The 269,296-nt window shown below is 57.1% G+C and overlaps 20 protein-coding genes, 1 long non-coding RNA gene and 1 pseudogene across 37 annotated transcripts in view; 9 read left to right on the top strand and 13 right to left on the bottom strand.

Moving 5' to 3' along the window:
- ETV3 (ETS variant transcription factor 3) overlaps positions 1-11,008 on the bottom strand; it is a 12,860-nt gene extending 1,852 nt beyond the window's left edge. Inside the window, exons 1-5 of one of the 2 annotated variants that reach the window (XM_064498863.1) lie at positions 10,783-11,008; positions 9,397-9,459; positions 8,172-8,409; positions 5,645-5,760; positions 1-3,045 (exon numbers count right to left, since the gene is read on the bottom strand). The exon at positions 1-3,045 is cut by the window's left edge and continues 1,852 nt beyond it. In XM_064498863.1, the coding sequence (XP_064354933.1) occupies positions 1,850-3,045; positions 5,645-5,760; positions 8,172-8,409; positions 9,397-9,442 (1,596 nt within the window). In that variant the 5' untranslated portion in view covers positions 9,443-9,459; positions 10,783-11,008 and the 3' untranslated portion in view covers positions 1-1,849. Of the gene's footprint in view, positions 3,046-5,644; positions 5,761-8,171; positions 8,410-9,396; positions 9,460-9,937; positions 10,323-10,782 lie in introns of those variants that run through there. The other variant, XM_026116394.2, reaches the window with a different exon arrangement.
- Positions 11,009-11,464: 456 nt separating this feature from the next.
- Positions 11,465-16,203, bottom strand: LOC112993070 (SLAM family member 5-like). Its single transcript, XM_064498805.1, has 7 exons — positions 16,084-16,203; positions 13,115-13,456; positions 12,503-12,778; positions 12,296-12,412; positions 12,029-12,123; positions 11,885-11,926; positions 11,465-11,734 (listed from the first exon to the last, which is right to left on the bottom strand). Exons 1-7 carry the CDS (start codon positions 16,151-16,153, stop codon positions 11,465-11,467), a joined length of 1,212 nt encoding a protein of 403 aa, XP_064354875.1. The 5' UTR covers positions 16,154-16,203.
- A 1,030-nt stretch (positions 16,204-17,233) lies between these two features.
- Positions 17,234-23,169, bottom strand: LOC135323862 (T-lymphocyte surface antigen Ly-9-like). 4 transcript variants are annotated; one of them, XR_010385375.1, is made up of 7 exons: positions 23,060-23,169; positions 19,852-20,193; positions 19,173-19,469; positions 18,874-18,993; positions 18,660-18,740; positions 18,358-18,481; positions 17,234-18,200 (listed from the first exon to the last, which is right to left on the bottom strand). XR_010385375.1 is itself a non-coding variant. In XM_064498866.1 (7 exons), the coding sequence occupies exons 1-6, from the start codon at positions 23,133-23,135 to the stop codon at positions 18,365-18,367; spliced, it is 1,044 nt and encodes a 347-aa protein (XP_064354936.1). In that variant the 5' UTR covers positions 23,136-23,169; the 3' UTR covers positions 17,234-18,200; positions 18,358-18,364. The 4 variants fall into 4 exon arrangements, 2 of the variants coding, with proteins under 2 accessions (XP_064354936.1, XP_064354935.1); XR_010385376.1 differs by having other exon boundaries at positions 18,374-18,481; XM_064498866.1 differs by having other exon boundaries at positions 18,649-18,740.
- An 833-nt stretch (positions 23,170-24,002) lies between these two features.
- On the bottom strand, positions 24,003-30,628 carry LOC135323894 (SLAM family member 8-like). 3 transcript variants are annotated; one of them, XM_064498973.1, is made up of 5 exons: positions 29,795-30,628; positions 27,404-29,703; positions 26,807-26,999; positions 25,695-25,979; positions 24,003-25,526 (listed from the first exon to the last, which is right to left on the bottom strand). In XM_064498973.1, exons 2-5 carry the CDS (start codon positions 28,049-28,051, stop codon positions 25,444-25,446), a joined length of 1,209 nt encoding a protein of 402 aa, XP_064355043.1. In that variant the 5' UTR covers positions 28,052-29,703; positions 29,795-30,628; the 3' UTR covers positions 24,003-25,443. The 3 variants fall into 3 exon arrangements, with proteins under 3 accessions (XP_064355043.1, XP_064355044.1, XP_064355045.1); XM_064498974.1 differs by having other exon boundaries at positions 25,730-25,979; positions 27,404-30,628; XM_064498975.1 differs by lacking the exon at positions 29,795-30,628 and having other exon boundaries at positions 26,807-27,130; positions 27,404-27,514.
- Positions 30,629-34,540: 3,912 nt separating this feature from the next.
- On the bottom strand, positions 34,541-51,593 carry KIRREL1 (kirre like nephrin family adhesion molecule 1). 2 transcript variants are annotated; one of them, XM_064498963.1, is made up of 15 exons: positions 51,322-51,593; positions 41,050-41,199; positions 40,284-40,433; positions 39,537-39,694; positions 39,300-39,450; positions 38,953-39,058; positions 38,714-38,862; positions 38,514-38,641; positions 38,309-38,435; positions 38,131-38,231; positions 37,832-38,030; positions 37,596-37,733; positions 37,354-37,493; positions 37,150-37,227; positions 34,541-36,989 (listed from the first exon to the last, which is right to left on the bottom strand). In XM_064498963.1, the coding sequence occupies exons 1-15, from the start codon at positions 51,371-51,373 to the stop codon at positions 36,522-36,524; spliced, it is 2,295 nt and encodes a 764-aa protein (XP_064355033.1). In that variant the 5' UTR covers positions 51,374-51,593; the 3' UTR covers positions 34,541-36,521. The 2 variants fall into 2 exon arrangements, with proteins under 2 accessions (XP_064355033.1, XP_064355034.1); XM_064498964.1 differs by having other exon boundaries at positions 37,596-37,703.
- Positions 51,594-59,639: 8,046 nt separating this feature from the next.
- LOC112993059 (natural killer cell receptor 2B4-like) lies at positions 59,640-62,699 on the top strand. The gene is made up of 8 exons (XM_064498804.1): positions 59,640-59,715; positions 59,944-60,255; positions 60,334-60,606; positions 60,879-60,983; positions 61,217-61,290; positions 61,387-61,449; positions 61,536-61,601; positions 61,822-62,699. The coding sequence occupies exons 1-8, from the start codon at positions 59,640-59,642 to the stop codon at positions 61,969-61,971; spliced, it is 1,119 nt and encodes a 372-aa protein (XP_064354874.1). The 3' UTR covers positions 61,972-62,699.
- Positions 62,700-64,204: 1,505 nt separating this feature from the next.
- LOC112993064 (uncharacterized) lies at positions 64,205-66,591 on the top strand. Its single transcript, XM_026116393.2, has 4 exons — positions 64,205-64,389; positions 64,634-64,948; positions 65,031-65,285; positions 65,528-66,591. The coding sequence occupies exons 1-4, from the start codon at positions 64,272-64,274 to the stop codon at positions 65,614-65,616; spliced, it is 777 nt and encodes a 258-aa protein (XP_025972178.2). The 5' UTR covers positions 64,205-64,271; the 3' UTR covers positions 65,617-66,591.
- A 2,625-nt stretch (positions 66,592-69,216) lies between these two features.
- On the top strand, positions 69,217-74,584 carry LOC112993058 (signaling lymphocytic activation molecule-like). Its single transcript, XM_064498803.1, has 7 exons — positions 69,217-69,284; positions 71,739-72,065; positions 72,418-72,693; positions 73,512-73,610; positions 74,094-74,173; positions 74,258-74,422; positions 74,528-74,584. The coding sequence occupies exons 1-7, from the start codon at positions 69,236-69,238 to the stop codon at positions 74,582-74,584; spliced, it is 1,053 nt and encodes a 350-aa protein (XP_064354873.1). The 5' UTR covers positions 69,217-69,235.
- A 1,232-nt stretch (positions 74,585-75,816) lies between these two features.
- On the top strand, positions 75,817-80,417 carry LOC112993055 (SLAM family member 5-like). 4 transcript variants are annotated; one of them, XR_010385388.1, is made up of 10 exons: positions 75,817-76,289; positions 77,508-77,810; positions 77,932-78,189; positions 78,305-78,331; positions 78,609-78,710; positions 78,845-78,889; positions 79,211-79,263; positions 79,363-79,473; positions 79,554-80,188; positions 80,248-80,417. XR_010385388.1 is itself a non-coding variant. In XM_064498972.1 (9 exons), the coding sequence occupies exons 2-9, from the start codon at positions 77,606-77,608 to the stop codon at positions 79,665-79,667; spliced, it is 915 nt and encodes a 304-aa protein (XP_064355042.1). In that variant the 5' UTR covers positions 75,817-76,289; positions 77,579-77,605; the 3' UTR covers positions 79,668-80,417. The 4 variants fall into 4 exon arrangements, 3 of the variants coding, with proteins under 3 accessions (XP_064355042.1, XP_025972169.2, XP_025972168.2); XM_064498972.1 differs by having other exon boundaries at positions 77,579-77,810; positions 79,554-80,417; XM_026116384.2 differs by having other exon boundaries at positions 79,554-80,417.
- Positions 80,418-80,623: 206 nt separating this feature from the next.
- On the top strand, positions 80,624-83,355 carry LOC112993068 (atherin-like). 2 transcript variants are annotated; one of them, XM_064498977.1, is made up of 7 exons: positions 80,624-80,728; positions 81,532-81,723; positions 81,821-81,922; positions 82,419-82,457; positions 82,600-82,661; positions 82,780-82,872; positions 83,035-83,355. In XM_064498977.1, exons 1-7 carry the CDS (start codon positions 80,671-80,673, stop codon positions 83,071-83,073), a joined length of 585 nt encoding a protein of 194 aa, XP_064355047.1. In that variant the 5' UTR covers positions 80,624-80,670; the 3' UTR covers positions 83,074-83,355. The 2 variants fall into 2 exon arrangements, with proteins under 2 accessions (XP_064355047.1, XP_064355046.1); XM_064498976.1 differs by having other exon boundaries at positions 82,780-83,355.
- A 1,345-nt stretch (positions 83,356-84,700) lies between these two features.
- VANGL2 (VANGL planar cell polarity protein 2) lies at positions 84,701-102,482 on the bottom strand. 4 transcript variants are annotated; one of them, XM_064498970.1, is made up of 9 exons: positions 102,456-102,482; positions 95,140-95,278; positions 93,263-93,518; positions 93,060-93,180; positions 89,709-90,316; positions 89,317-89,453; positions 89,056-89,191; positions 88,589-88,820; positions 84,701-88,215 (listed from the first exon to the last, which is right to left on the bottom strand). In XM_064498970.1, exons 3-9 carry the CDS (start codon positions 93,331-93,333, stop codon positions 87,955-87,957), a joined length of 1,566 nt encoding a protein of 521 aa, XP_064355040.1. In that variant the 5' UTR covers positions 93,334-93,518; positions 95,140-95,278; positions 102,456-102,482; the 3' UTR covers positions 84,701-87,954. The 4 variants fall into 4 exon arrangements, with proteins under 4 accessions (XP_064355040.1, XP_064355041.1, XP_064355038.1 ...); XM_064498971.1 differs by lacking the exon at positions 102,456-102,482 and adding an exon at positions 101,550-101,735; XM_064498968.1 differs by lacking the exon at positions 102,456-102,482 and adding an exon at positions 101,170-101,317.
- A 3,869-nt stretch (positions 102,483-106,351) lies between these two features.
- On the bottom strand, positions 106,352-113,128 carry NHLH1 (nescient helix-loop-helix 1). Its single transcript, XM_026116405.2, has 2 exons — positions 112,867-113,128; positions 106,352-109,396 (listed from the first exon to the last, which is right to left on the bottom strand). The coding sequence occupies exon 2, from the start codon at positions 108,958-108,960 to the stop codon at positions 108,550-108,552; it is 411 nt and encodes a 136-aa protein (XP_025972190.1). The 5' UTR covers positions 108,961-109,396; positions 112,867-113,128; the 3' UTR covers positions 106,352-108,549.
- A 12,117-nt stretch (positions 113,129-125,245) lies between these two features.
- NCSTN (nicastrin) lies at positions 125,246-138,821 on the bottom strand. Its single transcript, XM_026116385.2, has 17 exons — positions 138,630-138,821; positions 138,193-138,297; positions 136,739-136,862; positions 136,074-136,192; positions 134,822-134,967; positions 134,545-134,695; positions 133,957-134,066; positions 133,068-133,220; positions 131,574-131,678; positions 131,322-131,399; positions 131,001-131,170; positions 129,679-129,781; positions 129,308-129,403; positions 128,704-128,791; positions 128,418-128,569; positions 127,876-128,088; positions 125,246-126,284 (listed from the first exon to the last, which is right to left on the bottom strand). Exons 1-17 carry the CDS (start codon positions 138,751-138,753, stop codon positions 126,162-126,164), a joined length of 2,160 nt encoding a protein of 719 aa, XP_025972170.2. The 5' UTR covers positions 138,754-138,821; the 3' UTR covers positions 125,246-126,161.
- A 12-nt stretch (positions 138,822-138,833) lies between these two features.
- Positions 138,834-160,897, top strand: COPA (COPI coat complex subunit alpha). Its single transcript, XM_026116391.2, has 33 exons — positions 138,834-138,990; positions 139,206-139,319; positions 139,661-139,734; positions 140,046-140,126; positions 140,448-140,524; positions 141,033-141,142; positions 145,171-145,280; positions 145,633-145,732; positions 146,281-146,416; positions 147,325-147,407; positions 148,016-148,166; positions 148,601-148,667; positions 149,017-149,092; positions 151,276-151,358; positions 152,355-152,494; positions 153,421-153,506; positions 153,932-154,070; positions 154,403-154,565; positions 154,676-154,822; positions 155,220-155,409; positions 155,544-155,639; positions 156,018-156,106; positions 156,326-156,449; positions 156,745-156,834; positions 156,942-157,051; positions 157,254-157,331; positions 157,538-157,606; positions 157,834-157,970; positions 158,567-158,753; positions 158,846-158,956; positions 159,229-159,390; positions 159,673-159,867; positions 160,179-160,897. Exons 1-33 carry the CDS (start codon positions 138,951-138,953, stop codon positions 160,236-160,238), a joined length of 3,675 nt encoding a protein of 1,224 aa, XP_025972176.2. The 5' UTR covers positions 138,834-138,950; the 3' UTR covers positions 160,239-160,897.
- A 536-nt stretch (positions 160,898-161,433) lies between these two features.
- S100A11 (S100 calcium binding protein A11) lies at positions 161,434-163,657 on the bottom strand. Its single transcript, XM_026116392.2, has 3 exons — positions 163,454-163,657; positions 162,026-162,175; positions 161,434-161,720 (listed from the first exon to the last, which is right to left on the bottom strand). The coding sequence occupies exons 1-3, from the start codon at positions 163,454-163,456 to the stop codon at positions 161,568-161,570; spliced, it is 306 nt and encodes a 101-aa protein (XP_025972177.1). The 5' UTR covers positions 163,457-163,657; the 3' UTR covers positions 161,434-161,567.
- On the top strand, positions 161,698-209,342 carry LOC112994443 (keratin-associated protein 5-1-like). 3 transcript variants are annotated; one of them, XM_064498967.1, is made up of 5 exons: positions 161,698-161,793; positions 182,094-182,824; positions 183,547-183,607; positions 185,232-185,395; positions 208,191-209,342. In XM_064498967.1, exons 2-5 carry the CDS (start codon positions 182,714-182,716, stop codon positions 208,896-208,898), a joined length of 1,044 nt encoding a protein of 347 aa, XP_064355037.1. In that variant the 5' UTR covers positions 161,698-161,793; positions 182,094-182,713; the 3' UTR covers positions 208,899-209,342. The 3 variants fall into 3 exon arrangements, with proteins under 3 accessions (XP_064355037.1, XP_064355035.1, XP_064355036.1); XM_064498965.1 differs by lacking the exon at positions 208,191-209,342 and adding an exon at positions 200,145-202,056; XM_064498966.1 differs by lacking the exons at positions 161,698-161,793; positions 182,094-182,824; positions 183,547-183,607; positions 185,232-185,395; positions 208,191-209,342 and adding exons at positions 194,333-194,640; positions 200,145-202,056.
- LOC112994436 (filaggrin-like) lies at positions 166,424-180,298 on the bottom strand. The gene is made up of 2 exons (XM_026118774.2): positions 180,141-180,298; positions 166,424-179,635 (listed from the first exon to the last, which is right to left on the bottom strand). Exons 1-2 carry the CDS (start codon positions 180,276-180,278, stop codon positions 167,042-167,044), a joined length of 12,732 nt encoding a protein of 4,243 aa, XP_025974559.2. The 5' UTR covers positions 180,279-180,298; the 3' UTR covers positions 166,424-167,041.
- Positions 185,913-188,541, bottom strand: LOC112994441 (cornulin-like). The gene is made up of 3 exons (XM_026118780.2): positions 188,302-188,541; positions 187,602-187,761; positions 185,913-187,290 (listed from the first exon to the last, which is right to left on the bottom strand). The coding sequence occupies exons 2-3, from the start codon at positions 187,737-187,739 to the stop codon at positions 186,274-186,276; spliced, it is 1,155 nt and encodes a 384-aa protein (XP_025974565.2). The 5' UTR covers positions 187,740-187,761; positions 188,302-188,541; the 3' UTR covers positions 185,913-186,273.
- LOC112994442 (keratin-associated protein 10-4-like) lies at positions 190,251-235,601 on the top strand. The gene is made up of 4 exons (XM_026118781.2): positions 190,251-190,445; positions 226,853-226,995; positions 228,756-229,761; positions 234,392-235,601. The coding sequence occupies exons 3-4, from the start codon at positions 228,777-228,779 to the stop codon at positions 235,279-235,281; spliced, it is 1,875 nt and encodes a 624-aa protein (XP_025974566.2). The 5' UTR covers positions 190,251-190,445; positions 226,853-226,995; positions 228,756-228,776; the 3' UTR covers positions 235,282-235,601.
- On the bottom strand, positions 214,834-219,022 carry LOC135323895 (keratinocyte proline-rich protein-like). Its single transcript, XM_064498978.1, has 2 exons — positions 218,955-219,022; positions 214,834-216,943 (listed from the first exon to the last, which is right to left on the bottom strand). Exon 2 carries the CDS (start codon positions 216,920-216,922, stop codon positions 215,855-215,857), a length of 1,068 nt encoding a protein of 355 aa, XP_064355048.1. The 5' UTR covers positions 216,923-216,943; positions 218,955-219,022; the 3' UTR covers positions 214,834-215,854.
- A 12,161-nt stretch (positions 235,602-247,762) lies between the features above and the next one.
- Positions 247,763-248,893, bottom strand: LOC135323929 (uncharacterized). The gene is made up of 2 exons (XR_010385417.1): positions 248,607-248,893; positions 247,763-247,985 (listed from the first exon to the last, which is right to left on the bottom strand). It is a non-coding gene; the product is annotated as an uncharacterized LOC135323929 (long non-coding RNA).
- A 1,259-nt stretch (positions 248,894-250,152) lies between these two features.
- On the top strand, positions 250,153-250,934 carry LOC135323854 (scale keratin-like; annotated as a pseudogene).
- The last annotated feature ends 18,362 nt before the right edge of the window (positions 250,935-269,296 follow it).

Raw genomic sequence — 269,296 nt, 5'->3', positions numbered from 1 at the left:
GATCGCTCAACGGGGCGCAGAGCGGGAACCGCACCGAGGCGCGGACGCTGCAGCTGCGACGGCCTAGCCCGAGCGAGCAGATTGCAACCCCTTCCCCACCCTCCCCGTCCAGAACACGGCTCCTGCATCGCCTCCGGGGCGGCCGTCTCCGAGCAGACCGTCTCCCCTAAGAGCCCTCCGCGTGCCATGTACAGTATTTCGTTTCAGCGGGGCCTGACCAGCGTCTCGACGTGCTGGCCCCGATCTGGCGGGCGAGCTGCCATCTCAGTTGCACAGACAAAGGTTTACATGCCTAATAGCGTATGCAAATAATATTGTGCTCACACACTCCCTGCCCTCTTACAACAGTAACTAAGTCCTCGATTAAAGAAATCTGCCTGCACAAGCTATTCGCCTAAAATTGCATGAATAATCAACAACACTGTAGATACAACTCTATCCCTGTGGAGATCAATGCTTTTTAAGTTCCTTTCAAGGAATTGTTAGAAATTCATCCCTATATAGCGGGAGAGAACCACATTCCTTGGTGTAATCTGGAACCTAAGTTAGTTATTCTAACGAGAAACGCAGCTATGTAGGGAAATAGCAGATTTATAGCAAATACAGCAAGATTTACACAGCAAACTCAAGAGCAGCTGCCAGCGCACAAACTGCTCCCCTTCCCTCCAGTATCAACCCACCCTCTGAAAAACCTACTTCTGAAGCCCTCCTGCATGTGCTCTGCGCCAGCCGACAGAGGCATCGCTTCGGACACCCGACCTATCCCTCGGCTTCCCCACGACTCGGTACTTCTGCAGCCCCCACGCTCGGCTCCTCTCAGCACCCTGCCACACAACCAAATCTAACACCGTCTAGAAACCCAACCTTGGCCAAATGCGTCTGGCTCTTATACAAGCTTCTTCTGTCAATAGACCCTGATCACATAAAGTGTACACGTAGTTAAGGCATGAGTCAAAGTGATAGGGGAACCAAACAAAGGAAATAAGATTTAACAAAGCTCCTGTCATTCCTTCTCTATGAACTCACCACAATCATTTCAGTGTTAATCTTCCAATCACTCCCAACTCCACCCATACAATTAGGAAAAAAACTAGGGTACATTTTAATGCGTATATTAAAGGCATTAGGTTTCTTTTTTTCCCACCCCACTCCCTTCCCTGAAAGATTCTATAATTTGCTCATGGCTTCTGCAGTATTTCAAAAAGGCTAAAAGAACAACTACCACATCTTGAAGCACTACCAAGATCTGCTCGTCAGGAATGCAGCTCGTGCCACTACTGCTGCTTTTCCAGCAGCATCTCACCTCACCGACACCAAGGAGACCTTCTGATTTGTGTCCTTCTGCAAGCTATTCCATTTTGAAGACAGTGCAATGTTCCCTCTCCCCCTGTCCCCCACCCCTCCCCAAATACAAACAGCTTCCGACATTGACAAATGTCACATCTCAAATCGTCAGGAAATCCTCTCCCACCATCACACCAGACTCCATAGAAAAGGAACTAGATGAATTCAGAGATTCCTGCTTCTATAAATACTAGAGCATATATAAAATAGATCATGTCTGGAGTTCCTCAGGCACGATGGAGGCCTCAACCCCTCTGGAGTTCATGCAAGGTCTGAAGCTCGCGCACAAAATGTCAGCTTCCCTCGCCTCTCCTGATCGGAACAAGACAATCGCGTCTCACCTGCAATTCAACAATGAAAACAAAGAACACAAAACCCTAGTCTCTAGAATTATCAAACCATTCTAGCCCCGGCCCCCCACCCTCCCGCCCCCCACGCTCTGCAACCTTGCTACATAAATACACAGATGCTTTCAGTACAAACGGACTGCGAGGCTCTCCCGCGCCTAGGTGTCGGACGCAGCCGTGGCTGTCACGGCCTTGGGTCCTGCCACGAGGTGAGGGCTGCCCAGCACGCCGTTCCAGTGGACCTTGCCGTTCTGGCGCTCCTCGGGGGCATCCGCCTGCCGGTCACCATTCCAGCGGCGCTTGAGACGCAGTTTCGGAGGCATCAGGGCATCCTCTCTCTTCTCCTGAGCTCCCAATTCCCCTGCAGACTCTCGGGATGACTTCTCTCCGCTGCCTTCCCCTTGCTCCTGGGATTCTTCAGCCGAGAAGTTGACTTGTGTGGATGCTGATGGCGCTGGGTGCCAGGATGGGGCAGCTGGTCTGGCAAATATAGGCCCTTTCTCCTCTTCCAGGCTGGTGTTGGGCACTGCCATGCCAGAGCCTTCCTCCTTCTCACTTTTTTCTTTTCCTTTCACTGATGGCTCCTCACATTCTGCTTCCTTGTCCATCGAGGGCTCAACCTTGACCCTGGGAGAAGGAGTAGCTAGCTGGGGGGTAGTCGACTCCTCAGCACTTTCCAGTCTCTCTCTGTTTTTGCGCCCAACAGGTGGAGGCTGTAGCTTAATCGGGAACTGGGGCTGCTCCTCATGGGGCATTTGGCACTGTAGTGGTGGAACCATGAGCCCCGGATAGCGGGGGAAAGTCCGTGGACTCAGATGGTAGTTGAAGACTGAGCAAGCTTGTGAATGCAGGTAGTGTTTCATTTCCTCGGGGTTAAAAGAGAAGCAGCTGCTACCTGTGAAGGGGCTGAGACCCGGCGAGGGGCTGTAGGAGAAAAGGGTGGGAGTCAGGGACAGCGCAGGAGAGATTGGGACGTTTAAGACCCCGCCGCGCCCTGGCAGAGGGGACACGGCAAAGGGACTGTGAGGATCCGGGTAGATTCCGGGCCTCGTGAAGAGAGGAAGCATAATATCTGGCTTGCGCTTCTGGTGATTGACGCTGCCAGCGCCCACTGCATTGCGCGACGTCATGAGATCCACGCCGCGGCGCCAATCCGAGGAGCCGTCCTCCAGCTCCGGCATGTCGGGCTTCCGCTCGCCACTGTCGTTCAAAGCTTCTGGGTTGGATGGGACCAGTGAGCCACCAGAGAAACGACTGGGCTGGGCATCTTCGGTGGGAGAGTGGCTGTCCAGAGGTGGGAAATGGAAGCGGGACGAAGCCGTGGGCACAGGAGGGGCGCTCTGTGGCACGACACCTGAGGCAAGAGGGGAAAAAAAAAAAGGTAGGATAAAAAGAGTTAAGAGCCCAGTTGCTTAGGGAGGTTAAATCACAAGGAAAGAGCTTCTTTTTGGGATGCACCTGGAGGCATTTGGAAGCATAACACAAAAATACCATACGCTATCTACAACACAGCAGACAATTAGATGGGAGGAGCCTTTCCCATCTGCTCCCTTCCCTTGCATAGCTCCAGTCTCTTCTACCCACCTCAAAGCCTTGCCACGGCTGGAGATCAATCCTCCTGCAGCTCCCGGCAGAGCTTTCTCAAACCTCTAGCACCACCGAGCTAAGTTCCACTTTTGAATGCCCTCCCCTGAACCCTGCTCTGGTTAAACCAGAAGATGTTCTCAGGGATGGTGTGTTATAAGCACCATTAAGCAATCAAGCGCTAATGCCACAAGTAGAAGCGTTGCTGGTAAACCTCAGGCTCTCAGGATGGAATACAGAAAGTCACTGATTTGGGCTTTTCTGAGAAGACATTTTCTCTCCAACATTTCTGCCAGTAATACTGCTAACTCTTGCTGGCTCCTTTTCCCCAACCTTTCAAATCAAACTTCCACTGACGTGCCTACAGAGCTGCTTGTCGAGAACTTGCTCTTGCTGTCATTAGCCATATTGAGGCAAATTCTTCCACCTGCTTTCTCACCTCCACAACATGCCAGTTGATTCAGACTCTTTTCGCTTCAAAACCATGCAAGTGAGAGTCAAAAGAAGAAACCTGATTCCAGTGCCCCAAACAGGTTTGATATCCCAACCCCCATCCCAGCCAGAAGGAAAGAAAACAGGTTGTAATTAGACAAGTGCATTCCAGTTCTCCAAACTTCTTTTTTTAAATGCATGCCCCAGAGATAGAAGGGAGTGGCTGCAAACAGGGAAAAGGAACAGCAGTGAGCAATATTGAGCAGGAACTGCCCAGACTTGTTGCTGCAAGTAATTATAGATTCACAGTGCAGCTTCATACTACATCTTACACCCCCATGCTTTGGCTAAGGGCTCCTGGAGCATACATTTTCTTCTCCCCACTGCCATAAAGGCAATGTGTCCCACACAGGTGAAGCAGAATTCCTTTATGAATATTTCATTTCTTCCAGCCCCATCTTTTAGGTTATTGCTTGCTTAGAAGACAATGCCTTTAAAACACATTTGTGCTCTTTCCTGGCTGGAACTCCCCAGGGTGGAGATGGATGCATGGTGGTTGAACTGCCAAGATCTATGAGCAGTCCCTGCTGTATGTAGGCACAGAATACATTGGCACTGATGAGAAATACTCTTTCCTACACATAACCTGTTATGCTCAGCTGCTGGGATTTCAGAGACATCATTCAATCCCCACTTCCCCTATTCTCTCCCTTCTCGACAGATCTTCAATGCTCCCCCCTAAGGCTTTCTTGAGGAGGTGAGCACTAAGCGCACAGTGCTCTGAGAACAGCTGGTTCAGGCCTCTCAATTCACGATTTCTTTGCTGTAGAGAGTTTGCAGCCCAGGCCCTTACTGTAATGACTTCCAGAATTTTTTTTGTGATGGGCTTGATTGCCGTTATTTTTCCTCATTGTGTGGCAGCTGTTCAGTTATGTAGACAACCACCACCACAGCTGTAAAAATCTTGCTATGGATGGAGGGGATTTTTTTTTCCCCTCCACAAAAAGGGATCTTGCAAACAAAAGACCTTCTTCCAGAGAAACCACAGCATTAATGCCGGCTCCAGGACAAATCCAGCATGAACTTCTGCTGCTACCCCTGGCAAGAGACTCAGAGGCCTCTTAGAACAAGCAGGGAACACTTATGTTCCATTCCCAAACTCTTCTCGCTATCCTGAACATCTGCAGGCATTTCTGCTGCAGGGAGAATCTAGACATACCTGTGATTTTACTCAAACTTATAAACTAGTTACTACTCTTCTCTGGAAGCTGCTCTGCACTCGCTATTCAATTTCTCTGAACTCCAGATATAATTTGGTTAAAAAAAATTTTTTGATATAGAAGGAGCAGAACTGCAGCAAACACAGGGCCTTTGCAGAACAAGAGAGGAGAGCCATCTACTATTAGGCTGCAAACTTTTTGATAATGCTCACATGTACGCCTGGCCGTACACCTCTAAGCTCTTTGTCAAGAAGAGTCACATTTATATGGCATCGTAAACTTCTGTAGTGCTTTACAAACATGTGAGGCAAGGTTCCTGCAAGAGAACTAAAACCTTCTTATCACAAGGACACCCCCCACCCCGAACAGCAAGGCAAAGCAAACCCACAACACCAATAAAGACAGTCCAACAAGCAAGCTCAAATAGGAAACCAGAATGCCTCGAGTCTCCCCTGAAGACAACCACAGATGCGTCTGTGACAAACTGAGGGAAAGAGCATTCCAGATAAAGCTTTATCACAGCCCAGACATTCCCACCACATTAGCACCGATTGCCCCGGCAGAGTCTTTCAAGTGTAAGAGATGACTGATAGTGGAATCTGCAGAGACTGCTCAGCCTGTTCTAGCTCCAGTCTCGCACAGAAGCGCAGCACTGCGTTCACTGACACTCCACACACGCTGCAGAAGCCTCGAAAGCAGCCCCAACTCCAGACTTACCATTAGGACGAATGTTAATGAATGGATAGTTGGGCATCACCAGTTTGTTGAAGTTGAACTTGTAGGTAAACCTTTTGCCTTTTGTCTTGTGAAGAATCCTCTTGTTGTAATAGTATCTATTAAAAAAAGTTTAAAAGACCTGTCAAAGCACTCAGCAATCTGTTTAAGTCTCATTTCTTCTAATGCTATCAACACTCGATGTTTACCAAACCCACTTTTGACATATCCACAAAATGATGTTACTCACAGAACTTCTTCATGAATGCAAGAAAATACTAGTTGATCTGGAATTTTCCAAGCGATAGCCATTCCTTTCATAAGACATTCTTTGTCAGTAGATTTCAAACTATTTTACAGGTCACTGTATTATTTCTTAGAACATAAGGGAAAAGGTGAGATCCTAAAGGGAAGTGAAAGGTGAACAAGTGCCCAGACCTGCCTACACGTGTTCTCACCCCTGTCCAAACTGGGATTGGTGACATGGGCCAGGGGTCCTGTACAAGTGTCCCACCCTACTTCCACCTCCACAAGCGCACTGTAGGCAGCTAAACACTATTGCTTCCTGTTGGCAGTAGCTGTAGTTGTCAATGTTACAGGACCAAGAACAAGAGGGGAAAAATTCATATGACAACCTCTGTTAAGACACAGAACAACCTGAGAAAAGGAAACGTGCATCTGAGGCTCTGGCAGAACAAAACCCAGTGCAACTACACAGCTGGAAAGGGGATATGTGAGGAAAGAATTACCTAAATACCCTCACTTTGTTTTTTTCCTTCAATCTTCAAGGCCCAGGATATCTTGACAGACAGTGCAGTGTACAGGGCATCAGACCGGCGCTCAGGAGAGCTGGTTTCTGCCACAGTCTCATGTCCTTGAGCAGGTCACTTCAAGTTTCCCCATTAGCACCTTGGGATTCAAAACACTCACTCGCCTTCATAGACAGCTTTGATTAGGGCTAGAGAGAGGAGGCACTCGATAGCCAGCACTGATCCCTAGCCAGCCTCCTTCCTTCACTCTCAGGCCCTTCACGGAGCAAAATGAAAGCTGAGTGCTGAACAACTCAGCCCTGGAGAAAGTAAGTATAATCACCACGGCCTCCTCCCCACTTACACTGCCATTACTGTTTGTCCTCAGCCTCTTAATAGTGGTGTACAAACAAAGGTGTCACACACCGATCACCGCCACAATTTTCTATGCTTAGGAGGTGGATTAACACTTGTTTTTCATTGCCACAGAACATGCCAAGCAAAGCGGCACTGGCTCTTAGCAGAAGGGGGTAGAGACCAGAGGCTGCAGACTGAAGTAGCTGCTAATGCCTGCAGTGCTCTTGCCCTGCTGCTGTCACACTTGGCATCGAGATGCCAAGACATGATCGGTGTTGGCAGGTGGAGAGTATTTTCCACTCCCATGCATCAATTACAGTGTTGGTGCTATTCAATTTATTGTTTCCTTCCTGTTCCATTATGAGACTGTTGTGTTTGCTACCCTGTTTGTCTTTGGCAGCTCCACCCAGGAGGTATCAGAGGGCGTAAGGCAGCGAAGTCCATGTTATAGACAGCATTAATAATGGCAGAACTCGCCAAGAACCTAGTTGCTTCTGCAGGTGACAGGCCTGGTCTGTGCTGAAATACTTCACAGGACTGTTTGTATTTTGAAGTGGGTCAGTGAAAAACGTAGCAACAACCGAAAAAACTCAGCAACTCTGGAAGGGTCTAAATAAAATGGCGCTAAGTTTTACTGAAGGATTTAGAATTACGAAGCACAAAGCAAGGAATACTCAGCCCGTGTCTAAATCAAAGGGACACTGGTGGCCAGAGGGTATCCTCAACCCACAGGCAAATTCATGTCATCGGGGCTCAGGAAACCAAATCCAGGTCATTAGAAAACAAGGCAGCAGTTTAGAGTAATAAAGTAATCACAGCGCACTTGTTCTCCAGAATTCCCCACCGCACAAGGCGAAGAGGTGTGAAGGGGCCAGTGAAGAGTGACTGACGCTAAACCCAGCTACCCGCTAGGAACCGGCACGGAACCTGTGCCCTGTATGGATTCAGCAGTAAAGAGGCAAGCACAAATCATGTTAGAAAGGGGAGTTGCTTTCTCTGAAACTGTATCATTGATGGTGTGATAATAGAGTAACACCTCTGGTTTCCTCCCACGCCTTCATTGCTCAAGCCAGCATCAGCAATGGAAGCCGAGAGAAGAGACAGAAAAGCTCCCCGGAAGGAAGCCATCCTGATAATAACAACCTGAACTATAAGTGCAAGTTTGTGTTATGACGCTTCACCACAGGACACAGAACACGTCACTGTGAACTGGGAATTCCCTCTTGAACCTCTCTAATCACATCCAAGTACAATCAGACCTAAATAACAACAAAAAGTTGGAAACAAAACTCTCAGAGATGCAGGTGCAACCAAATAGGGGGTAGAACATCCCAAATCAAATACATGAATGAAGCAGGGAAGGATGGGTGGAGCATTCATCATCAGCCTAACAGAAAATCATCCCCGCAGAGACTTCTGCTCACCTGAGAGCTCGGCTCAGCTTGTCGTAGTTCATTTGTGGTTTGCATTTTCTCCTGCCCCACAGCCGTGCTACCTCGTCAGGGTCCTTGATCACAAACTCCCCGTACTCGCCCTGCTGCCAAGCAATGACATGGCGAAACTCCTCCTTCTGCAGGAGCTCCAAGATGAAATGCCATAACTGGATCTGACGGGAGCCAGGGCTGGACTCGGTCTTGTATGCCCACTCCGGGAAATGATAGCCTTGAAAAGTGCCCCCCAAAAATAAAAATCATTCAGAGAGCAAGTTGGAACTACAGAGCTCACAACTGCCAAGTTTTAACACTGGGAACAAGTGTCTTCAATATGTACTTATGTTCTGTACAGAGCACGACCACAGAGCACCTCTGATAGCTACGATTCCAACAAGGGTTGGAAGTAGAAGCAAAGAAATTCAACTTTCTTACTCTAGCTTTTTACCATCTTCCTCATTTTACCCCGCTCTCCTTGGAGAATCCCAAAATAAAAATGGTAAAATTGAAAGGGACATTAAAAAAAACAGAGAAGGGAGAAATATTGGAAAGGAGCCCCAAAGCGTTCGCTATCGCTCCAATTTAAACTCTTGGTGTCCCACAGTAGGCAAACCATCCAAATTTCAGTACTTGGCGCCCAAATTTGAGAAGTGAGCATGGAGAGCTCTCAGCGACTCTGGCTACCCAGCGCTTCAGAGAGCGCAACACCCTGCTCCAGATCCAGCCACGCTGACAGATGTTTCTGAACGACTGCCAAGTTCAGCTCTGCCAGAAGAGTTTCCCAGCACAACTGTTAACGTGAGGTTTTCCAAATCACCATGGGCACAATTTTAGGCTCGAGAAGTGTGCGAGGCCAAGTCACACCATGCTCGGATGGTATCCACGCCACTGCTGTAGGCTGTGGCTGAAGCAAAAGCAGTTACGAGCCATATTACTGGGGGTGGGGAGGGCTGTCTAACAAAGATTTAGAAATAAAACATTTCCAGGAATATTTATTTGCACTATGTTTAAAACTAGAAGTCTCAAAACAGTAAATATCGCTGATAATCCATCACCACTTGTTTGATCAATTCTCATTTGCACATAGCTTTTGCCAGTGTAAAAGAGCTTTTAAAAGAGGTAGAATTAATACTGCTTGAGCTCCTTTATCCTGTGAAAAGAATTTGTAGCAGCTGAAAACCCCAGACTTTAGGCTTCTATGCTGCACGCGCTTCCTTACCTCCTCCTCCTTCTGGTTTATCCACAATGCTGCAGCCTGCTTTCATTTTCTCCCTCCTGCTGACTGCGAAACAGAAGGAAATAAGCAACAACTATATCAATATGCCACGAGCGCAGGCAGCCCTTTGAATTCCGTTCCTTCCTGCAGAAGGCTCCTTTACCCGAAGAGGCCACCTCTAACTGTCACCCTGCCAACTCCAAGGGACGGCACCCACGGCTCCGCTGTTACCGGTGGCCGTAATCAGCCGCGTCTGCCTTTTAGCCACGCCACAAAAACACAGCGTTTAATATTTGCTCCCCTCCTGCCCTGCTATTAAAGTGTGCAAATGCAACACCGCAGCAAGACGGGACCATGAGACAGACAAAACAAGCCCAACACAGTTTGTCTTCTGTTACCAGACGGGCTCCGGTGCCAAAATACACAAGCGGCTGAGCTCACCCAGATGTACCAGCGAGAGGAAAAACCCCCAGCCTGACGCCCGCTCCAGACGCACATCTGATTTCAATTTCTCTAGGTAGATTAGGTCTGTTTTAACGACTACCTGTGCGCGCTCCGCTCAGTCCAGCGGGAGGGAGCGGAGCCCGGCAGCCCCGTCCCGCTGCCCAGGACGTCCGGCTCCCGGGAAAAGAGCACGGAGAAGCACCGTCCGCCAGCACTCACAGGAAAATGGGACCAGGCAGCGCCAAGGCTCTCCCACCCGCCCGGCGGCATCGCTAACCGCCAACGGGGCACTGCAACCCCCCCCCCGGGACGGCTGTCGGGGGAGTCCCGGCACCCTGCCCGCCCTAGGAACCGGGCCCGGCGCCGCCCGGCCCCGGGAGGGGCCCGGTACCGCTTGGTCCCCGCTGGGGTTTCCTGCTCGGCGCCGCCGCCGCTTTGAAGTGCTAAAACTATGTAAATGGTGGCAAGGAGGAGACGAGGCGCCGCGGCGTCCGGCGGCTCCCGCCTGGCCGCGGCTCCCGTTACAGCCCGGCGGCCGCCCCCGGCCCTGCCCTGCCCGCCCCGAGCCGCGGCCTGCCCAAGCCTGCCCGCCGCCGCCGCGGGACCGGCGCGCCGCTCCCTCCCTCCCTCCCCTGCCGCGGGCGGGGCGGCGCCGGCAGCCGCGGCCCGGAGCCTCGGGAGCGGCCGAGCCTCCCCCGCCGCCTCCGTTACCCACCCCGGGGGCACGGGCCGAACCGTAACGGGGACCCACCTCCGCGGCTACCGGGAACGACCCGCCCCGGGGCCCCGGCAACCGCCCCCCGGTAACCGGGGACACCCACCTCCCCCCGCCCCCCGGTAACCGTCGCCCGCAGCCATCCCTGCCCCCCACCCCCACCCCCGGCAACCGGCCCCGCGCTCAGGGCCGGCGGCGGCGGCTCGGCCGCGCTCGGGGCCGGGACCCACCTGCGGGGGCGGCGCGGGGCGGGCCGGGGCCGGCGGGTGGGGGCGGTGCGGTGGGGGGGCGGCGGAGCGCGCGCCCGGGCCGCGGTGCCGAGTGCGGGGGTGCGCGCGCCGCTGCCTCGCTCGCTGCTGCCGCCGCCGCCGCCTGCCTCCCCCTCACCAGCCACCGGAACCGGAACCGCCGCCACCGCCCACACACTTCCGGGCACGCTCCCACGCGCTTCCGCTTCCGCCCCGCGAACCCTGGCGGTGACGCAAGCGCGCGACGACACCTCCCCTTGTATTTCTCCCCCTCCCCGCGCCGACGGCAGCCGCAGAGGGACAAGCGCGCGCGCGGAAGGCGAAGGGCGCCCCCGCGGGGAGGACAGTGTGCACGGCGCTGCACAGGCCCGGCTGCGCCAGGGCCAGGGCCTAGGCCTAGGCCTGGGCCTGGCTGTGCCATGGCCCGGCTCTTCCATGGCCCGGCTGGGCTGAGCCTGCTCAGGCACAGGGCCGGGCTTGACCAGGCAGATGGCGCTGGGACCGTGCGCTGGGAGCCCGAGCGCCGTGGGCAGGGCCCGGGGGGCCGGTGTGGGGCTGCCGGAGCTGCCGGGAGTCCCGTCACCACGGCTGGGCCGTGGGGGCCCGGATCCCCCCCAGTGCACTGAGGCACGGCCTCCCCGGGCGCCTGTGGCGCCGGCAGCCATCACTGTGGCCCCTGGTCGCGAAGGGAGGCGGCAGCTGCCCTCCGGGAGCCGTGGCCGGCGTTGCCGCATGACGAGGCACTCTGTGGTTCATCCAGATTTATTGGATTGGCATGGAGCCGCGCGAGGAGGAAGGAAGGGGGGGAAACGGAGCAGGGAGGGGGCGAAGAGGAGATGGCGATGCGCCACGGCCGCTCCAGCCTGCCGCCGGCAGGTCTGCATGGTCCTGCCCCGTGCGGGAGCCGCGCCGGGGGATGGAGCTTCCCTCCGCCCTGGGCGAGGGAGAAAACTGCATGTGAGGTTTTCTGCCGGTTCCTTAAGCTCCCTCCTGCCGAGCGCCCCGGGCTGGGCGCCGATCCCGGCGGATACTCACGGAGGGGCTAGGCCAGCGGCTCGGCCCAGCTGCCCGCCGGTGCCCGCACCTGGTCGTAGATGGTGGAGACGTGGCTGCACTGCTCGGGGCGCTGGGGGGAGAGCGAGGAGGAAAACCGGCGTTAGCGGCCTCTCCTTTGGGAAAGGAGCCGGCTCTGGCTCGCTGCTGGCCGGAGCCCACTGGGTCTCCTCACCCGCTTGCCGGCTGCCGGAGGCTCTCGGCGCTGGATCTGGGCGTACTGCGGCTCCAGCGGGGCCTCCTCCTCCTCGGAGCTGGCGGCGAGGGTGCCTGTGGGGAGAGGAGTGCGAGGGGGGAGGCAGGCTCGTGGCGGCGCCCCGGGAGGATGCTCACAGCGCCGGGACGCCGCTTCCCCTCCTTCCTGGCTTTGTCCGCCGCCCCATTCCCGCTCTGGCGGCGGGAAGTGGCCTTGAACCCCGGCCGGCGCCGCGGCAGAGCCTACCTCCCGCAGCCGCCTTCTTCCGCCTTTTCTTCCAGAGCCAGATAGCGGCGAGCACGGCCGCGACGGCGACGAGCAGCAGCGCCAGGTACACGTGCCACCGCCTCCAGGCGTGCGCGGCTGCGGGGACAAGCCGGGCGGTCGGCCACGCGTACCAACCCCCCGGCACCCCCCAAGCCGGCCCAGCGCCTCCCCGAAGCAGGGATTTACCGGGGCCGTCCCGGCACAGGGTCTGCAGGTGGACGGAGGTGCTGCGCTGCTGCACGGGGTTGCTGGCCACGCAGGTGTAGGTGGCATTGAGGGTACCGGCGCCGACGTGCACCTCCAGCCGGTCCTCGGCGGGCGGCCGGTGGCCTGGGGCCGCGTCGAGCAGCCAGGCGACGTGGACGTCGCGGCCCGCCGGCGCCCGGCACCGCAGGCTCACGTTGCACTCATGGGGTGTCCACGCCAGCAGCTCGCTGTCGATCTCCGGGGCGCCCACCGGCTCTGGTGGGAGGGCAAATAAAACCGGGGCCGGGGCGCCGCGGCATGCCTGGGCTCCCGGAGGGGTTTGGGGGGTGGCGGGGACCGAGCGCTCGGGACATCTGGGGACGGCGGCAGCCGGGGAGGGCGAAGGGCAGTGGGGGTGGATCGCGGTTAGTCACGAACCCAGGAAAAACCCCTCGACAGCTGCTCGGCAGCGAGCGCCGGCTCTTCCCCTTTCCCGGGCGCTGTTGATGCTCTGGTTTATTGCCCGTCACCAGGGTGAGTTGTGCCGGGTTATAAACCAGCCGGGCACCGCGTCTGTGCATCGCGGCTGGCGCGCCCGCCGCAGCCGCTCACCGTAGACGGAGAGGCTGAAGGACTGATCCTGCACCACGGCCGGGTGCAGCTTCACCCGGGCGCCGTAAATGCCGCTGTCGCCCGGCTCCAGGGCCCAGATCCGCAGCGCCGTCGCGTTGAACATCTCCAGCCGCTGCTTGAAGCGGTCGCCGGGGTCGGGGCGCTCTAACCTGCCCCGGCTGAACTCGGCCACCTGGATGGTGGCACCGGCGCCGGACGAGAAGCTCCACTCGATCTCCCTGACGCTGGCGTTGGGGGCCAGCGCGGCGGCGAGCAGCACCGACCCCCCCTGCAGCCCGTTCACCGGCAGGGGCCAGGGCCCGGGCTGGGCGGACATGGCACCTGGCGGGAAAAGCCACGTCGGCGCAGGGAAAAAGCCCCGGCACCACCCCGGACCCTCGTGGGGGCCCAGGCATCCCCGCGTGGGCAGCGCGGGGGTTCAGTCACCCCCCCCGCCCGGCATCGCTCTCCCGCAGCCCCTGACCCGCCGTCTGCGGCAGTGACCCTGGAGGCAGGGGCTCCGCGGCTCAGGGGCCGGGCTGCTCCCAGCGGCGTTTTGGGGGCAGAAAGCCCCTTTCTAGGGCTGCAGCGCGGCGCTGCCGGCCTGGCGGGAGCAGCTCCGGGGCGGGCTGGCGGGGGGGGGACTTCAAACAGCTAATTTTAGGCGGAAAAGGGCTCGGTAGTGATTGCACGGCCGTGTGCCGGCATCGCGGGGGCCCTGCGCGCTCGCTGCGGCTGCAAGCGTGCTCCCGGCGCTGCTTCGGTTTGCAAAGAGGAAGGTGCCTTTGCCGTGGCCGGCACGTCACCGGCAAACCACACGCAGCAGCACCGCGGCCGCGCAGCCCCCCCCGCCGCCCCCCAGCCTCGGGGACGCCGTGCCGGGCTGCAAACAGGGCTTTTCAGGTGAAACCGCCCGGGGCGGCTGCGCTCGCTTGGGGCTCGTCAGCTGGGAGCGGAGAGGCGAAGCGAGACGGCGGCGGCGGTTGCCCATGACTCATCCACGGCAGCTCCGGCCCCGCCGCCCCCGGCCCCCCCGTGCCGCGCTCGGCCCCGTGCCTGCAGCCCGCCCGGCCGTGCCCTCCCCGCCCGGCATCCTGCCTCGGCTGCGGGCGACGGCCAAATATTTTGCCCCAAACAAAGGCCGCGTGCGGCTGGGTTTACCCCAAATACGGGCTTGGCGCTTGCTGCCGTGTCCTGCATGGGGGGAGATCATGGGGCCACGGGAAAGTCCCACGCCTTTACCTGCTGCAGCCATGTCCCCAGCCCCGTCCGTGTCCCCAGCCCCGTCCCCAGCCCCGTCCCCAGCCAGGCGGCCGGGAGGTTTGCAAACACGCCGTTGCTGAAAGCGCAGCGGCCCCGGGGAGCTGCCGTGGGTGGGGGAAGGCGAAAGCGAGCTGCAAATTTGCCTTCGAAGTTAGCAAGAAAACGGCGCAGCGAGGAAAGCCCGGGGGGGGTGGGGGGTGGAAAAGCACCCAGCTCCGCCGGTGGCCCCTGACGCCCCGCGGGATTCGTCGTCCGGCGCCCGGGGCTCCCCCGCGCAGAGCCGCGCCGGCTGGGAGACGCCGCCGAGGGCCCCGATTCGGCCCCGGGGGGGACCCGGGCTTCCACCGGCACTTGGTGCTCAACTGCAGCAGCTGCTGCGCGGTCCCTGGGCCCAGCAATCGCGTCCGGCTGCGCCAGGCAGCCCCGGGGGTAGTGGGCAGGCGGGTTTTCGGCTGCCGAAGGCCGTGCCGGTGCGGTCCCGGTGCTGCCGTGCCCAGGGAGCGAGGGCTGAGACGGGGCGGCATCGCCGCGGGGTCGCCTCTTTGCACGAGGATGGGGCAGAGCGCAGCAACCCACGCAGCCACGCGCACGGCACACGCGGCAGCCCGTGCACACGTGTGCAAGGCACGGCACGCACACCGGACTGCGCACCCACACATGTGCACGCCGACCGGCACGGCACGCACACCAACCCGTGCACCCCCGGAGCAGCACCGCACGTGCACCGCGGGCCCCGGGGTCCCGTCCGGCTGCGCAGCAGCAGGATGGAGGAGCTGGCGGAGCCGAGCTGGTTCCCCCGGGCAGCAGCGAGCGCAGACACCCGGCTGCTGCCCCGCGCGGGCAGGCGGCTGTCGGCTCCCCAGCGCCTTCCCAAGGAGCCCTAAAGCTGCTCTGCCAAGGGAGCCGGGGCCGTTCCCGGCCAATGCTTCCGACCCCGCGTTTCCTTGCGGAAACGTCCAGGCGCGTGAGCGGCCGGCGCGGAGGCGCCGTGGGGCCCGTTGCCGCTTCGGGGCAGGAGCGGTGGAAAAGCTCACGCTCGCCCTGCCTCTGGGGCCCGGCGTGGGCCAGCGCGAGGGAACCGAGAGCGAGCGCCGGCCTGGAAACTTCGCCGCGGCCCCCGTTTCCTCCAGCTCAGATTTGCCGGTTTGGTCCCGGCTTCGAATCACCTGGGCAAAACCCCGAGCGCGAGCGTTTGCGGAGGAAGCGGAGGGCGCGGGGGCCGGCGGCACCTCTCCCGCGGCGTGCAGCTGCGAGCCGCCGCGTTGCTCCGCTCGCTCTCGCGCGGCCCCGGACCGAGCGGCCCCGGCAGCTGCGGCGAGCAGGAAGGGGGGGAGCGGGGCTGCGCAGGCGCCCGGTGCCGCTCGCTCTGATTTACGGGAACAGCGTAGGCACCGTCGCGATGCCGGGCACCTTCCCGCGGCTTCTCCCGGCGGATACGAGGGAATAACCAGCAGCACAGGCTCGCTGTGATCCAGGGGACGCCGCTGCCCGCCGCTCGGTCCCGAACCAGACTCCCGGGAGGAGGAAAGCGCCGTTCCCCCACCCGTAATTTTGCTCGTTTTCTAATTCACGGTACGATTTTGGGGGTTCGTGGCTGCTCGGGGCTTCGGGTCCTCGGGGCTCTGGGTGCGTTTTTGCCCCAGAGCCATCACTGTGGCCCGGCTGCAGCCGGGACCCCGCGCGCCGCGTCCCCTCCGCGCACCCACCTGCGGCGAAGCCGAGCAGGGCCAGCAGCCGGGGGGCCAGCGGGCGCCGGCGGACGCTGCGCGTCTCCATCCCTCCATCTGCGCCGGCGGCTTGAGGCGACAGCGGCTCCGGGCTGCACCGGGGTGGGGGGGGGGGGGGGGGACATGCAAATCAGCCCACACCCAGCGCGCACCTTCCCCGGGGAGTGGCGACCGTGGGGACATCGCCGAGCCCGGCACCGCGGGAGCCCGCTGGGCCCGGCCGCCGCTCGGACCACGGGGACCCCGGCGGGCACCTCCATCCCGGCGCACGAGGGGCTCCGACCCCCCCGGGCCGGCCCCTGCCCTTCAGCCCCGGTTTTCCTCTCTGCACCAGCTGCTCGACGATAAATAAATAGAGGCAGCCGGATGCTCGCCGGGGCTGAGCAAACACCGCCGGCTGCGCTGGCTCTGGCGGCAGCGGAGCCGGCCGGGGCGAGCGGCGGCCCCCGGGGCTGCTCTGCGGCTGCCGAGCTGCCGCGGACCCGCCGCGCGTGGGCGAGGGTCGCTTCCAGCCGCGCGAAGCGCGAACCCGGGGCGAAGGGGTTCGGCCGGCTGCAGAGCGAGGCGAGAAGGCGGCTCCGGGCTCGGCAAGGCTCCGGCGGGCTGCGGCACCGGGTCCGGCGCTCGGCGGCGGGAGGAAGCCCTGTTCTTGGAAGACTTTCACTGAGGCGAAATCCCCGCCGCGAGCAGAGCGGGACGCGTGATGCAAAGCAGCAGCCGGTCCCCCGGGGCGGCATGGCCTCGTGCCCCGGCCGCCGTCGCCCCCGCGGGCCTCCCGGCTGCGGACGGGGGCGGACAGGGGGCTCGCGGGGCAGGGGGGCTCCCGCCATCCCCCCCGCGGGAACCAGCACCCGAGCGGCTGCCGCACCACCGCCTACTTCTGCATTTGCAAAGAGGGAAGTGAGCCGCGGCTTTCTTCTGCCGCAGCCGGCCGGGATTTCTCGGGGCGTGATGCTGGAGGGCGGCACGGCTTCCCCGCGGCCCCGGGGCGGGGGACGGCACTGGGTCAGGGCTCTTTGCACCCGTCTTCTTGCCGCCAGCAGTTTTACGGCACCGGGGCTGGAGGCACCTGCGCGAATAGGGCTGCACATGCCCGCGCCTTTGCCGGGGCCGGCACCGCCAGCAGCTCGCCATGATCGCACCAACATTTATTTGCCGTGTTACGGGGTGGGGAGGGTCGGCGGCGGCAGGGGCCCCGCGCTGGTGTGTGACACGCGGCGACACGCTCCCGCCTCCGCGGCGGTGCACAAGCTGCGCGGGCAGGACGGAGGGGAAAGGGCGGCAGCGGGCCCTCGCCGAGGCACCCGGGGCTCCGGCAGTGCTGCTTCCCGCGGGGAACACGCGCCGCGGTGCAGCCCGGCTCCTCGCCTCGCTTTTCCGTGGCTTTTCCCCCCGGCGGCAGCGGCTCGGGACGGCCGGGGAGCCAAGGGGCCCGTTCGCCCCGCGCGGTCCCGGTCTGCATCCCCGGCACCGGGACGCGGCCTCCGCTCCGGGCGGCCACGACCTTCCCGCGCAGCCCAGCACCCGCGGCCCCGGCTAATCCCACTCGGCTGAAGCCCGGCGGTGGCATTACGCGGGCGGATGAAGCCTGAGCCGCTTTTCCGGCGGTCGCATCCCTCCCCGCCGCCGGGCTTTGCAACGTCCAGCCCCCGGGGAGCTGCTGCTGGCCGCGGCCCTGCCCTGCTCCCCGTTCCCGTCCCAACGCTCCAGTCTCCGCTGCTTTTGCTGCAGGGAATCCGTCCTTTTTCCCGGTGCTGCTCGCGGAAAGGGGCCTGGGACCCCGTATCCCGCCTCCCCCCTGCCCGGGAGCCGGCTGCCGCGGGGCCGGGGGGGCTGCCTGCAGCGCCGGGCAGCTCCCGGACGCGATGCCGCGACTCTGCTCTGCTGCGCGCCGGGGTCCGTGTCCCAAAACAGTCTCCGAGGGCTTCGGACAGCGGGTTGGAGAAGCCAGAGGCGGGGGGGGGAGCATCGGTCTGGCTAACACAGAGACGGCAGCTCCGGCCCGGAGCCGAGCCGGGGCCGCGGGGTTTGGAGTTGGCACACGACGCACTTTAAAGCCCTTCTGTCAAGTCCCGATGCTCCGGCTCCACCGGTGCCTGCGGGAGGAGAGATGCCCTCAGCACCGGAGCGTGCCGGGGCTGCCACCAGCGCCCCGTTCCCCGCGTCCGTGCAGGGACACCGGCCGCACGCGGGGCTGCAGCGTGCCGGCGCGCTCGGCGAGGGTGCACGCGGCCGGGCCGGGCCGGGCCGCACCTGGGGGCTACGTCACCTCCTGGGCCGCGTGCGCCGGCGCCCGGCGGAGCTGGTCGTAGACGGTGGTGACGGGTGCTTCCTTCGGCGGGCTGCGTGCCGGGTCACTCTCGGGGTGACCGAGGCCCTGCAAGCAGAGGGGGGGGCGGGTTGGGGTGCGGTTCGACCGCCCCGGCTTCCCGGCCCGCTCCGCACCCCGGCTCGGTGCGGAGAGCCTGCAAAGCCCGGCGAGCCGGAGCCGCCCACGCCGCGCGGGAGGGCTGCCGGGACCCCGTCCCGCCGGGGGGGTCTCACCTGGTCATTACCTTCCGGGGGGCTCCGCCGCACGATCTCGGCGTACTGGGGGTCGGGGGGGCTCTCCTCTGCCGGCACCGTGGGGGTGGCGGCTGCGGGGCAGCGGGGCGTGAGAGCGGAGCCACGGCAGCCCCCGTGGTGCTCCCGCTTCCCCGCGGCGCTCCTGCATCCCTCCCGCATCCCTCCCGCATCCCAGGCCCCGGCGCAGCGCGGGGTTTCGCTTGCCTGGCTCCGCCGCTTTCTCGCTGTTCAGCCGCCAGCACCAGAAGGCCCCCCCCAGGCTCACGGCCAGCAGGATGAGGGTCAGCACGACGTAGCCCGACTTGGAGAAGGACGTCTGCCCGCCTGCAGCGGCCGGGAGAGGCGCTGAGCGGAGACCGGCACGGCCCCGGGACAGAGCCGGCTTTGCGCCGGCGCCAGGAGATGCTCGGGTGACCCCCGTGCCACGCGCCCGCCCCGAGCAGACCCGGTGGCACCCGCCCCGGTCCCTTCGCGGCGCAGCCCCGCTGCCGGCGGGGTCTCACCTGCGCCTCGGCAGATGCTCTGCAGGTCGAAGACGACAACCTTCTCGTCGGCCGGGTTGCTGACGACGCAGGCGTAGGTGCCGTTGGCGGTGCCGGGCGGCAGGGCCAGGCGCAGCGTGGTGCCGTCGGCGGAGAGCTGCTGCCGGTGGCCGGTGCCCAGCGCCCCGGCGGCGCTGCCCGGGCGCCAGGTGACGTTCACGGCGCCCCGGCCCGAGCCCTGGCACTGCAGCGTCACGTTGCACCACTCCGCGCTGCTGCCCAGGAGCTGGCTGCGGGTGCGGGGGCTCGGCACCGGCTCTGCGCCCGCCGGAGGCACGGGTCAGCCGGCGCCGGCACCGGCACCAGAAGGTCCCCCGGAGGGTCCCCGGCGGCACCGACGCGGGGACCGGGCTCCTTCCCGCGCTGCCGGCGCCGGGGCTGCTCGCCTAAGGCTCGACCCTGCCAGCCGCCGGGAAAGACGCGATGGGGATTTGGACCTTTTTGGGGGACCGGAGGGTGCGGAGACCTCGCGGCGGGGCCCGGCGGGCAGCGCACGGCTGGGTGGGGTTGGCTTTACCCTGGTGCTGCTAAATCACGCCGCTGCTCTGTGCCTCAGTTTCCCCATGTTGCATTATCGCCCTGCATCCACATTCACGCTTTGCCCCCAGGCTCTGCCAAACCCCGGCGCGCGGCCGCTCACCGTAGACGGAGAGGTTGAAGGACTGATCCTCCACCAGCGCCGGGTGCAGCTTCACCCGGGCGCCGTAGACGCCGCTGTCGCCCGGCTCCAGGGCCCGGATCCGCAGCGCCGTCGCGTTGAACATCTCCAGCCGCTGCTTGAAGCGGTCGCCGGGGTCGGGGCGCTCGAACGTGCCCTGGCTGAACTCGGCCACCTGGATGGTGGCACCGGCGCCGGACGAGAAGCTCCACTCGATCTCCCTGACGCTGGCGTTGGGGGCCAGCGCGGCGGCGAGCAGCACCGACCCCCCCAGGACGCCGGGCACCTGGCGGGGCTGGGCCCAGGCCCGGCCGAACAGCAGCTCTGCGGACAAGGCGGAGGGTCAGCCCGCGCGCGCATCCCTCGTCCCGCCGGCGCCGGCTCCCGGGAGCGGGATCTCGGCAGCACCGCGCTCTCCCCAGGGACCCGACCCCCTTCCCGCCGGCGCTGCTGCTCCTCGCTGGGGTCCGGGCAGCATCTCCGAGTTCAGATGCTTCCTCCGCATCTGAAGGGGCCGAGGCTGCGGCGTCTCACCCGAGCAGCGGTCCAGCAGAGCCCGGGAGGAGTTCCCTGCCAGCACCTGCAAAACCTCACGGGCCTCCTTAAAACTCGCCTTGGCCCAGATGCCTACGAAAGACCAACAGCGGTTAAGGCGGGGGACAGCGGGGTGCCGGCACCGTGCGCCGAGGCGGGTTTATTCTGGGCCCAGCCGGGTGGCAAACCTCCCCCTCGCTCCAGCCTCCCCTCCGGCTGCAAAAGCCGTTTTTTTTTCCAGGAAAAGGGGGAAAAAAGAGCCATCCCAGGGTGCCAGCCACGCGGAGAGCAAGAGGCGCTCGCTGGCCCGGCCGAGGCGGGAGGATCCCGGGCATCACCGGAGCCGGCGGCTGCGGGTGGCGGAGGGACGTTGCAGCCCGCACGCGGACCCGTTTTTTTTTGGCAGCATCGACAGCTCTCAGCAAAATCACGACGGGAGCAGCTCGGCACAAGCCTCCCGCGCTCCCGCCTACCTGCAAGCTGTCTCCTCTCCCGCTTCCCACGCAGCCCCCGGCGCCGCTCCCGGCATCGTCCCCGAGGCACCGGCTCTCCTCCGGCCCCGAGATGTGGCGAGGAGAAGTGGGAGCCGAGGAGGAGCCAGAGGCGCTGCGGCTGGGGCCCCGCTCCGGGCTCTCCGCCGGCCTCGGAGAAGCCCCTTGGCCCCCCGAGGCTCTCCGCTACCCGGTAAAAGCCCCAGGCGCTGGGACAGGGATGCTCCCGGGGGAAGCACGGCTCTGGCAGGCAGCCGTGCTCGGCCGCGCCGCACCAGCACCCCGGGGGCGACAGGCCCTGCATCGCCTCCCCCTCCCGGGGCTCCCGAACCCGCAATTTACCCTTCTCTCATTTCCCCCTCGGAGGGAAAAGAAGCAGATGTGCCCGTGTATTAAAGCAGATTAAACACAGGCATCAGAGCATCTACTTTGTCTAAAACCCTCCCGCAGCCCAAATTACAGCTGCCTCTTTGCAAGAAGCGCTCTGCGCCGCGGGAGCTGCTGGTGCTCTGATCCCGCTCATCCGCTCCTCGCATCCGCGCCCCGCCGCCCGCCTCCAGCCCTCCCGTGGGTCCCTCTCCCGGAGCCGCCGGTGCTCCCTCCCAGGCTCTGCGCCTCGCGGGGGCCGGAGGGACATCGCGGCCGACCCGGAGAGCGGGCGCTCAGACGGGACCAGACCCAGGCCGGACGCTGCGCTTGCGGCTTGGAGGCTCAGACGGACGGAGGGGGAAGCAACGGACCCGGAGGAGCCTCGTCCCGGGATGCTCCGGGGCACCAGCCCCTGCCCGGTGGCTTTTGGTGGCCTCCTGCACCGGGTCCCTTAGCAGTGGGGAGGCTGCGGGGAGTCGGGGAACCGGACCCCTCTCGCCAGCCCCAAACGTGCCCCAAGCGCGGCCGTACCCGGCTCGTCACGCAGGAGCTCGGGGAGATGATGGTCTTCTCCCACCCGGACCATCGCTGAAGACGTGGAGGTCCGGCTGTCCCCCCCACGCCTTCCCTCCCGCGCCCCGTGCCCCAACCAGCGCTCCCCCGTATTAAAACCGGGGCTGTTAACTGGGATCCCGCCCGGCGCTCTGCTCCCTCCTCGGCGGTTTCCCCGCTCCGGCCGCGCTCCGGCCTCGGCGCTATTGTCCGAGGCGCCGGGCGGGAAGAGCAGCCCGGTGCCAGGGCCATGGCGAGCACAATCGAGCGGCTTCCTGCGCTCCCGGCGCGGCCCCCCCGGGTCATCCTGTTTACCCGGGATTTTCGGGAAGGCGCTGACCCCGAGGGAGGAGCGCTCAAGTGCTGCTGCCCGGAGGAAACCGGAGCTCGACGGAGAGGAGGACTGCGTGCGAGGGAGGCGGGCACAGACACGCAGCTGCTCGAGACGAGCCACCGCAATGCATTTGGGATCAGATCCATGCAATTGGGGTCTCACTCCGACCCTGGCAGAAGCAGCACCACGAAGCCGATTTTAACCCAGGGTTTATGTGACGCTAACGCATGTTTTGCTCTGGCTCATCGCCGCCCCTCAGTCCTACGCCAGATCCTTTTGATCAAAGAAAGCAGCTGGAAAACTCGCAGCCATCACAACAGCCGATTTTCCGTCGAGCTGGGTTTGGTATTTGTCATCAGCGCGGCAGCGGCAGGTGCCCGTGCCAGGGCCGGTGGCCCGCCCGCCTGGCGGCCTCGCGCCCGGGGCGCTCGCGAAGCCAATTACGTTTTAGGAAGATAAAACCTGCCTGCTAATCCACCCGCGCTGCTAGGCGCTTTCTGTAAGAAGGGAAGGTTTGGGGGGGATTATTGAGTGTAGGGATTAGCACGCGGGGAATTAAGGGGATTCCTCCCCCCGGTTTACGTAAGGAGCAGCCTCCCGCGGCGCGATCCGGCACGGCTCCAGAGCAGCATCCAGCCCCGAGGCGCCGGGAAGGAGCATCAGCGGCGAGCAGCTCCTCTCCCGGGCCCGGAGCCGGCGCTCGGGCAGCCTCTCTGCGTTGCCGCGGTTATGAAACCTCTTTTTAAAGCATCACGCTCGCAAACACGCGCCCAGCCGGACGCGGCAGCGCTCCAGAAAGCGCCTCGAGCCCGGCGGCGTGGGAGCCCCGCGATGCTCCGGGCGGGAAGGAGCCAGGGACAGGGCTGGCATCGCCCCCCTGCAGCCCCCCCCCCGGGTCCCGCTCACTCACCTGGCCAGAGGCCCAGCAGCGTGGCCAGCAGCAGCGGCGGCGGCGGCCGCGGGCCCCTGCGCGGTCGCCCCTCCATGCCTCCGCGGCGCTGGCGCGGCTCGGTGGGCAGAGCCAGCGGCGGGGGAGGCGGGGAGGAGCGCAGGCGGCCGCGATGCACGGCGCGCTCGGCGCTGCACGGCGCGCTCGGCCGTCAGCTGCCGTGGGACGGCCGGGGCGGCGCGCGGGGCCGGGGGTCCTGCGTGGGCGAGGCGGCCGGTCGGTCCCGGGGCGCTGCGGGATCCCGCGCAGGGACCGACGCGGTTGTCGCCCCCGGGTCGAGACCTGCGGCGGCTGCGGCAGCATCGCGCGCTGCCCCCGGTGCTAATTAAGGGATCGTTTAACCTCAGCCAGCGGCTCCAGCTTCCCGGGGAAGCCAGGGCTGGACCCACGCGGGAGCGGGGAGACCGAGCCCGGGGGCCCTGAGCACCTTGGGCTCCTCTCCCAAGGCGTCCGGGTGCCTGAGCACCCTCGGGCGTCCCTGCAGCCAGCGCCCCGGTTGCACAGGGACGAGCACGCGTCTCCCCTCGCGCACGCGGGACCCACCTGGGGAAGGGCTAGCATCTCCGTGGCCGTGCTGGCAGGCTCCGGGGGCAATGCCGGGCAGGATCCGGCCGGGATGCTGGAGCAGCTGGAGGCCTGGAGCAGCCAGAGGTGAAGCGCAGCTGCCCCGTCCCCGCGGGCAGGACCAGGCTGCTGGTCCCGGGCAGGCTCAGCACCGGGCCGAGAGACCCCCCCCCCCCCCCTTCCCTGCAGGGATGGCAGCACGGGGACAGCAGCGTGGGGACACGCCGAACCCGCTGCAGGTCCCCAGGGGCAGGCAGAGGCTCGCATCCCCCCCCCCCAACCCGCTCAGACACATGCTCTGCGCCCTGCGTGGGCAGCAGCTGGAAGGAAGTGATTTCCATTAGCACCGCCGAAAGCTCATTTTTTATTCAAAGCCTCCAGCAGCTCCGGGCGAGGGGAGCAAGTCGCCCCGGCGCCGCTCCACGGGCTCCTTCAGGGGGGCAGAGCTGCGGGGAAGGCGCTAGCTGCTCTCCACACCAGATAAAATAACTAATCCACAAGGGAAAGACTAATGAGTCCAGCCCTTCTCCCCCGGCTCCTCCTCATGAGGGACCCCAAACTGCCAGGGAAACTGAGGCAGCGGGAGGGAGAGAGGGGGGAGCCTACGGCCCCGAAATGCCGTTGGGATCCCGGGGAGCAGGGCCGGCGTCCAAGCAGAGCTGGCATCTGAGCAGGGCTCCGTTACGGGGCCGGACAATATTGTCCGGGTTCATGGTTCCTCCTGCGACTCTTGGACGGAGGCGGGAAACGAAAGTTGCTGAGATCGATTTTCCAGCTAATGGGGAAAACCAGCCCGCTCTAAAAGGGCTGAGGAAGCAGAGATCCGAGCGGCTGGAGGGCCCAGAGGAAGCACCCAAGTGTGGCCCGCGGGACCCGCGGAAGAGAGCAAAGCGGGGCTCAGCCCCGTCTCGCTGCTTCTGCCACCGAGCAGTGCCCAAGCCCTGCGTGCGATGCCGCGCGGTGCTCGTCCTGTGCACAAACTCCTCCTGCCTTCGGGAAGGCACCGCGGACTCACGCGCTCGGAAAGCTCCAGAGGACCAAAACGCGGCTGTGCTGGAGCATCCCTCAGCGCAGACCCCGTTTTTGGGTGATGCAGGAACGGCCGCTTTCTCCCTGGAGCTGCCGCGCTGCTGCTGCTCACAGACGTCTCCCCTTCTGCAGCCAGGGAAACTCTTCGGGCAGCTTGAGGGCACTGGGCACCCGCTGGGGACGTCGGGACTTGGGGACATCTGGAGCCCGGGCTGCAGCCGCTGGTTTCTTCGGATGGGCTCTGCGGCGCGCTGGAGCTGGCCGGCGGGTCTCTCCCCGAGCCCTCGGTGCTGGGAAGCGCCGTGAGCCCTGCGGGAAGGGCAGCCCGGAGGGTGTCCGGTGGCCGTGGGAACCCTTGGGAACTGTGCGGTTCCCTTGGGAACACACAGAGGAGCAAAGCGGCGGCAGCCAGCTCTGCCCCCTGCACTCCCCCGGCCCCAAACCGGCACGGGGCGAGACGGAAGATCAGGGTTTGCACTGGTGCAGACAACTCCCAGAAACCACCTCCTCCAGCTGGAGCTGGGCCAGCCACGAGAACGGGCTGTATTTATTGTCAAGTGACAGAAAGGGAAGTGCCAGTGTCACCAGGAGCCACATGAGAGATGACCAGGCAGCACCAACGCAAACCAGAAGACGTCAGCCAGCGTGTGCAGAGAGCTGAGCCGTCACCGTGCCCCAGGTCCGAGCGGCAGGCTCGGCACCGCGCTCGGGGCTGCTCCAGGGGAGTCCGGCCCTGCTCCTGCCCGTCTCCGTCACGGCGAGAGCTGCCAGGCGGAGCGTCCCAGGAGGATCACCGCAGCCATCGTGGTCCAGCGGCCGAGCCGGATGCCTTCACCTGCGACAGGGAGAGGAGCAAGGTCATGGTGCCCAAAGGGCTCTTTGCACCTATCCATGGTCTCCACCACGTCTTGCTGCTCTTGACGCAAGGCCACACGTGTCTGGGGTGACCAGCGGTGCAAACGGGAGGAACCCAGACCCCATCCCTCCTCCGCGCTGCCCCCACCTCCGCTCCAGCACACGCTCTGCAGGTCCACGGACCTCCTCCGCTCCTCCGCGACGCCGCGGACGCTGCAGCTCAGGGTGGTGTTCACGCCGCCGGGCTGCACCTCCACGCTGAGCGTCCCGCCGCCGCTGGCACGCACCCTGAGGCCCTGTGGGTCCCCGTGGGGGGACACCCAGGTGACGGTGGCCCTGGTCCCGCTGGGCACCCGGCACCGCAGCGAGACGTTGCACTGCGCGGGGGTTTCGGAGAGCAGCCAGCTCTGGATCTCGGGGTCCGGCAGCGGCTCTGCAACCGGAGGGGATAGCACGGCGTTGCAAAGGATGGTCCTTCCCGCTGCCTCCGCGGGTGCCGGCAGCCTCGGGGCCCCTTGTGTTGGGACGCTTATTCCTAAAACAGCCCTTCGTGCTGCCCCGTGGTGCTCGGCAGGGCGGCAGCGGGTGCTGGGTGAGCCGAGGCTGGGAGCAGCAGCGCGAGCGGGGCAGGGAGCCCGCGGCTTTGCCTCCAGCCTTGCAGGCAGGGGACGGAGCGGAGCCGTGCAGCACCGTGGGGACGGGGCCCCCACAAGCGCGAAGGCTGGAGGAAGAGGAAGAGCCCGGCGGTGAGCACCGCGCTGCAGCCGGCTGCCAGAGCAGATTAGCTCGGCGGCTGCACTGCTCCGTCGTGCACGGGGCTGGGAGGATGGGAGACGGCCCGGGAGCGCCGAGCCGGGGCTGCGTACGTGCTCGCCGGCATCAGCTCTGCGGCTGCTGTTCGGCAAACGGGGAGCACCCGAGCACCGCGCTGCCGTGCCGAGCGGGGCCCCGGCGCCGAGCAGTCGGCCACATCGCCTGCTGCAGCAGCCTGACGCCTGGCCCAGAGCGAGCCGCGCCGAGCCCCGGGGCGCTGCGACGGGGGGAGGGAGCGCGTTAGCGGCTGCGAAAATGATGCAATTTGCTGAGGACTCTGCTCGACATGACCGTAAATAGTCGCTTTGCAGACAGGGAGCGAAGGGGCTGAACCCTCCCCAGGGCTGGAAGCCCCCTCCTTGCACTGCACCCACACGAGCAGGTATTTAGTGTTAAAAGCAGGGAATTTCTGCAGTCTCTGATAGATAGCGACTCGCAGGGACTCACCGTAGATGGAGAGGTTGAAGGACTGATCCTGCACCACGGCCGGGTGCAGGATCACCCGGGCGCCATAAATGCCGCTGTCGCCCGGCTCCAGGGCCCGGATCCGCAGCGCCGTCGCGTTGAACATCTCCAGCCGCTGCTTGAAGCGGTCGCTGGGGTTGGGGCGCTCGAACCCGCTCTGGCTGAACTCGGCCACCTGGATGGTGGCACCGGACGAGAAGCTCCACTCGATCTCCCTGACGCTGGTGCCGGGAGGCAGAGCCACCGAGAGCAGCACCGACCCCCCCAGGACGCCGGGCACCTGGCGGGGCTGGGCCCGGGCTTGGGCTAATCCAGGATGGGAAGAACAGGACCCCGAAAAGGAGTGACGAGAGGCCCTGAAAGCCCCCTGCCCAGTCCCTCATCCCAATGCCACCCCGAGGAGCCCCCGGACTCCCCCCTTGCAGGGCAAGGCACAGGGCGAAGTGGGACCGGGAGCGGGTCCCTGCATCCTGCAACGCCCCTCGGTGCGGGAAGGAGCTCGGGGCAGCCCAGCGGGCAGCACGCTCCCCTTGCCCTGCCATTTCGCGGGCAACTCCATCCTCCTCCTCCTGCACCTACCTGCGAACTGCACGGCCGCGGCCAGGAGGACCCCTTGGATGAGCCAGGCACGGTGCGTGCCCATCCCCGCGGCCTCGTGGCCTCCTCGCACCGCCGCGAACACCAAACCCCGGTGGCTGCAGGCTTTGCACAATCTTCCCGCGAGCCCCGTGGCCCAGCAGCCCTCCCAGCGCCGGCCGCCCCAGCCGTCCTCCGCAGGAAAGGGAAGGAAGGAGGGTCCCATGACTCAGGACGCTTGAGAAGTGACATCAGCCCTCGGCAGTGGGACAGCGGGGTCCTTGCTGTCCCTGGGGGCCAGTCGGCATCGCCCCCCGCATTGTCTCGGCACTGGGGGCTCGCCAGCACCCGGGGCGGCCAGGAGGGAGGAAGCCGGCGAGTCGAAGCGCTTTGGTTCGCGGGAGGAACCACGCCGCTGCTCAGCTCGCGGGAGCGAGCGGTGGCACCCAGACCGGCCCGGCGAGGTTGCACCACCTCCCCAGCACCCCGAATTCGAGCTGGACGCGGCGGGGATGCAAGAGCTGCTGCAGCTTCACTGAACGAAGCGGGAAGCAGCCGCACATCGGCCGCTCTCTGCGGCGAAACACCACCCGGAGCGGGCCCAGCACGTGCCCTAGGGACCCCGGGCCCGAGGACCTCGAGCTGCAGCATGCACGCACGGCACAGCGGGGACAGGAGCAATGTCACTGCCGGCTGTCCCCGTGTCCTCTGCCATTGAAGGGCAGCCCTGCCATCTGGCGGCAACAGGGACGGGGTCTGAGAGATGCCACGGCTCAGCCGCGGGTGCGGTACCCGAGGGGAGCGCGCGGGACGGGCCACGCTGCACCAGAACAGCAGCTGCAGAGAGAAACGTGGCGTCTCTGCCTGGTTTCGAGCAGCCCTGACCTCACCCGCCCTGCGCACGGCGGGGTCCCCCGGCTCGGATCAGCGCCTGGCAAACACCTGCGGATGACACCACGCTCAAAGGCGCTGGGCTGCGAGGCCGAAGGGCTCCGCGCCAGCGATGGCTCGTCCTCCCCGCTGCGTTTCTCATCCGAACAGACATAATATCTCATCTGAACGCAGCCGGCTTCAGCTCCCATCACCGGCTCTCGGTCCGCCTTCCCCGGGGGCAGCGCAGTCTCCAGCACTTCACAAGGGTACTAAAGCGCCGCAGTCAAGATGCCACTTCACATTTTTATTGCCTAATGCTTGGCCATTTCTTTTCCTGCATGTGAAAACTCAAGGACTGCTGGGCCCTCTCCAGGCCTGGGGGCTGTTTCGCTGCTCCCATTAAATCAAATCTCCCCGTGGAAGGCATCAGCCGGGAATGGGCTGCGTCTTTACGGCCTTCCAGCAGAGGGGAGTGCGGCCCCAGGAAAGGGCTGCCGCTCCGCGAGGATCCCGCCAGCTCGCTCCCACCGCAGAGACCCAGCCAGGCGACAGTCACAGCTACTCATCGCCTGCCGCCGTCAGAAAATGGGTCATTTTGGATGGATTCAGCATGTCACATCAGGCCGCGGCCACCTCAGCCAGCACCTCGCGTCCAGCCCCGAGCGATGCCCGGGGGCAGGGAAGCCGTGCCGCGCCAGGGACCACCACAGCCGGCCCCTTTCTCGCCAAGGTCCCTGAATCCCAGGAGGCCATCGCATCCCGTCGATGCCTCTGACTGAAAACAGCCATTTAAACGAGCCCGGCAGCCAGCCTGCGGCAGCAGGTAACACAGGAGTGCTGTGCCTCTCTCGGGCACAACGACCAGGACAGGGGGATCTACACGCAACAGCTTTGGGACTAGGTCCTCATTTTGATCCTCTGCGATCACCAGAGCGCCTGCAGCGGTAGCAGCATCTGTGCGGGGCTGTGCTGGCCCCTGCCTGGGCAGCCAATGCCTTTCACCCTCATCCCTCCTCGCACGTGGCCCTACGAGAGGCAGCAGCTCTGCCTCCGCCACGTGCCGGCCCCTCCGTCCACCTGGGAAGAACAGTCGATGTTGAAATGGTGTCAGGACCACGCAAAACTCAAGCTATTTCTCAAGAGAGGCAGAGTAAACAGGCCCCCAGGAAACCCTGCGCAAGGAGCACTAACAGCTTTCTCTTTAATTATTATCATTAGCTCTGTTGACTAGAGCTTGCAAAACCAATTTCCACACGAAACTGCGAGTGATGACTCCATTAATGTTTGTCAGGCACTCAGACGCCGCGCCACTGGGGACCAGAGCAAACGCTGGCCCTGATCTGCTGCTCCACGTCTTGTGCAATCACTTACGGCAGCTCAGAGTGGGTGAAACGTCCCTCTGGGAGCTGGGAGGGCTTCACACACGCGCTCTGCAGTTGCGAACAAGAAAACAAAAGTGCAGGGCAGTGCAGAACCCATCCCTGCGATCCCGTCATCTAATTAGAAGACGATTCAAATTACATTTCCAGGTGATGATACAATCGCCTGTCTCCCAGCGGATGAAACACTCAAGAACAGACTGGGAAGCTGAATTCATTATGGTTTATAAGATGTACTTTGCTCCTCAGAAGAAAAAAACAACTTGCAACATGGTTAAAACACAAAGGGCTGCTGTGGATAACTCCTGCACACAGTGACTGTTCCCCCCGCCCCATGGAAGCACATGTTGTGAAATAGGCCATTACTCCTAACACTCAACAGAAACAGCTGCCGGAGGGGGCCGAGGAAGCAGAGGAGAAAAGTGCGCTGCTTCATTATTTATCACTAACTGTTAGTGATAGAGATTCACTTTTATGAACTATTCCCTCCTGGAGCCAGGCCAACAGAAACACTGTTTAGCACTTTGCAAGGAGCGTCTTCCCCGGGAAGAGTCCAGCAGCACGTGGCGAAGCCTGATTAAACCCCCCTCAACCGCGCCGGGGCACGGCTGCGAGGGCGGCTCAGGGGCCACTGACACGCAGCCAGCAGTGCCCTCCGGCCTGCTCGCGCCCCGGCCGAGCGGCCCCGTCCAGGCAGGAGGCACCTCACTGCACAGGGACCGGCGTGGGGGGGGTCAACTGCCCCCCAGCGCATGGGGCAGAGCCCCCCAGGGCGCAGGCGAGCTGGGCAGTGGTGCTGCTGGGCTCTAGCCCCGGAGCTGAGGAACGACCCCCTGTGCCCCACAGCACCTCCCAGCCCCACAGAGCCTCCAGCTCTGCCCATGGTCTTCCAGGGGCTCCCAGCCCCACAGAAACACCAGTGCCTTCCTGCCCCATGGAGCCCCCAGCTCTTCCTGGGACCCCACAGAGACCCCAGCTCTGCCCAGGGCCCCCCCACACCTCTCAGCCCCACAGAGCCCCCAGCCCTCCCCAGGGCCCCTTCAGCACCTCCCAGCCCCACAGAGCCCCCACTGCCCCTAGCCCTCTACCGCCCCGGGGCCCCCAGCGCCTCCCAGCCTTTCCCCTCAGCCCCCCGGCCCTGCCCGGGGCTCCAGGCCCCGCAGCCCCCAGCCGCGGCCCCCCGGGCCCTCAGGCGCCGCCGCGGCCGCCCCAGCCCGCAGCCACGAAGGCCCCCGCGGGGCCTCGCTGCCTCCGGGCGCCGCGCAGTGACGCAGCGGGCGGGGCACTGACCTGGGGCGGAGCCGTCGGCAGACCCGGCCCAGCGCCCTGCTCGCGCGAGAAGCAGAGGCGAAACAGCATCCCCTCCACATACACGCCGGGAAATCTCGCGGGATTTCCAGGCTATAAATAAGGCCGCAGCGGGGGGCGGGGCTCATTGCCCGGGTGGGCAGGGCCGGGGGCGGAGGGACCGTGGCGGGGGCGGGGCCGGGCCTAGGGCGGGGGTGGAGGCTGAAGCCTCCCCCAAGGGCATTGTCACAGCTGGGCCCCTCGGGGCTGGGCCCTGAGGGGGAGCCAGGTCCCCCTGCGGTGCCGGGCCGCAACATCACCTCGGCTGTGGTGGGCCCGAGGCGACCCCCACCTCAGCCATGCCCCGGGGAGCTGCAATCACTGAACTTGGTCAATTAAGATTCAAATAAAGCCTCGACGCGCAGCAGGCGACGAGAAACACGAGGCGGGGGGTGATCCAGGGCTCCGTTTTCTTCCCAGTTTTGGCCTGCTGCGAGGCCAAAGCCCTGGCTCGGTTTTGTGGCGTTTCCCACAAAAACTCCTTCCGCGGTGCCAGCTGTGTCCCGCTGGCCGCTCCGGCTCTGCCGCGGTGCTTTGCTCCCGGGCCTGCTCCGTGCTGCCTCGGCCCTGCTGGAGCCGCAGCTGGACGAGGCCCATCTCGGCAGAGTGCAGCCAAGGTGGTTCCTAGTGTTAAAGAAAAAGCAAGTGTTTTTAAGCGTGAGGAAGAGTTCGACTCAGACGTGGTTGTGCTGGAGGATGGGGTGGGAGGGCTGCTCTGGCACGTAGGTGTGCCTAGCGGGAGGGAAAAACAGCCCCCGTGCTTTAAAACGTTCAAAGGAGAGCTGCGAAGCGGCAGCTTCCTCGAGCCGGGGGGAGACCGGGGGAAATCGGGGCGTTAACGAGCGCAAGGGCTGCGGTTCTGCCACGTGCTCTTCCCCTTCAATCCCAGGCTCCGGGCAGCTCAGCTCACCTATTCCTGCCTCTTCCCATTCCTCCGAGCGGGCTCTCGGCCTCCGTCTCGCAGGACGCGGTACCCCGCGGGCGGGAGGCATCTCAGCTCATTGCCCGTTGGGCTCGGAGCCTGGAAACCCTCCGAGGCGATTAGACAGGTCCTCGTCTTCCCTGCAAAAACAGTTCACGGGTGCATCGAGGCTCCCTTTCCCGGAGTTTGTAAAATGCTTTGAGATCTCACAGATGAAAGATGCTGCCTCGCTCGAGTACACCGCGCCGGCGTGCTTCTTCCCTGTAAATAACAGCAATAAAAACTACGTGCCCCCCCGCCCGAAAGGCGGGTGTTGTGAAATAGCCGGTTCCTGCCAGCGCGCGGCGGAGCCGGCTGCCGCGGGGAGCAGCCAGCGCGTGGCGGGGGGAGGCCGTCGTCTATAATTTATCACCAGGGCTTAAGTGATAGATGCGGCTTTGCGAAGGCCTCTCTTTGCAGGCAGGGAGGAGAGCGGTGCTACTTAGCGCCTGACAAATCGCGGCGCGGAGCAGAGGCTCCCGTTCGGCCCCTGCGCCCTGGGCAGAGCGGTGCTTTAGCCCCATTTTCCAGATGGGGAAACTGAGGCCCCAGGCGAGTCGTGCTTAGGCTCGGACCGAGCAGCAGCCGAGGGGAGCAGGATTTCTGCCTGTTCCTTCCATCTAGATCTTGCTACCCACGTTTGGGGCATGATCCCGGGCAAAGTCCTCCCCAGTCTGCTCCTGTTTGCGTCAGGGCTAGTTAGCCAGTCTGCTCTGTACCGAATACCTTGAGGATGCAGCTGGGGGGCTGGAGAAAGAGCATTTTGCCTTAGCTTAACGCTGACTTCTTCCACGCTTCCGTCACGTGGATAAACTTGGGAAATTGCGTCCTCAGCCCTCCTCATTCTGTCTTTTTCTCTCCAAGAGTCCCTGATTTATTAGGAATGAAATCAAATTATATTTTATCACCAGCCTGGGTAACAGAGGGCTGAAAGATTAAATTCCAGCATGACAGCCAGCGGTGAGGGAAGGAACAGGAATCATATCTCTGTTTGGTTACAGCATGTTATTATCGGGCACTGGTCTCTGAGAGACAAATTACGGTTTTCTTGAGGGATCTTTATTTAATTTTTTTTTATCCCGCTGTCGCTGTCAGGGTGGCTTGGAGGTAAATTGCAGCTGTCCCTGCCCCCAGCAAACGCGCTGCCGATAAGCGCCAGGGCTGCGTTGCTCCGCCAGCCCGGTGGTCTTGCTGACGTCAGGTGGATTTTGGAAAAAGGAAGGTCTAACGCGGTGCTCGGACCCGGCGGGAGGCTTCGCGGGGAGCACGCGCGGTGCAGAGGCAGCGGGAGCCGTGGGAGACCCGGTGCCGTGTGGCTCTGCGGCTCCCGGCTCGCTGCCTTGCCCGCGGCCGCTGTCCCCCCCATCCCGCGCCTGGTGTTTTCTCCCCCCCAAACTTTGGAGGAGATGTTCCCCTTCTGTCCGCGGCTCATCTCCGGTGCGTCACATCAAGGGGAGAACAAGCGTGCACGAATGAAAGCGAAATGAAATAACAGCCCACCCCCAGTAACCCCCGTCTCTCCCGCTCCGCCGAAGGCTGCAGCCGTGTCGTGTCTGCGGGAAGCAGGGGGAATGGAAGCGGGAGGAAGAACAAGGCGAGGGATTTCTGTGCAGCGGCGAGGCGGCGGCGAGCGCGCTTCATCCTGGGGAATAAATTAGAATACATCTCGGGCTCCTGGAATAAATTAGCTGGATGGCAAGGAGGGGAGATTTGTTTCCTGGGGAAATGAGGCTGCCTCTTTAGCAAGGTAGAAACACCTCCAGGGCTTGAATTTCTGAGCTGATCTAATCTCCAGGCAGGTGTGACTTTAAAGCTGACTTGCTGTCTCCGGGCGCTGTTAAAGAGCAGAGCTGGGTTACGGCCGGGGAGAGACGGGTGCGATGTCGTTTGAGTCTCACAATAGCGTTGCAGTTAAAGGGGTTATGGACAGCGGAGAAACTTAATGTCTCTCCCTCCCTCCGTAGCCATCCATCCATCTACACATCCATCCCGTACTGCTATCTCTCGCCGAACCCCACGCTCCACGCTCCAGCAAAAGCCATTAAGAATGACAAAGCACCTTTTTGTTTTAAAGATGGGTCCCGGGAGCAGCAGGCAAATTGCCTGGTTCATGCATAATAAACCAGGCGTGGAAACACACAAAGTAATAGGCTACATTTGTAGAGAAACAAAATCATTAAGTGAGCCTGTTTGCAGGGCTGGCTGGAAGAAAAAATAAAATCAGGCGAGGCCGGGTGCAGAGGAACTCGCAGACCCTCTCGCGTGCCCCTCTCGGCCTCGGCGCCGCTAAAAGCTTCACTGAAATAGGTCAGCGGAGCCCAGCACGCGTCCCGGAGCGGGTGGCGAGCGGCTGCGGTGAGAAAGGGGTCAGTGTCGGAGCCGGGAATGGCACCGGCACGTGGAGATGGCACCGGGCAGGAGCCAGGCCCCAATCCGGCAGCATCCGTGTCCCCTGCCACCGACCGCGCCGGCTCCGCATCCCCGGGACCCCGAGATGCTCTGTCCCGCCTCGGCTCCCCGCGGGCTCGTTCGTGCCCTCCCCACCGCGATGCTTTCTGCAGAACAAAGGCACTAGGCAGCCCCTTTTTTAACATTTATATTTATATATATATATAAAAAAATTAAATATATATAATATATCGTGTTTAAGACTAAAAATATAGTACATAATATTTAAAAAAAAGGAAAATGAAAAATAAAAAATGGAAGGTTTGGGGCAGGGCGAGGGCGGGGATCACAGATACGTCTCTCTAGGGGTCTAAAACAGCCTGTGCTAAGAAAAGGGACCCGCTCGCTGCCCGGCTCTCCGGGACGGCGCCGCTCGCCCCGGGCTCCCTTCCAGGCTGCCGGGGTGCCGGGGAGCAGGACGTGCCCTCGAGGGCCCGTCCGGACCCCGGGGGGGTGATTTAAAGCTTCGGCTTGGATGCACAGCACCTCCGGGGCGGGGAGGGGGGGGGCCGTGCCGGGCCGCCGGCCCCGCGGCCGCGGTGGTGGCTATTGCTATCGACGGCGGGGCGCAGCGCGGGGCGGCCGCGGGCTCCCTTCCCGAGACACGGTTGTCCCAGGTGGGTGCGGGGGGAGGAGGGGGGGGGTTAAATCAGGCACCACTGCAAGAAATGGCACGCATCCAGCCCGGGGCTGCAGTCCGGGGCTCGGTCTGGCGCCGGGCCCAGCACCTGGGGGGTTCGGCCCGTTCGGACAGTACCTTTGGGGTCGGGATAACTTTGATGGTGGGGGGGGGGGAAGGAGAGGGGCTGGACCAGAGGAGGGGGGGCTGCATCCGCAGCACGGCTTTGCCAGCCCCTTTCCCAAACAAGCGCCCTGCAGCCGGCCGGACACAGCCCAAAATCGTACCTGCTCGCTACGGACCGGCAGCGACCCGCCGGCTCTGCAGCGCGGAGGAGCAGGACCCACGGCGCGGGCTGCACATGGGACCGGGATGCTCGTCCCCCCCCACCCCGGGCAGCGGGGGCGAAGCGCTGGAGCGGGGGGCGTTCCGGCACGCGCGGGGGCTCGGAGCTGCCGCGCGCACGGAGAGCTGTGCGTGCGCACGCGGCCGCCGGCAGCTGCTTCGTACCTCGCCCCAGCGGGACGCCTGGGTCCGGCTGGGTTTCGGGCTGCGGCTGCTCCTGGCTTCCCCGGGGCGGCCGGGTGGCCACGTACCGCTTCCCGGCGCGCGCCGATGCGTGCCGGCGGGATGGCAGCCAGCATCGGCAGAGCCCGCGCCGCGCACACGGTCCCCGCGGGGAGCCGCCCCTATACAATACAGCTTTATATACATTCATAAAAGGACCCCCCCCGTCCCCAGTGGCAGCCCGTGCCCTCTGCTTTCGGCCCCTTTAGCCGTTCTACATGATTTTGGGTTTCCCCCTGCCGCTGGTGCTGCCCCGGGAAAGGCCGGAGCGGGACCCGGGTGCTCCGCGCATCCCGCCAAAGTCAAGGCACAGGGAATGGGAGCAGGCTGGGAGGGGGAGAAAACAGAAACTGGACCTTATATATATATGCATGTATACACACACATATATATGGACAGACGTATCGCCTCCGGCGGCCCCCGTGCACGGGGGGGGGGCCGGGGCCGGGCGCTGGACGGAGCGGGTTTCTGGGCGCAGCATGGCTCGAGGGCTGCCCCGCTTTTTTGGGGGGGGGGGAGGGAGAGGCGGGTGCTGGCTCGGCGGCGGGCGGCTCCGGACCCCCTTTCCGGCAAGGACCCGGCCCCGGGGAGCCCCCGCGTCCCGGCAGCACCCGCGTCCCCCTGGCTGGACCGGGGTGGGGAGGGGGGGCAGGAGACCCCGCCGTCCCCCTATCCGCGACGGTACCGAAATCAAGAACGGAAAGCCCAGCGGGCGGAGGAGTGGAAGCGCAGAGAGAAGGGAGCCCCGCGGCCGGCGAAGCCCCGGACGCCGGGGCCCCCGGGCAGCGAGGCCGGGCGGGGGGGGGGGGGTATGGCTGCGGGCAGGCTCCGAGAGTCCGGCCCGGGGGGAGCGGCGGGGCGGGAGGGCCGGGATGCGCCCCTGAATATCAGGGGCCCGCGGCGAGGTACCGGCGACGCCCCGGGCCCTCAGACGTGCGTCTGCATGCGCTGCTGGAAGCGCTGCCCGTAGTCCGAGTGCTGCGAGGTGTAGGAGAAGCGCGCGGCGCTGCCGTACTTGCCCATGGCGTCGTAGGCCTCGTAGGGCGCCCGCTCCAGGCCCGGCGGCGGCGGCTGCCCGTAGCCCAGGCGGTAGGCGCTGTAGCCGGCCGGGAAGGCGCCGTGGCCCCCGTAGTTCTCGTAGGAGAGCTGGCTGGCCGTCTCGGCGGCCGCCGTGCCGGGCGGCCCGGGGCCCGGCGGCGGCTCGGCGCCGTAGTCGGCGGCGGGGCCGCGGCCGTAGGTGCTGAGCTGGGCGTAGCCGCTGGAGTGGGAGAGGCGGGAGGGCGGCCGGGCGTCGTAGCGGGCGGCGCCGGGGCTGCGGTAGTCGGCGTAGAGCACGGTGCGGGAGGCCGGGCGGTCCTCGTGCGCGCGGACGTTGTAGTAGCCGTTGGTGGGGTCCTGCGGGGGCGGAGGGCGGTGGGAGGGCCGCGGCGCCCGCGGCGGAGACCGGGCTCTGCCCGAGGAGGGCCCAGGCGTCCCGGCCTCCCTTCCCTGAGTGTCCCCAGACCCGGGGACCCCCCCCAGGTGCCCCGTGCCCCGGCGCGCGGCCGTGACGGACCTTGAGCTCGTACTCCTCGCGGGTGTCGATGGTGTCGCAGCGCAGGTCCTGCTTCAGGTCCACGTCATCCTTGAAGGACTGCGGAGAAGGGGGAAGAGCGGGGCGAGTCCCCCCGGTCCCGGCTCCCGTGGGCCCAGAGCAGGGCAGGGGACCCGAGGCCGGGCTCCAGCGGGACCCCCCCCGGCATGGGGCATCATCCCCTACCGAGTAGATGGCCTTCATGACGCGGGTGGCCGTGGAGACGCTGGCCGTGTCCTCCTCGCGGTCCGCGTGCAGCGTCAGCGGCTCCCTGTTCACCGTCTCCACCTTGATGTCCAGCTTGCGCAGGGTGACGTCCTTGCGGCCTGGGGACGCGCGGGGCACCGAGGCGGCTCAGCCTCCACCCGCGGTGGCCCGGAGCATCCCCCGTCCCCGCGTCCGCCCGACCCCGCGTCCCCAACACTCACTGCCTTTGCGGCGCCGGTAGAGGAAGCAGGCGAGGGCCACGAGGAAGGCGATGACGAGGATGCTGGCCCCGATGGTGCCGCCGGCGATGATGCCCACGGGCAGCACCTCTACGGGGGACGGCGGGACGGGCACGTTAGCTGGGGACGGGGCACCGTCGGGAGCCGCTCGCCCCACCGAGGCCCCGTTGGCTCGGAGGGGCCCAGGCGTCCTAGCCGCGGCGCCGGGCCCGCGGTACCTTTCTCGTCCAGCTGGATGATGGCGGTGCCGGGCCCGAAGCTGTTCCAGGCCGTGCAGTTGTAGCGGGTCTGGAAATCGGCGTCCATGACGTTGTTGATGGTGAGGGTGGAGAGGACGCCGCTGCCCGTGTTCGTGCGCTCCACGGTGTAGCGCTCCAGCGTGCCGGCCTCCAGGATGTTCTCCTTCCAGGCCCAGGCCTGGCGCCGGCGCGGGGCGAGAGGAGCGGCGTCGGCACCCGCCGGGACCCCGGCCCGGTGCCCCCGCCCCGAACCGGCCCCCGCCCGCGGCGGCACTCACGATGCGGTCCGGCGGCGGCGTGCTGCCGATGAAGCACTCCACCTTGCCGCGGTCGCCGCGCACCGCGTACTGCACGGCCTCGCTGGAGATGATGGGGGGTCCTGGGGTGGGGGGAGGCGCCGGGTGAGCGGGCAGCGCGGCGCCCGGCAGCCGCGGCACCGGGGAGGAGGGCGCTCACCGTTCACGAAGAGGGTGACCTCGCGCTCGCCCACGCCGATGCGCGGCACGATGGCCTTGCAGACGTACTGCCCCGCGTCCGCCTGCGTGACCGACTTCAGGTAGAGCTGGTTGCTGTTGCTGAGGACCTGGGCGCCAGCGCGGGGGGGGCGTCAGGGGGGTGGCGGGGGCCGGCGCCCGCCCCGGCCCCCGCCGCGGGTCCCTACCATGTTGGACTCCTTTTTGGTCCAGGTGAGGGTGAGCGGAGGGTTGCCGGACCACACGCACGTCAGCGTCACGTCGGAGCCGATGTCCGTGGTGGTGGGCTTGGGGTCCACCACGATGCGCGGGGCGACTGGGGGGGGGGAGAGCAGGGTGAGGGGCCGGGGCGGCGGCACCGCGGCGCGGCGGCGGCTGCCCCACTCACAGTGCACGTCCACCAGCGTGCTGACGTTGGTGCTGCCGACGTCGTTGTGCACCTCGCAGGAGACGGGCTCCGTGAAGAAGGAGTAGTCCACCTGCGTCTCGTACTTGTTCTCCCTGGCGTCCTCGATGACGATGCCGCCCTTGGCCCACCTGGGAGGGCAGAGGCGCGGGCCGGCGGGTGGAGGACGCGCCGGGGGCTCGGGCACAGCCCGGCGCCGCCGGTCCCGCGTGGCCCCTCACCTGTAGCCTCTGATCTCGGGGTTGGCGGTGGCCATGCAGGTGAACACCACCCGCTCGCCCTCCTGCACCGTCTGCGGCTGGATGGACAGCGTGACCGTGGGGGGATCTGCGGGGCGGGCGGACAGCGCTGCCGCGGCCGGAGGGAGCAGGGACGCGGGGACGCTGCCCGCCCGGCGTCCCCCGGCCCCGCGACGCGCGGGCAGAGCCTTCCCGCAGCAGCCACTGGAGGTCGGTGTTCACCGCCAAGTCCCCGCGCGGGCGCAGGCGGGAGCGGGGCCGCGTCCCCCTGCCACCACCGCCGCCACCACCGCCACCGCCACCGCCACCGCCGCCGCCGCCGGACTCACGGTGCACGTTGAGCTTGACGAAGGTCTCCTTGCCGGCGGGGACGGCGTCGTTCATGCTGCGGCAGGAGAAGACGCGCCCGATGTCGAGGTCGGTGGGGTTGATGCCCAGCAGGCTGGTGGTCGTCTCCCGCTTGCCGTCGGCCAGCAGCTCCTGCCGCGCAGAGCGGACCCGCGTCAGCGGCGGGGAAACCGAGGCACGGAGCCGGGGCGGGGGGCGGGGGGGCCGCGCCGCCCTACCGTGCTGGTGACGGCTCCCTCCTGCTGCAGCCCATCGCGGTACCAGACGATGGTGGCGGCGGGCTTGGCGCTGCGCGCCCGGCACGTCAGGTTGTAGGGGGTCCCCGCGCGCAGCAGGATCTCGGGGGCGCCGTCGATGGTGGGGTCCTCGGGGGGGACTGCGGGGGACAAGCCGGGCCGCGTGAGACTGCGAGGCCGATGCTCTTCCGACAGCTTTAGCTGCCGGACCAGGAGCTCAGGCCCCGCGTCAGGGCCGGGCGCGCGGCAGCCGCGGCGCGGGAGCAGCAGGGCCGGGAGCCGGGGGCGGCGCGGGAGAGCGGCCGCCGCTGCTCAGTACCCCGGCCACATCTCCCGCTCGCCCGCCTTTTATCTCCCGGCTTTCTAATGGGAATTTCAATGCCAGGGGAAGGAGAAAGAGGGGAAAAAAAAAATTGAGCAAAGCAAGAAATCCGCCCCGAAACCCCATTCATGTAACGTTTCCGCTGCGGCGCTGGCACCTTTTTTTTTTTTTTTACAAGACACAAAAGTCAGGGAAATCAAAGTTACTGCACTCGCAGGTCCCGTAACTCAGCCACGCCGTGAATATAGATTAAGGCATTAAAGATAATGGCACAACCAGGCTGCTGGAGGGATGGGGGAGGGCTGCGGCGGCGGCTGCTGAAAACCGGGGCCGGCAGTGGGGCCGGGCGGGGGCCGGGGGGGGTCGGGGGGGCCGGGGCCGGGCGCAGCGCGGCCGCCGCTCCTTACTGAGCACGGTGAGCTTGGCGCGGCGGGAGCGCAGGGCCGCCTCCGTGGCCTGGCACTCGTAGACGGCGTCATCGGAGAGCTCGGCGTCGCTGATCTCCAGGTTGTACTGGCCCGAGTCGGCCGTGCCCACGATGCGGTAGCGCGGCCAGGCTGCGGACGGGCAGGGTCAGCCGGCGCGGCGGTGGCACTCGGCCCCGTTTGCCCCGGTTTTGTCCCCGCACGCCGGGGCCGGGGCGTTTCGCGGAGCCCCAGCAGAGCCGCCCGGCGTGAGCGCGGCCGCCCGGAGCCTCGGCACGGCCGGCGGCGGCTGGGAGAGGCCGCGGGGAAGGGACGCGGCACGGGGAAGCGGCAGCCAGGCCCCTGCCCCAGCCCGGGACTGGCCCCGGCCCTGCGGGACACAGGGCAGCCGGCGGGGATCCGAGGGCATGCGGGATCCCTGGGGCACACAGGATCCCTGGGGTATGCAGGATCCCCAGTGCATGCTGGATCCTTGGTGCACAAAGGATCCCCGGTGCACGCAGGCTCCTCAGTGCATGCAGGATCCTTGGTGCATGCAGGATCCCTGGGGCATGCTGGATCCCCAGTGCAGGCAGGATCCCCCGTCCATGTGGGATCCCCGGGGGCCCCAGCGCGTGCAGGACAGGAGCCGCGAGCGGACGCTCCGCTGCCCGGGGCACCCGGACCCGACCATGCCGCAGCCGGGAACGCGGCCCCGGAGCCGGGCAGGGCACCGCGCGTCCCGGGAGCCGCCGCCGCCGCCGCGCACCTTTGAGGCCCTGCCCCATGCCCAGGGCGAGCCCGTCTTTGGTCCATTGCACGATGCCCGAGTAGTTCAGCACCACGCAGGAGAGCACGATCCGCTGGCCGGCCACCACGGTCTGGTCCTCCGGCTCCTCCACGAAGCGGGTCTGCGCCGCTGCGGAGGGAGGGCGGCCGTGAGCGAGGGCCCGGGGGGCCGCGCACGCCGGCGCCCGGTGCTCCGTCATGCCGCGGCCCCGCGCCGCGCCGGATCCGCCCCGCAGCCGCCATCGATCGCCGCTTCGGCAGCCGTCACGCGGCCGGCGCCGGCGCATCGACCCCGCGGGGCTGGCGGTGCCACATGTGCCCCCACCCGCCGCGCCGCCGCCCGGCCCTGCCAAAGAGCCCCCGGCCGCCGCCGCCGCCATCCCGGCCCCGGCTGCTGCCCCTTCCCGGGAGCCCCCGCTCTGCACGGGGACACCACCGTCCCCCCTGGCGCGGGGCTGAGCCCCCAGCGCCGTCCCCAGCACGCCGGCGGCATTGGCGGGTCCGGCCGCGTCCCGGCACAGGGACGGGGATGGAAACTCGCAGGGTCCTGGACGGAGAGAGGCCACCGGTGGGCAGGGCCTGTGGCACGGGCACCCCGCGAGCCCTGGGATCGGCACCCCGGGAATCCCGGGATTGGTACCTTGGGAGCAGCAGGATCAGTGCCCCGGGAGCCCTGGGACTGGTACCCCAGGATCACCAGGACTGGTACCCCAGGAATCCCAGGATTGGTGTCCCGGGAGCCCTGGGATCAGTACTCAAGGAATTCCAGGATTGGTACTCTGGGATTGGTACCCTGGGAGCCCCAGGATGGGGTATGCTGGGAGCCCTGGGATCGGTTACCCCGGGATCGCCAGGATCAGTACCCCAGGAATCCCGGGATCGGTGCCCCGGGAGCCCCGGGATGAGGACCCCAGTGCCACCCCGGCCCCCCTGCAGTGGCTGGGTGGGAGCTCGGGGGCGGCAGGGCCGCTTTGATCTCCGGCACCTGGGCAGACCTCGGCGGAGCGGGAAGGAGCGGGAAGGAGTGGGAAGGAGCAGGGAGGGCGGGCGAGAAAGGGAAGGAGAGATGGAGCAAGGCGAGGGGGAGGAGGGACGGGGCTGGGGAGGGAGCTGGGGGATGCGCGGGGAGATCAAAGAGGAAGGTGCCTGGAGAGAGGTGGGCGGGCGGGAAGATCAGAGCCCGGGAAAGGGGGAGCGAGACAGGTGGGAGGAGGAGGAGGAGGAGGAGGAGGAGGAGCGCGGCACTGGCGAGGCCACGCACCAGGCCCCGCTCGCCCAGCGCCCAGCGCTGCCCCATGCCGGGTGCGTGTGCAAGTGTGGGCACGCAGGGGTGTGCAAGCATGTGCATGCCCGGGTGTGCACACGGGTGTGCACACGCACGCGGTTGTGCACGCCGGGGACAGCGCGCCGCGCGGCACACCTCCATCCCCGGCGCGCGGGTGACGTTTTCGGCAGACTGCGGCGATAAAGTCCCGCGCGGTGCCGGGGAGCCGGCCGGGTCGTGGGCGTTTTATGGTGCTTTACGAGGGCTCGCGCCGGCCCCGCTGCTGCCTCCCGGATAAAGCAAACGCTGCAACCGCATCGATCGGGGAGGCGAAGCGCCGGCTCGGGAGATCACGGGGGACCTTTTCGTGGTGCCGGCACGTCCGGCAGCGGCAGGCGAGCCAGGAATAGGGGCCGGCAGGGACCCCTGCGCCCGCCGGCACGGGCTGCGTCGGCCCGCGGCCTCCGTCCATCTGTCTGTCCCGAGCCGGGGGCTCCGCCGCCCCCGCTCCAGCAGCGCCGGGAAACCCCGCGCCGGCTTCTCCCGGCCGTCCGGCGCCGGGGCGCGATGCCGCCGGGGCTGTTTAGTCTGCAGGAGGGCGATAGGGAGCCGGGCGGGCGGCCGGGGGAGGCGGGGGCGAGCCCTGGGCTCAGCCGCCGGCTCCCGCGGCGTTCCCGCGGCATTCCCGTGGTGTTCCCGCAGTATTCCTGCAGTATTCCCGCACTATTCCCACCGTATTCCCGCGGCATTCCCGCAGCGTTCCCACAGCATTCCTGCGGCATTCCCACAGCATTCCCGCGCTTCCCGGGAATGGGGCTGGGGTGGCCGCGCGCGGAGCAGGGACCCGGCGGGAGCCGCGCTCCCGACCCTGTCTCCCTCCATTTAGCCAGCGCCGGTCTGATTAAGCCCCGGGGCTGGAGCTCCAGCCTCCCTCTCTCTCCTCTCGCTATTAAACTCCGGGTTCAAAGAAAAGCTTTTTATTCGCGCTGACAGCTTTCAGATGGAGCTAAATCTCTCTGCGCTAGACTTCTTTTTTTTTTTTTTTATATTATTTTATCTCTCTGCCTCCTCCCCTTCCTCTTCTCGCTGCTTTTAAATTTAAGCCTTTCCCCCTTCCACTTCCCAAGTTGTCCGCTTGCTATTTATACTGGGAAAGAAAAAAACATGGGGAGGGAAGGGAAAAAGCCGCCACCGGTTTTATTCCGCGGGAGAGAAAAGCGGATTTGGCTCCATCGCGGCCCTGCCCGGCGGAGCGGAAAGGCAGCGCGGGCGGGCGGCTGCGAGGGGAAACCGAGGCAGGGGGCCGGGGGGGCTGCGGGGCCGTGGCACGGCCTCGCCGGAGGCGGCTTCGCTGAGCGCGGACACGATCCGCCCTGGCACTTCCCCCCCCGCCGAGCTCCGGAGGCTGTTTCAGACTCCGGCAATTCGGGGCTCTCGCGGGAGCGAAGCCCGGGCTCCCCCCGCGCCAAGCCGAGCCTCCCGCGCCTGCGCAGCGGCAGCGATGCCGGGGGCACCGCGGGACCGTGCCGGGGCCCCGGCATCCTCGCCAAAAACCGCATCCGGCCCCTTGGCAACTCCTCTCCGCTGCCATCCCGACCGGCGCCCATCGGACATCGCCTTCCTCCGGCACCGAATCCCGCGGCGGCGGCTCCCCGGCTGCGGGCGCTCGGGGCGAGGACGGCGCCCGGCGGAGCACCGGGTCCCCTGGCACCAGCACACGCCGGGGGCTTTCTATTCCCACCAGGAGATTTCTATTCCCACCAGGAGCTTTGTATTCCCGCCGGGAGCTTTGCATTCCCGCCGGGAGCGCTGCGGGCCCCTGCGCTGCCCGGCCCCCCTCCACCGCTCCGGCCGCCGCCGCCGCCGGCAGGGCTCTCCGGGGAAAGGATGCTCCAGTTACTTTCATTTTTTAAAAGGCAAAATTATAAAAACAAATGAGGAGGAGATGGGTTCCCCTCCCCTGGCCCCGCGCTCCCCTCCTCCCGGCCGGCTTTTGGGAACGCGGCGCCCGGCCGGGCTGCTCCGGAAAACCCGGCCACGGTGCCACTCGTCTCCTCCTCCTCCTCCTCCTCCTCTTCCTCACCCGCCCGCGCGGCCCCGCCGGGAGAGCGGCTCCTCCATCGCTCCCGACACCAATCGCCCCACAGATTTAGCAGCTCTTTTCCCGGCCGATCAACTGCTCCGGGGAAGGCGAGGCACGGCGCAGCCTTCACCCCGCGCGGGCGGCCGAGGCCGGGCTGCCCCAGGCCGCGGAGGAGGCGACGAGCCGCAATTAGGCGCAGGGCGAAAATATGCAACGCGGGGACCATGCAAAACAATTTTCAATTAAAATCTCGTCGGGAAGAGGCATAAATAGCGGGGGAGCTGACGCGGCGGGATCAGCTTCTATTTTTCCTTCCTGAGGAGCCTTAAATATTCCCCACCTAATAATAATAATACACAAAAAAATGAACTCCCGACTCGCGAAACAACATATAAATTCCCCTCGTAATTACATTACTTTCGACGCTGCAAAGATGCCAATAAAATATAAACCCGTGCTGGGGAGCGAGGAAATACAGCACAAAATAAATGAATTGCTTCATCGCATTGGGGGGGGGGGGGCTCGCAGAGGCCTGGCCCGCTCGGTGCAGGCGCCGGCAGCCCTGCGGCTTCGCCGGGGGAGCCGGAAGGCACCGAGGAGCTGGGCGATCCCGGCGGGATGGGGACGTCGGGGGTGTGTGTGGGGACATGGGGGGGCACGGGGACGTCGGGGGATGCCACGCCGCCAGCTCTGGAAGGAGGAAGCGGAGCGGCGGCTCCGTTCCCAGGCAAACCGGGACCAAGGCCCGGCGCGGAGGCGGGAGGAGCGCGGCGTGCCGATGGAGCGGGGAGCTGCCGGGCACCGCTCCGACACCGGCGGGGGCCAGACCGGCCGCGGGGCCCCCGGGAAGGAGCTCGGCACCGTCCTTCTGCCGCTGATCCCCGTGAAAGGGGGCAGCCAGGCAGAAAGACAAAGCGCCGGGCCGACCCCGGAGCAGGGGCCGCGGGGGCCGCTGCGGGAACCACCGCGTGTGCCTGTGTGCACGTGTGTGTGTGCGTGTGTTCATGTGCACCAGCCGTGTGCACACATGGGAATGTGCGTGTGCACGTGTGTGTGCACCAGCTGTGTGCATGCATGGGAATGTGTGTGTGTGTGTGCACGTGTGTGTGCACCAGCCGTGTGCATGCATGGGAATGTGTGTGTGCACGCGTGTGTGCACCAGCCGTGTGCATGCATGGGAGTGTGTGTGCACGTGTGCATGAACCAGCCGTGTGCATGCACGGGTGTATGTGTATGTGCATGCGCGTGTGTTCATGTGCACCAGCTGTGTGCATGCATGCACGTGTGTGTGTGTGTGTGTGTGTGTGTGTGTGTGAGTGTGTGTGTGTGTGTGTGTGTGTGTGTGCACGCACAGGAACGCCCGCCGGAGCCGGGAGGTGCAGGAGAGCAGGGCCACGTGCGTGTGCCCGGCGGCGGCACCGCGGCTGCCCGGCCTCGCGTGTCGCGGGGGGCGGCAGGGCCGGGGGCGCCCGCGGGGTGCCGGGGCCTTTGCTGCCGGCGCGATGCCAGCGCTGAGCCTGGGGATTAGCCGGGCCTTTGATGCGCTGCAGAGGGGAGAGGGCTGGAGCGCGGAGCTGCCTTCACACCCCAGCTCTCCTCCTCTTCCTCCTGCCGCGGCCAGACAAAGGCCGGGGCTGCAGATGTGCGGGAGAAGGCAGCTGCGCGGGGCAATGGGGCAATGCAGCTGCGTGGGGCAATGCAGCTGTGCAGGGCAATGGGGCAATGCAGCTGTGCGGGGCAATGCAGCTGTGCGGGGCACCACAGCTGGGTGTGGGGATGCTGCAGGCACGGGGGGTGCCGCAGCTGGGCTCCCCCCAGCCCTGGGTCACCGCCGGCCCCGTGAGCCCCGAATCCGCTCCCGCACCGCTCAGCCCTCGCTGGCACCCAGAGCAGAGGGTCCCGTCGTGCCGGGCGCCTGGGGGGGCAGTGCCGCCCCCGCACACCGTGCTCCCCCCGGGAAGGGGCCGGAGCTGGCGGCGCCGCCGCCCTCGTTATCTCCCCTTCATTTCTGGGGCCGCCAGAATTACGGCGCAGCGCTGCTTATTGGCTTGAGTTTAATTAATTTGTGTAATATCCCTGTTAGGAACAATGTCTAATTAAGACTTTTGTTTGTGTGTGCGCGGGGGGTGGGCCGCTCTTCTTTGGGAAAGGGAGGGAAAAGAAAAACCCAACCGCCCCATCTCTAATCATTAATGGAGGGGGAAAAAACACTGAAGCGGCGCTGGCTCCTTCCCCGGCGCTGCTGGGGAGCGCTCTCGTTACAGATGTCTTAATGAGACACCGCTTAATAATGGGATTATCACTCACACGGAGTTGGGACAAGCAGCTGCGAGCGCGAGGCTCCGGGACGCGGCGCGACATATGCGCGGCGGTGGCGGCGGCCCGGGCGCGGGAATGCCGAGGCGGCTTCGGCTCCAGCTCCGGCCCCGCGCTCCCTCCCCCTCCGCCGCCGGAGAACCCGGGCAGGAATTTGGGCACGTTCCTCCCCGAGCGCGGCCGCTGCGGAGGCATCGCCCGGCCCCTTCGTGCCCCTTCCCGCGCCCGGGAAAGCTGCACCGAGTTTGCCCGGCCTCTGCTTCCCGAGCCGGCCGTGATGAGCTCGGGATTGGGGGCCACGGGGGGGGTTGTGGCATCGGCCCCGGCTCCGGCTTCGGCCGTGCCACCCCAGCACAGTGGGGCCGGGCACCGGGGGGTGCCCGGGGGGGGACAGGGCTCCCGGCCCCCAGGCCGGGGGGGGACGAGCGAGCAGCCCTCGGCGGCTCCCGCGCCGCTCCTGCGGTCAGAGCCCAGCGATGATCCTACGCGCCTGGAATTTGAGGAATTTCCTGCCAAGGCTCTGGAAGACGAGGGAGAGAAAGGGAAGCCGGCGCTTAACCCTCGGCGGCCCGCGCCGGCGCCGGGTCTGTCCCGTCCCGTCCCCCCTCCGCCGCGCCGGGCGGGCGGTGGGCGCCGGGGGGGGGGGGGGCACCTCGGGGCTCTGCTTTTTGCTGCTCGAGGCGCGTTTTTGGCAGCCCCGCGGGGCGGGAGGGGGGACCCCCCCGCGGGCGCCCAAAGCGGGTGTTTTAGGTCAAATTCCCTCCCAAGGCTGTTCTAAAAAACGGGCGGCCGGAGGCGGATGGGGGGGCTCGCTGCGGAGGGCGACGGGGGCTCGCGGGGAGCCGGCGGCCCCGCGGGAAGCGCCCGGCTCGGGAGACGCCGCCGGAAGCCGGAGCGGGCTTTTCCCGGGGCCGCCCCGACGCCCGCGCGACGGCCGCCCGCGCGCTGCCTCGCACGCCGGCACCGCCTTGCACGCTCGCGCTCCCTTGCACGCTCGCGCTCCCTTGCACGCTCGCGCACACTTTGCCGGGCTCCTCTCCTCCGCCGTTCCCATGGCAACGCCTCCGAGGCATGCAGCCGCTCGCCGCTTCGGAATAAAAGTTGTTTTTCCCTCCCCTCCTCCTTTGCTCCACTCTCGCGCGTTTCCCCCTCGTATTTTGATTTCCATTTGGATCATAATCCGCCCGTTGCCATGGCAGCGCTGGCAGCCCATTCTGCCGCAGCCCGCGCAAGGAAAGGCCGCTCTCCCCCTTCCCGTCCCCGTCCCCGTCCCCCCCGGCGCCTCTCCCAGCGCCCCGCGTCCCCAGCGCCCCGCGGCCGCAATCGCCTCTGCCGGCACCTCCGCGGCTCCGGCTCGGCGCGACGCCGGCGGCAGCATCGCCCGAGAGCGGCCTCGCTTCGGCCGCCCGATCCCCTTAACTCTGCCCACCGCGGCCCCACGAGCCCCGGCGGCTCCCGGCCCCTCGCTCCCTCCGGCCCAATCGCGGCGGTTCCCGGCCGAGCCGGCTCCCGCGGGAGCTTCCCCACGGCGCGGCCGGTCCTCGGCCTTCGGTGGGACGCGGCCTCCCCGGCGCTGCGCCCGCGCCTGCCGGAGCGGGAGGTGATGAAAATGAGCCGTGGGCCCAGGAGACTGTAATTATCCACTAAGTGTGAAAGCTGGAGTGATTAATTAAGAGATAATAAAAAGCAAAGGAGGCTGGAGAGGGAATAACGGATGCTTTGATGATAAAACCCGAGGTAAGGCGAGCAATTAGGGGAGTCTTCACGGAGCGTTAGCCATAATCCCCCGTCACTGTCACCGGCGCGGGGCTGGACGGGGCCGTGCGGCGCAGCAGCAGCTCTGGGCCCGGACGCCTGGGCCCCTCTGCGGGTTTCGGGCGCCGGTGGCCACGAGGGCGCCGGGGCGGCCGGGCAGGAGCTGGGGCAGGCGCGGGAAGAGCAGAGCTGCCGGGATTAAATCAACCGAGATTTAAAGGATGGGAGTGCCGTTAAGGCCGGGCAGCGAAATAGGTGCGAAGGGGCCTGGTCCCCCCCGAGCTGCCACCGCCGGGAATCGGGATTAGCTCAGAGCTCGTCACCGGCCCCGGGAACCGCTTGGGAACGGGTCCCGTCCCGGCTCGCTCGCCTGCCCTGGGAACCGGGCCCCGCGCAGCGATTCAGCCACCCGCTCCCCCGAAAAGGCTCCTGCCGCGGCCCCCGGCCTCCTCCTCCGCCCGTCAGCGGGTGCCGGCCCCCTCCTGCTCCCGGGGCGCCGGCCTTCCTCCGCCACCCTCCTCCCCCTCCGGCCCGGCAGCGGCCGCAGGGGCTTTTATGGCCCTGCAGCAGACAGCGGCCGCCCTGCAAACCGCATCGCGCCAGCGCGGCCCCGAATCGCCGGGGAGCGTCCGCCCGAGGGGGCCGGAGCCGCCCGCCAAGCGCCCGGGCTGCCCGCGGCACCCGCTGCCCGGGGTCCCGGCCCCAACCTGCCCCGCGGAGCCGGGGCTGCTCCGGGCATCGCCTCCGCCCCGCGGTGCTTCCCGGCATCGTCCATGCCACGGGGGCTCGAGACCTGCCGGCGCTCGCTACACGTGTGGCTCGGCCCGCTCGTGCCCGCCCTGCTGCTCCTCTAAGCGGGGCCGGGCCGGTGGCGATGCCTTCGAGGGCAGCAGGGATCAGCCGGCCTCAGCGCATGCAGCGAGTGCGCAGGGTCTCAGCGCAGCCCGCGCCGCCCTCCTGCCGGCGCCGGACCCCCTTCTCCCCCAGCCCACGTCCCCCCGGGGCCCGGCAGCCGCCGCGTCCCCTCCACCAGCCGCTGCTCCAGTTTCACTGCTCTTCCTCGGGGGGGTGGGGGGGAGCCACGGAGAGAAACGGAAAAAGAATCGCCGAGAAAATGAATAAATATTTCAATTTGAGGCGCAATCACGGCGAGTGATTGAAACGGGGGGAAGAATAATGGGTTTCATTTAGATAAGATACAGAAAATTATTTAGTGAGAAATGAAGAGTGATGAAGCCCATTCAGCATCCTTGCGCGAGCGGGTGCCCGCGCGCGGCGGCACCAAGGGCCCCGCTCGCCGCCCCCACCGCGACGCACCGCGCCGGCATGCACACGTGGGCACACGCAGGCACACGCATGCACACACGGGCACACGCAGCCCCTGTGCAAACCCGGGGGGGCAGCAGCAGGACCCCCCCTTCAGAGGCCGGCGGGGGAATTGCTGCTCTCCGTGCCGGGAAGCTCAGCGGGCCGGCAGCACCGGCAGCCGGGCACCGAGCCGGGCACCTCCCGGCCGCGCGGGGAAGTCGCATCCCTCCCTCGCGCAGGAATGCGGCCGCCGCTCCGCCGCGCCGTCCGGGCCCTGCCGTCCGGCCCCCCCAAATCCCCTCACCGGGAGTTATTAAATCAAAAAAATAAAGGCCGGCGGAGGCGGCGGGCGATGCCGGCTCTGCCCTCGCCGCCGCGGCGCACATGGCCCGGCGCGGGCGAGCGGGCGCTTTTGTTCCCCAGGGCAGCGGAGCCCCGCGGTGCCTCTCGGCGGGCGCGGGGCAGCCTGGGACAGCTCCGCGGCCCCCCCGCCCGGCCCCGGCCCTCTAAGAGGCTTTGCCTGCTCCTTCCAAACCCCGCTCCGGCTCCCCCCGGCATCGCAGCAACGCCGCCCCCTTAATTAAAAATTAGATTGGATTTTGCAGCAGGGAAGGAGCCGGAGGCCGCGGAGGGGCCGGCTCGGCACGACGCCCCCCGCTCCCTGCCCCGGGGCTGAGCCGGCCGGGACCCCCCGAGCCCACTGCGCCCATGGCCCGTGTCCCCGCGCCGGGGGGGCCGGGGAGCCCCCGCTCCTGCTGCCGCTTGGGGCTGGGGGGGTCGCCCCCAACCCGCTCGGCGGGACCCCGGGGCAGCGGCTCCCCGTGCCTCAGTTTCCCCCTCCGGGCAGCAGGGAGAGGCCGGTCCTCAGCCCTGGGGGGTGTAGGGGGGGCCGGGGCTGCTCCCCCCGGCCCGGCTTGCAGCCGGAGCGCTCAGCACCGAGGGCCCGGGGGGGGGCCCGGGGGGGCCCAGGGCTGCCCCAGGCCGGCAGCGGGGGTCCCGCCGCCCCCGCGCAGGGCACAGGCACCGCCGGGAGTTTCTCCCCTGGAGGATGGACGGGTGGGGTGGACGGACGGACAGCAGCCCCCCCCGACCCCCCCAAAGCACCGCGCCCGGGCCGAGCCCCCCCGTCCCGCGCCAGCCCCCGAGGCGGCCGGGGGGGCCCCGGGACCTCTCTGGCCGCGGGCACCGCCGGCCCCGAGCCCGCAACGGCGGCAGCGGGACGCGGAGCGGAGCCGCGACCCAGCCGGGGGCCGCCGGCACCGGGACGGACCGAGCGCGGCGGCTCCCCCCGGCCCGACCCGGTTCCCCCCCCGGAACCCCCCGGTTCCCCCCCCGGGCCCCGCGCGGACCCGCCGCGGCTCCGGCTCCGGCTCCCGGCGCGGCGCATCCCGGCGCGGCGGCTCCGCTCTCCCGGGCGCCGCGGGCAGCCGCCGCCTGCGGAACCGCGGGCCGGGCCGGGCCGGGCCAGACCCCCCCCGCCCTCCCCGGCGAGCCGGGACCGCGGCCGGGGCCGGGGCCGCTCCTACCTTGGCCGCGGGCGCCGGCGAGACTCAGCAGGCAGAGGAGGAGGATCCGCATGCTCCCGCCGCGGCCGGGCTGCGGGCACGGGGCGCCGGGGGGGCCGCCGCCCCGCGCCGCCGCCCTGCTCGCCCCCGCCGCGCTGCCCCGCCGCCGCCGCCGCTACACCATGGCCCGGCCGCGACGCCACGGGGACGGGCCCGGGCCGCGGGCTCCGCTCGCTGCGCGCCGCTCCGCGCCCAGCCGCGCCGCCGAGTGCGCGCCGCCGCCGGGGGGGGGGCGGGGGGGGCGGCCGGGCCGGGCCGGGCCGGGGCGGAGCGGAGCGGGCGGGCGGGGGGCGGCGGCGCCGGCCGGGCCGCGCAACTCGCGAAGTTGGGGAGGAGGCGGCGGGCGGGGGGGCGCGGGGGCGCGCGGGGGCATGGCCGGGCGCGCGCGGGGCGGGGGCGCGCGGGGGGGTGGGCACGTTCGTGTGTGTGTGTGTGTGTGTGTGTGCGCTCGTGTGTGTTCGTGCATGTTCGCGAGTGCCTGTGCATGCCCGGGTGTGCATGTGTGCACGTTCGTGTGTGTGTGCGCTCGTGTGCGTGTGCATGGTGGGGGGTACGTGTGCGTGCTCGTGTGTGTGCGTGTGCGCGTGGCAGGGGGTGCGTGTGCGCACGTTCGTGTGTGCTTGTGCGTGCTTGTGAGTGTGTGTGCATGCCGGTGTGTGCGTGTGTGCATGTTAGTGTGTGCATGTTTGTGAGTGTGCATGTTGGCGTGTGCATGTGTGCACGTTCGTGTGTGTGTGCGCATGCTGCTGTGTGTTTGTGCATGTTGGTGTGTGCATATCTGCATGTCCGTGTGTGTTTGCACGTGCTAGTGCCTGTGCACGCTTGTGTGTTTGCTTGGTGTGTGCGTGCTTGTGCTCGGTGCATGGAGGGGATGTGCACGTGTTTGTGTGCACGGTGGTGCGTGTGAGTGCGTGTGCATGGGGTGTGTTCATGTATGTGTGTGTGCACGCTGGTGTGCGCACACACGCTGGGGTGCTTGCGTGGGTGTGCGTGTGGGTCTCTGTGTGTTGTCGTGTGTGCGTGTGTGCGTTGCAGGGGGCTTGTGCGTGGGTGTGTGCCGGCACGTCGGGGATGTGCGTGTGTGCGTGCTGGGGGTGTGCGCGTCGTGGGGGGGTTTTGTGCCGCTGTGTGTGTGTGTGTGTGTGTATGCGTGTGTGTGCATGTTGGGCTGCCTGTGTGTGCATGCCTGTCGGTGTGTGTGTGTCGGTGTGCCTGTCGGTGTGTGCGTGTCGGTGTGCGTGTCGGTGTGTGTGTGTTGGTGTGTGCGTGCCGGTGTGCGTGCATCCGCACGTGCGTGTGCTGGGAGCGTGTGTGCTTGTGTCGAAGTGCCTGTACGGGAGGCTGGGTGCAGGCGGGTGTTGTCGGCTGTTGGGGTGTGCGCACTGTTGCGTGTGTGCACACGAGCGCCTGTGCACGCTGCGGGTGTGCGCTGTGCATTTGCACGTCTGCGTGTGCGCACACCAGGCCGCCCCGCGCGGGGCTGCGGGTGCTGGGCGTAGGGAGGGTGCCCGGGTGTCCATGCGCACGGGGGGTGCGTGCCGGCTGGCGGGTCGTTAGCGCGGGCGCTAACGGGGATCCCGGCCCGGGAGGAGCTGCCGGACGCTGCCGGGGCCGGAGGGCTCGGGGCGCCTCTGCTCCCCCGGGCGCTTCTCCTTCCCGCGACACGCACACGCTTTCATCCTTTCCTCTTTCTATTTCTGTTGAAACTTCCTAAGCTCCCACTAAGGCCCTGGATATTAGCGGCTTGGAAAATCCTCTCTCCTGCGGGCTCCCGGGAAGGGAAGGGAAGGGAAGGGAAGCTCTGCGGGCGGAGAGGAGCCGGCTGAGCCCGCGGCAGAAGCTCCAGCTTTCATGGTTTTTTTGCTGTTGTTGTTGGGTTATTTTTTTTTAACGGAATTTCTAGCCCTGAGGGTTTTAGGGAAAACGCTGCGAATGGAAGCAGGGCTCGGCCGCCTGCCGGAGTCAGCCGCAGCGCCGGCACGGCCCAGGCTGCTCCCGCGGTGCCGGGGGTTTGGGGAGCGCGAGCGGCCGCGGGGCGGTTCGGGAGCCCCGGAGCCGCCGCTGGGGCTGTCGGCGAGGCCGGATCGCGGGGCCGTGCCGGAGCCCGCCGGAGGCCGGGGCCTTCGCTGCCTCCTGCTCTTCCTCTCGGCCTGTGCAAGGGGGTTTGGCCGCGGCTCGCTCCGGCGCGGGGGCCGTCCCGGCGGGTTTGGGTGCCGGGGCGGGTTGGGGCGCAGGGGCAGAGGCCCCGTCGGGCTTTGGCCCGGCTCCGGCGCCCATCGCGGCGGCTCCGTGCTGCCCTCTGCCGCAGCCGCCTCCGCTCCGGCGCCCGCCCGGAGCCCCGCGCTGCCTCCCCGCGCCGGCGCCGCTCGCCCGCCTCGTCCTCCGCGTCCTCTCCCGCTTCCCCCGGGGTCTGCGGGGGCCGGGGCAGCGGCACGCGGGGGACACCGGCCCCCCTCCGCGGCGGCCGAGACGGATGGCGGCAATAAAAAGCTGCAAATTACGGAGGTTTTATGAAAGTAATGACGCCGACTGTGCCGGGGAGGCAGCGCCGGGGCGCAGGCTGCCTCTGCGCGGGCGGCGGGGCAGCTTCCCCGGGCGAGGGGCAGTTTGGGGCCGGACGCTGCCCAAATTCATGCAAACGGGGTCAAAAAGCAATGCGGGCCCCGCGGGAGCCCCCCGGCTCCAGGAAAGCCGCCCGTGGCCGCTGCAGCGGCTCAGGGAGGAGCTGGGGGCTGCAATTGCCGCCGGTGGCACGGCAAGACCCGCTCCGTGTCTCGCGGAGGCACCGTCCGACCAAGGGCCCATCGACCCCGGCGTCAGGGCGGCGGGAGCAAACCCTCCGGCGCAGCTGTGCCCCCGGCCGAGCCCATCGGCGGGGCGTCGCGGCGCGGGCGGCTCCCTGGGCCCCGCGCTGAGCCGGCGCTGGCATCAGCGATTTGTTTTCTGCCCTCGCCGAGCGCCGGCGGCGGCGCAGGGACCCCGCGGCGCCCGGCGGGCCGTGAAAGCCCATCTGCGCCAACAATCGTCACCATCATCAGGACGTTCATCCCGCGCCGAACGGCTGCGAGCAGCTTCCCGAGCCCCTTCCCAGGCAGCCGCCCGCCTCTGCTCGTTACACGCCGGAGCGGAACGGCTAACGAACCCGCTCGCCGCCGGCCTGGCCGCGTGTCAGCGAGGTTGGGAGAAGCACCGCGGCCGGGAAAGGCAGGTGGATTTCCCTCCCGCCCGGATAACCGGCTGGCTGGAGACTCCCACCCCAGCCCTGCGTTAGCTCTCTTCATTATTATTATTTTTTTAAAAGCAATTACGAGGCAGCCGCCTCGCCTGCATCCGCACTCCCGCTGGAGCGACCTCTGTTCTGCAGTAATTAACTGCCTCCCGGGGGGGGGGATGCAGCGGGGCCGCTCGCCCGGATCCTGCCTGCTCGGCGGACGGCGATTTGCAGCGAACGGCAGGAACCGCGCTCTCCTCAGGAACCGCGGCTCGCGCTTGTCCGTCGGCCTTCCTTCGCCACGCCAACAACTTCCAAACTCTTTGGTGGATTTAAAGCGAATTTTCACAACTGGGTCCAAGTCACGGCAGTAAAGGAGGTGCCGCAGGTGGGAGACACGGCCTGCAGCCCGGGTGCTCAACCCCTGTGTTAGACATCAGAGAATCCACACCAGGTGCTGCGCGAAGCCGGATGCCAAAGCCTCCCCTCCTCGCTGATGCTGTTTTTATTTAAATCTTGCCTTTGGAGCACGGATGAGTCCCAGGGAAGGCGGCGGAGGGGGGACTCCGGGCCAGAGCGCGGCCCCAGGGGGATGCGACGCTTCCCGGCTGCGTCTCCGGAGCGGGTGCCGGGTGCTGGGTGGGTGCCGGGTGCTGGGTGCCGGGCGAGTGCCGGGCGCCAGCTCGCAGCTGGTGCTCACGGAGGCGTTTGCTAAAGGGACACGGAGCAGATGGGCGAAGGGACCCGCAGGGCCGCGCCGCATCCATCAGCGGCACGAGCGCGGCCGTCCTCAGCGGCGCCGCCCCGGGAGCCCAGGCTTGCACCCGCCACCGGCCCCGCTGGCTCCCTCGGGCCACCCGCCATCGGAGGGACGCCCCTGCTTTATATTTTATCCTTTTAATTTCTCCCCACGCTGATTTCCAGCACGCGGTGACGTCTCGCAGAGAGGGTTTCCGCGCCGCGGCCGCTTGGCGCCTCCCGGCAGCAGACGCCCGTCGCGGGGACGAGCTGCCGCGCGTGTTCACACGCCGTTTCCTCGAAATAAATAACCGTCCCCCAAACTGGCGCTCAGTTATTAAAGCAATAATTAAATAAATTAATTAAATAAATTAAAGCTCCGGTGACGGAGCCGGGAGCTCACGCAGGACGAGGGGGAAGCGGCTGCCGGCCGGCTCCGGGCACCCTGCCGCCAGCTGTGGCCAGATGTTGCCAGCGCTCGGCCGAGATGAGTGGTTTAATTGCACTCTGAACCCCGCAGCGAAGGGAACCAAACCGAACCCGAACCGAACCCGAACCGGCGCCGCGGCACAACCCGCGCCGAAGCCGAACCCACCACTGTCCCACCAGGGCTCCGCTTCCTCATCGTCCTTATTTGCCCGGTCCTAATTCATAAATCAGCAGGAGCGGGTAATTTCCCCAGGAGAGCATTTAGACGGGAGATTGAATGAGTAATTTACTGGGAACATTAAGACGGCACCAGATAACTTATTTATGAGAACTTTTTGACGGATCTGCCGCTCAATAATTTATGCCACGCAGCATTTAGTCAGGGTCACCAGTAAATAATTCACTTATTATAAACTACGGAATTTTTTATGAGACGCTGAATTATTAGCTCGCGCCGGATCCGGGACCATAAATACGCAGCCGCCGCCGTCCCCGCCGGCGAGGAGTCCCGCGCGCTGAGCCCCGCCGCCGCCGCGCGCTCGCCGCAGCGGTGGCCGCGCCGTGGAAGGGGGCTCCGGCCGCCGGGGGGGACGCGGGGGTCCCGGCCGAGCCGCACGGCGGGAGCGAGCGCGGCAGCGTGCTGCCACCTCTCGGGCAGAGCCGAGCTCCGGGGCCGGGAGGACATTCTGCCTCTCGCCCCTTCCCGGGCGGGAGGAGGGTGGATGCTGCGGGAAGTGGCTGCAGAACCGGCCCGTTTCTTGCACCGCCGGCGGAAAGCAAATTTAGCCGGACGCTCGCGGCTCCCCGCGCACCCTTTTGCCGGTTGCAACCCAGCGGACACCCAAGGCCCCCGCGGTTTTCCCGGCCCCGGGGGCAGCAAGGCCCTGGGAGGGTGTTGGAGCCGGCGAAGGGCCCCGCGTGCCCGGGCCGGTGCATTGCCACGCGGCCAGCTCTGCCCCCGCCTGCATGGACACCCCGGCCCCCGGGACCCCCCTGCGCTTTTGCATCTTGCAGGCCAAATTTAGCCGGAGGGGAAGGAGAAACCTCGGCCGATGCGCTGGATAGGAACACCGTCGCTCTGCAGCGCCGTGCTCCAGGCACGCGGCATCTTCCCCTGCTCCTGGATACAGCCTGCGAAACCCGGCCAACACTCCCCTTCCGTTGCCTTCCCTTCCCTCCCCCCCATCCACCCCCCGCCGCGGCTCCTGCCGCGCTCGCCCCGTCCCAGGGCGCTTTTGCCATCGAAGGCTCCTGCAAGGAGAATCACGTTTTCCAAAAGCAGAAAGTTCGACCTCGCTCGCTGCCCTCCCTGCGGCTCCCAGGGCAAGTTAAAGCGTCGCGAACACTATTTTTTCCCGGGTACGCAGCCTTTCCTTACCTGTGTGCACATCGTGTTCGGAGCAGCTCCCCCTTAATGGCCTAACTCCAAACCATAGCGGCGAAACTTTCCGGCCTGCAGAGAGCACCGCTCGGTTTCAGCTGGGGCTGGTTGGGGTTTCTCTGCTCGCAGCGAGGCTTTTTCTGACCTGGCACCCGACGCTTTGCATGAGTTTGCACGAGCCAGTAAACCACAGCGAAAGGCTGCCTGCAGCGAGCTCGCAGGAGCCGTTCTGCAGAGCCGCGCGGCCCGGCCGGCCCCTGGACACGGCTCGCCTCGCCGCAGCCGTCGCCTTCTCCGAGCGCGGCAGGAAGGGGAACCGGCTCGCGCAGCGGCGTGATGCACGGTGGGCCGACCCCTCCGGCCCGCGCTCCCAAATCCCGGCGGGAACGCGGGAGCCGCGGCGGTGGAGGGATGCGGCTCGCAGGGAGCAGCTCCCGCGCTGGTGCAGCGTCCGGCTCATCCCGTGCGCCGCGGGGACCCGGTCGTGCTGAGCCTCGTCCCGGGGGTGATGGGGTGGTCGCAGCCCTTTTCTGCGTGGGGGGAGCCGCTGCGGCCCCTGGGCATGGGGCGGGATGCTCGGAAATCGCATCCCCTTCGGGGCCGTGTAGGAGGCTGCCGACGGGGGGGTCCCCACGGGGCCCTTCCCGGCCCGACGTCGGGGCGCTCGATGCAGCCGCGGGCTGCTGCAGCCCCACGAGCGTCGCACCTCCTCCCCCGGAGCCGCGCTGCAAAGGAAAAGCAACCCCCCCCCCCCGAAGCCCCCCCGAGCCGCCCGCTTCGCCGCGGAGGATGTTGCGTGCGGGCGAGGGGTGCGCAGAGAGCGGCAGAGGAAGCGGCTGACGGACAAGTCGCCGCCTCGGAGGAGCCGCTCAACTCGCCGCCCGCCCCAGGAAGCCCCGGCGCTGGCGGCGCGGAGCATGGCCCCGGCGGGCGGTGGGTGCCGGCCGCCAGCGCGGCCCCGGTGGGTGCTGCTCTGCCTCGCGCTGCTCGCTGCTGCCCAAGGTGAGGAGGAGGAAGGGGACGATGCCCGGGAAGGGGGATGATGCCCGGGAAGGGGACGATGCCCGGGAAGGGGGGCAGCCTGCAAAGCAGGGCTTGCCGCAGCAGCCGACGCCGGGAGGGGAGGTGCCGGCGGGGCCGCGGAGCAGGGAAGCGCGGGGCGGCTCGGCGCGGGGACGGGCGCGGGGAGGGTTTTCGGCCCGTGGCGTGTCGCCAGCCCCGCTCGAAGCAGGGAAACGCGGCCCAGCCCGTCCCGGGGTGCCGGTTCCCCTTTGCCGGCAGCGCTGCTGCCTGCGGGGTGCACGGCCCTGGGCTCATTCGAAACAAGCTTCCTTCCTCCTGGAGCAGCGCCTGGGACCTGCGGTCTGTCCAGGCCTTCCCAGAAATGCAGCTCTTCGAGGCCAGTTTTCTCTGCTGAATGGACGCGGCACCTTTTGCCCACGATTTCAGCTCCAAGCTGCAGCGGCCGAGCCTGCAGCACCGGCTGCAAAAGCTGCCCGCCGGTCCGGGGTGGCCGACCCGCGCCGCGCTGCACCGGCCCTGCCGCTCGCACCGGCCGCAGGCAGCAAGCTACGATTGCACCATCGGGCCACGAGGCAGATTTTGAGTCATTTCTTCCCCGAACCCGCGCGCTCGGGTGCCAGCGCCCTCCTGGCCCCTCGCCGGCGGCACCGGGATCCGCGCGGAGCTCGGCCGAGGCCATGCTGCGCTTTGCGCCGCACTCGGCCCTTTGCAGGGCGCAGGCTCCTACCCGGAGCCCGGCCACCGCCGCGCAACGGAGCCGGGCTGCTTTCCGGGGGGGGGGGGGCGGCCGAGCCGGGCGAGGGCCTGGGGCAGCGCATCCGCCGAGCGCGGGACGAAGCTCTGCCGATTTCACATCTCTGCTACCGCTTTGCTTCCAAATTTCCCTCTCTTTCTTGCGAAGAGAGGAGGCCGGCACTTCCTCGCAGAGAGGAGGCAGGTAGGAGCTTTCCCCGGGGTAGCGAGAATTTGCAGGGGGGGGAAGGAGCAACCAAACAAGTGAGACTCGACTCCTGGTGCCATTAAGGTGCCTTGATACCATCTCACAGCACTGAGCAGCCCCGGAGCTGCACTTACAGTGCCTCTTGCACCAGGGCAGCTTGGTGCCGGGAGTGATGGGAAGGAGCCGCGTGGGATGGGGATCGGCCCCAGGTGCGAGCCGTCAGGGCCGGGAGCTGATAACCGGCGCCTGGGGAGGGGGCAGCCCCTCGCTGCCGGGGGAGCCCTGCTCCGGGCTCTCCTCCCCCCCATGCGACGCCCCGGCTCAGCTCCCGGCGGCTGCAGCTTTGCAGGGGAGGCAGCACCAGCCCGGCGGCATCGCTCGCTCGGAGCCGTGCGTACGCGGGAAAAGCCGCAGGGCCGCCTGCACCCGGCCCCGGCGGCTGCTCGTGTTTGTTTATTTTAAGGGCTTTTTATCGCGGCTCTGCCAGAGCCCTTGACATCCGGGGCTGGTGTGAAAAGAAGGGGGGGAGGCTCGGTGCGGTGTGGCTTCTCGGCACCATGAAGGGTCCAGCGGGCAAAGGTGCCTCTGCTGCCCGGGCAGGGAGGGAGCAGGGGCCCAAAGGAGCCACTGACCGTATTGCTGTGGGGTCTGCAACCCCCCCGCGCTGGGCAGCGCATGATATTGCACATGCAGCCGTGCAACGAGCGGGCAGAGCACGGGGCACGAGACCAGCCAGGGAGGGTGCTGCATGGGAAGCTGGAGCCCGTTCCCGCGCCGTTGCAAGTCCCCCGTCCCGGAGCGACGCGGCCGGTCCCTGCTCCCCCTGCTCAGCTCTTGCTCCTGCCCTCTGTAAACGCGCAGGGTGCGAGGACGTGGCAGTGGCGGTCGGCGCGGTGCTACGGCTGGTGCCGGAGAAGCCGCCGCTGCTCTGGGAAAGCATCGACTGGCGGGTGAGGCTGGACACCAGGGAGCAGTTCCGCATCCTGACGGCCAGCGCCAGGGACGTTAAGCAGCCCCCCAAGAGCCGATTTAGCCGGCGGGTCGCCTTCGAGCGGGGGACGCTCTCCCTGCGCATCAGCCCCGTCTCCAAGGCCGACAGCGGCGTCTACTCCGTGCACTTCGTGAACGCGTCGAACTTCGAGTTTTGCAGGCGCTTCTGCGTGTCGGTGCTGGGTGAGTAGCCGGGGGGGGTCAGCGCCCCACTGCCACCGTGCAGCCCCCCGGCCCCGCTCACCGCCGCCGTCCTTGCAGCGCCCGTCTGCCAGCCGGTGCTGGAGGCACGCGTGGTGCACCGCGAGCACGGCTGGTGCAACCTCTCGCTGACCTGCGCCGTCCCCTGCGCCGGCAACGTCACCTACAGCTGGCTGTGGGCCGGGGCGGCCCCCGAAGCCCTGGGCCACCGTCGCTCCCTGTGGCTGCAGCTCCCCGAGGGCGCCAACGGCACCGTCTACCTCTGCAACGCCAGCAACGCCGTGAGCTGGGCCGCGGCCAGCACCGACGTCTCGGCGCTGTGCAGCCCCCCAGGTGACTTGCTGTGGCGCGGGGGGACGGTGCGAGCGCCGCCAGAGCCGGGCGTCCTCGGGGCCCCGGCGTCCTGGCGGAAGGGTTTTCCCTGCCCATGGGTGCCCGGGGAGCCAGTCCCTTGCCCGAGCCCTGCTGCTGGCGTTTTAGGGTTGCCAGCCAGGTCCCTTCTGCTCTGGTTGTATTTTGGGGCAGAGCGATGGAGAACGTGCGTTTGAAGGGGCTCTGCCCCATCTCGAAGGTCACCCCGTTCTTCTGCCCTCGCTTCTCCCCAGGGTTTTTCCCCGTCGAGCTGTGGTGGACGCTGGCCGCGGCCCTGGGGCTGCTGCTGGCCGTCTCCGTAGCCCTTGTCCTCGCCTGGAGGTGCCGCAGGAGGCCAGGTAAGGCGCTGCCGGGCGCTCGTCCAGGCCGTGGGCCGTCACCGTCGCCTCCGCTCATGCCTCGGTGCCGGCCCCGGGGCCGCTCCTCCCCTCCGGGCTGGCGCGGGATAACGCAGAGCATCCAAGCTGCCGCAGGGATTGCTCTTCCCATCCGGCTCGCTCTGCTCACGGGCTTCCCGAGGGCCGAACCCCCACGGTCCGAAGCCCCTAAAACACCGCTCCGGTTGCCTAAGGTCCCACGGGAAACGCCGAGCAGCCGCTGACCATCTATGCGGAGGTGGGCAATGCCTGGAGCAGCCGCAACCGCGTGAGTGCCGGGCGCCCCTTCCCCGTGCCATCCCGAAATGTCCTTCCCCCCAAGCTGGATCCCTTAACCAAGCTGGGGGCTGTTTTCTCCCCGCAGAATGGGAGCAGCGAGGCCGCCAGCATTGGAAACACCATCTACGCCATGGTCCACACCACGCCGGTAAGGGCGGAGCGAGCTCCTGCGTGGCGGGGCCGCGCCGTGGGGCCGCGGCTGAGCTTTTAATGTCCCAACTTTCCCCGTGCCAGGGGCCCAGCTGCCCTCGGGAGCCCGAGAGCCACACCATCTACTCCACCGTGCAGGTCAGCAAGAGGGTGAGTTCCTCTTGCCCCGACTCCCGGGGCCGGGTCTGCCCTTTGCCCGGGCATGGAAACCTTGGTTCCCTCTGTGTCTGTAGGACGTAGGTGCTCAGCAGGCTCCTCGGATGCTCCCGTGAAGCCCTCCAGGACGGATTTACAGCCTAGCTGTAGAAACCTTTGCAGTGGTGGGCAAGCTGGAGCCTCTCTAAAGGCATCTTCTCGCTCTGCTTTGCAGTCCCCCTCTGCCAAGAGGATGAGGATCGAACCGTCTCTGATCTCCACCGCCTACGTCGAGGTAACGGACCCAGTGGGGCCTCGGTCCCTGGGCGCCCGGGACGGCCCCAAGCCTCGCCCGCCCCGGGAGCTAACGTCTCCTTGCCGTTGATCCTGGGTGCCGCTCGTGTGCCTTGGAGCATCCTGCTCTCCTGGTTTCACTTCCAAGGCAGGAATCTGCCCTCCTCGTTTCACACCTGGCTCTGTGCTGACAGGCATGTTTTCCTTAAATTTCTGCGGAGAAAAGCCCCTCGCAGCCTGGTGGGCCCGTTGCCTGCAGGATGAGGGGCTGGAAATGCCAACAGCCTCGAAGGGGGGACCCAAAGCACCACGAGCCCCTTGCAGATGCGCTCAAAACCACCGGTTTTCTTGCAGCCTGCGGAGGCTTCGAGGCACTGGCGGGCTCCACCGCAGACCTCGCCTCCGGCTCCTGCGGGCCACCGCCTCTCCTAGCTGCCTCCGTCGCTTCGGCAAGGTCCTCTTCTCTTTACGTGCCTCTGCTCCCGGAGCAAATGCCCGGAGAGGCCACCAGTGCCCCGTGGCTGCCCCGGGCAGAGCTTTCCGTGGGGGCTCACCGCCTCCGAGGGGGACGGAAATGTCACCAACCAGGTTTTCCCAAAGGCTGCAAAGCCCAGCTGCACCTTGGAGGCTTCCTTCAGGGGATGGAGAAGAGACCCGGCGACCAGGACCTCCCACCGGAGAAGATGGCTTTGAAATGCGTGTGATACACGTGTCTAGCATGAGGGTGATCTGTTATATATATTTTTTTCCCTCCAGGTCTTGATAGGTTCAACGCACTTTGGGGGTTTAGTTTTAGGTGCGAATACAAGCTCAAGTGCATGAGGTGGCTGTGGCGCTTGTTTCACGGACTCTATAGCCTGAAAGGTGCCCGGGAGGGAGCGCGAGCTGCTTTATCGGGAGCTCAGGAGACTCCGGTGAAGGGCGCGGGGGCTCCTGCGCGAGTCGGCTTGGCTGCAGAGCTGCAGCCTCGTAGGTGGGGAGGGACGAGTTGTCCAAGGGTGAAAAACTGGGTCGCTGCTGATCCCGTGGCCGGGACGTGGCCCTGCTTGGTGGGGTGCCCAGAGTCACCGAGATGTCCCTTCCTGCTGAAGTTACTCTGCATTTCTCTAACAAAAGCAAGCCTGGGGTGGGCAGAGGTCCCACCAGAGCTGTGTTAATTGGGACCACTAACGGCATGGCGTGGATCGCAGCCCAGGGAATAAAATCACCCTGGGGATGCGGTGACCGTCGCACCCGCGGGCTGCGGCTGCCGTCTCCAAACGGGCGCTGGGAGCAGGGGGCAGATCTCTGCCTCCTGCCGCAGCAACGGCTCTGAAACGCCGGTGCCCGTGGTCGCAGCGAGGAGGAAGCATCCACGGAGTCGGAGCACCTGTCGGCGCGCCGGGCTCCATCCCGCATGGTAATTGGTGCTAACGAGCTGCCTCGGAGCTGCCTGGCTGCTAGTGCTGAGGCAGCAGTTGGCTTTCCCGTCTCCACGGTATCATCCTGCGCTGGGCTGACTCTGCCAGCACGTGGGTGCTCAGCACCACTGCATGGCCGGATCCGGCCTTGCACCAGCACTTGTGCAATGGCACGTGTGTAAAAGTGTCTCCGCCGGGGCAGACGCGAAGGGCTCGGGGCTGGGATAAAGCGGGTCAGGGCCCAGTAGGCGCCGGCGGCAGCCTCCGCTCGCCCCCCTCGCGCGGCCCCGGGAAGCACAGGGGGACGCGGCTGCTCCCCGCCGAGCTCAGTGCACCCATGCGACGCCGCGTGCATCGCTCGGCACTGAGCAGAGCCCCCGAAACACCTTCCTTTGGGAAGGGATTTGGCCGTAATGCAAACGCCTCATCTCAAGCATTTGCACTGCGCTTGGGGCCAGCACGGAGGGTTGAGCACAGGCCTCCCCGGCTGCTTCCTCGGAGCAGGGCCGGTGTCAGGAGCCCGGCTGGTGGAGGCAGCGGCCGTGGGGCCGGAGCAGAGCCGGAGCCCACCTGCAGGGCCCCGGTGAGCAGGGGCGAACGGTGCAGGTGGCTGTCAAAGAACCAGATCATCCCTCCTGCTCACCTGCACCGAGGGCATCTGAGCCGGGGCCACGGGGGTGGGACGAACGAGCCGCTCGGGGCCACGAGCATCGGCTCGGTGCCGTTTGCACCCGAGTTTGCAGGGTGGGTTGCATGCAGCAGCGATGAGGGGGCGAGCCTCAACGCCGGGTGCGGGGACGCTTCACGCAGGGGGGCCGGGACCCCCGCGCAGCCCGGCCGCGGCGTGGCAACGGCGCTGCTGTGTCGGCAGCCCGTGACCGGCATCACGCCACGCTTCCGGCTGCAAATGAGGAAGCACCGGGGTGCCTTGCGCGGCGGGGAGAGCCGGGCGCGTGGCCTGCGCGGCGGCGGCAGCGGGAGCTGACGGCTCATGGGACCCCCACCAGCAGCCGGGCGAGGGGACTCGCCGCCCCGGCTTCTTGGGCGCGGAGGCCGAGCGAGGATGATGGCGGGTCTTGCAACGGTGCTTCTCTTCCTCTTGCGGCAAGGTAGGACGGCCGGGGCGAGGGGGGGCCGCGGCGCCCTGGGGCGGGTGCTGGGGCGCTGCCCGGATCCGGGGGCCGCGGCGGCTGCCCTTCCCCAGGCAAAGCCGCCGGCGGGGTGAGGATGGAGAGTGGCAAAGCCGCCGGCGGGGTGAGGATGGAGAGCGGCAAACGGAGGGAGGTGGCTCGGCTCGGGGCACCGGCGCGGTGCTTGCCGGGGCCGCCGTGATGGGCGCTGTGCTCCCGGCAGCCGCGGCGCAGGACGGGCAGTCCATGGTGGCCGGGGCCGTGGACGGCACGGCGTACCTGCAGCCCGGGCTGCCGGACCCGGCCCCCTACCACCAAATCTACTGGCGCTACGAGAACTCCCGCAAGATCGCGGTGCGGCTGTGGCAGCAGCCGCCCACCTACCCCGACCCCGCCTTCCACGAGCGGCTGGAGCTCTCCGCCAACAACACCCTCTGCATCCGCCACCTGCGGAAAAGCGACAGCGGCACGTACTGGCTCTACCAGGAGGACGAGGCCGGCAAGGAGCGCACGGAGAGCGTCCGCCTGGCAGTGCACGGTGAGCGGGGCGGGGGGACGGGCGGATGGAGGGACGGACAGGCGGATGGATGGAGGGAGTGACGCCGCGACGCCTCTCGCAGAGCGGGTGCCGAAGCCCACGGTGCGAGCGGAGGTGAGGGCGAGCGCCGAGCACTGCGAGGCCACTTTGACCTGCTCCGTGGCCCTCGAGGACGTGGTGTACGAGTGGCTGCCGCCCCAGCAGCTGCCGGTGTCTGGCAGCGCCAGGCTGACGGTCGCCTTCGTCCCTGGCGTGGAGAATTACACGTGCAGGGTCAGGAACGCCGTCTCCACCAGCAGCGCCTCGCTGACGTACCGCTACCCCTGCTCCTGGGAAGGTACCGGCCGCAAAGGGTCCCTCCGCGCTCACCGCTTTGGGGGTCTGGGAGCTGCGTCGGGGGGGACGGCGGGTCCCCACGTGGCCGGCTGCGCTCAGGGACATCGCTGGGCTTTGGGGCGGTCGGTCCCTTCCCGGAGGGGGGGATGCCGTGGGGTGGTGGGCGCAGCCGAGCGTCGGAGGGGGACGGAGAGCCGGGAATTGCCTCTTCCCGCGCTCACGGGTGCCCGGGTCTCCTTGCAGCCGAGCGCTCCGCCGCCTCCACCACCCAGAAGACCGAGGTGCTGATGACTCTGGCCTTCCTCCTGCTCCTCCTCTTCCTCCTGGCTTAAGGATGCGCTGCTGCCACCAGCTTTTCTTATCTCGTCACCTCCCGTCGCTGACGCCCCCCCCCCGTCCCCGGATGAGGCCTCCGAACTGGCAGAGCTGTGGTTTCCCGGTGCCGTGGATGCCGTCACTGCCGCGGTGGGGCGGGGGGGGGGAAGGCATCCGCGGGAGTTGCGCTGAAAAGCATCTCACCCACCGCCCGCTGCTCCCCACGGGTCCAGGCTCTCCTGCACTCGTAAGCACTGTGTTGGCCCCCGGCCCACGCTCCACTCCCAGCCCTGCTGGCGCCTCCGGCGAAGCTCCGTGCCTCAGTTTCCCCTCCTGGCCCCTCGATGCCTAGCTGTAATCAGAGACTGACTTCTGCAGGTCAGGGGAAAAACAGAAAAAGCATCTCGGGTTCACCTCACTTCTCACCGTGGTGCTTTGAGAACTCTAGCAGCGTAGATCGTGTTTACAGTCCCGAGGTCCGGGATGTTCCCGTCTCAGAGTCCGGGATGTTCCCGTCTCGGAGCAGCGTGGCTGGGGGTGTCTGAGCGGGTGCTGGTGCTGCCATCGCCCCCGCAGCACGTCTGGGGGTGAAACCTCCTCTCGTACCTCTGGGCACCGCCCGCATGGACCTTTCTCGGGACACTCTGACACCAGCGGCTGCCCTGGAGCGTGGGGTATTCCCGGGCATCCCGGAGCCGACGGGGTGCCGATGCCTTTTCCGGTACCAAGGCACAGCGCAGCAGCACAGGGTCGGGGCAGCCGTGTTTTCCCCGAAGTGCATCATGCCCCGAGAAGCTGGAAACGGTTTTGGCCTGTCCTGGGGTCCCCAAGACCGCGGGCGAGCGTGAGGTGCTGCGCGACGTCCGGGCCTGGAGCACCGGAGCATCCCCGGGAGGCTGAGCTGAGGTTTACCAAAAAGGAGGCTCCGGCGGCGCAAGTACGTTTCCTGCCTTCAGAAACAAGTGCATTAAATTATTCACTGTCACCTTAAACGCTGTGTTTTCAGGTGTCTGTTCTGAGTCCTCCTGGCTCTGCACAGCAGCCGGGCGCTCGGGGGACCGGGAGGGCGATGCGGGGCGCTCGGACCCGGCCGGGAGGAGCCGCGCAGGAGCCGGGAGCCCTCCCACGGCCGTTCCTGCAGCCGGACCCGGCTCCTGGCGCGAAGCCCGGTGCCGCAGGCCTTTCTCATCCCCTCCGTCGGGGCAGGAGGACGCGTCTCATGGTGATGGAGACGCTCTCCAGCTCCGCGAGGATGGAGCGGGGCGACCGGCCGCCGCGGGATGCTGCGGCAAAACCAGCCCGCGAAAGGAGAGAATCGGGCTCTCCTCGCCTTTAAATCCGCGAGGCGTCGCTTCCCAGAGCCACCTCTGCGCACAGACTCCCACGGCCGGACTCATCAAAGGGGCAGCAGGGACTCGCTGGCGCGTTTGAACATCCGTAACGAGCGCGAGTCGCTCCAGCTCCCGGCTTAATGAGCGGCTCGGGGTAATTCCCGGCGTGCCACGGCTCGCGCGCGGCACCGGCAGCCTGCTGGGCCGGTGTTGGCTTTAGCACCAATGTATGCGTTTCGCAGAAATTCCCCCTGAAAATATTTGCGCTGCTCTTGGTCCTTTCCCGTGTGGACAAAGCCCTGGGCGGGCAGAGCAGCCGAAGGAAGAGCCGGGTGTCCCCGTGGGGTGAAGGCTCCCAGGGCTCTCCATCACCTTCCTCAGCCAGGAGACTTCGGCCTGAGCTGGCTTGAGGTCTAAGGGGGCAAGCGATTATGTCTGGGATTTTTCTTTTTTCTTTTTTTTTTTTTTTTTTTTAGTTAAAAGGTGTTTTTCTATGAGTACCTATTAGTTCTCTTTTTTTCTCCCCTTCAGGCTCCCAGATGCTTCCTGGAAGGTTTTTCTTGCTGCTTTTGCTTGTTGAATACTTTGTCTCCGGGCGGCCAGGCAAGGTGCGACCCCGGTGTCGGCGTCCCCGCGGACGCAGCACCAGCCCGGGCTCCTCTGCCCTTCTGGGACTGGGGCGCTCGGTTTGCGGTCGGCCCGTTTTTAGGACTGGATTTCTGCCTGGGCAGCTCGCTGCTCTGCAAAACGCCCCACGGACGCGGTTTCAGCCGGGCTGCAGGTCGAAGCCCCTCGTTACCTGGCTGACGGGTTGCTCCAGGGTCCTGGGCAGGGACTCGCACAGGTGGGTTGCAGCCTCGGTCCCCTCCCAGCTGAAGCGAAGCCGCAGTATTACAAGGAAGGAGCAGCCTCCCACTCGTCTGCATCTTACTCATCCTTCCTTTCTTACGCCTTCTATGAAGTCCTTCCCCTCTGTGCACAAAGAGGGCTGTTGAGTCACCGGGAAATGTCCTGTTTTCTTAACTCGATGCTTTCTAAGTGGGAAGAAATGGCCCATGGAGATGCTAGGGGGCACCAAATGCTCTAGCTGGGCTTTAGACGTAACCCTCTTTTGCCTCATTAGAAATAATTTATTGCCTGCAAAACTTGTTTTTATGGAACTGGCAGAAATTGGCTCTGTTATAAACCGTGGGATATTAGGTTCACCTTTTATTTCATTATGGCATGAAGGTTGGTTTGGTTCGCTTTAAAAGAGTGGAAGAGTTCCCACTTCATGCCTTCGCCCCTGCTTTCCTCTGGAAACCAGTACAGCAAAAGTACCAAAAACCTGAAGCAGCAATAGGAAAAAAGTATTTCTCCTCTTTTAAAACGCCTGTGCGGAAAGGGGGCCGAGCGACACCGCAGATGAATAATTCATTCCACTAAAAGCACAAAAACAACCCGCTCCCCTTGCCCCTTTCCAGCAGCGGAACGAGCGGGCGGTGTTTTCCCCGCTTTCCCCATCCTTTGCCCTGGGCCGAGCGGGGACGGCGTGGTGGGGTGCCGCGGCCCCCCGGCCCGACGCTCGGTGCTGCACAGCGACCTGGGGCTCGGCCAGCCCTGGGGTGGCATCAAATGTCCCGGGAGCAAAAGCAAATCGCAGTCCAGGTCGCTGCCCTGAGCGCTCAGCCCGAAGAGGAGGATTCGCCCTTCCTCCCTCCCCGGTGGGTTTGCAAAGGTAAACGCCCCTTTTGCATCTCCTCCTTGGGGCTGATCCTCTAGGAAATGGGCAAATCCCACTTGGGGAGCGGGGGAAGCTCCGTGCTGCCCCGGAGCGGGATTGCTTCTCCAGGAGCACGGTCCCTCCGGGGCCGGCAGGACGCAGCTGGCTGCGGGGGCCCGGAGCAGCGGCTCGGCGCGGCACGGCAGGGCGGGACGCCCACCTCTGCCCGCTCCGGGGGAACCCCGCTCCGCGGCCCCGCTCGGCCTGGGGAAGCTGTTACCGTACTCGAAATAATTTCCCTGCCGGTCACTTCTCGTATTTGGGCGTCTGGTTAGGGACCCGTGGCAGGATGACGGGGCTCCGGCGGCAGCTATAAGCCGGTGCTGCGCTTCCTTGCGCAGGTCTCGAGCGCTCTCCCGCAAGGCGTTCGGTGGCGGTGCCTCTGCTTTGAATACTTTCCGTTTGAGAATAAGAAGAAAATCACTCAGCCAAAAACAGGAAACACATGGCCGGTGACGGCGCCTCTGATTTGAGTACACCTGGGCCTATAACGCGGCCGGGGCGCGCGCCGGCGGCAGTGCGGGAGGGGCGCGCTGGACCGGCATGGACCGCGGCACCTGCCTCTGGCTGCTGAGCTCCTTCTGCGTCTGGGGTACGTGCGCGCTCCGGTGGGGCTTTGCGCGGGGGATCGTCCATGTCGAGACCTCCGTTTCTCACCGGCGTTTAGAGATATATTTGCTTTAGAGGGGTGGGCAGACGGGTTGAGTATAAATATTCATGCGGAAGATAAATGGCTCAGCTTTAAGCTGTGTGCGTAGCGTCTCTAACGCGCTGGCGGGCTGAGAAGAGAGCAGAAGATAATGGACGGGCGAAGATGACGAGGGGCAAGGTGTACTTGCCGTAAGGAAGCATTTTACAATGTGCTTTAATGGGATATTAATAGCATTGAAGAAATAATTTAGCACCAGCTGTGCTGGGGGTGTTTAAGAGGAAGGCTGCCTGGCAGATGGCCCCGGCTGCTGCAGTTGCAGATCAGAAGGTGCCGGGACGGGGAGATGGTACCACAGCCATGAAGCGTACGTAAGAACAGAAGGAAACGGGTACTGAGGCGATGCTTGTTTTCTAACTTGTAAAACATGCTAAGAAAAAAATAGCCCTGGCAGCATCCTGCAGCCAAGGTGGCTCCTACAACCGGGCTGCCAAAAATCTCCCCAAATACTCACAGCCCAGCCGCGGAGCCGGCGCGTGTGGGAGCCGCCGGGGCTCCGCCGGGAAGGCAGTGGCCTCCACCGAGCTGGAATTTCTCCCGCAGCTCTGCTGCCTCGCTATTACTAGAATACCTACTCTTAAAATCCCCCTCGGGGTTTTCTCTCCCTCTCGCACGCCGAAAGTCCCGCTCACGCAATACCTGGGCTGCTGCAGGCTCAGGCTGGTGCCGCTTGCTCCCCTCTGCTCCCCCGTGCTGGATTTTGGGCCGCGGGACCTTCCTCCGACCCGCGGTGCCGGTGCACCCGACCTGCCGTCCCGGAGAGAAGATGCTGCCTGTGCTGGGAACTGCTCTGTGCTGGGCCAGAGGGGTTTTCTACCGTGATGCAAAAAGGGCTTTTCCATCGGTGATTGTCGGGAGCTGAATCACTGCGCGTCGGAAGCGCCGTGCTCTGCAGCCGTGAGAAAATACTGGGGAAAAGCATCCAGCTCGGCACCGGGCTTACGGGAAACGGGAGCGCGCAGAAGGGCAGTGGCCGGCCGTGGCTTTTCCACGCCATCAAAATGTCAGCGACGAGGAGAGCTGGGACCTGGCTGGGTTTTGCACCGCGATGGGAATAACAAAAAGAATCGAGTCTGCGTCGTGCCCTGGGGACAGCGGGTGAGGAAAGCCGTTTTTGTGGTTTTTACTGGAACGACTGCAGGAGGGGCAGACTCTGGGCTTATCCAGGCCTCTTCAGGCCTGTTTTTGTGGGCACATCTGTCTTTCCCCTCCCTTTTCTGGGGCAAGCCCTTGGAAAGAAGATTCGTAGGAAACAGCGGTGACAAGGGCAAGGGACCTTCCACCCTCTGCCTGCCACCGGCGGTGAGCAGCGATGAGCTGCCATCTCCCACCGCCCCGTTTCCTACAAAAACAAACGCCAGGTACCCGGGAGCCCGGGGAAACATGAATCACCAGCTCGTAGGCAAAGACGAAGTGTGATGGGGGCACCCTCGGTGCTGTGACCTCCCAGCGCGCTCTTGAGGAAAGGCGGGTGGCCGGGGTGCTCCGGGGTATGAAGCCTCCTGCCCCACCATCCCTGACGATGCTAAACCTCCTCTTATTAAATGCGCTTTCTGCGACCGTCAAGAAATGCCTTGGGGAGCTCCTCATCCTCATGCAACCTTGCAGGGCCCAGACCTCTGAGCCCACCTCCAAAAGGCCGGATTTTTTTTGCAACGTCCAGAAGAAAAGTCCTCCAGAAGGTTTCTCCAGACGCAGCACTGCAGGGTTAGCTGGTGTTTCTCCTCCGGGGCTGGTGGATGCTCTTCGTTACGGTGCTCACTGCCTGTTTTGAAGAACCTCGTTCATGCAAATGAAGGCCGCTTCCTTCAGCGGGGAGAGGAAGAGCAGAGGGCAGCGTTTCCCGTCCGCTTCTTGGCCCCGGATCCCTGGGCTCGTCCCGCTGTCCGCAAGCCGTGTCCCCACGGAGAACCGCGGCATCGGGGCGCTGCCGTCGCTCCCGGCTCTGGGGACGGGGGGGTGGTGGCACCTGCGGGCGGACGGCGGGTGCCCGGGGGGCAACCAAGGGGGGCAACCAAGGGAGGTCGGATGGCAGCACCCGGACGGGCCGAGCAACCTGCTGCTTCACCCAGCGCTTGGAAACTGCTGACACAGGGTGCAGTGGGTACCGAGGGCTCCAGACAGGTTAAAAATGTGCTTAGATAAACTGATAGGAAATGGAAAAAAAAACAAAAACCCAGCTGGAGGGTGTTATCTCACAGAAACCAAGAAGTCCCTAATCTGCAGGTCGCCGGGGTGAGTCAGGCGCCATCCTGGCTCGTCCCGCGGCGGAGCGAGCGGTGCGGTGGCTGGGCCCAGCACGGCCGCCCGCAGCCCGTGTCTCGGCTCTCCTCCTAGGCGCGAGCCGCGGGGCGCGGGAGACGGTGCTGGGCACCCTGGGGAAGGCGACGTTCCTGCGCATCCCCCCGCCATTCCAGGAGCTGACGGCGCGCTTCGGCGCGGCAGTGTGGAAGCGGGACACGGAGGACCCGCACAGCAAGCAGGTGCTGCTCAAGTACTCGGACGGCAACTACATCAACTACATGCAGGAGCAGACCCGCTTCCACCAGGCCAACTTCTCCCTGGAGATCCTCAACACCAGCAGGCAGGACAGGCAGCTCTACGAGTACATCGTCAGCAAGGAGCGGGAGGAGAAAGTCTGGCAGATACAGCTGGAAGTATATGGTGAGAAATGGTGATGGGACCGCGCTGCCCTTGCCGGGGCTGCGGGGCAGGTCCCTGCCCGTCTCCTTCCCACCGGGCTGCGGTGAGACTGGCAGCCTCTTGCAGCCCATGAGCTGAGCCATGTCCCTGGGCCGCTGGGCACCTCCCGGGGCTCCTGGGCCCATGCAGGTCCCATCCCTCTCCATGCTCCTGATGCCACTGAGGGATGCTGCGACAGGAGCGGGATTGGGGCTGGACCAGCTCCCCTCCATTTCTCGGGGAGCTGCAAGAGGCCGGTGGGATTCACGGGGCAGGGGACGAGGCAGCGTCCTTCCCCGGAAACGAGCCCCGGCACCTCCATCCCTCTCCGCAGAGCCGGTGTCGGCGCCCCGCATCCAGGTGCTCGGCGGGACGGAGGCCAACGACAGCCTCACCGTGACCCTCAACTGCACGGCGGAGCGGGGCGACCGGGTGTCCTACAGCTGGGCGGGCGCCTCGCGCCTCTGCGCCCGCAACGGCAGCGTCCTGCACCTCTCCTACAGCCCGCGCAACGCCAGCCTGGCCTGCTCCTGCACCTGCACCGCCGCCAACCCCGTGAGCCGCCGCGCCGTGGCCTTCAACGCCTCCGAGTGCGGCCGCGAGCCCCAGGGTGAGTCCCCGGGAAGGGGCGGGCGGCGGGCGGACCGGGCTCGCGCCCCCCGGCCTGGCATCGCGCCCCTGCGGCAATGCTTAATTCTGCGGGGTTTGGGGTGGGTGGTTTTTTTGCATTGCTCAAAGGAGGGTTTAGCAGGAAAAGCGGCCCTGAGCCTTCCCGTAAGGCAGCCCCGCTGCCCTCGCTGCGCCCCGGCGCCCCGCGCTCGTTTTAAACATGAGACTCGTGCGTGGTCGCATCTCCGGAGGATTGAAAAACCAAAACCTCGGTGGCAACTTCCCCTTCGGAGGCTCCAGGGGCGAGAATCGCGCTCGGGCTTGCGGGGGCTTTCTGGTGCCGCCCGCGTGATGCGGGGACTTTCGCCGGGGCTGGACGGAGGGGCGTCTGCCCCCTCCCCGGGGAGCGGTGGGCTGCCCGCGTTTCCCTCAAACCCACCCACCCGCCAGCACTGCGGGTTTTTTTTGTTTTTCACCCCATTTTTGCAGCTGGCCCGGGCGGATGCGATGCATCCCACCAGCTCCCGACGAAGCCGGGGGCTCGTTCGCACGGTTAAACTCTGATGCATCAGCAAGGCGCCGTGCACCGGGGCTGCCTCCCCACGGGCTCCGCAGAGCAGCCGGTGACACTATTTTGGGCTGTTTCTGGCCCCCCGGCGGCTTTTTTTTTGCTGATGGCAGCAATTATGGCAAGCGCTCGAGAAAAGCGTTTCCTGCCCGTTGCTTCCGGCTCTGCCGCAACCGGCCGGCGAAGGCGGCGCCGAGGCGGAGCGGGCGTTTTCGGGCGGCTCAGCGGCTCCTCTCTGCCCCTTCCCGCAGGCGGTGCCGGGCTGCGGACGGGGCACCTGGTGCTGGTGCTGGTGGTGCCGGTGGTGGCGGCGGGGGCCCTGGCGGCCGGGTGCACGGCGCTGCGCGCAGGTGAGTGCCCCCCGCGGCCCCCCGGGCACGGGAGCCCAAGGTGGGAGCAAACGGGGCGAGGTGAGACGGAGCCGCCGCGGCAAGCGCCCGGTCCGTGACCGTACTGCAAGGGTTGCGCGAGAAACCGGGTGATGCCAGCCCCAACGCGGGAGGCTCCTCTCCCTGCATGCCGGAGCCGTCGGCCCATGCTGGCCCGTGCTCCCCCCCCCTTCCCTTTGCAACGCCCAAGTTGCAAAAATGAGGATTAGCGAGAAGTCCATGCACTTCTCCCCCCAGTGCGGAGATGCTCCGCGAGACGATAGCGGTGCAGCGGCTCCAGGCCGGGGATGCCCGTGCCGTCCCATGGCACCCGGGCAGCCCGGCTTGCAAAGCACCAGCACTGGGCTCTGCTGCTGCACCATCCCCTCCTCCCCAAGACATTAATTTTAAATTAATTAAAATCCCCCCGTGGCATTAATTTTGTCACCTCCTCCCTGCTTGCAGCAGGCGCGAAGCAGGAGCGGGCGCCGCTCGCCGAGGACGGTGCCGTGCACACCATCTACTCCCAGGTGCAGCGGGCGGAGGTGAGCGCGGCGGCGCCCGGCGCGGGGGGACGGGGTGCGGGGTCCCGGCTGTGCCCCCCCGCTCACCCTCCGCTCTCCCCGCAGAAGCCGAAAGGCCCCCGCGGGCCCCCCGCCGCCGAGCGCCCGGCCTGCACCACCATCTACGCTGCCGCCACCGGGCTGCCGCCGGACCCGGCGCGGGAGCAGCGCCCGGCACGCGGCCCCCGGCCGGAGCCACCCGCCCCGCCGCGACCCCCTCCCCGCCCGCAGGTGAGGGCCGGCGCTTTTCCCACCGCGCGCGTTCTCCCTTTGCAAAACCCCCCCGCGGCTCCCAGCGGGGTCCCGGCGCCCCTCACCGCTCGCTCTCCGCCGCAGACCCCCGAGGACGGCCCCACCACGGTCTACACCACGGTGACGGCGCCCAAGCCGTGAGCCCGGCCGCGCGCGACAGCCCCAGCCGCGCACGACAGCCCCAGCCGCCCCGGCCCTCGCCGCTGCACGCTGCCGCCCCCCCGGCCGCGGGGGACCCCAGGGAGCCGGGACAAGACCCCCCGGGCCGCGCCGAGCCCCGACGGCTGCAGGCGACGGCCCCCGAATTAAGGCTCGGCAAAGCGAGGGGTGGAACGAAGCAAGATGCGACGCCTCCCGGGGCCGCTGCCGGCGGGAGAGGATGCGCCGAGAGGAGCCGCGGCCCCGGCCGCGCTAGAGGGAGCCCGCGGCAGCGCGCGGCACGCCGAAGGCCGCGGCTGCCACCGCAGCAGGGAGCAAGAGGGACCCGTCTGCCGAGCTCCGCGCTGCAGCGAGCTGCAGGACGAGCAGGTTCCCGGGCTGCACCGCGGCAGGAGCAGCCCCGCGGCAGCGCGTTCCCCCCCTGCTGCCGCCTCGCGGGAGCGGGGACCCTCCGCCGGACTGATGCACGTTGGCGAAAGGGCCCGGGAGGCAGCGCGCTCCCACGGCCGGGACCTCCCTGGTGCCGGGACGCAGGAGGCACCGGGGCTGCAAGCGGTTTCAGACTCCCGCTCTTGGATCATCCCCACGTAACTCGTCTCAGGTCTAAGCTCCCATGCAGCAGCTCAGGGAACAGAAAATAAACGTGTAGTTAAAAAAAAAAATCTCTCTCGGAGAGGTCGGTGCAGGAGCTTCTCCCCGGGTGCCCCGGGCTCACGCCGGGCGCTGCAGCGGGCTGGTGCTCAGGGGCAGCGGGGACATCGGGGTCCCCCGGCCTTGGTGGGGAGCTGTTTGGAGCAGGAGACTCCCGGGGCTCTTCGGGGAAGGGGAAAGGGGAATCAGGGCTTTTGCTTGTCCTTCGCTTCCTCCTTTTGTTACTAATGAAAATCAGCTGAGCTGCTTGCCTGGAAAACTGTGTCAGCTGGGGTGCCACTTCCCCCCAGCGCGGCTGCGCTCCTGAAATAGTGCAAAGCTGTGATTGCCGCGGCCACCGCTCGCCCTTGCTGCGACAGGGCCGGGCGCGGGCTCCCGCGCTGCTCCTCCACCGGGCTCGGGCCGCTTCCCCGCGTGAATCCCAGGTAAGCAAGTGGCCCCCTCTCAGTGATGCTCCGGCTGGGCGTGAGCTTTTGGGGCAAAAAAGCACCGGTTACGGCCTCCCTGCCGCCGGGGCGTTCCCGGGCGCGAGCGGCCCGGCGGGATGGACAGGTCTGGTCTCGCCGCGCCTCGTGCAAGCGCGGCAGGGTGGTGCTGCGGGAGCACCCTGCTCCCCGGCCGCTTTCCCCGGCAGGTCCCCTGCCCAGCGCGGGGGCCGCGGTCCGGGTGCCGCCCATGCGTTGGGCACATCCCTCTGCCCGCCAAAGGCATTACTCAACCAGCGCGGGAGATACGAGCGGGAACGCGCGCCGACCGGCATTGCCTCGCTTTTCCTTCCCGCTCCCTCCCAAAGCAGGTGCCGTCGCTCGACCCGGAGCCGCCATCATCGCCGCAACAGTAAAAAATACTGCATTAAACAACCAAAAAAAACCCCTCGCGTATCTCCACCCCCAAGGGGCAAGTGGAAAGCAGCGGAGGAACTTCCGTCCCCGGCCACAGCGCTGCAGGCGGCACGGGGAGGCGGCGGGGCCCGCCGGCGGCGCGCAGATGGGAGGCTGCTGGTTCCTGCTCTGCGCCGTCTTGCTGCACCGCGCGGGTGAGTGCGGGCACCGGCTCGGCCGGGATCGGGTGCCGCTCCGCGGGGCGGCTCCAGCCGTCGGCCGCCTTTTGCCGCCCGGATGCGCCCGGGCCGCCGCGCTCGGCTCTCGCTCGCGGCTCGGCGGCTCCTCCGGGGCCGCGTGGTTCCCGGCACCGCTGGACCTCGGGGCGCTGCTGCGGGGCGCGGAGGGTCCTGAAACCCACGGTGCTTTTTGCCTGCTTTTGGGCCGCCCTGAGGGTCGTGTAAACACGAGTCTAGCGCTGGCAAAGGGATGGGAGTAACACCGAGGGACGTCCCAGGGGAAAAACCTCGTGCCTTTCCACCTCCTCCTGCGAGTCCGGTGACTCCGTGGGCGGCGCTCGGCCACCCGGCTTCGCCCGCGCCGGCCCCGGTGCCTCCGCAGCTTGCAGCACCGCGCCGCCCGCCCCGGGCTGCAGTCGTGGCAGCTGGGCTCGAAATAGCGGCTTTGCTTTCAGTTCTGAGCCCAGAGAAAACGTGCGGCAGCAAACCCCCAGCGCTGCCTTCCTCCTCCTCCTCCTCCTCCTCCTGGCCGCCCCGAGCAGGGCTCTGCTGTGCCGCAGCCCCTGCTGCAGAATCTGCTTTGAGCAGCAGCGTCCGAGCCCATCGGCCCGCGGGAGTTTATCTCCCCGCAGCCTTTTCCTCCCCTCGGGCTGCAGCGGGAGATAGGGGGTCCTCGCGCCGCCTCGGCCGCTCGCCCGGCTGACGGAGCGGATGCTCTCGCCCGCCGGCGCCGCTGCGACCTCCCCGCTGCACCGCGGCTTCGCACCTCGGGGCTCGTTGCCTCGGCCCGGCCGCGGCGCGTGGGCGTCCCGGGGGCGGCGGGGCTCGGCGCACTTTCGCTTCCAAGGAAGAAGAGAAACCGCCTCTCCGGCGGCCAAAGCCAGCGTCTCGCAACCAGAGCGGGTGGCACCATACCGGCTCATTCCAGTGCCCCTGGAGAGCTGGGAAGGGTCTGGCCCGGGGCTCACTCGTGTCACAACCCCCAAGGTCTCAGCTGGGGCGGGCAGTGACGGAGCCCCCTCCCCGGGCCGCGGAGAGCACGTGCGGGCCAGGACGGGAACGAGCAGCGTTACCAAGGGGAAGAGCTGGACCGGGAAGGCGGCTTTGGGTGCTGCCGCCCGGGTCTCGCTCCCGCGCTGGCAACGGGGGTTTCCGGCCGCGGGAAGAGCATCGCACTCTCACTTCTGTCCCCAGCGTGCTCCGGGCACGGCGCAGCCACGGAGGTGAACGGGGCCGTGGGCAAGTCCGTCACCTTTCGCCTTCAGAGCCCCCCAGGAACACACGTGGCCTGGATGGTCCAAAACGACCTGATAGCGACCGTCAAGCTCGGAAACCCTCCCAGCATCGTTTTTTTTGATGAAAAGAGGGGGAGTCACCTGTCCTTCCCCGACAACGGCACTGCGGTCACCATCTCGCGGCTGGCCATGGGAGACGCCGGCACCTACATGGCTCAGATCTCCGACAGCACAAAGTTTCTCTTCAACCTGCACGTGTACCGTGAGCGTTTTTTCTCGTCTTTTCTCTTTTTTTTTTTTTTTTCCATCACTTCTTCACGTCAAGCCTCGATGCGGGAGGGTTTTGCAGTCCCCGGTTTCACACCTTCTCCCCCTTCCCGCAGCGGAGCTGCCGCCGCCGGCGGTGACCTGCGTCTCGCACAACTGCTCCGCTGCCGCCTGCCGCTACGTGCTGCGCTGCGCCGCGCCGGCCCCGGCCGCCAACGTCTCCTACCGCTGGAGCACCGGCGGGGAGCCGCCGCTCACCGTCACCGCGCCGCTCCTCGAGCTGCCGCCGGGCCCGGAGCTGCCCGTCACCTGCACGGCCCGAAACCCCGTGAGCAGCAGCAACGTCACCGTGGAGCCCGCGGCCGCCTGCGCAGGTAGCACCTCGGCGCGCCGGCCGTCCCGGGAAAACGTTTCCCCGCGGGAAGCGCTCACCTCTCTCCCTTCTCCTTGTTCTCTCCCCACGCCGCGCCGGTTTTCCCGCGCCGCCAGAAAACGCGACCCAAGCTCCCGCCACCGGTGAGACCCGCGCAGCCCGGCTCGCGGTGCAAAGCCACGGCGCGGGGAGCTGGGGTGGTGGCTGCGTCTGCAAAGCCGCTCGTCCTTGTGCGGTGCTGCCGTCCCGCGTGCTACGGCGGTGCAAGGGCTGCTGTGGTGCGGGCAGGGCTTGGCGGGGCTTCGGAGCAAAGACGTGCCCCTTTCCCGCTGCTCCGACGCCGGGAAGAGGCACCGCTGTGTTTCGGGACGCCAGGACCGTTCCCGTCATCACTAGGCTTCTTTCTCTTTGGCTTTTAAGAAATCTCCCCTGGCAGCCGGACGGTGATCATCGTCGTGGCGGTGATCAGCGCCGTGCTCTTCTCCGCGCTGGGGATCGGCTGGATCTTCTGCAGCGCCAAAGGTGAGCGAGCGCCGTCACCCGCGAGCGGCTCCGCGGTGCCGGATGCCTCTTCCCCGCTTCTCCCCCCTCCCCGTTTCCCGGGAGGCGCCGCTTGCTCCGGCCGCTGACGGAGCTCCGTGTCCTTCCTCCCGCAGCCAGACGGATCTTCACTCCGCCCGCGGGCGACGCGGCCGCCGCAGGTAGGATTTCGGGGGTCTCCGGGGCGGTTTCCCCCCCTCCCGCTTTTGCAGCGGGCTGGGAACAGGTTGCTCTCATTTAAGGTCAGCAGGAAAATCATCCAGTCGCACCGTGCCTATGGCCGGGCCGAGCTCACGCGGCCCCGAGCGCCTCCGAGCAAGGCGGGATTTGGGAAAACCCCAGGCCGGGATGACGGGGAGCAGCTCACGCGCCCCCTCCGCGCTGCTGCCGCTCTCGGGGCTGGCGCCGCGATGCAAACGAGCGGGATTGCGACGGCTCCGAGCACCTCGTAGGGATTTAAGCACGCCTTTTGCTCCCCGCAGGCGCCGAGCCCGAGTGCGTGACGGTGTACGCCCGGGTGGGCCACCTGTGGCAGGTGAGTCCCCGAGCCCAGCGCTCGCTCCCCGGGGCGCTTTGCAGGCGCTCGGCGGCGTGAGCAGCCCTCGCCCGACGCCGCTCTCCCAAACCCCGGCAGGATCACGCGCAGAATTTCCCCAGCGCGGAGAAAACTGATGCCAAGACGACGCCGGCGGCTGATGGAGAAACCTCCAAAACCATCTACTCCACGGTGCAGGCCACGGCACAGGTGAGTCGGTGCCCCCCGCCCGCCCGCCCCGGCGGGGCAGTGACGCTGCGACGCGCCCCGACGCCGCCGTCTCTCCGCAGCTGCAGACGGACGACGAGAAGATCTGCAACGGCGTCCCGGAGCAGGGCGTGAAAAGCCTCTACGCGACGGCGAGCACGGTGACGGCCCCGGGCAGCTCCATGGGCCTGCTCTGAGCTGGCAGCGGGACGCCAGCGCGTGCAGACGCAGCTCCGGGACCCGGCACCCAGGCTCCTTTTTGCATCCCCCCTGTGTGGACCGAGGGACGTGCAACGAGCCGGCGGCGGCAGCGAGACCTCCACCCTGCTCCTGGCAGAGACAGGAAGCTTTTTGCAGACCCGCTTGACCACCCCGCAGCAGTGCGGGGCGGACGCTGCAGACCGGCGCGCGGGCAGCTGCGGGACGGCAGCGCCGCGGCCGGTGCGGGTCTCCTCCCCTCCTCCCGCGTCTGCAGTTGCACGAGCAGCGTTAGTGCATGCGAAATTGGTATATGAAGGAGTAAAATAGCGTAGCACTGGGTGTGGGCAGCTTTCTCACGGACCTCTCCCGCGAGCGGTGCCCGGGTCGTGCCGCAGCGACAGCCTCGAGCGCTGGCCGGGGCGATAGCTGCCGCCGGACGGACGCCCGATCCCCCCGCTCTGTGTCTCGTCTGGGGAGACAGTAAATCATCCAGGGCTGAACCCGGGGCTTGCTCCGTGTCGGACGCGGGCGAGCCCTCCGGGAACGGCTGCCGCACCGAGGCGCCGGGCGGCCGAGCTCCGTTGCTGCCCACCGGTTCCTCGGTGCAAAGGGCTTGTTCCTGGCAAACCGCGGGAGCGATTTGCTTGGTCTCTGCATTTTCATGGTATGTCAAGGAAAGACTGTTTTTATGCTTTCTCAAAGTCATTGATTAAAAGATATACCTCAACGGGTATTTTAACAGCGGAGCCATCCAAAACCTTTGTAACCGGCCCGGTGGGATGGGGGCTGCGGCGGGAGGCAGCGCGGGAGCTGGGAAAGGGCCGGCGGGGGCTCCTCGGCCCCGCGGCGAGGACGGGGCTTAGGCCCCAGCCTGGCGCCGTCCACAGCCATTGATCGCGGGGCCACCGCCTCCCAGCGCGGAGGAAGCCGTTGGCCGGGCAGAAAGGGGAAGGAAGGCGTTGCGAGCGCAGCTGCGCCGCGGCGGGCGCCAGCAGGAGCATGGACCCCCGCGGCGGCGGCGGCTGGATCTGCCTGGCGGTGCTGTGCTCCGGGGCCGGTGAGCGGCGGCGTGGAGGCGCGGGGCCCTGGCGGATGGCAGCGGGCTCGGGCCTCCTGCGGGCTGAGCCCGGCCGGCGGCGGAGGAGGGAGGAGGTGGCACGTCCGGGCGCCGGCGTTGCAGCGGGGAGGTGCCATGGGCCGGGCTGGCACGCTCCTGCTCCCGGCAGCGCGCGGGGCTCGGTGCAGGACGCGCGCCGGGGATGCTTGCACGAGGGATGCTCGCGCCGGGGGCACCGGCGGCTCCGCTGCGGGCGCCTCTGACAAAGGCCCACGAGCCCTGGGCTGTTGCGCCACTGCCACGCGCCCGTCTGCGCTGGCCCCGCCGGCTGTTGCCCCACGTCCGGCTCGGCATGACGCAGCCGGGACCACGCTGCATGCCGGCAAAGAGCTGTGAGCGCGCTTGCCCCGTGCCGGCAGCGAGTCCCCATCCTTCGCCGGGGCTCCTCTGCGCGCCCGGCCATCCTGCGGCATCCCCGGCTCCTCAGCCCGGCTGCAAGTCAGCGCTGGCTTCAAGCCCGGCGGCCTCGCCGGCTCCTCCGCCTCCGCAAAGCGCTAGCACCTTCTTCACGCGTGGTTTTCTTGTGCGCTGGGGGAGAAGCAGAGGAAGCCGGTGCGAGGCAGCTTGGCTGGGTGCTGCAAAGCAAAGGGCAAGAGGAGGCTGCTCCGCTCCTCCCATGCTTAAACCCGGCGAGGCCGAAGCAGGGCGAGATTGCTCCTGGCTGAGCACGTGGCCCTGCATCACTCCCAGCTGAGTGCGCGGCCCCGACGATGCTGACGTGGATCAACAAACTTTGCTCCCAGCTCTCGTGCTGGTAGGAGAGGACCAGGGCGGCCGAAGCCTCGAGCAGCCCGACCGCGGCGCGGGGCCGGAGGGGGCCCCCAACTCCACCGCCGGGGAAGGGGGCGAGCCGGCGGCGTGGACGTCGGTCCCCGCGTGGGACGGTGCCACCAGCCCCTCCGCCCTGCCGCCGCGGGCCGCGGGGAACAGGAGCCGTGAGTACCCCAATGCCGCCGGCGTGCCCCGGGCAGCCGCTCCGGGCCCCCTCGGCTCGGGGGTGTTTGCACCACCGACACCTCCCGTCTCTTCCAGAAAGCGCCTCGGCCGTTCCCGTGCGGTACTGGTCCCCCGTCATCTTTGTGGCCGTTGCTCTGCTCGTGCTGTTCCTGACCTACAAGAGGACCAAGGGGGAAGGTGAGCGCCGGGGCGGCTCCTCCGCGGCGCTGGCTGCGACGGGGCCGTGCAGGGAAGGGCGGCAGCGGCACCCAGCCCACATCCTCCACCACCTGCGAGCTCTGCAAAGCGAGAGGTTGGCCCGGCCCTGGCAAAACCTCCTTCTGCTACCGTTTAGCTCACGGCGAGGATTTTCCCCTTGCTCAGCTCTGACTTAAAAACTCCGGGAGTTTAACACATCAAGCCTCCGGTCGGGGGTTTGCTCTTCCCCTCGCGCTTTGGTCTGCGGCGCAGGATGACGACTTTTCTGTTTTACTATGACCTGAGACTCCGGCCTCGTTACGGCCCTGCCTTTAAGGCATCGCTGGTTCCTGCGAAGCAAAAGCAAAAGCAAAACCTTCCCGGCACGTAGGGCCCCCGCGCGACCAGCTTCCCCGAAGGAACCTGCCAGGGGTTTTGTGAAGCGCATCCAACCCGATTTATTTTAATGCAACCTCTGTGGTGCCCTGTTTTGCAGAAAGCAGCAACCAAGTGGCCTTGGCCAGTGACTCCTCAGGTAAGACGGGGTCTGACCCTGCCACGACCTGTTTGGCATCAATTTGGGTGGCGACGCCTGCTTGGGTGCAGGCGGCATCTCGCTGTGACATCTTCCACCGGTTTTCGTGCCTTTGTTCACATCCGAAGTTGCCGTATTGCAGATTTGGAAGAAGCAGCCGACGTCCCCGTCCACGACACGGCCCCGATCGTCCCTCCTGCCGCGGTGAGTCCGGCCGACGGAGGGGCCGCAGCCGAAATCCTGCCGCCTCCTCTGCCCCTGCGCGGTGGGGACGCGCGTCGGGGCTGCGCCGCGTCTCCTAAACTGCTGCTGTCCGCTGCAGGAGGAGCGGAAGGGGCCGGAGAAACCCCCACCCCGGGATCCGACCGAAACAGTCTTCTGCGAGCCGGACGCCCCCCCGCCGCAGCCGTCCCAGGTATTTCGACCCTCCTCGGCCGCGTCAGCCCCACGGCGTGGTTTTGGGCAAAATGCGGGACCAAAGGGCTGTGCCGGGGGTGTCTGCACGCAGCGGTGCCCTGCGGCATCCCGCTCCCCGTCGCGGGGCAGGGCTGACCTTGCTCCCCTCGCACCCGAGCAGCCCGTTGCCCCCGCGGCCACCAGCAGCCCCCAGCCCTGACCGACGGCTCCCAGCACGGCCGAAGCCCCCGGAGAAAGCGGCAGCTCTGAAACGCCCCGCGGGGCGACGGGGGGCCCGGCGAGGATGCTCCCGGCCCCACAGCCTCCTCCGCCCTTTGCAACCCCTGGCAGGATACGACCCAGCGCGTGACACGGCCCTGCACGACGTGACCGCACGTGGCACGGCCGTGCGTGTGCATTTACTACCGTGCACGCAAGGACGGGGGCTCAGGGCGCGCGTGACATGCGCCGTCAAGCCAATAAAGCAGCGTTTCACCCCAGACCCCCTGGATTTTCTCTCCGGGCTGAGAGAAAGATGGGAAAGGTGCAGCAGCCCCAGGCACCCGCCGCAGGGGCCCCGGGGAGAAACAGAAAACAGGATGAGAAACAACATCGGCCTCCCGTGAGCAGCCACTTCCTCCGCGAGCTGCGGCGGGGTGGAGGCCGTGCACCCAGGGCTGCTGCCGCGCTCGCCCCGGCGCCCACCGCGGCCCGGGGGGGCCGAGCAAGGGGGCGGCTCGGCCCCGAGGAGTCAGTTTTTCCCCGCCGCGCCGCGTCCCGGGGGCAGGCGGCTGTGCCCCCTCGACGGGCGAAGCGCCCACGCGGGGCCCGGAGTGGGAAGTCTGTTTTGCCGCTCGATTACTCATGGGGGAAAAATCGCGCAGGACTGAAATGACCCGGCGGAGCTGCTCAGATGACTGCTGAACTCATCGCGGGTCAAGGGGGGGGCGAGGGGAAGTGCCAAGAGCTGGAAACCAGCATTGCGGCAGGCTCAAAATACCCAGGGCTGCCGCCGCGCGACCTGCGCAGCCGGAGACGATGGAGAAGCGAGATGGGGCCGGGGAAGTGAGCCAGCTGCGCTCGACCGAGCTCAGCACCACCCCGCCCTGCGCCCTGCTCCCTCCCCGGCACCCAGCAAAAGCCGCTGCCGGTGCACGGCGTGGGGACGCGGCAGAGGGGATGGGGGGGGGTCCCGGGGTGCAGCGAGGCCCCCGGCAGCTTTCTGCAGGTGGAGGGTGGCTTTGCAACCCGCCCGTGCGAGGTGGGACTCACGCGTCCGCCGCAGGGGTCTGGGCACGGCGGGGCTTCGGCATGGCCTTCGGCTCCTTCCCGCGCGCGCGGCAGCCCGGCGAGCCCTGGCCGCATCGGGGATCCGGCACCGCGCTGATGCTCCCGTTCCTCCTTCCGAGCCTGGCAGCAAAGAGAAAGGGCAGGATAACACCGGAGCGGCTCTAGGGCAATGCCCAGTCCCCCCCGCCCGTGCTGCGCTTGGGGGGCAGGACCGGCGCCCCGCTCACCTCGAGCTGCCGGCACGAAGCACGCGGCTCTTTCCAAGCATCTCTCACGCAGGCAGGGCCGCTTTCCCCTCCAGGTGCTCTCGTGAGGCCGCATCCTGCCACCGCAGCACCTGCCCTCAGTGGGGGGGTCCAGGCGGCCGGAGCCCAAACACCTGCGGCCGCAGCCCAAACACCTGCAGCGGGGCCCAGCGCCGACCCCAGCACCGCGCAGGGCCAGGCAGGGCGGCCCGGAGGGGCTCGAGCAGCCCAAAACGCCGCCAAACCGTTGCTCGGAGCCGCGAGCCGGTTCCCACCAGCTCACCGCAAAGCACCAGGTGCGAGAAGACAAAGAAAAATGTCAAATGTGTTTATTTTATATAAAAAAAAATTTGTACAATTTTAGTTCCTCTATGGAAAAAAAAAAAAAAAAACAAAACGTCCTAACACTGCCGTACTGCTTCGATCCACTGCAAACCGTAAAAACAAGCTTTTTATATATTAAAAAACAATTTTACACTTTACAACTTTCTACACGCATGCACAAGGTCTCGGCTCTGCAAAGGAAAACGAAACCAAACAAACGGAGGGGAAGGGTTCGCTCTTCTCGCGCTCCGGGCGGGATGACCCCCCCGGCCCCCCCAGTCTCCGCGGCCTGCGCCTCCCTCCGCAACGCGAGGCCCCCGAGGCCCCCACGGGACCCCCCCACGCCGGCTCCTCGGGTTTGGCGGAGGCTGGAAGACAGGAAAAGACCCTGGAGACACCAGGGATGCTCCCTGCGGGGGGGTGGGGGGTCCGGGCGCATCGGGGTGCAAAGCACCCCCAGGGGCACCGGGGAACCGGGCAGGATTTGCACCCAGGGGGGCGTCAAGCGGAGTCACTCCGGCACCGCGGTGCTGGTGTAAACGCGACTGGAAGCTGGCTCGGAGCGGGACGCAGCCCGGCGGGGCGAGCGGGGGCCCCGCGCTGGCCCCGGGGGGGATTAGAAACCCCAGAAACCCGGGACGGGGGGTCCTGGAAAAGGGAGGTTTCCTGGGAACTGGTGAGCAGAGCGGCGGCACCAGCGGGGACGGACCCGCCGGGCTCTGCTTTGTGCTACTGGTATCTACTGGGCGGCCCCCAGCTCCTGCGGGACGGGGCAGAAGCGGGCGCTCGCGCACCGCGGGCAGCGCGCCGCGGCCGTCGGGGACGTGCGCAACTTCGGGCAAGAGATCTGGGGGAAAAGGGGGAGGAAAAGCAGGATATTGTGCAAATGCAACGAGAAGAGAAGCCGAGGGGCGAAGGCGCAGCGCGGGGAGGGAAGTGGCGGCGGCCCTGGTGCCCGGCTGGAGGGTTTTAGCCCAGGAGGAAAAGCATTTGGCATCCGACGGCTTGTTGGGAGCATCGCTGTAAACTGGCCGGAAAGAGGTGCCGGAGGCGGCAGAGGGGCGAGGGGGACGGCTGAGGATCCGACCACAGCAGGTCTAACGGGCAGGACCGACCTAAACCGGAGCAACCGTATGAGCCCGGGAGATGCAGCCGCAGCCGGGACGCCCAGGGCAAAGCGGGGTCGGTCCCCCTCGTCGCCCCGGAGTCCCAACCCTCGAGCAGTTTAGTGCTTAGAATAAGGGGAAAACTTCAAGCCGGCAAGTCACAGTGATGGGATCCGGCCGGTCCCGCAGGCGAAGGGCCCCGAGGCTGCAGAGCGACGGCGCGCGGGGGCCGCGCTCCCCCCCGACACCTCCCCCAGCGAACCGACCCCATGAGGTATTTGTGACCTTAACGAGAAACAAGGAAAGGCAAAAAGCTTTTGCATCCACCTGGCTGCAACCCGACGCGGAGCGGACGCACCAGCTGCCCCCCGGCCGGGCCCTTCGCATCCTCGCTCCATCCCGCCGGCCCCGGCACTGTGAAGAGCCGGGGCTGAATCCACCCGGGAAAGCAGATCCCGCTGGGAAAAACCTGGCTACAGACAAAAACACAAGAACACCACTCTCACCAGGGGGGTCGAGTCCACAACACGCACACGCAGAGACTCGGCGCGGAGGCAGAGGGTCGCGGCGGCGGCCGGCTGCCGCAGGGATGAACTGCGGGATCGCTCGCCCCGGGGGGGTTTGGGGGACGGGGGACAGGGATGCGGGGAGCCTGCTCCTCCGCTGCCTTGTGCTGTCGGATGCTGTTTGGGGAGCGCCGAGTCCCACCAGCCGCCGCGTGGGCTCTCAGCAGCGGCTCGGCTTCGGCAGGGAGAAGGCTGCTGAAGGCGAGGGCCCCAAATTCGGCCGAGGGGACTCCGAGGTGCTCTCCCTTGTGCCAGCACCCTGGAAACGGCTATTTCCCCCCCAGGGATAAGGTGCTCAACACCAGCCCTCGTCACCTCTCTGCACCTCCGTCCCCCCTTCCCCAACTCACGCGGGAAGCGTTAACGCAGACACGGCCGTAACGGCGCAACCACGTCGGCACCGGAGCCGGGGAGCGTTAACCGAGGGCTCCGTGAGCCACCGTCTGCCCTCGCGCCCTGCAAAGGAACCGCGGCTGCCTCCCGGCCCGATGCCCGCAGCCCCGGCGCGGCAAAGCCCCGGCACTCGGGCGCATCGGGAGCTGTTGCTCGCGCATCCTGCAATTCATCGCTTTCACCGGCCATTTCGGCGTTAGGAACGAGGGAGGAAAAGCAGACTTCTGCTTCTACTCGGAGATGATATTTACACCATTCTGGCAGCTGGCACATGTCAGACACCCACTTTAAGGCCTCTTTACGCTGCGGGAATGGTGCAAAGAACCTCGTGCAGAGACACGCGGAGCCGGGGGGGAGAGGAGGAACTGGCTCGGGGTGGGCTGCTATTTACAGAAACACAGATCTCCTCGGAGAGCACACGCACAGCAGGGAAAACCGTCACTTAAAAACTTCTTCTTTTTCAAAAACCAGTCTCTCTCTTGCTTTTGCTAACAGCCGAGTGTGGAAAGCATCGGCAGAGGCGCGAGGAGGACGTTTGTACAGCCAGGCTGTCGCGGGAGCGTCGCCGGTTCAGTTTCTTCCCCACCCCTGGGTCGCTCGGGGAGGTTTTCATAGCAGCCACAGACTGGAGAGGTGTTTGCAAAATACTCCAAAAGTCTCTATTATCAAAAACCAACCCTAGACACCGGGTGATGTTTTAAGGCCAGAGACAGGACAGTTGCCAAGTAGAAAACAGGAAAGCGTAGAAGGTCCTTCAGACCCAACTGCACTTGAGGACGCTGGTGAAGAAAATCTAATGGAGAGTTAGCCCTTGAGTTACGGCACCGAAACTCGCGGTCTCCTTTCCGGCCGTGACACTGTCCTTCGCTGGATGCACCTTCTGGGGGATTGCTACGAGGACCTGGGTTTTGGAGAGCACGGGGATGAGGAAGGGGGGGCTCAGCCCGCCCAAACGCGGGTCAGGCCGAGACAGAGGGCTGGAGGGCGAGTGGTCACAGGCGGGTGACGGGGCCAGACACAGGCACTGCTTCCAGGTGGCTGCCACAGTTCTGCCCTCGAGCGGTGGCCTCCCCGAGCCCTGGCAGAGACAGGGAGGACGAGACGGAGAGGCCCGGCTGCAGCAAGCCCATCCTTGGGAGCGGGCGTCACCCCCAGCCCCTCTCCATCCCTCTTCAGTTCACACAGAGGTCTCCGACTGCAGCCTCATGACGAACTTGTGCGACTTGGGGTCCACAAACTCCTCCGAGAGCTTGAAGAAAGGGATCTTCTTGGTGCTCACCACGAGGCTGAAGTCCTGGCGCTTCAGCACGAAGACCACCCCATCTTTCAGGCCGTTCGTCACCGGCTCCTCGCTGACCAGCGTCCACTGCTTGGCCAGCCAGCGGTCCTTGTGGTACTGGATGGTCGGCCCGGCACTCAGGTACCTCTCAAGGAACGCCTGAAGGAAGGCAAGGACACGGAAATGTCACCTCAGCATGGCTCAGCCTTTTTTCCCCACTGTCTCAAGCTGCTAAGCAGGTCCCACTGGAAAAAGCATCCCCACGTGCCAGGCCCAGCAGCTGGGAAGCAGGTTCCCATCGCTGCGTGTCATTCCCTCGGGGTTATACTCGCTTTTCTGGCTGTACGCAGCAACCGAAGAGCTCCCACCCCTTGTCCTCCACCTCTCTTACATGGCACTGTGGGCAAAGCACACCTAAATCCCCTGTTCTCCGGACCAGCTTGGCCGGCACCCGGGCAAACCTGGCGGCAGGGGACCAGTAAAGGAGAAGAGACCCATGCTGCCCGCCTCCAGCTCCCCTTGCCCCGCGCACCTTGGGCGTCATGTCGTGGGTGATGCAGAACTCGAGGTGCTGCAGGATGCTCTCCATGGTGTGGTAGGGCTGCTGCTTGGTGGTGCGCAGGTACTTCTGCATGGCCCGCGCCATGGAGGCAAAAATCGCCTGGGCTGCCTCCCGCGGGTCCATGATCTCCCGCGGGTTCTTCTGGTCCTCCTCCTGCAGCCGCTTGATGTGGGTGAAGGCCTCTTCCACGGCCACCACGAGCCTGGCGGGAGAAGGGCCGGGGCCTGCGGCTGCAGCAGGGCACAGCCAGGCCACGGGCAGGAGATCCCCCGTCCCCGGGGCCTCCGGCAGCCGGCTGCTCGCCGGCGTCCTGCCCTGAGCTGCCGTGCAACCGCCGGGCTCGGCGAGAGCTGCCGCGCGGGGCAGAGGCCCTGCCGGGTCTCGGCATCCCGCCTGCCCGGGACGCCCGGCGCGGTCCCCTCCCGCCGGCCCTGTACCTGGCGCGCCGTTTCCGCACCCTGCGCTCGTGCTCGGCCTCCTCGTAGTAGTACTCGTTGTGGCTGTTGTCGCGCCGGCGGGCGGCCGCGGCGATGACGGCCCGCGACTGGCCCGTGGAGTTGTTGGTGGTGTTTTCTGGAGGGAAGAGAGAGGTCAGAGCGCGGAGGACGGAGCCCGCGGGACGCCCGAGGCTCCTGACGCTGCAACCGGAGAGCGGAGGAGAGAAAGGAGGAGGAGAAGCCAAGGGAAGAGGAGCTCACCCTCGCCGAGGGAATAGACCTTGAACCCGGACATCTTCTTGGACAGGACGGATTTGGGCAGGTTGAGCAGGGCAGGATTGTAGACCGGGAAATCGTGATAGTAATTCTCCAGGATCCACACGGCTGCTCGCTGGATGCTGCGGGGCGACACGGCCGGGCGCGGAGCGGGGACACAACGAGCCGCTTAGCACCGCGCCGGCGGGAGCGGGGACGCGCACACGGCCGGGGCGGGAGGAGAAGGGGACCGCGGGGACGCGCCGGGGACGCCGGCATCCGCTCCGGCCGGCGAGTGCGGGGCCGTGCAGCAGAGGGCAGCACGTGTGCGCACGCAGCCGCGAGCACCGGCACGCGCGGACGCCCGCGACCGCCCGGACACGCGCGCGGACACGCACCTGAGGTGGCCGACGTTGTAGAAGCGGCTGGCGCCGTCGGTGGAGCGCACGGCCTTGAGCGTGAACTGGGGCTGCAGCTGCCGCAGCTCCAGCAGCACCACGGCCAGGTAGTGCACGAAGAGCAGCGCGTCCACCAGCGACACGGCGTACTGCACGACGCCCTGGTAGTTGCGGTCCCGCGAGTCCAGGATGCGCACGCCGTAGAAGAGCCAGTAGGAGACGACGAGGAGGAAGACGAGCACCATGAGCAACGCCCGGAAGACGAAGACGCGGGGGAAGAAGGCCTTGGGGCGCCGGAAGAAGAGCGCCCAGCTGCCCAGCAGGAGGATGAGGAGTTTGAAGGCCACCGAGATGAAGAGCCCCTCGCAGGGCGTCCCGCAGGGCTCCAGGTCCTCCCGCCACAGCAGCTGGGGCAGCAGCATGAAGGCGAGCGGGGTGAGGAAGGAGAGCAGCGCCAGGGCCCCGGCCAGCGAGACGCCCAGGTGCCGGGAGCAGTCCAGGTGCGCGCTGTCCTCCATGTCCTTGGTGATGCGCGTGATGTCATCGTGCGAGATGCTGTGCTCCGACGTGCCCGTCACCACCGTGGTGGTCTCGCCCCAGTTGTCGTCCTGGGGAGGCAAGGACGGGTCAGGCACGCCGAGGCCACGCGGCCCCGGAGCCTCGCCCGCCCCAGCGCGACCCACCGCCACCTCCGCATCTCCCACCGTCCGAACCTCCAAGGCCGGCGTGCTGCCTGCTGCCATCACCCCCATCGAGACGGCGGGAACCGCGGCCGGGAGGCAGACGGAGGCCGAGACGCCCCGGGAAACCCCCGCCGGAGCCGGGGCAGCGCGCAGCTCCCCGCCGCGCTTCGCTCCGCCGCGAACGACACGCCGCAGCGGCGAGCAGAGCTCTGCCAGTGCAAAGCATCCTGCTTCCAGGCAAATCCCTCATTAGCGGGGCCAGAGCGAACATGCCCAGCTGCAGGCCCAACACACCCTCGCCGCTGCCGCCGCCGCCGCGCAGAACAAAGTCGCGGGCGCCCGGCGCCCAGCCCAGCCCAGCCCAGCCCCAACGCGACGGGCATCACGTCCACGCCCGGCTCCCCGGGACCGCGCTGCTCCTCGTCGCGCCGTTTTGGGGTATGGATCTCTCCTGGGGGAAACATCACTTTCACGAGCTCTTAAACCCGACTTTAACCTGGCTTCTTTCCTCCGGAGAGCAGCTGTGTCTCCTGCTCAAGTTCGCTCTCATAAAACCTCTATGCCAAAGCTTTGCCACCTCGGGTGTTGCAACAAGACCCCGGCCAGCGACAGACCCCGGCAGCTCCGAGCCGGCTCCAGCTCCCTTCCCAAGGGACGCAGCCCATCCGGAGGGCTCGCTCCTTCCCGAACGCAGCGGGACGAGGGACGGGAGCAGCCGCGGCCCCGGAGCACGGATGGGAGCAGCTCCTCTGCCCCTCGCAATCCCACGCTGCCGACCAGGACGGCTTTCGGCGAGAAAGCCTCATTTCACTGGAACCGAGACACTTTGCAAAACACATCAGCGTGGATTTTCGCTAGAATTGGAGAGGCACCGAGATGAGTTATTTCGCTTCGTTTCCTTCTGATGGAGGGAAAGCGCGGGGTTTCGGCGGAGGGAGCAGTCTTTGCTCTGCGGCCACAGAAAATGCCACTATGACGCAGCCGCCCGGGTTGCTTTGCACCGTCTCATCCCGACTTTTGCATTCGGTTTCGCAGCACTTTGGCGCTGCCGAAACGAAGTGTTTTCATCTTAGGTGATTCACCGTCCCAAAAGTGGCTTTTTCCCCCCAAGAATTTCTGCAAGAAAGTTGGTGCTTTCGCTCCAAATTGTAACAAGAACATCATTCTGCAGCCTGGGGCTTTCCTGAGGGATGGGGCAGACGGGGGGTCCCGGCGAGGAGACAGAGCGCGGGAGAAGAGCGGGGCCGGGCGTCCTGGGGAGCACAGAAACCTTCTGTTTCTGCGACTCGACTTTCTGCACGTGGGACGCGGCGTGGGAAAACCACAGGGTTTTTCCCCCCGCAGGGCCTGGCCCTGTGAGAATTCGCTCCCAGTCCTCCCAGTCCCGTATTTCGAGCCCTTCCCGAAGCGGGCGAGCTCTGCCAAAGGGCTTCGAGCCCCCGCGGTGGGAGCGCATCGTCCTGGCACTGCGTGACCCGCCGGGCCGAGCCGCTACCTCAACCACAGGCCCTGGGCAGCACCGACTCGTTAACGAGAGAAGATTAAACGAGCCGGCGTTGCCTACATAGGAGGCCGGGAGATGACAAAAGCTCCGTTGAGGGTCAGGCGAGCTGTCCCCGTCCCTGTCCCCGTCGCCCCATCCAGGGGATCCCCGCTCCACGCACGGGGCGACGGGGAGTTTCGCCCTGGTGCCTCGGGGCCTGGCCGGGCTTTTCGGAAAACCCTGGGGGTTTTATTCTGCTTGCGTTTCTGCGTGACAGGTTTGTACAGCGACTGCTCCGGCTAACGTAGAGGCCGAGTCCTGGAGCGAAGCCACGGCCGGGCACGTCGGGCTGCCGCCGGCCTCCCGGGAGCCTCCGCTCCACCGGCTGCACAAACCTGCTCGTCCGTTTGATGCTCCCAGGAGCCAAACGGGGGTGATTACGCCCCAGCCTGCGTCGCCCGGCAGGAGCCGATCCCGGGGGAGCCGATCCCGGGGGAGCCGATCCCGGGGTGCTCCGCAGCCGGTGGGCAGGGAGCGGACGGGCAGCCCGTGCCCACGCCGGCTGTTTGCCCGGGGCGGTGCCAGGCGCAGAGGCAGCGCCCCAAGTGCCGTTGCCTGCCAGCGAGCCCGGGGCCGGTCCGACCGGCTCCGCCGCTCCCGCGGGGCGAGTGAAGCACGTCGGGAGCCTCCACGCTCCGCCGGCGGCTCCCAGCCTGGCAGCATCCCCCGGGCTGGGCCCTGTCCGGGAGCCAAGGGCCTTCACCCAAGCCCGAAATCGGGCCAGAAAGCCTCGATCCTCCCTGGTAGCCCAAAGTTTAAAGCACGGGAGCTGCTGCAGCCGAAGCGGAGGCCGTGCAAGGTCCCGTGCTCCCGCCCGGGGCAGGGAGCTGCCACCGGGTCCCGGCACGCGGGAGCCTGGATTAAAGCAGCCTGGAGGCTGCTCTAATTGACGCCTCTCCCGGACACGGGGCAGGGCCGGAGGAGGAGCCGCTCCACCCCATCCCGTCCCATCCATCCCACCCCACCCCATCCCGTCCCATCCATCCCACCCCATCCCGTCCTGTCCCATCCATCCCACCCTGTCCCGTCCCGTCCATCCCACCCTGTCCCGTCCCGTCCATCCCACCCCGTCCCGTCCCGTCCCGTCCATCCCACCCCGTCCCATCGCGCCCCGGCCCCTCTCACCCGCTCGTCGCCCCGGGTCGACTCGTTGTCCAGCAAGGGCTCGCCCGGGGCTTGGATGGTCACCGACTTGTCCCCGCGGCTCCCATCCCGGCTTTTGGAGCGGTGCCGATCCCGACGGTCCCTGGAAAGCAGCAGGAGGAGGAGGGTGAGCGCGGCGGAGGGCAGGGAGCCCCAGGGCGAGGGGACGCGTGCCGACGCCTCACCTGTGCTTGCGGGAGCTGCGGGAGTGCCCGGACTTGTAGGAGTATCCCGAGTACTGCGACTCATTGTCCATGTTGTCGGAGCGCCGGCCCGCGTACCGCTCCACGGTGCCGCGGGGGGGGATCCGCGGCCCGGGGGCCTCCTTCGGCGCCGGCTTCCTCAGGCCCAGCGGCACCTTCAAGAAGTCGACCGTCGCCTTGAGCGACTCTATTTTGATCGGCTGCCTGGGCTCGGCTCGGGAGAAAACGGTCCGCCCGCCTGCGGAGCGACCGGGGGGTCAGCGGCCCCGGGGCCCCCGCGAAGGGCACCAGCCCCCGGCCGGGACCCCCTCCGGGTCGCGCCTGGGGTTTTCTGATTTAACAGCAGGTCCGAGCCGGACCCGGACTCCACCTTCCTCTTTTTTTCACGGTACCATAAGATTAGCTTTTTACTGCGCTATTCCAGGTGATTTATGCCTTAATTAATACCCTGATGGTTACTTTAATTGCTGAGAGAGTGCCTGCAGTGGGGGCTGACATAAAAAAAAATTGCAAATGAATAATTGGGCACAGGCAACGTTTCAGGCCGGTTCAGGAGTCTCGGGGCTCTGTCGGGACAAGTTTCCCGGCGCGGAGACGGAGTCTCACGGCCCGAAGATCAACGCGAGATTTTCAGCCGCCGCAAAGGAGCGGGATGAAAGGCCGCGAGCATCCGCACCCGGCGCCGGCCGGGGACGCCGGATCAGGCCTTGGCTTTGCGTGACCATCGGCATCTCCTATGCCAGGACCCGCGGGGCCGCGGCGTCCCCAGGGGCGGCCGAAAAGCCGGCGGGGGAGCAGCGGGGCGGCTCCGAGGAGGGGACCACGGGCCCGGGCCGCCGCGATGGACGCGGAGGGAAGCCCCAGCCGCGGCCGGGGACCAGCAAGGCTGGCACGACCGGCTTGGCCAAGCCGGGGAGGTACCATCACCCTGCTGCCACGGCGCGTGAGCCAGCCCCAAACTGCAGCTGCAGCGATTTGTAGGCGTGTATATACATCTCGCCCTATGTATTTATATATAGATACACACAGGTACACACACACATGCATTATACCCGCCTACACCTGGTCGTCGTGTCCTACCTCTGCCGGATTGGGAAAATAACGCAGCGCTTCGGTGCAACGCGCAGCAGGTCGGTGCTCGGCCGGGGCTCGAGCGCCCCGCGGCCAGTTACCGCGTCTCCGCGCCGGGGGGGCAGCGCGTTTCGGCGAGGTCCCGGCCGGGGGGGCCCATCACCCCCCCAACGGCGGCAGCCTCGGGCTCGGCGCTGCCGCAGCCCCCTGCCCGGCTCCGAGGGGGTTTGGGGACCCCCCGGACCCCGAACGCCGCTGCCAGCCCGGTGCGGGGGGGCCAAGCCAGCTGCGTTGGGGGGGTGGCGAGTTACCACGGAAATGCCATTTCGGCCAAATAAAACCCGAACGAACGTCGCTCGGCCTCTTTTCCAGGCCTCGGGGAGGGGGAGCGGGGTCGAGGCGGGGAAGGGGGGATCCTTTTGTCCCCGACGCCGGATTCCCGCACATTTATCACTATGGAGACAAAAGCCCCCCCACGCCGGTCGTCTAGGAGATGGCACCAGCGCCGGGAGCTCGCATCCCGGCGGCCCGCGCGGGCGGGCGGGCGGTGGGGGAAGGGGCCGGAGAAAGGACCCCCCTTCCCACCCCCTGCCCCTCCCGCCAGCCCCCCTTTTCCCCCCCGCTTTGTTTGCGGGAAGGATCAGGTTTCTGCCGGGAACAATACGGGCGGCCTGGCCGCCGCCGCGTCCCCTCCCTCCCCGCGCGGGGGGCCGCGGCCGTGCTCCCCCCAGCCCCGTCCATCAGCGCCATTAGGGGATTCGCACCCCCGGGCGGGGGGGGACACTCACCGCGGGGACGGAGACGGGCACTGGGCCCCGGCGATCCGTCACCGAGGCGCTGGGGGCATCCTGGGCCCGCGGAGGGCTCCGCATCCGCATCCGCGGCGGCTCAGGCGCCGGGCCGCTGCTCCGGGGCTCCGCGGGGGGGCTGGGGGGAAACCCAAAAAAAAAGGAGTAAATCAGGAAAAAAGGAGTAAATCAGGGCGGGAGGTCCCCACGGAGCGGGACGTCTCTGCCGGCGCCGGGAGGATGATGCCGCTTGCGGCCGCGCTTCCCGCACGCTCCGGGCGCTCTCCGCGACCCGGGACGGAGCCGCCGCTGCTCCGCTCCCGGCCTCGCCGCGGTCGGAGGGAAAGCTAAAAGCGCGCAGCCCCGTCGCCTTTAAAGGGTTCAAAACACGGCTCGGAGCGGAGCCAACGCAAACCCCCACGTGCCGGCCCCTCCTGGCCACCTCTCAGCGCTCTGGGCCACGGAGGAGGATGCTGAGAGCTTCCCGCGGAGATGGCGGCCACGGATGCTCCCGGGCCGCCCAGCGCGGAGGCGAGAGCGGGGACGGGGCGAGGAGCACTTCAAACCGGCACGGCCGAAACCAAGCCGCTCCCGGCCCCACTCCCAGCCCCGCGCGAACCAGCGATGCCTCCCGCCTGGAAGCGGAGTTAGGGGCCAAAACCAGGAGAGGGTTTTCCAAAGCATCTCGGTGACCTGAGGGACTGAATCCCCGCGAAAGCCCAAGGATTGCACACTCCCCAGCCGCCGACGTCCCCCTCCCGAGCCGCCCTCCGAGCCCCTGCTCGAGTTACGCGGTCCCGGCGGCGGCCCAGGCCGGGGCTGCAAAGGCGTCGCGAGCGGAGCCCCGGGGCTGCTCAGCTCCCAACGGCAAAGCCGGAGCCGGTGCAAGAGCCGGGAGACGAAGACGGAGCCGTTCCGATGGAAAATAAAGCACACGTCTAACGGGAGTGGGAAATCAGCTATGGGAACGGCTTCCATGAGGATGCAGCAGGTCCAGGCCCTCCGGCTGCAGCCCGACGCGTTTCTAGGACAGGTTTTGGACCAAGCGGGGGTTACGGGCAGAGCAGCACCGCAGCGGCGAGGCGACTCAGGAGGCTCCTCCAGCTCCTCTTGGCAATTTGCAAGTCCCCCCAAAGGCCGCGGGGGCAGCTGCTTTATTCCCTCGCTTTGCTCAAAGTACGGCATTTCTCACGGCTGCTGGAGGAGCAACGGGCTTGGCACAGTACTGTCAGCGAAGAAAGGGATTTTTTTAATATATATAGTTTGCCTAGCAGAACGAGGCAAGCCAGGTGAGCAGCGCAAGGGCTCAGGTGCAGGAGCTAGCAATGGATGCCTCGTTTCCCGGAGAAGAGACTTTGCATTACCCGGCATCTTCAAGCCGGCACAGAAAAGAGAGCAACCGCCAAGGGCCGGGAGCAAAAGCCAGACACATGCAAATGAGGAAGAAAACTCACATTTCCAACAGCAAGGTGATTAACCACCAGAACAAGCTCCCCAGGGGAGGGGAGGATTTGCCATCTCTCGACGTCTTCAAGTCCAGACTGGAAGGCTTTGGGGATGATGCTAATGCACACTGCAGGGTTCAAAGCGGAGGGAACCCGACCGGGGCTGCTGGGCCCACGTCGCGCGGGCGGTCAGAAGAGAAGACGCCACTTTCTCTCCCAGGCTTTGCATCTCCACACCTCAACCATTAACTACTGTTTGTATTAAAATGCTCAAAAAAGATCCAAGTGTTTCTATGCAAGGAAGCTTTCTCATTTCAAACAGCTCCGGGGAAAGTCGCAAGGAGGAGATCCACTGCCCCGCTCACCCAGCGAGGCCCCGCGGCGCGCTCCTGGGACGGGGCCGTGCAAAGCTATATCGTATCGGACTGGCTTTCTGCCCCCTCGCCTCGGCACTGAAGTTAGTTCTGTGCTTGCAAGAGCCAGGCAGGACGTTTGCTGGAGAATCCCCCCTGCAAGGAGAGGGCAGACCTTACCGAGAGCGAGAGAGCTTGGCAGCCAAACCAGACCTTCTCCTTGCTCCTGCCAAAGATGATTTGAAGTAAAGTGGTGGCCTTTGCACCGGAGCAGGTCGGAGAGCATCCCCTGCTCCAGCGCAGGAGCTCGCCCAGAGGGACTGCGACCCATGACTGTACGGCTGCGCCTCTACGATAGCAGGGAAAGAAGCGTTACCAGCCGGCAGCACTCTGGAAACCCCACGGCGTCCCGCAAACTGCCGCGCAGGTGTCTGAGCCAGGGCCGCATCCCTGGAAAGGAAGGAGGGCCGACCGGATCGGCCGCCTTGCCGGCAGCGCGTGCAACCGCATCGCGCCCCGGCACTGCGGCAGCACCTGTGCTTTGTGCCACCGGTGCTCCTTCCAGAGCATCTGTAAATCTAAATCAATTAAATAGATACCAGAGTTAAAATCACGATGCTCTAATGTGGTTACAAAAGGGGTGTGAACGCAACCCTTCGCACCCCGACGACAGCTCTCTTCCCGCTGGGGGAGCCAACGGGAACAGCAGCAGCAGAGCCGCGCGGGGAACCCACCTCGAGCCCCGGCGCGGCACCGGGAGCATCCCGCCGGCACGGGGTCGGCGCAGCCCGTCCGCTCCCAGCGAGCCCCCGAGAAGAGCCCCGGCTGCCCTGCCCGGCCCCGAGGCACCGCGCCGGGCGCGTTTGCTTGCTCGGCCACACCAGCACGCGCTGCTGCCTCGGCACAATAGGCGCCTTCGCCGGCCGGCCGCGACGCCCCGCTCCCCCGCCGAGCCGAGCCGAGCCGGGCGAGGGCTGCGGGAGCCGCCAGCGAAGCCGTGCCCCCTCGCCACGTCCATCCGAGGCGCCCGACGCCAGCCGCGCGCCGTCTGCCAGGGAGCTGGAAGGAGGCCACCGCGGAAACGCGCCGAGCTCCCCGGGTTTGCACGCTCCCTCCACAAGCGCAAGCACAAACGGGTTTCCCTCCCCGCGCCCCGGGCCGCGTCCAGCCCCGCGTGCCGAGCGGAGGCTTCGCGCGAGCCCACGGCCCCTCTCGCTCCTCGGACGCTGCCGGGAGAGCGGAGGCCGGGCAGGGAGGAGGCCGCTGGGCTCCTTCCGACGGTGAAGCCTCCTGCGATGGGCCGCGAGAGCCACCGGCGCCAGCCCGCACCGGGACGCCGCACGCTTTACCCGAGGCTTAAGGGAAACGGACCCAGCGCCGGCACCGCGACGCTCCGGAGCTGCCGCGATCCCAGGAGGAAAGTGGGAGCTGCCGCGCTGGAGACTGCTGGTGCATCAGCCCAGGGGCTGGCGGCGGCCAGAGCAGACGCTCCAGAGGGACGCGCAGGAGCCCCACGGGAAGCCCGAGAGGGTTAATCCCGCTCCCCCGGGAGGTCTCATTCTGATCTCAAATTGCTCAGCGTTAGCTCAGATGCAGACGCCTTAATATCCCTTCCAAGCTGTCAGCTTTAATTACGGTCGCTCGGGATTGTTACAATATCCTCGGGAACGTCCAGGCCCTCTGCGGGTCCTGCCGACCACTGGCTCCCCACCGGCCTCCTCCGGCGAGGACTCCCACCGTTCGGTGCGCAGCTACGCGAAAACCCGTCCTTCCACCCGGCCCTTGAACCTCGCTTGTGTCTGGCACTACAGGAGCCAAAGAGGTTGCAGCGGCCTCGGGCGGCAGGGATGCACCCGCTGCCTTTGCGCAGGTAAAAACGATTGCGCCAGATCTGGAACCAGAGGGGGAAAAGAAAAAAAAAATGTACAAAAACCATGAATTTGCATGAGAACGGCTCAATGCGAAGAGAAAGCTATTTGCATTGCAAAACGCGACAGCACCAAGGGATCCTAACTGCAGAGCTACAGCCGGCTGCTGCTCAGGGGACACCAGCAGCCCGGCCGCGTCCCTGCTCCTTCGCTCCCCGAATCCCGGAGCCCCGGGAGGCAGCGCCGCTCGCCAGCCCTTGCAAAAGCGCTGCCTCCGGGCCGGGAGCACGGCACCAAGTGACAGCGCAGGGTCACGCAGGGCCTCGGCGGCGGCGGAGCACCCGCGGTCCCCAGCCCCGAGCTGCCTCCCTCGCGGCCGGGCGGCTTGGGCAGAGCGACCGGCGGGAGGGAACACGCGGGGCCTGTGCTGCCGCGTGGCCAACGCTTCGGGCCATTTCGTTCATTTTGACGCGTTCTCCAAGAGCATCTTCAGGAGCTCCGTCCTGGAAGCGCTGCACCAACGCCATAAAAGGCCCATTCCCACCCCAAATCCACCCCTGCAGCGTAAACTTCTACCGCGCCCTGTAGATCCATCATGCTTCCGCTCAACCGGCTCCAGGTGTCTCGTGCTCAACCCCCCCAACGCGCCAGGCCGCGGTGGGCGGACACGGCCAGCGCCAGCTTCCAGCCCGGAGGGGCAGCGCCGAGACGGGATCTGCCGGGAGCCGAACGCCGGAGAGCGACGGAGCAGGGTGGATCCTCCCGACGTCCCTGCACCCGGGCAGGGCAGCAAAGCCGCTCCGCACATGGATCCCACGGCTCCTCCGAGGCCCCTTCCCGAGCGTCCCTGCTGGACAACGGAGCCGCAGGGCATCTGCCAGCCGCAGCGGCCCTTGGGAAACGGAGCCAAAGTCTAAAACTCAGCTCAGGAGGAAGCGACCCGGCCGGGTGAAGCGGCACCGCTGACCGCAGGGACACGGACGGGACACAACGTGTCACTCCGAGATGGCCGGAGCCCCGCGGGGCTGCGGTGCGAAGGCAGCGGCGGCACAAAGACACCGCGAGCCCCAGCAAGGACTGGTTTCGGGCTAGACCTCGCCAGGCAAAGCAAGTTCACCCCAAACGCCGGGTGGGACACGCGGTTCATCCGGGAAAGCGCTCGGGCAGGACGTGGAACAGCTCTGGCTGCCGCCGCCGGCACCGGCACCGCCGCCTTTCCTACGCTCCCCGCGAAAGTAAAAGGCCCCGGGGCCGCGGCGACCCGCGACCCCACGGCGGAGGCGACAGGCACCCCACGGCCTAACAACTAGGCGAGGAGCCACCTCCGGCTCAAATAAAGTCATCTGCTAATTAAATCAGCTGGTCCAATCCTGACCCCCCCCCCCCCCCCAAGACAAAGCCAGCGCAGATGCGTGGGGGAGCGGCAGGGTGCTGGGGCTCATCCGCCGCAGAGCCCCGCTCGGCCCCAGCGCCATCCCGAATCGCTGTGATTAAGCAACAGCCATCCCCCGAGGCTGCGCCAAGACAGTATTTAATTATTTTCTCCGTCTTTTTTTTTTTCAAACCTCCGCCTCGGCTGTGAGAGCGAGGCCTGCCGGGGAACCGGCTCACGTACACCCTCTCCCCGGGAAAAGGGCTTCTCGCCCCGGGCAGGGCGGCCGGGCCCGCGTCTGGCACACACCACAGGCAGCTCCCGCTAGCTCAGGGCGTCGCGCGGCGACAGCGCCAAGAGAAACCGGATCAGCATCCGGCCCCGGTACCTTCCAGAAGCAGGTGAGCGTGCCGGCGGGGAGAGGCACAGCGGGCAGACCCCGGCGCAGGGACCACCAGCCCGGCGGCAGCGCCAGCCCTGCGCGGGGGCAAGCGGGGGGCGAACCCCGCGGGCAGCCCACGCCCGGGCACCCCGATGGCACGGGGGGGGGGGCAGGGGGAAGCTCTGCCCTTTCGCCGTGGGAATTTTGGGATCCCCTTTGCCCGCGCCGGGCACAAAGGGCCTGCGCCCAGGGAGGCCGAGGCGACGGCACCGCTGCGGGGCGGCCGGGTCGGTAGACGCCACCCGAAACCCTGGGGCCGGGCTGCAGCCCGCCGGGGGGGCACCGGGCCGCGGGGAGCCTCCCCGGGGCGAGCAGAGCCGCGCGGAAAGGCAGCGCCCGAGACGCCCGACGCGTCCCCGCGCGGGGCTGCCCCCCCCCCGGGGCCCCCCCCGTCGGGCCCCCCCGGCCTGGGCGTCCCGCACCCGCACCCCCGCCGCGGAGCAGCCGAGCGGCGCCGCCCGCCCCCGCCCCGCCGCCGGCGCAGGCGAGTCCGCGGCTGCCCAGGCCCCTTCCTGCCGCCCGGCCCCGGCCCCGGCCCCGCCGCACTCACCATCGCCGCCGCCGCTCTCCGCGCCGCCGCTCCGCGCTCGCACCTTTGTGCGCGGCCCCCCCCGCCCGCCCGCCGCGCACCGAGCGGCACCAACCCGCGGCGGCCGCCGAGGAGGAGGCGGAAACGCCGGATCGCAGCGGCCCCCCAGGCGCCGCCGCCGCCGCCCGGCCCCGGCCCCGGCCCCGGCCCCGGCCCCGCCGCGCCCCGGGCCGCCCCGGCCGCGCAGCTCCCGCCCCGCCGGCGGCCCCGCGCCGCCGCCGCTGTTCCCGGCCGCTCCCCCCCCCCCGCGCCCGCCCATTGTCTCCGCTCCGCGCTCCCGGCGCCCCTTAAAGGGGCGGGAGCCCCATTGTCCGCCGCCGCCGCCCCGGGGCGCCCGGTACCCGCGCGGCCGGCGCCGCTTCTCCGCGCTCCTCGCCCGCGCCGCGCTGCTGCGGGCCCCGGGGACGGGGACGGGGACGCGCACGGGGGGGGCCGCGCCCCGCGGCGGCTCCGGGGCACCGGGCGGGCCTGGCCCCGGGGCGCACGGGGAGGCGAGGCGGCACCGCCCCGCGGCTCGGGCTGCGGCCGGAAAGCGGCACCGCGGGGGCGACGAGGCCCGTCCGGCCCCCCGGGACCCCCTGCGCGCGGCGGGGGGGCTGCGTGGGGCTGCAGGCGGCTCCCGCGGGGGCCCCGTGTGCCGGGCCCGGGCGTGCGGGGCAGAGCAGGGTGCGTGGCCGCGGGGGCAGCCCGTGGCCGGCGGTGGGGCCGATTCCCCCGCGCCCCTTCGCGGGCAGCGAGCCCGGCCCGCTCCCTGCCCTGCGGCTCGGCGCCGGGGCCGGGGGCAGAGCCCCGGGGCGAGGGGCAGCCGGGCCGGGGGGATGCCCGGAGGAGCGCGGCCCCTTTCCAGCCGGACCCAGGGCCGAGGGACGGAGGCGCTGCAGCCCCCGCGCTCGCTGCCCGGGCCGAGGACGCAGCCCCGGGGGAAGGAAAGGGGACGAGCAGGCCCGGGGGCCCGCAGGGCTGGGGCCGATCCCCCTACCCGCGGCGGGACCCGCTACGGAGGGCCCCGTCCCCCTCCCCGCGGGCCCCCCCCACCCCTCGCTCCTTTGCACCCCGTGGCGGCAAGGGGGTCCCGCTGCCCGCCGAGGGGGCCCAGCACCCCCGCCCGCTCCAACGGGAGGGAGCAAAGGGGCGCGGGGGGGCCCATGCCGAGCCCCCTGCAAGCCCCGGGGGCAGAGGGTCGGGTCGGTCCCCCCGGCCGGAGGAGGGAGGCGGAGGGTCCCCGGCCCGGCCCCCCGCACACCCACCCGCTCCGGGGGGGGCGCGGCGCCTGCCCGGAACAGCCGGCCCCGGCCGCCGGGCGCTTTATATCAATGAGCGAGGCTGGGAAAGGGCCGCGGCCCGCCCCCCCCGCGCCGGCCAATGGCGTGCGGCGCTCTCCTCCGGGCCCTCGCCATTGGTGGGATTTAAATGGATTGTTTTCTCTTAAAGGGGAGGAGGGCCTGGAGCTGGCAGGCAGTGCAGGGCAGGGCAGTGCAGTGCCGACTAGACTAGATTAGACTAGACTAGATTAGATTAGATTAATGCAAGGCCAGGCCGGGGGGTCCTGGCCCCCCTGAGCCCCAGCACAGCTCAGCCCAGCCCATGAGTTCCAGCTCCATCCGGGGCCCCCACCCCGGTCCCCTCCAGCGTGTGCCCCACCAGGCAGAGGTGCCGGGTGGGCGATGTCCAGCAACGTCCTCTCTGCAGCGTCCAGAAGTGCACGGTCCAAGCGTGGCCTCGGTCACCCCTGCCACGCGCCCTGGGCCGGGGCCCAGCCCGGGCTCAGCTCTCGGCCAGGCCTGGGGAGCGGGAAGGGAAACGGCAGCCAGAGCCGCAAGCTGGAGGACAGAGCTTGGAGCACCTCAAGAGGCACCCACCAGCCCTGGCCCGCTTGCCCTGCCACCCTCCCTTCCCCCCCCCGCCAGCTGCCCCGGCTGCCCCCTCGCTCTCCCGGCTCCGGGAGTGATTAATGGGCCCTGGGAGCTCCTTCCCGGCCAGCCGGGGAGGGCCGCGTTGTTCCACCGGGTGATTTACGGGGATGTCCCCCTCCCTCCGCGCCCGGGGCAGGCAGAGCCCGCCAGGTCTGCAGGGTGCCCGACCCCGTCTGCCCGGGCCCCCAGGCTCCTGGTGGGCTTCGGGGGGCCGGGGGCTGCTGGGCCCCTCTCGGGAGTGAGCGGGGAATCGGCGCGGATGCTGCGACGGGCCCGGGGCATCGCGGCCGGGCTTCCCGTGTGGCGGCGGCGGAAAGGCAGCGGGGCAGATAACTCCGCAGATCAGCAGTCCGGAAAGCGGCTGGGAGGGGGCTAGGCTGTCCCCGCCCCGGGCAGGATCCGCGGTGTTTAAACCACCCCGCAGACGTCTGTCTGACCCGGCCGCCAGCCCTCGGGTGACGGGCCCCGGTGACGCACAGCGGCCCTTCCTCGCCCCGACGCCGGTCGCTCGCTCGCGGGGGGCGGCGATGCCCGGTGCCCGGGCTGGCGGGGCCGGGACCCCAGGCCCGGGCGAGCAGAGGGACCCCGGGAGCTGGAGGGGCCGGGGCCGGGGACCCAGCAGATGGCACTGCCGTCGCGCTGCAGAGGCGCTGGGGACGCAGCTGCGGCCCGCGGTGACGGTGACATCCCCAGGGACGCAGCGCCTTGGGGCCGGTGCGGGAGAAGGGGCCGAGGGTCACGTCCGGCTCCGGCTGCTCTTCTGCGGGAGGAGGAGAAGCGGGAAGGGCTCAGCAGCCCTCCCGGGGCGCGGGCGGGAGGAGCGGAGCTCACCCGCACGCTCCAGACCGGCTGTTTTTGAAAGGAAAAGCAATTGCGTGAAACCTTCCCACGCACACGTACCTGTGCCCGGGGCCTGGCGTCACCCAGCAGCTGGGGGACGGCCGGAGAGACGGAGACGCTTTTTAGGGAAGGGCAGGGAGAGGAGGAACGTGGGAGCAGGGAAAGCGTCAAGGAAAAGGCACAGGGATGCCCGGGAAGCGGAGCTGCCGCCACCCCGCCTGCCGCCAGCACAAAGAGCAGGCGAGGGACCCGATCTGCCGGGACGTGGCCAGGCCAGGGCCAGCGGCCGAATTAGCATGAAGTGCTCCCATTGTGCGAGGCACAAAGCCGGACCATATGTCAGGGCCGGGGCGGCAGGCGGCAGCGACGGCCCCGCGGAGGCTGCGAGCGCCCCGAACCCCGTGAACGCCTCCGTGCTGCCTCCCGGCCCCGGCACGGGGATGTCCGGGAGGCCCCGACCGCGTGTCCGGGCGGCTCAGCGCTCGCCCAAGGCTCCGCAGGGGCCGGCACCTGGACCGGGTTCGGATGCGGGCAGCGGGTGCGTGATGCATCCCGGGGTTGGCACCAGGGAGAACCCCCCCAGGCCCCCGGCTGCCCCGGAGCAGGGAGCAGAGCCCAGGGCTGAGCCAGGGCCTCGCTCGCCCTTCACCTTCCTCACGGCCCCTCGGCCCCTCACAGACGCCCAAAAAGACAGTCAAAACCAGGCAGGTTTTCGCCCCGGCCCTTGCAGAAGGGCAGGCCGTTCCCCGGGCAAGGGGGCCTGGGGGACCGTCCAGCTCCCGCGGGGGCTCGTCACTCCCTGCTCCATCGGACATGGCCCCGGCATCGCCTGACCTTTCGCGCCGCCCTTGCTCCAGCCCCGTGCAGGGACTTTGCGGAAAGGGCCCAGCGCCCGGCCGCCCGCCCCCTCCCTCCCCCGGGCTCGTTATTCCCCCTTTGACGCATCTCTGCCGAGCCGAGCTGCAGCCGAGGCCAATTGATTATATGAAGAAATTTGGAGCAAGTCGGCGAACAGCTGCAACCTGCCCCCGGGGAGGCGCCGGGCCGGCGCAGACAAAGGCGAGGAGCCGCCAAGGCCTCCCCGCGCAGCGGCCGGGGCGGAGCGGGACGGCAGGGGACCCTCTGCTGTCACCGCAGAGACTCGGCGCGGGGCCTGCTCCCCCCAGCGCGTCGAGCCGGGCTCAGGCAGTGCCGCCGGGCACAGCGCAGGGCCCGGGAATACGGGCGGTGCTGAGCTAAGAGGAAACTTCCTGGCCTGGCTGAAAAGCAAAGTCCAGAGCAGGCTGCTCGGCGCCAGCCCTCCCGTCCCCCGCGGCCCGGGGCCGGGCTCTGCGCCTGCCTCCGCTCCTGCCTCCGGCGAGGCTCACGCGCCCCTGGAGGCCAAGGGACGAGGGGGCCGGGACGTGGCTGGGGACAGCAGAAGCCACCTCCAAGCAGAGGTGGGTGCGTGGTGGGGCCCTGGATGACCCGGTGCTCCCCTGCCTGCTCGGGGACACCCGGGCTCGGCGCCAGCCCGCGCGCGGCCGGCGGTGGGGGGACCCTTCCCCGGCCGTGTGCCGAGAGCGCAGCTCCCCGTCCCTTGGTCGCGATGCTGCGGAGCGGAGGAGCTGGCGGCCTCCCTCCCACCCTCCGCCCTCGCGGGCACGGCTGCGGCCATCGATTACCGCAGCTGCCATCACCGCCAAGCAGCACGAGGAAGAGATGGCTAAAAAGAAGCTCAAAAAGAAAGAAAAAGGGAAGTGAGGCGCTCCAGGTTCAAGATCTCTCTTTTGCTGGCAGTTTAATTCATTTCCCCCTCCCCAACTTCCTTATGAACTCATAAATAATAAATCCTCGCGCAGTCTGAACAGCCGAGACAAACACGCGCTGGGGCACATCATGTACAAGGGTGCGATGGTTCGTTTTCCGCCATGGTCATCTTTGTTTTCTAATTTTCCTTCTCAAAAAGTGCACAACACAGCAAATAAATAATAACATTTATCAATAAATTAATTCAATAAATATCCTCGTGGCACAGAGATGCGGTTTGTGAGTGAGAGGGGAAGGGTGGGTCGCCCCGCTCTGCTCTGCCCTGCTCTGCTCTGCTCTGCCCCTGCCCCTGCCCCTGCCGCTGCCCGGCTGAGCGGTCGGTGATGCCCGGCCGCCCTCCCGGCTGCTGCTCTGGCCTCGGGGATCCCACCTTCCCTGGCAAGTCTTTGCAAGACAGAGGTAGCGATCGTTCTCCCTGCTCTGACGGAGAAGGGGAAAGTGAGGTACGGAGCGAGGAAACCACGCGAGCTGGCGGCAGAGACGGGCGAGGGATGGAGCCGGGAGGTCTGGCAGGTCCGGGAACCCCGGCCGGGTCCGGCAGGGCCCAGGCACACGGCGAGGGCGGCAGCGGACGCCTTGGGAGAGCAAAATGCAGCGTGTGGGACCCTGCGAGGGCCGAGCGGGCGGCGAGAGAAGGGCAGGAGCCGCTGGGAACAGCCCGACAGCCTGGCCAGCAAAAGGGACAGGGACGAGCACAGAACGAGTCCCCGCTTGGCCGTGCAGCCCCAGGGGTTTGCTGGTGTTCCCAGGACATGGCACCGGCCCTCTTCTCCCAAACGTTTTGCCTCGGGCCCACTGGCGTCCATCTCCCCCAGACCCCGGCTCGAACACTGCCTGCCTCGCTGCTGGGCTCAAAGCGGAGCAGCCCCAACGCAGTTCCCGACAGACCGGGCCGCGGCTCTGCCCCCAGCCCGGAGCATCGGCGTTCAGCACAACGAGCGGCTTCTGCGCCGTCCTGGCTCCCCACCCTGGGCTCAGGGCTCTTGCCACTGCCAGTGCAAAATTAACTCTTAAAAAAACAAACAAAAAACCCCCCAAAAACACAAAGCAAAACATTCACTCTTGCAACGAGCTTCCACCAGTCTCAGCGCGCCCTTCCTGGAGGAGAGGCTGCTTGGCTCTGCCTTTCCTTCTCACCTCCCTCCCTCTCCCAAAGTGCTGGTTTGTGTCCCAGAGACCGGCGGGGAGAAGCCCCCGTGCCGGCACCGGGCGAGGGGCTGGCCGCGGGGCTCCCCGGTCCCTTCCCTTTCCGACCCCGCTGCTGTTGCGCCCGCGAGCAGCAGGTAAAGTGCAGTTGACCGCAGCAGAGCGTGCAGCGGGGCAGGTCACGCCGCACCAGTGCCGCACTGGTGCAAACGGGGGGGCCCGCAGCACCCCGGCGTCCCGGGGCGAAGCCTCTCTGCGCGTGAGCCCCAGCAGCCCCAGCTGTGGGGCAGGGGGACACGGCTGGGGTGCGGGGAGAGCTGGCTATCGATGTCCCCCCGTGCTGCGGCGTGAGCAGCGCTCGTGATCCCAGTCTGACTTTTCTAACTAGGAGCACTGGACTGGGGAGACAGAGGAAGAGCAGGAAGGGATGAAGAGCAGCATCAGTCAGCTGTAGTGCCCGGGAGCGGTCACATCTCTTGGTGCAAAGGGAGCATGTGAAGGGTCAGGCCAGGGGAGTTTCACACTCATTTTGCACTAGTGCAAAGGAGAGACAGGCAGCGAAGCCTTCGAACGCACGGCTCTGCGGGAGCAGGCTCCCACCGACACTCCTGAAGCAGGAGGCTTTGGGAGACGGAGAGGCAACGGTGGGGTTTGGCCAGACCCCAGGCTGCACGGCAGCTCCAGCCAGACACCAGCACTGCTGCGGGGAGGACGCGGCTGGCACCTTCCGGACGGGAAGCAAGCGGGCGCCGTCCTCCCTGCTGTCCGGCTGCTTCGTCATCCACGGAAAGCGTGGCCAGGTCCTGCCTCGAGTCTGCAGCTCTGCCTTTTCTGCATCACACTTCGTGCTTCCTTTTGGTGCCAGAAAAGCCAGGGAAAACCCAGATAACCTGGTCTGTGCTCAAGGATGCTCCTGGGCTTTGCTGCCCCGGTGGAGAGAGGTCTAGTGCGGCGGGATGGTCCCAGTGTGGGCGTTCAAGTGCCCAGCACATGACGCCGGGGCAGAACAGAAGCAGACAAAATGCCAGGACCGGCCACGCCGGTAGAGCGGCTGGTGGCAGAAGGGGCAGACGGGACGGATGAGATCCCAGGTGCTGCAGCGGGGCTGCTTGGTGCTGCAGCGTTTCACAGATCCAGCTTGTGGCTCAGATAAGGGAGGTCACAGACAAATTTGGGCTCAGTGGCTCTCACTGTGGGTCAGGCAGCAGACGTGGCAGACAGACTGACGGACGTGGGCTCAGATCCCGCAGGCAGTATCAGCAGGACTTGCAGCAGAAGGATGGAAAGAAGTGGGCAGCACACATGACCAACACGGGCTTCATCCAGCAGGACAGAGAGAGATCTGGGGCCGACGGACCAAACACCCAGCGCCTTGCTGCGGCAGGACGGAAAGGCAGACGGACGTGGGCGTGGTGGTGTGGAAACACAGAACGGAGTTCAGATAGTGGGTGGCAGACAGATGGGGACTTCGTCCACTTGAACAGATGGATGGATACAGGCACAGCATATTGGATGCCCAACATGTGGTTCAGGTAGTAGATGGACAGATGGACTTGAGCTCGTGGCTCAGACGTCCAGCACATGTTCAGGTAGGAGACGTGGCAGACAGACAGACGGACGCGGGCTGGGCAGCTCAGACGTCCAGCACGTGGTTCAGGTAGGAGATGTAGCAGATGGCCAGGCGGAGGATCTCGATCTTGGAGAGCTTCTTGTCTGGCGGCAAGGTGGGCAGCAGCTTCCGCAGCTCCGCGAAGGCCATGTTGAAGGCCTCGACACGGATGCGCTCCCGCGTGGCGTGGGCCGTCCGGTACTTGGCTGTGGCACGCCGCCGGCGCCGACGTTCCTCCCGGCTCAGGTGCTGCAGGTCTTTCTTCATCGCCTCACCTGGCTCGGCTATTCGGGACTGACCGCACAAGCCAACGCTGCTGGCATCCTCCGCGCTGCCTGCACGGCCACCGCCGCCACCGCAGTCGCTGAAGACGGACTCGGACTCTGAGTGCGTTGGCGGCAGGTCGATCTCCGTCTGGTCCGAATTGAGCATCATGTTCGGAGGAGATGAGTGGGCGGACGGATGGACGGACACTTCAGAGGAACGGCACTTCAGGAGGACAGACTGACCGGGGCACGTGGTTGAAGCAAAACTGCTCTAACTTAAGGAGAAAGTCTCCAGCTCACAGGAAACCACTGGTTATTCTCCTCCTCCTCCTCCTCATCACACACAGTGTCTGCAAGGGAATTTCACAATTTTCCCTTTCCCCCAGAGAACTCGTTGGGTGAGCGACAGCTTTCAAAATAAATAAGGTAAATAAAACGGTAGGATGCATATAAATAAAATAAATAAATAAATATCCTCTGTGCGTGCGCGTGTGCGCGGGGGTACGTCGTGCGTGTGCACAGGGATCACGGGCTCTTCTGTGCAGTCGTTGCAGGACCCGGTTTTGAAGTCTTCAGATGTCGGAGGTGAACTCTTCCAAGGTGCTCTAGAAAACAGAAGCACAGGGGCGCTCAGTACCGGCCGCCTCCCGGCGCCAGACAAGCCCGGAGAGGCTCCGCGAGGACGGGGCTGGAAAGCACGTCTGTCCCTGCAGCGTCGGCACGCGCCGGCCGGGCAGCCCGGACCGGGACCGGGACAGCGCGTCCTTGCCCGCCCCGGCGGCAGCGGCACGGGATGGCCCGGGGAGGGAGCCCGCGGGGCGGCTCCGGGAGCCGGTGGAAGCCGTTTCTCCCGGCTCTCCGGAGGGATGACAGGTGGTGGATGAGTGAAGGAGGGAGGCAGACTGCGGGGGCGAGAGAAAGGGGGGGCTGCTTGTATATTAAATGAGCCGTATGTCATGGATCCTGGCACCCCGGACATATGGAACCCAACACAGCTGCCTGGCTTGATGTGTCCAAATAGAAGCCGGCTCCCCGCTCCCTGCGGGACGCAGCGCTGCCGGCCGGGAAAGCTGCCTCGCCGGCTTCCCTCCTCCCCCTGCGGCTGCCTCCGCTGCTCGGCTCCGACACGCGGGGCCAGGCCCGGACAGATGCCTCCAGCGCGCCGGGAGCAGCGCCGGGAAAGGCAGGGCCTTGCCGGAGGCACCTCGTCCCCCGAGCAGGGGAGGGGAACAAACTTGGGCAGGAGAAGCGCTGCTGTTCAAGGGGATCGCAGCCTGCCCGGGAAGTCTGCCAGGCAGAGATGTTCAGCACGTTACGGCTCTCGGGCCTGACGAGCCTGTAATGAGCCACGCGACTAAGAAACGGACACGGGGCCGATATGGACAGGCAGCGACTGCAAAGAAATACTCTACATCCCATTTTAAAAGACCTGCGATGGACAGAGCCCTCGATGTGCGTTTACACAAGCACCGCCCAGGGAGCACTGGGAACCCTGCAAGCAGATGCAGAAATGCCTCCGCGACCCCGCCGTCCCCCCCACGAGCAAACGGGGCTGTTTGGTGCTCACAGGCATGCACACGCGTGCACACGCTTCCCAGCACGTGTGCAAATATTCACAGCCAAAAACTCCTCTGTGAGAATCCCACAACCATTTATGCACCCTAATTTACATCCACACTCATACGTTTACCCCAAACCAGGCATTTGCACACGCACGACTTGCTCTCAAGTGTTTTCACACAACAGCAACGTTCGTGTGCACATTCGCGTGCACACGCACACACGCTCCCACACTCACCCCTCCACGGTGATACTCAGATTTCACAAAAAAAATTATCTGGGCTGTCTAGGTCTTTCTCTAGCACACCAGTCCTACTTCAGCTATGTGTGATACCGCAAGCAAACCCTCCAAACCCCGAACTAAAAGTTGTTCTTGTGAAGCCCTTAGACTGAGATGACGGGAGGAATTGCATCAAGCAAGGGCTGCTGGAAACGTGGCTCTTCGTTGGATCCACGGCGATACCCCGGCAAGGCTTTGAGCTTGCAGTAACACACAGGGTCCTTAGAGCAGGACTGAGTTTGGCTTCGTGTTTAACTTGCTCTCTGTGCTCAGGTTCAGAGGCAACAAGTCAGGTACCAAGAACCATGACCAGCGCAGAAGCACGTATCTTCAGCTCCCAAATTAGCCACATCCGCTACAGCTGTGTACCACAACCGTGGTCCCTGCGTCTTACCTAACTTTCTCTTTTCCCCTCTCACTTTCATTTCCCCCTTGTTCTCCCCTCTGCTTTTCTCACCTTGCCGCAGACCTGGGGTCTCCTCTCCCTCGCTCCGCGGAGGGGACAGCGGTCCCTCTGCTCCCGGGAGCAGCACGTCCGTCTGCGAACAGCACGTAAAGCAAGCCCGTGCCGGCCGGCGAGCGGGCAGCCCTTCTCCCGCAGCTCGGCGGGGCCAGCCCCAGGCGCGTCGCCTTGCCAGCCGCGTTTCTCGCCTGCTGATGCCCGCGGCACCCCGGGCAGTGCCTGCAGCCGCACAGCTCCGCTCACGACAGCCGTCCCTGGAGCATCGCTCCAAGCCGCTGCCGCTCCGGGCCCGACCACGAGCTCCGACCAACGGACGAGGCTGCAGCCGGGCTGGGAGGAGGAGGCAACGTCGGCTCCGGGGCCGGGCGCGTGCCACGGACCGGCCCGGGGCGGCACCTGTAACGCTCTGCAGCCCCCGGGCTGGCAATGAGCTCGTGCGCAGACCTCCACCACCACGTTCCTCTGCGCAGCTCTGCACTCGTTTGTGCAACTTCTGGCTCTTTTTAAACACTCCCCCCTGCTCCTAGGGACCGGGGAGCACACTTGATTTCTTGCACTAGCTTCCCTGCTCTTCTGTCTCCCTGTTATCCCAGCACGCTGCTCTGCAAAGAGCAGGCCTGATCTTTTGCTCTGCAAACTCGGGTGCTGCTAACCCGGCCGGGGCGGGCTGGAGGTGCAGGCCACGTGCGGCACGGAACCGCCAAGCGGCCCCGCTGTCCCCTGGCCTCACCGCTCCAGCGCCGGGCAGGGAGGGAGCCGAACAGCCGCCTCCCGCCCCAGCCGCCCCGCCGCCTCCGGGGACACCGGCACGGAGAAGCCAGGACGTCAGTCATCTCCTGGGGGAGGGGAGGCGGCAGAAACCCCCTGCTTGGGAAGACGGGGATGGCAACGCAGCACGGGAACAGCCACTCGCCCGTCCCCCGCGGTCCGTCGAGGGCACAGGGACCTGCTTTACCACCGCTGCCAGAGACCCGTCCCGGCTTCCTTGCAAGTGAATTCAAGGGGCCTCAAAGGAGAGGCAGGAGTCCGGCGGGGGGGCCTCTCCTGTCCTCAGTCGCGTGAGGATGTCAGCAGGACACGCAGGGTCACTTGCATGAAGACCACTTTCAGTATTGGACCCAAACGAGCTCCTCAACCCGCTCCTCTGCTGTGTTAGTCTGGTCCTTAAGAACTCTCTCTTCACGCAGGTGACTTCTGCTCCGAGGGGCTCTTCTGCTCTCTCCTTGGATGAACCGCAACCTGCCATCTCCCTAAACTCATCTACTGCAAGAACCTCCTTTGACCGACGCTTGTTCCAGTCCTTCCTCCAGAGCCCAGCAAAACCCCGGTAACATTTACACTCCCAAAAGAAAGTAATGCTTCCCCCTCCTTGCCCTTTTCCGTGCACTCTGGGTCAGTGGTGTGACAACCTGTGAAGACTCCCTGGCCACGCAAAGCAGGGCTCAGGCTATGTCTGGGACCCACTTTCAGGCCATTTAAAGGGAGGTTCCTTTTCTTTTTTTCCAGTCGGAAATCCTCCGTGTCCCTGACAAGTCCAAAGTGAGGGATGCGCACATGTGCGTGCACTAAATGCTGCACCAAGCGCGGGCGGAAGGGTCAAGCACCTCTTCCCGGGAGAGCCCGCAGGTCATGCAAAGGGCTGTCTTTCAGCACGGATAACACTGCTGATCCCGCTGTCCATCTCCCTACCTGTCACACCAGCATTTCAGCCGCCCCAAACCTCACAGCAACATCCAGGTGCATCTCCAACCCATCCCAAGGAGTCACCTTACCCCCAAGCCGATGACCATTCCCGAGCTCCGGCTCTTCTCTTCCAGCAGGATGAAGCTCAAGTAATCCAGGGCAGGAGGAACCGCTTGGCTCATCCGTCCATTGACGAGAAGGAAGTTCCCCTCGGGCGCAGCGTCCTGCTCCGCGGGCTGGGCCTGGGGGTCAGGGGGAACCCCGGCAGCCTTGGGGCCCAGGCATGCTCCTCCCTGGGCAGGAGCGCGAGCGGGCCACCGTGCCTTGAGATGGACACCCCAAGGAGGCATGTGCCCCACACGCTATATATACACCCCAGCCTCGCACGCCGGGCCCGACCCCGGCCGCCTCATTGGCCGCTCCGGTGCCCCCCCCTCATAAATATTAAAGTGAAGAGAGGGGCTGCCATTGGCTGCGCGGGAGGTTGGAGCCCCCGGGAGAGGAGGGAGGTGGAGGTTGGACGTGGTCCGGGAGGGTGGATGGAGGTGGTGGGCTGGGAGGGAGGGAGGGAGGCGGGCGGGGGTGCTCCGGGAGAAGGCGACATCTGTTCTCCATGCATATTTCATAAAGGAGAAATAGAGAGACGGGGTGGGGGAAAGGGAGCGAGCATGGAAGGGGGAGAGGGAGAGCGAAGCAGGCAGCAAGGCTCCGCGCTGGGGCGGGACGAGGCGCGGCGCTGGCAGAGGCAGCGGGACGGACGGCGCGGCTCCCACGGCGGCTCCCACCGCGGCGGCACGGGTGCGAGCGGGCAGCGTGTTTGTGCAACACCTGCACGCGTATGCGGCCCTGTGCGTGGCCGTGCGCCTGCCCGGACCCGGGCGAGGGTCTGCGGGGCACGTGCGAGGCAGGCGAGCCTGGCCCTGCCGGGAGCCTGGGCCACTGCCGGCTCTCCCGGACAGGCTCCGTCAGCAGCAACAGCCCACCCAGAGCTCCCCTCTGTGAGCTGCTGCAAAACACACCTGCAGCAAAGTTTGATGAGGAAAGAGAAAGAAAGTGAAGGAAAGAGGCACCCAGAATACAGTTACTGCTTTGAACATCGATCCTCTATTTCACGACGAAACAACGATCTCTGTTGTCGGCTAGACTTCGTTTCTGCCTCTCGCCCTTCTCCGATTTCAAATCCTTCCATTAAAAAAAAATCTTCCCCCGTTCTCATCATCGGCAAGTCCCTGCTCCAAAACCCGCGCGTCCCCCGTCCTGCACGTGCATCCCTGCGTGCGCGTCCTCCCCAGACCTGCCTGCGGTCTGCTGGCTGGAGCATCCCGTCTCCGTCCTGTGCCTCCCTCCCGGGCGCGGGAGGTTGCCGTCCCCCCTCGCCTCCCCGCGCGGCGTCCCCGGGGGCTGCGTCCCCCGGCCGGCCCGGCGGGCGAAGCCCAGGTGATGGGCGTCCGCACCTGGGCAGCCTCCAGCCCCGGCCCGATGGGCAGATGGTCGCGGAGCTCGCGGGGCGAGCGGCGGCCGCGGCGGAGGGATCAGGTGGCAGCGAGGCGCCTGCCTCGCCATTGCTATGGCACCGATTATACGACGATATTCGCCTAATGAGCTCGTGGCACGAGCCGCATCCGCCCCGAGACTAACGCGCGCGCGAGGCACAGCACGCCCGGATAAGCGCCGCACGTCCCGCACGCCGGGCGTCTCGCGTGCCCCCGGGGCACAAACCGCTCCTCTCGCACGCCGACACGCACGCAGCACGCACGTGTCGGCCGGGCACGCGTGCCTCGTCCCGCGCCGCGACACCCCGGCCCCGTGCAGCCCCCTCCTCCCTCCGCACGCGCTGCCTGCGCCCCCAGCCCCCCCGAGAGCCCGATGGGCTGCTCGCATTTATTCCTTGCTCGGCTCCTTGCTCCGTTCCCGTCTCGCCTGCCCACCCCCAGGCCGGCTCTCTCCCCCTGCCAGGACGCCAGCAGGGCCCCACCTCTCTCCGCAGCTGAGGCCGGGCTGCTCCAGGCATCCTGCCGGGCTCGGGCTCGGCGAGGGGGGGAAGGAGCGATGCTGGCTGCTCCGCTCCCCCCGGGAACGCGGGGCCTGCTCTGTGCTTGGCCCCAGGGCCGCTGCGGCGTGCAGCATCCGGGCTGGCAGGCAGCTTTCGGCTCCCTTCAACGGCCGCTTGCGCTCAAGTTGCTCTCTCCCGTCGAGGCCGCGGTAGATCCATCCTGCCTCCCTCCCCCGGCTCCTCGCTGCTCTCCTGCGGAGCGATGCGCCGCGCTCGGGGTGCTGCCCGGCCGCCCTGTGCCACCGCGGGGACGCAGACTGCCCCCGAGGCAGGGGACACCGACCGGGGCAGCCCTCTGCTCCCCACCAGTGCCGCCAGCAAAGCTCCTGCTCCCGACAGACAAGGCCACTTCCCGCAGCGCCGTCACCTTAACTCTGCCCTGGGACGCTGCGACCGAGCTCCCCCCTTTCACAGGCAAGATCTGCAATTGCAGATGCCCATTCACCCGTCAACATCCAAATTTTGCACTGTGAGGAGCAGGAACTTCACCTGGGACTGTCCCTCAGCTTGGAAACCACTGCTCTCTGCACACGGGAAGGATCTGGGGCAGGATGCAGCCCTCACGCTGAGCGCGGCACCGACGCAAGCAATGCGCGAGGCCTTGCAGAGCTGACGGCTCGGGGAAGGCGAGACGCGCCGACACGGCCGTGCCCTCCCGCTGCGCCAGGAGCAGGGGAGATGAAGCGGTAGCCAAGGGTCTCGCGGGAGGGTGACGACACGGCAAGAAACTCAGGACGTTTCTGCTGCAATCCAAGCCAACGCTCCCCCCTCACTGCAACCTCCCTGCCGCAGGGGCTCACCGGTCCCTGCTCAGAGCCTGCCGAGCTGCCGGGGTCCCTGGGAGGGACCTCCTGCCCTGCCGGGCTGCCACGGGCAGTTTGGCTACTACTACATTTTCTGCTTCCTCAGCGGGAAGAACTTCTGAGCTTCAGACATCATAAGACTGGCCAAAAAATGATGAGATTTGAGGGAGAGGGAACGCAAGACCTTCTGGCTTTGTTCTTCACTTCCGAGTTTCCCAGCTTCCTGGCCAGCAGAAACCGGTGTTCCTTGTGAAAACCAACCTTAACCGCAGGAGTCCACAAGCTGGGGCCTGCCGAAAATCCCCATTTCCTCCGAATTCCCAGGCCTCACTTGCAACACAGCATTTGAGAGGGAAGTGAGGCTGGTGAAAACTGGTGGGAACAGAGCCAACTTTCTAAAGTCTCTCGATACCTTGCCTTCACCTGTGAGGCTGGGGTCCACGCGGGTCCGTCGTGCTCTTGCAGTCCAAGGGGATGAAGCCCTGCAGGACTTGCCCACCTCAACGCTCGGAGACGGGTCGGGAATCAGCTGCGGCTCAGAGGAGCCGCGGCACAGGGCTGGGGGACCCGGGCCGCACGGCGGAGCCGCTCCGGGCCCACGCGTGTGCACGGAGGGCACGGCGAGGCACGAAAAGAGACTAGAGAGGCAGCATTTGGCAGGAGATGAGGCGACATATTGTACAAAGCCACCGGGGACCACACTGGCCTGTGCTTGTCAGGGAAAACAGACGGCTTTAACCCTTGTGCTGCTGGACCCAGCCAGAGTTTCACAACTTTTATAGAGCAAAGGGGTGCACGCTCAAACCACGGACGGGAGACCTTGAAGGACATCTCTGCCACATCATGCTACGACTCAGGACACAGGAAAACCAGAGTCCCTGGGACTCAGCACCCCTACCAGGTGGAAAAAGATTGTTACCCCCCTTAATACATGGGGAAACTGAGGCATGATAAGGCGGAGGGACCGTGCCGGATTCAAGAATCTGTGGCAAGAGTGGGAATGCGCTGTAGAGCTGCGGTCTTCATTCAGGCTTTAACCACCAGATCACGCTGCCTGGCAGGGGGAGGGTGCTTGTGGCTGTGAGCAGTCAGACGTTACCCCTTCTGCCCTCATAACTGGCATCCTCCTGCGTGTTGCACGACTGTGCCCCGTTCCTCCAGCACGGAGCCTTTGCAGGAGCAAAGGTGCTGGGCTCCCCCTTGTTCCAGTGTCTACCCAGCCCCTCGTACCTGGTAAAGACTTCTCTGGCAAACCTGCCTTTTTGAGATGTTCCCCACCCCAGAGCCTGGAGGGATCCTATAGTATCCATAGTGTCATGTTCAGCGCCTTCAGACCTTTCTCAGGCAGGCAGAAGTGCAGTTTACGGAGGGGGCAGCTCCCAGCTCCATCACGTCCGGTTTGCAACACGCTCCTGCAGCCAACTGCTGCAGCCTGGGCTGGCTGCAAAGGTTCGGGTGCTCCGCACAGACGGTGCAAGGCCTCACCGACCACGCTGCGATGCTGAGCCAGAGCCCACCACGCGCCCCCACCCTTTGCAGACAGAGACTGGGAAACGGAGCTATTTGGATTGACATTGGAGAAGCACCCGGACAGCCTGCGACTCCTCACTCAGGGGTGATGACGTCCTCTAAGGCCAGTGCTCAAAGCCTTTTTGTGCAAGTGTGTTTGAGCGTGCAATTGCGTGTGCATGCACGTACACGGCCGTCGGGGCAAGCCTCGTGCAGAACTATGCACGCACATGTAAACAGGCTGCAGGGTTTGCACGTGGGTGTGTGGGGAAGGGTAGGTGGATGAGCAGGGCCCAGGACACCTCTAGCACGTGTGTTTATGTGCACACACGTCTGCGCGTGCACACCTATGTTTACTCATGCATGTGCGAAGCTGGGAACAGAAGGTCCCTGATCTGCGCAGCTCTCCCCATGCCCTGGGCACGCTTGCCTGGCTAGTGACAGCAGCTCTCGGCTCCGATAGCCCCTCTCCTCTCCTCGCCTTTGTCTCCCTGGCTTTTATTGAGTGCAGGTTTTGTGAGCGGTCGGTGACAGACGGCCCCGGTGCTCGATAACTAGACAATCTGTCACCACCACCACTGACAGCTTTCACAAGGAGCCCCTTTCCTTTCATCCTTCCCGGTTCCCTTCGTCGCTGCTTGTCCCCCTTCCACACGTGCTCTCTGGCTTTGTTCCCCCCTAAAAGCCAAATAGCGACAGAAGCTCCTGATCATAATATTGCTCTAATCGAGTCTGTCATAATCGGATCCAATCTAATTACGTTCAGATCCCTCTCTTCTCCTGACTCTCTCTATTGCCTGTCCATCTGTCCCTCTCTTCCCTTCCAGTCTTTGTGTCCATCCATCTGTTATCTGCAGGCCTTTCTCCCTTCCCATCATCTCCCTGGGCCCCTGCCCCATTCGCAGCGTGGCCGCCCCGGCCCTTTCCTCCAGCGGCTCCCTCTCCAATCCATCTCTCTTAAAGGCCTCTCCATCAATCCATTTAGCAGCAGCTCCCTGCCTCCTCTAGCCCATCTGCTTCTCCCTTTCTGCTGGCTCCGAGATGCAGAGATGCTGTTTTGTTTGTATGTCGATCTTGATTAGCCCCAGAAACCTCACTGTTAAAGCTGTGCTGGCGCTGGGGAAGGATCACCTGGGTAGCAGAGAGCTGTAGGTCCTAAGCAGCATCCTCCATCCCTGCCTCACCCTCCGCCTCCTCCGAGCAACGAGCGCTCGGCCGGCGCGGAGGTGCGGAAGGCTGGACAAGGCACAGAGCAAGGAGAACGGGGCCTCAGGAGCACAGGGCTGCTGGGGCAGACTGGGAAAGGGCACGTTTGAAGCAGTGAATGGGAGCTGGCGGCAAAGTCTCCTCCTAACACCGTGGCAGCAAAGTCTCCTCCTAACACCGCCTCCCCAAACCACCTTCCATTTTCTCTAATCCTGGTATTTTTCTCCAGAAATGCAAACAACTGACTAGACAGACAGACGGGCGGGCGGGTGATGTGACTGGATGTTCTCAGCGCACACGCAAAGAGGGGACAAGGCAGAGGCGAGCTGGGGCAGACTGCTGCAATGGCGCACGGTGCAGGTATCAGGTGCCCAGCTCTCACGTCCTTCTGGTGCTCCATCGGGGCTGGATTTGGGGCGCTGGGTCAGCAGCTGGGTCATCCTAAGGTGTTCTGTGCCTTTCTCAGCAGCAGCTGCTGCTGCTGGTCCCTGTCAGAGACAAGGGCACCGGCATGGATGGACCCTGGGCATGATCCAGTCTGGCAGTTCCTACACTTCCTATTTGTAGTACTCAGACCCTGATTTTAAACACATGTCGGACTCAGATGCCTGCTGGATGCCAGCCAATGGCCTTCGCTTGCTGCAGTAGTTCTCCGGAGCTGGGCTGCCTTCCTTCAGCCGGACCGCACCACTGCTCGCGGGCATGACACAGAAAGCAACTGTCAATGATCGTGGCAATGGGAATGGTGGAGAGTCACTCTAGGCTACTGGTTAGAGCACTAGACTGGGACGCAGGACTCCTGGGCGCTCTCATAGCTTTCAGTGACTCAATAAATGGGACTAATCCCTTTGCACCAGGTTCCTTGAGCTGTAAAGCAAGGACGAGGCTGCACACCTGACTTCACCATCACATCCAAGTGTCCTGGGCAAGGACAGGCAGGCAGGCCACATCACGCAGCACTCAGATCCTCGCACGAAAGAGGTGAGGGATGTGCAGAGGTTTCTTGTTTGTATTTCCACCTGTGCGCTTTTGTCTTGGCAAACGCTTTCCCAGGTTGGCTTCTTGTAACCAAAATGATTCATTAGCAGTGCTCTGATGTATCCTTTAGACAGCAGCATCACACAAGGGCTCTGTCATGTCTGTATCCAACGCAGTGGTCCATGGTCCACAGTCCTGGCAGGTAAAGGACGGGCTCATGCCCATTCCACAGACAGAGACTCAAGGCACAGGGCACACAAAGCTCAGAGGTCTTAAAACAACTCAGCACAGACAGAATCTAGAGCAGGCATCGAAGGCCTGCAGAGGAGTAACCCTCGTTCAAATCAATGAAGAAAGCCAGTGGCAGACTTTTCTCTACATATTCATTTGGGAATTACAGCTAAATACTCTCCCTTCAATAATCCAAACTCAAGCAACTGAGTCACTTGTGAAAAGAGGACCTGGCTGCCTGAATATGCCTTACAGTAGCATGCACAGCAATGCCTCAAAACCTTTAAATTCTGATCTAGAGGTCGGGCAGGCAATAGCAGAACCGGGAACCGAACGCAGCCACACCACAAGGAGAAGCGAAGGGGGTGAATGACAGTCCCAGCAAGGCCATTTGCGGGACGACGTAACTCCAGCCAGCTGCAGGCGCTGCTGCCCGAAGCGCAGGTGCTGGGCCTTGGCACCACGAAGGGAAGAGGCAGCAGAAGCTGTGCAAACTGGAAAGGAAGGATGGAAAGTGGAGAGCAGAAGTGTCACTTCAAGCAAGGGAAACAGCGACTTCTTGGAGAAGTGACAGAGAGCACCGTACTGTAAACACTGCTCTGCCACGGCCCAAGCTGAGTCCCCAGCTTGAATATGCCACTGGTAGCTGTTTCTACAGCCCACCCATCTCCCACCAGAGCAAGCTTTCCTGCTCTTTGTCAGCAAGTCTCTTTCTCTGGGCTCCAAAAATCAAGCCCTCATCCCCCAAGCGGCTTCATCTCTATGTAAGATGCTGACAAAAATGTAGAAAACAAATTATTTAAGATGACACCGATTTTTTCCTCCTGTCTCCACTGCTTCCTTCACCCAGAAGCCAAACAGCCCTGGCTTTGTTCTGGGTATTAATTAACTTTCCTGCCTCTTAATATTCCAGAGCCATAAAGTTCCCAGGAGCTGGGAGGCTGGGCGCTAAGAAAACACACATTTCCTCTCCTTTCTCCTCTCTCATTGACTGTCACCCCCATATGTCTCCCCCCTGAGGGCACAAGGGCAGCTGCAAACCCTCCTCTCTGGGCTCAGCCCCAGCCCTCTGCCTCCCGGGAGGCAGCTGAGTTCAGAGGTCGAGAGAGTCAGTGGCATCTTCTTTTTGTGCAAAAATCCCTGGTAGAGTTGCGTGGGGAGAGAGGAGAGGAAATTGCTGCTTGCAAATTATATGCGCGGGGGGAGGCAAGTCCCGTCACGATGCCTAGGGCTCCGCGGCAGACTGCACGTGTCAGCTGCCCTTCTCCGCAGCGAGGGAAGTCGGGGCTCGTCTGGGTTCTGCTCAAGCTGGGCAAGGTTTGGGGGAAGTTTCTTTAGGGCAGTTTGGTAATCCAGGCACTATCACGGTGCCAAGGACGTGACTTGGAGCTGCGCAGGGAGCCTGCAGGAGCACCTGGGAGGACAGGGCTTCTCACTGACCTGTCCAAGGCAAGATAAAGGGATGGAGCTGGTTTTGGAGAACAGTCAGGAGAAAACGTGGCTGAGAGGGCTCTGGGTTTCTAGGCTTGGCTTGGCACTTTGTGGCCAAAAGGGCAAGGAGCAGCTAGTGAATTAGTTTTAAGTACAACAGGAAAGCTAATTCCACTCGCTGGAGCCAGATGCAGGGAGAAGGAAACGGGCACAGAGCTGCAGCCTTCACCCTCAAGAGCAAAACAGCACAAGGTGCAGACAGGCGACTACCCTGGGGAGCGGCTGCCTCTGCCCTCGCTGGCATCAACTGTGTGTTTATTTTGAACAGCAGTTCAGCAAGACTTGCTAGAAGTTGCATCACTTCTTTTTTCCCCTGGCAGATGGCTGCAGAAATTGCTTCTTCCAGGCTCCATCTCTTGAGGGTGAACTTGCTCTTGGCTGCTCCACTACTCTCTCCTTTCTTCCCTGTTCCTTTGGTCAAGGCTGGGCTAATTTCGCTTTCCGCAAGAGAAAGGTTTATCCGATTCCCCAGCTAATCCAGAACCACATCCAGAGATGGTCCCGACTCCCAGCCTCGGGAGCACCCGAGGGCTCATAATCACTGGGTGAGAGGCAGCATGGGGACCCACACTTCGCAGGGGGGGCATTAGGCCTAGAGAGAGGGCAGCGGAAGCAAGTGGAAGACGGTAGCGGTAGCCGAGCCAGAAGCCAAAGGCCATTCTCAGCGCTAGCAGAAGCCGGGGTGCAGAGGGCTGAGCAGGGGAGGGGGCTTGTAGATGCCACCCCCCCATCTCACTAACCCAGCAAAATAACTGACCTGCTGAACTCAATGCCTAAAAGAAGCCAAGGATGCCAAGTGCTTGGACAGAACTCAGAAAGCCGTCCAGCATCTTTGAGGAACGGGAAGAACTGGTTAGACCAGCAATGATTTAAAACACCTACAAAATGTAGTATTTCTGGAAGAAATTCAAGGCCTCATGCTTTGGAGCAACAAGCCAAAGTCTAAAACAGAAGAGGGCATTTTCCCAGTACCTGAACTTGAGAGCTCTGCTGAACTGACGTGGAACAAGCTTTTGTTCCCTGTGCTGACTGTGCTGCAGAGAGGGTAACATTTGGCAACCGGGAGAACACCGTAAAACCCCGCAGCAAGGTTTGCCAGATGAAATCTGGCAAAGCCAGAAAACAGCTCCTTAGCTCTGTAGCATCCCTGTAAGAGTCCTTTCCCAGCTGAACTACACACTCCTGTAGATGAGGTGGACCAGCAAAAATGGATGCAAATGGTGCTTGCTGTATCCCTTCCCTAGACTGAGAGGCAGCTAGGGATAACACGCCATGAGAAATTGCTTCAAAGACAACCAGATACCACAGATCAGGAAAGTTGTTTGCTTTCCACGTTTTGCATAATTTCCCATGCAAACTCGCTTAATTATCAAAGCCAACAGACTTTGAACAGGGGAATTATGTCAAAGAAGGCCACACCAACATCTCTGTATTGTCACCCAGTGTTGCTGTCTGAAGCTACAGCACAGCAGCTAGCAGAAATAGGAGAGCTGGAAAAGAAAGAACTTCTCTCATCCCTGCCTGGAGTGAATGTGAAGGTCCAGGCTGTACTGCCACTTACAGTCTGCCTTATTTAGGCAGCACCTATCCAAATACACGTGGCTGCACCTCAGAACTCAGTAATTTTGTTTTCATTGCAAAGATAAAAATAAACTTATGTATATGCCAATACCCAAACTACTTTCCACATTCATGGACCGAGAAGGCACTTATTCTCCATTGCTTATTAGCATTAGGAATGCTCTAATTAATGCACATAATCTCTGGAGTGATGGGGAAAAGTGTATCAAGGGAGTTATCAACTTTAAGGTTTGAGCAGCTGAGGACAGCTGCTGTTACACCAGGAACCAGGGATACAACTCAGCCCCAAACCAAAGGGCAGCTACTGCACATTATGAAGGAAGATAAACAAGGGGCCAAGCTTGTTTCAGTTTTAAACTGGGGACATCTACTACAGATACCTGCACTCAGACTGAAGGCATGGAAAGGATGTCTTAAGAGTGAATCTTTCCAGTTGTAAGACACTAACTCTGGATTTAAAACAGCAGACAGCAACTCCCTAGGGGCTAGCGATTCAGTAGCCGTGCACAAAGGAACCAAATGGTTTCTTGATCCCAGTGGAGAGGAACAAGCACTCCCAAATCCACTGTCAGCTCTTTGTTTGAAGAACAGGAGTGAGGATAAATGACTGAATGGGTCATAGAGATCGTGATTCCTTCCAGCCCGCCCCATTTATGGGTTGGAGAGGGATGCAGGTGAGCATAAGACCTTTTTGCATGGTCTTGTTTCTGGATAAAAGGGGATTTAATTCTCCATGATACATAAAGCAACTCCTTTCACCAACATTAGCTCTTCTTTAACAAAACACTTGTATTTTAAGTACTGTTCACCTCAAGGTCTCCAGAGCATCCCCTCAGTCTTGTGAAACAGGACACTAGCAGGGTTTACGTTACAGATGAGAGAACAGGCACAAAAAGGGGAAGAGAAGTGGTCACAGCCACCCTGGGGAGGGATGCGGAGAGAAATCTGGGGCTACTGACTCATTTCTCATAGCTCATTTACTTCCCAGATGAATCCAGCAATCCTGACTATTTCTTCCCCACCCCCTTTAATCCCACACTCAGACCCAACTCCCCAGAGGAAGTAAGGCTCAGACTTGAGCAGCAGAAGCCTGAGCGTCAAAAGCCAGCTGAGCAAAATGAATTTACTGACCATGGCAAAACACGATGAGGAAGGCTGGAAATACTGATGGCTATTCCCTTTCCTTCCACCCCTCTGTGCAGCAACGCTGCTGGCACCAGGAGGGTTTGTGGGATGCACAGATCCCCAGCTCAGGGTAAATTTTAGGCTGACAGTCAAGCGAAGACTTTCGGTGTTCTCCAGCATTGGCAGCAGTATGCAAAATTAATCTCTGCAGCAGCGCCTGCCAGCCTAGCCCCCTTGCTTCTCCACTCCTTTTGTCAGCCCCTGATAGGAGGGCTGCTCATCGCACTGTCCACGGGGGAGACCTGTTGGCCGTCCAAGGAGCGGCGCAGGCACAGACAACGGCGGCAGCTGTTTGTCGGCCTCGCCAGAGATCCGCTTTGAACAAAAAGCTGGGAGTGGAAAAGGGGGGTGGGAGTGGTGAAAGGGTTTATTTCTGTTTGTGTGGGGGGGGAAAAAAAGCAAGGAGAGAAAAACTCTGAGCAGAAGCCTTCAGGGGGAAAAAAGAAAAAGGCAAACAAACAACCCCCCCCCCCCCCAACAAGTATACAATCCAGATCTGAGAGTAGGGAGAGAAGGAATTACGGGAGGGAAGCATTTTTAATTTTAAAACTATCAAGAGTCCCATATATGTTGACACAATTTGCCGATGAGCTGTCACTGATTCCACCATCTCTCCACATAGCTCCACCATGAGTTAAGCATTTCCAGTTTGATATGTAAAAAAACCCCCATATAGATAATAAACTTACCTTAGGGAGGCAAAAACCCCTCACATCATTTATAAAATTCTATGTCAGCTCACATACTGTATTCAGGCCCTCTGTATCATGCAAAACACTTTCATGCACAGAAATATTCTATTTGGATAATTTGGGGGGACTGATTTTGTTCTGACAAAGTTGGAATGAGTCCAAAGATTTGGAGTTGGAGGGTATGAAAACCTTCATATTAAAGAAAAGGTATCTCCATTTAAATTAAGATATAAGTTTCTTCAGCGCTGCTAGGAGAAATGGAAAGAGATCAGGCATAGAAACATTCCCCCAAGTACCAGGAACAGTTTCCTGATAGCAAGACGCATTAGCAAGTGGAAAAAGTCTCCCTGAGGGAAGCAGTGAAAGTACAAAGTCTGAATTACTTTAAAACTCTGGAGTGTATGTCTAGTTGAGAAAAGACTTTAATACAATACGCCTGCATTGTTGTTCTCTAAGGAAAGGAAAATGATGTCTGGTTTAGCGCGAGTCAGCTCTGATTTCTACGATTTAAACCTCTCCACCTATTTTTGAGCTCTTAACTTTGGACAACACCACTGTCACATCTTTGAATCACGATCACTGAAGAACAAGTGAACTTTCTTCCATACAAAAGAAAGAATCAGGAATATCCGAGAGCCTTTTTCTCCTGGGCTGCTCAGTCACAACTGCTAGCCCTCAGGGTCCAATCCTACCGGGTGCCGTGCAATAGCATCAAAGGAAACAAGAGCGTGCGAGCATGCTCGGTATAAAACATGTTTATTGTACCAGTGCCTAGGGATCAACCAAGACTGAGGTGCCACTGTACAGAGCACTGTATGGAGTGATCAACCATCTCAGCCTTGGAGAGCTTACAGTCTAAATAGAAAAGTCAGACAACAGCGAGTTAACTCCCTGTCCTGTCTAAGGGCACAATTTCTTTTGTTTGTCCAGTTCTAGAAAGTATGCAAAGTTTTACTGTGAGTTAAAAAACAAATCAGACAAGTTCCATTCCTCCCAAGACCAAACCATTTTGCAAGACCCAGTGTTTTTGGTCCTTTTGGCAGCAACTAAGACAATACAGGCAATGGGTTAACTTGTAAGCGGAGAGTTTTTTTTAATTAAACGGAACTATTATATATATATATATACAAAACCCAGAAAATATTGCACCTTTAAAAAAGGACATTTTACATCTAATCATCTGTTTAACAAACCTTGCACTCCCTGCATTGTAGTATACACAGATTCACAGCAACTGTTCGACACTAACAGGCAACCAGTACTGTCAGACACCACAGAGATCCACCAGTCCACGTACATCCCAGAAAAAATACCTTTACGCTTTCCACCCTTGCCCTCATTTTGAGGATACATCCATCATATTGTCTTCTTGGTGGCATCCAGGACCAATCCTCTCAAGTTGCTCAGAAGTAAGGACAAATTACAAAGAAAGGCTTTGGGAACTTCTTAGGCGGTCACAATCTTGTTAGGGCTTGGTCAGCATGGTTTTCTGGGAAAGTCTTTTATGTTTTGGGGCTCAGACCCCAGAACCCAGGCATGGAAGCTCTGGAGCGAACCATTTGCGTCCCTATCCAGAGAGAGGGGCGTTCCAGTGTAGTTTTATCTTTGACAATTATAATTCAAGGACTGAGACTTCTCAAGCCCAGGGAGAGTCTTCAGTAAGCCACAGCCCCAGGGTCCCGAGGGATGCTAAAAAGTACATCCGCTTTGGCGTTGATAAAATATGTGGCGAGGAGAGAGAAGATCAGAATGGCAATGCCCACAACCAAAGTGATTATCTAGGAAGGGATGAGAAACACTTAGCATTTTTGTTACAAAGACAGACCTGCATCACCTCACAGAATTTGTATTGAATGGGAATCTCTGTCACAAAGCTATGGATAGACAGTTCATTACTAAGTCAATACATATATTAAAACTAAAAGATAGTCTTAGACAAAAGGAACAGGACTGCCAGACAGGAACAGATCAGCAGTGCACAGATGTTTAAGAGAAAAGGCAAGGAAGTTAGCATCACTCAGATAAAGAAAAATGTGACCCAGTATCACGTTTCAAAAAAACCATCGGAGCGGTCGACACAGTTGGCAAAGATTTTTAACACGCATTCAATGTTAACGGTGACACTTTGGCTATTTCCGCTACTTGCGTGAACTGTCACCTCCTCCAGCAGGGAACTGTAAATGCTTTCAACCAGCACAGTTGCGTGCAGAGCCAACATCTCTCAACAGCCTTAACATAACTGAGATTATCTCCTACCCAGCACCTTCCCTGAGGCCTAAGTGCCACACCAGTTTAAGGTACAGTCATTAGGTTACTCACTGTCAACCCTCCTTGCATGGTAAAACTACTATTTTAATTTCCCCTGGATAACTCAGAACAGTCTCCATACCATGGCCAGAAGCACATGTGATGCCACAGCTCACATAGTGCATTTCACATCAGCTCAACACTTTGGGGATGGCTGGGCTCGAACCGTGCATCTCTGAAAGGCACCAGCACCCGGTGGGCTGTAACAGGCTGAGAGCCACAGGCAGCAGGATGAGACACACAGGCAAGGCGTTGTCCTTGCCTGGCATAGTGTTAAAAAGGTCCAGTGCCACACAAATAAATTGCTCATAGTGCAAATAACCATCTGAGAGATGCAACAATTGCCTGGGCTTGCATGGCCTTTGGGTAGCTTACTGCTGGAACACGTGATGACTACAGTGCTGTGTCTGAAGTCCTTACCAACGGGGTATGACATCATTAGCAACCAACCGGAGGGCATCCAGATAGGCACACAGTCCGAAAGTCACTGTAAACTTAACCCTTATTCTGCTGGTACTTAAGCCATATCACACCCCGCTAAGTGCTGCTTAGAATCTGAGACGGTGAATCAACAACAGCTTTCACTTCTAAAGATTTTTGCAATGGTTATTTCTCCTATGTCCCAAGAGGATTTAAACTGCAGCAAAGAAGATTTGGGTTGCAAAACACCTTAACAGTAAGCGTCACTGGTTTGGCTTCCATTGCTTGGGGAAGGGGTTAAGATTCATGTCACTTACATTTTCTATTCATAGAGCTCAGTCTGCTCACTGGACTCTGATTATTCTGCACTGTCTCGGCCTTGGCAGACTAGGTTATTAACCCACAAAGAGCTGGAGGTGGTAGAGTGTCACCAGTGACACATTATTGGTTACTCCTTTCTCAAAGGTCAAAGCCTGGCTGTTCTTAGTTTGGGAACTCATAGAGGATGATGGCATAGGATCTCGTAACAACCTCTGAATAGTTTCTCGAGCTGTCAGGAGATGTTATTCAATGTCCTATGGATTTTGCCTAGCCACACATTTTTTTTCCTCTATTTTCTTTCTTAAATATGTACAAACTTACCTCTAGCTCCTTGCTGGCTACCAGAAATATTCGGGCACGGATCTCTTTCCACCGACTCTCTGTCCATGTAGAGTACTCAGTAGATCCCCACTGTCTGAGCTCAAAGGCAGGAGAAAGTGCTTTGCTTAGGTGGACAGTTGACCGAACACAGTAGGGGACTCGCGATGTTGAATTAGGGTCCAGAGAACCCTGCACCCAGGCATACTCATACATCTGTGAAGAAAACAGGGCAGTGAGAGACAGCAAGGCATCAGCAAATAAGTAGACTAGTTCCCCTGTTCTGGAACCTCATCCACATCTCTAGAGACAGAGGGGCTTTACTGACTGTTCTCACTGTAATGGGATCCTTTTGCCCACCCTTTCTCTGCCCTTGGGCATTAAGATGCCTCCTTGTTGGAGGAGCTTCCCCTGTTCTCCCATGCATGATCACGGGCAACAGAAAATATTCCTAACCAGATTTCTTCGAAAGTGGAAAAACAGCAAATGAGACAGCAGTTCTTCCCTTGTCTACCATCTGCTATCCTACTCTGAGGGCTACTTACTTCTTTCTCAGTGTTGGGTGTTTTTTCAGGGTTCAAGCACTCTTCCTTGGTGAGGTTGACCACAGTGCCGGTGAGGTTGGCCAGGACATACTGCACGAGGTAGGTAGTGTTCACAGGGCTGGAAACTGCAACATAGTGTTGGGGAACATCACCTGCAACAGTCAGAGAAATTGGATTGGCAGGGAGAACGCCAGAAGCAGATGACATTTCTACGGAGCTTTAGAAAGCTGCCAGGTAACATATGAGGTCAAATCCTATCTCACATTCTTCCCTATATCACACTTACCTAGAATTACTTTTATGTCTGGTTTAATGATGGACTGAAACCAGGAATTGTTCATTTTAATCAGAAACCCATACAGCATTCGAGAGACCTGGAAAGAGATGGAAATTGGCTTATACAAAGAGGAGAGAACACAGCATCTTAATGGCGCTCTCTCAAGATTATCTGGCTGAGAGATGCTGCCTACTCTAGGGGCCAAGAGCACAGCAAAGGAGCCACTATATATTACAGCTGTATACAATGCAGGGATGAGATGTGAAAATTGGGTTTGATTCCAGCTCCACTGACTCCTTAGCTGATCCCTGTGGCACATACTGCCATTTCACCTCAGCTTCCTCTTCCGCTTTGCGGAATGAGGATAAAGGAGCTCTGTTTTATAGGAGGCTTGTGGATCTTAATGCCTGCCCTGAGGTTGAGAGGGAAGGTACTAGAGAAGGGTGAAATGTTTTTCATTTAGCTTTGGTGGGGAAAGGGAGAAAGGGGGAGGCAAAGCCCTCCTGGAGACAGACAGGATAGCATGCTGTGTAAACACATATAAACAGAGACAGAAGGGAAGTACGTGAGGGCTCAACATAGATGCCAGGGACTCAATTCCATCTGCTCGTACCGTTTTTGGATCTGCCTGAATAGCAGAGGTGTTGTTGGCTCCCCCCGCAAGCTGGTAGAGCGCACGGGCGACCACTGTTGCAACTTCTGCCAAGGACTGCAAAGGAAGAGGGCTCGGTGTTAATCAAGACAGGCAGACCCAGCACAACAAGGAAGGAGAGCAAGCCAGAACCTACACATCCATCAAAGTGCTGACATCGTGCTAGCATCCGAGCACCTACTGCCTTGTCACTATATAAAGCACTCCAACCTTCTCTCTGCCCTTTCTAAAGACGACCTCCCCCTCTCCCCATGATCCTGCTTGCTGCCTACCCCTACCCAAAGTCCCATCCATCTCAGATACAACAGCTAAAGAAAATGCAAAGTAGGAACCTCGGCTGTATCTGTGACGTACTCCAAGGTCTCCTCGGGGCTGAGCCCCTCAGGGTACTCCATCCGGATGTTCTCTGGAGTGTCGTAAATGCTCTGGTAGTATCTGAAAAGAAGATGGCAAACAGAGCTGAGAAGGGGCGGAAAAAAACCACAGGGCATGGAATTCAATTCAGAGTGTGCCTAAAGCAAACAGTGGGAGCAGTCTCCCGGGAGCAGAGATACAGCCCTGCCAAAGCACTACCCTGCCACACGCTCCTTAAACCATTTAATGAGGCTTTATAATTAACTTGGCCCTTCCACAGCTTCTCCCATCTGAGGATCTCCAAGCAATTTACAAGCTGTGATTAGCTTTCAGGTGGGCGACAGCCCAATCTATTAAATGGGTAGAGAAACTGAGGCAGAGACAACCCATGCACAAGGCCTCATGGGAAGAGAGCTCTTCATGCAAGTCATGCTAGTGGACTTTACTGATGCCTTATCTTGAAGCTGGTGAGGAATTCCAAGTCAACTTTATGAGAGGTTTACATCAAAGTATCTGCAGCTGACACAGCTGAATTGGAAACCGGGCTGGAAGCCCACTGCACAGTATATGCACCTGACGTTCCCAGCCCACCTGGGACTGCTCTCTCAAGCCTAAAGATTGGTCACATACAAGTGACTTGTACTTTTTCTCTACCTCAGCATTTCCCTGCCCTTTCAAAGTAGTGCAGATCCAGAGCTGAAAAGGAAGCTACTTCCACCCTTGATCACTACAGATGTTCCCAGAAACAGCACAGAAGAATAGAAGATGAAAGGAAAGAGAGAATTTGGAGAAAATGGGGTGGTGACAGTGAGCGGTTAAAAGGGAATCTGTCCATCTTCTGCCCCACATTCCCACTTTCAAAGTTGAGGAAGACAGGATCCCCAAGGAACAAATTGTAGCAGGGTCAGGTGGGGTAAATGAAAGTGCCCTTTCCAATGCCTGGGGCTCCTTGCCACCACAAATAGAAAGATATATTAAAAAAAAGAAAAAAAAAGCAGCTTCTGGAAGAACAGATGAGGCTTAGGCACGCTCAGTTGCCATTTGCTCACCTCTGGCTTCCAGCCAGCTGTGGGGAACATTTTCTGTACAAAACTGGATTTCTTTCGGTTGTCAGAATAATTATGTTGCGCCTGTTCAATTACATGGCACATGTTTGCTCCTCTGCTCCCCCTGGACCGCCACTCTACACGTATGTTAGAGCAGCCCCGGCGGAGGCGTCGCGGGAGCTCGGGCTGCCCTCTGCCGGCTCCACCAACCTCGGCCACGGGCCAACGGGTGTCCTTCTGCCCTGGAGAAGTACCTGTTCTGGAAGGAGGTGCGGTGGTCAGCCAGTACCACGCCAGGGATGTGCCTGGCCCGAAGGAAGCGCTGGAAGGAAGATGGGGGAAGAGGCTGCGAATGTCCGACTTCCTGCAAAGTCACTTTTGCTCCTACACTGCTATTGCTCAGAATTTCTAGCAGGTTTTTAACCTGAAAAGAGAAGAGGAGAAAACTACACTGTTCCACTATACTTTCGGAGGTGGAATTTCTCTGGAAAGGTTAACATGCCGATCATTTGTAGCTTGCTAAAGATTGCATAGCCTTTTGCCTGGATGAAAGAGTACAGATTGCTCTCTGTTACCTGCATTTGAATAGATTCATTCTTCCGAGAGACAGGGTCTGTATGCATCCACAGAACAGAGTCATTCCTTAGAGCCACCTGCAAGGAAAAGGACCACCATAAATCACACAGTAGGACATCACTTAGTCTTGGTAGAGCAGGGGAGCCCAGTCCAGGGAGAAGTCAAACACAGTGAAAGGCTGGCTGGAAAAGTCACATTTAAATTATCACAGAGAAACAGGGAATAAAAAAGGTCCCTAACTTATCCCACACCTGATTCAACTCCACAAATGAATGAATGTTGTCCAAGCGGAGAGGAAACTTGTCTTTTTCCATATCATACACCATTCGTGAGCTGCCAATGTAATCAAAGGTCTCCTGCAATAGAAGAAAAAATTGTATATGAATCACGTAAGGGTAGCTGCCTAGCTCAGCTATCAGCCATATTTGAGAGGCTGCGGTAGAACACAACCAGGAGTTCAATGGCCAACAACTGCATCGATTCTTTCTGATAGTCCGTACAGCCCAGCACACACCAAAAGACCAAAGTAAGTATTACACTGTAACTGGCTTCAAAGACAGATAAAGGTATTGTAGGCAGGGATGGAGCAAAGGACAAAAACGCAGGGGACAGCTAGTGAATTCCACCTGCAACAAAGATACAGAAGCAAAGTCAGACTTGGTATCAGTGAGCACTGATATCTAGCAGGGTACTGCAAGTAAGTAGCAGCAGAGGAGCATTAATACAGCCTCTGTGCTGGAATATGCCACCTTCTTTGTTCTTGAGTGAAGCAAGGGCAGAATACAAAGTTGGGGAAAAGGGCAATCATCCATCCCAGGGATTAAAAACATGAACCTTTCCTGAAAGGAGGGGTGTCCATTTTCCTGGAAAAAAGGAAAGAAAGGTGACATGACAGGAATGAGCCTGTCAGGGGAGCTGCAAGAAGCTGAGCATCGCTGGGGGAAGGATAGATGCCTTTAAGGAAGAAAATCCCTGCTACAGAGAAGGGCAATAAAGTCAGGCAGCCACTATATTTCCCCCTTGACTAATTTACAGCCAAGTTTTACCACTCCTCCTACATTCTGGGAGCACAACGGAGACTCCACTCCATAGCACTGCGTGCCTGTCTCCCCCAGGGAAATTCTGACTAGGGATATATGTGCTGGGGAGGGTGAATGAAGGAAGTCACATGGCCACAGCATGGGGCTCTGGGAGCCAGTTTCACAAAGCTGCACAAAAGAAGCCATCAGTGTAGATGCCTTGAGGGGAACATCAGCTGTTGGCCATCAGTCCCTCCTCCATAAGCTTATTCTGCTTTAACACAGCTGCCAACTCCAGTGCTGGGCTCTCAGAAGTGAACTGCATTTCACTGCTGTCAACACACATAATTTTAATCTAGTCTTTTCTGGGCTTCATGTCAGAATGTAAAGTGTGGCTGCTGCATTCCACCCTGAATGGTGGTGAGGCAGAGAACAGCCATAGACAGAGATACCAGGGAGAGAAAGGAGCGAAAGGAAAGTTTGTCATTCGCCCAGAATGAACTGGGGGGCAGAAAACAGGCTGCCCAAGTGGAAGCTCCATCTGCTATTGCTATCCCAGAGCAGTTGAGATCTTGTTTTCACGGAGTAAAGAGAGAACCATGGCGTGGGGATGCAGACAATGACCTTGCAAAAAGAGTAGCAGAAAGTTCATTTGCAGGGAGCCAAGGACCAACATACTGTCTTGGAATAAGCCAAATAGCGGAGTGATGCTGCTACTGCACTTACCCCTTGGAAGAAGGTGAACATTATATTCCTTTGCAGCAAATGAACATCTGACACCTTATGAAGGGCTTCAGCAGCAGCCAAGTGGGTCACAAAGGAAGAGACGGCACTCTCTGCCCCTGGGGCAACGTTCCAGAAGAAGGAGTGGCTGTCGATCTGCAAGCCCGAACAGCAGGCATAAGAAACACGCACATAGGCAGTGAGAAACTAGAAGCTGGCAGAACTGAGTAAGGGGCATACTTTATTGGGAAAGCACCAGTCAAATCTGCAACCTCTCTTCTATCTCACAACTCACCCCATTTCTGAGGGAAGAACCAAAGCACCCTGATTAATGAAACTTAAAATACTGATTTCACTGCTGTGCCAGTCCTGAGGCCTCAGAGCTCTGCCAACACACCTCAGCCCTGGCCAACACGCCTGCTAGATATGCTAATTCAGGTATCCTAGACTTAGCACTTCAGTGCTAGACCCCAGTGAAAAGGGAGATTACCAAGTGTGCTGTAATTTTCTGGAAATATTGACAGATCAACCAGCTCTCCTCCTCTGCGAAGCATTTCAAGGACGTAAACTACCTTAGAAAAGTGTAATCAGAAATGTTAACTGTTCCTACTTGTCTGGTTCCTTAAAGGTTTTGCATCACTGAAGAAATGCCCGAAGTCACGTAGCAAGACAAGCAGAATTAAATCCCAGATGTTCTTATGCTGAAATAATAGGCTCTACCATCTAAAAGGGTCCTACTTGCAGAACTAGTCAGTCAAATGTAAAGCAAGGTCCAAAACATAGGAAGAAATTAAAATATTTAGGAGGGTATATTCCAGTAAGGCCCTAAGCCCACATCTTCACAGAATCCTTTGAGCCCACCCTCCTCACAGCAACATTAAGAGGTACCTACTCGAGTAGCAACAATAATGACTTCTTTCTCAGGGCTGACTTTTCCAGAGGCATTGATAGGTTGCAAGGTGCTCCACACATTGTAATCAAGAAGAGGATCACATACAACCTCTAGGAAGCAGAAACAACACAACTCAAGAGCTGAGACTACAGCAGTGACAAGAAGTGAGAAACAATCTTTCTGGTCAGCTGCAGCTCACCAGTGGTTCTGTCACAGCAGCAAGCTTCTGTTCAGCGTAGGTGAAGTCCTGGCCCCAGGAAAGTCACTGACAAAACATTCACCAGGACCAGGATTTCAATCCATGTACATGTGCTGCTAGCAAAGCACTAACATCAGAACCATTCGTTATGATCTGTTTAGCAGATATTAAGTCCCTTCCACAGCCAGCATCTCCTCTACATATTAATTTTCCAAACCAATGACAAATATATCCCCAAATTCTTCACCACTTAAATAATTTATTTTGAAAAGCAAGCAAACCTTCAGGAAAATTCTAACATTTTCTTTCTTTTGAGCAACTGTATTCCACCGGAATTTTTACTATCAGCCTTATCGCACATTATGACAAGGAAAGAGGAATCTGCTCACCTGGATTAAGGCTGAAGGTGCTTTGGATGGAGCTGCGTCTCATGCAGGTTACAGTGCTAGTGACAGCATGCATGTGGGAAAAAAGCTGCATAGCGCACAGAGGGTACTCAGGGCCAGATCCATCACGAGGGACATTATGGTCTTGATAGCACTGGGGAGAAGTAGAAATTATTATAAGACTTAGCATTTCTGTAGCAGTACTGTGCACTGCAATACAGTTCCTTTTCTTGAACCATGTAGCAAATCCCCTCTCCCACTTTTCGGCAAAGTGCGGTACCTGCTTAATAACTTGAGTCTCGTTGGCATCCTCAAGTAGAAAAATAGGGAAGTCAAAATCCTCGTAAGAAAGCCCACTCCCCACAGGATTCCACACAGTACTATTGCAGTGTGCAAACTGAGGGCCATAATCTTTGGAATAGACACCTGGAGACAGAAAGAAATGGGCAAATCAGAATCTGTGAGAGAATAACAGACTGCAGGAAAGGTAAGGCCTGCTGAGAAAATAGCAGCAAGTATAGATTTAGCACCATTATGGGCTAAGGAACCAGCTGACAAAAGCTTAGAGAGATGGAGCTGGTCACCGCGTGTGGCAGAGTGGCGGAGACAGAGCACTGTGCCATGCGGACAGAGTAAGAAACATGCACGCTCAGAGCCATCACATGCCAGGAGGCTGGCATAAGCACTCAACAAGCATTTATCACATGCTGAGAGAGTGGAGGAGGCACACAGAGAAACATTATACTTCAAAAGGAAGAACATATACACCAGCATTCTCAGAGCTCATCATGTGCTGGAAGTACCTCTAAGGCATTCATAACGTGCCAATCATTTTAACACCTAGATACTGTGTGCAAACAGCAGGAAGGCAGTGAGACAACAAATGCCAGCACACCAAACTCATCTCAGGAGTTTATATAGCATCCTTCACAGCAGAAACCTTTGTGCGAACTACACAAGGTATAGCAATCTCTCCCCTCAAAGTGCAACACAGTAATTTTGCTGCTTGAAAAATTTCTAAAGTTTAGGGGAGCATGAAGAAACAATGAAGTGAAAACCTAACTGAAACTGCAAGAGGAATACAGGGAAACAAAATGGAATTAAAAAAAGGTAACAATTAGCCCAGAGGAGATAACACCTACTCCACCCAACCTGCACAAACACAAGAGGCTTTAATGACCACATGTGGACAAAGTGCAAGTTTCCTATGTTAAAGAAAAAGAAGTTGCAGCAAATCTGGGTCAGGTTTAACATTTTAATGACATCATGCCAGTTTATCCAGGGCAGATCCAAAAGCTTATCTAACAGTCTTTCCCCAAACATCAGTTCCAGCCCTTGTTGAGAATCGATTAGATTCCAGCTCAGATCAACTACTTCTAAAGGACATACGAAGCTCGTACTTTAAACACCATTTTGACATTAAACTGCAGCTGCAGTTCTGGCTGTCCTTTGCACTTCTTGCTTTGACCATGTAATGTAAAACTGCTATTTCTCCTCCACCCAACAATGATAAAGACTTAGCGTTTCCTTACCAAACCCATCATTGGGGCACTTCAAACCAGGAGAGAATCCTTGGGGAGGGCTAGGTTTGGCAATGGCTACAGCAAGGCCTGAAACTCGTGAAGTTCCCTTCAGTTGCAGCATTACCCTCCTATAACAGAGGACATAGGAGTGAAAATTTGAATTCGCTAACTAAAAGTTATAATCCAATACGTGCTATTGCTGCTGTATTACAACCAAGCATCCCTTGATACTTTTGACTGAAATGTGTCCCTTTCTCCTTATCTTCTCAGAAATACATAAGATTGTTTTCTGCTTGTTGACGTGCGTATTCACTTCACCCCCTTCTTTCCTCCTATGCCCAGGAGGATGAGAGACGGACATTAATCATGTCATTTAATGAAATACAGGAAGTGCTACGTGATGAACATGGCTTTAAAACTTACAAAGAGCAGAATTCTTGGATTCATACAACCAAACCACCCATTTAAGAAGAAATAAATAGATACAGGCATTAAGACACAGTAAAAATACAAATGCTCCAACTTTACAGCACATTAGTACAATCAGGCATTCGGGACTGATTTACCACATGTCTTTTGAAAAATGACGTTTTTCATCATCAGGTTAGGGGCCCTTATTGGCCCTCTGGGCTCCTGTCACTTCGGGCAGATTAAAACTTGCGACGACTCCTTACCTGTTGAAAAGGTTCCCATCTAGCAATATCATATATGGCGGGTGTGGGCCATCCACGAGCACCCAGCTGAGGTCTTCTTCCTTCTCAACCACGTGGATCACCCCTGTGTCTCCGCTGATGGAGGCTGTGGAAAGAGAGTGCGCCCGTCATGTATCACTGGAACCTCCTTCTTTCGAACTCAGAAAAGAGGGGCAGTATGTTGCAAAGAGGTTTAAGAAAAGAACAGCTCACAGGATTAGAGAGCTGAAGGAAGGAATTCGGTGAAGGGGCACTTTTAGCTAAAATACACCAGAAATACTAAATATGTTTTTTTTTAAACAAGTGAAACAAAGCCAAACATTATAATTTAAGACGTAATAGCAATAAGCACCTATACTTTGAAAGCACCTTTTGTTTAAGCTCAAAGTACTTAAAGAATTTCAGCTACTTAAGCACTACTAGTTTCCAGTGACCGAAGAAAATAAGGAAGAATATAATAGGAAACTGAGGCCCAGAAAGATGGAAAGAGGAGACAGGAACTGCTTCAAGGACCACAATCACAGAAGCAGTTTAGAGCTGCCCATTACCAAAGAGCAAAGATTGCAAATTCAGAAACTGAGATCTCAAGCACAGCTCAGCACGAGGCCTGGAGGGGCACAGGGAGATAAAGACAGCAAAAGATTGCTGTAGCAAATAGGACTAACAAAAAAGCAGGTAGAGTAAGGAGCAGGCCTGACTGCTTGTCATTTCACTCCATCCCAAAGAAAACATGAAAGTGCTTTGTCCGCTGCCCGAGAAGCAACCGCTAAAACAGGTACTTGGTCAATGCCCAGTTAGTAACTGCTGTCATTGTCAAGAACTGCTAGAGACTAGGAAGGCGGGATTGCAGACGGCTGTCTGCATTAACACCAGGCTCACACGAAAGTGTTAACTAGCTTAAGTTAGTTAAGTTAACTTAGTTAACTTAATAAAAGTTAACAAGCACTGCACAAGCAAGCCCTCTAATCCCTACAGATCTCAACTTCCCACTTCTCCTTCACTCCCTGCTCCCTTTCTCCTGTCCCTTGCTACCCCTAACTCACTCTGCAGCACTCACAGCTTTACCTTGCGCCCCTAGACGCTAGCTGGGCAACAGACAGCCTATGCTGAGGCCTGGTTTTGTCCTGGGTGTGCACTGACTGACTGCTACACACAAGCAGTAGATAGCTGAGTTCAGAGTGCAGCTCTCTGGCAGGCACCAATTGTCAGAGGCTGTAGGAACGCAGCCTCTCTAAGGCCTCTACCCTTCAATTTAGCAGAAACTGGTCAGCAGGTTCGGCCTTACTGAAGTGGGCCTGGAAAAGAGGGCAAACAGCACTAAGAACACAAGCAATGCTGATCGAGGCAGGACGAGCAGGACAACCCTATTACGCCACATCGCTCAGGGCCTGGCCATCCCAAGGGGCAGCTCCAGGGGACCCCACAGCACTACTCACACTGGCAGCCGATCTGGTGGGTGGCATTCAGGAGGCGAACGCACGGTGCCGTTTTGTTCAGGGGGATGTAGATCTTCCTCTCCACAGAGTTCCCCTGGCAGAAGCCTGGGGACAAGGCACAGGCCCAGCTCAGATGGGGCCAGACGAGGGGGTCTCGAAGGCAGCCCTCCCAACCCAGAGGAAAAAAGATAAGCCCCCACTCCCTTAACCTCAGAGGGAGACAGACGACCCCCCGCCCCAGAGCAGGGCAGACAAAGGGGTCCCAAAGGGAACCCCCCAGCTCAGAAAGGAAAACAGCAGCCCCTCAGCTCAGAGGGAGACAGTCGACCCCCCCCCCCGACACCTCAGAGAGGGGCTTTCCTCCCCCAGCCGGGGCCGAGCGGCCCCAGTTCGGGGGCCTCCCCGCCCCGCCCGGGCCCTCGCCCAGCCAGCCTCACCCGCCGCCAGCACGGCGAGCAGCAACGCCCGGAGCAGCCCCCGCCAGTCCGGGAGCGGGGCCTGGCGGCTCCCCGCAAGGGCCTCCACCCCCCGGCTACCCACGGCGCTCCCCACCACCGCCATCTTCTCAGTCCTTCCGCTTCCTCCGCCGCGGCCACACACGGACGCCACCGGAAGCCTCTCTGCGCCAGGCGGGAGGACTGAATCCCTATGGTCCAGGCGGGTCGAGCCGGCAGACGGAAGCGGAAGTCGCTCGGGCCACTTCCGGGGCGCCGACGTGGACCGTCAGGGCGGCGGGCCGGGCCCGGTCGGGTTGGGCGATGCTGACCAAGTTCGAGACCAAGTCGGCCCGGGTGAAAGGTAACGGCCGCGCTGGGAGCCCCGCGGCGGACGGCGGGATGGGGAAGGGCACCGGGTGTCCCCGGGCCGAGGGGGCCGGGCGCCCCCGCCCCGGGGCCTGCGGGGCCCCGGCGCTGCCCCGGCCGCTCCCTGGCCCGGGGCGGGGGGGGCCCTCGGCGCCCCTCGGCCCCGTTCGCGCGGCGGTGCCGCTGTCACGTCCCCGTGTGTCTCGGCAGGGCTCAGCTTCCACCCCAAGCGGCCGTGGATCCTCACGAGCCTGCATAATGGCGTGATCCAGCTGTGGGATTATCGGATGTGCACCCTCATCGACAAATTTGACGAGCATGATGGTGAGCGTGTGCGGGGAGCGGGGGGAAGGCGCAGTCTCATAGCGAGACTAAAGGTTGAACATGGCTACGAAGTAGGGTATTAGTTTCATTGCTGATAAAAAATGAACTTGTAATTGTATTCAAAAGGCTTAGATGTTCTGTGATGTGTTCCTGCGAGTGCATTGATAGAAAGGAGCGTGATCTCAGAATTTTACCTGACTTTTCATTGTTGTTTTAAAGTTTTTGTTTTATCATTACCAAAAAACACCTGGAGAGGGATAAAAATCAAACTCTAAGTGGTATAAGGGACTGCTCCAGCTGTCAGCCACCTTTCTCTGTCAACCTGCTTCTCCTGTTTGTAGGACCTGTTCGAGGTATTGACTTCCACAAACAGCAACCTCTCTTTGTTTCTGGAGGTGATGATTACAAAATAAAGGTAAAAATTTCCCTTGTTATCTCTTGTTCTGTAAAGGATATTGTCCAGACAAGGGGACGTGTAGGGGAAATGCTGACAAGGTGAGAGAGTGAGAGGAAAAATAGTGCTAGGAGGTTAGGATTCTGCCGTTTCAGAAGCATTGCAGGTAATTATAACAAATTGAAGTCTCTGTGTAGCTTGCTTTTGAATCATATTGTAGAACAGAAGAGGGAGGTTTGTAAAGGAGCTAAAATCTACTGTGTTGTGAGAAAGTACAGGAAGTCTAGGTGGGCTGTGGCACACACTTCTTGTTCTGTTTCTGTGTTGTCCAGGTCTGGAATTACAAATTGCGCCGTTGTCTTTTCACGCTGCTTGGGCACTTGGATTACATTCGCACTACCTTCTTCCACCATGTAAGCCCCCCTGCTACTTAACCCAGTGATATATGTCTGCTATCTCTTTGTGTGAAATGAGATCTTTCTTTTGCTTCCCTTGATGGGAATTATTGCTAAAGAAATCATATCTGATTTTCTAGTATGATGGTTCTCCAAGCATGTTGCTCTTCTGTAGAGGTGTAAGAGGCATAAATTCTGCCTCCTATATCTTAAAACAAAACAACAAAAAAACCCCCAAATGGTCATTCATAGGGACCATTGGAAAATACCGAGAGGGGGAGGGGAAGGACATCTGGGGTAGAGAATATTATTTCATTTACAAAATGCTGTGTCTTTTAGGAATATCCCTGGATCTTGAGTGCTTCTGATGATCAGACAATTCGTGTTTGGAATTGGCAGTCCAGGACTTGTGTTTGGTAAAGTCAATGGGTGCTTTACAAGTAACTGCAGGGCTGGGGTGCAAGCCGTCTTAATTCGTAGTTTTCAAATGGGAGATGTGAATGACGTTTAAAAGCTTGGCATAGCTGAAGGAATAGAATTGACAAAGAAACCTGATCAGTTGTGAATATTTCTGTCAGTCTTTCCTTTTGCTCATTTATTCTGATGCTACTAAACTATCTCTTATTTGTAAATTCACATGTTGTTTGAGTAAAAAATTTCCCAGATTAAAATAATATGTTGATACTCACCTATAAAGTTATTGCCATCAGAAAGTAAGCCCTTGAATGCTCTCCACAAAAACATATGTCAGGTGTTCAGTCACACTAACTCTTGAAGAGTTGCATTTCTCTTCTGAGTGTCACCTTATCATATATTTCTTATCATCCCCCTTTCTCAGACTGAGCTTATTGCTATTGGTACAAACTGAAACGTGCGTTAGTATTTGCTATGTTTAAATGGTATTTTCTGTCCTCTCTATTGTAGTGTGCTGACAGGACACAACCACTATGTGATGTGCGCCCAGTTTCACCCCTCTGAGGACCTGGTAGTGTCAGCCAGCTTGGACCAGACTGTGCGCGTTTGGGATATTTCTGGTGAGCTGCCCAGGTCGAGGGGGTATCCAGTGGCACAGCCCACTTCAAAACTGCAATTGCTGAAAGCCAAGTGAGGCAGGAACAAGTCAGTTGATATCTGAGAGCAGAAAAAGTAGCCTGTTGACTAGGAGTCTCAGGCAGCAAAGTACAGGATTCTCTACTGGCAGGGACTCTTTGCCCTCAGTTTCCATGGAGTGTGGGTTGTTGGTTGGTAGGGACCGCTGCGGATCATCTAGTCCAGCCTTCTGCTTGAAGCAAGTCTTCAACAATAGATCAAGTCAGCTGGAGCTTTGTGCAGTGAAGAAAACCTCTAAGGATGGGGATTCCACAATGTAATATCCCAGTCTGATATTTTTTTTTAGCCAACGTGGGTGATGAGTATTGCTGTCAGAAGGCACATAGTGCTGTCACTGAATCAGCTTTGCTGATGTGCCAGACTTGTAGGAGGAATTCTTGAGATTTGTGGATCATCTTTATCCCCTTGAAAAACTCTGGAGGCAGCAATAAGTCATTCATTCTGAGATAAAGCTAAAAAGGCCTTTATATGGATTGCAAAAAAGGCTTTTCTTTTTTTCCATTTTGGTAACCTAGTTGTGCATGGTAACAGGAAGACAGTGTTAGAAATTTTTTCAGCCTACACTTTGCTTTATGTTTCATAAAATAAAGCACGTTCTAAAGATCAGAGCGAGGAGATGCAAATCAAAATTCCAAAGTATTTTGCTAGTAACTTATTGTTAGCTGTTTCTTAGGTTATAGCTGGGCCACAAGGTGACTTAATGATTGGAAGAGGATCCCTAAATGAAAAAGTAAAATGAAGAAAATAGTAGATGGAGATAAGGGGTTGCTTGGAGGCAGGCAGGTGGGGCAATACTGATGGCGTTACAATGTTGTGAGCTGTTGTAGAGATAGATCGTGGTCCTTTATCCCACCTGCCGCTCTCGGCATTGCAGTTTTGGTTGGGCGTGCTGCACTGTTTGTGGTACACACTCAGACATGGCCAGCTGTGTCAACAGTAGGGGCTGGGGACAGGATCTCCTGGTTATTTAAAACCTGTCCCCCTCTCTGTGCTGCCAGCGTGGGGAGTCTAACAGCAATTCTGCCAGTAAGCTTCACTGATGCATTCTCCCACAGACTCTCTCTCTCAGCAGATTTCCTGCTGCCAAATTGGTTTGGAGATGGTACAGAGCTTTTTTTTTTTCCTCAGCTGATATGTGATGAGGGGTTTTAGAGATGTGCTGAATTATTGACTCAGCTGTCGCTCCAGTCAGACAGGACAGTACAAGAGTATTGGTGTGTGAAAAAATTAGGGATAGATGAAAAATGGATTCAAAATAAAGATTTCCTCCATCCCTCCACTCCTGAAATTCCCCCCCCCCCCCCCCCAAATGACTTCTGTCCGTAGCAGGATTCTGTTTTGATTCTGGGAGTCTCCTGAGAACGGTTATTTTCCCATTTTGTCTGACGTCTGTCGTGCGAACATAATCCTAATCATAGACAGCCCCATTTGATACTGAGATTTAATTCCAGTTCCGAGTGCTGCCTATAACTTGCAGCTTCTGCTGACATCAGTGGGAAGTTATGTTTTCAGCAGGTTCTGGGATTATGAGCGCTGGTTCTTTGATGGCCTCAGTTAAATGAGTTGAAAGGCCGTATTCCAAAATCTTCTTCCCAGAGTTCTCAGCTTTGTTGGCAGTGAGAGATGGAGGAGTTGTGGGTGAATTAAGCATGACCTGGAGCAGGCAATCAAGACTGCCCTATTGTTTTGAACTCCCTCGTGTTTTGTGCTCTGTGGACCGAAACTTTCTGTCTTTGGAGCTGCTGATAAAGCATCTTCAATGCAAAACGAATGTGGTCCAGGTTAGAGTCCATTTCTTGCTAGTCTCCTGAGAGAAACTGTGTGAATGCAGTCAGAATGAGCATGTTATATATAAAAAAAAAATGCATGAAATATATGATGTATTATTCACTTGTGCTGTGGAATGAAGTCCTTGCTTATGATGGTGATATTAACCTACAGCAACTACATAATAACCTGTTTTTCTATCTCTTTTTAACTGTTAACCCTGGAGGAGGGTGTTAGTGGTCATGATCAGAAAGTGCTTTTGTATATAGTGTAACATCACGCACCAACTTCTGAGCCGACAGACCTCAGATAGTATGTTTAGACCTAGCCTGCCTCTCCTTGTGCATCCTTAGTGGATGTACGTTTGTGGTTGGCAAAACCTTTGTACAACTTCAGCCTCCACTGCACTTTTCCAATTGCCCACTGAATGCAGATGGATTAGAGGGACAGGAAGAAACCTGTGCTTAGAAAGGCTCTTGGGTGCTGACTGTTTCATTGCTTAGTTTTGGTCTTTGGTAAGTTATAGACCCTTAAGTATGAGGCCTGAATTGGGAAGAAGAGGAGAATAGAGCAAAAGAATTTGCAAAGGCCTGTCTGTCATTCAGTGTTGCCTCTAACATGTCAACCACTGTATTCCTCAAAATGGATCCCAGGAATGTCGTGATGCTTTGCAGTTCTCTTCCTCCTTCTCTCCTAAGCTCCAGTTTGTTGGTCGCAGTTAGCGTGTGTCCCCTTTTCCCTGGTTATTTTAACACCTGTTCCTCTTAGTGCTCTTGTGCATGTTGAGCTGAGTCTCTTAGATTTCTTTTTTTTTTAAAACAGCTGTCCTCAGAATGCCTAATATCTACTGTTCTGCAACAAGTCCTTTCTCTTTCCCTGCTCCCTCCCCAGAGCAACGCAGGAAGCTGGTATGTTCTGTGAGTGTCCTGCCTTCCCTCTAGATCTGTGCAGTTATGCCAGAAATTTTCCACTTGTGTTCCAGTCCTGTTTCACTGGCTTGTCAAAGGCTCAAGTATTTTCTCTTCTAAAAGCCCTGTGTTTCTTCTTTCACCACCCCTTGATTATGTATGTTTTATTCCTTATTTCTGGGGCAGTTTGTGTCAGCTTTGTAGAAGCTTCCACTCAGCCACTCAAGTTCTTCACTGTTACTTGGACCATCTGTGTGTACCTCACCCAGCGTGCAGAGCATTCATGCTTTGTTTTGAGCCACTGCTTAATGTGTTGATTTCATTAGACTAACTTTCTCGAAGAGGTTATTGAGACTAGACCTTTACCTTAAATCTCCCCAAAGCCGCTAATTCTTGAGGAGTTTGGGAATCAGAATTATAAGAAGAAAATAATAATTTTATTCTCAGTATTGTTTGTTTTCCTATTGCACCTCACTCTCTGTGGGCATCCATAACTGGTTCAGTTCTGATTTTATCCTAGTTATCTTTTTCTTAATAAATTTCATGATGGCTTCCTTGGGCCAAGTACCTTTGAATTGAAAAGTGTATTTTCTGAATTTTGGTTTAGAATGCTTTATCTATGAAGTTCACAGTCTCTTTTCCGTGTGTGTTGCTGGACGAGAGGCTTATTTCAATTCTCACTTTCCTGACTGTGTTCGTTTTGATTTTTGAATGAGGGATGGTTGATTTAGGTTTGTTTTTAACTTGGATAATTTGGAGTTTTCTTCAGAATCAGGAACAAGCTTTAGTTCCTATAGTTTTAGCCTCTTAAAGTAGTTCCTGAAAATACCTTGTTTGCAGGCAGCCTGTTCAAATTCGTAATCAAGAGGTGAATGAGAGCACTCCTCAAAATGGCGTAGATGCGAGCAGCCTAAAATTGCAAGATCAGATTAGCAAATAAGGAGCGAGAGAGGGAGAAACCAGAATGTGCCAGTTGTCCTTTGCTGTGGTGCTGCCCTCTGCGTCCCAGTGAGCTGAAGTGATCCTTTGTATGGTGTACTGCATTGCAGACTTTCCTTTTGACGTGTCTAATCTGAGCTTGCACTTTTGGAGGAAGTGGAAGGGAGTCCTGGATACTTCTCTCACCCTCTTCCACTCTTTCAAGTTCTTCCTTTCCACCTGAAGATGTGTGTAAACAGCACAGGAGAGCACTCAGCTTGTTGCTAAATTAAAAATATTGTCTTGATGATGTAATTTTTGCTTCCTCTGCCCCTGCTTCTCCTCCTCTGTCCCTCAAGGCCTAAGGAAGAAGAACTTGTCCCCTGGAGCTGTGGAATCGGATGTCAGGGGAATAACTGGGGTGGATTTGTTTGGGACAACAGATGCAGTTGTGAAGCACGTTCTTGAGGTACTGTGCACTCTACAGCCTTTTCAGCTTTATTTAACTAAGTCCCTGTGATGACTTCAAATGATTCTCTAAAAGATCTGAAAAACAGTGGAGGAAAAAGGAGTTGATACCTGACTCAGCTTTATAGACTTACATGCTGTTGCAGAATATGGCATTTATTTTTAAGAAATTTAAGATCTGAAATCTGGAGATGTTTGCACTGTAACCTAACAGATACTGTTTTCTCTCTACAACTAAAACCTCAGCTAAATAGCAGACACTATTGCCTTGTGGGGGGCTCCCTTTTCTCAGCATTCTGTAATAGCTCATTAAGGCGAGGAAGGCTTCAAGTGACTTTACTTCTTGCTTGTAGGGCCATGATCGTGGAGTGAACTGGGCTGCCTTTCACCCCACCATGCCCCTTATTGTATCGGGAGCTGATGATCGACAAGTGAAGATCTGGCGGATGAATGGTAAGAAGATTCTCCAGAGGGAGCTCACAGAAAGAAGGGGAGGCTAAGTAGGAGAAGAGTTGAAATTTATGTTTGAACATCTATAGGTTGAACCTGAAGGTAATGTACACTTGCGAGCATGTCTGTACAAGTCAGTGGTAAATAATCCCAGGCAGCATTGCCTTTTGCAGTCTGAGGAGAGCTCAGTTCCCTAGCCAGCACCTCAAGCTTCTCTTGTTTTTCAGCCACATCTGAGCAGAGGCTTGTAGGAACAGATAAGCTTGACTGAAGTTTTTTGAATGTACGCTAATGCAATGAGAAAGGGAGCTATTCCAGAGCCAGAAGCCTTTCATCAGGAATGGGTGTGTTGTCACCTCAGGCTAGATAAACTATATAATATTCTTAGCACCTTTTTGGTAATCTGACTACGTGCTCATCAGATGAGTTGTGCTACAGTTGAGAGAGAAATCATGAACGTAAATCGGAGAGTGATACAGTAACTAGCAGCCCATGGAATCCACTTAACCTGCTTAAGCATTAGTTTCCACATTGTGTTTTGCTTTTGTTAGAATCAAAGGCCTGGGAGGTTGACACTTGCCGTGGACATTACAACAATGTCTCGTGCGCTGTCTTTCACCCGCGGCAGGAACTGATCCTCAGCAATTCAGAAGACAAGAGCATCCGGGTCTGGGATATGTCAAAACGGTTAGTGCTTTTCAAGCATCTGACTCAACCTTATTATGGAAGTTTTAAATAAGTGAAAGGCCTACAAATATTGTTAGAACAGTTCTTAAAACATCAGTTCTAGAGTTTGAAAATTCATGATTAAGAAACCATGTTCTTCACATTCTCGGTCTCTTTGAGACACACTTTAGGGATAAGGCTTGCAATTATCTGAAAGCAAATGGAAGAGGGCTGGCTTGTCTAGTGCTACTGCTACTGAAAGTATTTTGAATGAGAATATATTATTTTAACTTGTTTGGATGAGTATCATTCTGCTGAAATGGATACAGAATGAACCAGACTAGAGATTTGTATGTAAATTAAGTATTTATAAAACAACTGCTTTAGTTTTGAAATCAGTTACTGGATCTAGTACTGTTCTTCACCTTAGGCAATGGGGATAGCATTATAAATAAAATGTGTCTGATATGAGAGGATTTCATAGGTGAACCCTAGCTGGAATACTGAGGGCAGTTCATTTCAGTTCTCATTTTGACATAAGTCAGTTCTGTTCTTATTTAGAGAGCTTAGCTAGTACTAAGCTAAGCTTACTCCAGGGTTGGACTCTCATCTGCTCAGGCTCTCGTTTTTATAAGAGAAATTTCTGGGTTAGGGAAGCAAGGTAGTTTGCACATTTTAAAGCTGGAAATAGTATTTGAAGTGTCCTGACTCTTGAACAAGCCTGACAGAGCACAAAACAGAGGCTTTCTCTAAATGAAACAAGCCAGAAGTCTTTGAATTCAGTGTTTTGAACTCTCGGTGCACTCCCCCATAATGAATGCCAGAGATGTTCTGTACTGTTAAGCTCAGGATCTTCATTTTGTGAACTGGAGCTTACATCAAGGTTTCCATTTTGTTTATTTTCCTTAATCCCTCTGTTGCACGTTTAGCACGGGTGTCCAGACATTTCGCCGTGATCATGATCGCTTTTGGGTATTGGCTGCTCATCCCAACCTCAACCTCTTTGCCGCAGGTAAAAAAGATCTACTCGATGTCTGGCAGGCTGCAATGAAGAGAGTACATATTCCAAGCAGAAACTCTTTGCATGAAGGATTTGATTTTCATTAGCACACTTTGAAGAACACGCTGGCTTGCAAATGCTTATATTAAATGTAGCGGATGGAAAAGATCCTTATTTAGCTTACCTCAACGTCTGAGCGCTGTGGATGGAACAGTTTCACTGCATCAGCTGCTGATCAAAGCTAGAGCAAGACAGTCTGTGCCTTAAGGCTAATGCCTCAGAGCATTAGCTAGTTAGGCATAGGACAGGTGCAAGGGGAACCCCATGCTGGACTAGTTACAATTACCAAAATGCATGTCAGCAAGGCAGTGTTTCTAGTGGAACACCAGATCTTAGATTTATTGGGAAACCTAAAGGGATGGAAACATGGCCCTTAGCGAGGGCGGAAATAAAATCACTTCTTTCAGTCAGGCTGAAAAGTAGTAGATGTGGCTGACAGTCATTGGTTGCGATCTTTGTTGGATCTTTCTTGGTTTGAGGGGCTAAGTCATGTCATCTACACAATGAGAAAAACGCAGAGTTAAATTCTTAAGTTTGAATTCTCGCATGTCTTTTCTCAGGCCATGATGGTGGCATGATTGTGTTCAAACTGGAGCGTGAGCGGCCTGCTTATGCCGTGCATGGGAACATGCTGTATTATGTGAAGGACCGTTTCCTCCGCCAGCTTGATTTCAATAGTTCAAAAGACGTTGCTGTCATGCAGCTGCGAAGGTAGGAAGAGATGAGAGTGCTTATGTTACAGTAGTTGCTGGTGTCCTGAATTACTAGTCCTCATTGATAAAAAGATTATATCATCATTTTCTGTTCAGTACCTCGGTTTCAACTGATTGTTCTGTCAGATGAACTCCAAAGCCTAAAAAAAGTTGATTTAGGTCAATTTTTATCCATTTACAGTTAAAATTTTTTTTGTAACTAGCTTCAAATTTGAAGTAACTTCAAATTGAAATACCAGGCTGCTCATTTAGAAAATGCCGATGTTATTAGTTTTTCCGTGTGGTTTTGAGCCAGGAAATTAATCAAAAGAGAGCTGTTCTGGTAGTGTATTTCAAAAAAATGAGGAGTTTTTATCAGATGATGATTTGGGTAGAAAAAATTGCGGTCTGCTCTATTATTAACTCTCTGTTCTCTTCATCACTCCTCTTCAGTGGTTCCAAGTTCCCTGTGTTCAACATGTCGTATAACCCAGCTGAGAATGCTGTCCTCCTCTGCACGGTAAGCCAGTTTTGCTGCAGAATGTGCTAAAGGACTTTTCAAGAGGCTGTGAATGTGAATTCTGTTTTCAAGATACAATATAAAACTGAGTCCCAAATGCCAAGAGGATGTGAGATACAAAGCTAGACTGAGGACCAATTTTATGGGTGACTTCTTGTTTGTGAACTGTTTTGTGTATTTATTTTTGACATCTACCAATTTGTTCCTTTTCTTCTCATGTTACAGGCTGAACATCATTTTTTTTCTTACTGTTTTAAATAATTTTCCTTCTCAAGTGGGTTTGTAATTGGGAGGACTGGGGAAATCCTATCTCTTAATGTTTTTTTCGTTTTGTTCCTTCACCCCACAGAGAGCCAGCAACTTGGAGAACAGCACTTATGACCTGTACACCATTCCCAAGGATGCAGACTCCCAGAACCCGGATGGTAGGTGTTTCTTATTTCACATTAATCCTTCTTAGTGTTTTGTCTCTTTACGGCTATCCCTTCCTCTGCTCTCATACTGTGTGTTTGTGTGTGTGTTTTATGTATATGAAAGCTTCATTTCTCTAAGCCTCTCTTGTTGGACTCTTTCTCCATGTTTCCCAGTGCCCCTGCAGCACACATCATTTGGCAGGCTTCCTGCTTACTATATCATAAGCTTCACTGACTTGAAAAATTCATGTTCATCCCAAACTTTTACTGCTACAAATATATATTTTATAATTTTGTTATTAGGAACTTTCCATTTTCCCTTTCGACGCAGCAGGCAGCCTTCCTGGCTTGTCAACAGAGATGGATTTCAACCAGATATGTTTTGTTCTAAAAGGGTTTATACTCTGAAAAGTGGCTGTAAAAGTGACAGTGCCAGGGCACCAGTATTCATTCTTCCTCTCAGCAAATTCCAATCAGTTTTGTGCAATTTACAAGTCAAAATATGATTTAGAAAAAAAATTTTTCTTTCTCCTAACTGTGAATTCCACTTGGGATCTGAAACTCCAGCTGGTTCCTCCTGCCTCTGTCATCATGGCAGTAAAGATTTTGAAATGAGTGGGAGTGATGAATGAGTTAGACTGGAATCTAGCTTACTTTTGTGGAGACTTCCTAGTTTCTGAGGGTCTAACGAAGGGAAGATGTCTTTGTCAGTGCAGTCAGCAGGTGTATTTTGGAGAGCTTTTTAGTCATTTTATATAGATTAAATGTTACTAAATATATTTCAAGCACTTATTCCGATGATTGAGAGGTTCAAAGCTGACTTGTTTGGGGACGTTCAACTTGTGACCCTGTTAAGGAGTATAGGGGTAATTCTTTCAGAGGAAGAGGCGTCTCTGCTTCATTAAAACCAAATACTCTTAATTTGTTTTCAGTTGAAAATTGAGACTCACCCTTGTCTTTGTCTTGTCTTTATTTTTCTGGGTTTTTTTTAAGCAACTATCTATTCTCAAGGACAACATAAAATTCTACTAATTGATAAGTATCTTCCTAATTAATTGCTGTGTATGCAGCCTTCTGATGATCTCCCAGGTCTGTGAAGTGGGGATTTAACACAAGCCCTGGAGTTGTCATCCTCCTGTCCTTCAGTTTATTTACCCAGCCTACAAGGGGAGCTAAACTTCCCCCTATAACCTTTTGGGTAGTACATTTCCATCACTTTCTGCCTGGTGTACAGTCAGTGTTAAAGTTTTAAAGCCATTACATGTGGGGGAAGTCAGTAAAACCCCTGAATTGTGGAGATTCATAAAAACAGGTGAAGTTGCCTTCAGAAAGCCCCTGGCTGAGCTGGGAATAGAATTTAGACCAGTCTTTCATATATGTTGGGCAGTAAATGAAACCTTGCCCTTCAGCCCTAAGTTATTTGTTAGGATGTGGATCTGCCACAGATGACACTAGGCTTGGTAAAATGGTACTCAATCCAGTGAGCGAGTGGCTTGCAGGTACCCTAAGAAGGTCTCCCAAAACACCCATGTTTTCAGCAGCAGGAGTACTGGTGAGTACTGGAAACCGAAGAAGGAGAAATTGTGTTTTACCAAAACAGCAGCAGCTCTGTCACCTCGCTCGTCTGTTCCCTTCCTCTGCTGCAGCAGCCTTCCCCGCATCTGAAACACATCCGAAACACATCCTGCAGCACAGTTCTCTCTGTGCTTCTGACATGCAGAGTGTTGTGTTTATATTAGCATTTTAAAACCGAGAGAACAGCTGCGTGCTGGGGAAAGTGCAGCTTTTCTCCTCCAGCTCGTTATGTTGGTTTGCGGGGGGGAGGGAAAGGGGGCTTACATTGAAGCCGGGACCCTCGCTGCTCAGTTTGTTTGGCCAGCAAGGCTCTGCTCGTTAGCTTGACAGACTGCGCTGTCGCCCAGGATGGCCTGCTCCAGCGCCAAGCAGTGGCATTGGCTGTGCAGGCAGCCACTTGTCTTGTGCCTTGGCTGAAGAGAAGGGCTGGCGCTGGCCACACGGAGATCTGAAAGGACATTGGGGGAGGAAATGAGTCTTGCGAATAGCCTCAGGTTAAACATGAATTAGTAGGAAGCAGCTGATCCAACAACAAGATGGGATCAAACAAGACTGACTAATGTGTTGCCATAAGAGCCTGCCAGCGGTTTTATTCACTGCCTGCATTTTGCTCTCCCCAGCCCCTGAAGGGAAACGTTCCTCCGGGCTAACAGCTGTGTGGGTAGCTCGTAACCGCTTTGCAGTCCTGGATCGCATGCATTCGGTAAGGGGACAAGCTTAATAGGGTCATCTTTTTAACTGGGTATGTTGTCATTTGGAAGCATCTGAGTGGAAAGTGGGAAAACTGGGTTAACAGAATTATTGGTGATCTGAGTAGACTGGCAGAGCACTGTTGGTAGAGAGTGGGCTGCAGATATAAAGAAGCGTAATATGGTGAAAACCTGATGAATTTAAATACTGCTTAACTTCTTTTACTATAAATGTTACCTCTCAGTTGCTGGAGGCCTGCTATAGAAGGTGAGCTAAGAAATGAGAGCTGCCCAGAAAAGGAGTGTGAAGCTAGCCAGGCCACTTTCATAGCATGAAAGTGCCAAATAAATGGTGAAAAAGCAGGTATAGGTTTTTATGAAGCTCTTTGTTCTCACTCATGGTGTGCAATAGGACAAAGAGGAAATGCAGTATTGGAAAGTTTTCCTCACTTGGATTTACTTAGTGGGAAGGGGAAGAAAAGTCTTAATCTTTTGCCTTGTAAAAGATACTGTATCCATCAGTTTTTAGCGTTGGATTGCATCATTCAATGTTTTCTTGCTTAGTAAATTCCATTTTACTACGTACCTGTTTTGTTATTCCTCTCTCCTTGGCTTTCCCTTCTCCCCCTTGCTGTTCTCCTGTCAATTTCCCCAACTATTTTTTTTTTAATCTACATTGTGTTCTCTATTTACCTTGTGTATTCACTTGTAGAGAGGGCTTGCAAATTTAATCAGCCAGCTGATAACGACAGCAGTGGTGATGAAGGGAGAGTGTGCACTGTGTGAAGGTGTACTAAGAAAAATAGATTTTTATTCTGACAGACTGACGTGGTTGAGTTTTCTGGCAGGATAAATTTCTGTTGATCTTGCTTTGTGAAAGGCTGTATCTTCTGTTTGTGTCTCATGTTATTGGGGTTCAGCTACACAAAGTGAGCCTAAATGATCTTAAACATCTTTGTAGATTCCACCTAACTTTCCTGTGGTTTTACTTTTCGTTCATCACATCGCAGATCCTAATCAAAAACCTGAAGAATGAGATCACCAAGAAGGTGCAGGTGCCGAACTGCGATGAGATTTTCTATGCTGGCACAGGGAACCTGCTACTGAGAGACGCAGACTCCATCACCCTCTTTGACGTGCAGCAGAAGCGGTAGGTTTTAGCCTGCTGGGAGAAGTTTTAATGTTGTAATCCTGCTGGCGTATGCCCTCTGGGGACAAGTAATAGCTATTAATGCACTCCAGAATTTAGCATCAGCTGCAGGCTGCATCAGACTGATCCAAACCACGGCTAACAACTGTTACGAAAAGCACAGTGTAAACATAGCCAAGGTGCAATTTATGCTGCAGGCGTTGTGCCATTGATCACAGGGAGATGTGTGCCATACCCTTGTAAATTCTGTGACTACAGAACTGGGTATTATAAAAGGGGAAAGAAATCAAAAAAACACCAAACTCAATCAGGCTAAGCTCGCCCGATGCCTTGTCCCTTAGGTTTTGTATCTGTACAAAATACTCTTAAACCCCACAGTGTGGTAGCAGGTTCATAGTGATAAAAGTGTTGCTAGCCACAAAGAAACAGACAAGGAGGTGGTGGGTTTAGCCATATTTGGGGCTTGAGAAGGAATCTGGATTATCTGCAAATAGGTATAGTGTATGTGCTCACATGTCCCAGAGCTTGCTTCATGAGTCTCGTTTCCTTATTTGTGTGCCTTTTGTCTTTGTAGTATTTTTGGGATAGTTGTGAACAAATTTAACAAGATAAATGCTGCTTGGAAATTCCCTATTCCCATGTTCTCTTAAATCTATCCTTAAAAAACAAAAGCACCTCAGAGACCTAGAATGTGAAGTCAGTTGTCATCTCGAGTATGTTTGTCATTGTGCAGATATGGAGAGAGGTTTGTTTTGCTAAACTGGACCACAGAGACAGTCAGTTGTGTCACACGATTTTATAGCTCTAGAATTGCATAAGGGGGGTTGGAGCATCTGCAAATTGGGTTCAGGTAGTCATCATGGAGCTTGCTGTGGAGAGGAGGGATATTGTTCAGCACTCTGATGTCTGTGCTGTCCTTTTCACAGAACTCTGGCCTCGGTGAAGATCTCCAAGGTGAAATACGTCATCTGGTCGGCTGACATGTCCCATGTAGCTTTGCTGGCTAAGCACGGTGAGCAGGGGACACCTAAGTGTTTCACCTGAGTCCTAGGCACTGCATCAGCCCCTTCCCCTTTGTGGAGCAGAATCCCTCCTCGTATGGCCTGTTAGAGTAACCATTCAGTGCCATGGCCAGAAACGAAGGTGCAGCTGAGGACATTCAGTGTGGACCCTTTCGGTTCGTCTTCAGCAAAACCTTTCTGTGAGGTTGCAAAAAGGAGGATTTCTTAAACTCCTCAAAAGGGATCTAGTAGTTTTCTTCATAAAGTAAAGGCAGATGGTAACAATTCTGTTTGTGCTTGCTGTCATCTTCTTGATGTCTGACTCTTTGAATAGATCCCTGTTGCTGGGGCTATGGAGGAGATAAGCCATAATTCAGAGGCAGATATTTAACGATAGAGTTCCACATCCTTAAATCTTATTTTTTTTCTTCTCCAGCCATCATGATCTGCAACAGAAAGCTGGAGTCACTGTGTAATATCCATGAAAACATCCGTGTCAAGAGTGGTGCCTGGGATGAGAGTGGTGTCTTCATCTATACCACCAGCAACCACATCAAATATGCTGTCACCACTGGGTAAGTCTGGGTATCACCCACTGAGTCCTGGAACTGGCAGGTCTTGCACAGACTACTGTGTTTTTTTGGCAGACAGCAAAGCTGGTGTTGGCGTAACTGCACTTTTTTTCCAATGTGGGCTTACCCAAAGGCAACTGGAGCTAGATGGTTGCACTGGCCTCATCTTTGGTTGCTTATATTGTTACTGGTACTTCACTGCTGGGTGGTTGCACTGCTCTCCAGACCGGGACTTGCTTTTATCATCCAGGCTAAGATGATAGTGTTTGAGCCTACTTTGAGATACAGCCTGTATCAGCATGCATATCAAGTGAATATGCTGTGTTTTGGTGTAGGGATCATGGCATCATCCGCACCTTGGATCTGCCTATTTATGTTACCCGTGTGAAGGGAAACAACGTGTACTGCCTGGACAGAGAATGCCGTCCCAGGGTCCTCACCATTGATCCCACAGAATTCAAATTCAAACTGGCATTGATCAACAGAAAATATGATGAGGTGAGGAGGCAAGCGAAACGCTGCACTCTTCCTTGACCATGACATGGGGGTATAGGATAATCCTTCCCAAGTGGCATTGTCATCTTCATGCCTGGGCCTTTCCTTTGCAGGTGCTGCACATGGTGAGGAATGCCAAGCTTGTGGGCCAGTCCATCATTGCCTACCTGCAAAAAAAGGGCTACCCTGAGGTGGCACTGCACTTTGTCAAGGATGAGAAGACCCGGTTCAGCCTGGCACTGGAATGCGGTAACATTGAGGTGAGGTGGCAGGTGGTGCTGTGGGAAAGCAAATGTTACTTTATGTTGCAAGGGGGAGGAGTGTTGGGAAGAAAAAGCTCACCTTTTCCTTTCCGCGTTGCGTTTCACAGAATCTGCATCTCCCTGGGAGAGTGGTTGAGAGTCACAGACCCGCTTCCTAGAGCGGGAATGATAGCAGCTCTGCTAAGGTGCAGGCCCTCAGCTGAGGGCATGATTTAATGCAGTGATCCTTATAATCCTATCACAGCTATTATGAACAGGAGCCTGCAGGGAAGACTGCCTTCTGTAAAGCGACTTACTGTTTTCGGTGGGGCAGAGAATAGGGCTCAAGTCTTGTGAGCGTGTTCAGCTGTTTTTTCAGGTCCGCCCTTGTACCCATGTCTCATTCCCTTGTTAGATTGCTCTGGAAGCAGCCAAGGCTTTGGATGACAAGAATTGCTGGGAGAAGCTGGGGGAAGTGGCATTGCTGCAGGGAAATCACCAAATTGTGGAGATGTGCTACCAGCGCACCAAGAATTTTGATAGGCTCTCCTTCCTCTATCTCATCACTGGCAACCTGGAGAAGCTCCGGAAGATGATGAAGATAGGTGAGTCCCAGGACAGCAGCAAATAAGAATGAGATAAAAGGAGCAGACTGTCACTCCCAAAGGGAATGAATGGCAATACAGCAGAGGCAAAAGCCAGCAGAGGCAGCATTACATCTGTTTTTCTTTTGATTTAGCTGAGATCCGTAAAGATATGAGTGGCCACTACCAGAATGCCTTGTATCTGGGAGATGTGTCAGAGAGGGTGAGGATCCTGAAGAACTGTGGGCAAAGTGAGTAATATCAGACTAACATGTGCTTCTGTGGGCTGGGGAGAAGCTGGAGAGGTGGTATGGATGAATGATAATTTCTGGAGGCAGATAATGTAATCCCTTACAGGAAAAACAGAATCGGATGGGAGGAAAGTAATCTAAGAGCTAGAATACTACCCAGGAGACCTGAGACAAACTTTGACAATCTGAATATGCTCTGTCATTGCATGCACACATTCTAGTCCTAAATCCAGTGATACCCCTGAAGGTGTAATTATAAATCTTAGTATGATGCTAATCTTTCCTTTGTGGCAGTTTGGCCATGCAAGCCAGTATGAGAAGTGTTCTTGCTCTAGGCAATGAAGGACACCCACTCATATTAGCTATATCTCATTTCAGAGTCCCTGGCCTATCTCACAGCTGCAACTCATGGTCTGGATGAAGAAGCTGAAAGCCTGAAGGAAACATTTGATCCTGAAAAGGAAACAGTTAGTGAACTAATGCTTCCTATTTCATTATGAGAGCCCTAGAGTTTGGGAAGGGGATGGCAGTGGAATGTTGCGTTAGTACGACTGTTGAGGCAGCTCCGTTCCAGTCACTGCTCATCATCAGACTTGAGACTGTCTGTGCTGCCTAGAGGGGGGTAGGTAAAAGAACAGGATTTTCCTTACATGGTCTTAAGCTGATTTATGTTCTTTTCTGCTCAGATTCCAGACATCGATCCCAATGCAAAATTGCTGCAGCCTCCTGCCCCTGTCATGCCTCTGGATACCAACTGGCCATTGCTGACTGTCTCCAAGGGATTCTTTGAAGGAACAATTGCTAGCAAAGGTATTGCTCTGTACCTGCAAAGCTGCATTAAGATGGGATATGCAGAACTGAATTTGTCCCTGTGGCTCCTGAACTGTGGCTGTTAAACCTCGGATTTGTTGTGTGTTACTGGCAGAGGTTGGAATCCAGCTGTATGTTTACACCACCCTTAAAATCTCTCAAGAAATCTTCTGGCCTTTTAACAGAAGATGGTGTCTGACAATTGGAGGGGAGGGTGTTAGCCCAAGTTAATTCTTTGCTTAACATCTTATCTTCTCAGAGATGAGTAAATGAATAATCCTATCCTTTTTTTAAGGCAAAGGGGGTGCTTTGGCTGCAGATATTGATATTGACACTGTTGGCACTGAAGGCTGGGGTGAAGATGCAGAGTTGCAGCTGGATGAAGGTGGGTGTATCCAAGAGTGTTTCTTAGAGAAATGAGAGAGAAGAGAGTGTATGTGCGTGCATGTGCATGTGTGTAAGAGCTCCAACTAGTTCTTTTTCTCCGTGCAGATGGTTTTGTGGATGCTGGAGAAGGCTTTGGAGAAGAAGGCCTAGGTAAAGGGCAGGAAGAAGGAGGCGGATGGGAAGTTGAGGAAGATTTGGACCTTCCCCCTGAACTGGTAGGGTGCTTTTGGGTGCAGGGCATGTTTGTGAGGCTTCTCAAGTAACCCCTCATTGCCATGAGACAATGAAAGCTTGCAGGGAAAAAAATGTTTTCTGTTCTTTACCAGAGAGTCTCTGCCACCACAGTTGCAGCCAGCTATGATTCCATCTGGGTGTCAAACACTTGAATGCTAATCACTGTCCTGTGTGTTTCCCCAGGACGTACCTGCTGGTCCCGCAGGAGGAGCTGAGGATGGTTTCTTTGTGCCACCCACCAAAGGCACCAGCCCTGCTCAGGTAATGGGACAAATCTTTTGTCATCTTGCCAAGAAACTTTCTATTTCAGTATTTGTTTTTTCAGGCTCAGTCCTTCTTGTTAACATTCAGCTGTGAGCACAGCACAGCAACATGTTATGGGGACTGAGGGGTGATGAGAGTAGGTAGGACAAATGTGTGCACGTATGCAGTAGTTCTTGTAATATGTTTCTCTTCCCTTTTTGTAGGTGTGGTGTAACAATTCTCAGCTTCCTGTTGATCATATCCTGGCAGGCTCCTTTGAAACAGCAATGAGAGTAAGTTACCCCAGGAGTTCCTGGAGGGGGGGGAGCTTGCCCTTGTCCCCATGTGTTCTTGTCTCTGATCCAGTCTGAAGCTTTCTTTTGTGTCCTTTTGTGAATCATTTCATAAATGATTTTGTCTGTGTGTGAAACAAGAGGTCAGAGCCTGAGTGTTGATGTCTGTGCAGCCTCTGTAGAGCCCTAGACATCTTTTACTCAGCTGATCAATGTGTCCCTTTCAGCTCCTTCATGACCAGGTAGGAGTCACAAACTTCGGTCCCTACAAGCAGCTGTTCCTGCAGACCTATGCCCGTGGCCGTACGACCTACCAGGCCCTGCCTTGTCTCCCTAGCATGTATGGATACCCGCATCGCAACTGGTAAGCAATTGGACTAGCTCCTTTTCTGTGCTCTTTGCCTTGTGCCATTTTCCTCCCTGACACCTTGGAAGTTCAGTTGTAGCCAGAATTCTTCTCCTTCTCTTCTGAAGGGAGGAGCCTTCCTGTTTGATGGATGTAAATAGAGAGTCTTTCATTAATGTTTTTTTTTCTGCTGTTTGTTGTTAGATGTAGAGACATGGAAGGACTGCCTCCCTTTTTAGAGGCTGAAAATAGTGTGAAGCACTTGGGATGTTGGTTTTCCTAGTTCTAATGCTTTCCCTCTGGCAAAGTTAATCTGAAGCTAGAAAATCTAGAGAACTACAAGTGTGTTTTTTGCAGTGACAGCTGGGCACCACTGTAGAAAAATGAGCCTTACGTCCCAGCTTGTGTTAATGCAGAGACAGCTGGGCATTGTGGGGGGCAGAATTACAGAAGCACAGATGTCATTGGTGCCAAGGTGAGAAGGACAGTGTGGCCCTAGGTCAAAGTGTTGCTGACAAGTTGCAGGTGAGCTGACAGTGTAATGTTGGTGTGTTCTGGATGCCCTCTGCAATAGTTCTGTTTGTCCCCCTCCAACCCCTCTCTGGTGCTCCCAGGAAGGAAGCTGGCTTGAAGAACGCCCTTCCCGCTGTTGGACTGAAACTCAATGACCTGATCCAGCGCCTGCAGCTGTGCTACCAGCTCACTACAGCTGGCAAGTTTGAGGAGGCCGTGGAGAAGTTCCGCTCCATCTTGCTCAGTGTGCCCTTGCTGGTGGTGGACAACAAGCAGGAAATCGCTGAGGTGAGAGGCAGATCTCTTTTTTTGACCCTGTTCTGCATCCCCTTGGGGCTGGAGGCCGAACGCCTGACTCCCTCTGTCTGCCTCTCTCCAAGGCCCAGCAGCTGATAGCCATTTGCCGGGAGTATATTGTGGGGCTCTCAATGGAGATAGAGCGGAAGAAGCTTCCCAAAGAGACCCTGGAGCAGCAGAAGCGGATCTGTGAGGTACAGAAGCTCTGTGACATTCTTCACTGATTTGGGGGGGGAGTTGAGGAGGAAAATAGCCTTTTGGTTTAAAAGGCATTGGGAATCATGAGTTCTGCCATTTCTACCATTTCCTGTTATGTGGAGTTGTGCCTCAGTTTCCTGCCTTTAAAGCAGAGGTGGCTGTGATCACCTGGGAGGGTTTGGTATGTTACTTGCAGCATTTTCAGGGCATCCAGTTTCTCACTTGGTAGTGATTGTATCTCTCCTTTCCCTCCTTCTCCCTACCACAGATGGCTGCCTATTTCACCCACTCCAACCTGCAGCCTGTCCACATGATCTTGGTGCTGCGCACTGCTCTCAACCTCTTTTTCAAACTCAAAAACTTCAAGACAGCTGCTACCTTTGCTCGTCGGCTGCTGGAACTGGGTCCAAAGCCTGAGGTGGCGCAGCAGGTATGTCTGCAAGGTGCACGGCCAGGAATATCACCGAGTGCGCTCTGCGTGCTTCGGAATGAGACCTCCTTGGTTCAGAGAGGACTGACTATTGCTCCATGCAGGGATGGGCTGAGGCTTTTGTGATCAGAGCAGAGGTGCTTGCTGGTGGGAAGGAAGAGGTATTGAGGGGAATCATCCTGATTTATGCTCGTTACCAGTTGAATCCATTCCATCTCCTGTGGTAGACTCTTTGGACTGCTTTGTAGCTTCCCCTCTGGTCAACGTGGTTGCTTTTTGCAGACCCGCAAGATCTTGTCCGCGTGTGAGAAGAATCCCACTGACACCTACCAGCTCAACTATGATATGCACAACCCCTTTGACATCTGTGCTGCCTCTTACCGGCCCATATATCGTGGCAAACCTGTGGAGAAGTGTCCGCTCAGTGGAGCCTGCTACTGTCCTGAGTTCCAGGGGCAGATCTGCCGTGTCACCACAGTAAGGGAGTCAGAACGTCTGTAATTACGCACTCCTAGTCCATGGTGCTTCCTTTGAGAATCCACTCTAGCACTTTCCCCTTTGCTCTCCCTAAACTGACTTGGCTTGGGCTTTGGGTCTAAAGTTGAATATCTGAGGACTTGGCGTGTGAGGAGGAGCAGTTTGGGAATTGCGAAATACAATGTAGTTTAAATTCTAGCTTCAGGGACTGACCTTGCAGTCCTGAGAACTGTATGGGCTGTGAAAACCATGTATGGGGTGGGATTGTTGAGCTGCTTTTAAACCTTAATCATCTCCCTTTTATTCCTCAGGTGACAGAGATCGGCAAAGATGTCATCGGGCTGCGGATCAGCCCACTCCAGTTCCGCTAGGGCCCTGCCCCGTCCTGGGGAGGTGAGAGGATCAGAGGGGAACGATCCCGTTTCACAGCAGTGTTGAAACTTTTACCTCCCATCATTCCAGCTTCTAGTCAAATCTCTTCACCATAGTTGTGCCCGTGCTGTTGTCTTACATACTCTTCCCCTCCCAGGAATGTAGTAGTGAGACTCTCTGCAGCTTTTGAGTAGCAGCAACTAGAGAGTCTGTTTGCAGATCCAGTTGATGTGACATTTCTATGTACTATTGCCTCAAAGCTACCGTTTCTCCTCCAAAGCCAAATCTTTTCCAGAGGGCAAAGACTGGCTTTTGCTGAGACCTGGGTACCATATAGTGCACACCATAGAAAATACTTGATAGGCAGTGACTGGCTCTCACTTCCTTTAGTGTTGGGACTCCTGAAAGAAGTACTCAACCTGCTGCAGCTGGAGCAGCAGGAAGAGCTGACTCAGCTCTCAGTGGAGCGTGGCACTGTCTGGACCTGGGACCAGCACAGGCGTGTCCCTGCTCAGAGACAGCTCTGCTCCCTTTGGAAATGGTGGGAGAGCAGCTCAGAAGCTAACTGCTATTGTTGATTTTTTTGGTTCTGCCAGCTTTTTTCAACATTATCTGCTTCTCACATGGATAAAATAAATTGACCATCTTGATCTCCCTCTTTGGTAGCCCAGTTGGTCTTACTGAGATAGAATGGATGCTGGATTTCATTTCCCCTTTTGGTAGTTTCTTCCATCCCCCCTGTGCTCTTAAGCTACTAGCTCTGGAGGGTTTTAAAGTTCCCAGAAAATGGAGGCTACATTGCTGAAATAATTTATTATGTTGGCAGGGGGTGCTTCCACTAATTATTAGTGTATAATTGCTCTTGCCTGTGCTCAAATGGTTGTTGCTCGTAATGCTCCTGTATTCCCGTTTACCTTGTGTAGTTGTACCGTTTGGTATGCTGTGCCCTTCCCCATGGTATTTAACAGACTGGATGATCTCTAAAGTCAGGTGCATTGTAGTTTCCAGCAGTTATAAGGCTGAAAATGTACATTTAGGGGGATTGTGAGGTAGAGGGGAGAAGACCCCTGTTCTCACGTCACTGGAGAAGCAGAGGAGAGGGATCAGAGGTGTCCTGGCTCCCTCAGGTGTCTGGACTGGTTGTGTAGTGCTTCCCCCTGACTTGTGCTGCAAAAATAAAACCATGCCTTATGCTGGGATTTTAAACCTTTACTTTATTCAGAAAATGGGGAATGGGGATGCCCATGTTTCAAGGGGACTGCTTCCAGCTTTGCGTGGTTTTTGCTCATGATATGTTCACAGTGGTGGGAGAGGCAGAGCTGCCTGGGCTAGCGGCGAGGGGCCTGCACAACCAGGGCCTCGTGGCATGCCACTGCAATGCCCCCAATGAGGTTCAGAAATTCCTGGAAGTCCAGCTGCCCATCACTGTTCAAATCAAGTTTCTTCATCATTCTGTCCAGGACAGCTGGGTCCTTCTGATTCTGCAAAAGATCAGGGTGTCTGCTATCAACATCTGCTTGGAGGCAACGGTGCCCCTTGCCGTTATCTGTCAAGGTATGAACCCTGCAGCTACTGAATTTTAATCGCCATTGGAGAGGGGTTGGCAGAGGGAGACAGAACTCAGTTGGGGCAATTTTTGTTAGGATGTACTCTGGCTGCTGGCAAAAGTGAGTTCTTCCCACCACTCACCCCACAGTGCTTGTGAGAACAGGCTTTCACTGCTGTCCTAGGGGAGGAAAAACACCATGGGAGACTCCTGGAAGGGTCTGGCCTGGGTTTTGCTCACCTTTGTGAAGGAAGCCAGCTCGCTGTTCATGAAGGAAAGGAACTCTCTCTTGGAGAGCGTGCAGTTGTCCCCTTCTCGCCCTGCATACCGCTGGAAGACAGCCAGCAGGGACTCGATGCAGCGTTCGGTCTCTGTGGGTGACACCTTTGACTGAAGGAGCAAAAGCAAGTTTAGGCCAGCCCTTGAAAGCTCTTTGCTTGCAGAAAAAAGCAGTGTTACTTGCAGAGGAAGGTGGGGGTGATGGGGGACCTTGTGCAATTGCTCTCCTAGAGGCATCTCATTCTGCGCCCAACCTGTCCAGCTGCATTTTTCTTTAGTATTAATTTTTCTAATGCCCTGCACAGCACTGTGGTGAGGAAGTACCCAGGGGAGGGACAGGGTTTGAGTCATGCTGCTCTGGGATTCCTGGGAGCTCTAGCACGGAAAATCCCCAGGGGAAGCGTCAGCTCCCTTAGGAGGTGTTGCCAGGAAGGGGAAGGGCTCATGCGCTGAGAATGGCTGCTCCTTCACCCTAGAAGAGCAGCTCGTTTTTCAGTGATTTCCAACAGGACTTGGCTGTAGTTGCTTTTCTGGAAAGATAAGCATTTCCCGCTTTCCCTCCCCCTGCCTCTCTGGACAGAGGAGAAACTCTGAGTCAGGAGACAAAAATGTGAGCAGCACTGGCTCCCCAAACTGCTCCTGTCTGGGAACTGCAATAGTGCGAGGGCCGGGGGGATGGGGAGCCGGAGGGTGAAACGCTGGCCTGGCCGGGGGGGAGCTGGGCTGGCTCACGGGGACACCCGGGGAAAAGGGAGGGGGACAAGAGGGTCCCCCTTGCCCTGAGCCACAGGCCCCGAGCCACGCTGCAGCCTTTGGGAAAGGGGAGAGCTGGGAAGAACCCGCCCTTCCCTCCCTAACCTCAGCGTCCTGGGGACTCCCTGGCCACATCCTGCCCCGCCTGAGGCTGAATTTAGCCTTTTTTGGTTGATGCGAGAGAAGCGAAGCCGCTTCCGCCCCGGGCCCTGCTTCCTCGGCTCTTGGCTTCCCCTGCAGCCCCTGCCCCGGGGTCTGGTGGAGGGGGAGACGCAGCCCCAGGTCCAGGGATGGGCATCAGAAACACGAGCAAGAAACAGGAAGGAGGGAACGAGAAAGGGAGAGAGGAGGGAAGGCTGGGGGGGGGCTGTGGGGGCTCAAATGCCACCTCCTGCCCCCCCCAGCTGCAGGGACTCTCTGCCCTCCCTCTCCACAGCACTGCACCCTCTTCCCGCTCCCAGGCCCCCTCCTAGGCAGCGATCGTCACTCAGCCCTTGGCACCGTCTCCTCTTCCTGGTGCCAGAGCGAGTCCCGCTTCCAGCTGAGCGCAGAGCTCCAGGGCTGCTTGCTGCCATCTCCTTCCAGCCGTCGCGGAGCGGCGTCTCCCCGCCCTTCCCGGGGACCCCGCTCACTCACCATGGCTGGGGCGCGAGGAGGGGGCTCGGTCCTCGGCGGGGCTGCGGCGCGGTACGGCGCGGGCAGGAGCTGGGGCGGTTATGAGCCTCGCCCCGGCTGCCACCGCCCTTCCCGGCGGAGCCGGCGCCGAGCCCTGACTCAGCCCCCTCGGCCGCGTTGGGCAATCGCCGGCTCTAACGGCAGATCCGGACGTGCCCGCGGCTCCCACCTCGGCTCAGGAATGCGCGGGGCCCCTCCTCCGGCCGCTTTCTTCTTCTTCCCTCTGTTTCATTCCTTACAGTTACACTTCCATTTTTCTCCTTCGTGTCTTTCAACCTTCATTTTTCTTCCAGCCCGTTTCTCCCCTCGGCTCTGTGCCGCTCGTCCCTTTGGGGCTCCCCTCCCTTCTCGCCCAGCCTGAGGGCCCCCCGGGCTGCCTTGCTGCTACCCAGAACGTCCTGAGCCTTTTCGCTTGCTACGGCGAGGTTTGGCCTCCCCGGCTTTGCTAGGAGGAGCTGCTGGGGCAGCAAGAGCAGGCGAGGCAGAGGTGAGCGGCGGCTCTGCCCTGCGGAAGGCAGTTGGGACCCGAGGACAAGGACTGTGTAGCCAGGGCTGCTGGAAGGGAGCAGAGGACTTGCCAGGGGCGCCAGACCCTGGGGCCCCCCAGGTCCATCAGCAGCTGGGGCCTGGCCGTGTACCTGCTCGTCTCCACCTGCTCCCGCCTGGCGAGCTCTGCTCATAGCACGTTTTGAGCTTATACTATTGCAAAAGGGGCAGCCGCCCGTGCTGTTGGGCTCTCGGGGGCAGAAGGGGACCGCGCTGGGGCTGGGGCACCCGTCTGAGCTCCCCGCCGCGGCTGGCCGCCCTTGTGCCTAGCGCTGCTCAGCTGCAGCAAGAGTCTGTGCTGGCCGTGCAGGGCTTCAAAGGGGGAGACAGGGAGGTGGAGGAGGGACGGCCAGAAGGCAAGGGACGTGCCTAGGTAGCGTGGAGGCGGGACGGCGGGGGCTACTGGACTTGCCCTGCTGTGGAATCTGCACGGGAGAGAGGAGAGCTGGGCCGAACCCTTGTGCCGTGGCTGCATTTGCCCAGGGAAGCAGGGCCGGCCACGCGAGCAGCCCCAGCGCCGTGCCCTCGTCCCCCAGCCGCTCCCCATCCTGCAGCCAGCGGCTGCTGGGGAAGTTGCTCGGGCACGTCCGTCTATCTGTGTTTACCTAGCTGCTGCGTGGTTACGGCACCCTTTTTCTCTGCCCCTTTGGGATGAGCACGAAGACACCCCAAAGCCTGCAGGTCCCGCGGGCCAGGTTTTCCCATGACTCCCAGCCCCAGATGGTGCCAGATTTCCCAAAAAACTTCAGATGGAGCCTGGAGCCGAGGGGCCGGGGTAGCTCAGGCTGCTGTGACAGTGTGTGCGGAGTGGGGATGCCCTCTGGGCTCAGGGATGTCTTGTAGGGATGGGGCTAGCTAGGAAATCTTGCTGGCGACTGTGATTCATTGTACAGCAGGAGAAAGGGAAATCATGTGAAGCACCAAATCTGGGGGAGAATCCTACTCCCCAATCTATTTTCCTTTCTTGCCCCACTTTCCTTCCCCAAACTATGAGTTTTCTGTGTCTTGGGCAAAAAGTGTCCCCCCAATCCAGCTCCTTCCAAACCTGAAACGTTTCAGTGCAAGTGAATCAAAGAGATTTTTCAAAGCAGGGAGCTGGGAGCAGGAAACCTACTGCTCTTCTGTCTGGACTTTGCACTTCCTTCTGTACTTTTGCAAACTGCTCTGCGCTCCCTTAAAACCAAAACATGAGCTGTTTGGATGGGCCAGCATTATTTCCCCTTTTACAAGAGCAAATCCCGGAGGGGCCCTGGCCCAGCCCGGTCCTAGCTGCAGCGTGGGGTTTGGGGAGGTTGCTGTTTCCTGCTGTTGCTGTGTGTGTTTGCAGTCGAGGGTTTGGCCGTGTTTGCAGACAGGCCATCTGTGCTGCCATATGTCTGTCACCGAGAGGTGTGACAGTCACGTGCACGAAGGGAGCATCTCGGAGAGTGTCATCCCATGCATCCTCCCGTCCCGGGCTGGGACAGACCCTTTCGACTCCCTCTGCTACCAGCCGTGTCTGAAACCTCAGAGGAAAGCGGCTGTGCAGCGAGCCCGTGGCAGGGCGAGCGAGGAGCCCCGTGGGCTTCCTCCTGAAGCCACGTCAGGCTCTGACGGGCCTGAGACGCCCTCGCTCCTCCCAGCTGGTGCCGTTATCAGCCCGCGGGCTCCGACTTGTGCGGCTCTGACTTGTACTGCTCTGGTTGCATTTCAGAGTGAGTCACAGATGGTGCCAGGGTTGTCCTCGCTTCTCCCTCCATCTTCTTGCAGAATCACAGCCCCATCTGCTGCTGAGGAATTGGTTCCCTCTTGCTCAAGGGAAAGAAAAATGAGTAAAATCTGGTTTTCCTCAGGGAAAGCCATGGATATCTTCTCCAGTCTTGTGCACCATGTCTGGAAAACAGTGCGTTTTCCATGCCACGCTGCTGCCTCTCCTGCCCGAGGACCTGTGAGTGGTCCCAGATATGGGGCAGCCCAGGGGAAAAGACAGGCAGATGCAGGTGGCCAGGAAAATGGGCATCTAGATAGCTCCTCAGCCAGCAGCAGGTTCGCACTGCAGGCTTTCCCTGTCACGCCTGTGTCTGCAGTGAAAGCCAGAGAGCAAGGGTCCATCCTCCACGGCGGGGGCTGTATGACCTGCTGTGGGTCTCGGATTATAACATGTGCAGGCTGCTATGGGAAGCCCTGAAATAATGCAGAGCAGTGGTGAGGGTCAAAGGTGTAGAAGTATGTGGGCTTCTAGGTGTGCAGTTGGATATCTGGAGGAATTTTCAGCAGATTTTTCATCCCTGTCTGAATTAAGTGCCTAGGATTAGGAGGGATAGGTGGTCTGAACCGGGACACCCTCCCACCAGGCTGAGGCCTTTGAAGAAATTAGATGCAAGGTTGAAGGATGGCAGCAGTCAGTGCGGTCATCAGCTATTTATTGTGATTTTTCATGCAATACATCAGTGAGAAGAAGAAAATCTCTCTCTGCGCCTGGCCCACCAGCACCATCACCCTGTAGTAAGCACAACATAACTCAACTACTTCAAAGCCTCCTTGACACTGGGGCTGGAATTCTATTCAGCTGCTAGGAAAGGAAAAGTGTGTAACCAAAAGCACTGAGTCTGCATTTAAAGGTGTCTTTTCCCAGCCTCAAGGATTTTCAGGCCCCAGAATGAGTATGGTTGAGATAATGGGATTTTTTTTTGCGTTGCACAGCAGAAGCTGACAAGCATGAGAGCCTGCCACAGGGCTAGGGATGTGTGAGTGCAGTGTGAGATACAGAACAGTGATGCCACAAGGTAGCAGAGATGACAGGGATATAAAGGACAGAGGTACCCAAGGAGTCCAATTACAGTAGAAAAGTGACTAAATACTGCGCTAAGGTGGATAGATGTAATGCAGAAAAGCAGAAGCTGTAGATCCTGGGATAATTCTCTGCCTACGCTAAAACTAGAGAGCAGAAGCAATCCTCAAAGAGATTTGGGGTAGGCCCACCAACTACCCAGCAGAGACCGGACATGTTAAGATGCCTTGGCCTCATCCACACCGGGACAACTTGATGCCTCCTGTGAGGCTGGAGGGCCGGGGGGGGGCCTGGCTCTGCTTGGTGCAAAGATGTTCCTCTTCCCCTTGGGCCTGGGACTCGCTTGCTTGGCTGTAGCTCCTCTTGCTGTTTTCCTCCTGTCGCAGGTGGCTGCTCCTCTCTGCATCCTGCTGATGGCAGCTGGCTTCCTCCCTTGAGGGTGGCTGCGGACAGGTCTCTTCTGCAGCTCGCTGGCCCGACTTGCATGCTAGTGCCTGGCGCTCTCCACTTTCCTGCGGCTGCGGCTCTGGAGCCTGGCCCCGGTCCCCCTGGTCCTGGTTGTGTTCGGATGCCTGGGATGGAGGTAGGCGGCTCTTGGCCTCCCTCTCCTCGCACTCGCTCCCCTGCTGAGTTGCCTTCCCCGGGGCGCTTCCCTCATCCCCTGGCGCTCGGGGCTCACCCACTGAGCAGCAGCTGGATTCAGGCTCCTGCGGGACCAGCTCCTCAGAGGCTTTTGATCCGTTTTGCTGTGGCTCCATTTTGGGATCAGGCATCCTTGGACACTGGTTTTTCTTCCCGTCCTCTCTGGGTTCAGCCTTGCATGGTTGATGAGGTTCACCCTTAACGATATCTGATGGGGGATCCTGTTGCACCCCTTCCTTCGTTTCTATTTCAGTCCTCTCCTGCTGAGAGCAGCTTTTTCTATCCTGCGACTCGTGCTCGTGTGGCTCATTCAGGTCCCCTTTTCTTTCCTGGGGCCTGAAAGCAGACGGCTGCTGGCTACTACTTCTGCCCACGCATGCTTCCCACACACGTGTGCCTTTGCACTGCGGGGGTTCGTACGTGCCGAGGGAGCCTGGCTGTTCTCTCTCCCGTGTCCGGAGTCTGCTGCTCTCGGAGACCTCGGCTTGCAGCTCGCGAGAGCGAATGTTCCTCCTCTCGCCCGCTGGCTCTTGCAGCTCTGGTCCCTGGCAAATCCTCCTCTCGTCCTCGGCGACTTCGCTGTCGTGGGAACGGTCCCTCCTTGCTATGTCCCCACGTGGCTCGGGTTCATAGGAGACACGGCGGACCCTCAGGTCTGCTTCTGCGGCCTCTTCTACGGTCCAGCGGGTCCGTTCGTACGTGCCGAGGGGTCCTCGTGCTTCTCTCTCCCGTGTCTGGAGTCTGCTGCTCTCGGAGACCTCGGCTTGCAGCTCGCGAGAGCGAATGTTCCTCCTCTCGCCCGCTGGCTCTTGCAGCTCTGGTCCCTGGCAAATCCTCCTCTCGTCCTCGGCGACTTGGCCCTCTCCAGAACGGTCCCTCCTTGCTATGTCCCCACGTGGCTCGGGTTCATAGGAGACACGGCGGACCCTCAGGTCTGCTTCTGCGGCCTCTTCTACGGTCCAGCGGGTCCGTTCGTACGTGCCGAGGGGCCCTGACTCTTCTCTCTCCCGTGTCTGGAGTCTGGTGCTCTCGGAGACCTCGGCTTGCAGCTCGCGAGAGCGAATGTTCCTCCTCTCGCCCGCTGGCTCTTGCAGCTCTGGTCCCTGGCAAATCCTCCTCTCGTCCTCGGCGACTTCGCCGTCGCGGGAACGGTCCCTCCTTGCTATGTCCCCACGTGGCTCGGGTTCATAGGAGACACGGCGGACCCTCAGGTCTGCTTCTGCGGCCTCTTCTACGGTCCAGCGGGTCCGTTCGTACGTGCCGAGGGGCCCTGACTCTTCTCTCTCCCGTGTCTGGAGTCTGGTGCTCTCGGAGACCTCGGCTTGCAGCTCGCGAGAGCGAATGTTCCTCCTCTCGCCCGCTGGCTCTTGCAGCTCTGGTCCCTGGCAAATCCTCCTGTCATCCTTGGAGACATCGCCGTCGCGGGAACGGTCCCCTCCTGCTATGTCCCCACGTGGCTCGGGTTCATAGGAGACACGGCGGACCCTCAGGTCTGCTTCTGCGGCCTGTTCTACGGTCCAGCGGGTCCGTTCGTACGTGCCGAGGGGCCCTGACTCTTCTCTCTCCCGTGTCCGGAGTCTGGTGCTCTCGGAGACCTCGGCTTGCAGCTCGCGAGAGCGAATGTTCCTCCTCTCGCCCGCTGGCTCTTGCAGCTCTGGTCGCTGGCAAATCCTCCTCTCGTCCTCGGCGACTTCGCCGTCGCGGGAACGGTCCCTTCCTGCTATGTCCCCACGTGGCTCGGGTTCATAGGAGACACGGCGGACCCCCAGGTCTGCTTCTGCGGCCTCTTCTACGGTCCGGCGGGTCCGTTCGTACGTGCCGAGGGGTCCTCGTGCTTCTCTCTCCCGTGTCTGGAGTCTGGTGCTCTCGGAGACCTCGGCTTGCAGCTCGCGAGAGCGAATGTTCCTCCTCTCGTCCGCTGGCTCTTGCAGCTCTGGTCCCTGGCAAATCCTCCTCTCGTCCTTGGCGACTTCGCCGTCGCGGGAACGGTCCCTTCCTGCTATGTCCCCACGTGGCTCGGGTTCATAGGAGACACGGCGGACCCTCAGGTCTGCTTCTGCGGCCTCTTCTACGGTCCAGCGGGTCCGTTCGTACGTGCCGAGGGGGCCTCGTGCTTCTCTCTCCCGTGTCTGGAGTCTGCTGCTCTCGGAGACCTCGGCTTGCAGCTCGCGAGAGCGAATGTTCCTCCTCTCGCCCGCTGGCTCTTGCAGCTCTGGTCCCTGGCGAATCCTCCTGTCATCCTTGGAGACATCGCCGTCGCGGGAACGGTCCCTTCCTGCTATGTCCCCACGTGGCTCGGGTTCATAGGAGACACGGCGGACCCTCAGGTCTGCTTCTGCGGCCTCTTCTACGGTCCGGCGGGTCCGTTCGTACGTGCCGAGGGGCCCTGACTCTTCTCTCTCCTGTGTCTGGAGTCTGGTGCTCTCGGAGACCTCGGCTTGCAGCTCGCGAGAGCGAATGTTCCTCCTCTCGCCCGCTGGCTCTTGCAGCTCTGGTCCCTGGCAAATCCTCCTCTCGTCCTTGGCGACTTCGCCGTCGCGGGAACGGTCCCTTCCTGCTATGTCCCCACGTGGCTCGGGTTCATAGGAGACACGGCGGACCCTCAGGTCTGCTTCTGCGGCCTCTTCTACGGTCCAGCGGGTCCGTTCGTACGTGCCGAGGGGTCCTCGTGCTTCTCTCTCCCGTGTCTGGAGTCTGGTGCTCTCGGAGACCTCGGCTTGCAGCTCGCGAGAGCGAATGTTCCTCCTCTCGCCCGCTGGCTCTTGCAGCTCTGGTCGCTGGCAAATCCTCCTCTCGTCCTCGGCGACTTCGCCGTCGCGGGAACGGTCCCTTCCTGCTATGTCCCCACGTGGCTCGGGTTCATAGGAGACACGGCGGACCCTCAGGTCTGCTTCTGCGGCCTCTTCTACGGTCCAGCGGGTCCGTTCGTACGTGCCGAGGGGTCCTCGTGCTTCTCTCTCCCGTGTCTGGAGTCTGGTGCTCTCGGAGACCTCGGCTTGCAGCTCGCGAGAGCGAATGTTCCTCCTCTCGCCCGCTGGCTCTTGCAGCTCTGGTCCCTGGCAAATCCTCCTCTCGTCCTCGGCGACTTGGCCCTCTCCAGAACGGTCCCTCCTTGCTATGTCCCCATGTGGCTCGGGTTCATAGGAGACACGGCGGACCCTCAGGTCTGCTTCTGCGGCCTCTTCCACGGTCCAACGGGTCCGTTCGTACGTGCCGAGGGGTCCTCGTGCTTCTCTCTCCCGTGTCTGGAGTCTGGTGCTCTCGGAGACCTCGGCTTGCAGCTCGCGAGAGCGAATGTTCCTCCTCTCGCCCGCTGGCTCTTGCAGCTCTGGTCCCTGGCAAATCCTCCTCTCGTCCTCGGCGACTTCGCCGTCGCGGGAACGGTCCCTTCCTGCTATGTCCCCACGTGGCTCGGGTTCATAGGAGACACGGCGGACCCCCAGGTCTGCTTCTGCGGCCTCTTCTACGGTCCGGCGGGTCCGTTCGTACGTGCCGAGGGGCCCTGACTCTTCTCTCTCCCGTGTCTGGAGTCTGGTGCTCTCGGAGACCTCGGCTTGCAGCTCGTGAGAGCGAATGTTCCTCCTCTCGCCCGCTGGCTCTTGCAGCTCTGGTCGCTGGCAAATCCTCCTCTCGTCCTCGGCGACTTCGCCGTCGCGGGAACGGTCCCTTCCTGCTATGTCCCCACGTGGCTCGGGTTCATAGGAGACACGGCGGACCCTCAGGTCTGCTTCTGCGGCCTCTTCTACGGTCCAGCGGGTCCGTTCGTACGTGCCGAGGGGTCCTCGTGCTTCTCTCTCCCGTGTCTGGAGTCTGGTGCTCTCGGAGACCTCGGCTTGCAGCTCGCGAGAGCGAATGTTCCTCCTCTCGCCCGCTGGCTCTTGCAGCTCTGGTCCCTGGCAAATCCTCCTCTCGTCCTCGGCGACTTGGCCCTCTCCAGAACGGTCCCTCCTTGCTATGTCCCCATGTGGCTCGGGTTCATAGGAGACACGGCGGACCCTCAGGTCTGCTTCTGCGGCCTCTTCCACGGTCCAGCGGGTCCGTTCGTACGTGCCGAGGGGGCCTCGTGCTTCTCTCTCCCGTGTCTGGAGTCTGCTGCTCTCGGAGACCTCGGCTTGCAGTTCGCGAGAGCGAATGTTCCTCCTCTCGCCCGCTGGCTCTTGCAGCTCTGGTCCCTGGCGAATCCTCCTGTCATCCTTGGAGACATCGCCGTCGCGGGAACGGTCCCTTCCTGCTATGTCCCCACGTGGCTCGGGTTCATAGGAGACACGGCGGACCCTCAGGTCTGCTTCTGCGGCCTCTTCTACGGTCCGGCGGGTCCGTTCGTACGTGCCGAGGGGCCCTGACTCTTCTCTCTCCCGTGTCTGGAGTCTGGTGCTCTCGGAGACCTCGGCTTGCAGCTCGCGAGAGCGAATGTTCCTCCTCTCGCCCGCTGGCTCTTGCAGCTCTGGTCCCTGGCAAATCCTCCTCTCGTCCTTGGCGACTTCGCCGTCGCGGGAACGGTCCCTTCCTGCTATGTCCCCACGTGGCTCGGGTTCATAGGAGACACGGCGGACCCTCAGGTCTGCTTCTGCGGCCTCTTCTACGGTCCAGCGGGTCCGTTCGTACGTGCCGAGGGGTCCTCGTGCTTCTCTCTCCCGTGTCTGGAGTCTGGTGCTCTCGGAGACCTCGGCTTGCAGCTCGCGAGAGCGAATGTTCCTCCTCTCGCCCGCTGGCTCTTGCAGCTCTGGTCCCTGGCAAATCCTCCTCTCGTCCTCGGCGACTTGGCCCTCTCCAGAACGGTCCCTCCTTGCTATGTCCCCACGTGGCTCGGGTTCATAGGAGACACGGCGGACCCTCAGGTCTGCTTCTGCGGCCTCTTCTACAGTCCGGCGGGTCCGTTCGTACGTGCCGAGGGGCCCTGACTCTTCTCTCTCCCGTGTCCGGAGTCTGGTGCTCTCGGAGACCTCGGCTTGCAGCTCGCGAGAGCGAATGTTCCTCCTCTCGCCCGCTGGCTCTTGCAGCTCTGGTCGCTGGCAAATCCTCCTCTCGTCCTCGGCGACTTGGCTCTCTCCAGAATGGTCCCTTCCTGCTATGTCCCCACGTGGCTCGGGTTCATTGGAGACACGGCGGACCCTCAGGTCTGCTTCTGCGGCCTCTTCTACAGTCCGGCGGGTCCGTTCGTACGTGCCGAGGGGCCCTGACTCTTCTCTCTCCCGTGTCCGGAGTCTGGTGCTCTCGGAGACCTCGGCTTGCAGCTCGTGAGAGCGAATGTTCCTCCTCTCGCCCGCTGGCTCTTGCAGCTCTGGTCGCTGGCAAATCCTCCTCTCGTCCTCGGCGACTTCGCCGTCGCGGGAACGGTCCCTTCCTGCTATGTCCCCACGTGGCTCGGGTTCATAGGAGACACGGCGGACCCTCAGGTCTGCTTCTGCGGCCTCTTCTACGGTCCAGCGGGTCCGTTCGTACGTGCCGAGGGGTCCTCGTGCTTCTCTCTCCCGTGTCTGGAGTCTGGTGCTCTCGGAGACCTCGGCTTGCAGCTCGCGAGAGCGAATGTTCCTCCTCTCGCCCGCTGGCTCTTGCAGCTCTGGTCCCTGGCAAATCCTCCTCTCGTCCTCGGCGACTTGGCCCTCTCCAGAACGGTCCCTCCTTGCTATGTCCCCATGTGGCTCGGGTTCATAGGAGACACGGCGGACCCTCAGGTCTGCTTCTGCGGCCTCTTCCACGGTCCAACGGGTCCGTTCGTACGTGCCGAGGGGTCCTCGTGCTTCTCTCTCCCGTGTCTGGAGTCTGCTGCTCTCGGAGACCTCGGCTTGCAGTTCGCGAGAGCGAATGTTCCTCCTCTCGCCCGCTGGCTCTTGCAGCTCTGGTCCCTGGCAAATCCTCCTCTCGTCCTCGGCGACTTCGCCGTCGCGGGAACGGTCCCTTCCTGCTATGTCCCCACGTGGCTCGGGTTCATAGGAGACACGGCGGACCCCCAGGTCTGCTTCTGCGGCCTCTTCTACGGTCCGGCGGGTCCGTTCGTACGTGCCGAGGGGCCCTGACTCTTCTCTCTCCCGTGTCTGGAGTCTGGTGCTCTCGGAGACCTCGGCTTGCAGCTCGTGAGAGCGAATGTTCCTCCTCTCGCCCGCTGGCTCTTGCAGCTCTGGTCGCTGGCAAATCCTCCTCTCGTCCTCGGCGACTTCGCCGTCGCGGGAACGGTCCCTTCCTGCTATGTCCCCACGTGGCTCGGGTTCATAGGAGACACGGCGGACCCTCAGGTCTGCTTCTGCGGCCTCTTCTACGGTCCAGCGGGTCCGTTCGTACGTGCCGAGGGGTCCTCGTGCTTCTCTCTCCCGTGTCTGGAGTCTGGTGCTCTCGGAGACCTCGGCTTGCAGCTCGCGAGAGCGAATGTTCCTCCTCTCGCCCGCTGGCTCTTGCAGCTCTGGTCCCTGGCAAATCCTCCTCTCGTCCTCGGCGACTTGGCCCTCTCCAGAACGGTCCCTCCTTGCTATGTCCCCATGTGGCTCGGGTTCATAGGAGACACGGCGGACCCTCAGGTCTGCTTCTGCGGCCTCTTCCACGGTCCAGCGGGTCCGTTCGTACGTGCCGAGGGGGCCTCGTGCTTCTCTCTCCCGTGTCTGGAGTCTGCTGCTCTCGGAGACCTCGGCTTGCAGTTCGCGAGAGCGAATGTTCCTCCTCTCGCCCGCTGGCTCTTGCAGCTCTGGTCCCTGGCGAATCCTCCTGTCATCCTTGGAGACATCGCCGTCGCGGGAACGGTCCCTTCCTGCTATGTCCCCACGTGGCTCGGGTTCATAGGAGACACGGCGGACCCTCAGGTCTGCTTCTGCGGCCTCTTCTACGGTCCGGCGGGTCCGTTCGTACGTGCCGAGGGGCCCTGACTCTTCTCTCTCCCGTGTCTGGAGTCTGGTGCTCTCGGAGACCTCGGCTTGCAGCTCGCGAGAGCGAATGTTCCTCCTCTCGCCCGCTGGCTCTTGCAGCTCTGGTCCCTGGCAAATCCTCCTCTCGTCCTTGGCGACTTCGCCGTCGCGGGAACGGTCCCTTCCTGCTATGTCCCCACGTGGCTCGGGTTCATAGGAGACACGGCGGACCCTCAGGTCTGCTTCTGCGGCCTCTTCTACGGTCCAGCGGGTCCGTTCGTACGTGCCGAGGGGTCCTCGTGCTTCTCTCTCCCGTGTCTGGAGTCTGGTGCTCTCGGAGACCTCGGCTTGCAGCTCGCGAGAGCGAATGTTCCTCCTCTCGCCCGCTGGCTCTTGCAGCTCTGGTCCCTGGCAAATCCTCCTCTCGTCCTCGGCGACTTGGCCCTCTCCAGAACGGTCCCTCCTTGCTATGTCCCCACGTGGCTCGGGTTCATAGGAGACACGGCGGACCCTCAGGTCTGCTTCTGCGGCCTCTTCTACAGTCCGGCGGGTCCGTTCGTACGTGCCGAGGGGCCCTGACTCTTCTCTCTCCCGTGTCCGGAGTCTGGTGCTCTCGGAGACCTCGGCTTGCAGCTCGCGAGAGCGAATGTTCCTCCTCTCGCCCGCTGGCTCTTGCAGCTCTGGTCGCTGGCAAATCCTCCTCTCGTCCTCGGCGACTTGGCTCTCTCCAGAATGGTCCCTTCCTGCTATGTCCCCACGTGGCTCGGGTTCATTGGAGACACGGCGGACCCTCAGGTCTGCTTCTGCGGCCTCTTCTACAGTCCGGCGGGTCCGTTCGTACGTGCCGAGGGGCCCTGACTCTTCTCTCTCCCGTGTCCGGAGTCTGGTGCTCTCGGAGACCTCGGCTTGCAGCTCGTGAGAGCGAATGTTCCTCCTCTCGCCCGCTGGCTCTTGCAGCTCTGGTCGCTGGCAAATCCTCCTCTCGTCCTCGGCGACTTCGCCGTCGCGGGAACGGTCCCTTCCTGCTATGTCCCCACGTGGCTCGGGTTCATAGGAGACACGGCGGACCCTCAGGTCTGCTTCTGCGGCCTCTTCTACGGTCCAGCGGGTCCGTTCGTACGTGCCGAGGGGTCCTCGTGCTTCTCTCTCCCGTGTCTGGAGTCTGGTGCTCTCGGAGACCTCGGCTTGCAGCTCGCGAGAGCGAATGTTCCTCCTCTCGCCCGCTGGCTCTTGCAGCTCTGGTCCCTGGCAAATCCTCCTCTCGTCCTCGGCGACTTGGCCCTCTCCAGAACGGTCCCTCCTTGCTATGTCCCCATGTGGCTCGGGTTCATAGGAGACACGGCGGACCCTCAGGTCTGCTTCTGCGGCCTCTTCCACGGTCCAACGGGTCCGTTCGTACGTGCCGAGGGGTCCTCGTGCTTCTCTCTCCCGTGTCTGGAGTCTGCTGCTCTCGGAGACCTCGGCTTGCAGTTCGCGAGAGCGAATGTTCCTCCTCTCGCCCGCTGGCTCTTGCAGCTCTGGTCCCTGGCAAATCCTCCTCTCGTCCTCGGCGACTTCGCCGTCGCGGGAACGGTCCCTTCCTGCTATGTCCCCACGTGGCTCGGGTTCATAGGAGACACGGCGGACCCCCAGGTCTGCTTCTGCGGCCTCTTCTACGGTCCGGCGGGTCCGTTCGTACGTGCCGAGGGGCCCTGACTCTTCTCTCTCCCGTGTCCGGAGTCTGGTGCTCTCGGAGACCTCGGCTTGCAGCTCGTGAGAGCGAATGTTCCTCCTCTCGCCCGCTGGCTCTTGCAGCTCTGGTCCCTGGCAAATCCTCCTCTCGTCCTCGGCGACTTCGCCGTCGCGGGAACGGTCCCTTCCTGCTATGTCCCCACGTGGCTCGGGTTCATAGGAGACACGGCGGACCCTCAGGTCTGCTTCTGCGGCCTCTTCTACGGTCCAGCGGGTCCGTTCGTACGTGCCGAGGGGGCCTCGTGCTTCTCTCTCCCGTGTCTGGAGTCTGGTGCTCTCGGAGACCTCGGCTTGCAGCTCGCGAGAGCGAATGTTCCTCCTCTCGCCCGCTGGCTCTTGCAGCTCTGGTCCCTGGCGAATCCTCCTGTCATCCTTGGAGACATCGCCGTCGCGGGAACGGTCCCTTCCTGCTATGTCCCCACGTGGCTCGGGTTCATAGGAGACACGGCGGACCCTCAGGTCTGCTTCTGCGGCCTCTTCTACGGTCCGGCGGGTCCGTTCGTACGTGCCGAGGGGCCCTGACTCTTCTCTCTCCCGTGTCTGGAGTCTGGTGCTCTCGGAGACCTCGGCTTGCAGCTCGCGAGAGCGAATGTTCCTCCTCTCGCCCGCTGGCTCTTGCAGCTCTGGTCCCTGGCAAATCCTCCTCTCGTCCTTGGCGACTTCGCCGTCGCGGGAACGGTCCCTTCCTGCTATGTCCCCACGTGGCTCGGGTTCATAGGAGACACGGCGGACCCTCAGGTCTGCTTCTGCGGCCTCTTCTACGGTCCAGCGGGTCCGTTCGTACGTGCCGAGGGGGCCTCGTGCTTCTCTTTCCCGTGTCTGGAGTCTGGTGCTCTCGGAGACCTCGGCTTGCAGCTCGCGAGAGCGAATGTTCCTCCTCTCGCCCGCTGGCTCTTGCAGCTCTGGTCCCTGGCAAATCCTCCTCTCGTCCTCGGCGACTTCGCCGTCGCGGGAACGGTCCCTCCTTGCTATGTCCCCACGTGGCTCGGGTTCATAGGAGACACGGCGGACCCTCAGGTCTGCTTCTGCGGCCTCTTCTACGGTCCAGCGGGTCCGTTCGTACGTGCCGAGGGGGCCTCGTGCTTCTCTCTCCCGTGTCTGGAGTCTGCTGCTCTCGGAGACCTCGGCTTGCAGCTCGCGAGAGCGAATGTTCCTCCTCTCGCCCGCTGGCTCTTGCAGCTCTGGTCCCTGGTGAATCCTCCTGTCATCCTTGGAGACATCGCCGTCGCGGGAACGGTCCCTTCCTGCTATGTCCCCACGTGGCTCGGGTTCATAGGAGACACGGCGGACCCTCAGGTCTGCTTCTGCGGCCTCTTCTACGGTCCAGCGGGTCCGTTCGTACGTGCCGAGGGGGCCTCGTGCTTCTCTCTCCCGTGTCTGGAGTCTGGTGCTCTCGGAGACCTCGGCTTGCAGCTCGCGAGAGCGAATGTTCCTCCTCTCGCCCGCTGGCTCTTGCAGCTCTGGTCCCTGGCAAATCCTCCTCTCGTCCTTGGCGACTTCGCCGTCGCGGGAACGGTCCCTTCCTGCTATGTCCCCACGTGGCTCGGGTTCATAGGAGACACGGCGGACCCTCAGGTCTGCTTCTGCGGCCTCTTCTACGGTCCAGCGGGTCCGTTCGTACGTGCCGAGGGGGCCTCGTGCTTCTCTCTCCCGTGTCTGGAGTCTGGTGCTCTCGGAGACCTCGGCTTGCAGCTCGCGAGAGCGAATGTTCCTCCTCTCGCCCGCTGGCTCTTGCAGCTCTGGTCCCTGGCGAATCCTCCTGTCATCCTTGGAGACATCGCCGTCGCGGGAACTGTCCCTTCCTGCTATGTCCCCACGTGGCTCGGGTTCATAGGAGACACGGCGGACCCTCAGGTCTGCTTCTGCGGCCTCTTCTACGGTCCGGCGGGTCCGTTCGTACGTGCCGAGGGGCCCTGACTCTTCTCTCTCCCGTGTCTGGAGTCTGGTGCTCTCGGAGACCTCGGCTTGCAGCTCGCGAGAGCGAATGTTCCTCCTCTCGCCCGCTGGCTCTTGCAGCTCTGGTCCCTGGCAAATCCTCCTCTCGTCCTTGGCGACTTCGCCGTCGCGGGAACGGTCCCTTCCTGCTATGTCCCCACGTGGCTCGGGTTCATAGGAGACACGGCGGACCCTCAGGTCTGCTTCTGCGGCCTCTTCTACGGTCCAGCGGGTCCGTTCGTACGTGCCGAGGGGCCCTGACTCTTCTCTCTCCCGTGTCTGGAGTCTGGTGCTCTCGGAGACCTCGGCTTGCAGCTCGCGAGAGCGAATGTTCCTCCTCTCGCCCGCTGGCTCTTGCAGCTCTGGTCCCTGGCAAATCCTCCTCTCATCCTCGGCGACTTCGCTGTCGCGGGAACGGTCCCTCCTTGCTATGTCCCCACGTGGCTCGGGTTCATAGGAGACACGGCGGACCCTCAGGTCTGCTTCTGCGGCCTCTTCTACGGTCCAGCGGGTCCGTTCGTACGTGCCAAGGGGTCCTCGTGCTTCTCTCTCCCGTGTCTGGAGTCTGGTGCTCTCGGAGACCTCGGCTTGCAGTTCGCGAGAGCGAATGTTCCTCCTCTCGCCCGCTGGCTCTTGCAGCTCTGGTCCCTGGCAAATCCTCCTTTCGTCCTCCACAAGTTCATCATCGTGGGAACGGTCCCTCCTTGCTGTGTCCCCACATGGCTCCGTCGCTTCCTGTGGCTTCTCTTGGCCTCTCGCATTTGTCAGTAATTCAGTCTTATGTCGCTGACTGTGACTTCCTCTATTTGCTTCTTGTTCTGGTTCCTGTGGCCTTTGGCTGCTCCTTCCATATTGCACTGCCTCTTGGTCTTGTGGATGATGGTTCTTTTGATCATACAGTTGTGGTGCTGACTCATGTGGTTCACGACTACTCCACCAGTTTGGCAGTGGTTGAGGTTTACATGGCTGGTTGTGACTCTTCACGTCTGCCAGTCGTTCTGGCTGAGGCCCCTCTTGATTTCGTCTCTCATCTGCGTGCGGTTCAGGCAAGCTGCTGCGTTTGTTGAGTTGTTCTTCTGATTCATATGGCACGCAGTGGGTCCTAACATCTCCTTTTTGCTTTGACTGATGTTTCTGGTCGCTGCCTCTCTCGTACACCAGTGGTTTGGGCTTTCTTGACTCACTACGGCTCTGTACGTCATCTTGTCTGTCCAGCTCAGGTGGGTGGCGAATGTTACGTTGGTCGCATGGCTCTTGGCTTCGTTCTTCATATGCTTGAGAGGTTCGCTCCTTGGATTTGCTGCTCCTTTTTGCATCATCTCTACTTTGTGTGTTACATCGCTGGCGATGACTCTCCGTTTCCTCTAGGGTTTCAAGCTTGTGAACCCTGGTGTCTCGTTGTGGCTCAGGTTCACAGGGTGGATGATTACTCTCATGGATTTGTGGTTCCTCTTCCTGGAGCTGACGATGGTGCCCTCTGTTAATAATTTCAGGCTCTTGGAGTGATTTCCCACTGGTTATTAGCTTTGTTCTTTGCAGAAGACACGGTCCCTTCTGCAGAAACCAGTAGCAGGCCTTAGCCACTCTGAATACCAAAAGTAGGAACTCATTAAAGTCTATTTTGCCATCGTCATCCCATTCAAGAAACTGCAGAACCTTGTCAATCGTTTGAGGATCATGTGGGTTCTGCAGGGAAAACAAACACAAGAAAATAAAAACAGGGGTTTAGCCCTCCTGCTGCTTTGCAGAGAAATACAAACACAGGAGCAACTGCAATATTTTCTCCTTCCACCTCTTGCAGCTTCAGTTTTGTAGCTCAGCAACACTGCCATGTCTTTGTTCTCCACTTTTCTGGTGGTTCCCTGGCTACAGCTAAGCAGCTAGTTCTCTTCTTTTTGACAGATGCTGTATCCTTCCACTGGATGCATTTCCTTTGGAAGAAGACCATACCTTCCCACAGTTTCTTCACCAGTTTTTGCCAATTTGTTCATAGCAGAATTGGTTGAAATAGTTGTCGAAACAGTCAGTGCAAGGGCATGCATCTGCTGCTACCCCTTAGTAAGAGCCTCCCCATCCCACTGCCATCTGGTCATGAAAATCATCCCCTCTCCTGGAGGAGATACCTGCAATCACTCCTCTCCAGTCAGCCTCCATAAAGGCTTTGAGGGCTCCCTCTCGTAATAGCACTCACCGCTATGACATCTGCGAACTCCTTCAGGATAAACTCTTTCATCTCCCTTCTGCTGAGGATGGAGCCATCTCCATCTTCCTTTGCATGTTTGTAAAAGACGCTAATGATGGTGGAAATGCTGTCTAAGAAGTAAGACATCTTCCTGCAGATTCAAGCAAGCCTGCAAGAAAAGTAGGAGATCTAAGGACAGGATACACTTATTTGTCTCTGAGCATGAACAGAGGGGAAGAATTGCTGGGCTCAGGTTGGCTGTGTGCGTTGACGGGTGCTATGTGCTACGTGTCTGCTCCTGTGCCATGGTGACCTCTGTTTCTCCAGAGCACTGGGAAGAAATTCAAATGCTTAGCGGTTTTAGTGGGATGGGGAGTGTCTTCCAGCTTATCTGCTGATGTAGTCAAATGACGTTTGATACAGGATGGCAGGATGTGTGCATTTGTGGATCACAGGGAGGGGACTGAGAAACGATGACTCAAGAGATACCTCAGAAACCTGTCCCTGTGGTGCTATAGCAAGTATTTGTGTTTCCAGGATGCACGCTGCTGTCTCTGCCTGCCACTGAGGATATACCAGCTTCTCTGGAGCAGGTTAGAGGATGTCTAATGCAGTGGTGGCATGCCCTTAGACAAGATCTAGCTGGCTTAGAAACAGGTAGAGAGGTTGTAGAGCTTTAAAACAAGCCCTGTGGCCAATTCTCCTATGACCAGGAGTATTGATTTACAATACTGATGAATCTTTCATTACAGCATCAGTTCATTGGCAAATAGATTTTGGCCAGAGGAGAACTGCCAGATGACCTAGGTCAGAGCTACTTACTTAATTTTACTGCGATCTGCTCAGCAGAAAGCAGTGCTCGGGTTTGAGCCTTATGTCTGGAAACCTCGAAAGCCACCCACCTTCCTTCTCGCAGGGTCCAAAGCCTGTTACTGGGGTGCATCAGTGCTGGGATCTCATCTTGCACATGGGGACGCTGTGCTGCCTCTCTGCCTCGCTGCCTGTGCAACGTGTACACACACATGCACTTTCACACACCCCTCTGCATACAAAATTCTGTTTCCTGGTATTTCAGCAGAAATCTGAACATTCCTACAGTCTGTTCATTGTGGCTGCGAGCTGAATCCAGACCAAAGCAAGGCACAAAACCTGACCCTCTCTCTTTGCCTCAGAGGTCCACTGCTTCTACACACGGACACAGCGATAACAGCATGTAGATGTCCAAATCTCACAAAATAACACTTTACTGGATATAAACATGAAAGACTCCCCAGAAAACAGTGCTGCAGGAATGATGTTTTCACCCCAAACGCATCCTATGTCAAGAACACGTTCTTTCCAAGCAAAGTGAGCATTTAAAAAAGAACGACTTACCCAAATCACCAGCGGGATCAGAGGGGATTCCCGTGAAGCCGTGCGGAGTGAGCGGAGCACCTGAGTGCTTTTATAGGGTCCCTGACGGAGCTAAAGAAAGGAGACACCCTTTGTGGACGTTGTCCTGATTCATCTTTGGCCAAGCCCAGCTGCACCTTCATGTCCTCAAACGGGTTATTTAACTTATCATCCCCTTACCTATCATTTTAACCTAGAAATAGCAGTTACCATGTGGCAATTCAAGCACTGGCTGGTTCCACCTAATCCAGATTGTAAAGTTATTTTACAGGTTGATTGTATTTAAGATTAAAAAAAATACTCAAATAGCTATAAAACATAGATGTGTTTGTGGGGCGGTGTATTTTTATATATGTAGGTCTGTATAGGTATATGTTTATATATGTATAATGTACACACACACACACACACACAAACAAACAGTGGCAGAGTGAAATTCGGAGGATGTCGATAGAAGTGTTGAATTCAGTAGGGCTAATTGTGAGCAGATCCAGGACAGTAAGAAATCTGCATGGCCCGTGAGCTTGGTGCCGTAACACCAGGGATTGTCTGTGTGCTTTTTTTGTGCAGTTCTTTCGGCGCCTTGGGCATGAGGTCAATGGACTCTGGATCCGGCTTGTGTTTGCAGCGGAAGAAGGACAAAAGGAGCCCTAGGCACTACGGAAGCGGTGAAATGGAGGCATATGGCAGTTAGATCCCCAAATGCCCCAGGAGACCTTGGTTTGTGTGGTGTCCTTGTATGGTGTGTTGGAAAACTGTACTTTATTTTTGGTAATTTCCTGTTAAGGAACCTTTTCATTGGACTATTCAGGTTTCTGTTGAAGAAAAAGAACATTTTTAAATTGTGAGGATGGAAAAATGAGATTTTTTACAAGAGAATGTCTGTTTAATAAGCAATGGCTTTTCATTGAGAAAAATCATGAAAGAACATTTTCAGATTAACTGTCTTCCATGAATGACTTTCATTTTAATTTTGCTTGATCTTTAATTAAAACTAAAAGCCGAAACATCTCTACTGAGAGGCAGATTTATGTTGAATCTTCATCTGGTTGCTCTAGGCAGCTTTTGGTGTAATTACCTCCACAATCCCGTTTTTTATCTTTTAACAGTATATTAATTAGGGACCAACTCATTTCTTTATTCATCCGAAACTCTCCTGGTACCCAGAGAAAATAAGGAAGATATTAGCCATGCCACCTGGGCCCCTGCTTTTGATTTTGGAGGAAGGTTCGCTGCTTCGACAAGCGCGACGGAGACATTGCAGAAAGGCTTCAGAGCATGAACTTGTCATGCAGCCTTGGGTGAGTTGCTGATCTGGCCCATCTGTGAGGTGAGATAATAGTGGGTGTAGGAGCCTAATTAATTAGTGCTGGTAACACCTTGGGGATACTCATATGAGTGCGTATAAGGATTGTTACTAACCATACTTCATTTTTAAGCTTTTTTTCAAGATTAAATTATACTTGTGCAAATTATACCTGTGGGATAATGATACCCTTGGGAAACTGTAATTTTATGGTAGATTGGAGTTATTATTAAAATTAGAGTATTACAGTGCAGCTGGAGCTCGTACGCCTCATGTCCTGTAACAGTCTGCAATCCCACCCGCAGGAGCTGCGGCAGGGTGGGATCACCGGGTGCTGTTTGGGCCATTGGGCAGGCAGAATTCGGCTGCCCGTGCCGGAAAGGGGACGGGGTGTCTCGATCACACGCATGCTGAAGCACTTCCTCGCTTTTTCATATTTTGCTGCCGTTCCCAGAGCAAAACGGTAAATCTCAAAGCACATTCGCTACAGCTCCGAAACCCCCAATTCCCCAAGGGTTTAGGCTTCCCAAAGACGTTTTAAAAAGAGGGGATACAGGGGTAGATTTTTAAAAGCTATTAGGCACCAAAATACAGATTCTTTTCAAACTAAGGATCTTAAATCTCTTGCACCCCCGGGAAAAAATTGTCCCTAGCTTTCTTCTAATTTGGCTTCTGCCCTAAGGAGATTAAACAACATTTTGTTCCCTCTGTCTTGAGGTACCTCCAGCTTCTTTGGAACGGGGGAATATCACACAGGAGACACATCAAGGAGCTAAAGGTGAGAGACACAAACTTCACCTGCTGGTCTGTAAAACTGAAGGGGAGGGTGGGGGAACTAGGAACGATGCTAGGGGAAGGTCGGAGGAGCGGTGCATGAGCCCGTGCGCATCGTGCAGGCAGCTCTCCTCGCTCCCCGCGTCTGCCCCGAGCGCAACGAGGGCAGCTCTGCCCTCCTGCTGCTTGCACCCGTCTGCGGTTCCCAATTCTGCACCCATCCCTGGAGCGAGACCGGGAGCAGGGAGGCTGCTCGCCATCGTGCCTCAGCCAACAGCACGTTCCCTGCTCCACCCCACAACCCCCCAGCTCTGATCCTGCCTCATCCCTCCAGCCAGCCACATCCGAGGGGACCCCACGAGCAAAGCGAGGGAGGCAAACTGCTTCTGATCGTTTTGCAAGAATCCGCGGCAGCCGCCAACACTGATGGAGCGGCCGGCGGTGGGATTAGCCGCCACGTGTATGGGGCAGCCGAGCCTGCAGAGCGTCTCGCCGCGGAGGAGCCGCACCGGGCGCCTGGCAGGGCGTACCCCATTCGGGAGACCGGCTCCCTGCCAGCGCCTCCCAGCCTCCCAGGGTTCTTACACAGCTATTTGTTTCAGTTGGGTGATTTTCATTGTATTACAGTGTTCTCGTTAAAATGAACCAAGAAAACCCCCTAACTTCAAATGCAGTACTCCTGATGGCAAAAGTAGTGTTATTCAGAATAGAGTATATAATTAACAAAAATGAACCAGACGCCAATTTAGGTGAGCACAGGACATTCTTCCTTAGCTCACTTTATTCCCACCCGGAGCTGGCAGCATACGGCACTGGAATAGCTTCAGCTGAGCTCAGCGTCAGTCTGAGCACAGCAGTCACGTCCCTAACAGGGCTCAGTGGCTGCCTGAACCTGGTCTTTTATTGGTACTGCGAAGGGCAGCAGAATAAGATGTGGATAAGAGGCTGATGGATGGACAGACAGATGGATATGTGGGGATGGTTTTGAAACACTGATTTTTCTGTTCTGATTCAGCACACAGCAAATTGTGAAATCCTAGGGTGTCCCAGAGGAGTGATGTTTTATATTCCAGTGAGGTGTCTGTGTGCTGCATGTCAGCAGCCACAGAGCAGGAGGTGCGGGTGCATTTATAATTTGCTGATTTTTCTGATAGGTTGCAATTGAAAGATAGCATGGTGAAAAACAGGCTGAGCATCACCCTCCCAGTGGGAACGCTGAGTCCTGGGCCTGCCCGGTGGTCCAGCACACATCTGAACCTCATAAGAATTCCCGCTGACTTCACCGGACTGCTCATGCCTTTGAAACTATCCATACTCATATCTGCATTTTGAGATTAGACTCTGTTCCCCGAACTACCCGAACCAAGTTTGAAAACAGCTGCATTTGTGCACACTGTGCGTGTGATCTATCACTGGCCTCCCAGTTGTTGCTGGGATCAGATATATGTGAATAATAGTTTCCTGTGTTTAATATATCTTCTCTGGGGACTTCTAGGGCCAAAAGGGATTTCTGATCTTCACAGCATGCTCCACATTTCCCTTGCTTCTCAGAGTATTAATAAGCAAGGTTAAATAGGACAAATCCCTCTCATTCAATGTTAAGCAGCTATTTATTCTTTTTGTGGCAGACATGAAAAACGCCCGGAGCAGATGGATGCTGCGAGGGATCTGTTCACAGGCCGGTCGTGCCATTGCGTTAATGCAGACCTCTGCCCTCTTCGAGGACGTGTCTCACAGGGATGTCACACCTCTGCCCGCAGAGCAACCCACTCGCCTCGGCAGAATTGCAAAGGTACCTGCAAACCTCGCGTTCAGCCGGCAGCTGAGTTCGGGGGGAGCCTGCCAAGGGCGGTGTTTTGGCTCTGCTTTGTTTTAGGGGCATCTCAACTCTCAGGGAGAGGGGCAGGGCAGGGGGACAGGGCAGAAGGGCCCAAGGGAGGAGGAGAGGGAAGGCCTCCAGAGGCAGAGCAGACGCTGCAGGTGCTGCTAATACCGCTGAAGCTGGACTGGGACACAAAACCCCAATGCCTCTGAGACAGGGAATGTGCCTTGGCCTGGTGTTACCTGCGGTTCGTTTGATGGAACAAGAGTTTGGTGCTGAACAGCAGCACTTTTAGGATATCTGCCCCAAAGACAAGCCTGTCTCTCTTTCCGTCTATCCCCCCACCTGAACCCCGATAAATGGGTCAATGTGGCCACGTGTCACGCAAGAGATGGACCCTCTGGTCCTCTGCACCATGTCGCATCACCTGGCTGTTCGTTCAGAGTGGGCTGAGAACACGCCTGCAGCAACACACCAGGACACACTGTCATTTTCCTTCAGTTTTACTATTACATAAGCAAAGGCAGCCCAACAAGAAGTAAAAGAGAAGGTCTCTAGCTATTGAATAGCTCAGTACAGACCAGGGATGTGAAGCCCAGGGTTAATAAGGAGTTAGACAAGATATGACAAATAGGAAGGCAAACCATGGTGAAACTGGACAAAATGTACCTCCTTGCAGGGGACGAGCTCCAAGCAGATCAGAAGAGTTCAGCTAGCTAAAGCAGGGGAAAGTTTGTGGGGACACTTGCCCTAAATCACACCATGGCAAGTGGAAAGAAACGTATACCAGCATTTCATATTTACTATTGCCTTTTTTGCCTTGGTTACAAGAGGGATTGTTTTTGCCTTTATTGCTGTGGTGGCCACTGATAAAGAAATGGCTGAAGATTTTGGGACTTACAGGAGTATGCGTCTGACCTAGCTGCTTGCTCTGCAGCAGGTTGTCTTTGGCCACCATCGTCTTGCTGGTCTTGTGCTGGACAAAACTGTTCATCACCACCGCTGAGCTCCTGCTCCAGCACCTCGGGTTCGTGGCTCTGACGGAGAGCCAGGTCATGGTGCGTTTCCTGGGGCTCAGCACCCTCGCTGGGGCTCACATCCTGCTCCAGGAGCTGCAGCTTCTGGGCCTCGCCGGGGTTGGGGTCCTGCTGAGGGGCCTCGCGTACCTGGTTCTCATCGCTTGTGTCTCTCCCAGGTGTCTCAGAGGGACAATTCAGGTCCTGCTCTGCTGACTCCATCTCCAGGACCTGATGGCTGCTCGAGGTGTTTTCTAGTGTCTCAGCATCCTGGGCCTGATGGTTGTTCAGACTCTGTTCTGGTGTTTCGGTCTCTTGGGCCTGGTGGGTTCCTGGGTCCTGTTCTGGTGTCCCGTTCTCTTCAGCCTGACAGGTATTTCTGTTCTGCTCTGCGGTCTCAAACTGCAGGATCTCACCTCTTTTTGGGTCCCATTCTGGTGCCTCGGTCCCATCAGCCTGCCGGGTGCCTGGCTCCCAATCTGGTGTCTCAGGCTGATGGGTTTGATGGATGTCTGGCTCCTGATCTTGCATCTCAGCCTCCTGTGTTTGATGGGTGTCTGGGGTCTCAGCCTCCTGGACCTGATTGTTCGCCCTCTTCTCTCGGACCTGGTGGCAGTGGGAGACTCTCTCGGCTGCGTGCGGCCCCGCTGGCTGCTGCTCGCTGCCTGCCTCCTCTTGGGCTGTCGGCTCTTGACCGCTTTCTAGTCTCTGGCACTGCCTGAGCTCCTTGTAACAAGCCTTGGCCACACGGAAAACCAGACTGAGAAACTCACTGAAGTCAACCCTGTCGTTGCTGTCATCGTCCAGGAAGCACAGCACCTTCTCCACAGTTTCCAGGTTGTGGGGGTTCTGTAAAGAAATAAGCAGCAGTGGCAAAGTCCGTTAACCCTTTGTGTCATCCCCATCTAAGAGCATTTGAGCAGGGCTGACGCAGTCTCCGGGTGGAAATCCAGGCTCCCCGCGCTGCGCTCTGCAAGCAGCTCACCCCGGGAGAAGGAATACCCTTTCCTCTTTGCTGCAGATCCTCTCGCCTCTGACCATCTCCCTGCCTTTCCCAAGGAGCCAGGTGCACACACGTGCATGGAGAGCACTTCTGATCCCAGCCCTGCAACCCCGCGCGCACACCCTCGGCGGACACTGGCCGCAAGCTGGATCCTCACCGCTATCACGTCCGCAAACTCCTGCCGGATGAGCTGCCTCAGCTCCCCCTTGCCCAGGGTGCTGCAGTCCCCGTCTCTCCGGGCATACGTAGAAAAAGTGGAGATGATGCCGATGATGTTTTCCTGGAGCTGGGCCATCTCCCTGCAAACCTGAGTCAGCCTGCAAGAAAAGCGCCAACGAAAAGGGGTCTTTGTGTGCTTTTTTTTCAGATAAGTTACTCTTAAAGAACAGCTGGATGGGAAGAGAGAGAAAGAACTGCCAGAAAAGGAGGCAGACGGAATAAAGTAGAACAAGAGAAAGAAAACAGAGAAGAAGAAGGGACTCCTGGGAGAAATGAATCTCTCCCCCGCTGCGGAGGTGGCTGGGTACGAGGATGAGCAGTGATGGCTGGAGACGAGGGACAGTGAGAAGTGAAAGGCTGGGGAAGCGGGTCATAGGAGAGGGCCTCCTTGGCTTAATTTGGCTTTGTGTCGAGCAGAACAGAGCTGTGAATGCAGGTTGCTTCAAACAAGCCACAGAATGTTGTAATTCCAGGTCTCTCTTATGAATTTTTTGACTCATAAAAAGCCAACATAGAAATTCCTTTAGGAGAGCTCAGCAGCTCCAGGAACACATTCTTGGCCAAAAGCTCCTGCTTTACTGCCAGTAGCAAAGTCAGACAGTGTGAAAAGCAGTGAGTTTCTGTACACGCAGCCTTACCTGGGTCAGCAATAGGAACAGCTGAGCTTCGGGAGCACAGTGTAAAGCGTATCGGCTGTCGGAGGTCTTATATAGGGTTTGTAATCATAGCCTGCATCTTGCAGAGGAGACACCCCTTCAGCACGGTGCCCTGAGACATCTCTACCCTAATTACACTGTCATCCCCTGTGTCTTCATTTATCTCTTCCGCATTAACTTCTGCACTAATGTTCTTCTCCGAAGTTATTGCAGGGTCCGTGCTAAGCTCGCCCCACCTGCAGACACACCTCAGAGGCCTTTTGCCGAAGAGGCTGTTTTTGCCAGTGGAGGTTTTTGTTTAAGGTGATGCCTGAGGAGCGCCCGTGACTCTCGTGTTGGGCAAACGTGTTTTGTGAGACTGCAGTCCCTGAGCGACACAGGGCTGCTCCGACGCCCAGGGGAGGAGGCCACCAGGAGTGCCTTCATTCTGAATTAAAAGAAAGAAAGAAAGAAAGAAAAAAGAAAAATGTGATATGAAGATGGGTGATTCCTTCCCGAAACTCCCCCTCTCCTGCCTGCGACGCGAGGCAGGCGTCAAGCGAAGAAACCTTTTCAAATAGTGCCACCAAGCGGCATCGGGAGCAGCCCGGTCCCGCGGCTGCGTCCCCGTTTACCGGCTGGGGAAACCGAGGCACACTCCTTTCTCCGGGAATTATTCTGTAACTCTTCGTTCCCCTGGCTGCTACACGTGCCGTGCGAGGTGAAAGCTCTTTCCTGGGCACTTTCAGTAAGACTCGTAAGTGCCCTAACTTCAGCCTTCTGCTTTTTGAAGTTCTTTTCTTGGACAGTAAACGGCTCTTAAGAGAGACTGAAAAAAATTAAAGACAGAAATCCATAGAGCTTTTAATGTACAGGGTGTTGTTTTGGACACAACAAATAAAATACGACCAGTTTTGTTTTAGAAAAAGCACCATGAGGAAAATGCCCCGGGTTGCTCCGTGCCCGGCACCGGGAGGGTTAACGGCTCCGGGTGCCGCTGTGCGAAGCCCTGCAGGTGTGTGGGGTCAGGAGGGGGTAAATACGGGGCCCAGGAGTCCCCAGGGAAAGCTGGCTGGGGGGCGAGGGCTCTGCAGGGCCGCCCTGGCTGCGGGCTGGGGAAGGTGATGGCTCCTGGCAGTGTCCTGCGGGGAGGGAAAGCTCTGGAGCTGAGAAATGCCATGCTGATAACTGCGATGTTTCTCAAAACTGTGAGGTCGTCTTGAACTGTGACTGTCTGTCGAAGCCTCCAGCAGTGACTGGTCTAGTTTTTCTCTTTACTGCTCAAACTTCAGCTCTGAACTTGGTCAGCTTGAACCCAGCGCTGGAGCATAGGAAGGAGATTCTCAATGCTGACAATAATCCTGCTTCTGTTTCCCCCCTCCTGTCTGTTTTTTGATCTATCCTCCTTTCTATCCTGTCTGCATGAAGACGCTCCACTTTGCTCTAATGCCGAGTGCTTGCTGCTAAGCTTCTCATTAAGCTGCAACAAGGGGAGAGGCACGTTCTCGCAGGAGTCTTTTCTACTCAAATCCCTCAGCCAGGCTCTGAGCAGGGTGGTTCCTCTCCCTGTAGACAACCACAGACAAGAACAGGTTTTTGTTGTACAGGATTTCATGCATGCTTTATGAAACAGAAAAGGTTAGAGGGTCAAATGATATGTGAATAAATTTAAAGAGAGCAAAAACTGTGTAGTAGGGAAAGGGATAAAATCACTTTTAGTACAGCTGGAGATAAATTGCAATGTGGAGAATGGAGGAAGAAGGCCGCAGGTGTTCCTGATCCTCTTTGCTAGTGAAATCACCTGAAGCTTCGGTGGTGCTGGGTTGAGGCAGGTGCGAGGGGGGCTGGAGGAGCTCGCTGCTGGCTTCTGACGAGCCTGGGGGGCTGCAGGCAGCTGCAGCAGCAAAGTCCACGCAGCTGCCTGCCCCGGGGGTGGGAGCGATCTCTGAAACGGGTCTGAGAAGAGGCTGATCTGCCTGGGCGCACAGCAGAGCGTCTGCACTGCTCTTTCCCGGGAGAGCTGCTCGTCCAGCGGAGCCCCATCGCTGAGCGCTGCTCAAGCGTTTCGCTGGGGCGTTGCCTGCGCCCGCCTGCCGTGGGCCCGAGCCGGGAGCCGCGTTTCTCTCGCGTGGGGCGTCCTCTGCCAGGTACCGCGGTGTACGTGTGCGGGAGCGTGCGAGGGCTGCGGTTTCGTGAAGACCCGGGGGGGAAGGACTGTGAATCGCAGCAGCCTGAATCACGGAGCAGGTTGCCCTTAGCGCGGCCGCGCTCGGGCAGCGGGAGCCCGGCGGGTTCTCCCGGGTCTCGGAGCACTTGCTCCCCGTGCCGTCTGCGCCGTGACCCCAGGGGAGCACAGCCCAGCACCGAGCTCTTCTCCTGCCTCTGCCACTAGCTCGTGGTGATTTGGGCCAAGGTAAAGCTCGAGCCCTGACTTCTCCATTTTCACCCGGTATAAAGGGAGGCCGGGAAGCCCCTAGGGCCGTACTCTGCCACCAGCTTCCCGGCACACTGAGATCTCCAAGCTGTGCTGGTGCCAGAAAGGGCGACATTAACATCGCAGCTCAAAGAATCAGGGCAGGAGGGGCAGAGCCTCATGTTAACACGTCCTTCCCCGGGGTGGCACCTGCGTTCATGGGAAAAATAAATACTTTGGCAGTTTCCATTCAAAGCAGCCACGATGCACGTTTACCTTGGCTGAATTTCCGTGGCTGATCTGCCGCAGAGGAAGGTGCAAGGTGCGGCGGCGGAGGGAGCGAGTCTGCAGCGCCTTGTCTGCTTGGCAAACCTGCTGTCATTACCCCAAATCTTTGAGGCGCGTTTGCCAAAGCAGCTGATTTCTGAGCTCACGGGCAGAAAACGCGTTGGGCAGTAGGCAAACAAGCTCCTCTGGATAGGCAGAGCATATATGCAGTTTCTCAATAAAAGTAAAGAAAGTAATCATTGTTTATTCCTGCCTGACTCAGCTGCATCGTTCCTGCTCAGCAGGGAGGGTTGGGAGTGTAGGTTAGCAGGAGGGAAAGTGCCACGCTGCAGGCTGAGCATGAGAAAGCAGTTAAACGTAGGTCTTGGAGAGCTGCAGGGCTTGGGTGGCTGGGAGTGAGGAGAAAAGCAAGGGGCTGGCCAGCGCCCGCATGGGACCCCAAAGTTTTCTTTGTGACCATCGCCCTCCTAACCCGCCTCCTGCACCTTTCCTGCCTGTTGTTTCCTTCTTTCTTCCTCCTGTTGAGCCGAGGGGCAGTTTACTCGGAGGTTTTAGCCAACCTCCCTTTTCTTGCCTTGTTCTACATGCAAAGCACAATTCCTAAGCTTGTGAGAGCTGGAGCCCATTATCCGGAGAGCTTATCGCTGCATCTCTGCCGTTATCAGGAATTCAGCTAATTGAAGTGAAATGCTTTATTTTCCTACCCTGCAGTAGGCATTCCAGCAAGCCGTTTCTGTTGCAACCCTCTTTATTGCTAATTCATTGTGACATTAAGAAGTGTGATACATCAGCTTTTCTCTAATACACATTTCTGCTTTTTTACATGTTAATGAGCATATTTAACATATTTCTTCAGAGATAATTGGATTCCAAGACTCCCTGTTGTAATGCACTGAAAGCCAGCTAGCAATGCCTTTAGTATCAAAAAGACTCTTTCTGCATTTGAATAATCTCACAAATAAAATTAGGAATTAATCTCTTGGCTGAAAGAAGACTTTTGTGGATACACTTTTTTATTTTGAGACAGTTTTAATTCATATTTTAAGAACCGTCATTATGGAGAAGTTAATTAAACCCTTCCTTTGGCTTTCTACCATGGAACTTAGAAAGGGGCACGGGTATTTCAGATGGCCTCGTGGCTCACACCCATTGATTCTTCTCCTGAAGACAGGCTTTTTCTGTGATTCATTTGCTCGTGGCTTACCCAGCTGGGTGCTTTAATGCAAAAAGCAGGAGTTATCTTTGGGTAAATTATTTTCTGAAGGGACAAAGGAAATCACAGGTTTACTTATCCAGCTCCGTGACTGGAAGAGGAAAGGCAATGCTATGTAGCTAGATATTAAGACTTCCCAGTACATTACTGTGTGCAGTATTTTACAGACTAGATATGAAATTCTGTATTTCAGTTTAAGCAAATCTTTAGTAATCAGAGACTAAGAATAAACCTAGCATGGAGATTCAATTATCCTGTATTTGCTGATGTGAAGAATTATTTTGCCTTCCTCTGAAGGCATCTGGTTTTCACTGCCAGAAAAGGGAGCTGGGGAGGCAAGCGTGCACCGGCTCGTGGGGGGCAGTCCCGGGGTCCAGGTGCTTGTGAACGCTGCTAACTGACAGGCGATAAGGAAAAAACCACGTAGCTGCTGCTCAGTTACCACCGGCCCAGACGACTTTGTCTAAGTTTTGCAGTTTATCTGTCACTAGAAAACAAGTTTTGACTGCCTGCCTGTATTTCTTCCCTTGTAATTTCTTCTAATCCCTTCAAGCTGTGTGGGTGCTCGGTGCTTCCCCCCCCCTTGCACCACCAGAGGACGCTGCTCTTACACCTGCGCTGACACGTGTGCACACGCGTGTGCGTGTGCCTGGTGCGGGTGTGCGTGTGCCTGGTGTGGGTGCACCCCCCGCCTGACCCCCCCGGGTGCCGGTCCGTGTGCGAGGTCTGCTGTGGGCTCTCGTCCCCAGAGCCAGCACGTGCTTTAGCTTCTGGAAAATCAGCGTCTGGCCCGAGCTCTGACCACGCTGAGTTTTGCCTTGCAGGTGAATTAAGGCAGTTTCGTGGCAGCGCTTAGAGCCCGGGCGGGCGTTGCAGCGGGCCGGCCGCGACCCTTCCTGCTTGCCTTCGTTTCTGTGCCGCGTAATGCTGAGCAGCAGCGAGCGCGGCTGGGGAGGAGCAGGCAGCACCGTGCCCATGCGTGTGAGCTTGCACCGCCCGTGAAGCGTGTGTGCCCCGGCCCCGGGACCGGCCCCGGAGGAGAGGGGCTCGCGCAGGACCGTGCAGTCGTTCAGCTCGGTCTCTTCGGGCTTGTGCTGGGGGTTTGCTGGAGACCTGAGTCACCCTTTGTGGTCACCGTGGACGTGAGTCGGAGGCTGCGGCTGTTCTGCCCGCTCCCCTTGGTGGTGGGGACCGTTTCGGTGCGGCTCCCCGTTAGCTTCCTCGCTGGCCAGTGCATCAGCAGGAGAATTTCAATTCCTTTCCGTAGCCAGTTGCAGGAGGAAGTTGCAGTTTTGGGGAATGGCTAAAGCCTCGGGTTTAGGGGCGTCTCCGTTTGGGGCAGGAAGCCACCTTCTCCTGTCCTGAAAACCACCTCTAGCCCCCAAGAAGCAGCGGCAGTAGCGTTGAGGGCCAGACGGAGACAAAGTGACATGGAAGGGCTTGGACGTGGCCAAGGAGCGCAAACGGGAGCATTGCCTCGAGCAGGGGGTGGAAAGGGGCAGAGAGGCCGTGCTGGGAAACGTCACCTGCTTGAAGCCCCACCAAGGGCAGGCCGGGAGGGCGGTGGAGCTGCCGGGTGAGGCGGCGCGTGAAGCAAGGCGCTGCGTCGGGCGGCCGAGGAGGACCGGCGCGGTGCCGGGGGCGAGCCGGAGCTTGCCCGGCAGGGAAGCGTTCCTGGCAGCGGGACACCGGTGCTGCTGGCCGTGCGAGCAGCCCGGCTGGGAAGCTGGTTGCACAAGACTCGTGGGGTGGCAGCGGTGTGGGAAGCCAGACGGGCAACGCGCCTTGCTCTGCGCCCTGTCATCGGAGCCTCTTGCAGTCGGTTCAGCAGCACAACACGTCTGCTCTCTCCACTCTTCCCTTGTTTCCAGAGAGATGAACAGACAGGGAAATACCCTGTTTCCTTCTTTTTTCTATTGGGGTTCATCTTTCTTCCTCCTGGTTTTCACAAGAAGTAAGGCTTTGAGGCTCACACTTCTATCTAATTACTCTCAAACCTGGTATTTGCAAGCGAATTAGACACAGTGGGATGGTTCAAACCGATGCTAAATCCCTATGAGCTTTACAAAAATAGAAAGCAATGTGATTAACGCTGCTGCTGGAGGAAGAGCCGATCGGTTCTCCCTTTACCAGGCAGTTGGATGCGCAGGAGGGACAGCTGAAGCCACTTCTGCCTGTGGCCTGTCTTAAAAAACACGTTTCTGTTTGTTTACACGGGAAGGGCAGGGGCAGAGGAGGGCGCCGGGCCTCTGCCAGGCTCCCAGCCCATCCCAAGAAGCTCTTTGCCCTTCTCTCCTTGTAGACGTTTGTGCCGAAGCTTCGAGCCGTGCCGTGCCCGTAGCAGAGCCGGTCACTGCCCAAAGGCGAACGAACCCACTCCTGAAAGCAGCAGGATGCCGAACTGGAGCCTCCAAACCAGAGGGAAAGAGTAGGATGAAGTGGGGAATCTTGGGCTGAGCTGGAGGTGGCTGAGCTGATTGTTTTTAAATGCTTCACTTCTTGCAGCTCTTGGGTGTTTTGAAGAGTTATTTGGATGTGCTAAGGGGGATGCTGGTCTCGCTGCTTTTAGTAAAGGGTGGTGGATGCTCATCTTAACTGGACTTGCAGTCCCCTTGCTGTGCCTGGGGGACCCTCTGGAGCTGGGGTGACTCAGACCAGGGGAATGTTGGCTCCAGCCTGGCACCGATCGCAAGTGCCGACGTGCAACAGTTGACCTGCTCCAAAGGATCAGCTTCCTCAAATGACTCATCTGGCTCTGGGAATTAGACAGCACCAGCCTGGGGGACGGAGGAGCTGTTGTTATTATGGCGATGCTACTGCCTGTTTGTTTGTTGTTGGCTCAAAATCCCGAGCAGGGAGGATTCATACCAGACAGGCTCATGCTTGCTGATCCCGCAGGTTGAGGTCTATTTAGGGAATTAGAGACGTCTGTTTTCCGAGAGTCAAGGGAAGGACGTTGGTAGCCTGCCCAGAGCGGCTCGTGCTCCCTGACAGCGATGCATCGCCCAGGGATCGCTCTGGCTGCATCAGTGGGTGAAAACTGTGCTAGGTTTGGTCCAGGCTCCTCTCTCATAGTCCCAGACATCTTTATTCCAACCTCTCTCTTTTTGGGAATATCTTGTCATGGCCGATGCTTTGGAAAACGTGACTTAAGTGATGTTTTGGAAAGTTTGAACTCCCATCTTGTGAAAGCTGGACTGGGATGTCTGTGTGCGAGCTCTCAGCATTATCAGCTGTGCCTGAGAAATTAGGCTCCTGCCTTTTGCTTGTAAACAAGGTTCAGCCAAAACCAGGCTGGATGGTGCCTTGTCTTTTCCTTCCCCTCGGCAGGAAAGGGGTAAATTACTAGCTGATATGTCAGGAACGTCGCAATCACACCTGATGCCTCTTCCAGCTATCCCAATTACACTCCACCCTAATGACAAGGCCGTCACAAGGCGGTAATGACGATGGGGGCGAGGGGAGGAGGAGGTTGCTGTGAAGGGGCATGAGACCATCCGCAGGAACGAGGAGGTGGGAGAAGGCAAGGAAAAGGCTGTTTGTGCGTTTTGAGACCCAGCACGGTGCATCCACAGACAGCAACGGCCAGTGAAAGGCTCCAGCTGAGCTGGTCCTCTTCTATCCCTGCTGCTTTGCCATTGGCACCGCTCTGCCCCAGACTGTTTGACTGGAGAAACGTTTGCTGAAATTACAGTTGATGCACCCACCAAAAAATAAAACAAAGTCACCTTTTCAGGTTTAGTTTTCATATAAAACATGAGCAGCCACCAATATTTATGGTCCTAGGTGGACTGTGGAGTCCTTTGAAGAACCAGAGAAATCTTCAGCTTGGTCTAGATGAACACCTCTAACATGCTGAAACGTCAGGAACAAGAAACGCTCACTTCTTTGCCTGCCGAGCAGCAGCTATGCTTGAGGAAATGACTCTGTCTCTAGAGCTCGTTGCTGTCTGCGTTAAGCGCTTGGAAGCACCGGGGGTAACGCCAACAAGCTCTGGGCATCAGTACATGGATGGTTGAATGTCTGACATGTCTGGATGGAGCGCGCTGTGTTGGCACATCCATAAATACAAGCGTGTAATGGGGATTAGTGATTTCTGTAATTGAGATTATGTGGGAGAACCCAACAATTTGTGTAGGACAGTGTCAAAAGAGCGTCTTATAACAGTGAGCAGAGCTTATCTGACTTCTGCAAATGCTTTTTTGGGAACACAGTAAAAAATATTCCTGTGTTTATCATCTTCACTTCTTCATCTTTAGTAGTCATTTTAATGTTACTATAGGCTATCTTCACTAAGGTTTGATTTACAGGTCTTTCAAAAGTCTAATGCTGCAGATCTAATCTAACTCGTAGCAGAGTCGTATTGCAACATAATGGATGATATATGTAGTTCCAGGCACGATAATCCGGTATAGCGTCTTGGGAATGATAGCTGTTGATTTATTTACCAAAAAAAAAAAAAAAAAAAAAAAAAAGAAACGAGGAAGGAAATAATTGGCAAACTTTTCAGGTTCATGAAGATTTGTTCTCTCAATTCAATGTGCTGCAATTATTGCTACAATATAAAGACTCATTTCATCTCTCTCTAAATGCACACACACAGTGCTAACATGCAGACATGATTTGATAATGCATACAGAGGTGGAAGATCCCTTCTAACAGAAGACATTAAAGATGCAGAGAACAACACGCAATCATTCAGTAAAAATGACTTTCACTGAGCAGTTCTTTGCAGATGCCTCGGCTGCTTCTTGTCGTTTCTCTGGGCTGACTGGGGTTGTGGGGGGCTGTTTCGCAGCAGCAAACCCCGCAGCACCTGCCCCAGTGCCCCGTGGCACATGGGGGCCGGGCCCTGAAACGCCACGCCGAGCGCGAGAGCGGCGGCTGCGCGGGAAGCTGCAGATGAGATCTCGGTTACACAGCAGGCAAATGCAGGAATAATTGGCGTCTCCTCCCTCTGGCCTTTCTACAGTTTTTTAAAGCTTTATCCATCTACTGCGTCAGGCTACTGCTAATATCTGGAGATACAGCTTGGACTGGGGCTCTGCGGCGTGCATGCAGGAGCCTGGCCTCCAGAGACCAGGCGCCCCGGGCGCTCGGACAAGCTGCCCTTTGCTAACCCAGACCTGCTCCACCTCTGCCCCGTGATGGATTATTTGACTAATTGTTTTTAATGGAAACTGGCTATTTCCGTGGCTGCAACCTTGAGTGAGCCAGACGGTCCGCGAATTCATGTGTCCTTTCAATGGTGCTGATGTCAGAGAAGAATTTGGGAAATGAATGGATTCTCAACTTGCCATCGAATATTCGGACAGTCATGGGTCAGATTTTTCCATGACAGTATGACACCCTCACATCCAACACATCATGTGTGCTATTAGAGACAGGATGGGATGTGGAATTGGAGGATTCTTTTAGCCAAATCTGGCCTATTTCTGTCATTACGTCTGACGTGCTTTTGGAAACTTTTATGAAATCATCTCTAGTCTCGTGACATTTTGCATTTTCTCCTAAAGCTCTGACCTGAAGAACAACACGATATTCCATCACCGTGATGTTGCCTTTATCCTTGTGCAGCTGTGCCCCAGAAAAGCAGATTTGTCATAGGAGAAGCAACCACCCCCCTTTTCCCTTCAGCCCACCGGCTTACCAAAGTCAACTGCATTGTACTGAGGGTTAATTCAAATCACTTGGTAACCCAAGTGTGTCACACATGCTGGATTTATTTATTTCAATTACAATAACCAAAAGCCACTGCATAACTTTCCGCTACCATAATTTGCTATGGGACACCAGCATGCTCAAGAGCATGTTTAAAGGGAGAAGAGTGTGCAAACCCAAGAACGGCTCTTCGGCTCTGGGTTATCTCTGCCCTTGTCTCTGCGCGCAGGCGATGCGGCTTCAATGCTTGTGTCACCGAGTGACTTGGGGCTAGTTCACAGTGAGCAGAGAAGGAAGTTTGAACGTCTTTGATCTTGCACGGGGATTGCCCTTGTTAGCTCTCCTTTCTCTCTTCTAACGAGGGAATTTCAGTTGAGAGCTTCTTTCCTTGACCGCAATTGTGGTGGGCAGAAAGCGGTGACTGTGCTGCTGCGGTCAAGGACGTATCGCCAGCTCTCGCGAGTGGCGTAGCTCAGTCGTGGGCTGGACTGTACAGAGGTGCTGTGAGTGCAGCAAGCAAAAAACAGCCACTGCCAAGACACTGCACCAAGCACGGATGGTTCGTCACCCCTGGGGCATCGGTGCAAAGAGATAGGCCACTGGGACAGAGTTTCTTTAAGTTTTGGAAGGAACTAAATGGAATTAAATGTCTTAATGCGACACAGGTCTGTTCACCCTAGAGAGGAAAGGGCCTCGGGGACACAACAGTGCTGTTTTCTGCTGCCGCGGGGGTGTTAATGGAGAAGACAGGCTGTGCCCAGAGAAAGGCTGAGAGGTAACGACTGCAAGTGGCAACAGGGAAATTCTGACCAGATATTGTAATAAGATGTTCACAGTGAACGGGATGCTGTACATTAGTGAGAATACAGAAATTTACACAAAAGAGCAGTGCAAAGCGCTTACAGAGTCCTATCCCATCTGTAACACTGGTCTGTATAGGTGTCTCAGAGGAAGGTGCAAGAAAATGTACAAAAATAACTCATATCAAGGTAAAAATTTAGTCCCCCCGAAGCTTGTTTCCAAGCTGCATCACCAGTTTTGTGTTCCCCTGCCCCAGGTGAAATACATGGATCAGGAAGTCAAGCTCGCATGCAGCAGTCATGCTGTCGTAGGTACCACCTCAGTGGCCAGGTTTCATTAGAAATTATAATGTAAGCAAGTCATTTAAGGACCGGAGGTGGAGCGGGCCTGGATTATGAAAAATTTTTTTCCATACCCCTGAGGTGTCTCATTTCCGGAGACACGGACACTAAAATCATATAAAAGGGTTCATATTGTGGTGTTTCTCAAGCCATTCTGGTTTCCTTTGCTTGTTCCTGTTGGTGATTTGGGTAAGTCTCTTTTGGCTTACTGGGAAGTAATGCAGTGGATGGGGCCATTTATTTTTTAACTGTGTTCTGCAGAGGCAAGTTAGAAGACTTAGTGCTTCTGCGTAGCAAGATTTGTATACGGTATTTATCAAATAGCTGAGTGAAGTGTAAAAACTCATTCTGTCTTCTTCTAATGCTCTGTTTGCCCTGTGGTTTGCAGTTGCTGTGCTTTCTCCAAGGAGATGCTTCTCAGGGCAGCTGAGAGTGGACTAATCTCCCTCCTTCCCCAGTGACTCTGTTACCCTGTTTTAACCAGGAAATTATGGGGTTTGCGAGGGAGCAAAAGGGAAGGCAGGGACTTCAAAGGGAAAAAATGGGAGGGAAGATAAGGAGTGGAGACTTGGAGGCTGCGAGGGCAAGCCATGCCTCGAAGGGAGTCTGGATGGGAAGAGCTGGAAGGACTTCTGTGGGAGAGGCGGGGAAGCAGTCAGACACTTCCCTTGCCAAAGTCTCATAGCATGAAGCCTCCCCTGATGTCCTCCAGCTGAGGAGCTGCATGGGGACCGTACCGGGCAGTACCAGCAGCTTAGTGGTCTCCTTTTCGGATAGGGAGCAGGAAGTAACATCAAGGAGTCAGTCCCAGACAGAGGGGAGCTGTGGACCAGCGGGTGCTGTCATGCCTCCAGACCCTGCAATATGGTCTCATAGAGTCCAAGTAACGGTACTCTTCTTTAACATTTTGAGAAGATGTTGTTTGCAGTGTATGTGCAGGTAGTAGCTACAACCTTGTCTGAAATGCTTTCACATGGAGTTAGTGCCCTGCTACGGGTTTCAGGCTGTTTTCCAAATACATTGCTCGATATTCCATAGAAAAAGTGTAGTTTAACTTAATGGATGAAGTAATCTTGTGAAGGCTGGGTGTCTCCATTTTCCACCATGTATGTTCCTTTCCTTCTTTCAGACTTTCCTCTCCCTCAAAGATGTTTTGCCAAAATGAGTACCAGTGCAAACAGCCCTGCCTTCCTCCTGCTGCCTTCTGGCTGAGGAGTTTTCCCCAACAAAACTGTGTGGATTCCTGTGGCTCTGTCTGTAACGTCCAGCGCTTTACTCGGTGCGTGGAGCCGAGTTGCTACAGTGGAGTTACTCAGGCCACCACCAAGTATGTGGACCTGTGTGGTAATGTTGGCCTGACACAGTCTGCCAGGTGTGTGGACCCATGCAGCTGTGTGGGCCCTCGGTACACGACCACCTGTGTGGATCCGTGCTGTGGTGGAGTGACCAAGTGCACCACGACATGTGTGGACCCGTGCTGTGGAGCGGTGACCAGATGCAACACCACGTGTGTGGATCCGTGCTGCGGCAAAGCCACCAAGTGTGTAACCAAGTGCGTGGACCCATGCTGTAGCAAAGCCACCAAATGCACCACCACGTGTGTGGATCCATGCTGTAGCAAAGCCACCAAATGCACCACCACGTGTGTGGATCCATGCTGTGGAGCTGTAACCAAGTGCACCACCACGTGTGTGGATCCGTGCTGTGGCAAAGCCACCAAGTGTGTAACCAAGTGCGTGGATCCGTGCTGTGAGGAAGTCACCAAGTGCACCACCACGTGTGTGGACCCATGCTGTGGAGCTGTGACCAAATGCACCACCAAGTGTGTGGATCCGTGCTGTGGCAAAGTGACCAACTGTGCCACCACATGTGTCGATCCGTGCTGTGGGGAAGTCACCAAATGCACCACCACGTGTGTGGATCCATGCTGTGGGAAAACCACCAAGTGCGTAACCAAGTGCGTGGACCCATGCTGTAGCAAAGTTACCAAGTGTGCCACCACATGCGTGGATCCGTGCTGTGAGGAAGTCACCAAATGCACCACCACGTGTGTGGATCCGTGCTGTGGCAAAGCCACCAAGTGTGTAACCAAGTGTGTGGACCCATGCTGTGGCAAAGCCACCAAATGCACCAGCACGTGTGTGGATCTGTGCTGTGAGGAAGTCACCAAATGCACCACCAAGTGTGTGGACTCATGCTGTAGCAAAGCCACCAAGTGCACTACCACATGCGTGGACCCATGCTGTGGTGAAGTGACCACGTGCACCACCACGTGTGTGGACCCGTGCTGTAGCAAAGCCACCAAATGCACCACCACGTGTGTGGACCCATGCTGTGGAGCTGTGACCAAATGCACCACCAAGTGTGTGGATCCGTGCTGTGGCAAAGCCACCAAGTGTGTAACCACGTGTGTGGACCCATGCTGTGGGGAAGTCACCAAATGCAACACCACGTGTGTGGATCCGTGCTGTGGGAAAGCCACCAAGTGCGTAACCAAGTGCGTGGACCCGTGTTGCGGGGGCGTTCAGGCTGCTACCAAGTGTGCGGATTCCTGCGGCACGGTCAGCGTCACGCAGGCCACCTCCCAGTGCGTGGACGCGTGCACCCCCGCCTGTCCCCAGGTCTGCGCCATCCGCTGTGCCGATGTCTGCTGTCGCAAATGCATGGCTCCTTGAGGCACTGCGTGTGCGCGGGGATCAAATGAGGATGGTTTGCAGACCTCTGTGCTAATTAACTTCTTCCTCTTGCCTTTGCTTTCTAGTGCCCTTCTTGTCCTAGGAAAGGGGGAATCTTCCTGTATTTTTTCTTACATTTTTACATAATTTCTGCTATATTTACTTAAAGCACGATGCCTTTTCTTGTAACTCGTAACTAGATGACCTTGTACCCCCGGGAATATTGTGTATGCCTGGGAGACCGATCCTGTAATTCTTCTGCTCTGCACTGAGACGGATGGAGGAATTTCTCCTTTTGATTTTTTTTTCCATCTTTGTATTTTCCTGTAGATACGAAGCAATAAAAACTATTGATCTTGGCATCAACTGCCTGCATGAGTTTCCTTCCCTTTCCCACTCCCACAGGCTTGCACTTTCTCCCATTAATTTCTCCCTAAAAGACTGATCTCTTTAGAGTGGCAGCAACTGCTGGAATGCAGAAGACCGAGGACTATGTTAGCCAGGGGCCTGGGACACATCTGTGATACAGCGGGTGATCCCCGAGAAAGCGGACGTCGTACGTCATGGGGAAGCACCGCTCTCCCATGGTTTTAAAAAGATATTGAAAAATCCAACCATTCACTGAATCGCTTCTCCGAAGCCAGAGATGCTCAGGGCCGCCGGCACTTGCGTGCAGCCTTTTGTCAGGCTCTGTCCTGCGGCAGAGACAAGATGTTCCATTACGAGCAGTGGGTAAATAAGCCACTAACGAGGGGAGGATGAGCAGGTCTGGGAGATGTTTGTGCCTTGTGACTTTGTCACCCATGCGTAAGAGGTCCCTATCTCAGCATTTTGCAATCGGCTTGTGTTTCCTTGTCTCTGGTGGTGATGGGGCAAGTCTTGTCAGTCAGGGAGGGCAACATGGACTCATTCACCGCTGAATTCTGCAGAAATTTCATTACTATTTGCAGGATGTCCCAGACAATTTTTGGTAACCCTCCATGCAAACCTGCAGGCAGGAGCCAAGAGCTTCCCCCATTAGCACTGAATTAGTTTGCAAATTGCTCTCCGAAGAGTGAGCAATATCCTCGGGAGGTGAAGTCACGCTGTTAGACGTGCCTAGGACAGCGCTCTGCAGGTTTCCGTAGCAGAGACGGTGCAGGACAGAAGAGGGGGATCAGACTTGGCAACAACTGCTGAAAGGAGAGACAGGGGAGGAGGACTGCAGATGAAGTCAGTCCACATAACCGCTGAAGCGGCAGAAGTGGGCACAGCTCCGTCTGCGAGGACCCACTGGCCTGTTCTTAGAATATACCCCAGGACACCAGGCTTGTGACTAACCCGCAATTAGCACTGTCTCACTTTTTCTGGTAGAGGAATTTGACCGATAATGGGACGTCATAAATCCTACCTTATGGACGCTGCAGCGTGGGCGGGTCGAGGAGAGCCGAGCTGCCGGCTGGCCTCGTGCGCATCGCTTGGCCCAGGCAGCTCTTCCGTCTCCCTTCCCGGTTCGCGGCAGAGCCTGGCTCCTGCTGCTGGTTGCACAGCGCTCGCCACAACGCTGAGTCCCGGCTGAGTGCTCGAGGCGTTATCTGAGCGTGAATGCTACACGATAGAGCTACCAAACCCATCAGGGCTTCCTAATTGCCTCTCTGTGGAGGTCTGACCGGACTCTAAGACTCCTTTAAAGCTCACTAAAGGACTCTCTGTAAGCAAAGATTTTCTCTGCTGCTGCTCCCAAATCAAACAGCGCAATCTTCTGGGAAATAGGAAACTGTAGGTTGGAGAAATGGCATTCAGGTAACATTTCTCCTTAAATTATTTCTCTGTAGTATCCCTCCAATGGCATGATTCTTGCATCGTCTTTAATCCTTCATATGAGCTTGGAAACTCAGATTTTGAAAGGTTGAGACCATTAGCAGGGAACAGACATGTCATTTCCAGGTGGGCACCATGAGGCTGTGCCACAGGAAAAGGAACGGAGACCCTTTCTCCCTGACTCCCAAACATTTACACTCTATCTGTCACATTGCTATAACACTTTTGAAGAAAATTGCACCTCAGGATGAGTGAACGTCATAGACCCACTGCTCCTGCTACATCGCGTAAGGTGCGCTGAGGCCTAAGAAGTATTCTTCAAGGATCAGGGCATTGTCTTGTTTGGTAATGTAAAAAATCATAAGGAAAACCAGATTCCCATTCTAAAGCATCAGGAAATCAAAGCAAACATCTGCAATTGTCAGAAGGCAAAAAAAAATTAAAATTGTGAGTTTTTTGCTATAGCCACAGCTAGCTCCTCTTTATCAGATGTAATTGCGTTCAGATGCTCACTTATCATTCTTTGTAGGACACTCACCTTCCTGCGTAAACAGGAAACGAGGCGGATAGTGCGCACTGGGGTTCCTCTCACCCCAGCAGTAATGATTTAATTGCTTGATCAAATTGTCCCTGGGACGTGGACGAGACAAGCCACTTGTTTTCATGTGAGGCTAATTACCTTCTGCGCTCAGACTCCTGGCATCCGAGGTGTGCAAGGATTTCCCAAGTCAGAGTTGGACGGGCAGCCCAGGAGCCCGGAGGCACGGCCTGCCCTGGAAGCTGGCCTCGGTGCATGGTACCTGATGGGAAAGTCGCGTATAAGGAAGCCCCAGGCTTTAAGATTTATTGTAACAGAGGAGGCGAGTGGGCTGGGAAGGCCTTGCTATTCTGAAATTACAGGGAGAATCCTTGATTTCTATGAAGCAGCTTTGCTCCACAAAGTATAGACGGTTTATTATATGGGATGCTGCACATTAAGCAGAAATGCAAGATTTCTCCCAATACAGGGTCTAGTATGAAATCCCTCATGCTGGCCAGTGCTGGATGCCACAGAGGAAGAAAGCTTTCTTATGAGCCTTTTGGGTAAACTGAAGGATATATCCACAGGCATCATAGTTTTGAAGCAAAGTATTCAGCAGTTTATGAAATAGATCTCTTTTTCTGGCAGAAATTCAGTTGAGCGGCCCAAAACTGTACCTGCTCAAACAGTTTCATGGCTTCAATCTTGACCCGCCTGCATCTTTGATAACTTTTGGTGGTGAAATAAGAAGTCTCTCTTGGATTATTGGGAGCCAAAAGCATTGGCTATGCTCTTTGTGCTGCATTCTTCAGTAATACTCTTTCAATCCCTGGAGTACTGCGTTTGAGGGGCTCCTCTTGGGTGGTGCCAGCCAGACCTCGGGGCAGGGCAGGTTTCAGCGTCTCCCCTCCCGTGCTCCAGGAACCGCTTGGTTCTGGTCCGTTGTCCGCTCCTTTCACCAATGCGCTGCCCGTCGCACCAGCCTCTGGTTCTGCAAGAGAGCTTATTCTTTGCCATCTAATTAAATGCATCTTAAAAGTAGCAGATTTGGAAAACTGCTTCTTTCCAGCCCTTTTGCCAAAGGACGATGGGCATGAAAAGATGCTGCTGTGGAGCTCTGAGTCACTGAGCTTAATGGGACTCGTCAAATGGCCAAATTGCTCATAAATATAATAGAGATCCACAAATAAGGGTCAATTAAGAATAATAATCCAGCTCTGTCTGATGTTCCCACATATTACAAATGCAGATGAATTTATATCTCCTAAAATATCTAATTTTCTTGTAAGTCGTTACAATTTCTTGCTAATCAAATATAACAATAGGATACACAATCACCCTCTATAGAAAGGGAGGTGTGGGACCGGTCCTCGGCATTGGCTTTAGAGATGAGTCGAGAGCCTCAGGAAAGCAAGAACTGTGCAAACACTGGGCTGAGAAAAACTCCTGAGCAAGATAAGGAGGAGAGGCAGCTGCTGCAAGGGGAACTAGAGGTGCTGACGGGCGATTGCTTTCTCAGCATCGTGCGGCAGGGCAGCTCAAGGAGGAGAACATGGGGAGGGCTTAATCGGTCAAAATATTAGACATCTAAATCTGAGCTAGTTCACTTGATAATCCACGGGGATCTGTCTGAGGCATTCTTGGGTGTGCGCGTCCTCATGCTAAAGCAGATGTCTAAAACAAGGAAGCCACACCGTGCAAGAGCCTGTTTCTTCCTGCTGTTTGTAAAAGCTGACAGTGTAGGTGTATGAGTTTGGGGGAGACATCGCACACCATGCGTCGAGCCCGTGCTCACTTGACTGTGCTGCTAAGCGATGCCTGGGATGATGGAGCAGCTTGGGGTGGCACCGAGGGTTGGGCCTTGCTTATGGTTGTCTGCTTTTTAGCATCGTCTGCCGATGTCTGAATTTGGGGAATTCCGGGAAAGGGCTCAGTCCTGCAATGCTGTGTCTGGTCTCGGCATGAAACGGAGCTGCAGAAAAAGCTGCCTTTGTGTCCCCGTGCAGCAAAGGAAGAGAAGTGGAAAGCATGAGCTGCGAGGAGGTAAAAAGTGGTACAAATTCCTCAGCTCACATGGGCTTTGGACAGGAATTCCAGTTTCCCCATGTAAACGCTAGAAACGAATCCATGCCCGTGCGTGTCATTCTCTAGCAGGGCTCCTTGCTTCCTGTGGAAACAGCACGTAGTACTCATGCTGAATGGGATTTTTTTTTTGCCTGTTTAGCATTTGTGTAAATGATTTAATTGGAGGACATGGCAAGAAGGACAAAACACACCTAGACATAGCCAAATAATTGCATTCCACCCCCATGACTGGACATCTCCGAGAAATAAAGATTTTCTGGGCTGTGGAGCTGAGTGAGACGTTGTGATCAGGAAAAGGCTTAGCTGTGTTAATACGGTGTTCTGGGCCTAATGCTCACTTAAACTGAGTGCCTTTACACTGCCTGGCAACGAAAGCAAAGCTTGAAAAATGCATGTCCCTTAACTTTGCACTGAATGGCTAAAAGAGGTCTTCCCGGGAACTGGACTTGTCTCCAGCTTGGCATTACCAAACGTGAACTTTGTTAATAGGCCAACGGCTTGGGGAGGAACGGGCTGGGTGTTTCTGATGGTGAGAAAGGTCCTGCAGGACCAGAAACAGGCTGTTGAAGCACTGATGGCACCCTGCAGGTTAGCTCTCTCTTACCATGAGAATTAGGACATGATATTTCTCATGGAAAATCCTATCAATTGTCCACCTGCCCTAATAATAGTCACCAATTCCAACTACATTGGAAAAAACCTAAGGTATAATTCAGGCACTTATGGAAATAAGGAGATGAAAATATCGGAGCATATTAAATCTTTTTTAAAAAGCAATTAATCCCATACCTGATTCTTTTTAAATACTGTATTTTTCCAATTGGGAATTGCATGGCTTGGGTATTAGGTGGAAGCAGAGTTTACTCAGGATCACGTTTTTCCTGGAAGAAGGTCTCCATCAAAATTTAGGATGTAAACAAATATGTAAAGAATGTATAAGTGGAGCCTGTTCAGGATGCTAATGGTCAGGTGTCCATACCCCTGGGCTCCCTTGTTTCCGGAGGTGACGCCACGCAAACCATATAAAAAGGTTGGCATTTTGACGCTCTCGTCAGTTCATTTGACTTCTTCTGCACTCATCTGCATTGGTGAACCGGTAAGTCTTTCTTGGATTTATCAGGGAATGGTGCGATGGCTGCGTTACTTGGTCGTTCTGGTGAAAAGAATGTATTACTGATCACAGAAGAGCTTTGCTTCAGGTGCTGCTCTTTGGCCCAGGATTCATCCTGGGATGGGTGAGAGGATGTTCGACTCTTCTGTAGAGTTTGTCCTTCCTTCAGTAACTTGCAAACGTCCTGCCACCTGTGCAGAAGCTGACTGTCTTCCACCTTCCTTCATATTCTATCTTCATTAATTTTTTAAAACTCATTAAGGAAATTAAGTAAATTACTGGATGTCGCGGAGTAAGGCTTGGGACTTCAGAAGAAATGGGTGGGAAGAAGCATTGTCAGGGAGAACAAAGCTGCAGGAGACCTGAGGGCAAAACTGTAGGAGACATTTGGGAGAAGTCAAGATGAGGAAATGAATCAGAAACAGGAGCTGCAACCTCTGGTCCAAGCCTTCCCTCGTGAAAGGAAAAGCCTGTTAATTTTAATGCGCCTCCAATAATATACCATGATACACAGCTGGAGGATTTGGGAGAGGGTCTGGATTTGCAGTCTTTGGGCTCTAGCCTCTGGGATTGGCAGATCAATGTCTACACAAATGGCGATGTTCTCCATGGTGTTCACGGAGAACCTAGAAAGTCACGAACGAAAGATGGGCCGTGGAACTCCTGCTGGTTTAATTAAGAATCATGTCATGGCTTCTACCGAGTTTAATTGGATTCAGTTCTGTGAAATTCAGGGTTTATGGCTCTAGTCTTCCTAACAGTGATACTTGCCGGTTCCCAAGAGAGGAAGGAGTAATCTGGCAGCATTAGTTTGTGTATGTCTAAAACCAGAAATGATCCACACATGCAAATTTTTCTTATAGGCCTCTTCTCAGTCCAGTAGCTAATTGCTACATATGTTTTAAAAGCTAAGTTGTAAATTGTGGCTCAGGATAAACGAGGAGCTCCTTCATTTTGTGTCCCTTTTCTCGCCGGCTTTGCCAGCACCCCAGCGAGATGTCCTGCTACGAGCAGTGCAAGCAGCCCTGCCTGCCCCCTCCCATCTGCGTGAAGAAGTGCCCGCCGTGCGTGGAGCCCTGCAGCACCGTGTGCGTGAAGCCCTGCGCCGTGCAGTGCGTGGACGTCTGCGCCAAGCCCTGCAGCACCCAGAGCACCACGTGCTGCAGCACCCAGTGCGCAGACCCCTGCGCCGTGCAGTGCGTGGACGTCTGTGCAAAGCCCTGCAGCACCCAGAGCACCACGTGCTGCAGCACCCAGTGCGTGGAGCCCTGTGCCGTGCAGTGCGTGGACGTCTGCGCCAAGCCCTGCAGCACCCAGTGCATTGAGCCCTGCGCCGTGCAGTGCGTGGACGTCTGCGCCAAGCCCTGCAGCACCCAGTGCATTGAGCCCTGCGCCGTGCAGTGCGTGGACGTCTGTGCAAAGCCCTGTGCCACCCAGAGCACCACGTGCTGCAGCACCCAGTGCACAGACCCCTGCAGCACCCAGTGCTGCAGCACCCAGTGCATTGAGCCCTGCACCACCCCGTGCTGCACTGTCCAGTGCATTGAGCCCTGTGCCGCCCCGTGCTGCACCACCCAGTGCGTGGAGCCCTGCCCGGCGCAGTGCGTGGAGGTGTGTGCCACCAAGTGCGTGGAGAAGTGCGAGACGGTGTGCTTGGAGCCGTGCGCCAGCGCCTGCTCTTATTCCTGCTGAGCGTCCAGGCGTGTGGGCCTTGCACGCAGCCACGACGCTTCGGTGCATTGCAACGTCCACGGGCTCATGAGCAACTGCGCAATGAAAACCAGGTTACAGACCCACCAGCAACATACCGAGACCTCTCGCCCTTGCTCTCTTCACCTTAGAAAATGTTTCTCTGAATGTTTCCAGCCTTTGCTTCCTATGCTGCTACTTCTACTACTTTTTCGGCACCTCTTTCCCTTGGCAACTGCAGCAGGCCAACATTATACTGCTGGGCATCTTGGGGAGATATTCTGTCACGGTTGTGCTGTCAGCGGTTTGGTGTTGGAAGTTTCTGCCTTTTTATTCTTTAATTCTCATCTTGTCTTTTAATGTGTGTTGTAGCAATAAAAATTGACCACTGATGGCATTATCTGTCCTCTTGTCTTTTGTTCATCTCCTCATTCCCACGTCTTCAGATCCCAGACCATCTTTCTTTAGTTTTCCTTCCAAAAAGCTGGTATGCTTGTGAAGGACTCATGCCTATAAGCACAGAGAGCAAAAGCGTTCTAGCATGGAGCAATGTTTTCTAACACTGTAGACAAAACACAGCCAATACTTTTTGAGAGATACTAAAAAATGGGTTTTGTCCTACTCAGAAACAATGATAGAAAATTAATTAATTATTAGGATAGTAATTAAAAGGTAAATTTAAGTGGAAGAAAACCCCAAATCCAAATGAGAAAATATTGAAACATTCTTACTGGGTTTTTAATGATTTCTTAAAAAAAATCAGATGGAGACCAAATGGTATTTTTGATGATCTCTTCCCATAATCCTCACTGACTAGAAACAGAAAGTAAGGGATTTGGCTTCAGGAGACGAATCCTTTTTGTGGTCCAGGAGCAGGTGCAAGCCCTGCAAGACTGCAGTTTTGTCCCCAGCTTTGGTATCGACCCTTCGTGTGGCTTTGGGCAAGTCTCACTCTTGCTGTCTGCAACAAGGAGACACCACTCTGTGACTGACAGAGCAGTTGGCATTTTGGGGTCATTAATGTCTGACTGGTGCAATAATATTTTAATTCGCTTGCAAATATGTCTTCTTTCTTTGGAGTCATAATCTGAACCTGAAGGAAGCCCATTGTCTGGAGGCCCATTGTTCCCTGCTGGGTGCTGCATTGCAGACATAATGCTCCCATTGTCTTGTGCCGTGCGTGTGACTTGCTCACGCCTGTCTCCGGGAGGGCCGCACAATTTCCATGTCTGGGACGCAGAGAATTGCTATCCACCCACTGTGTCATTATGGCAAGGGTGGAGGGCGATTAGTCTAGAAGAGAAAAGAGTTATATTTAGGTGGGTGTAAACACGCTTGCCAAATCAGCCCGCCATGAAACCTTGTGTACAAGTATAGAGAGTTTTACGGTAGACTCCTTTTTGTGTTATTTCTGTCAACACTGAAAGGTGACAGTATCAAGCATGAATAACGATAGGCAAAGGCGTTTGGTGTGTCTGAGCCAGGCAAAGACATTTTGCACCTGGACATGCATTTCAGCTCAGCTAGAGAAATCAGGGGTAGCCGGACAACTGTTTAACAGCAAGGAAACAGATGGGAAGTCTGGGAACATCCATCCCTACTTCCTACCGGTGAACCCAAACCTTTCAGGGTTCATCAGTGAATCCTGCCATCCGTAACATCACTGATAACCGCTCGCTACTGCCATGTGCTCAGCATCAGGGCCCATCTGCAGGTGCTGGATAGGTCTCAGTCAGGAGGTCACGTGCGGCTGCTAATGAGGTCTGTCTCGTAGGTGAGTCATCCTTGACCAATTTCAAGGCCTCTTCATACAGCTCTGTCAACCACGTTGGTCATGGCTCTCCTCTCCCCCTCTGCCGTGAGCACGGCACCGAACGCAGTGATGATGGACGCAAACGGGAAGCTCTGAAAGCCGCAGAGGAAGCGGCAGGGGCAGCTGGCTGGGTTGTGTTAATCATGTGTTCCTACGGGAGAGCATATTGCAAAAGCCCTGACGCACTGCCGTCCTGCACACCTGGGGTTAATTTTGGGCATTGCTAAGGTCTGCCTATCTACAACAAATTAGCTAAGCCTGGTCCTTGTTACCCTCAGGGTCATTAAGGCTCCTGGTCAGTCAGACAAAGGTGAGGTGTGTGAAGATGTGGGATTATGGGGGTGTTTTTTTTGTTTTCTTTTTTCCGTGAGCCCCTTCTGCTCTCCTGTACCTGCCAGAAGTCCCATCCATGGTTTCTCTGTGGATCGTGTGGTTGTAATGGAGAACAGGCTGTAGTTCGCAGGGCCAAACGCAGCCCCGCGGGGCATGGCGTGGAGGAAGGCTCTGGGGAGGCTTGGAGCTATCTTTTTCCATCAGAGCTAGGGGCGATGCTTCGGCTGAACCGTTTTCCCTGTTCCTTCCTCAGAAAAGCTCCAAGGGGACTGGATTTTTTCTGAAGCATGGATTCACCCATGAGAAAAGAAATCCTACCACAACTTCAGCAAGCCAAACCCAGTGTCTGTAAACAGAAAGTTTTAGTTCCTTCAGTGGGAAATGAAATGAAAGTGCAAGGAAAATGCTGATGAAAATAAGGGGGCAACCTCCTATTTTGTTGGTGATATAAAATGTTTTGGTTCCCTTATGGGGAAGGAAGATCAAGAAGGATTAAAGCTTACCAGGAAACAGCTCGAGTTTATGCAAACAAGCTTTACTGACTCTTGAGCAGATCAGAGCTGGCTCTGAAGCCTGAGTTCAGCTGTGGGATCTTTGCCCAGGGTCGGGACAGTATGAATTATTAATGAATTAGCCAGTTATTACCAGGCTGGGTGTGCCTCTCTCTAAAATCAACAAGTCCCCCGCACCCGAAAGTGGAGGCATCTCTGACAGACCTTGACTTAAATCCAGGATTAAGGAGGTGTCAGTGGAGCAAGTTCTGGTTGTGAAAGATTCTGGTCATCAAGTTAATCTGTTGTCATCAGCTGCCGGGGCAGACTTCGGAAAGGGTATAAAAGCCTTCCCTCCCGGAGCCTCTTGAATCCAGGTGCCTCCTTCTTCCTTCTGCCAGCAGCAAGAGGCGCTCGGTGAGTCTCTCCACGCAGATTCAGCTATACGGAGGGGGTTTGGGGGGCTCTTCGCAGGAGATGGGATGATTTTTCTGTATTTCATTTCTCTATTAGCAATTCCAGCCCTTTTCCCTTGCTGTGGGGTTCCTAGCAACCTCCACAGAGCTGATGCAGGTTTATGTTGGTTTTTCACTTGTGTTATTTGGAGACTTTTCAAGGCTCCGGGCACAGGGGCTTGCTGGCTCTTTGCACCAGAAGACCCTTGTCAGCCCTCACAATTTTTTGGCAGCTGATAAGAATTTGTGTGGATAACCATCAAGTGTTGAGCCTTGAATAACAAAGGAAGACATCCACTGACGGTTCGTTTTGCACCCAAAGGCCTTTCACCATGGTCTCCTGGATGCCCAGGCTCCCAGTATCACTTCATGGTGCAAAATCGTAGCATCATTCGTACTGGGGCAGGTTGCACGTGCACCTAGTAGGAGACACAGTCTGCTCTGAGGTTTGCAATGGAGGGATTGTTATCAAGCTGCTTTTTTTCTTTCAGAAAGATTTGCAATACTGAAATATCACTGGCTTCCTGCTCCTCTTGCACCAGTTTTAAATATTTTCTATTGATTGTAAAGGCACTAAGGTTATTCTGTTTTCTTTCACTAGTATTTTTATCACTTCTTAGTTTGTCAAAGTTTAAATGTTCAGAAACCAGTGGAACAGGGGAAGAGAAAGAAAACCCCTCTCATTTTTTCTCTGTCTGCCCCCCCTTGTGTAAACATTTGCCTTTTTGGATCACAAACTTGTTAAGATGGCACTTGCCTCGTATTCCTTTATGGTTATATACATTTGTGCCTGGAGGCCTCAGCGCAGGGCTGAGCTCCTCAGGTTAACTGGGACGTGGGGAACTGTGATGGGAGCCCAGAAACGGCCCGTGGGGCAGCTGCAGCAAACAGGACTCCCAGCAGCGGTTTGGGCTGAGCAGCAGCGTCCTGAGGGATGGCCAGTTCTTTCCGTGCCTGCCCTGACGGAATTAACTTGCAAAGCCTCTTGGTTGCGAGCATGAAGTCAAGGCTAAAAGATGGGCTGAAACTACAATCTGGAGAGGAGAATTGTGTAGGGCTGAAAAATAACCGAAATGGCACCTTGGTTTCCTTCCAGATCTGGCAAAGATGTCTTCCCACCAGCAGAAACAGCAACAGTACATTCCTCCGCAGTGCCAGGAGAAGTGTCCTTCGAAGAGCGTGGAGCAGTGCCAGCCCCCGAAAGGACAAGCCAAATGTCCTGTGAAAAGTGTCCCGCAGCAGCAGGATCAGTGCCCAAAGCAGAAGTAGCACTAACATCACCGGCTGCGCACGTGCCCGGGAAGATGCAATCGCTTCCTTGCAAGCTTTCCTCCTCTGCTAGCTCCACCAGACTAGCTGGAAATTTGCAGGGTGCTGGCTTTGTTTGCAAGCAGAAATTACTTTACAAAGAGGTGCAATAAATTAGCTAAGATTTATTCATCCTCAACTATAGAAAAGTCATGAGGCCACTTCCTTCAGATCTTTACCTCAGGGTGTGCTACAATAAAATTATAATTAACCATGTTACTTGCTTCTTGATATTTTTTTACTTTATTAGTGTCATTCATTCTCTTCTGCTTTCTCGTAATAGCCCGGGAATTACCTTTTAATTTATATATGCCTACCTATAAGGCACATATACACAGGTACCCATGCACATTCCAGATTTTCCCATCAAATTCTGTCTCCATATTTATATTTCAAATATTAAAAAAAGCTTTCAGTTTTGAAAATGATCCATGAGCCTGCACCAGCTATTAATAACAGTGACCAAACAGACCAGAAATGCAAAAATGTCTAGAGCAAAACAGGCCACAAAACGGTCCCGGTTTGTGGAAAGACCATCTAAATTCAGGGTGCTTTGGGGCAGTGCTGTTCCCCCGGTGTCAAAACTTGCGCACCAGCTCGGGGCTTCGCTCGGCACGTGACGTCAAGGCTCGGCCTCTAGCTACGCCTCGTGCAGCCTCCCGGGACTGCTGTATTTTGCGTTAGCAGGATGTCATTTCACTTTTTGGACAACCGGCAATTGTGAGGGGTGTTGCCATTCAGGAAATGACTTTCTCAGGCCTTGAAAGTTTACCAGAGGATTATAATGTTCATGCTGAACTGCAGCAAAGTTTTCTGCAAGGTGTAATGTTCTGCAGTATATTCTCGTGGGTCTATCAAAACAAGTAATTTTGATTTTGAGTCCTAGCTGTACAATAACTGCGGACAGGAAAATGGGTTTTGGAAGTTTTTAAACCTGAACAGAAGGGGAAGTTTTCACTTGCTCAGAGCAGGCAGTTTTGATTTTAAAACTATGAGAAACATGATTTAGAATGTTTCTGTTTTGCAGCAGGAAGTTCTGGTTCAGCCAATTGATTTTCACTCAGCTCTACAGCAGAGGAGGAAAATTATCATAAATGCAGACATACGATGCGATATGATACCAGTGTCTTGCAGACAGCGTAAGCTCATTCTGCGAAGCAGAAGCCGTGGGCTAAGCGTAGCGCTGTGATCAGACAACGAGCTCGGAGCTATCTAACATCCGTCTAGCAGGTTCGGGGCCGCGCTCGGAGATTGCATCGCTCCTGGCTCGTTCGCAGCGTGGGAAAAGCTTATTTGCTTGGGCTTGCACCCTGCCTCGTAGACATGCCCATGCCCTGTGTATGCCGAAGGTCACAGCGAGTGGCTGCGTATATTTTGGTACATTTTTGACCATCGGGACAGCTTGACGTGAGCTGAGGCACTCACGTTTCTGACTCCTGCTTCGCCTGGCTTGGAGCCTGGGAAGGGCCTGAATGCTGCAAGCTTAGGCTCCTTTTCGTCTTTCTTTATGAGCAGAAGCTATTGAAAGTCTCCAGAACTCAGTATTCAAAGTCATTTTTATTGGTGATTTTCACAGTGAAATAAATCTTGGATACAATATCAGCCTAAAATAATTAGAGATAAGTACCAAACACACAGGCAACAAGACTGTGCGGTGAAACATGTTCCAGAGCGTAATTCGGACAGCACTGTGTGTACCTCCTCCTTTAGTCTGTGTAATAGATGGAGGCCACACCTGAGGTTAATTTATTTCAAAATATGTCTGGGTTGGATTTAATCACCTATATCTTTTCCATAAATACCCTCGGCTTGCGCTGTTCTTTACAGATCCTAGAGAATCTACGGTGAGCTCTGAGGAAAGTGCTGAGGGCTGATTACTACCAATTCGGCCAAACAGATAATTAAAAGGTGACGGATCTTCAGTAAAAACCTTTCTATTTCCTCTAGCCCAATGGATTTTGCATTGCCTGAAGTATTTAGCACTGTGGATTCATGATTCTGGCAAGTCTTGTTGCCATGGACCAGAACTAGTACTAGTAGGTTCTGCACAACCCCCAAATCCTTCTATTAATAGGCAAACCCCCTAAATGCGAGGCAGGAGACGGCACGCGCCTACGGGGAGCTGCGGAGGGAAGCGTGAAAAGCAGGAGGCAGCGTGCAGGGCCGCGCGATGAGCTCGGGGTCTCTGCGTTCGGGTTAGGTTTGGGTATCAGCTTCACGAGCCCTGGCCGCAGCCTGCCGTCATGCTCTCCGTCTCTCTCCCGGCCTGCGAAAACCAGCGGGATGACTGGGAGAGGAGGGAGAGTCAGGCCACTAGAAAGTCAAATGCGTGTGCCTACCCACGCTCCGTGAAGCTCTACTGTCCACTGACGGTCCTGACGTGCAGTTAGTATATGGCTGTTAGTACAGGATACTGTTAGCGTGAGTACGGCGGGGTGGAAGCTGTGCTAAACTCTGCAGCGAATAAAAGGGCGATGGAAAATGACTGCTAATTGCAAGGCGAGGGGAGGCAGGATGGGCTGCTACTCTGCTTCTTTCTTCAAGGCTTTCCTTGTTCTCCTACTTCTGCGCCGGCGGCCACTGGATGGGCTGCTTCACTTGCTGCTGCTCGACGGGCGGACACTTCTCCGAGAGGGAGCACTGCTCCAGCTCCGGGCAGGGAGCAGGGATCGGCACCGGGATCTCCTTGCATTCCTGCTTCTCCTGGGGATATGGAGCTGGTTCAGGGCAGGGAGCAGGGATTGGCACCGGGATCTCCTTGCATTCCTGCTTCTCCTGGGGATATGGAGCTGGTTCAGGGCAGGGAGCAGGGATTGGCACCGGGATCTCCTTGCATTCCTGCTTCTCCTGGGGATATGGAGCTGGTTCAGGGCAGGGAGCAGGGATCGGCACTGGGATCTCCTTGCCCTGCTGCTCCTCCTGGGGATATGGAGCTGGTTCAGGGCAGGGAACAGGGATCGGCACTGGGATCTCCTTGCCCTGCTGCTCCTCCTGGGGATATGGAGCTGGTTCAGGGCAGGGAACAGGGATCGGCACTGGGATCTCCTTGCATTCCTGCTTCTCCTGGGGATATGGAGCTGGTTCAGGGCAGGGAGCAGGGATCGGCACTGGGATCTCCTTGCATTCCTGCTTCTCCTGGGGATATGGAGCTGGTTCAGGGCAGGGAACAGGGGCTGGCACGGGGATCTCCTTGCCCTGCTGCTCCTCCTGGGGATATGGAGCTGGTTCAGGGCAGGGAACAGGGGCTGGCTCCGGCAGCTCTTTGCATGGTAGTTTCTCTGGAGGGCATGGGACAGGCTCAGGGCATGGGACAGGAGGGAAAGTTGGTGGTAGCTTGCATTGCTGCTGCTGCTGCTGTTCCTGGGGTGGACACTCAGGTACCACGACAACTGGCGTTGGTCCTTGGCCTGGTTCCACTACCGGTGCTGCTTTTTCTGGGCCTGGCACCACCACTACAGGGACTGGTTCTGGGCACGGCACTGGGATCTGAACTCCAGGCTGCTGCTGTTGAGGACACGGTACCGGCTCAACGCATGGCACAGGCTCTTGGCTTTGCTTTGAAGTGCTTTTGCTCAGGCCGGGTGGGAGGGTGGTTGGCTGCTTGCACTGCATTTGGTGCGCAGACATCTTTGCACGGAACAAGATAATCTGAAAGAAACATCAGAGCGTTATTGCAGCTGTTAAACAAACCGGGTTGGGAGGAGGGCGAAACAAAGCCTAAGAAACATGAATCATCGGCGCGGTAGCTTGCCCTGAGTTTCTCATAGCAGATTGGCATGGAAAGAATTATGATTTACTTCTTTCTTTTTCATCCTGCCTTTCAGCTCCTGCTCTTATCTTGCTCCTGGCTCCTGGTCGGCAGCGTGGGACAGCCCTGTCGGGTCCCTGAGGCAGAGTCTCTCCTTTGGACCCGGAGCCGATTTGCACTTCAGAGCTCTTCCCTGTCGCTGAGCTCTTCCCAGTGTCAGCCCTCCCTTTCATTTCTTTGCTGGGGAACTGATGAGAGGAGCTGGCAAATGACAGATCTGCTGGTTTGGTAGCGGTTTCAGAAAGTCAAAATAATAACAAAAAAATAACGACTGCTGAAAGCAAGCATTTAAAAACATTTGGCGTATCAACAGGTAGAAAAATATGTAGATCTGGATCCAACAGAATATTTTACATTGACAAAACTGAGGCACTTCATTTGGCTTTGCTCATTTTAAAATAATTTTCAGATTTTACATGGAATTAAGTGAAAATTAAAAAATGAAAGGTCAGTTAAAATAGAAAAAAACTTCTTGCATAGAAATGTTTGAAGATATTTTATGTTATTCCAAAGTTTTAAAGTTTACTTTTCTAAATGAATCGCTCAGTGAAATCAGTGTAAAACATTCAGCTACTGTGGGAACTAGCGTCCAGCTTAGCTTCTGCCTCCTCGTTTCACTCCTTCTTCTCTCTCTACACCAACCTTTCTCAAACCGGGGCTGCGAAGGCCCCGAGGGAAACCGCCACAGCAAGCTGTGAGCGTTCTGCACTGTTGAGTTTACAGCAAATACGCGATAAGCCGGCTCCTCCTGCTCTGGTTTCACTCTGACTTCATTGGTGACGTAACGGGCTGAGCAGGTCACCCGTGGCCCCGTCCTTCCAGCTGTCATGGAGAGAATTAGCCGCGGCGATGCTGCCCTTGGCTCCCGGGTTCCCATGGCCACTAACAACGCACGGAGCTGGCGTGAATCACGGCAGTCAGGAGAGATTTCTGCTCCCAAGGCCAGGAATGTGCGACAGGACCGATGAATTTTCCTAACAGTTTGTGGAGCTCCCTCTCTTTGGCGCGTTGCCCAAGGCGGCACCAGGCTCGCCTCGGCTCGCGCTGTGCCTCCTGTGTCCTGTTTTCCTAAAGACAATCTCAGGACACAAAGAGAAAGTTCGAATCATGGAAGCATTGGTTGGAAGGGACTTTTTAAAGTCCCCTCAACACAGGACTGCCACCAACACGGATCGGGTGAGCGTTCTGCCTTCTCCGGGTCACCCGCCCCTCTCAGCACATCTTCAAAGCAGACCAATCCCTCTCTGCCCCGTCCTTCCAGATCCTCCAGACTGGCATCAAGAGTCACTTTCTCTTTTCTTTATAGCAACCCGATAACATCTTGACCCAAATTAGTATTTTGCTGTTCACATGGTTGGCCTGAATGTTATAGCACACCAGGAATATTTTCACCCTTCTGCTCTGCACAGCCTCTCGTGCTCACAAATCTACCTTTCACAATAGAATTCTTCCATTAAATCCAAGATTTTAAAATATTCTTGTTATAAATCATGGAATCATAGAAAACAGAGTAAGAAGGAACTTTAGGAGGCCATTTAGACCTTCCCCTTCCTAAAGGCAGGATCAGTTATACTCAAACCAATATAATTTTATCTAATCTCATCTTCAGAAAGGATCTAATTTAGCGCTTAACTGTTTTCAGATTTACATGCCATCTGAACATGCCTTGCAGAGTCATCCCAAGACTGCTTGTCCTACCCCAATGCAGACAGTTTCTCATCTTTGCGGGAATCTGTTACGTATTTAAAGGTAGCTATCAAATAAATCACTTCTTTAAAGAGTCTACATACATTAAACCAAGCAGTAAAATCACAGACATCACAAGAACAGTATCAGTGTCCTCCAACTTACCCAGCCAACCAACAGGTAGATGCACGAAGTCAAGTGGATGGTGGAGTATGGAGATTTGAGAACTTTTATATGGTTTCAAAGCCCTGCCTTCTGGGAATGAGTCCTCCTAGGTAATGAGCTCATTCTTTCACAACTGCATTTGTGCGTTTCCTCCACAGACTTGTTTTACACGTAGGCATTGTGAAGAGGCTGCTTTTGGTATAGAAAGCATTTTAATCCCCTTTCTGACTAAGGCGAGACTTAACAAAACTTTTTTCAAATGTGATTAAAGGTCGTTCTCTCAGGTCGATACCTTCCTCGCAGACCCCACCAAAATCGGGGGTCTGGGGACGGTGTAAGCCAGTGCGGCTCCACTGCAGCCCATGGGCCTGAGTCACTTCACGTCAGCTAATGATCTTGCCCCGCTTTTAAAGATATATTTGCGGTTTAAGACAGGGGGACTAATCTGTACTTCTCTTGCCTGCTTCTCACCAGCGACTTCTCTGAAGTGATTTTCTGGTGATCCTGTGAACCCACCATGAGCTGCTTTTTAGGAATTTTCCTTTTTTCCACGAAGATCTTGATAGCTTTCGTTCTTTCATTTCAGAAGGGATCATTCTGAATGCATGCTACTTGCCGTGGTACAGAGCATGCAGCTTCGGCCTATCCAGGTTTGACAGAAGAGGGAGCTGAATTTATCTCCATGTATCATGTGAAAAGTAAAGGGACTTTTAACAGTAGAAGAGATTTATCACGTCCAAATGGGACTGGGACGCTGATTTGGCTGGATACCAGAATTTACAATTTACCAGTGAAATAAAGGGAGCTTGTAGGGTTCCTAGTGGTTTCCCTTAGCATCAGTCCGGGTAAAAAGTTTATGGAGTGAAAATGGCTCAGTTATTACTAAAAGCCCAGCAACCTCTTCCCCACCCCCTCAAAAGCTCAAGGAGCTGTTTGGACCCAAGTCAAGCAGTCCTCATCTGTGGTGGTAGGATGACTTTCACCAGTGGAGATGATGCGTCCCACACAGGGGTGAGTTTCATCACATTTGGTTGTTTTGGGACTATCTTTGTGTTGTCCCAAGCATTTACCAGCCCTTATCAGAGCACCCACCGCAGATGCAATCGCGGCAACAGGCTGAGCTGGTGCCCGCCGCGCGTCGGGATTCCTGCAGTGCGAATGTCAGCAGCTGTTCCTAGCTGTGGGGTAACTTACTCTGTTAGCAATCATTTGGCAACCGAAGGGCAGGATACCTGGATTTTAGACCACATCGTCTTCTCCCACAGCGTGACTTCATCCCTGCAGCTTCCTCTCTTGCCTCATCTGCAGGTGGGGCCCTGCACTGCTGCCTGCCTGGCTGCCGCTGCAAGCTGCGTGCTTTTAATTTCCAGCCTTCGCTAGCGAGGGGTAAAGCTGCAGCCCCAGACCCACTCCTGACTCAGGCTTCGCCTGTGCCGGCTGCCACTGCTTTTCTGCTGATGCCGGCTGCAGCCGCAGCTCTGCTGAGGGCAGGAACTAGGACACTTCCCAGCCAGGGAGAACCTGCCCATCCACTTTCTAGGGAGAATCATGCTCTGCCGTTATCAGAATGGCATTATCTTTCTGCGGAGATTTGCTCCTGGAACAGCATTCCTCAAAGCAGAAAGGAGGGGGAATAAGCTCAGACTCAGAGAAGAAAGAACTCTTCTGTTTTATCATTATTGCACTTTTTGGCCTAAGGAGGCCAGAGCAGCAGGGTTTGGGAGGCGAGGCGGTGCATTTCGTTAGGTCAAATATTGCAGCTGAAAAAAGTGCACGTGCATCTTCAGGTTGTCAGGCTTCAATAACCTTTGTTATGCCCGTCAATTAGAGCACCTGAGAGCAACAGGGCATGTAGCACCTGCGGACCGGTGTCGAGACGGATTACAGGCTGGGCAGCCATGGCCCTGTGTTGAGACACTGCTTTTATTTAAGCAAGCAGTCAGGTTTTTGGAGTATGTAGCCACTCTGGGCATCAAATTTCCAGCCTCAACTTGCAGCATCTAGTGATTAAAGAAAATCGCTTTCCATAGCTGGAAGGGAGAGGACCTGAGCCCTGTCTGGAGATCAGGAGGTGGGGCCGTCCTGACCTCAAGCCCTGGTTGGGATCCAGGTCTGCAGAGGCCTGGGGAGGGCACTTTACCTGCAAGTCAGCAAGCTCAGCAGAAAAATGATGGTAATTATCATGGAAGAGGCTCTGAAGTCAGCCCATGGAAAGGGAGTGAATGTTTTTCCTAGAGTGAAGGTGTAATTGCTTTCCCCTTCCATGCGAATTGCACAAAGACTATTTTTAGAGGCAAATACCCTGTGCAGTGAAACCTGCCTTGCTCAAACATTTGGGGAAGCACGGGAGAAACGTGCATCGAGGAGGGTGACTTCACAGCGAACGTGGAGCCGCGCAGCTCCTGGCTCCCAGCTGGCAGAGCGTGGCTCTGCTCCCAGTCCATACTGAATTTGTCCTGCTAATCCCAGAGAACTTCTAACAGCACAAGCGAGGAAAACCCTGGCCCATCCCCATCCTCCTTCCTAGCCAGAAAACGCCAATCCAGCTTCTCACAACTTGTGCAGGTGCTGGGCTGCCATCAGTCCTTGCAAATGCTGATCAGGTAATTAATTAAGTGCCCAAGCAGCTAAGATAGGCAGGGAGGGAGAGAGCAGTTATGCTAGCAGCCTTGCATGGAGGTCTGTAGCTGTCTACCTTATCTCACTTATCACTGAGCGTGAGTGTCTTGGCATCTCTAAGGGTCCTGAGCTCTGTCTGCTATATCGCTCCTGTCTGAAAAAAAAAGAGATTTCCAGAAGCAAAGGCCACTGCCGAGATTCTCAGCCCGGGATGTGAAAAGCTCACTGTGATCCAGGTCTCACGTCTGCAAGGATGCTCTTTCATTTCTCGCTCTCTCCAGGACTTTGAACCTTTGTGCCCAGAGAAAATGATTTGAGGAAAATACGACACTCCTGGATTTCATGTCATGGTGTAATTCAGAAGTTGCCGAACTGGATCTCCCAAGACATGGCTCGCCCTGATGGCTTAATTAGACACTGTTTTGTTAACACCCCATCTTGTTCTTCATTATTGTCTCCGTCATCACTTTAGGGTGGACACCTTGATCAACTCATCTCACGAGACAAAAGGCATAATTACCTGTTACTGAATCTCCTAGTATCGGCCTGTCTGCCTGCCGTCCCGTCCCGTCACCACTGCACCCGCGCGTCACCTCTCCTGGCTGCGGGAGAAGAGCAGCTCGTCACCCCCCTGATCCCCTGACTCGGGAGTCCACTGCAGTCTCCCTGCTCTGCTTCTTGGCAATCTTTTCCTAATTCCCAGCCTAAATTCAGTCCTAACTACTTCTGCTTCTCAGGCAGAGCAGATTGCCTCACTGAAAACCCACTGGGCACCACAGAAATGCTGCGCAGGCAGCCGGCACATCAAAGAGCCCAGTTCTCAGTTGCTTCATTCATGCACCGAGCTCAGGAACGGGCTTGCTGGAGTTGAGCCTGCAACCAGCCTTTTCCAGCCTGTACTTGCCAATGCCGGCTCGCAAAGCAGAGCAGCCCGGGGTCACCCTAGGTTTGGGCTCAAGTTTGCAGCACTGCGGCTGCGGAGCAGGGAGCAGCGAGGGTGCCGGGCCGTGTTTCAGGCTTCCCCGCGCACCTTGGGAGAGGGGGAAATATCAGCTCGCCGCAATATCAGCTGCACGGGGGAGGCAATGGGGAGGCCTGGGCAATGGGGAGGTCGCGTGCAGATTAAGGGCACCTTATGCTTCCAAAATAGGCAGGAAAGGCCTTGAATGGCCCTGAGATTCAGGCCCCGCATCTGAAATTTTCGGTGTGAATTTGCCACCTGCGTTATTTCTGTTGTTATTTTTAGGCAGGACCGAAGCCATCGGGTTTTGAAGCAGAGTATTTGAAAAATGTCAAAAGAAAAATGGGCTTTTGTGCTTCAGGTGTGGCCAACACAACAGCCTTCTGCTGCTAAAATAGAAAATGCTGAAGAACAGGAAGTTTTCTCTCATGAAGGACAAGGGGAAAAAAAATAAAAAAATTTCTGTGAATTGGACCATCCTGGAGCAACAAAAAATGCAGACATCATGTACTGTGGAGGCCCATTTTCCTGGGAGGCAGGGCTCCTGGACTATATAAGGATCTTTTTAATTCCCCAGACTCTTACCCTGTCTTTGCATCGATTCATTGCTTCACTGGTGGGTTGGGTAAGTCTGATTTTGAAGCATCTATTAAATATTACTAATTAGGCTTGTCATAATACGACCTACTGCGGGGGCAAATGTAGGATCATAATTTGGTGGTGCCAATTTTAGACTCTTCCGTCTGCAAATGGGATTAAATGAGATTAAATTGCAGGGGCTGCAGGTACTAGAAATTAAACTGTCTCTTCTCCCGCTGTTTCTGTGCCTGTGTAATGCCACTGATTGATGGAGATAAGCCTGGTTTATACCTGTGCCACTCTTTCGACTTCGATGGCATCACTCCATTGCACAAGGCGATAATAGGGGGTGAATCAGACCCAGAGGACTCAGAGTTTGCACAAACCTGACTTGCGCTGTAAAGCTAAGACTGCGCTGTTAGCTGCATTGCTATGGAAAGATGAAGTTTAAAAAGTTTCCTATTTCCGGAGCATCTGATTTAATAACATGTTCTGGCTCTCCCTGGGGAGGGGAAGGAAGGGATAAACTCCAGAGCTGCAGGAGAGCAGAAGGGAGGATTTTGAGGAGCGTTGCAGCTTTGCACAAATTCTGCGCCTGCCAAAACGGACTTTGATCCAACCTGGGTGTTCTCGGGGGTTTCTGGTTTGCAAACCGGTGTCAGCAAGGTTGGGTGCTGGAGGAGGATCATCTGACAAGGGCTGGCTAATGAAAGCAACCCAGAGCAGATGAATGCAAAGCAAGAAGATAGCACAGGAGCGAAAATTATTGGTCTTCAGGCTTGAGAGAGAGAATTATCTTGGATCTTCTGCTTTCCACAGCTCTGAGTCAGTTGTTGAAACCACAGCCGTCCTGAGCTCTCACAGTTCACGTACTCCTCACTTCGGTGTGCGAATTAGGGCCAAGTTACCAATACTTCTAATAAAATTGCTGCTGTTGCTGCTTTTCTTTCCTCTCTTTGCAGCAAAAAAATGTCGCAATGTTTTCTTTCCTCAAAGCCCTACACTGCCTTTTTTCCTATGACATTTTTCTCAGTCCCTGGCCTGGCAGCAGGATGTCGCCGCAGTTAACCCAGCAGCAGGGCAAGCGAGCAGCCCCTCCGACCCCCCCCCCCCCCCCGGCAGCAGAGCCAGAGCCGCCCGCAGCCAAAGAACCAGGGGAGAAACCCGAGGAGCCGCCCGCGATGCAGCTTTTTGCACCAAAAGCGGAGCAAGGCGCACGGCCTGCTGTCCCCGCTCCTGTGCCGACCCTGGAAGAGCAGCAGCAGAGGCAGCTGAGCCGATGGCCTCCAACGCGAAAGTAGCTCCTGTGCATGGAAAACGTGGCACAGAAACAAAATCCAGGGCACGCTGCAGCTGACTCGGGGTACATTATTGAGGGTCTGCTCTAAGTATTTCACCCTTTCATCTTCTCTGGGTTAGTGCTTCCTTTTGCTTATGCTGTTACCCCATTCATGGGCAAAGCCGCTGGTGCCGCATGGCCAGGGGATCTGCGTCAGCGCCCGCTGCGTTTGCAGAGGGGAGAGCTCCAGCTCCAGCTCCAGCTCCAGCTCTGAGCACGTTCCTCCACATCCAGCTTTCTCCTGGCCTGGAAGCCCAGCTAGTGCAGGTGACGGGTACGGAGGCCAGGGAGAAAGTCACTTGCATCAGTGTCAAAGCTGTTAATTCAAGCATTTTTTAAGTCGCCAGGGCTATTACGATCCTGTAGTGCAATTTTCTATAGAGTCTGAACTCCACTGAGCCTAATAACACCTAGAACAGAGGTGTGCTGGGGCTACTGATTGCAGAACAGCAAGAGTTCATTAAGTAATAAAATGCTTTTAAAATGAAGCAAGAAGGAGCCCAAGTGAGGAGCATTTCATTCTAATGCATGATGGCCTCCAGTGCTGTTAGATCATTGAAACAGCGATACTGCAAATTTACTGCTTGCTGGGCTAATAGTATGCTAAGTTTTGGTGTGTACGGCCTCTGTGCTGCTTTCTAATTACAAGTCTGATACAATAAAAACCCGCAATCTGTGCTGATCCCCCTGTGTTTACTTTATTCTCCACCCTCCCTTCCCTGCACACACCTTAGTGCCCTGCAGCGGTCGAGGGAGCAGACTCGCAGGGCATGCGGCCCCGCTACTCTTCCAGCCTGTTTTAAATGCACAGAAGCCCGTGTGTGTGACCGGCTGGAAAAAAGCAGCTTCTACAGAGGGGGGCACAGGCTCGCAGGAGGTTGTGGCTGGGCTGCACGGTGCGTTGACGACTTGATATGAATTCACATCGGTGTGTTGGTACGATGAGGAGCAAAACCTGAAGGTCCGCGGATGCAAAGGCTGCACTGAGTCACCGGTTTAAAGCATCTTTCTGGAGGGGGGGCACCCAGAGGTGGTTTCCCAGCCTTCCCCAGAGCAGCTCATCCGGCCAGGTGCCGCTGCGCGGGCGGGTGCTGCGCTCTAGCGGCTTTGCCGCTGCCGGAGGAAAGGCCCTGCCTGGACCAGCCAGGAGGAAAAGCCCGTCCCAGCCGCCAGCGGAGCGGCCCTACGCGACGCTTGCTGCCAGCACGACGCCTCCGCGCTCGGGCGATGCTGAGCAGAACTTGGCCGTGGTGGCACTTCTCCAAGGCAGATTTATTGCCTCCAGGGAGGCCTCTCCTCCTCGCACTTTGCTTTTGTAGCCTAACACACTTCGCTGTGTGCTAGTTTTAATGTTTCCTTCTCCGCACGCTGGTTTTAATGCTCGACAGCTCCCCGCAGTCGTGCCCTCCTGCTTTACAGCTCTGTGTTGAGTTTCAGAGCATCTGCTCGTTACTGTTAATGGGGCAAGGCTAATTTTACACCACTTGAGCTTGCAAGCCAATATCCCAGATCCCACCTGGCCTATTTGCCTCATTTCTTCTCCCTCCTTTAGGACTGCCTTGCTCTTTGGCATCTCTGGCTTTGGCGCAGGCAGAGATGTGAATTCCTGGCGCATGGGCTCATGCTCCGAAATCACCGTGGCGTGACGGCGCTCCTCCGCGTTCCGTCCTTATTAAAGGGTGGGCGGTGCATTCCCAAATGTCTCACCTGGCATCTCTTCCAGGATGTTTTCTGGCTCCCTCTTCCTACTTCTCCATGCCACAGCTCTATTTTCGTTTCTTTTTCCACCTTGGTCTTGTTCTGTTTTCCAGGTTGCCAGACGAGTCGCACACGTTCGAAATGTTCGGGACATTTTCTTAGATGACAGCCACTCTAGGGCAGGGTTGGTTTGTGTGGGTAAGGTGGATACTAGCAGGAGATGCTCGGATAATGACAACAGAAGCACACATTTTTGCAGGCATTATCATGTGAAAGGGAAACACTCATTAAATCGCTGCATAGTGAAAGTCTCCATAGCTGCTATGCTGCCAAAGTTAAAATGGAGCCCAGCAGAGCTTATGGGGTTTTTCCCTATGTCTTTCATCCTGTAGGTTTGGGGTGCGCTGCGTAAGTGAGTTTAGATACATAATCTTACAGAAATCACCAGTTATGAAAATAAAAGGCAAGTTTTATTATGATCAACTAATTAAAGCTCCCCTGGGCTTCCAATATGTCGGGTAGATTCACAAGGGGTTTCAGTCAAGTTCTGGATGAAATTAGGATTTGTGTGAAGGTTGGGGCACCGCTTGCACGCAGAAGAAATAGTTATCTGAAGGACGATTCATCTGACAACATACCTATGAAAGCATTGATTAGATCTTCAGTGACTTTAAAAAATTAATCTCCCAATTTTCTATCCAGTTCCTTTAATCTGGGCGCAGTGTGTGATAAGAAGCTGACTTGCTGCGCTGTCACCTGCAGAACTGGAGGAAGCTCGCCTGCTCTTGATGCTGCTCATGGTCTCCTGCGCTGCTCGTCACAGCTCTGACAGCTGGACACGTTAGGTAATAGCCACGATCAGACGTGCCTGTAGCTAAGCCTTTCCGTTCATTTGGGAGTCACCGGGTGGCACGTTCCCATGGCTCTGATAACAGGTGGTGGTGCTGGGATCATGGGAACACCGTGGCGTGCGCAGCCACGCGCTCTCCAGAGCTGCGTGAGCTAATGATCAGGTTCACGACCAACCCGAACGAGGAGCTGCCCCGGGATCCACCCCAGGGGGAAGATGTGAATTTTACTAAGAGCCCCTCTTTTTCCCCAAAGGGGCCGTGGTCCTCTGCCCAGCCTGCACGTGCAGCAGACCCTGGATGCTGTGCCATACAGGCCAGATGAGGATGGCCACCAGGTCTTACCGAGTGAGCTGCACTGATTGAGGTTGGAGGAGGGACATGGAGCGGTCAGGGCTGCTGCCATGCGGCACAAAGCCAACACGAGGCGTATCCGAAGAATGGAAACAGGCTCATTGCTTGGTCTCGGATGTCCCCCATCGTGGGTGACCACGAGGCTCTTTGCAGGGACTTTGAAGGTTGCCCCAGTGGGTCCCCCACGATGCCACTACTGCCCTGCAAAACCCTTGGGGCAGGAGACACCACTGTCGTCTGCCTCCCCGAATGCCATACAGTCTTTCCATACCAGGAAGGATTAAATAAACAATAATTGGTCTTACCATGGGGAGCTGACACTCAACTACTCATCCTTGGGGATGAGTACACCGATGCTAGTCACCAGAAATGCGGCGCGCAGAACAGCTTTTGCATAGGCGCTAATAGGGTATGTCGTGAGCACCTCATACCTTCAAGGCACCTCTGAAGCTGTATAAAAGCCCTCCCTCTATTAGGTCTCACTGGTCACATCACGAAGTTGTTCTCATCTGGGACCTGGGTAAGTCTGGTTTGTGCTGAGCCTCTATAGCTGCTAAAGTGCAACTTTATTTTGGCTTTTTTATATATAAGTGTGCTTTACGGGAAAGATTTTTCAAAACTGGTGCATTTGGGTCACCATGCTGGAGAACATGTGTGCTCTCTAACGGGGCCTCCAGCTCCACTAGCTGCTTCCAAAAAAAGCCAAGGAAAGGCTGGTAGCAGCAAACGGAGAACTGCTAATGGAGTTTGCTTTGGGGGTGAAGGAGGTGCCTGGCTACAGTCCGAATTGCTTGGTGCAGCAGGGAACACACTGCTGTAAGAAACGCGAGCAGGCTCGTGCTCAGCTGTGGTGACTCTACCTTTTAATCAGCTCTGGTTCCATAACGAGCAGGAACTTTGTCACGCCGGGACCAAACCATGAACCTTTGCCTGCCCAGTTTTACGGGGTTGCCAAGCCCTGGCGCCTTGGGGTTGTTTGCTCCGCTGGCCGCAGCAGATGCTCAGAGCTGCACGCCCTGAGCTGCTTGTTTCTGGGCTGGGGCTTCTTCTCTGCTCATCTGAAAGACATCAGAGGTGATCGCTGAGCAAAAAGCAGAAGGGAGAACTGGATTCAGTGGTTGAAAGACAGCTTTGAGATCAGGAGGTCTTCTACTGCCCTCAGAGAGTAATTCTTCCCCCTCGGAGGTCAAGGTGATGGAAGGGGCGAGCGGCCGTTTGGGGAGGGCTGAGGTATCTGACCCCACTTGCGTCTCCGAGCGCTCCTGCTGCTTGGCACAGTACCGGTGCCAGAATTAAGGAGGAAGGGGCAGGTCCTCCGCTGCTGCTGGCAGGGGCGGGAGGCCGTGGGGGGACGCTGGCCCCGGCGCCGCGCTGACGGCTCCGCTTTCCCTGTGTCCTTGCAGTCTCGCCGAAGCCTTGCCGAGATGTCGTGCTACTTGCCGCCGTGCCTCCCCGCCGTGTACCAGCAGCCGCTCCCCGTGAAATGCCCGCCTGCGTTCGCCGCCCCGGTGCCGGTCCAGCGCTCGGTGCCGTGCGCCCCGCAGTACCCGACCCCCTGGGCGGCCCGGCAGCGCTTCGCAGGCGCCGGCTTCTCGCAGCAGCAGTGTGTGACCACGTGCATCCCCCAGCAGCCGTGCGCGACCAAGTGCGTGACCGCCTGCGTCCCGCAGCAGCAGTGTGCCACCAAGTGTGTGACCACGTGCATCCCGCAGCAGCAGTGTGCAACCAAGTGCATCCCCCAGCAGCAGTGTGCAACCAAGTGTGTGACCGCCTGCGTCCCGCAGCAGCAGTGTGCAACCAAGTGCATCCCGCAGCAGCAGTGTGCAACCAAGTGTGTGACCACCTGCGTCCCGCAGCAGCCGTACGCGACCAAGTGCGTCCCCCAGCAGCAGTGTGCCACCAAGTGCGTCCCGCAGCAGTGTGTGACCAACTACTTCCCGCAGCAGTGTGCCACCAAGTGCGTGACCACCTGCGTCCCACAGCAGCGTGCCACCAAGTGGGTCTCGCAGCAGTGCGTGACCAAGTGTGCCCCACAGCAGTGTGCCACCAAGTGTGCCCCGCAGCAGTGTGAGACCAAGTGTGCCACCAAGTGTGCCCCGCAGCAGTGTGCCACCAAGTGTGCCACCAAGTGTGCCCCGCAGCAGTGTGCCACCAAGTGTGCCACCAAGTGTGCCCCGCAGCAGTGTGCCACCAAGTGTGTGACCACTTGTGTCCCACAGCAGTGTGTGACCACTTGTGCTCCACAGCAGTGTGCCACCAAGTGTGTCCCGCAGCAGTGTGCCACCAAGTGTGCCACCAAGTGTGTGCCACCCTGCGCGCCCGCGTGCGCCCCGCAGCAGTGCCAGCAGAGCGGGGTGAAGATTTCCAGCCATTCCAAGAAATACTGCTCTGCCTCCAAGTGGCCCTGGTAAAACCACGCGGGGGATGAGAGCGGCTGGAAACGGAGGGAGCTACAGCTCTGCGGCAGGGGCTAGCGATCTCCCTTCGACCCCTGCCGCTAGTTTCTTTTGCTTAGTTCCTCCTTGTCTCTGTTTTCCAGCATTTCCCTTTTAGATTAGCTCTATTTGGGGCAGGGTGCAATCGTACTTCCTTGGCCCCTCTCCGGTTGTGGCTTGTTCCTTAGTCTGATGTAGTAAATAGTCTAGTTTGATGTTAAGGCCTCAGCTAATTGCAATATATACTGATTAAAAAAAAAGATTAAAAAGTAGGTAGAACAGAAGCGCCTAAGGAGACCAGCTCAGGACACAAGCGGACCGGCGGCACCGCAGCGTGCGGCAGCGCTGGGGCTGCTCCTGGCCTCGTCCCGGTTCACCTTGGCTCCGTGAAGCTGCAACCTCTGCGCTATAGGTGTGTTTCCTATCAGATTTGGAAGAAAAAGGTAAATTTGCTAAGCAAACACTCTAGAAGTCTCATTCCTTCATTTAGGAAGGTGCTGCGAATCCCCGCTGCTGTAAAACACTGGCTCTGCGCTGGCGTCAGCGGAGTCCCAAACATTTACGGATAGGATTTCTGGCTCGATGAAGCCGATCTCACTGCAATTTTTATACATTAACATTTAGTTGCTTTAATTAATATTGAAAATACAGCCTGAAAAAAAAAAGAAAGTCTTGGAAATATTACAGAAAGAAGTAGCACCACTGTTTTATAAATGTTTGAGATACAGAAGTCATTACCTGCGTTGTTTACGCTGCCGAAAGATGTGCGCTCTACATTGTATTGAAAGCACATTACATATATACGTGCATATTTATGTTATATATATATTTAAATAAATACAGTTCTGTGGCCTCAAAATTAGCTATCTCGTCTTTCCGCCCTCTGGTGGTTCTCGCTTTTTTTGCATTTACTAAATACAGTGAGCTCCTGTTGGAAAAAGGCAGAAATCCTGCGGTTTGCCCCCTCGTTGGGAAAACGAGGAGGCGCCTGCTCAGGCTGAGCGGCTTGGACGTCTCGGAGGGTGACACCGAATGCCGCGAGCGGCGGTGGTGGGTGTGCCGGGGGCCCGGAGGTGCCTCAAGCCGCGCGGGGCGATGCCTGGCCGTGCCGAGCATCCGCCGCCTCCCGCCGCCCTTCCTCCAACGCCTCGTCCCGAAAGCGCGACTTTCCCTTAGGAGCCACCTCCCTGGGGCCGGACACGCGTTTTTCTGCAAATCGGGGGTTTCGCGTGGAGCAGCCGCCGGGGCACGGGGCACGGGGCACGTTTCGGGGACGGGCGCGACGGAGCCGATCCCGGCCCTGCCTCTGACTCATCCCCGGCACCGAGCGACCGCAGCGCGGCGTGCCTCAGTTTCCCCTCTGCCTAATTGAGACTAATGACAGACCCCACGATAATGCCCCATGTGGCACTGTGAGTCTCTCGGCGATTAAAGGATTTCAGAGGACTTTGCAGGGGCTAATTAGGAGCGCTTGGATGACGTGGTGTTACCGTCGGGTCAATATTTGCTACCTGGCCTGGAAACGCTCAGCCGAATGCCAGCGCTGCTTTAGCACCACTTGGGCTGGAGCTCGCCCAGGAACTGGATTGATGGATTTTTTCATAAAAATGGACTCAATCTGCTTACCATTCCTCAGATGGCTATCTGACTTCTAAAATCTCCGGTCTGATCATTTAATATTAAAAATGGGCTTTGTAGTTAAAGGGCTTTGTAGTTAAAGGGCTTTATAGTTAAAGGGAGTGAAACGCAACTGAGCTTGTAGAAATCCAGGTAAGATTTAGTCCTTTCTTCTCCAGATGCAGAAAATAAGATAAGTTCATCTGCATTTTTTTCTTTGGAAAAAAACAAAAATGGGTAGAAACCCAAGCAAACCTTCAGGCTTTGGGGATTTCCGGATGAAAACAGAAATCGGGAATAAACTTAGGGATTCATTAGCTGGATATCAGTGTTCTACTTCAAATCAGTAAGAAATTTCCCACCTAATTTGTGAAATGTTAACTTATTTCACCCCTGTTTTATTTCAGGGCGCAGGATCGCCCATGCATTCCCGGCAGGCCGGAGTCGGGTTGATGGGCATCAGATTTTTCATTAAAGAAAAAATGCCAGGGCCTTTGCTTGGATGGATGCGACTGCCTAAAACTGCCCTCCCGGTCTGGGCACCAAGCTCGCATGGCAGTTCATGCTGCCCGGGTTCGCTCCCAGCGCGACCAGGACCAGGGGGAGGGATGGCGGCGGGGAGGGCAGCGGCGCAGGAAGCCTCGCTGCGGTTTGCAGGGCAGCAGCTCGGGGTGATTCAGGCGCCTTTCCCTGGGCTGCCCGAGGACGGCGGCACGCTGCCCTAATTAAGGCCTGTAAACAGCCGCCGAGAGTCCTTCCCGGAGTTTTCAACATATGCACGCGGAAAGCTGCCGTGGAAAAGCAGCCGCTGCGGCAGCCCCGGCCCCCGGTGCCCTCAGCAGCAGCCCCAGCTGCGGCACCTTTGCAGCCCGTTTGCAGCTTGTCGCAAGCCTGAGGCTCACCAGCAGCTTTAGCACGGGATATATTTGGCCCGCAAGGGGCTCTGGGTGGTTTGGCCTCCCCGGGGTGGAAGGGAGGAGGTTTGTCCTCCTGGCAGTGCCAGCCGTCCCCAGCAGCCCGGAGCGGCACGTGGCTCGGCCAGGGCTGGCAGGCAATTAAACGCGGCCACGCCGCCTTGCTCCCCTGGGGCACTTATTCACTGTATAAAAGCCCTGCCATCGCCGGGCTCTCCCAGGCACTTCTCTCCGGTCCTTCTCACTGATGAAGTGGGTAAGTCTGGCTTTTAGCAGCGCTCCAGAAAGGCCGATTTGTTCCCAGGTGGAAGGCTGGTCTGTGGCTGGAGGAGACCCGTCCTTGGGCGCTGCTGCCTCCGGCACCGCGGCTGTGAGAGCTGGAGCACCTCATCCGTGCTGAAGACCACCAGGAAAGCGCTTTGGATGGACCGTGAGCTCACGGGAGGGGGATCTGTGGGCTCCTCTGCGCTTCCTTAGAAATAGCCCAAAAGAGGCTACGGACTACCCACGGGGCTCGATGCTGTCGGCAGTCAGATGTGAGACCGCGCACAAAAAGGCAAAGGCTTTAGTGGAAGCGGCATGGAGAAGTTTGCCACCATTTTGGGGGATTTGAACAGAGCAACTACGTGGATGACGGCGAGGAGCTGACGGGCTTCAGTATCAACGCGCGAGTTAGCAGCCAGACTCCCCAGCTGAGTCTGAACAAGTCAAAATTTCTGTTTGGTTAATAATGATAAAAATAAGTCTGAGATGCAGACAACCCCCTGGAAGCAAGCAGCCCCCCTGCTTTAGCAGGCTCTGACCTTGATGAGAGCCCCCAGATACTTTAATGTTGTATGTGGAGTAGTAGCTATTGCTATCATTGTTTTCAGGCTGGTTATTTTTATTAGTCAATAATTATTATAATGACAGTGATTATGAGTTTTTTATTAATGCTAGTAACACAGCGTTGTATTGTTAATAGTCATACAGTAATAGGTTCTGGAAGGTAAAGCATCTCGCCCTAACTCTAGGCAGAGCTAGGGGTGTTCAGGAAATGCAGTTTCTTTACGGGCATTTAATTAGATGCCTTGCTCTCCAAACACTGTTGAAATGAGGAAAAAGCGAAAAAAGAAATTGGAGCAGGATGCCTTTAGCATATCAGTGTTCCCAACATGTATTCACCTCAAAATAATCCTGTGAAAAACTCAGCAAATACCACCGAAATCAGTGTTTTCCAGAGAGGGGAATGCAGCTGGGTGGTTTCTCCTATTGCTCACAGGGCCAAGGCAACCGAGAGGGTTTGCCTTGATCCCAGGTGGGACGGTGCTGCCGGGTCCCTTCCCCCAAGACGCCGGGTCCTGGACTTTCTTACCGCTCCGGTTTTACACAGTGCTTAGAAAACCCTCTCACGTTTTCCGTTCTTGCCTTTCCTCAAGCTTGCCCTCGTGACGATGTAGAGGTGGGAGCGTGGTGCCCGCAGAGGCGGGGAAGCTGGCGTTACGCTGCTACCTCCGAGCCCCAGAACCGCGCGGGTCCAGCCTGCCCATGCCGAGGGGAGCGTGAGGACGGGCAGTACGTGCTGGGCTCCCTGCTGCCCTGAGCTGGCTGATTTAACCGCAGCCTGGGCTCGCCTGCGTGGATGGCAGCCACACCTGGGTGTTATGGCCCGGACACACCTTTAATTTTGGGTTGTCTTTCATCTTGTGTGCTGAGGAGTTGCAGGACGTCAGCTGGAAAGCCTGCCCCGGCGGGGATGCAGGAGGCCCGCAGCAATCGGGGCGCAGGGTCAGGATGTTGCTTCTCCTTTGCACAACGCTTTGAGGGCTCGCCCGGTCTTTGGGCGACGTGCCTGGGATCCCTGACGGTTTCTGGGCTCTTCGGAGGGCGTGGGGCCCCGAGCTGGGTGCAGGCGCTCCTGCCCTTGCCGCTTGGGTAATTGCAGCGTCTGAGTCAGCGCGGGCCTCCGGCAGAGCCGAGCTGCGGGCTCCCCCACGGTGAGGCCGGCAGGGAACGTCGGCTCCCCTATGGCAGAGAAACGGCCAATGCACGTGTGAACTCTCCACCTTTCTCCTGCTTTTTTCCAGGCGTGAGCACCTCGCGTGACCATGCACTACTACGGGGAGCGGTTCCAGCACCTCTGCCTGCCGGGCTCCAGCTACGCCACCGAAAGCCTCCGGGTGTGCGTGCCCCAGGCTGACGTGCGCAGCACCACGTGCCACCCGCTGAGCGTCACCAAGGGCCCCGCGCCCAGGTGGCCCAGCTACCTGCAGCCCTTCACGCCGCTGCGCCCGCAGCAGAGCGGGGCCCCGCCGCAGAGCGTCATGCCGGGCCCGGAGGCCTGCGAGACCACCTGCCTTCTGCCCTGCGCCAAGCCCAGCGGGCAGCCGGGCGCCGAGCGGAGCCTCCAGCCCTGCCACGCCAGCTGCCCCGAGAAAAAGCGCGTGGCCAAGAGCCTGCCGCCGTGTGCCACCAAGTGCCCGGAGCCGGGCAAGCTCCGGTTCCCACCGTGTGGGATCAGGTACTCGTCCTCGTGCAAGGACGAGTGCGCGGCGCCGCGGGGCTCCAAGTGCTGCCTGCCGCGGGCGATGCCCGGGGGGTACTCGCAGCCGCTGCAGGGGGGCACTGAGTGCCCGCCGCAGCAGTGCGTGCTGCAGGAGTGCGTGCTGCAAGAGTGCGTGCTGCAGGAGCGCGGGGGGGGCTTCCCCCCGCCGCGCTGCACCAAGGGCTACCCCACGCAGGAGTGCGTTGCTGCAGGCCCGCCGCAGCCCCCCGCCGCCGAGTGCCCGCCGGGGCAGGGGGTGAAGGGGTGCCCGCTGCTGCCGGGTGGGGCCAAGCAGAGGTGCTCGGTGCCCCAGCATCCCACCAAGTCCCGGTGCGTCCACCCGTGCGCCTCCCAGCACGTGTCCCGGCATCGTGCCGGCAGAGGGAAAGGGTCAAGCCATGCCAAGAAGAGCTGCTGTGCTGCAAAATGTCTCTGTTGAAGGAGCCCGAGGAGCAGCCACAAAAACAGCAAGCTGCGTAATTGGGGTCTGAGGTTATTTCTTCCCCTCTGTTCCTGTTCCCAGCCCTCGAAGGAGCTTTGGCTGCACTTTTCCCTTATTTTCTCAATGTTACATTTGTAGGGTGATTGCCTTCCTTTTATGACTACAGTTATTTCTGCAATAGAAAATACCTTAGTGAGAAGTTAAACAACTCAGAGCAGGTGATAAGACCTTGAACTTTAAATGGATACAGCACTGCTATAGTGTCTGCACCTGTGAGAGGTTTTTACTGTTACTGGGTCAAATATATTCTCCAGCTGGGCCAGTCACATTAAATCTCAGGTTGCAGCTGGATTCCTGCTCTCTCCTGTCTGATTTATTCTCTGTTTTTGTAAACTGTTTCTATTGCCAACTGCCAGGCAAAATTATTCCCTGTTGTTACACTGCAACACAACTTTGTGCAAAAGAATGAAAGCGATTATGCTTTTAGGACTAGAAAGACTTCCCGGCTGTGGGGCCAGATCTTGAAATACGAAGGTTAGCCGGAGATGTGGCAAAGGATGTGCAGGCAGGTATGTAGGAGAAGGCTTTGCTGAAGTCAGGAGAAGCAGCCTCTGGCGAGGAGCTGCTGCCTGCTGCTCCACGCCGGTGCATGGCCAGCTGTGCTCGGCCGAGCAGGGCCCGGCACCGTCCTGCACTGCTGCACCAGAGCAAGAGCCCTGCTGGCACATCCCGCTCTCCTGGGTGCTGTTGTCCCTGGACAACCCCCTGTGGATCCAATCAGGAAAGGGGTGGTAGGGGGTAGCTGCCTGGGGCGAGGGGGGAGAGGATTTGTGGAGGGTCTGTCCAGGGCCGTGAGCTGGCGTGGGCACAGCCTGCGCTGCGAGCGCTGTCAGCATCGCTAATCTGTGCTTACAAACGTGCAGCCAGACCAAGAGCCAACTTTCCCCTCCAGCTGTTCCTGGGATATAACGTTTTCCTAGACAGCAGGAAATATTTATCTTGCTTGGTCAATATTTTGATTTCCTAACGCATACGTAAGGGGCGAAGTCCAAAGCCCGTTTCTGTGCACGCCTGGCTGCGCGGGCTGAGGGTCTCCCAGGGCCGAGCACTGCCCCGCGCAGGGCTGCAGGTCCCCGGGGACCCCCCCCCCCCCCGCCACCTCGCCATCTCCTGCCGCTGCTTTGCTCTGCCACCCCAGCCCCGGCGGGGGGGAATCCCAGCAGGAGCATCTCCTTGTGTCTCCTCTACTGCGCCCCAAAGGGGCCGGGCAGGATTTCTGGGGATTCCCTTTTCTTGTAAAGCAACAGATTTGCCCATGAAACCAGAGACTGATGCTACCAGCAAGATCTCCCTCCTGGCTTAGCAGAGGTCTCGCTTTCGGTGGGGAGGGAGAACTCCTTTAAATTTCTGGTAAGTCGCCGACCCTGGGGATTAAATGAAACAGAGGGGAAAGGTCTGAATAACGAGGTGCCAGCTGCCTCCCCGCTACCCCCCCTCAGATAAGCCCCTTCTCACACCAGCTCAGTTTACAGCCTGGCTCCACTTTGCCCTCACGGAGACTTTCCCAGGAGCCCTCTTCCACGGCGCGGCACTGGGGCGTGCAGCCGTTAGAGGGAGATGGAGCATCGCGATCCGGGTACGAGCTAAGGTAAGAAAGACTGGGGAGAAGGCTTTCCACCTTCTAAGAGTCTGAACTTCTGTTTCTGTGGTTTTGCTTAAGGCAAAGGGGTTGCGCTGACACGATAACGCAAAACGCAGCTGTTAAATGGTGCCTTAGACTGATTTTGGCTGTCTGCATGAGGACGGTGCTTCACGCTGTCTTGTCAGCCTGGGTCAGTAATGCTGCTTTGCCTTAGAGCCGGTGTTTGAAAAGAGGCTGAAGATGCCTAAATGCCTTTGGCTGCTTTGGTCAGACTCGGGTTGTTCCTGCTACAGTTTTTTGCTGGCGAGGGAAAGTCCTGTTCCCTCTCTCCTCCTGCCAGATGCCCTGGCAGCAAACCCGCTCTCCCTCGCCAAACAGATTCGTTATAATCTGCTCATGGCAGGGTCGTAAGCTCCGTGAGCGTGAACCCGGCGTTCCAAAAGGAGACGTGACCCGGCTCTGCAGCCTCGTGGCCGCGAAGGCCAGCCGCAAGCCGGGCTGCGCGAGCTCGAGCCTGGCCAGTGGGTCAGGGAAAGGGCTCCTTGCCCTCCGGCTGGCACGTCCGCACCTCCGGGCCCGGCTTTGGACCTCAGCAGCAGAGCTGCAGACATGCAGGAGCGAGTCCCAGGGAGGCTACGGGGTGGTTAGGGCTGGGGGTACCAGAGGCGGCTGGGAGAGCTGGGCACGTTCGCCCTGGTGAAGAAGACACTCGGGGGACAACTTACCACTGTCTTCACCCACCTATGGGTGTTTTGAGTGAAGCTAGGCTCTTTTTGGAGGTGCACAGTGAAAGGACGGGCTTTCTCTACGTTCCCACGCAACCGCGGCACCCAGGACAGCGGTGCTGGCATAGACAGAGCCACAAAGGTTTGACGAAGCTCGATAATGCCCACGTTCTTGAGGAGCATAGGAAATGTAGGGCTGTGTTTCAACTCCCTTTTCCAAAGGCGCTTTTGTGTCGAAGGCTCTGCAACTTCTAGAAATTAAACAACAACCTAAAAATTCGGATTGTCGTAACTTTGAGTTGCTACCTGCAGATTGATTAGCTGTGTCATCAGAAGCAAATCACAGCCTTTCCCCATAAACCCTGCATTCTTTTCTTCCTGCAATTAAGATTGAGAGGTCTAAGTGTGTGTCCAGTTTGGGTGTTTGAACACTGTGCAGGTAAAGTGGCACAGAAACAGGGATTTGCATTTTTTAGGGGCATTTTGCTCCTTTTTAAGGAAAAAGGGTATGATCAGAAGTTGATTCAGAATGTCACAAAGACTGCTGACAAGTATTCGTATACAAGCTGCAACGAGCAAAGGATATGAAACATGATTTTTATCAGCAGCAGCGTTCTCCAGTAACATGGGTTAGTAGGGTTAGCATCTGCCATGAGGCGTGAATTGTGGGTCTGGCTTTTCAGATAACTTTGTGTGAATTTTTCCTTGTCTCTGGTGAAAGAATGGGAGAAAAGTCCTGACGGCTAGGACTGGGGAGCTGAGATTTCCTCACAACATGGAATGTCAAAACATTTCAAAAATATTCATTATTGTTTCATGCATGCAAAGTATTTTATCATTATAATATTAACAGCATGTTAGCTCAGCCAAACACCTCAGGGTTGAGTAATAGCACCTTTAAAAATATGCACTTTTTGATTAAGGTGTCTCAAGTTGTTCTCATAAACAGGATGTAGTTTAGAGCCCTGATAATTCAAGGTGTTTTGCATTTTCATTTCTGTTTGCGTTCACAGCCATTTCTTAAAACCGGCATTTCAAAATGGGCTGAGAGCAAGGCTTCTGCTAAAGCTGAGTTGGATGCACAACTCAAACTGCTGAGAATCCAGCTGAATCCTCAGGAAATCAGTGAGGTGCCCCCAAATTCAGAGATACGGGGCAGGTACTGGGCAGGAATATGGCTCCATATATCAGAAAGTTTCTTAGGGCCTATTAGATATTTTGATCTGTAGATGTAGAGGTTTCTTTTGTCTGCAATGTTACAGAAAGATGTTATCTCTTTAGGAAATTCTTTGAATACGTTTATTCTCCAGCACAAAACTCTGTTGACTTTCAGTTGTCTTATAATATGTTGTGGATTTAGCGATGCCTATGAATATACTGAGCTTCCAGGTTGAGTCTCTCTGACTTTGCATCATCTCCTGCTTTCTGATGGATTCAGTCCTGGCAAAGGAAGGATGAGGGAGAGAAATTTGGTGGCTAAAGCATCCAATTTGTGAATCAAAATTTCCAGAAGTGACAATTATTGATTATTGGTATGCAGCCTGAAGCTGTTTTAAGGAGCCTGGTTCAAGACATCTTAACTGAGCACTGCATGGGCTGGTCCTACCTGCAGACCTTGCCTCCGAGCTCATCTGGAGAAGTCTGAGGGTTTGGGGGCAGGCCATCAATAACCACAGGATGACATCCTCCTCTCTGTCCGCAGCAGTTTTCTTTCTTCAGTTTCTGATCCTGCTTGCAGACAGGTACCAGTCACTCACGAGCAGGTTGATATCTAGAGCGTGGAGCTGGGCAGACTGCTGAGGGTTTGGAGGACTGACTTAAAATCCAGTACCTTGCAGCTGATATATCTGGCATATCTGCAATGCATCTATTGTCACCTGTGACCCACCGTTCACACTGTCAGCATTTAAGTCAGGGCTGAACAAACTGGAGCGAGGTGCGTTCACACCTTAGCAGAAAGAGAACTGGAAGAATCACTCCATCAATGAATTTAGACCATAAAGATGTAATGTGAAGGGCACTCCACAAAAGGTAACAGTATGTGCTACAGAGAATCGAATAATGCCTGTAAACAGTGTTAAAATAATTATAGTGATTACAAGTGTTACACATGTGGGAAAAATTGTGTGGAAAGTAATTAAGACCTCATGCACAAAGGTTGTCTCATCTTCCTGGATGTTGAAGAAAGTATATAAAACTCAGAGGATTCGGGGCTCCTCTGGCTATTTCTCTTGACTTCTTCCTGGACAGCTGGTAAGTCCCATTCACCTCAATCTAATTATATTGAGCAAGATGTTGCTTTAACATGAGCTGGGATTTAACATTAAGCCATGCTATGGTTTCTAACAACATTAGCAAGTTCCTTTCTAGAGAAGCCTTCCAGAAATTATTTAGCTGCATACTTGGACCTCAGCATTAAAAATATATCTATGGGGATTGGCATTCTCATTAAAAAATGAAAACTAATTTTATTATTATCAATTAACTGTATATATCTACATGGTATGCAAAATTAAAGACATTTTAAGCTCAATTCAAGCAGAATTTAGATAATATTTTTTCATAAAGAAAATTGGAAAAGATCTGAGATGTTCAAGCCAGATGTTCTAAATTTTTGCTTCCCACATGCTTTTTATTCATAAAATTATCAAGATTTAGTTTTCAAGGGTTAAGAAGGGATTGAAATCTTCTCGTGTCCATCCTTTCCTCCCCAAATGATCATGTTTGCAGCCATTTCACTACAGTGATGTCTCCCCTGTTTCTCAGTCAGTTATTCCTGCAGCTCTGTGCTCGTGGCTAGAGCCTCTTTGTGTTAATCGCCTTTATCACAGCACTGTTAGGAAGAAACTCTGTATGGACAATTGCTTCCATACTGAATGAAAAAAAAGGATTTTTCTGATAAAGGTATCTGATGTTGAGCAGTGATCGAAATGAAATACTGGGCATGAAAGGTGAGAGGGCTCCCCTTAACCTCTCCATCGTAATAGGCATTTCATGTGAGGTATTTAGGCACCTACCTTAGAAGGAGCTTGATTACACTTTGACTGTGTATTTCTCTCTAGCCACAGAAATGAAGTGGCTCCTTTTCAGGTAATCATCTACATCATGCAGTTTTTAACTTTGACGAGTAAATCCCACAGTATGTTTTATAATTAGTTCCTCATGAATGCCCTGAAAGATGGGTTCAGGGTCTCGGCAGAAAGTTAGACACTGAAAATCGCCCTGCAGTTCTTGGCTGTGCCGGATTGTCCCTGCAAACCTCCAGGAGGTACCTGGAGGCTGGATTTCCGTGGGAGGTCAGCACCTAGCTTGCATCCCGTCACTGTGCCGTCGGGTCCTTTCACCTCCCGCGTGGCAGCTCCCAGCTTGCGAAGCTGCGATAACGATCTTTTCTCCCAGCCTTTGCCAACGCTGTCTGGTTCGTCTGCGTGAGCGTGTCAGGACAGAGCCTGCCCGTCGCTTTGGGCTGATGCAGCGCCCGGCACGATCTCGGGAGAGGCACAGAAACCCAATTACAGGGGATTACCCTACCGAGAGCTAGGCGAGCTCAGAGGTAGCATGGACGCACCAGATGATCCCGGGCAAGGTTTTTATCCATTCTCTAGTGCAGGGCTATCAACTGCCCGTTCTTAGACGACCAGTGGCCGCGTGATGCTGGAGGCGGCTGTATCAAACCCGCAGACCGCAGCTGCGTTGTCCTCAGTGCCTGGGTGAGCCAGGACCTGCAGTTGGAAGAGGGAGAAGAGGCGCTGGGTGGTGGGGGGGTGGAAATGACCTGCGACAAGAGATGCCACTGAGACGATGGGCTGGAGGAGGGTCCAACCCAGAGGCCCAAGGGTCTTTTCCAGGAGGGTGGAGGCAGCATGGGAAGGACTCAGGATAGGGGAACCACAGCTAAATGGAGCAAGGGGGCTGGAAATAACAAGGGAGAAGCCAGGACTTAACTGTGAAATTCATCTCCTGAAATCACAGGCTCATGCTGCTGCTGCTGCAGCATCTTAATTTCCCAAACAGCCTCTACAACCAACACAGCTGAGCTGCACTCAGGCATCTCCCACGAGGCAGAGGGGAGCAGGCATCTGAGTTTGCAGTGGAAAGGGCAAGGGTGCGAGGTGCAAATGCTTTGAGAAACACCGCTGTGGTCTCCGTTGTGTGTGCTTCAGGCTGGCCACCATTTCTCCGAGATGTCCTTCGCGGGGGAGTGGTGCGCGGGCCCACGTTGCCATCCGTGTGATGCATCATGCCCACAGCCTCTTGCCACCAGCTGCAACGACCCGTGCCTTGTGTCCTGCAGAGGCTCCCGAGTCATTACATACCCCCCTCCCGTCGTCGTGACCTTCCCGGGGCCAATCCTCAGCACGTGCCCACAGGAGACGGTGGTGGGAAACTCTGCGGTCCTGGAGGGATGCCCACCAGCCCCGCAGATGTCCCTGGGGGCAGAAGTCGCGTGCTCAGAGCCATCCGCTGAGAGAGTGTCCCCACAGCACGAGCCTCGGTGCCCCCCAAGATCCTCGTCCGTGTATTTGTCCCACTGGATGCATCCTTGCAACAGGCCGAGTTACAAGCGCTGCCAGTCCTCTGGGAGCCAGAAGGAAGAGCGTCCTCCAGAGAAGGAGAAACCAGAAATGGAAAATACAGATACCGAAGAAACCGAGACCTCGGCAGCCTAGCTCTGCCAGGGCCACCCGTCCAGCCCCAAGGCCTCGCCAGTCCCTACTGCCTCTCTAAAGCAGCCTTACCTATGTCTTAAATTATGTTTTACCTTAGCTTCGTAACTGTTTCCTCCAGTACATTCTCAAGCAGGTGCTAAGGCTCATAAAATGCCCCCAATTCTAGTATTTATTGGCAGAAAGTCTGAAGCATTGAGGATCTGGTTCTCATTACCAATTTGTTCTTTTTGCATTATTTTGCCAGAAAAAATGAAGAAGGCAGTTGCTTCAAGATGAACACAAATGTAGTCAGTTAAGACAAACCCTTTCTACTGCTAAAGCTGGTGAGACTGGCCTTTTCCAGGCCCCAGGAAACCCACTTTTTCCTTTTATAAAAATAAATAAATATATATATCCACACAGGCCATTTGCTCATGGCTTTCACTTTCATTGCAGGGAAGAAGTGTAGCAGAAATGAAATTGCAGCTCTCTTTTTATTTTACTTGAAGGGGAAAAATATTTGGTGAAATGCACACTGGAGTAAAGGAAAGGTTGTAATCCAGGGAAAGTGTAATAGCATCTCCGTGTCCAGAGCCACACACCATACCCACCCTGCGTTATCGCTTCTAGCAGCCTCCTCCTGTCCTTTTCCTCCTATTAAACAGATTCTGCATTATCATGGTGGTTTTCTGGTTTTCTTTTCCCTCTGCTCCTGATTGGCAGGTACCTACTGGCTAAGCATGTTAACTCCATGTAGTCTGATTAGTAAGTTGTGACAGCTGCTGTTTAATGATCTGCCCTCACTTGTCAAGGCAGATGTGGTGAAGATGGCAGTGTCCACGTCAGCATGCAAGTGGCCCTCGCAGCCACAGCCAGGTGCGGTCGTTTTTCCAAAGACTTCAGAGAGAAAAGGGGCCACGGGAAACTTTGCGCCTATCTGTTGCTCTGGAGAGTCAGGGGGTGGGCAACTTTTCTGACAAAGCAGCTCTTCCTTGGAAAAAGCTGATCTGATAAGATGTCACGTGGAAAGCATGTAACACTGAAAAAATCATATGAAAACATGCAAATGAGCCTGGACCCCCGTCAGGCTCCCGTCTCCCTGGGAGGCTGCCGGCCACGGAGACAAGCAGTCCCTTCATGCTCCCTACCCCCAGTAAACCTCTTTTTTCCGAAACGAGTCTCCCAAATACGTGGTGGTTCCCTCGACTAGGAAATCAGTGCTCAATGCAAGCTTAGCTTGCTGCTTCTTTCTAGGCAGAAAAGGGCTCATAAATTTGCCTCTTCATCACTCTGCTGGTTTTCTGCATGCTGAGTAAATCCCCAAAAGCCACAACTTTGGAGCAACTTGAATTTTTCCTTTCATAGGATGCAAACTCCTGTAAATTAGCTTGCTTGTCTTGCAGGCGTTAGCATATGCCCTACTTTATAGATCCAACATGATGTAATTAATATATCTTGGAAGATTTGGTTTGGAGCTGGGTCTTGATGCCACGCCCCAGATAAGCTGGGAGGCAGGGCAGAGATATAAGCTGTTGTTTGCCTTGCTCACGCAAAAAGTGTTGTGAAAAATAGTTTAATGAGGTTGTTTGCAGGGTGGAGCTCTCAGGAATCTGTGGTCCCGAAGACCCGGTCTTGACTCACTACCTCCACCCCATCCAGTCCAGCGGTCCCAGCAGATGTGAATGGTAACCCACTTACGCAACACGCTTCAGGAACTGATTTTCACCAGTCGAAGATGACTTATAAATTACTATTTTTTGAAGGTATGTACCTGAAAACAGTAAACTATTCCTCTTGAAAATGAACCTGTCTGTGCAAGATTGTCCTCCAAGACCCTTGCCGAGCCTTCTTAGGGAAGCGTCATTAGTCTTTCAGCTTAGGGATTTCCAGTTTGATCCCTTTGGCGGAAATTTGTGTGTGGTGCCCAGTCCATGCACCGTAGCACTCTGCTGCCCGATACACAGGCATAGCATTAGGGTCCATGCAGCATGGCACTTTCTTCAGTCCTCAATCTTCTTTACCCATCTGCCTAAGTCCTATGTTAAGACATTTTGGTCAACAGCCTAAGAAAAGCCAATACGTCTCATAATACTTCATCTCTGCCAATTTGGCCATCACTCTTGGTCTTTCCTGTTTTCCCTGCCTTTTAACACATTTCCCCTGTTTTTTTGAAACTGCCTGTTTTGGTGTTTTCTGTCCATAATGCCCGGGCCAGCGGCATGCCTGCTGCCCCCTGCTCTGCTTCCCACTCCTCTACCTCTGCTCTTTCACTTTAGATCCCATTTCCAGCTGTGACATGGGCTACAAGAGGCAACAAAGGAGTGCACTGACCTTGACAGCAGCTTTTTACCCAAGCTGGAATTTTAGTCTTGTTGACTCAGGACGGAAAGAGCAACATGATGCAGACGCTGGCAGCAGCAGAGGAACTGGCTCTGTAATTCAGACAGTGTCACCTGCGGAGAGCAGAGCTCCACTATCCCTTTTTCTTTTGTGGCAAGAGCATCCTCTGTCTCCAAGCCTGACTATAAACTAGTTTAACAGGGTCCTGTGCCACCTGATTAAAAGTCTTTCAGCCTAACAAGCTGGAAGGAACTGAAAGTCGGCTGCCAGCCTGCTAGTTTTTATTGCTGAGATTGACAGGCTGAATTAGATAATGAATCAGGATGAAAATTTAATTTACAGCTTTGGAATTAACAGGCTATTAAATTGGACATTGGGGCCACACCTTTGTGAGCCATGAGGCAGTGCAGAGCTGTAAGTTCACTCCGACAGTATCAACGGATGCCGTGAGCGCAGAGAAAGTATTGAAGATGTATTATTTGCTCAGGCAGAACACCTGGGATGCCCCAGTCCAAGTGATCCAAAGGTGGATTCGCCAAATCCTGCCTCACCAGCCAGCAAACAAACCTCTGTGCAGTTCTACCATACCTGCATTTAAGAAGGCCCAGCTAATGCCAGGCCGTTTCCCCGCTCTTCGCCACGGGACGGAAGCGCTATTCCAGGCTGTATTTGTCTGAATGTGGGATGCCCATTTCCTTGAGTGCATGTTGCAGCCCCAGAGCTGCACATTGGCCCCCTTCAACATGATGCTCACTTATACGCAGGCGTGCAAGCGGCAGCTGCACCTTGGCATACCCTGAGGTTTTATCAAGCAGAGCAGCACTTGCATGTGGAGGAGCATTTGTTCTGTTTTGTTTTTAAGATGAAAGATGCACTGAATGATTGTGGTAGCATAGTTATTCCTGCACTTCAAGCAAATTGCATTTAGTGGTGGGGAAGTATTTTTCAGCTTGACAGTTATTTGTATATATAATTATTTAATCACCACCTTTTGTTAGAAAATGTAGCCAGTTCTTTCCATAAGACATGAAATCCATGTAATGAGAGCTTCACTTAGTGAATATGAGCTGCCTTTTGCCATTAAATACTTGGAGATGGAAATTGGTATCCCGTCTGTAAATGGGAGATGAGTAGACCAGGGTCACTGATCAGCAGCTTCCCGTAGGAGTGGGGTGAGTTTTCCTGAAAGGGGGATAAGTAAGGAGTGTGGAAATGGCAAAAAAATTGAAGGACGTCTTGGTGCAAATGGTAACTGGAGCATGCACCCATGTCCAAATGTGGGTCTCCATGTCCAGAGGATTCCTAAACTTCCAGTGCCCTCACGGGCAGCTGGACAATATGCGGGGAGACTGCAGAACTGCTCGGTGGGTGAAATGTAAGCGTTCATGGAAAAGCACATGGATGGACAGATCTCCAGGCTCCCCTGAGCGCGTCTGCTGGAGTCAGATCTCTGCCCACTGGGATCTCTGCCCACTCTCACCACCCCAGTGTCCTCCTTTCTCCTGTTTCAACCACAGCGTTTCGAAATCAAGTTCCACTTTCAGACACTCACAATGACTCATTTTGTTTTACTGAAGGGCTGAAAGAACAAGCAAGCAGGGGGTTTATATTATCGTACAGATAGATGATAAAAGAGCAGACAGTGGTCAGCTAGTCCTTTAGCTAGTCCTGTTTCATCTTCAGTTTTGCAATTAGGCGATGAAAAAGCACTCAGTAATATTAACCCTACAGATTGAGCTGTTTTGGAAATAGGTTCCCAGCTGACATCTCTTATACCATGCTGGAAACCTGTGCCAAAATGTGGATGTCCAGGATCCAAGGCAGTGCCATAGCCTTCAGATTGCGCTCTTACATGATTCTCACACCTTGTTTGTGCTGGTGCATTGGGGTGTTTGTTATCCTCTTATAAGCACAATATTCCACATCTGCCTGGAATTGTTACAATAAAATCTGCAGAAAAATGAAGACTAAGGATAAGATTTTCTTATAATCTCATATAATGTTATGTGTTTTCGCCTTTCAGACAAAAGAGCTTTCAAACCAATTTAGAAAATTATACCATGACACAGGTGAGAGCACTAGCAACTATATCAGCTTCCTCTTTAAGATTTAATCTTCATATGCAAAGCAGGTGTGTAAGAATCAGAGCAGAGCACTGGGATTTCTAAAACCAGAATGTCAATAAGGCTTGACAACAACAAACAACAGCAATCCAGAAAAAATAAGATAAGGAATCTTTCATGCTTTGGAATTACCTGGCACGAGGTAAGTTTAAATCTCAAGCTGCAAAGCCAAGTTTGGGATTCCTTAGCCAGAGCAGGCTGCTGGTTGATGTCGTTTGCTATTTTGTATATGAAGCAACAAACTTTTTAGAGGAAAGCAGAAGACCCCTGAGGTGGCCTATTATATGAAGCAGTGTTTTTTCTTTGTATTTTATTTAGCTTTATTTATATATGTATTAAATATAATGATTATGTGTGTGTTTAGCCTTCATCTGATAAAGGAAGATATCTGTTTCTCTGTCTTTACAATAATTTTTGCTGCAAATATTTTGGGATCAGCTACTCAGCTGATATAAATTACTAACATAAGACAGCAGAGTTTCAGGTAATACGAAAAGTTATGCCAGTATGTTGCCAACTAGCACTTTGCATTTTATCTGTCATATTTCAAAGATATCTACAGAATATGAAGGCTCATCTCAGCTTGGGCTTGAAAGCTCTAGACTGCTCTCATGACTTTCTACCTTTGCTACAACATGGATGCAGCATTATTTACAACTGCCAATGAGAAGTATCAATTATAGAAACCATATAGGTGGTCATGCCAGTGTGCTTTTCCGTAGCCTGGGTTGTGGGAAGCTGCGTTTTGAACTTGTCGTAGGTACTGTTGAACAACCTCAAGAACAAAGAAGTCCTTATTTACTCCTATATAATATTTGGTTTGGTAACTGTTTTAATTGCCTCAGCTGTTAATCATTGTAATTATTGGTTACTTCTTATTCCCACAAATGATGTGACTCACTAGTCTGTGCAGTCTGCTGTCATATCTCCATTGGCTGCACACGTTCCTCTGGTCATTGCACTGATTTCATGGTCAGCAAACATGAATAAAATCACATGCATTTTTTAGCTCTAGTTTTAATAATTTGCCACACAAAGATAGCTCAGAGGTTTACGATGTAAGCATGGTTATGTGAATCACAGACTCAGTATTTGTCATAGCTTGTGAATTTATTCTGGCTGAGGTTATGGACATGTACTTCAAGGAATGGTTCCTCAGGAAACGCTAGTCCCGCAGGTAATGCCTATCGTCCTCTCCTCTTGTTGGCCTTCAGCACAAACTCTGGAAAAAAGAAATTCAAGATCTTCACAGTTATTGGTAGCTTTTGGAAGGGAATGATTTCTTGGCAGCAGGAACTGATGATGTATTGTAAAAGCCTGCCCGGGAGACCCTCTTCAGCTAAATTTGTGATTGGGTTGTTGTGCCTGACCCTGGGGCTCACAGGAGAGTTCATTAACTGCCTCAGTTTCTGCTAAGTCCTACTTAGTCAGGGCATGATTTTTTTCGTGTATGGGGACATGTGTCCAAAGAACAGGACCAAGCCGTACACTCCAGTCCCACCGCTGTTGGTGGGACATTAGTAGCTATGTAATAGAAAACATGCAGAATACTATTTTCTACCTTTAAAAGGGAAAAATTCCAGAATGTCCCCAGCTGTTGTTTGTTTTCTGTCAAACGATAAACTGGAGTTCAGTGCTTACTAGCAGAGGGCTGATGACCCATCTCTGAGCTACCTCCGTAAGGGCAAGTCTTCAGGTGAAAACCAAACCAAACTCAATTTCCTGAGATTTCCGGTGAAAAGACAAGATGGGGTAAATGCGCGCAGCATGCTCTGTGGGCCTGGAAGCTAACCAATAAATCATAAGCTGTTATCAAAATGACTGCAACAAAGGAAGGCCTTACCTGGGGAAAACAGCGTGTTTCGTAAGATGTAGCAAACAGTTGCGTAAAAGTGTCTCCTGTTCTCTGTGACAGCGTATAAAAGTGCTCATTGCTCAGGTCTCTTTAGCTGCTTCTGCTGACTTACACCTCTTGGTGCCTGAGTAAGTCTGATCTGACTGCGTTGGTTCATAATTATAGAAACTGATGCATAGGTAGTGCTTGCGTAAGGCTACGTCCTACCCTATTTTAGTGGTATTGATGTAAACCTTTTGTTTAAAAGTGGTTTTTTGGAAACACTAACTTGTGAATAGAGGTGCACGTAGGCAATTGCCCTGTGTGTTTTTTTTTTAACAAACAAACAAACAAATGGGTTTTTCAAGAAATGTGGATGGTAGCAGTTCCTGGGAACCCAACGCAGAACAAATGAAAGATGCTGGCCTTGTGCTCCTGGGGAAGAGTCAGCCTTACTTCCACCATTTCTCTAACTGAGTTCATGTGTAGAACAGAGACCTACAGCTCGTAAGAGACAGGTAGAGCCTTCTGTGAAAGGTAGAGCTGCTGTATGAAGTATGAGAGCACGATACGTGGTTGGGTGTTGGACTGAATATCACAGTTTCCAAGAGTTTAGCAATGAAACTAGCCAACGAGCAGCCCAGGTCTCGTGGGGCTTGACTGATGCAGCTAGTTTGAAACTGGGCAGATTCATTCCACGTAAGCACCTAGTCTTTCTCTTCATTAACAAGGCCTCCCTTACTACTTTATACTATAATTTTTCTAAACTTTTTTAATACATTTCACGAGTTCCAGATGGAGCCTGTCTAGACTACAGATTTAGTAATTGGTTTCTGTGTTTTTTGACTTCACATGTTTGACTGATAAGAAAAGTTTGTGTTATGCTCTTGGCACCATATGTGGAGTCAAAATATCTGCTTTAAGGTTTTACTCTCTGTCAGAGGTTTGCTTCATAGTCTTGGCAAGCCAAGTGAGACTGCTGTACAAACACAGCAGCACTTCGGTTCACGTGGGAGTTTGTGCAATGACGGCATGGACAAGAGAGGGTGAAACTTGCTGTGATGATGGCAGGCAGCAAAAAATGTAAGGAGCTACGTGGAAGCTCAGTTAAGAAAAGATATGTGAGGACAGAATGGGTAAAATTCAAAGTCTCCATAGTTATCTCTTTAGTGAGATTAGCTGTGGAGGCAGGAAACTCAGAAAGTGTTTTCAGCATAGGACTGCTTCCCAGACAAAAAAACACAGCAAGAGCCAGGGATGTAAGGAAAGGGTAGAGGGATGAATAGGTCTTCCTAGGGCTCATTTAGGGAATAGGCTACAGGGCAATAGAGCAACAACACGTGGGAGGAATGGGAGCAGACTGGAAGTCTCTGCACAGCAATTCATCTCGCCTGATTGAACAGACCTATAGTGTACGGGTCTGCTTTGGGGTGGAATGAAATGCTGATCTTCTTCTTATTATTATTATTTTTATTTATTTCCCACTACCACCACCACAAACTCTACGTTGAGGGTAGACAACTCCACTCAGACATGTACATCTACATCTGGTCAGATGAACACCATTCAGCATGTCCGCACAACCCAAGTTACTATAACGCTGTTTGTTCTTTCACCCCTCTGGCTGCCGCTCTGCCAGGCCCTTGCACACTCTGCCTTTCAGGTTGACTTGCCTTCTGGAAGGGCGTCTTCCTACGCGCGGAGGCTTAGCTCCCGCTGCGCTCCACCGTGCAAAGTGACGTGCTCACAACCACTTGTCAACGCTTGGAAGGAACCCCGCATTAGCTCATGCGGAGACTCAAGAGCCCTCGCGTCTGTGCCACCCATCGCTGTGACTTTCCCAGGACCCATTACCAGCTCGTGCCCTCAGAAAAGCTTCGTGGGAACCGCCGTGCCTGAGCTTGAGGGTGCAACAGGCTTCGGAGGCGGGGGCATGGGATTCGGTGGCGGGGCCAACTCCTATGGATCTGGAGGATCCTATGGTGGGGGTCTTCCTACGGCTCTGGGGGCTCGTACAGTGGCAGGGGGGGCTCGTACGGTGGTGGAGGCTCTCGCATCAGCAGTATTTACCCCAGCTCGTTTCCTTCAGGATTTGGTAGAAATTGTTTCCCCTTTTTCAATAGAGGGGTCTATAGGTATCGCTACGGAAACTATGGGTCATGTTAAGTCTTTAAGAAAGTTTCTTGAGACAAGAACCAATAAGACACAAACTAACAGCTGACACACAGGCCGGGATGTCAGACATGCCAAGCAGCCCTATTCCTGCTGAAGTCACTAGGAGCAGTGGATGCCTGGGATCTCTATAGATCAGCCTACTTTTTTTTTTTTTTTTTTTTTTCCTTCTTCCTGTGTGTTACATTTTGTCTAAGGCTTATGATCCCAATGTTGCACTACTTTACCCTCTGCTGATACTATGTTTTGTTCTTCCCGAACCTGAACAGAGGAAAAACAAGCAATGGGACTGGACTGTGAAAGTGTACAGCTGAGAGAAGAAGGTCATGTGAGCAGCGTGCTCCTCTGGATGACTAATTGGTTGTGGTCCTTGCTGAAATGGAAATTACATTCTTTGTCTCTGCATTGCCTTGTATTGCAAGAGTGTATTCCACTTCTCGTTTGTATTAAAGTCCTGTTGCATCACAGCACTGTCTTTTGGCTTTCATTTCTCTGCAGTCCTTTGGTTACAAACGAGGCTGAACAAGGAAGACCTTCTGCAGAGTTCAGATGCCCATCAACTCTGACCTGTTAATCAAGGAATTCTTCATTAGGGTGACTTATTACCACTTTCTGATGTGTTTCATAATATACATACTAATAAATACAATAGATTAGAGAATAACTTTAGCTGGAAGGACCTCTGGAGATCTTCTGACACAGTCCCCACTCAGAGCAGAGCTGACTCTGAAGCTAGATCAGCTACGCAGGGTCATTTCCAGACGAGTCTTGAATATCCCTGAGGAAATTGCTTTAACCCTCGAGCAGCTCAGTGGGTGTCGGAATGACGGCACGCGTCCCGACTCCGGCGGGAGGCAAGGCTGTGCTCTGCTCCGTCGAACCCTGACGGTAAAGAAGCTCATCTCGCTGCAGACCCCAAGGAGAAATCAGTTAGCACAGATCTGCGTGTCCCTGGCTAGCAGGGCCAAAGGGAAGGGGGAGTTTATCCATGTGCACCTAAGAGTCGGGCGTTAAAACAAAGGTCTTGCACCGAGGGGCATGCCCTGAAGTAAGCAGAGAAATCCATCCTGGCAGCTGAAACAATATCTTTCTTTGGGAGACCTTTTGATCACGATTCTGTTCACGGCGAGAGGGCTTGTGCGTAGGCTGTGCCAGACAAAATGCTCATTTCCTTCCTTTGATTGTCTTAATCCTTGTGATTTGTTGATTTAATTGGAGCATTTATGCTGTAAATTATCTGAGCTTGTTAAGCATCACTGTGGGATCCCTCAGGCAACTGTTACGTGGATGCCCTTGCGCTCACTCAAAATTAAGGATCGCAACGTGCCTCACACATGCTTGTTGCTTGAACTGCCTGGGAAATGAATTCTTCCACCTTAACTTTGCAGCTGGTTTTAACATTTTTTTTCGTTGGTATTTTTTTAAACAAATGTTTAAAATAATGTGCCTGCAAGGTTTTTTGTGAAGCAGGAATTTCAATCGGCATAAGATCTTATGAGGAATTTTCAAACTGCTCTACTCCTATTACAAGCTTATCCATGCGATGCGCTGTACCATAATATTGACAATATATTGTTGGAATTGTATTTCCCAGCAGTAATGGCATTACTTTAAGCAGTCTATCAAGCAAAGTAATGAAGTTACACTAGCTGGACTGTAATCCATAGTTGTAAGTGACAGTAAATATCTTTATTGTAATAAAAGCAGGATTGTTTTCGCTTGGTGTAAATCCTTTCTCCTAGTGCAAAAGTGTTATCCTCAGCTGCAGACTGGAGCTGGGCACAAAGGTGTAGCTGTGTACACAGCAGGGTCCCAAGGACACCAAAGGAGTCAGCTTGGCTGTTGTGACTCTAGTTTCGGTCTCAGCTCAGCGATGTCCAACTTTGCTCCAGTGCAGTGCAGGTATGACTGAGACAGCAATGCCCCAGTAATTTTCACTCCTGTTGCACCATGTTTCGTTCCTCAGCTTGTTGAGTAAGAACTGTGCGGGGGTGTAACTCTCCTCTAGAAATTGTAAGGTAACACCTTCACTGAAGTCACATGTGTGATAGTTTGTACAGACGTTCCTAGCTCAGCTTAAAAATCACTAGCTCCTACCTCTTAGTAGCGTGCCGATGCAATTGCATAAAGCATTCATCCTCTGCAAACCACATTACCCAAAATATTCTCAAGTTCAAACAAGCACTCAAAAATGACCCCTTCCAGGCTCAGCCACTAAAAACAAGTGGAGATAATTTCCTGCACAGGAAGATCTGTGAGCTCCAAAGCCAGCCCCAGCAAGAATCTGGATCTTGTGCTTTCATCTCCCAAGTTGTTCTGCAGTCTGGGGGTATTTGGGCTGCCTTAATAGGAGCCACAGTTTCCATAGTGGGATCTATGGCTACTTCTGTAGGACCCTTTGCTTTAACCACCCCCCAACCCAGAGGAGCCCCCAGACCCAAAGGAGCACCCCATCCCAGAGAAGCCCCCCATACCGGAGATGTCCCTAGAAATGGACTGGTTCCCACTGTGCAGCAGGGGCAGAATCATTCCCACCATGGTCTCCTGAGGGCAGGTTCACATTTGGGCCTGCTAAGGGGACAATGACCAGCGGGTGGTACACCATAGCTCTCAGATCCTCACACCGTCTAACACAGGGCTTGCAGACACGTCACCTCTCAAGCAGACAATCACCAGGAGCTGATAGTGCTCGACATTGCTCTGGCAGGTTGGAGGTTAAGTTGGAATACGCAGCATGCGGTCAAGAAACCATCATGCTCAGGTGTCAACACATTCCCAATATAAACCAGGTGCAGCTCATCCTTCTTCTCCAGGTGCTCCTCATCTCACAGTTCAGCCTTCCTGCTCTCTTGATCTCTGAAAGGAAAGGAACAGATTTGACACGTGAGTGCGATGGTTTCTTGACTGGTCTGGGGGTTCCTCTGGGGTTGGGGGCTGTTAAAGCAAAGGGTCCTACAGACGTAGCCATGGATCCTGCTCTGGAAGCTCTAGCTCATCTTAAGGCAGCCTGCAACCTGGGAGATGAAAACGCAAGATCCAGATTCTTGCTGGGGCTGGCGAAAGCCCGTTGCGTCAGCAGGAACCACCCTTGCTTGGTACCTCTGAAATCCAGCCCCACACCTCTCCCTTCCATGTTATGCTTTATCTTTAATTAATAACAACTTTTATCAATCACTTCACAATTATAGAGCTCTATTTTCATTGTGCCAGTGCAAAACAAATAATCTGAAAGGGCCAAAATTGGGACATTGATAGTAAAACTGCAACAGAAGAGAAGAACAAGAGCTGGTGGAAAGGGATGTTTTTATAGGCAATGCATGCTCTAACCTCCCCCGGACCTGAGGAGGTGCACGCCCTCCCTCTGCTCTGCGCTGTTTCATTCTGCAGGTCTGTATCCCACTTCTCTTTTGTATGGAAATCCTTCTGCATCTTAAAATTCTGTTCAGTTTATTTTTTCTCCCCCAAACCATTTTTGTCCTGTCCTTTCCACTAGCTTATTAGGCTTTCTAGGGCGTGTTAAATAGCCTGTGAGCACCAAATATCCCTTTTTAATGATAATATGATAATAATTGCCTGGGTAATACAGGTGTTGTGAAAACAGACGGCTGAATGAAGCATTCGGAATTTAAGCATGCAAAGCAGTTCAGGATTGTTTCTCCATACGGCGTGGAGGTTTCTAAAGCTGCTGACTCAGTAGTTTGTGCTGATGTGTGAACAGATAGCACCAGTTTGAAAACAGAATTCCCTCGGCATAGACAACCCTCAAATAAATCATTTTCTATCACCGCAACTATTTCACTTCATGACAAGTAATGAATGAGATCCAAAAGTGCCAGATGTAGAAGTAAGACCTTTTCAGGGCAGGTCAGACTGCTTAATATTCTCTTTCCCTGAGTGACAGTGAAAAGCATAGATAAAAAAAGTGCAAGAGACGTGATGTGGTTGGCTGAAGATTGAAAATTCATGAGGTTCTTTACTCTCTATAGTACAGCCAGATTTTCTCTTCTGAAGGAATCTGTCCATTCATTCTGCCACCATATTTTGATTAGAATCTCAGTTTATAGGAATTATAGTGATTCCCATGGGAAGTCTGAGGTTCAGGCAATGTAATTATGTTTTCAAAAGTGCCTAAAGAATGCAAGCCAATACAAAAATACATTTTATCTGGCATTTTTCAGAATTCTCTGGGGACTGTGTATGATAACTATGGAAAATCAACTACATAAACCTTATTTGATTTCCCAGATTTGCCACCTTGAACTTGCAATGCTGAATCCCTGAAGGCATTTAGGAATTTCTTCTGACTGTAGCCCTGTCAGAGCTGCATTCGTGTGGCAGTACAAGGTGCATTCACGTCTCGGGGCTGTGCAAAGGGAGACTTTCATGAGTGATGCCAGACTGAGAAATAGTGGCTGGAGTTGTTGTTTTCCACAGTTATTGCTGGGAAAAGAGACATGAGGAGACAGAATGGATGAATTCCCAAGATAAGTCTATCGAATGCTAAAGATGTAGTAAAATCTGGCTCTATTCAATCTGACTGTTACATGGCCAATATATGAGGGAGATCAGGAACCAAACGGAGGTTTTTGTTTGTTTGTTTTGATGCTTCTATTTGACTAAAACTACAAAAGCACTCATGTTCATGAATTCATGAAGGATGAAATGAAATACAGGGACTATTAGCAGAACCAAAACACAAAATGTTCCTATCCCAGATTCCTCTTCCCCCTTTGAAAAATCTAACTTTTATCTCCTTGTTAAAACCAAGGTGAAAATAGCAACAAAGCAAAATTTACTTGAGAGCTTTTCTGGAGATAGACAAAAAAGAATTTAGAGAATAGTAACGCAATTAAGCAGTTACTTCTCTCCTGTGTTCTAAGAGGACACAGAAACTTATGACTAATTTAATGATCGTTACAGGCAAGAAACTCATGAGCTTCAAGCAAAGCCTTAATATGACTGAAGAAATAGGCTCCATTTGAAAACAATTAGATAATTTGATTGCAATCTTTTTGTGGCTCTGCAGTTAGGAGACAGGGTAACCGCACACCTTCGGGAAGTGGAATTCCAGTCCCGTGCCACAAACTCTGAAACGTGTCACAGGGAGCAGCATTCTCCACTCCTAAAACATCCTGCTGTCTACTAAAGGAGCCCAGTTCTCTTTTAAAGACCGAAGCCTAAAAGTTTTGGGCTTTCCGCCAGCTGCACGGCAGTGTTTCACAATCAAAGTGGTTTGTAGGTGCAAAGGTGAAAAAGGAGACATTAGCCTAACGTATTGATGCAGCGTAGTTTTAATGGCAGGAGAAGTACAGCACGCATTTGACAGAGACCGTCGCGCAGAGCACAGAGGACGCTCCCCAGGGCTTGGGGAGGGCCGCAGCTCCCCGCACGCCGGCAAGCGGGTCGGCCGGGCGTCACCGGGCTGCAGCTTCTCCTCCGCGGTGAGCGCAGCCCGGGCCTGCCGTAGCAGGAGACGCGGCCGCTTCAGAAGCCCCCAGCGCTGCAGCTTCCTCCGCCCAGCGAGGACGCTCCCGAAGTGTACGACCTCCTGTAGCCAGAGCAGCTCCCGGCGCCGAAGGACCTGCCCCCTCCGTAGGAGCCCCCGCCGAAGGAGGACCTGCCTCCTCCGTAGCAGCTCCCAAAGCCCAGGGAGCTGCCCCCGCCATAGAAGCCCCCGCCGGAGGAGGAGCTGCCCCCCCCGTAGAAGCCCCCAGAGCCAAACGATCTTCTACCACTGTACAGGATCCCAGAGCCAGAGGACCTGCCCCCCCCGTAGGAGCCTCCTATTCCCGAAGAACTGCCCCCCCCGTAGGAGCCGCCTATTCCCAAAGAACTGCCCCCCCCGTAGGAGCCCCCCCCGTAGGAGCCCCCAGAACTGAACGAGCTTCCAGATTCAGCTGAGCCCCCTATCCCCATGAAGCCCCCGTCGATGGGCAGCACGGTGCCCACGTAGCTCTCCTGGGGGCAGGAGCTGAGGATGGGGCCCGGGAAGGTGATGACCACGGGCGGCGGGTAGACCACGGCGCGGGAGTCCCCGCAGGAGGTGACGCAGGGCTCGTTGCAGGCGTCGACCCATGGCTGCGGGCAGGTCACCTCACATGGTGAATAGCATCTGCTGCTCAAGAGCTGTCCACCCGAAGACATCTTTTGCGATGGAGATGAACCTGCATCACGCAATAAAGCATAAGTGCAATGCTCAAAAGCCAGATGGAAAAGAGCTTGTAGATCTGGGCTCTTTTGCAAGCAAGGAAAAGGGGTATAAGGAGGAGTTCGGAAAAATTTATGTTTCTCTCTCTGAAGTTTTATTGCACATGCATGCACTAACACACCTGATACTTCCCAACTTGATTTTTACTGCTAAATACAAATGGAGAATCATGGAGAGCAAAGCCAAGCTCTGCATGTCTTTGGAAGTAGCTCCTCTTTTGGGAGAGCTTATTAACAATATTGAACCAACCCAAGTGTCTAGGAGAATCCAGTCTTATAATTCAATGTCTGTGGCTACAAAGGCATACATTTAAATGACTACATATATATATATTTGTGTATATTGGAAAAGAGAAACAGCTGAGCATCACACTTTTTGTGGAAGACTGAGCCCTTAGTTAACAATGAATATATTTTCCTAATAGTTCATAAAGGGAATGAAAGAAATCCAACTTACCAAATCTGGAGAAGTGTAGAAGCAGTTGCAGAAGAGCAGTTGTTGTGCGACTGAAGTGTTCACAGTGCTCTTATATACCTTCTCAGACCACCATTAGCATGTGAGCCATGCTTTGTGCAAGAGCTCCTTGCGTGTTGCCAAACGATGTTTTGCTGTATGGATTATTTCTGTAATTGTTCTAATTGTTCTCATAAGTGATATGATCATTAGTTTATTCTCGATTCCAAGTCAGTTGACAAGCGTCACACACCCTGCATTTTATTTTATCCTCCAAATCTGACAAAGTCAATTAGAAGCTGCTATCATCCCTGGCCCTTACTAGAGCTGAAAAGGGAGTGAGTCTAGGTGCATCTGGCTGCGGGATTTATCAGGCTCGTAAATTGCTTTTGTGCACAATATTCTATTTTTCTTCTTTAAAGCCTGAATTGCAAAAAGTTGGGTAGCTTGTCCAAGTCACCCAAGTGGGGAAATGTGGGGAGAAGCAGCAATCAGTGTCCAGGTTCCTTTATGTAAGGTGGTATTTCTCAACCCACCTGCGGGAAACTGGGATGTTTGCATTAACTGAGGAGCTCAGGAAGAACTGCTGACAATCCAAACTGCTAAATCAAGGGCTGCCCACTGATGCCTGACAGAACTCGCTCTCCTTCTGATGCAAGATCTTAACCTTATAAGGTCCCCATGCTCCATTTTCTAATCAGGCTTGAAAATGCCAGAAGTGCGAGATAGAAACATTAAACATAATGTGAAAAGCGGAACAGTTTGGAAAAACAACCACAGAGTTCCGGATAGGTTGCAGTTATTTCCTCCCCGTGACTATGAGTCAAAATCTAGAATTACTTTACTTTGATTTAGAAACAAAGCATTAAAGTAGGGTGTTTGATACTGCTGGCACATATCAGTATCATATTTATATGTTGTAATGCTGCAAAAATATTGCTCTAATGTTCTCCCAGTGTTTCTGATTATTGACAGAGAAAACTTTTCTTAGAGAGATATCTTCCTATTTAGAGACTTCTTTTTGTATCTACTAATATATGAGACTTTTAAATACTAATCTAGGAATACTGGAGTAGCTTTCTTGAAAAAAGAGGCTGTGCCCCTCTTAAGATGCTTGTATTTTGGGTTAGATTCAAACACATTAGACACACTCTATGCACATACATTCCTTGTCCAAAGAGACTTTATTTTGGCTGGGGCAATGGCAGCGCATCTTGCTAGAATATTTCAGGTCCCCGGAAAGACGATAAAAGGAGAAGGAAGACATCAAAATTCCCTCATGTTCTCCCATGGTGCTTCTTTGTACATACTTGAATGACATTGGGCATTTGGTAAAGCACTTTTAGAAACAATTATGTGGGTGGCTGTTAGACTGGCAGAAAAAATGATTTGCCCCATCTGAGGAGCTGCAAAGATGAAATGCGCAATTTTCTCATCTCTCTGTGATTCTGAATTTAAATGGAGTCTTTTGCAGAACAGAAAATATTTCTCCTGACAGAAGCAAACTCTCGTCTTCAGCTTGCTTAAAGGTAGCCTAAGCAAACGGAGCTCGATTCACTGCCACTGCAATTCAAATGAGGTCAGGAGGTGGCACTACTAATAAAAAGGATATAAAAACTATTTAGGGATTAAAGTAAGACAAAGGGTGTGTTGCACATTTTGCATGATGTGAGGCTGATTTACTAACGATTATCAGTTATCAAAACACTTATCGCAATTAGAAGAAGCTTACGCAGCAAAATATTTTGCTGGCTAACTATTAAGCCCCATGTACAAAAACGTGTTGCATACCTGGCGGCAGTCTGAAAGAGTATATAAACGCGTAGCGTTTGCTCCAGGTTCACCAGCCACTTCGCTTCGTCTGTTTTTCTCTGTGAACCTGGTAAGCTCTCTTTCTTTAAGTTCTTTTATAATTTTGGGGATGTTGTTATTGGTGTTTAACTTGGGAATGAAGCCTACATCAATATCTTGCGATGATCAGCAATATTGGTTTTGTTTTATTTCTTCCATAGATGAGTTTTTGTAGCCATTCAGCAGTAGCCATTGGTAGGTGCAGGTGTTAAAATGTAAGGCCGTGTTCTGCCAAGCCACAAGAGGAAGAGGTCGATTAAACTCTGTTAGTTAAATAAGGAGGCTGGAACTTAAATATTCCACTGGTTCACAGCTATAACCATACTCCAATGTTACACATGACTAGTTTGGCATTTCTTAAAATAACTGTGTATATATATGTTTATATATATACATGCACATTACTAGATGGCAAGAACCACTGTCGGTTTCCAAGTACAGAATCTGTCAAAACTGTTTTCAGGAAAAAACCCAATAGCTGAGATTATTAAATGGGTGAATGTCCTCAGCAGAACTAAAGGTTGGTGCTGGAAGATGGTAAGATATGCTCTCAGAACAAAAACAAGCTAAAGGTGTTTTAGAAAGCTATATCCCTTACTGACAGTGATACTGGACTGCAACAGAAGGTGACTTTGTGTCTGTAATATCTAGCTTTGGACATACTGAAGAACAATATTTCAGACTGGGTTAACAATATATATCTCCACAGGAGTAATTCTCATACTGTAGGAAATATAATAATATATTCCAGCAGGAAAAATACAGCTTTTGGCATCAACAGAGGTTGTGTAAAGGTGTAGAGCTGCACTTGTGTGTTACTTCTACCCCTTAACTTGTGCTGCAGGTTCATCTCCATCGCAAAAGATGTCTTCAGGTGGACAGCTCTTGAGCAGCAGATGCTATCCACCATGTCCCGTGACCTGCCCGCAGCCATGGGTCGACGCCTGCAACGAGCCCTGCGTCACCTCCTGCGGGGACTCCCGCGCCGTGGTCTATGCACCCCCCGTGATCATCACCTTCCCGGGCCCCATCCTCAGCTCCTGCCCCCAGGAGAGCTACGTGGGCACCGTGCTGCCCATCGACGGGGGCTTCATGGGGATAGGGGGCTCAGCTGAATCTGGAAGCTCGTTCGGTTCTGGGGGCTCCTACGGGGGCAGCTCCTACGGGGGGGGCAGTTCTTTGGGAATAAGCGGCTCCTACGGGGGGGGCAGTTCTTCGGGAATAGGCGGCTCCTACGGGGGGGGCAGGTCCTCTGGCTCTGGGATCCTGTACAGTGGTAGAAGATCGTTTGGCTCTGGGGGCTTCTACGGGGGGGGCAGCTCCTCCTCCGGCGGGGACTTCTATGGCGGGGGCAGCTCCCTGGGCTTTGGGAGCTGCTACGGAGGAGGCAGGTCCTCCTTCGGCGGGGGCTCCTACGGAGGGGGCAGGTCCTTCGGCGCCGGGAGCTGCTCTGGCTACAGGAGGTCGTACACTTCGGGAGCGTCCTCGCTGGGCGGAGGAAGCTGCAGCGCTGGGGGCTTCTGAAGCGGCCGCGTCTCCTGCTGCGGCAGCCCCGGGCTGCGCTCACCGCGGAGGAGAAGCTGCAGCCCGGTGACGCCCGGCCGACCCGCTTGCCGGCGTGCGGGGAGCTGCGGCCCTCCCCAAGCCCTGGGAAGCGTCCTCTGTGCTCTGCGCGACGGTCTCTGTCAAATGCGTGCTGTACTTCTCCCGCCATTAAAACTACGCTGCATTCAAACGCAATCTTGATTTTTTTTCTCCTCGTAGCTTGCTTTCAAGTTTGGGGGTAATTCTGCAGTAGTCCTGAGAAAACCTTATTTGTCCTGGAGGTCTGAAATGCGACTCACGCTCCTTTATTGTGCCATAGAGCCGTGTTCTGTGAGGGGAACTCAAGTCTTGCACAACAGGCCTTAGCAGTTGCTAATGTTGTCATCTGGCATAGGCCTGAAAGGGTAAATCAGCTGATGCCTTCCTAGAACTACTGAATAATTGCAGACATGTTCTTCTTGAAAATAAGGACCTATAATATCAGTTTAAGTTCATTGTAACTGAACAGTTCTTTTATGCGGTCTCTCTTTCTCGGTTTCCTAATGAAACGCTCAGCACTCCGACTTGTGCACACGCATGCCCTTCAGCTCTGGCTGGACTGAGTGCTCTCTGCTCCTCTTAATTGTTACTGAGATGCTTTCCCGTAAAAGCGTGACTCGTCTTTTGGATCTGGTTAGACTGCTCTGCTGACTAGCAATGAAGCACCTGTCTGTGCCTTTATGAGAATGAGACCTAAATGTGATAAGTTAAAAAAAAAAAGACAAAACAAAACAGAAACACAGGATTTACTCTTGCCTCTCCCATGCCCCTGGAGGTCTAGAAAGGCAACAGAGGGAAAAAACAAGGCAGCAGCAGTGAGTTCTCATGGATATCACACGGCCAGATGAAAGCAACACGAGGCAGGAAGGTGAATCTCGATCCCTATCTGGATTTTAGCACAAGGGGAGGAAGCTCTTTCCATCCCATGTCTGTGCGGCCTGAAAAAGCTCCTCCCGCTAGTTTAAAGCTAGATCTACTATGTCTACATGAATTGTAGCCACAGTTTTAATGGCAATGTAGACATAACCATGAAGTTTATTACAGAATTGTACAACTGTTCAATATATTCTGAATTTAATGAGAAATCTTGCAATAGCCCCTTCCCTCCTGGCATATGTGCACATCAGATTTCCTTTCTCAGATCTTTGTGGGATTTTACATGCTGGAATGAAGATGTGAAAGTCGTGGGTTTGGAGACTGGATGCTGGTGCCGTTTCTAAATAAATGTTTACATGGTCTTCCTTCTCTGATTGCAAGGTTGCCTACCTGGGGCATCTCCACTCGTTAAAGTTTCCTCTTGGTCTGATTTCACAGAAACTATCCAGCACGCTTGATTTGTTTAGTTTAGGGAAGAAGAGCGTAAGAGGGGTTACAAAAACATAAGACATTACTTGAAAGAGGAAAGCAATAATCAACCCCCCTCTAAATCCAGGGGGAAAACAGGAGACAAAGTCATATCTTTATATTGCAACAACAGCAATATAAATTGCTATAATAAGAACAGCATTTGCTATTTCCGTTTTCCAGCTATCTGAAGTCTTTTACCAACAGTGCTGGTACAATTACTTTCTGGATCATTGATTTTATATAACCAAATAAATACAAGTAAGAGAAAATGCATACGCATATGTACATATACAAACATATGTATGTATATATATGCGTGAGAGAACTGGGCTGGCTCCAGCGCTCGCCCTGGCCCCGGGCCCGGGCGGGGAGGCAGCCCCGCGGAGTCGCGACCAGCTCCTCCCGCCTGCAGCTCTGCTCCTCCCGCCGCGCTGCGCGGACGAGGCTCCCGGCTGGAGATGCGGCCAAGGCGGGAACAGCAGAAGCTGGAAGCGTCTCCCAGGCAGCCAAGTACAAGGCACGTGATCCAGGAGGACGCTGCCCTGCGAGCTTGGCGTTAGCAGGAGCCTTCACGGACCGATGTTGCTTTTCCAAAGTCTTAAATATGCCATCGATTCTGGCCTTTTTTCCTGCTTCCCAACAACTCCCGACAGATGCTCTTCAAAGCCTGCCCTGGCAGCAGACCTAATCTCCCATGTCGACCAGTGGGATAAAAGTCCAGTGTGCACGTTCGGTTGGGCAGTACTGGCCAGGCTGCCACGGGGATCTGCCAGCCAGAGCAGAGGGTACACACACACGTTGCACAGTCTCTGGGTCTGTTTCCCCACCTTCATTTCCATACATTGATGACATTTCTGTTTATTATTTATGTTGCAACTTCTATGCTATCAATTATCTCTTGGAAGCAAAGTGACTTTGTAGGATCCTCTAGGCAAGAACACTTACTGAAAATGTTCTGAGGAAATGCTTTCAAATAGTTTTGGAAACACCCACTAATGTTTTATACATGCAAAGTATTGTGGTGTTATGATGTTAATAATAGGTTGCTAGTATTAAACTCCACAGGACTGAATCATAGCGTCACTTTGAAATATGTATGTCAGAGCCACCCATGTGATTCTCTGAATCAGGTAATGAAAAACACCTTGGGAATTTGGATCCCTTTGTTTTTCTGATTGAAAGCCAGCGTGGCATCTGTTATCCTAATCATGCTATTTAAAATATATTGGCCAAATATTCACCATTCCACATTAGAATCTATTTACCTATTTCAATAGTATTATACTTCTATCAGCTGAGGGGCCTGGGTCATCAGAAACATGGCATGAAATGCTGCGTCTCAACATGTCAAGTCGGGGACAAATTGATACGGTAACTCTTAGTTCTCTGTTTAGCCTTCCTGAGTGACCTTAGATAAATCAATTGCTCCTCTTTTTCCTGGCATACCTGTACATTAAACGGGGTTAAATCAGCTTTGCTCGCTTTCCCAAAGCGTTGTCCACTTCTCCCAGGTTTCCCGCAGCACTCTTCGCCATACTCATCGGCATTTTTGTGACACAAGTGTGACCATAACAGCTGTGGAAGGGACTGGACTGATAGTGATCTCACCCAAACCAGACGGAGCAATTCTTAGATCCCTCTTGCCATCACTTTTTAACCAAAAAAGCTTTCTCTCCTCACATTTCTTCCTTATTGCATAGGGAGAGCTATATTGCAGAGGAAGAAACCTCTCAGGCTCAGCTGTGGCCAAGGCTACCACATCAATCCCTCGCAAAGTGGTCTGTCCTCGCCTCGGAAGCACCTTGACCCTCGTGTGAGGAGCCAGGCCACCACGGGCAAGGCTAGGCTCTGCTAGGAGTGTCCCTGCAAGACAGTCCTGCCACTACAGTCACGCAGTGACTGCTGTTTCTGTAAACACATCCTAACAAGCTTTAAACTGGCTAGCTTGCTTGCTGCTAATACTAGGTTAGGCCCTTGCGCATTCTTGGAGGTGTTGATGCCAAACACAGAAAACATGTTCCTCTTTTCTAAGGAAATGCAAGGATCAGTCCCACTGTGCCTCCGATGAGCCGCGGGATCAAAAGGGCCCCTGGGCAAGCCTGGGTTTAGTCCTGCAGGCCACCTTCCTGCCGCCCGGGTTGCAAGCATGGGTTTGGTGCTGAAAACTGGGAAATGAAAGGAATCTGCAGATGGGAATGTGCATGTCATGTGCTGGCGAGAATAGGGTAATCAACACAAACACTAAACAAAGCAATTACTGTAATTACACACCAAATTTTGTTTGGGGAGTGATGGAACCTAATGCATAAATATGACATAATTTTCTTGCATCAGCCTGGTGGTCGAGGAAGGTATATAAAACCATTCATGATTCACAAATCTTCCAGAAGGTTCTCTTGACTTCTCCTCGGTGAACAGAGTAAGTTGGATTCTGATGTAGCCTTTTATTGCTAAAAATGTCACTTTTGAAAACTTTGGGTTTACTTCAGGACTGCATTTTTGGTACATATTCTGCAAGTCTTTACAATATTCAGGAGTTTCTTTTCATAAGGGAGCCATTTGCTAAGTAGTCATTTCGAGGCATTGGTGGATTGAAGTTTAAAAATTGATTTGAAATCTAGGTCATATTAAAGATATCTAAGTTCCACTACTTTGGGGAGAGTTCATGTATTTAGCCTTAAAATATCTTAGCCAGCAGTGTACATTTGGCAGCATTGTTCTGGACTTGTGGCTTCTGAATTTCATCTGATTTTGGAGAGAGGCATCGTGCAAATATGGAGATGGGTGATATGAACACTGAGATGGTGAGATAGCTGGAGTCAGAGCAGGGCCAGCCGTCAGGATGCAGAGTCGCTGGGGATGTGATGTTACAAAATATGCCAGTTCAGGGCTCCTAATCTGTCTTCTGAAATGTCTCAGGCTGGACCATCTCGGGGACCAGCTGCTGGACCGAATGGACCAGGACTCTGTTATAGCCAGGGGACTCGGACAGCATCTGTCAGTGTAGCTACATAGAGAAAATGCAAACCTGGAAAATCCCTACAGTATAATACTACTTACTCTTATGTAAAGCATTCAACAGGCTGTCAAGGAATATATTATACACTATAAATATTTTGTACTGTATGCTACATTTTTGGATCTGTTTTTTTAGCCGTCTACAGCTTTCATTCTGCTATAGGATTTATAGTTTAATTCAAAAATATATAGTTAATAGATGTAATAGAGTGAAAGGGTGGGAACTTGAAGGCAAGGTCTAAATTTGGATTCAAAGGTTTAGAAGTTTCAGATGAATAATGTGCATTTTGGCAACGTGTCCAAAACAACAAAAGGGAAAAAAAGGAGGGAAATAGCTTGACTCAAACCAAGCCCCACCCATGTTTTTCTACTTTGCTGCTCAGCTAGATGAAAAATATGTAATTGCTTTTGCTAAAGCCAAAATATTTCATTTCATCTGAAACAACACATTACCTAGCTCTTTCATTTCACCTTTTGATTTTGAATTTGGTTCAGTTTGCACTGAAGTCTTGGAATGGGGTTTTATGGCATTTTCCAGATTACCTCCCCATCCTTCTATTTATTTCAAAAGAAAGAAGTCATAAAATTCAGCCCAGATTTGTGAGCAGTTTTACTCTCTCTGAAATTAAAGAAAAAAAGAGAGAGAGAGTGTGTAAAGCAAAGTGGAACAGGACGGCAGCAGCCTAGCTGTTGATCTGTGTCTCTTCAGGGCTCACGCTAGCTTAGTCCCATGCACCGATCCCGTCCTACTGGCTCATTTGGTTTTGTATTTGCTCCCTCCTGTGCCTCTCAGGTCTACTGCAGCGCAGCAAGATGTCCTGCGAGACAACGCTGTGCACCGAGCCGTGCGCTGTCCCCTGCGAGGCCAAGTGTCCCCAGCCCCTGGCCGCCGGCAGCAGCGAGCCCTGCGTGGTGGCCTGCCCCGACTCCCGGGTCATCATCTTCCCGCCGCCCGTCGTGGTCACCTTCCCGGGGCCCATCCTCACCACCTACCCACAGGAAACACTCGTGGGCTCCTCTGAGTCGGCGGAGCTTGCCCAGGTCCAGGCGGCCGCGGGGGTGGCTGCGGTGAAGACGACTGCCAACTTCGTAGAGCCCTGCGTCCAGCCCTGCGTCCAGCCTTGCGTGCAGCCCTGCGTCCAGCCGTGCGTCCAGCCGTGCGTCCAGCCCTGCGTCCAGCCCTGCGTCCAGCCGTGCGTGCAGCCCTGCGTCCAGCCGTGCGTGCAGCCCTGCGTCCAGCCGTGCGTGCAGCCGTGCGTCCAGCCCTGCGTCCAGCCCTGCGTCCAGCCCTGCGTGCAGCCGTGCGTGCAGCCGTGCGAGCCCCCGTGCGCCCCGAGGTGCGAGCCCCCGTGCGCATCCAAGTGTGTCCCCGAGTGCTCCTACAGCTACTCCACCAAGTGGACCCATCCTTCCAAGAGGAGCATCTGCAAAAAGGTCCAATCGGCTTAAAACAGAAAGAATACTCAGGGGAAAAGAAGTGAAAGAACACGGCGTTTGGTTTCTAGGCATGGCTTTGAGGGCGCTGAGGACCCCGACTTCCTATCGAAGTCAAGGGAAGCGCTTCCGAAAATCAGGACCCAATAGTGAATTCTGATAGAATGCTTGAGCTTAAATTAATGATCTCTTTCTTCTTATGGCTTTGCATCTTACACCTATGCTTTTAACTTTCTCTACCCAGTTTGACACTGACCTTACTTTAAAAAGCAGTCACACATGGGGACTGGAAATGAAATTTGAATGTCAGACTCAGCAAGGGTGAGAAAAGTGAACATCTTCATGAAATGCATCACGCTGGAATGGGGAATTGGTTTTAGCTTTCTCGTCTCTAGAAATATACTCTTTCTAGTCTGCATTAGTCTCTCTGCAAGTGTTTACTCCACTTTGCATTTACATTAAAATGCATCAAACCACTGGCCTTCTGAATCTCCTTTTTCCTCTGCTACTTATTTGCAATGCTCTTTCGGCAGCTCTCAGCCTTGTATATAGCGAAACAGAAGCTGGCCTGGAGACTCTTTTCAGACCACTCAAAACTTGACACCAGGGAAAATGAAGGATTTGTTTCTGCTGTGCAGGCGCCTGAACAAAGATGTGCTGTCGCTTGTATAATCCAGGCTGCAGTCCTGAAACCGGTGAGCAGAATCCCTATTCACAGGGAAACATGGTTCTGCATTTTCTAGGTAGAGGCCTCCATAGCCATAGTTGTAGCAAAATGCATATTTTTAAAAAGTGTCCTGCTCTAAGTCATGAAAATAGTCCTTCCACGGGAACAGTGAGCACCATATTCAGTCCTGTTTGGAAGCCTTATTTTTCTATAAACAAAACTGACCCATATTCAAGACGTTCTTCATATTCCTGCATTTTCTGGCTGGCTTTTGCAAGGAATGCTTTTTCACATGACAATGCTGACAGGCATGTGGGGATCTGGGAGTTTCTTACTAGCTGCTGGGTGTCCTGGCCAAAGCCCAAGGACTTCGGTCTGCCCAGCTGATGCAAGCGGTGGGTCCCTCTAGGCAGACACCATTTAGGACGTGAGGTATGTCCTGCCCGTGCCAAGCAATTTCAGATGCTGTTTTTATGCTAAAGATTATGTTCATTTCCTTCTTCTCTAATGCTTATGTACATATGCTTGTTTACTCAAGTCATGGTCTTTTTGTGCCCGGGTAATATGTCATTTTGGCAATTATACCCACCCAGAAACGTCCCGAGACTTCCACAGAACAAAGGGCCGCAAGGTGCTTCGCAGACACACACCGATGTATTGCACAGGTAAAGTGGTATGTTAATACAGTGCTAATAGTATATTACTTGGGTTACATTCCCCAAGACTCTGTAATAACTCTGACTGGCAAAAAAAAGTCACAATTTCACACATGTCAATCTCCATATCTACAAAGGACATATATTTTTTCTAGTAAACTGATGATTTTCAAAAGTTGCTCTTCTTTTGCTCTATGGTGATTCCTTTCAGGTTAATGACCAAGATGCTTGGTGGTTGCCCGTCAGTCTGAGTTTAGGAGAGGGGCTCAGGAAGCACTTTTGGACTCTTTAGCAGAGCACTTCCAGGGATTCAAGCCCACTCGCCATGTGATCACATTTTTAAATGAGTTGTTTTCTTAACAACTTCAAACCCCCAGAAAGGAAACAGGAAAACCTAAGCAAGGAAGCAGCTCTAGATAAAATTGCGAAGCTGCCATCCCAAAGACACTGGGCAACAGCCGGAAACCCACCTTCTCCCCGTGGCTGGAAATATGTGACGGAGGAAGCAACAAACACCTTGTCCGGGGGATTTGGAGGCTCGTCTCCGTGGGCAGCTCCCACCCCAGCCTTGGGGACTCTCCCGGGCAGGTCAGGCGCTCCCGCCCGCGGCAAGATTGCTGGGCCCAGATGGTCCTCGCCAGGGCTGCTGCCGTCCCGCGGCACCGGCTGCGGCAGGGACGGCCAAACCTGCCTTGGTGCATGCAGCCCTTGGGCCAGGGGCCTCTTGAACGGCCCGCGAAACCATCCGCGGGGGTGTCGGCAGCGGGTGCCGGTGCCCACCCGCCCCAAGGGCTGCGTTCTGCCACAGCCGGCTCCGCTCCCGTTGCAGCCGGGCTGCGGGTTCCCACCGGGGTCGGAGCTCCAGCTCGTGCCCGGAGCACAGCTCCGGCTCGTGCCATGGGAGCCGCAGTGGGAGGCCGCCACCAAATGTCAAAAGCCTCCTAATTTCCTTCGCACACGGGAAAAGGGCTCCCTTCGCAAAGCCGCTGCCGATGCCGCTCCCTGGCTGGCGATCAGCCCGCTCCGGTGCCAGCCCTCGGTCACCTCTGTCCGCGCCGCGAGGCGGTACTGCCCGCCACTTTCCCGGTGGTTTTGCCCTTCACTGCCCTATGCCATTGCTAATGTTTTATGGAAAGCACGGAGTTATTGCATCACTTTTCATAGAAAAGATAATTGCTGCCTTAAAGCCAGCTGACTTGCTACAGTGCAGAAGCTGGGATTGTAATTAGTTGTTTTTAGCTTTTTGCACATTTAACATAAATTCGAGTGTTTCCTATACACCACAGCTGAGTTTTAGTTTTTGACAATC

The sequence above is a fragment of the Dromaius novaehollandiae genome, chromosome 29 (assembly GCF_036370855.1).
Source record: "Dromaius novaehollandiae isolate bDroNov1 chromosome 29, bDroNov1.hap1, whole genome shotgun sequence".
NCBI lineage: Eukaryota > Metazoa > Chordata > Aves > Casuariiformes > Dromaiidae > Dromaius > Dromaius novaehollandiae.
This window is presented reverse-complemented; position numbering and strand designations above follow the sequence as displayed.

Excerpts from the sequence above, each read along its gene's own strand:
- LOC135323895 (XM_064498978.1), bottom strand. The coding sequence starts at position 216,922 with ATGTCTGCGCACCAAATGCAGTGCAAGCAGCCAACCACCCTCCCACCC.
- LOC112994436 (XM_026118774.2), bottom strand. The coding sequence starts at position 180,278 with ATGTCTTACTTCTTAGACAGCATTTCCACCATCATTAGCGTCTTTTAC. Across the intron at positions 179,636-180,140 it reads AGTTCGCAGATGTCATAGCG|AACCCACATGATCCTCAAAC; the intron begins GTGAGTGCTATT and ends TTTTCCCTGCAG.
- VANGL2 (XM_064498970.1), bottom strand. The coding sequence starts at position 93,333 with ATGGACAATGAGTCGCAGTACTCGGGATACTCCTACAAGTCCGGGCAC. Across the intron at positions 93,181-93,262 it reads CGCAGCTCCCGCAAGCACAG|GGACCGTCGGGATCGGCACC; the intron begins GTGAGGCGTCGG and ends GCTGCTTTCCAG. Across the intron at positions 90,317-93,059 it reads CGACCCGGGGCGACGAGCGG|GACGACAACTGGGGCGAGAC; the intron begins GTGAGAGGGGCC and ends TTGCCTCCCCAG.
- COPA (XM_026116391.2), top strand. The coding sequence starts at position 138,951 with ATGCTGACCAAGTTCGAGACCAAGTCGGCCCGGGTGAAAG. Across the intron at positions 155,640-156,017 it reads CCTGAAGAACTGTGGGCAAA|AGTCCCTGGCCTATCTCACA; the intron begins GTGAGTAATATC and ends ATCTCATTTCAG. Across the intron at positions 157,052-157,253 it reads TGGACCTTCCCCCTGAACTG|GACGTACCTGCTGGTCCCGC; the intron begins GTAGGGTGCTTT and ends GTGTTTCCCCAG.
- S100A11 (XM_026116392.2), bottom strand. Across the intron at positions 161,721-162,025 it reads AGCTGGCTTCCTTCACAAAG|AATCAGAAGGACCCAGCTGT; the intron begins GTGAGCAAAACC and ends GATCTTTTGCAG.
- KIRREL1 (XM_064498963.1), bottom strand. The coding sequence starts at position 51,373 with ATGCGGATCCTCCTCCTCTGCCTGCTGAGTCTCGCCGGCGCCCGCGGC. Across the intron at positions 39,451-39,536 it reads AGGGAGCCGTCACCAGCACG|GAGCTGCTGGCCGACGGCAA; the intron begins GTAGGGCGGCGC and ends TCTGCGCGGCAG. Across the intron at positions 37,494-37,595 it reads CTACCGGCGCCGCAAAGGCA|GCCGCAAGGACGTCACCCTG; the intron begins GTGAGTGTTGGG and ends GCGCGTCCCCAG.
- NCSTN (XM_026116385.2), bottom strand. The coding sequence starts at position 138,753 with ATGGCGGTGGTGGGGAGCGCCGTGGGTAGCCGGGGGGTGGAGGCCCTT. Across the intron at positions 134,696-134,821 it reads AGACTCAAGTTATTAAGCAG|TGCTATCAAGACCATAATGT; the intron begins GTACCGCACTTT and ends ACTTCTCCCCAG. Across the intron at positions 129,404-129,678 it reads ACGTCACAGATACAGCCGAG|TCCTTGGCAGAAGTTGCAAC; the intron begins GTTCCTACTTTG and ends CTTCCTTTGCAG.
- LOC112993068 (XM_064498976.1), top strand. The coding sequence starts at position 80,671 with ATGGACCCCCGCGGCGGCGGCGGCTGGATCTGCCTGGCGGTGCTGTGC. Across the intron at positions 81,923-82,418 it reads CAAGAGGACCAAGGGGGAAG|AAAGCAGCAACCAAGTGGCC; the intron begins GTGAGCGCCGGG and ends CCTGTTTTGCAG. Across the intron at positions 82,458-82,599 it reads CTTGGCCAGTGACTCCTCAG|ATTTGGAAGAAGCAGCCGAC; the intron begins GTAAGACGGGGT and ends GCCGTATTGCAG.
- LOC135323894 (XM_064498973.1), bottom strand. The coding sequence starts at position 28,051 with ATGCTGCAGCTCGAGGTCCTCGGGCCCGGGGTCCCTAGGGCACGTGCT. Across the intron at positions 27,000-27,403 it reads CGCGGCCGTGCAGTTCGCAG|GTGGCCGAGTTCAGCCAGAG; the intron begins GTAGGTGCAGGA and ends GCCACCATCCAG. Across the intron at positions 25,980-26,806 it reads CTTCAACCTCTCCATCTACG|AGCCGCTGCCGGACCCCGAG; the intron begins GTGAGTCCCTGC and ends CTCCGGTTGCAG.
- LOC112994442 (XM_026118781.2), top strand. The coding sequence starts at position 228,777 with ATGTCGTGCTACTTGCCGCCGTGCCTCCCCGCCGTGTACCAGCAGCCG. Across the intron at positions 229,762-234,391 it reads TGCCTCCAAGTGGCCCTGGT|CACCTCGCGTGACCATGCAC; the intron begins AAAACCACGCGG and ends TCCAGGCGTGAG.
- LOC135323862 (XM_064498865.1), bottom strand. The coding sequence starts at position 23,135 with ATGGAGGGGCGACCGCGCAGGGGCCCGCGGCCGCCGCCGCCGCTGCTG. Across the intron at positions 20,194-23,059 it reads GCTGCTGGGCCTCTGGCCAG|AGCTGCTGTTCGGCCGGGCC; the intron begins GTGAGTGAGCGG and ends CCTTGTCCGCAG. Across the intron at positions 18,994-19,172 it reads GAGCATCTGCCGAGGCGCAG|GCGGGCAGACGTCCTTCTCC; the intron begins GTGAGACCCCGC and ends CGGCCGCTGCAG.
- LOC112993070 (XM_064498805.1), bottom strand. The coding sequence starts at position 16,153 with ATGGAGACGCGCAGCGTCCGCCGGCGCCCGCTGGCCCCCCGGCTGCTG. Across the intron at positions 12,413-12,502 it reads CCTGTGCCGGGACGGCCCCG|CCGCGCACGCCTGGAGGCGG; the intron begins GTAAATCCCTGC and ends TTGTCCCCGCAG. Across the intron at positions 12,124-12,295 it reads GAAGAAGGCGGCTGCGGGAG|GCACCCTCGCCGCCAGCTCC; the intron begins GTAGGCTCTGCC and ends CTCTCCCCACAG.
- LOC112993058 (XM_064498803.1), top strand. The coding sequence starts at position 69,236 with ATGGACCGCGGCACCTGCCTCTGGCTGCTGAGCTCCTTCTGCGTCTGG. Across the intron at positions 69,285-71,738 it reads GAGCTCCTTCTGCGTCTGGG|GCGCGAGCCGCGGGGCGCGG; the intron begins GTACGTGCGCGC and ends CTCTCCTCCTAG. Across the intron at positions 72,694-73,511 it reads GTGCGGCCGCGAGCCCCAGG|GCGGTGCCGGGCTGCGGACG; the intron begins GTGAGTCCCCGG and ends CCCTTCCCGCAG.
- LOC112993064 (XM_026116393.2), top strand. The coding sequence starts at position 64,272 with ATGGGACCCCCACCAGCAGCCGGGCGAGGGGACTCGCCGCCCCGGCTT. Across the intron at positions 64,390-64,633 it reads TCTCTTCCTCTTGCGGCAAG|CCGCGGCGCAGGACGGGCAG; the intron begins GTAGGACGGCCG and ends TGCTCCCGGCAG. Across the intron at positions 65,286-65,527 it reads CTACCCCTGCTCCTGGGAAG|CCGAGCGCTCCGCCGCCTCC; the intron begins GTACCGGCCGCA and ends GTCTCCTTGCAG.
- NHLH1 (XM_026116405.2), bottom strand. The coding sequence starts at position 108,960 with ATGATGCTCAATTCGGACCAGACGGAGATCGACCTGCCGCCAACGCAC.
- LOC112994441 (XM_026118780.2), bottom strand. The coding sequence starts at position 187,739 with ATGGCCCAGCTCCAGGAAAACATCATCGGCATCATCTCCACTTTTTCT. Across the intron at positions 187,291-187,601 it reads AGTTTGCGGACGTGATAGCG|AACCCCCACAACCTGGAAAC; the intron begins GTGAGGATCCAG and ends ATTTCTTTACAG.
- LOC112993059 (XM_064498804.1), top strand. The coding sequence starts at position 59,640 with ATGAAGGGTCCAGCGGGCAAAGGTGCCTCTGCTGCCCGGGCAGGGAGG. Across the intron at positions 60,607-60,878 it reads GGCGCTGTGCAGCCCCCCAG|GGTTTTTCCCCGTCGAGCTG; the intron begins GTGACTTGCTGT and ends GCTTCTCCCCAG. Across the intron at positions 61,602-61,821 it reads CCGTGCAGGTCAGCAAGAGG|TCCCCCTCTGCCAAGAGGAT; the intron begins GTGAGTTCCTCT and ends TCTGCTTTGCAG.
- LOC112994443 (XM_064498965.1), top strand. The coding sequence starts at position 185,343 with ATGTCACACCTCTGCCCGCAGAGCAACCCACTCGCCTCGGCAGAATTG. Across the intron at positions 185,396-200,144 it reads GCCTCGGCAGAATTGCAAAG|ACTTTCCTCTCCCTCAAAGA; the intron begins GTACCTGCAAAC and ends TCCTTCTTTCAG.
- LOC112993055 (XM_026116384.2), top strand. The coding sequence starts at position 75,929 with ATGCGTTGGGCACATCCCTCTGCCCGCCAAAGGCATTACTCAACCAGC. Across the intron at positions 78,332-78,608 it reads GACCCAAGCTCCCGCCACCG|AAATCTCCCCTGGCAGCCGG; the intron begins GTGAGACCCGCG and ends TTGGCTTTTAAG. Across the intron at positions 79,264-79,362 it reads GGGTGGGCCACCTGTGGCAG|GATCACGCGCAGAATTTCCC; the intron begins GTGAGTCCCCGA and ends AAACCCCGGCAG.